General features: G+C 31.9%; 10 protein-coding genes across 19 annotated transcripts; 5 read left to right on the forward strand and 5 right to left on the reverse strand.

Moving 5' to 3' along the window:
- Positions 1–4,159: 4,159 nt before the first annotated feature.
- On the forward strand, positions 4,160–18,634 carry LOC134706908 (arylsulfatase B-like). Its single transcript, XM_063566266.1, has 15 exons — positions 4,160–4,264; positions 4,505–4,622; positions 5,156–5,267; positions 7,752–7,803; positions 8,517–8,620; positions 9,004–9,110; positions 9,328–9,386; positions 9,890–9,991; positions 11,880–11,943; positions 14,713–14,810; positions 15,170–15,306; positions 15,577–15,635; positions 15,933–16,059; positions 16,308–16,438; positions 18,415–18,634. Exons 2-15 carry the CDS (start codon positions 4,526–4,528, stop codon positions 18,585–18,587), a joined length of 1,422 nt encoding a protein of 473 aa, XP_063422336.1. The 5' UTR covers positions 4,160–4,264; positions 4,505–4,525; the 3' UTR covers positions 18,588–18,634.
- Positions 18,635–28,421: 9,787 nt separating this feature from the next.
- LOC134705693 (arylsulfatase B-like) lies at positions 28,422–43,214 on the forward strand. The gene is made up of 14 exons (XM_063564414.1): positions 28,422–28,536; positions 29,390–29,501; positions 30,405–30,456; positions 31,080–31,183; positions 31,519–31,625; positions 32,000–32,058; positions 32,687–32,788; positions 33,530–33,593; positions 35,116–35,213; positions 36,573–36,709; positions 37,213–37,271; positions 38,961–39,087; positions 39,323–39,453; positions 43,042–43,214. Exons 1-14 carry the CDS (start codon positions 28,440–28,442, stop codon positions 43,212–43,214), a joined length of 1,422 nt encoding a protein of 473 aa, XP_063420484.1. The 5' UTR covers positions 28,422–28,439.
- Positions 43,215–47,702: 4,488 nt separating this feature from the next.
- On the reverse strand, positions 47,703–118,461 carry LOC134706909 (integrin alpha-8-like). 3 transcript variants are annotated; one of them, XM_063566267.1, is made up of 31 exons: positions 117,946–118,461; positions 113,620–113,741; positions 110,202–110,308; positions 97,840–97,960; positions 92,370–92,452; positions 85,673–85,721; positions 85,405–85,491; positions 84,345–84,389; positions 83,641–83,684; positions 83,244–83,297; positions 79,312–79,364; positions 77,939–78,038; positions 77,187–77,298; positions 76,757–76,854; positions 72,353–72,440; positions 69,861–69,906; positions 69,100–69,210; positions 67,977–68,184; positions 67,413–67,580; positions 65,933–66,000; positions 63,530–63,674; positions 62,000–62,092; positions 61,398–61,477; positions 60,588–60,677; positions 54,602–54,701; positions 53,684–53,848; positions 53,264–53,347; positions 52,087–52,200; positions 51,446–51,559; positions 50,722–50,847; positions 47,703–50,007 (listed from the first exon to the last, which is right to left on the reverse strand). In XM_063566267.1, exons 1-31 carry the CDS (start codon positions 118,188–118,190, stop codon positions 49,849–49,851), a joined length of 3,279 nt encoding a protein of 1,092 aa, XP_063422337.1. In that variant the 5' UTR covers positions 118,191–118,461; the 3' UTR covers positions 47,703–49,848. The 3 variants fall into 3 exon arrangements, with proteins under 3 accessions (XP_063422337.1, XP_063422338.1, XP_063422339.1); XM_063566268.1 differs by lacking the exon at positions 92,370–92,452 and adding an exon at positions 87,309–87,370 and having other exon boundaries at positions 117,946–118,458; XM_063566269.1 differs by lacking the exons at positions 110,202–110,308; positions 113,620–113,741; positions 117,946–118,461 and adding an exon at positions 87,309–87,370.
- A 2,858-nt stretch (positions 118,462–121,319) lies between these two features.
- Positions 121,320–133,797, reverse strand: LOC134706910 (uncharacterized). Its single transcript, XM_063566270.1, has 7 exons — positions 133,395–133,797; positions 130,942–131,035; positions 129,210–129,337; positions 126,807–126,894; positions 124,570–124,640; positions 122,396–122,522; positions 121,320–121,750 (listed from the first exon to the last, which is right to left on the reverse strand). The coding sequence occupies exons 1-7, from the start codon at positions 133,559–133,561 to the stop codon at positions 121,694–121,696; spliced, it is 732 nt and encodes a 243-aa protein (XP_063422340.1). The 5' UTR covers positions 133,562–133,797; the 3' UTR covers positions 121,320–121,693.
- A 31-nt stretch (positions 133,798–133,828) lies between these two features.
- On the forward strand, positions 133,829–153,665 carry LOC134706911 (SAP domain-containing ribonucleoprotein-like). The gene is made up of 12 exons (XM_063566271.1): positions 133,829–133,884; positions 133,986–134,014; positions 136,296–136,395; positions 137,398–137,429; positions 138,927–139,036; positions 140,679–140,748; positions 143,315–143,385; positions 145,153–145,213; positions 147,503–147,568; positions 147,868–147,939; positions 148,695–148,775; positions 151,540–153,665. The coding sequence occupies exons 2-12, from the start codon at positions 133,991–133,993 to the stop codon at positions 151,579–151,581; spliced, it is 729 nt and encodes a 242-aa protein (XP_063422341.1). The 5' UTR covers positions 133,829–133,884; positions 133,986–133,990; the 3' UTR covers positions 151,582–153,665.
- Positions 153,666–165,410: 11,745 nt separating this feature from the next.
- Positions 165,411–205,740, forward strand: LOC134706912 (adenylate cyclase type 5-like). Of its 7 annotated transcripts, none has more exons than XM_063566272.1 (22): positions 165,411–165,496; positions 168,987–169,084; positions 172,433–172,550; positions 181,740–182,593; positions 183,558–183,707; positions 186,422–186,543; positions 187,725–187,964; positions 189,958–190,116; positions 190,811–190,958; positions 191,368–191,483; positions 192,362–192,518; positions 193,485–193,582; positions 194,852–194,936; positions 195,574–195,690; positions 195,917–196,075; positions 196,641–196,816; positions 197,702–197,882; positions 198,394–198,513; positions 198,891–199,037; positions 199,709–199,910; positions 200,852–200,976; positions 201,662–205,740. In XM_063566272.1, the coding sequence occupies exons 4-22, from the start codon at positions 181,742–181,744 to the stop codon at positions 201,800–201,802; spliced, it is 3,495 nt and encodes a 1,164-aa protein (XP_063422342.1). In that variant the 5' UTR covers positions 165,411–165,496; positions 168,987–169,084; positions 172,433–172,550; positions 181,740–181,741; the 3' UTR covers positions 201,803–205,740. The 7 variants fall into 7 exon arrangements, with proteins under 7 accessions (XP_063422342.1, XP_063422349.1, XP_063422345.1 ...); XM_063566279.1 differs by having other exon boundaries at positions 197,741–197,882; XM_063566274.1 differs by lacking the exon at positions 165,411–165,496 and adding an exon at positions 165,519–165,567.
- Positions 205,741–210,439: 4,699 nt separating this feature from the next.
- Positions 210,440–220,729, reverse strand: LOC134705012 (uncharacterized oxidoreductase YrbE-like). The gene is made up of 7 exons (XM_063563782.1): positions 220,385–220,729; positions 219,429–219,511; positions 218,635–218,743; positions 217,912–218,042; positions 217,168–217,391; positions 216,292–216,457; positions 210,440–210,694 (listed from the first exon to the last, which is right to left on the reverse strand). The coding sequence occupies exons 1-7, from the start codon at positions 220,594–220,596 to the stop codon at positions 210,588–210,590; spliced, it is 1,032 nt and encodes a 343-aa protein (XP_063419852.1). The 5' UTR covers positions 220,597–220,729; the 3' UTR covers positions 210,440–210,587.
- LOC134705011 (serine-aspartate repeat-containing protein C-like) lies at positions 212,502–214,482 on the reverse strand. The gene is made up of 2 exons (XM_063563781.1): positions 213,506–214,482; positions 212,502–212,892 (listed from the first exon to the last, which is right to left on the reverse strand). Exons 1-2 carry the CDS (start codon positions 213,583–213,585, stop codon positions 212,514–212,516), a joined length of 459 nt encoding a protein of 152 aa, XP_063419851.1. The 5' UTR covers positions 213,586–214,482; the 3' UTR covers positions 212,502–212,513.
- Positions 220,730–226,315: 5,586 nt separating the features above from the next.
- Positions 226,316–235,180, forward strand: LOC134706914 (uncharacterized). Of its 2 annotated transcripts, none has more exons than XM_063566280.1 (6): positions 226,316–226,912; positions 228,508–228,616; positions 228,916–229,041; positions 231,328–231,462; positions 231,871–231,970; positions 232,694–235,180. In XM_063566280.1, exons 1-6 carry the CDS (start codon positions 226,454–226,456, stop codon positions 233,628–233,630), a joined length of 1,866 nt encoding a protein of 621 aa, XP_063422350.1. In that variant the 5' UTR covers positions 226,316–226,453; the 3' UTR covers positions 233,631–235,180. The 2 variants fall into 2 exon arrangements, with proteins under 2 accessions (XP_063422350.1, XP_063422351.1); XM_063566281.1 differs by having other exon boundaries at positions 231,883–231,970.
- A 1,605-nt stretch (positions 235,181–236,785) lies between these two features.
- On the reverse strand, positions 236,786–251,042 carry LOC134706923 (uncharacterized). Its single transcript, XM_063566292.1, has 5 exons — positions 250,602–251,042; positions 244,859–244,976; positions 243,590–243,715; positions 243,181–243,321; positions 236,786–239,643 (listed from the first exon to the last, which is right to left on the reverse strand). Exons 1-5 carry the CDS (start codon positions 251,004–251,006, stop codon positions 238,865–238,867), a joined length of 1,569 nt encoding a protein of 522 aa, XP_063422362.1. The 5' UTR covers positions 251,007–251,042; the 3' UTR covers positions 236,786–238,864.
- Between the last annotated feature and the right edge of the window lie 9,270 nt (positions 251,043–260,312).

A 260,312-nucleotide genomic window follows, 5' to 3' on the forward strand; every position in this document is an offset into this window, starting at 1 on the left:
CGAGAAACTAGAAACACGTATATATTACATAAACAAACGACAACTACTGTACATCAGATTCAGACTTATTGTAATCTTGATATACGTTTTAGTATATTATAAATCTAATATGAGTCAAATCAGTGATCATGAATTTTTAATGCCCTTTTAATGTAATATGAAGTAATTGCAAAACGATATTTGTATTCTAATCAAAGAGTGGCGAAATACCAATGAAACATTCAAACTCATAAACCTAAATTAAAACTGACAACGCCATGACTAAAAATTACAAAGACAAACAGACAAATGATAGTACACAAAAAACTGCATAGAAAACTGTAGATTGAGCAACACAAACTTAACCAAAAACTGGGGGTGATCTCAGGTGCTCCGGAAGGCTAAACAGATCCTGTCCCACATGTGGTATCCATCGTGTAGCTCATTTATACCATGCGAGGCACGTAGTTTTCTGCTCTGCTTCTTACTTCTAAGTACCAAAACCGCCTGGGGTCTTTGCACTTGACAAAGTATAAATGCAAAGACAGACGAATTTGAATCTTACACTTGAATTTTTGTTTTTTAATATCGGAGGTAATTATTCTAAGCAGGAACAGAAATAAAACAAAGTCAATGATAGTTCTCGACTAAAACAAAATCCTAACTTCGTGAGAGCAATAAAAAACTAATTTACTATAAATGATTTAAGACAATCTTATGTTGGATAAAATTAGGTAGATACTAAATATTGGTCACATGATTTGTATGTACTCTGACCATGAATCGATAATAATTATTTGATATTTAATACAATCAAACTCAGAGGCTTATTACATAGTTCATAAATTAATTGATAGATAATGTGCTGTACGTATAGAGCTTTTCATGATACATCAAGAATTAGTGTTTTCGTGATGTACTTTACCTGATATTAGCTTAAAAGGGAAGCTTTAGCATATAACTTGTCCTTTCCCCATAATTATACTGCTGAAAAGGGACATGTAACTAAATGTATGTTATTGACACTCCTAGCAATACACGCTCCATATTGCAGTAAAGCCTTCTGCGAAACCACGTTTAAATACAGTTTAAGATCAAAAATGGTTATGAAGATTTGCTCTCAGTATATATAAGAAGATGTGGCATGAGTGCAAATGAGACAAAGTCACAATTTGTAAAAGTAAACCAGCATAGGTCAAAGAACGGAACAGCAAGCTATAATGGGCTCTGAAATTAACTAGTGTAAAACTATTCAAACAGGCAAATCATCGGACAAATAAAAAAAAAACGAGAAACGAGAAACTTTTATGAAAAGCATCAACAAACGAACGACAACCACTAACTTATGACAGTGCAAACAAATTCAACCGGTTTAAACGTTTTAACCCGCACACAAGCATGCCTTTTTTTGGTGAAAAATGCACACACTTGGGTTCATATTCAGATATTATCATTGGTATCTAGATATAAGCGTCGTATTGTCATTGGCATTTACATCTTTGCAATAGCAAAATACATTTTTCTATAGGAACTTCAAACCTTAAAAATAGATGATAACATTGGTATTTGTTCTATGTTCTTGTCGTTTTTCTTGTGCAGTTTTCTCTAGAATATTAGTAAAATGGTCATAGTGACATCATTACATGAAATCGACCAAATAATAATCATCCAATTAAATTATTGCAATAGACTGATAAAGAATTCAAAAGAGAAAATAATATTAATAAAAAAAACCTTCCGGTCAATGATAATGATATGATAAACTCATGCTAGGCAAGGTCATACGCTACTATGAAACTATGTACAGATGCTAGTCACAACATATGACAATGGTTATATATGATAATAAAGGTATATAACGTGTTCCTGTATCTTTCGATTCTTTTGTATGTCTAAATAAGAACTTAAAAAAAAACATCATGCACACCATATGATATCCTAAACTAAAATACAAAAAATAAGGTTAATTCGTAAACCCATTACAATTCTGAGTACTATCTGGTCGTTTACAATGAATGATCTGGTTGTATTTGTAATACTAGTACATCAAATATTTCCTCTTCTTTTTAGGAATCGTGTGTAGAGTCTAAAAGAGGGACGAAAGATACCAGAGGGACAGTTAAACTCATAAATCGAGAATAAACTGACAACGCCTGGCTAAAAATAAAAAAGACAAACAGACACACAAGAACACATGATACAACATAGAAATCTAAAGAATAGGCAACACGAACTCCACCAAAGATTAGGGGTAATCGCATGTGCTCTGGAAGGGTACGCAGATCCTGCTCCACATGTGGCATCCGTCGTCTTGCTTATGTTTAAAACGTGAAGTCCTGGTTATAAATTCATAATTTTCAAATATAGATGAAAACTGATAGTAATGCAAAATGTGCAGTTCTTAAAATCAATCCTGTATATTTACAAACATTTTGTTTGCATTATGACTTCTGCAGAAATAAAGGTATGACGAGAGACACAATTTTGATCCTAACATTGAAAAAATGGTAAAAAATTGTCAACATGAAAGTTTCTTAAACTTTTTAATGCATGAGGTATCGGTTCATCTATGAAAAGGTTGTGCTATTAAATGCAAAGCGAGATGCCTGTCCGAGTATTAAATTTACTAAAAAGTATATGGTAGATAAAATATGGTCATGTTTTATAAATATTTAAAACACGAAGCGTAGCCATTTTAGCACATATTTACACCTTCAAGTTACAAAACTAGCCTCTCCCATTATAGGAATGTTAAAGAAGAGATCAAGGTATGAAGCCATTCTTCCTGTATCAGTAGTATCCTTAATTTCAAGTTCACTATGATATATGAGATGTAAGTACTGGTTCAAAAATGGGTTATTTAGTGATAGGACATCATCAATATCTAAAATAAAATTATAGAATTTCTCAAGTAGCTTTTTCTTTTTGTCATTAGAAGGGTTTGAATGAATTATGTTTCATACGAGTACAAAAATAAATCGGCCAGTAGGGGTACACATTTAATACCCATTGAAATACAGACTGTCTGTTGACTTATCAATCCTCCAAACTCAACAAATAAAGTCCAGCATTTTGATAATATCATCTTCAGTATATTTGTTGGTGGAATCAGCGTAGGTTTTCATAAAATAAAATTACAATAACCCAAAACAGAAAATTTGTATCTACGATTTTTATTCTTATAGAAAAAGCTCTGTTAATTGAGATGACGAAGACGATCCTTAAGTTGAGCATAGGAATAGTAGTGTAAAGCGTAGAAAAATTACAAGTATAAACGTTGCTGCAAAATTGCAGATATTTTCATCTAAGATTTAGCAGTAGATCTTTTGAACTTATGAGAATCCACATCTGATTAACACCACTGTAAAAATATATATGCACCTGTGATATATATTGTTCGCATCAACTACGATAGACAATTTAAAAAGTATATGATATTGTCATTATGTGCCTTTTTAACATTTTAAGCTCACATGGCCAAAAGGGCCAAGTGATCTTTTCTCATCACTTGGCGTCCGTCGTCCGTCGTCGTTGTCGTCGTCGACGTCGTCCGTCGTCGTCGTCGTCCGTTGTAGCCGTCTGTTAACTTTTACAAAAATATTCTCCTCTAAAACCACTAGGCCAAATTTATCCAAACTTGGCCACAAACATCATTGGGGTTCTTGTTTTGAAAATGTGTTCGATGACGCGACCAACCAACCAAGATGGCCGCCATGGCTAAAAATAGAACATAGGTGTAAAATGTAGATTTATCTCTGAAACCGAAGCATTTAGAGCAAATCTGAAATGAGGTTAAATTGTTCATGATGTCAAGATCTATTTGTCCTGAAATTGTCAGACGAATCGGACAACTCGTTGTTGGGTTGCTGCACCTGAATGGGTTATTCAAACAAAATATTGCAGTTTTTGGTTATTATCTTGAATATTATAATAGATAAAGATCAACTGTACACAGCAATAATGTTCAGCAAAGTAAGATCTACAAATAATTCAACATGTGACCCCTTAAGGATTATTGTCCTTTAAAGTAATACTATCTCTTCTCTTATAGGCTAGTAAAAAGTAAAATCACAAAACTAGTAACCGATCTACGTATTAACCTTAATATCAGATTAGAATATCTGATGATATGAATGATGAAAAAAATACAAATGAAAATGTTCTTATCTAAACACGAAAATGAAGAAATAATACAGTAACACGTGATTAACATAACTCTATATAACCACTGTCATATGTTTGGACCAGTATCTCTACATTGTTTTCATAGAAGCGTATAACATTGGTAAGCATTTGTTTATTACATTATTTTAAGTTGAGTTTAAGTGACCTGGATGTAACCTGGATGTACTTATTTTATGTATCATTTCTTCCTTTCAGTCTTTTGTTAGTGTATTGCAATAATATAATAGGATGATTATTAAAGAAAGACTTAAGACAAATCTTCATTTACCATATAAAAATGCAAAAACCACTTATCATACTTAATATTTGTATAACAGATATTTACTATATACCTTTATAGATATAACCTGTTAGACTAAAGATGGATGTGATTTTGTATGTACTGCTTCTTTTATCACTGTTTGAATGCGTGGTATCAAAATCACCACATATTGTGTTTATTGTGGCTGATGATTTGGGTAAGTTTATTTTCTCACAGAATTGTTAACCTCAATGAAGTACAACAAAACAAAACATGTAAGTTACTCCTTGATTAAAAATAAACACTTTATAAGTCGTCTGGGGATATTTAAGAACGAGCTTTACATTAGGATCGAATCAGAGAATAAAGGGTCTGCTGTATTTAAAACAAGCACAAACTAGATAAAATGTGTGCCAATTTAAAACGCGAAATTATTCATCAACCTAACAATTTTCTTTATACTTGATTAGTCTGTTTGTATGTCATTATGTCCTTTTTATGTTTAACTAGTTGCTACCAAGCCATGTTTAATTCTTGTACATCAATTGAAAGTCGCGTTTTTTAATTGTCAATACATGGTTTGAATTGTCACTGTAGAATTTAGATTCCTTTTTAAACCACACAAGGACGAGTGTCGAAACACCGGATCGGGTCAGTTATATATATTTTTAAGATACTTATAGTTCGATGTTGATAATTATATTGAACAATATGTTTATCATCAGTCAAATTACATATTTAATATTTCAGGATGGAACGATGTAGGATTTCACAATCCGGATATTATTTCTCCAAACATAGACTATCTAGCAAAGAATGGAATGATATTAAACAATTCTTACGTACAGCCAGTCTGTTCTCCGTAAGTATTCATAACTACAAATAATGCATAAAGACCTTGTTTCCGGCTCGGGTCTGGAGCTATCTATTGAAGTCCAATCGGAATGTTAAGTTACATTAATGCAACATATTATGATTGTCTGCCCCTAGAGTTAACAATTATTTTGTCATTTGTAAGGCAATTTTTTTGAATTTTTTTTTTCTCTGATTTATATGTTTGGTTTTCTTTTCTTAGTAGATATCATTAAGCTTATGTATTTTTTCGTTTTTTTCAAGTGTTGTTAGTATAGATTCTGAAACAGCCAAAAGTTACAGTCGAACAGCAGACGAAAACGACATGACACCTTGAACAAATTTAGCTGTTCAAAAATGTAAAAAAAAAATTATAACACCTGTAAAACCCTTCTTCCATTTATTTTCAAACATAAATCATGACAAAAAGATGCATATATAAATCATATAATAGTATTAGAAAGAAAAGTAAAGTCTAATAGATTAAATAACCTTTGTATTTGCACACAAGACAAGAACGCATGAAATCTTGAATTACACAATAAGTTAAATCTTTTGCATTTTGCATTTGCCTGTCTAACATCTATATGTATATAGTATTTTATAATTTATAAATGTCTAATCGAGATAGGCATAAAAAAAAAGACTAAACAAACAGGCATTGTGTTGAATGACTGAAACTTTGAAGCACAATTCAGCAAACTACATGCTCATTTCATGGTAATTTAAAAAAAATATAAGTAGAGCTTCTACGGAGCCATGTGTTTTGCATGCGATTGTTGTTGTTAGTCATAATGTGTAATTTCATCATAAAAGTTAGTCCATTAATCACTATAATACAGAACTGAAAACAATCAAACGTTTCACTTTGATGTTAATTTGTTTTTAAAGACAATATCTGTTAAAGTTTCATAACAATCTATGGACGTATACAAAATGATAAAAACATACATGTCAAATAATGGTATCACAGATTGTCTGTAAATATTTACTGTATAAAAAAAAAATCATCTATCAGAAGAATACTGAAAATGAGAAATAAATATTTTTGAAGGTTTGCTTCAGACATTGTCTCTTTTATTGAAAAAGATTCCGTCAAAACTTCATAATATTTATATGGAGGATAAACAAAATAATTGAAGTTTTGCTCCGGATACTGTCGGTTGGTCTTTAACAAGCTTCTGTTCAAAGTTCATAAAAAACCTTAAAATTTGACATAGTTATTTATTTAAGATTTTGACTGAATCTGAAATCTAGCTGTTAGGACTAAATTTTTTATATACGCCAGACGCGCTTTTCGTCTACAAAAGACTCATCAGTGACGCTCGAATCCAAAAAAGTTAGAAAGGCCAAATAAAGTACGAAGTTGAAGAGCATTGAGGACAAAAAATTCTAAAAGTTTTGCCAAATACAGCTTAGGTAATCTATGCCTGAGGTAGATAAGCCTTAGCATTTCAAAAATTCTAAATTTTATAAACAGTTAATTTATAAATATAACCATATCAATGATAATTCATGTCAGAACAAAAAGTGTAAAGTGCTGACTACAGGGCTGGTGAAAATCTCGGGGAAATAAATCTCCACCAGCAGTGGCATTGACACAGTGGTAGCAAACAAACTCATCATAGATACCAGGACTAAGTTTTGTATATATGCCAGACGCGCGTTTCGTCTACAAAAGACTCAGCAGTGACGCTCGAATCCAAAAAAGTTAAAAAAAAAAAAAAAAAAAAAAAAGGCCAAATAAAGTACGAAGTTGATAAATGCAAATAAGAAACTTAAAATGAAAATAAAATTTTCAAACGTTTGTAACTGATATTATCTCCTAATGTAATGCAATTCATAAAATTCTAGGTTTGACAATTTAATCGATGTCTATTTATCAGAAAAAGATAAAAGAGAGTAAATATAAAATATTTTGCCGAAGATGTTGTCTTCTGGTCATAAAAAAACGTCTGTCCAAATGTCATCGACCAGTCAATAACATCTTAACTTGTAAACAGTCCAGTTGTAAAATATTATTGAGTTTATGCGAATTTAAACAATTTAGTAAAACATTTATTTTTCTATAATTAAAACTCTTTGAATGCAACCGCTACAATTGATTAATCATCAAATATAAAACTGTCCTATTGTTAAATACTTCCAACGGGTCAGTTTCTGAGTACAGGCTATTTATAAAATGATTTTATACTTTCCAGTCATTTTGGTAAAAAATCAAGCGATATATAAAATGCCCATATGTCCAGGCATTTTACAACATGCTGAAAGTTTTTCTGTCATTTTACAAAATGCCAAAAGTTAGGAAATTCTGGCAACATATATATCATATTTCATATCAAAAAAAGAAAAACTGAATTTTATGAAATTGATTCATTTTTGTATTTTGATCATATATGGACAGATATGATATTTATAGAAATATGTGTATGATGTTCATGTTTACAGATTGGAGCAAGCGAATTTGTGAAAGAATTATACTTTCTTCTTTTAGGTCAAGAAGCGCCTTTTTGTCAGGATTTTATCCATTCAAATCAGGATTGCAGGTAAACTAATATCTTTGGTTGAACGCATAGTCTAATAAACGAAATATATTATAATTAATACAAGGACTACTATTTATGGACAACACATATGAAAACTACAACACCTTTTAATTGAACGAGACTTGAGTTTTTTCATAATATTCCAGTAGAAATTATATTAATACTAGTAATACTTTTTCCTTTTTTTCTAAAATTTGAAAATATAAAAAATTAATTGGAAGATGACAACAATATTTTTGCTAAAGGGGAACGTAACCGGAGTTTTTATGATAAAATGAATATAATTATTCGCAACAAAAAGTTTAAAATAGCAACGAAATTCAATGTGTCGAAAGGGAAATATTTTGGAACTAAATTGGGACAATTAATACGCGATCACAGTTAACGTGACAAAGATGTTTAATCATATTCCTACAGAAAATAACAATTTCATAATTTGTTTATTCAATCTCAAAATAGAAATAGCTTAGACAGAGTTGGTTTCAAGGTATCAAAGAGTTCGCCATACACTCACCGACAGAAGAACATTTCTTTCGCTCCTCTTTTCAATATTTATCCTACTTTGATTTTTCAAATGTAAAAAATACAAAGGTGAATCCTTATCCGTCAACTACCTTTACATGTCTGTGGGAAACTGGTGAGACGTTATATTTTAAAACAATTTAACTCTACTGATGACAAAATACCACCATTGAGCATATTTTCTGTTCTAGAATTTTGTCATTGGACCAGCGGAGGCATCGTGTCCACCCCTTAACCAAACCCTTCTGCCACAGAAACTAAAAGAGCTTGGATATGCAACACATATGATTGGAAAGTATGCAAATTAGTTTTGTTTACTTAGATTAGTTTTTTCAAGAAGTTGATAAAACAATGATATTGACTTTCTCTTTATTTTGAACTTGTTTGGCTTTATGGCTTTTCTGATCTGAGTGTCACTGATGAGTCTTATGTACAAAAAAGGCGCGCAACGTCATTTGTAGTCTGCACTCTTTCCTGATTTGTAATCTATCAACTCTTTTATATTTGGAGTTTTTATTTAAAAAGTGGTAACTTAAATAATTTTGAAATAGTTTTGAATTGTTGGGTGACAATAAGAATACCAATAAAGTTAAAGGTTATTAGATTAAATGTTTATAATCTATGTGTCCTTAGAAAAGAAACGAAAAACCGCAAATAACAAATATTTATGTCTTGCAGATGGCATTTAGGAATGTGCAAATGGGAATGTACGCCAACATACCGTGGGTTCGATACATTCTATGGATTTTATAACGGAAAAGAGGATTACTATAACTATACAATTGGTAAGTCTGTATGTATAGGTCAAATATACAAAGTTAAATGATAATAGAACACTTTTAATGTACGATATTGATGTATGTTTGTCATATTTAGGTAGTTAATAACTACATTTTTTAAAACAAATGTGCAAATGAATATTCATGACATATATATTAGAAGTCAGAATAAGACTGATACATGTGTCTCTGATATTCTGAATTTCATTTTCCTTTATTTCAGCTAATGGGTCAGATTTCCGCGATAATAAAGCACCAATACGACCAAACGAATATTCTACGGTAAGTTGGCAAGGCGTTTTGTAAAGATTAGGAAGTGAATGAGTGTGTTTATGTATATATGTGCGTAGGTTTAATGAATTTGCCTATTAGTTGAAATATGGTGTGTAACGCACAAATACAAGATATTTTCAAAAGAAAACCTGCTCATAGAACTGAAAAAACCCTAAGTAATGCCAATTCAAGTGAACAGGGACATTTTGTTTCAAATTCTTGTTTTTGCATATGTTTTAAAATTCAGATTTTAAGATGAACATTTGTAATAAGTTTCTATGAGCACAAATTACCTTATTGCAAACATAAAATTACCTTTAACAAACACTTAACAGGAAACAATATTGAAAGATGGACATAAAAGAAACGTCGTGCATGTCTATTTTGTATGTGGTAGACACAGTGATAGATAGAACGTAACATATTGTGTTTGTCTCTGTTTGTCTATTTATTTTAAAAAATATAAAAAAAAAACGTAAAACTTTGTTTTGGTTTTTTTTTTCATTTTACAGTATGCTTATGCCCGACGTGTAGACAAAATTATCACTCAACAAAACAAAAGTCAACCAATGTTCTTGTACCTTCCTTTCCAGTCAGTTCATAACCCAATACAGGTAAGTTGTCAATGGTATATTGTTCTATCAGTGCTTTACATGTTTACAAATATAGAAAAAAAAAAGTGACGCTGAAAACCCCAAAACAAGAACATTGCGAAAGCACAAACCATTGTCATTTACATTGATTCTGCAAGGCCATTAATATTTACTTTGCTCTAGGTGTAACGCCATGTGTTTTGAATAGTTAACATTGTGTGGTCACATGTCAGTTCCAATAATTGTAAAAAGTCACGAGACGATAAAATTATAAACATACAGGTTTGTAGAATGGGTACGCCAAGGTTTTGTTTACTGAGGTAATATTACTGATTGAAAGTGATTTGAAACAGCAATTATCTACTTGCTTTTAACTGATGTGATTTTAAATATACGAGTATATTTCTTATATGTTGTCTTATCTTTATTTTGTTATGACTTTGAATAAACTAATTGCCACTGGAAATGCACACATTTGAAGTTATTAATCTATATACAAGGTTAAACTTTGCTTCATATATGCCTGATATAATTATGTTGGCTATATTTATAAGGTGGTTTTATGTAGAGACTAGCGTTTAAACTTGAATTGGATAACCTCTAGAAATGTAGTCTGCTGACTTCATTCATTTGAAAACCGAATATATATATATGTGGATAAGTATACATTGAAACAACAAGGCCTACTTAAGACAATAATTACATAATATGTTAACATGAAGATTTGATGTCAAAAGATGCAGCATTTTATTAATTTTGATACTTAAAGTTAGAATTATGTGTATTCTAATAAATGACAATTCGATGACCGAGGCTATGTTTTGTTTGTTTATTTAAGGATTTGTTTTGCATTTTCTCGGTTTTTGGAGTATCTTATTTAATTTTGGTTTCACTGATACTCCGTTTTAAGTCTGAAAACTTGCTGTACAATTAAACAACCAAAAACACTGACACAAACATTGAAATCATGTATATCATTTGTGTCACACACTCATTTGAAATATATATCCGGTTAAAATAAATGGCCCTTCGCTACTTTCTATTGATTTGAGATTTCCGATGAAGTTATGACGTCTACAATTTATTTTTTTCCTAAACTTCCTTCAGGTCGATATCGCTACATGTGGACTATTTTCCCAGAAATTATTTGACCAGTAGTTGATGCTTCGAAACTGACCTATTAATAGCATATTCTCTGTCATGTTTTAAATAGAAATATGTTGACATTGGGTGTCTTTGGCTAATTTTCATAATAGCCTTTTCATAAAGCTTTTCATGTTATTCAGGTTCGAAACATTATAATCTTAAAAAATATTTGACTTTTAGCGTTTGATAATGATAAACTTACAAAAGCGCCTCGAACACATACAATTTATAAAGATGTATGGACAAAAAAATGGAAAATTATGTTCACAACTAAGTATTATCTTGCTGTTGATCATTATTTATTTTCGTTGGATACCATTTTCGAGGATTCCAGGGGTACAGATGAAGCATGACATTAAATGTTCATCGAATGGCAAATTTTCTTAAGGCTTTTGTGCAGTTTACACACAGCGAAATAACATTTCTACAAACATTCAATAGATATAAGGATATGTGGTATGAGTGCCAAAGAGACAACTATCCATTCAATTCTCAATTTATAAAAGAAAAACCAATGCAGGTCAAAGTACGGTCTTCAACACACAGCCTTGGCTCACACCGAACAGTAAGCTATAAATGGCCCAAAAAAATTACTAGTGGAAAACCATTCAAACAGGAAAACCAACGGTCTAATATATTTCAATACATTAAATTGTACAAACAGGTCATATTAAATCGTCATTAATCAACGAAAATTGGTATCCACTGATATTGATACCAATCAAAATAAATGAAACGACTGTCAATATTTTTTACATTATAGGTTCCTGAAGTTTACGAAAATATGTACAAAAACATAACGAATGAAGGAAGACGGCAATTTTCGGGTAATTTGCTCTTTATTTTTAAATATAAGTAATAACATGTGGTACGAATGCCAATGGCACAACTCTCAATTTAAGTGACAATGTATGAAAATTTGAAAATTAAAGGTCAAAGTACGGCCTGGAACATAAAGCCTTAGCACACACCGAACAGCAAGCTATAAGGAGTCCTAAATGTACTAATGTAAAAAAAATTCCAACAGGAAAAAACACGCTATAATCTATATAAAAAAACGAGAAACGAGTAAACAATTATGAACTACATATGCATTAAATGCTGCGGGTTGAAACGTTTCAGGCGGTAACCTTAACTCTGACCTGAGACAATTGTGTAACATAACAACATAAAATGACACAGTCAAACGTATCAATCGATCAAAAAGACTTGCTTTACATATTTTCCCAAAAAGTCAGCTCATGGCTATGTTTATAATTTCTAAACTGATTTATATTACAATGAATTAGACACTGAGAGCATTGCCTTTTATATTTTAAACGCATAACTGGACACTTTCTTGTGAAAAAGAACACAGTACTAAATGATAAAATGATGATGAATGACTTGTCATCCTACCTCATCAAATCAATCATCTAAGTCGGTATCCTCTTATCCTTTGTTCTTTTGAATGGACGTTTGGTCATAACTAACGACATTGCAGTTACCACTAAAACTGAAATTTGATTAATTAATTTTGTGCCGGTTTTTGAATAAGTGACATCATACCCGTTCAATTATAGGGGAAATACGTATGATGCGGAATCGGGTTCATAATTATCGAATATATGTAAAATGAATTTAGCTCATGCTAAAATGATTTAAGCTTATGCTCAAATGACTCTAGCTTATGCTTAAATGATTTTAGCTTATGATTAAATAGTTTTATTTTATCCCAAAGCTGATGCTAAAATAAGGTTTATCTCATGCTAAAATGAGTTTTAAGCTTATACTAAAATGAGTTTTAGCTTATGCTGAATTATAGTTTACTATATGATTAATAATAAAAAGTTCGTTTTCTTAATAAGTTTGTTAGAAAGTTTCTTTATGCGGTCCTTACTAATAGAACATATCACAACTAAATTGATGATCAGAGAATTTGCGATGCTATAATCAATAAAGATTAGAATTTAGTATACTGTGGATTCATTAATATTCGTTGGATACCAATTTTCGTGGATTTCATGGGAACAGGGGAACCACGAATTTGAATGTTCAACGAAATACAAAATTTCAATAAGAATGTATGTAAACTTTTCTCAAACAACGAATTTAAATATCCACGAATATGCAAGTTTCCGCAATCCACGAAAATTGGTACCCACGAAAATAAATGAATCCACAGTATGCTAAAAAGATTTAAGCATATCCTTAATACAATAACCCTGATTCCGCGTCATGTTATTAGTTACATAGTGTGCTAGTGACCTAATACGGTATATATGGGGTCAGAAAAATTTATCTAACCGACTAACTAATAGTGTAAAATATAAACTTGTGATCTATCAAAATGAGCAAGCCAGTTTTCAATACTGTTAGCTTTAAGAAACAACTTCCATTGATCCTACAAGAACAATAGCCAACGATAACAACTTCGCAGTAGGTTTAAATATGTTCAATGAATTTATTTTAATCTTAATCATCAATTTCTTCGTCTGTTGAACACTTTAAGATTTTTTCTCAGTTCAGTTTTGTTTTTATAAAGGGACGTAACACCACTACTAACCATGTATGAAATAAGACCCGCTTCCCAAATACTAAATATGGAATCTAAGGGGACGTAACTCCACTACTAACCGTGTTTGAAATAAGCTCCGCCTCCCTAATAACCTAATATAAAATATGCACGGTATTCATGCGGACGCTTTTAATCAAAGTCCTAGAAATGTATAGGAGGTAAGATAAATATGCAATATCATGCCAGCATTAGTTTTCAGTTCAACTCAATTCAATTAAAAATTATTTGATAGACAATCACGATCTAGACGAAAGCCTGAAGACCATCACCTGATGTATAATGAACTTCTACACAAATCTTATCCTATAGCATAGATGTTGTAACTGTTCTTGCTAAAATGGAAATCAGGTCTTATATTACGGATTACAAATGTGTCGAGGTTTGTGATTGGATAACAACACAGAGATGTCAGTATATATTCAGGAAACTGCCGGGGTATATACGACGTTTTTGTCCCCAATTGGAACCTCAAAAACGTCATCATTACACCGGTTACTATGTGACGTAGTCAAAAGCTATCAGACTGTCAGAGGCTCACAGAGGGAAAATAATGACGTGCTTCGGTCAATAATACATTTTGGATACAAAATCACGCAATTAACGCTTTTATTACTTAAATTTATTGTTAATAGTGTTTTTATAAATTATTACATACACGATAAACTTATGATCACAGCAAATTAAAAAAAATCCTTCACGTATGCCGAACATATCAGGTTGGGTTTTTCAACTTGACTTGTTGTCAACAAATACCTGCACTGGAAAATAACATTAAGTCAGGGGTAATCCGTAATATATGTGTAATTCAGGTCTCAGAAAGGGTATATACTGTGACATTCCCGGCTAAGGGCTTATATCCCCTTCGCCTTCGGCTCAGGGGATATAAACTCTAAGCCGGGAATGTCACAGTATATACCCTGTCTGAGACCTGAATAACATATAATATTACCCTAAAACTTTCCTTAGAATTGAGTTTCTTATTTCATTGCCATTGTGAAATTAATTGACTTACAAGAACAATGATGTTTTGATTTTGCAGGCATGGTTACAGCAATGGATGACGCCATTGGAAACTTAACAGATTCACTGAAGCGTAACGGAATGTTTGAAGATACACTGATCATATTTACTTCCGATGTAAGATTATGAAAGTTTTAAGAGTATCCTTTTTTTCATGACTGTATTTACGTCTCTTTTTTAATCTTGAATGCGAACATTGTGTTCATATATCTATATGTTAAATACACTAGAAAGTCATTTGATTACTGTCATCAGTTGTCTAGCGGAAAAAAATCACGATGATCCTTGATGAAGGTAAAAAAGTTACATATTATTTCACTAATCCATGTTATTGTTACTCTGTTGGACAGTTTGGCGTAAACAAATTATGCTGGAATTGTATATTCCATACTTTGAAAAATTCTTAGTGTTTTCTTATTAATCTATATAAACATGTTTAAAGTATTTTTTCAAGAAAAAAATGAACTATGTTTTAGAATGGTGGTTGGCCAATCTTTTCTGGGAATAATTACCCACTGAGAGGGAGTAAGGCAACAGTATATGAAGGAGGAACTCGGGCTTCAGCTTTCGTATATGGTTTGGGACTTCAGAAAAATAATACTGTTTTTGACGGGTAATAAAGCTAAAATTAGTTGTACCTTTTTTTTTTACTGTGTTGAGAATTGATGAAAATTACTAAAAGAAACATACTTCCAGTTTATATTGTAGTTACTTCAGTGGTGTACTTGCTTTGCTGTTACTAAAAAATAATGTATTAATATAACTACAATTTATATTTTGTTCTTCAAAGTTGACATGATAATATATTAAAAAATCTGAATAAAAATGAACCACACCACTTCCAATATTGAGTTGATTGATTGCCTTAATATTATTGTTTTAGAATGATTCATGCTGTGGACTGGATGCCAACAATTCTCTCTGCTGCTGGAGGAGGACAAGGTATGTATATATATTGCAGTCAGTTTTATGAATAAATGGGATAATATTTAGTAATTTTCTTTGAAAGATCAATGTATCATAGTCCGATAAATAGCGGATTACATAAACATTATTTATTTGACGAAAAACAATCTGAAAAAAAGAGTGAACTTTTAAACAAACTGTCTGTGTGTAAACACCTTGAAAAATCGTGGTTTAAAGCGTTACATTTTATCAAGGAAATTGATATTTGTTCTGAATTAGTAAAAATGGATTATTCGTGTTTCATTTTAATAATGGATTAATTTTTTTTTCAAGTAAGTGGCATTGATGGTTTGAATATGTGGCCAAGCATAAGTGAAGGAGTTCCATCGTCCTTGAGGTCAGAGTTCATCTATAACCTTGACGATTCTCCAGTACCTTATATGGGGCGTGCTGCTATTAGGTAAGTGTGTTGTACAATATAAAGACATTTTAAAGCTTATAGTGTCATGATTTTTTTTTAAATATACGAGTAAACAATGCAGAAAGATTACACTATTTAATTGTGTCTGTTTATTGTATTAAAGATTCATGTTCACATTTGTAACATACTCTAAATAGTCAAAAATGTATGTAATATTTCAAAAAGAGTTGTTATCTGGTTTCTAACGTTGAACTCTATAAAACAATTGCATGTACTTGTTGCTATAGAATGGGTGATTACAAGTTAATCGAAGGATTTGCTGGTAAATGGAACGGCTGGTACCCAGTTCCGGATACCGCGGAAGACGTTACAATAAATGAACCAAAGGTAGATTACTACCAGTTGTATAACTTGAGAGGTAAATATAGGCTGTAATAGTTTTTGAGTATTCAAATCACATTGTCATATATATAATCAAATAGCGGTTTACTTCAGCATTACATAGGTCGGAGGTATACGGATCATAAAAAGACAAAAAAGAGAGGTACATTTTAGAAATGTTTATAACAAAGTTTTTATATGATTCTCTTTTGTCAGGAATACAGTCATTAGTAATACGTCAATGCTAAAATCCCATATATGTAATACTACAGTAAATGGGTCTAATTTATCAGCCGTCATCACGTAAAAACGATGAATCAAATAATTCAAGTTTATATATAACTAATATAGAACAATGGTGTTGATTGAAAATTACACCTCTCGAGGCCCATTTATTTTCCACGTTATTAATATTGCCAATAATCAAAAAGTTCCGAGTCGAGTCCGATACCGATACCAATAGTATATTCACCTTTTACCTTAATTGTACGTTCCCCGTCTGACAGGCGCACCACCAAACAGGCGGTGTATTAAGGATTTTGCTATATACACGGGTAATAATCACAGGGTTAACACCACTAAATTCAGTCATTGTTACATTGTTATCTATTGTAGTATTTTAATCATTATGACTTTCGTAGATGACAATACGAATACTAAGAATCTGGACTTAAAATAAGGCGTATAGGTACAGTTTTCAATGTGTTGGCCGGAATGACGTAAAACAGCAATTATTTATAACTAATATGGGACAATGCTGTTGATAAAAAAAATACTTCATTCCAGGCCCTTTTGTTTTCCAAATAATTAATATTACCTAAAAGTTCCAGGTCGACGGGTTCAAACAAAAAGAGTTTGAAAGCAGAGAAAACTGTGCATCTTATAATCGGCAATACTTTATCAGATGACAATACCAATACTAAAATAAGGCTTACGGATAGTTATATACTTTAATTCAGTCAGGGACCCGCGATATCAGGGGTGTGGTCTAGTATTGATTTTTAAGACAATCAAAGTAACAAAACATTAATGAGAGACATTCATGAACACAAATCTGATAGAGACAGGAAGTGCCGATAGGGTGTGCGTCTTCTGCTTTGGCTGCAACATCCATCGTGCGAATCCAAACTCATTATAAGGTAGCAATACCAAGTTAGTTGTTTAGTTCCGCGTTTTGGGCTCCTGAGTATTTTAAATATGACAGTCAGTGTGCAACACAATTCAATGACAACTGATGACTCATTATTCCTTCAAAATGGGTATATTACGAACATCAAAACTTCTTTTTATAATGTTTAATGAGCTATTTTCAGTTTGACTGTCCGTAATTTCGTAGCCAAACCGGCCATAATCCAGAAATGTTTAGCATGAATTGTTTTATGCAATTTTGCAATTTTGTAATAAAACAAACAAAGACAAGATTTTAACTTGATTTCCTGATAGATTGATGGAGACCGTTCCAAAAAAGGGTATTACTTCAAGCGATGGAAATTCTACTTTTGGACTTTGTTTTGGAAAACTATGTGACATCTCTTCTACTTCCTTCTTTCACAGTAATTTATAGAGAATACATGCAGATTGTTGCCATGAATACAAAACAAGTTGTACACTACTGCCACATTCATGATTAGCCCAAGTTCAATGATATAGAAACAGATGCAGATTCTAGATTTTTGAAAGGGGCCATTACCAAAGCAACGTTAGGAGTGAGACTTAATACATAAATATTGCCCTATAATCCTGGTACCTTTGATAACTACTATAGTTTTTTTCCGAACTCAATCCGTCTGAGTAAGCAGTTGCTTGTTAGTAGAGTTTAAAAATATCTCCTCATGTAAAGCATTATTTTCTATTTAATTCTCTTTGGTCATGTCCCTAGAGTCTTGTCTTGGTAGTTAAATTTTTATTATGTGATATATATTTTATTCATTCACAAATTTGAATTTTCTGAAAGTCAGTCAAACTACATGTTATATGTAATAATTTGGGTTTTTTTTTGTATTAAATTTGTAGATGATCCTAATGAACACAATAATTTGCACACCAAAGAGCACGGCATGTTAGAAAAGATGAGAGAAAGGCTTCAGGAGTATAGGAAATATATAGTGCCACCTCTAAATAGGAAACCAGACCCTGCATCGAACCCAAATAAATATAATGGTTACTGGACACCTGGATGGTGTTAGAGTTTATTGATGAAAATCTCCAAGTTATAGAAATAAATAAAAATGATCTACACACTAGATTAAGCAATGTGTTTGTAGTTCTAGTCATTCAGAACCCTCATATCGTTTATTCTGTCGTTATTCAATGTCAAAGAGGTTCTTATGTAGATAAAGGAAGATGTGGTGTGAGTGCCAATGAGACAACTCTCCATCCAAATAACAATTTAAAAAAGTAAACCATAATAGGTCATGTACGACCTTCAACACGGAGCCTTGGATCACACCGAGAAACGGGAAAACCAATGGTTTTTAGTAAGAGAAACTGTCAGACATCCCTTTTAAAGTGTAAGTTAGAATGGAACAATAACGCATTTCCATAAAAACTATGTCATTGAAATAGACAAGGATGATACCTTAGGTTAGTTCTAACAAAACTTTTGAATGTTCAACCCTGTATACCTCCATTCCCTAAATGAAATTATGATTTTAAAAATACTTTAAACGACAAAATTATTTCACATTGCTTCCTGCGTGACGTTTACAATTTGGCGTCAAACACGCGACTCTACACTAGAGCTGATATTAATCTTGTTATTCAGTCACAGGACTTCAAATATTTCGATCCTTCTTGGGTTGATTTAAAATACATATAGAAGTAAGCAATGAATGTTGTTGTTAAATTTGATAGATGCTTTTTGTGCTTCTGTGTTAAACATTTGCTTGTTTTTGTTCTAATTGAGATTTTGACACAGTGATGACTGATGCACTTCTATTTTTCTAACTTTATCCATTATGTGTGTTTTGTTCACGCCTAGTTGTAGAATACATATAGAAGTAAGCAATGGATGTTGTTGTTAAATTTGATAGATGCTTTTTGTGCTTCTGTGTTAAACATTTGCTTGTGTTTGTTCTAATTGAGATTTTGACACAGTGATGACTGATGCACTTCTATTTTTCTAACTTTATCCATTATGTGTGTTTTGTTCACGCCTAGTTGTAGAAAATGAAATAAAAACCAGGTTCAATCCACCAATTTTTACATTTGAAAATGACTTCACCAAGTCATGAATATGACAGTTGTTGCAATAGATTCTTGGATTGTCAAATGACACTTTTAAAGGGTATTTTACAAAGAAATAAGAATACGCCTTGTTTAATTTTGCACAAAAAAGTGCCCTCCTAATTTCTCACTATTTCTGCAGAAATAGCCGATTTTACTTTTACACTTTTTTAGTATTCAAATTATCTGAGCAGCAGACAATTGAATACATTTACCTTTAACTATTATCTTGTGCCCGTCATCTTTAACTTTGTAAAAAAAAGGGTCGAAAGATACCAAAGGGACACTCAAACTCATAAATCAAAAACAAACTGACAACGCCATGGCTAAAAATGTAAAAAGACAAACAGACAAACAATAGTACACATGACACAACACAGAAAACTAAAAAATAAACAACACTAACCCCTCCAAAAACTAGGGGTGATCTCAGGTGCTCCGGAAGGGTAAGCAGATCCTAATATACATCTGTATTTGTCACTTTATTTTGTCATCCTACCGGAAAAAGAGGTACATGATGTAAGACACTGCTTTATATCAAAATAAAAACATAAACTGGCAATTACTATTTTTCATTCTTGAAGCCAGAGCCTTTAGAATTACATATCGTATGTAAGTTTGAAAAATAAACACTTCTTTTTTGAATTCGTGTTTGACTCATTTATAAAAATTCATGATCTGATAAACTACTATTACATAAATAATTTTCAAAATATGAAACTTAAGCCCGGTAGCCTTACAGCATGAATACAAATAAGATTTATAATATTATACGGGATGACACATCGCTCAAGATAAAAAGGTGTCAATCGGATTTTGTCAAGGACACACCAAGGCAACATCAATTATATCAGGTGTCTGCCGGATAATATGAAAACTACACATGTGCAGTCTTCTAATTCCTCGTTTTACTATACAAATTCAGACAACTTTGTAATTGAACATGTACTGTTCAACTGTCAGATATTATAGATTTCAATAACAACTTGAGATATCGCTCTATTTATAATGTAGCGTTAAATCGTAAACCCGATAGTGTACTAGTACCTGCTACCCACTTTAAATGTAGCTTGTTCACCAAAAATTACAAAACGCACAGTCATGAGGATTGAAAGTTTACTGTTCCCAATATTGTTTGCAGATTTCAATGTGCTCTTTGTGGACTGATATACGTCGTGGAAACTTGAAGTGATCTATGCTTGTAAAGATATTAATAAAAAATTATTAAGTTATAATCTTGTGAGTTGGTTCTTTTGAGGGAAAATTCCTTTTAAAATTGTTATACGATGATGACTGATGTACCAATATTTTCACTTTTATTTATTGTGTCTCTTTATTTAACGCAGCAATGTGAATATAACGAACTTTGATGAGACTGTCATTCAAGTGAGAGGGTTAGCGCTATAGAACCAGGTTTAATCCACCATTTTCTACATTTGAAAATGCTAGCCTGTACCAAGTCAGGAATCTGACAGTTCTTGTCTATTCGTTTTTGATGCGTTTTGTTATTTAATTTTGCCATGTGATTATGGACTGTCCGAAAATCAGTATTTTTGTGATTTTACTTTTGAGAAAGACTCAATTTAAGAATGAATGGCCATCGGTGTAAGGCTAACGATCGTGTAACAATTTTCTTTTTATCTTAACATTTTATTCAGCTCGGCAATTCTTTTGTGTTAATGGACGGATAATATAATATACAATTTATATTATAAAACAAACGACCCCATATTGAGCACATTATGTTGTCTGAAATAAGAAGACTATTAGATTGCAGACTTGGGAACAACCATTCCCTTTGTATGCAATGACAAAACTGATGGTGAAGGTAATTTGTCTAATCATAGATGTAGTACTGCCAATAAGGTACAATTAATCAACATTTCTGAGGTAAGCAGATCCTGCTCTACATGTGGCTCCCGTCGTGTTACTTATTTTAGTACAAAACAGGGAAATAGTCTTATTCAGTAGGTCGTATTCTTGCAAAGGAGAATAGTATCGTAGTTACGACAAGACGAACATATCCTACATAAAAAATACACTGACAACCCCTAGGTTAATCATGAAAAAAGACAAACAGAAAATAAAAATACATTAGACACAACCTAGAAAACTAAAGACTAAGAAACAAACCTCACCAAAACACTAAGGTGGTTCCATGTGCTCGGGAAGGGTACGTAGATCCGGCTCCACATCTTGCTCCCGTCGTGTTACCTATGTTTTTACAAATTCAGTAAAAAGTCCTATTCCGTAGTCCATATTCGTGAAAAGGGAAGGTTATTGTAGTAACTACAAGAGGAACATATTCGACATAGAAAATAAACTGACAACGCCTAGGCCACAATTGAGAAAAAATCAGACAAATAATAGTACACAGGACACAACATAGAAAAACTAAAGACTAAGCAACATGAAATAAATCTGCAAAGTTCACAATTTGGAAGATGGAAACATCTCTTTTGTCGTAAAGTTTTGTTTTCAACCTACCCTAATTGCTTATTTCCAGATGTAAGTAAAGATATGAGGCAGATTTAGCTGTATCTGTTGTATCTTTTATCTCTGGTTCGATGGGATATATGCGTTCGATAAAGTCACCAAATTTTGAATTAGTTATTGAGAGAACATCATTTATTCATTGGAAAGTCATTCATTCAGTCGGCAGGAAAATGGGCACAAGTAGTTTCGATTGGAATGCAGTGAGTCTGTTGAGAAACACGCCCTTTAAACTTAAGACATATCTTGTAAATCAAGAAAACAAAGTTAATATACGGACTACTGCCGCTGAAAAACAAACAAAACAAATTGTAAAAGGAATATAGAATATTTATTACTAATAATACAACAAGTATATGTATGTGTGGATATTTGATAGGCCGCAGGTAAAATGTTTAACCAGTTCTAGGGAGACAAACAAACCGATAGGCAAAAGGATTGAAAAGAGCATATCGGTGACCTTATGATAACATAAGTGTCAAAACGTCCCTCCTAAGTGCAAGAGTGGACTGGACGGAGAACCCCCTTTTTTACACAGACCTCTGAAATCAACAGTCTCTCCGATGTTTGAAATGCAAACAACCTGAAGTAGTGTACTGCGGAGATGACACCTCCCTTCTGATACCAGAAGTGGAGGGGATTCCTCTTGATGACAATAGTGAACCCTAGGAAATTATTTTATACCCTCTTGTAAAGAGCCGGTAGGGTAGAGAAATGTGCCAGAGGGGGATAGTTCCAATTCCGTTTATTGTCTCCCTGAACCGCCCCCTAAAGGATCTGCGACATTCTATATTTTGTAAAACCAAAATATTTAATCTTTAAATTTAAAGTTAGATCCCTAAACAAAAATTAAGTATAATTTGAACTACGCTAACGTAATAAGTCAATTATAAACTGATAATGTCTCATCAACGCAGACAAATCAAAAGTCAATCATACACTGCTAATGTCTTATCAGCATTCAAAGGAATTAAAGTATCTTTTTATCAATTGGTCTACACTTTTCTCCTTATCTTCTCAGTAAACAAAGTCCATCGAGACATCAACATCTGTCACACAGCGTGAAGCTGGAAAATACAACAAACTAGCACAGCAGTATCGTTCAAATAAATGCATTCACTATAATAAGATATAACAGATAAGAAGTAATTAAAATATTAAAAAATAGATATTATTATTATTATTATACAGTATTTATAACAGCGCATTATATAATATTACAAATTACCCTAAGCGCTTAACAACATATTCATATAGATATACAAGTATTCACAATAAAATATGAAAGCCCATGTTATGAGATCTTAAAAAAAAACATATCTAAAATAAATGGCATATACTATTAAGTTAACTGATCAACAATCAAATTTAAAATAAATGGGCATGGTAAAATAAAGGAGACATTGAACCCGTATAAATAAAAATAAGTTATAAATATTTGCTTAAAAATTTCAAAAAATATTTGCTTAAAAATTCAGAAAAAATATTTGCTTAAAAATTCAAAAAAAAATTGCTAAAAAAAAATTCAAAAAAGTATTTGCTTAAAACTTCAAAAAATTTCAGTGATATAAAATATTTTAAGAACTATGAAAAAGCATGTCTGAATAAATGAGTTTTCAGGTGTTTCTTAAAAGCGTTCACAGCATGGATGTTCCGGATATCACTTGGTAAATCGTTCCATAAAACGGCTGCTGCTTTGTCGAATCTCCTCTCCCTATATATTTTTTTTCTGACACGCGGTGTTGTTAATATCATGGCATTTTCAGATCTGAGCAATCGGATATATTGGGAGGCGTTGGTGGTATTTTTGTTATAACGAAATGTGTGTATGAAGCTAAACAGATGCTATGTGAGAAAGTTATAACTTGCTTTACACTCGTAAGAACAAACGGCACGTGATAATTCTTAAAACGGAAAGAGGCGTTCCAAAATGTAAGACAGTGTAAGTAGACACTTTTGATTTATAGTTTAAACACATAATCCAAAAACAACATACGCCAGTAGCCTCATAAAATCCAATTATCAGATAAACAAGAATTGCTATTATCAGAGTTATCCTTTACAAGGTAGAATTTATTCCTCCCTAATACAAGATACTTGTATCTACGTTGGCCATTCTTTTTTATGAAACAAAGCAATACCAACTCTTTCAATTTGTCTTTTAGTTTTGATTGGGGAATACTTGTATACAGTGTAGATAATTCAAATGTTTTAAAACTATTTAATCAGTATCCACATCTGATTTACGTCACCTCTAGAATAGGCAGTTTCACAATAAGTTGAAGCCCTGCTTTAATTGCTGCTTAAATTGATGTTAATAATTTCGAAATAAGTTTCTTTGAGCACTTGGAAGCCCCACCAGCATACTGTTGTTTGTAAGGACACTTGTGTAGTTTAGGCATCGAAAGATGATCCAGTTCTTTATCATTGGTTATAATTCCGAAGAAACACAGAACAGACCTATGATTATCCAGGATTTCCCCTTTGGTAAGTGTCGTGAGGGTATATGTTTAGTTTACAAGTGAATTTTATATTTCATTTAGCAATCAGTTTATGTAATGAGTTTTACACCCCAAAACGATGTTGTTTGGGGCTTTATTTGCGGAAACAACAGATTACAGATTGCGGTTTGAATTCTGTATTTTTGGTAAATTTCACAAATGGTTTACTAGTAAGTATAATCGAGTTCATTTCGATTTTCCTAAGATAAATTATTGTGTTACTTCAAAAAGTTATGGCGCACAACATTGATTTAAAATTGCCTTTCAGATCGTCACAATCATGATTATTTTTTGTACTAGTTTTGTGAAAATAATTGTAAAATTTTTGAAAATTGTTTCATATAATTGTATTAATTTTAATATTACAAATACAGCAATCTTTGTAGTAAGGTGTGATATTATTAAAAGGAGATGTATTATAGTTGATGTGCTACTCCATAGTTTGTTAACATGAATTGCAATTGTTTTCTCTCAATCAGTTTATGACTTTTGAACCGTGGTATACTTCTAATGCATTTATTTACTGAGCATGCTAACATTTGAAGTGATGTCATATTAAGGTTGAAATTGAACTCACTCATGTTTAAGGTTTAATTAGCGCTCATATGAAGGTTAACTTTTAGCTCATATAAAGGTTAACTTTTAGTTCATATAAAAGTTTGATTATAATAATTGGAGAGGCTTATTTTGTTACTCAAAGGTGTAAATATGTGCTAAACTGTTTATTCAGCATTTAGAACATTCAGATAGGCCTCGATCATTAAATATTTATAAAACCTGACAAACTTGTATCTAACCAAACGCTGATATGAAAAAATAAGTGCTCGGGGCAAGCTCCTCGTTTTAATATGTTGGTACATATCTTTTCGGAGCCAATCCGATACACTTAATTCATATGACTGTTGGAAAATAATGTTTATCCAATTTTTAAACCAATGCATGTATATATAATAAAACTGGTTTTATGGGCACGATTTTGTCGTTTCTTACGCAAACATGTTGAAGGCCGTCGGTGACCTATAGTTGTTAATGTTTGTGTTAATTCGGTCTTTTGTGGATAGTTGTCTCATTGGCAATTATACCACATCTTCTTTTTTATATACTATGATCGTCAAACTGTTTTAGTTTTTGTCTGTGAAGGTGTGAAATTATGGCAGCTAATTAATTGCCGTGTTTTGAAGCCACCTTATAGTAAGTACTCAACAAAGACGCATTGATATTGAGCACCCTCATAACATTCACAATCAGATAATAGTTAATTTCAACGACAAATCCATTGCGATTTTTACCAGGAGTGCCACCCTTAGCTCACTTGCACTTGGCAAAACATTTTAGAATGTTTGGTCCTCAATGCTCTTAAATTTTGTACTTGTTTTGGCTTTCGATCTATATTTATCTAAGCGTCACTGATGAGTCTGATGTAGACGAAACGCGTGTCTGTTGTATTGAATTATAAGTCTGGTACCTTTTAATAGCTATTATTTGTGTGTTTCTCTGTCCTGTATATTCTCCCAGTTATTTGTATTAAGTCCTGTCATGTCATGTTGTTATTTCAATGTTATATTTAACATTGTTGTCATTAAAGCGGGAGGTTTTGCTAGCCACAACACCAGGTTCAACACGCATTGTTTCTTAAAATGTCCTGTATCAGTCTGGAAAATGGCCATTGTTGTATGATAGTTCGTTCCTGTGTGCATTGCTTTTTATGGTTGCCGTGTTTCTGTTATGTCGTTTTTGTTATTTTATATATTTAATGTGGTTCACTCAGTGTTATTTTTTAACCGCGATTTTTTTAATTTGTTTTCTCAATCGATTTATGAATCTCGAACAGCGGTATACTACTGTTGCCTTTATTTATAATGAAAACTATCCATGTAGTTATAAAAACATATGCATCAGTTGTTATAATTTACGGTTTCATATGACTTGAACTTCATTTATTGGTACGTCAAGGATATTGAATAATAAGCATTTTAACTTGTTATGTTAGGGTCAAGATTATGTGTCACATAATCTTGACCCTAACATTACAAGTTAAAATCATACTTTTTTTTCTAAAGAATTCACCATATCAAAAAAGTTTTTAAAAATATACATAATTGACATAACAACTGTGCATTCTACATTACTAAAAGTGTTCGTCATTATATAATAATTCATTATTTGAAAGCAGCATAGACTCTAATTACGATACCAAAAGGATATAATATGTGGTATAAACTATTCCAAATACAAACAGATTATTCTCTTTACATGATCTGTTACAATTTGTTAAACTGTAAACTATTGGCCGATCTACGTATTAACCTTAACGTTAGATTAGAATATCATATGATGTGTATGGTGTAAAAAGAAATGTTCTTATTTTAAAAACACGAACAAGAATTGACTGATACAAGAACACGTGATATAACTTAACTTTTCTATATAACCATTGTCATAAGTTGTGACCGACATCTCAGCGATTTTCCTATTGCAGCGTTGGACCCTGGTTAGCATACATTTTTATTATTGACCTGGAGGTAATTCTTTTATTTATTATTTCTTCTTTTCACTCTTTTTTAAGTGTATTGCGATAATATAAAATGATTGTATTTAATGATTAATTTCGAGCCGTGATGTTACTCTGGTGAGTATAAACATAGTTTAGACATAATTAAACATGGATACGGCAATAACTTATTAAGACATATTAAGGCAATTTTTTTTTAGTTTTGCATTAAACGTTTGAGACTATATTGTAATAACCAGTTCAGATATCAATACTTATTTCAAAACATGGTTTCGAAATAGGTTGTTCTGGCATAATGGAGCATTTACTGCTAGTGATTACCATTAATAATACACAATTTGTTACATATCTGGTTCTTTTTAGAAGCATTTGTATGGGGAAAGCACAAATTATATGCTAAAGCGTACCTTTTAAAGTACATACCAGGTCAAGTTAATCCTGAAGACACTGATTTAAAGTTATAAAAGACTCATCAAAAGCTCCGTACGAAGAGTAGAGTATCTATTTATTCATTCATGTATTTCTTTTTTTTAACAACAAATAAATATTCTTTATTCATCAAATTGCTTGTAACAACTTTACTTCATTGTCCAAGCTTCAACGAAGTATCACTGTTTCTACATAATCTATTATATTCAATTGAATTATATTGCATGATTTGATAAGAACATTCGAAAGATGTTCAGAATACCTAAATATCATGCCACACATATTCCCTATTTATCTAATATAATCCGACGTAAGATTGCTCTTAAACAAAAGTAAGTTAGTTAGATACATATTTCGAAATTTGTTTATTCGGGAAAATATATTGAAGAGACTGAGAAACTTAAATCTATTCTATGGAGAATGTATCCTCTTGAAAAAGCTTTACCGTTAAAAATATTTTGCTCCCACATTTATTCTTTTATAAGGGTTTTTGCCATTTGCTTAATATTCATCTTTTACTTGGTTTTATTATAGCTGAAATATCCGTCTTACGTTTTCTTTTCTTTTTTGTGTTATCCACTACTGTAAACCGATTGATCGACGTCCGTTGGCAAATTTTCATGCATATCAAAAACGAGTGCACATTAACAAATTCATCAGCCCTACAATTGCATAGATCCAATAATTAGCTATTCTTTTATTATTTATTCTTGTCACTTGTTTATTTCGAAACAGTTGCATGCTTTTTTTACCAAACGAATACTACAACAAATCTTCTTTTACCACACGTAAAGAAAAAAAAAACACTGATAATACTGAATATTTGTAAAACTGATATTTACTATATTGATTGATAGATATTACATATTAGACTGAGGATGGATGTGTTTGTGTATGGATTGCTTCTTTTAACACTGTCTAAATGCGTGGTATCAAAATCACCACATATTGTGTTTATTGTGGCTGATGATTTGGGTAAGTATTTTTCAAATGATTTTCAACAAGAGGAAAGTACGACAAAACAAAACATTGAAGTTATTTCCTGAAAGAGAAAACGATTACACTTTTTATATAGTTCTCTGATACTTTTGAAAAAGACTCATAACATAATAGAATTAGAGTGTATAGTGTATGAAGTCTTCAGAACGAGCTAAAAATAGATGAAAATTAAAAACCAATCAAATGTTCAAAGAACAATTAAAACGCTGTCCAGTAGTCAGCACTTCGGTGTTGACATGAATATTCAATTATAAGCCTGGTACCTTTGATACCTATTTACATCACTGGGTCCATGCCACTGCTGGTGTTCGTTTGGTCCCCGAGGGTATCACCAGCCCTGTAGTCCACACTTCTGTGTTGACATGAATATCAATTGTATGGTCATTTTTATAAATTTCCTGTTACAAAACTATGATCTTTTCGAAGAACTAAGGATTTTCTTATTCAAGGAATAGATTACCTTAGCCGTATTTGGAACAATTATTTGGAATGGTGGGTCCTCAATGCTCTTCAACTTAGTACTTGTTTGGCTTTATAAATATTTTGATCCGAGCCTTACTGATGATTCTGATGTAGATGAAAAGCTTGTCTGTCGTATTAAGTTATAATCCTGGTACCGTTAATAATTATTTCCACATCAATTTTCTAAATAATTGATATGAAGTCACTTCTGGTTTACTCAAAGTTGTTATTTTAGTATAGGTTTTATTCAAAGTGATTCAGTAAATGTATGGTTTTCATGTACTTTTGTCACTAGTTTATAATGTTTATAATTATATTGAAGATCTGTATATCACCAGTCAATATTACGTATTTAATGTTTTTTTAGGGTGGAACGATGTAGGATTCCGTAATCCAGATATTATTTCTCCTAACATAGACTATCTAGCAAAGAATGGAATGATATTGAACAATTCTTATGTACAACCAGTCTGTACTCCGTAAGTATTCATAACTACAAATAATACATAAAGACCTTGTTTCAGGCTCGAGTCCGGTGCTATTAACATAAGTCTCATAATGTAAAATTAGATCAATACGGTTGATTGGTGGATTGATTGGTGTTAAACGCAACTTTCAAAACCATAATGTAATTTCGTTTTATGGGCGTCAGTTTTGTTAAGGAAGATGCCACTGCTGATGGACGTTTCGTCCCCGAGGGTATCACCAGCCCAGTAGTCAACACCTCGGTTTTAACATGAATATCAATAATGTGGTCATTTGTATAAATTTCCTGTTTACAAAACTTTGAATTTTTCGAAAAACTAAGGATTTTCTTATCCCAATCATAGATTACCTTAGCCGAATTTGGCACATATTTTTAGAATTTTGGATCCTCAATTTTAATGCTCTTCAACTTTGTACTAGTTTGGCTTTATAAATATTTTGATATAAGCGTCACTGATGAAGACCAAACGCGCGTCTGGCGTACTAAATTACAATTATGGTACCTTTGATAACTAATTCCCAAGAGATAATCAACGACCTTTAGTCGGAAAACTGATTATCATAGTGCATTAAAATTTGAGTCGAGTGCACCTTTCTATGCAGGAGTTCATTTTCAAAAAAATCTCAGGTGCTTGAAATTTTTATCCGTCCTTTTTTTTTTTTAAATCAGTCAATATATAAAATGCCTAAAACTCTCGCGAAATGCCTAAAGTTTTCCTTCGTTTTACAAAATGTCATAATTAGGAAAATGCTTGTTACTTACATGTTTATGATATATTTTTTTATTTTTGAGATCAAATATGAATAGGTTACTATTTATGATCTAAGTGTATGCATTTTATGTTTACAGATTCGTGCATGCAAATTTGTGAGCGAATGATACTTTCTTCTTTTAGGTCAAGAAACGCCTTTTTATCAGGATTTTATCCGTTCAAATCAGGATTGCAGGTAAGACAAAATCTATACTACTTAAAACAGATACGATTATTTTCGAACCTCAAATCCGGAAACTACAACATGGTTTAAGTGAATGAGACTTGTGTCTATATACTGTTCCGGTCGAAAATTTTATTTAAAATCCTTTTCCCCTTTTTTCATAGATGTGTAAATATACGAAATTAATTGGATAGTAACAACAATATGTTTGCTAATGTACTATTAAACCGGGCTTCCTATACAAAAACTATTAACATCAATGAACCACGATGTGCGCAAATGCAAATATTATTGGAATCTGCGATAAATAAGACGAAGAAAACAGTTGACGTAACGATTATGTTGACTCTTATTCCTTTAGAAAAGAATGTTCGTTCTTTATTATTTAAAATTTAGAAATAGAAATAAGCAGTTCAGACACATAATTGGTCTCAAGGTATCAAACAGTTCCTAATACATTTACCGCCAGATGTATGTTTGAATATATTGCATTCATTTTTTGATACAAGGTTTAAGCATTATTCGTCAACTTTCTTCAAATTACTGGGGGAAATCGCGAGACGTTATTTATTATATTCAAACAAATTAACTTTATTTTTGACAAATGTAACCATTGATTTTGCTTTTTCTTTCAGAACTTTGTCATTGTACCATGGGCACCATCATGTGCACCCCTTAATCGAACATTTTTGCCACAGACACTGAAAGAACTTGGATATGCAACGCATATGATTGGAAAGTATACAATATGTTTTTTTGCTGAAATCAGTATTTTTTTTCAAGAAGTCAATTATTAAAAGTTTTTGACTTACTTCCTAACGCAAGCATACATTTTTTGTATTCTGCACACTTTCCTGATTTGTCATTTCTATCATATCACATATTGATCTTATGGGTTTTGATTTCGCAGCTTTTTAAAAATGTTTACTAATTAATTCTGAAATATTTCAGAACTGTTGGATGAAAATCAGTATTTACATAAAGTTAACAATTATTAAACATTTTGTTTATAAGCAATGGTTCCTCAAAAATGAAAATCAGAAATCGTGAATATATCATGTATATTTGTTTCAGGTGGCATTTGGGTATGTGCAAATGGGAATGTACTCCGACATACCGTGGGTTCGATACATTTTATGGATATTATAACGGAAAAGAAGATTACTTTAACTATACCATTTGTAAGTCTATGACATAAGATATGAAAAGCAACACGTATTGAATAGTTTTCTTCTGTCGTTTCACTACATGTAAGGGTCAAATCTACAAAATTAAAATTAAATGATAAAAGTACACTTTTTTCAGCAGTAGATTGATGTATATTTGTCTAATGCAAATAATTAACAATTTTCATATTTAAGAATTGAAAACAACTTTTATGAACTTGAATGGAGAGTAGTCTCATTGGTATTCATACAACATATTTTATATCTATGTACTTAAAGGAATATACATTATATATAAGATTAATACTGCTACATGTGTAAGACAATAACAATCAAGTGAACAAAGACTCATGTAATTGATATTTAAAATTTATTCCTCCTTATTCTAGTTAATCATACAGATTTCCGTGATAATAAAGAACCTACACGACCATACGAATACTCTACGGTAAGATTGCCAGGTTTATTAGATCATGAGGTGTGTGCGTGGACTTGTGTATATATGTTTGAGGGTGTAATGCTCTGGTCTATTGGTTAAACAATGGCATATTAACGAGTCAAAACACGATATGTTTTAGTTATGAAACCTGTTCTTAGACTAAACAAAAAGCACCACCAAATTTACCAGTTCAAGTGAATAGAGTCAGTTTGTTTTAAAATCCTTATTTTGCACATGCTCCCAATGTGTGTTTGCTGTATTTCTGGCACGTAGTTAAGTTCTTTTATCTATATTATTTAACATTGTCATTTAAAGCGGGGGATTTGGCTAGCAATAAAACATGTTTAACCCACATTGTTTTCTCAATCGATTTATGACTTTTGAACACCGGTACACTACTGTTCCTTTTATTTAAGATTCATATTATAAGATGAGCATTGGGATTCATTTTCGTATTGATATGACAGATAGACGCAGAAAAAAAATGTCATGTACTTCATTATGTAGGTTGACAACAAAGTGAATAGAAAGTTATAAATTGGATTTTGTCTCTGTATGGTCATCAAAATGTAGTCTATTTTTTTAATTTATAAAGAAAACTGTTTACTCTGTGTGTTTTTTTCCCTTCATTTTACAGTATGCCTATGCTCGACGAGCGGACAAAGTCATCACTCAACACAACAAAAGCCAGCCAATGTTCTTGTACCTTCCTTTCCAGTCAGTACATGAACCGATAGAGGTAAGACGTCACTGATATTATTGTGGTATCATTTTTTAACAGGTTTACCGATAAAGAAAGTGGTGCTGAACAAAAATCAACAAGAACATTGCAAAAGCGCAATCCATTGCCAATGCCATTGATACTGCAAAGACAGTGACATTTAGCTTGCTCTACTTGTAACCCTAGGTGTCTTTGAATAGTTAACATTGTGTGGTCACATGTTACTTACAATAATTGGAGCAACTAATAATAATGATAAAGCTTTGTATGCAGACTACGACAAATACCACAGAACAAAATATCCACGAGCATACAAGTCTTCACATATCCACAAAAATTGTAACAATTTTGTAATTGACAATTACGCGTGAACAAAATGTCACAAAAAGTGGACCAAAAACAACACGACCCCCTCCAAAACTAGGGGTAATTTCGGATGTACCGGATTTATAATTTATTTTCTTCAACTTTATCAGCAGATGTAAACTACTAAAAGGAAATGGTTAAAAAAAATTTGGAACAGCGAACATCTCTAAAGTGAACGACAAAATATTAACAAATTATTTCATGGATTTTGTGAGTACAAATGAACCACGACATCAAATGTTCAGCGTATGAGATAATTGCCAAAGCTTTGTATGCAGACTACGACAAAACCACAGAATAAAATATCCACAAACAAACAAGTCTTCACTCATCCACAAAAATTGTAACAATAAAAAATAAATGAATCTTCAGTTAATGATATTTGTATTATAGGTTCCTGAAATTTACGAAAATATGTACAAAAACTTAAAGAATGAAGGGAGACGAAAATTTTCTGGTAATATTCTCTTTACTCTCTTTATAAATAAAAATAAAAAGATATGGTATGAGTGCCAATGACACAACTGTCCATCCAAGTGACAATATATACTAAAATGCAGCGGATTGAAACTTTATAACAGAGACCTGAGACAGAAGCTTACATTACAACACAATATGATACACTTAAAATATCAATCGAACAAAAAGAATTGGTTTACATAATTATTTTAGATAATCAGCTCATGGCTTGGTTTATAATTTCTAAACTAGTACATATTATTAAGAATTAGCCATTGAGAATGTAGACCTTCACATTTAAAACTTACAAATATACACTTTCTTGTGAAATAAAATACAGGACTAAATGCTTAAATGATGGCGAATGACTTGTAATCCTAATTTTACCCTAACCCGAGACATTATTGTAGAACTGCTAAATATCGACCGAAATGATTTATCTCGATCAACTTATATATGTGTTTACTAATACTAGTAGTCAGCTCATTGCAGTGTCTACTATAATTTCTAAAATGAAACATATTACTATGAATTAACCAATGGGAGTGTTGATTCTCATAACTGGAAATTTTCTATTCTGGAAAAAGATACAGGACTAAATGCTAAAATGTTGATGAATGACTTGTCTTTCTAACGCATCATTGCAATCATCCTTGTATCCATTTCTCTTTGGAATTAATTGTTTTGTTCATTATTAAAGGCAGTACAGTAACCACCACCATAGACTATAACAATTAAAAGCAAGGAGTAAAAAAGACTCATAAAACCAAAACACATTTACATCAACAGTTATAAATAATAAATAAGAAACAACACGACTAACAACTGGGAGTGAAATCAGGTGTCCCGGAAGGGTAAGCATTTCCTGCACCGTATACGACACCCGTCGTGTTATTTCTTTGGTCAGTTGATTAGTGGTGGCAATCAATTAGTCCAGTTTTGTCAGTTTGTGAACCAGTGACAGCATTCAAAAGTTCTTAATGAAATCAAGGGAAAAGATATATGCAGTATAATGCCATACAATAGAAAATGGAAATGAGGAATGTGTAAAGTCGACCATAGAGGAGACAACTGTCGAAGGCCACCAAATGGCAACTACCATTGGTTTCCGGTTTTGTTCAATTCGTATTAGACAACCCAATTTGAATTTATAGGATAGACAATTTAGATATAGATGAAAGTTTGGCCATCACTGATTAATGTGAGCCAAGGCTCCGTGTTGAAGGCCGTACTTTAACCTATAATGGTTTAATTTTTAAATTGTTATTTGGATGGAGAGTTGTCTCATTGGCACTCACACCACATCTTCCTATATCTATTGACTTCTATTTGTTGTTTGTATTAATTTTCGGCTGAAATTGATGAACACAATATTTCTTCTATTGCAGAGATGCTAAAGTGGAATGCAGGTCTTATATTACTTAATACATTTTAAATGGAAACTTTCCATAGACTTGAGTTACTTATTTATTTCATGGCCATTGAAAATTAACTGACTTGGTGATGTTTTGTTTTTACAGGAATGGTAACAGCATTAGATGATGCCATTGGAAACGTAACAGATTCACTGAAGCGTAACGGAATGTTTGAAGATACCCTTATCATATTTACTACAGATGTAAGGTTATAGTATTATTTCAGGACTATATTGACATTTCTTTATCCGAGCATTATGAAGTTTGGAAGGTTTCTGTTTATTTTTTATACTGAAAGTTACATAAAGTTATCCTTGTTCGTCAGAAAATGTAAATAATTCCTTTGATTTGCTTTGATCTATATATGATTGGTATGTAACTATTCTCATTATTCATCACACTGTGCGCAATATCAATTGAATTATTAAACTTGAGTTAATGTGTTCGTCTGTCATCTAATTTGTAAATATCTATAATTTATATTTGACCTAATGTTTCTAACGTTTATTGATAATCAATTGGTCTATGCCACTGCTCTCGGTGGTATCACCAGCCCAGTAGTCAAAACTTATCATGAATTATCACTGATATGATAATAATGATAATTAGTTAGTTTTAAAATGGTAAGGATGTTTTATCCCCAGGAAGATTGTACCTTTGCTGTATGTAACTGTGGTTTGATTCCATCAGTGCACTTTATCGGGTGGATGAACATACCAAGTTTGTTTTTTATTATCCACCATAAAAAAAATCACTAGGGTCTTTAATCCGGGTCCAGTGTTAAATATCCATCACTCTTAGTAAGATTTTTAAGAGAGTTTTTGAAGAGGTAAAATATTAAAAATATGGGGCTTGGTATTTTTGGGGGGTATTTGAATAAACTTAAGCTTGCATAGCTGGTTTATGTAAAAAAAAAATGTACAAAGCAGACTAGTGTTTTTCATCAACGAAATGTTCACACAAATGTTTTGAACCAGGAATGATTACAATAGTGATTTTTTGAACCAGGAATTATTATACTAGTGATTTTGTACCTGGTATGGTTGCACTAGTTACTTTGAACCGGGATTTATTTCATTAGTGTTTAAGATTCATAAAGTGATGTCGTGTTTTAGTAATCTCTTTGAACACATAATACCACAATATAATGCTTTATTTACGAACTAAATTTTGATATTTTTCTAATCAAATCCATCAAACCATATGCCTTAAGGTTGTCACAAATTGTAATATTTATATATACTGGATTGCCGAAGTTTTCTGAACATTTGCGTTTTGATAGACTTTGATATAAAATTATATCTTCGATGTCAATATCAATTAATCAAACTAGTTCCTTGAAAACTATTGTAATTTTAACCGTAAACAATAAACCGAGTTAATATAAACAAAACAATGATATGAAGATTAAAGCTTTCATATTTTTCACATCCAATATTTTTTAGTAAAACAGTTACCCAGAATAAACACAGGGTAGAATGATATAACGATTACATATGTAAATTAATCTTATACAAAATATTTTAAGTTATTTTTCAAGGAGGAAATTAACTATGTTTTAGAATGGTGGTTCGCCAAAATATTTTGGAAATAATTACCCACTGAGAGGGGGTAAGACAACAGTATACGAAGGAGGAACTCGAGCTTCATCTTTCGTGTACGGTTCGGGACTTCAGAAACCTAATACTGTTTTTGACGGGTAATACATTTAATAGTAGCAGCAATTGTTTTTGCGTTTATTGTTGTTTTGATGATTTATTTCCATTATTATAAGAAACATAATCCAGTATTAATTGTAGTTATATCAGTGGTGAAGTTGCTTAGTTGTTTTTTTAACAATGACAAAGAAAGTATTTGATTTTTTTTTTTCGATGTCATGCATTGAATATACTACAAATTATATTTTTTCTTCCAAATTGACATTATATTATTCTATACAAAAATGTAATTTACAATTTGATTTGTTAACCTCCAATAATCAGTTGTTTGCTTTTTAAATATTGTTGTTGTAGGTTTTGCATGTAAAAAAAACAGGTTCAACACACCATTTTTACATTTAAATGGTGTGTTTCATCTGTGTCGTAGTTTTACTCTTATATTTTATGCGTTTACCTCAGTTTTAGTTTGTAACCTTTTTTTAAACTTTTTTTTCCCAATCAAGTTCTAACTGCGGTATATTACTGTTGCCTTTATTTTTTTTAGTATGATTCATGCTGTGGACTGGATGCCAACAATTATATCAGCTGCTGGAGGAGCTCAAGGTAAATGTATATATTAGTATATGAAGTACTATGTATGAATTAAATAATAGTTGGTCATTTGAAAGATCAAAGTCCGAGACAAAGCCGACATTTTCTAATTGACAAATATGAAACTTAACACCTAAGTATTGAAACAGATATAATTCATAACAAATGACACTCGGGCGTTACTTTTAAAAAGTAAGATGATAGAAATACTGCAAGGAAAACTCAAAACGGGTAGTGCCTAGGAAAAGAAAATTTGAAATCATATTTTCAAGGTACTTGTCTCGGGTTTTTTTATACTGCTTGTCTGATTACTCGAGAAATATTTAGATAAGCTTTGGTTAGAGTGATAACAAATTGTTGAGTGATGCTCCCCTTTATTTTTTGTTAAGCTATTTGCCAATTCCCGTAATTGACCCTCTAATTAGAGATCACTATTTGCTCCCTTATAAGGGACATTCATTTCATTTACAATGGAGAGCTAGCAGAAAGAGCAAATTTATCTGTGCGCAATGTGCGTAATCAATAAGGTTTTAAAAACCTTTAATTACATTAATTTGTTGTTTAGCTAACACTTTTGACATCAGAAATTATTTTTCATGAAATATAAGTTAAACCGCCGATATATTTCTTTCAATTCATTATGTTTTGAATTGGCAAAGCTCATTTTGTCCAGTATGGAACCAGTCTACGATTGCCAAAAGGAAGTTATTTGTTTAAAAAGTGTGAAATAACAGAATCAAATCGGTAATAGGCAAATGGACTATTCACCCAAATTATGTCTAAAAATAACAGAACAAGGAAAGAAAACTAAGGTTATACTCGTGAACAATCATACGTTCTAAATTAATGTAAAAATGAGCGGGTCTTTCGTTTGTTATGTATTCGCACTTAACTGATTCTTAGCAAATTGGCACTTCATTACAGATTTATGTTTCTTCCTGATAAAATATTGTCTTTACAAGCAATTAATTAATGTAATAGACTTATCAAATGTTTGAACCTAACCAAAGTCAGAATGTTGATGTACATTAGTTGTCGTCTGTTATGTAGTTTATACTTGTTTCTCGTTTCTCGTTTTTATATAGATTTGACCTTTGGTTTTCCAGTTTGAATTGTTTTACACTTGTAATTTTTTGAGCCCTTTATAGCTTGCTGTTCGTTGTGAGCCAAGGCTACATGTTGAAGGCCGTACCTTGACCTCTAATGGTTTACTTTTATAAATTGTTACTTGTATGGAGTGTTGTCTCATTGGCACTCGTACCACATCTTCCTATATCTATTTATAACTGACCAGTTTGAAATGTTTGTTTGTATTTTCTTAAACGGAATTACAAATGAATATATCTTTTTTCTAAATTGTTCGAAGGTTTAATCAGTCGAGACATAAGATAAGATAAATGTGGCTACTCTTTTTTATATTAACTTTGGTTCAGTCCGAGTGCATTCAAAATTGTTATACTATGATATTTGACATTTAGACATTTAATAGGTTTAAAACATTACATTTTTTTCAGGAAATTTTATATTGAAAAAAAAAATTAAGCAATAATGAATATTTGAGACCCTTTTGCTGATAAATGAACCCACAAACTGCAACTACTCTCGTTTTCCTCAAATTGAGTTGATGATATTTTGATGTGAATTTTTGCAATTGGAAGGTTTATGTAACATTTCAATTTTTTTATTTATCTTTTTCTCTAGTTAGAGGAACTGATGGTTTGAATATGTGGCCAAGCATTAGTGAAGGAGTTCCATCATCCTTGAGGTCAGAATTCATCTATAACCTCGACGATTCTGAATTTCCTATTATGGGGCATGCTGCTATAAGGTTTGTGTATAGAAAACTAGTAAGACATTTTAAAACTTTTAATTTCATGAAGATTTTAAAATCTAAGGGTAATTAATGCAAAATCTGACACTAGTTTATTTTATTTTGGTATCAAGTTTACATTCGTTATCTACTCTAAACAGTCAATAATATGTAAAGTAATATTTTCCAAAGGGTTTTGCTTTCCAGTAATTATCGTTAAACTACATAAAACAATTGTACTTTTTTGCTATAGAATTGGCGATTACAAGTTGATAGAAGGATTTGCTGGTGTATATAATGGCTGGTACCCAGTTCCTGAGAACGAAACAGTAACAGAAAGAGATGATCCAAAAGTAGCCTACTATCAGTTGTATAACGTGAAAGGTAAATTTAGGCTCTAATAGTTTGTAGAGGTTCAAGTTTCATTGTCATGCAAAAATCAGCATGTCACTTTAGCTTTCATAGGTTGGTGGTAGCAAGGTCGTTACAACAGTTAAGTTAACTTTTTCTTGAGAAATGTATATTTCGTTGTTTGTTACATAGATGTATGAAACATAATTAACATGAGAAACTTATAGTAAACTTTAAGAAAATTCAATAGTGACTTTGTTCTTGAATACAAGTTCCCATATACTAATAAATTGAAGATTGGAACATTACAGTGTTTGTACTTGTTGGATTAAAGGGGAGAGAATATTTATCAAAACAGAGATATTATAGTATCTTTTATAACAAAGTTACTATAAGAACCTCTTTTGTCAGAAATACAGTCAATTATAATTTATCGATGTTAAATAAAGGCAACAGTAGTATACCGCTGTTAGAAATTCATAAATCGATTGAGAAAAATACAAATCCGGGTTAAGTTGAATAATAAGACAATCAAAATAACAAACAAAAACTGAGAGACATTTCTGAACATAAAAATTATCAAGATCTGAAGTAACGATAGGGTGTGCGTTTCCTACTTTGCCTGCATCAACCGTCACGTGAATCAAGACTCAGATTAAGGTAGCAATACACAGATAGAAGAATAGTTTCGTATCTTTGGTGTATTTTCATTTTGGAATCAGTGCAAAATAAGATTTCCCATGTCCTTCAGCGAGATATTTGCATCTGCGATTCTCATTTTGAAAGCTTTGTAAAAGATCTTCGAATTTTTAAGAAACACCATCTGAATGACAGCACTGGTTTCCATTTCACCATTTCACACCTTAAGTCCATGTTTTAGTTTCGAAAGAATGGGGATAAGAATGTAACAAGATGTTAGTAAAACTTCTTGACGACCTGACCTTTTATCGTTCTAAATGAGGAATTCATTTTGTGAAGATGTATTAAGTATAAAGACGGAAGCTTTTCATCTTTTTTTTTTATGTAAACCACAACAGAGAGAAGGACATAATAATAATAATTAATACTAATTTTTGCGTATTAAAATATTTTATAAGACTCTTTGTTTGCTAGAACAACAACACATATTTGTCCAAAAGAGAGGATCAAGCGTCAACAACCACATGTTCATGAACATGGTTAGAAAGCCATGTTCTCGTTAAACGTCATAGATTTCGATGGAGCGTCTGAATGCATGACTATAATGGTCTGATCCAATCTAATTAAAGTTTACCGTTTTGATAAATATGACTCTCGCTTTACCCATTTTCTAGCTTAATCATCAACGGCATTGATCAGTAACCTGAAGCTGTACTTCGGATAAATAGGTAGAATGCATTATTTGGAATTTCACATATACGTTGATAAAATGTATATCAAAAATACCGAACTCAAAAGCGTTTTGATAAAGGGGGAGACCAAAACAACTGACATCAAACGCCATTAACTAAAGGATTAAGTGTAAAACAACTGTCATGTTCCTAAAGAACTCAAGTTCAGTGATAAAGTAACAGATGAGGATTTGGAATTTTGAGAAAAAAGAGTCAACAACAAAAAAGCAACGTTAGGAGTGGGAAATAATCTATGCATTTATCATAATACTGCTCAATAAGTGTTTCCCGAACTCAATCCGTCTCTCAGAAAGCATAAAATTGAGAATGGAAATGGGGAATGTGTCACAGAGACAACAACAGCAGAAAGTCACCAACAGGTCTTTTGCTTGTTCGTTGAGTATTAAAACATATCTAAGTAGGTCTCATATTAATAGTTCATTATTTCCTTAAAAAAGATCCTTGACCTTTTTCTGGTTTTTTTCGTTTTTGTGAAAATTATTTGATATTAATAATCACCTGTTACATCAACCCTAAGTTGCTCAGGGAAGCAACTAAGGGCCCCCCCCCCCCCCCCCCGATTTTTACAGTCTCATTTGTCTGGGGTAATAGCAAATGAGCCTTAAATATTCCCATTATAAATTATTAACATCTATCTTCGTAAATAGCATCTATCCTTGTACAAATGAACATATACATGTAACCATTATCCATCTATATATTAATACATCACATCATATATAATCATTTGAATAAAGTTTTCATTCTAACTGTATATTCTTCACACAAGAGCTACCTGTATTTATAAAGCAGTTTCTATATTATAGCACATCAACGCGTTCTTTTGTTATGTTAATTTCTATCACATTAAAATTTCTGGTCGAGTGATCTTTTGCCACGTGCTACTCGTGACATTTTAATTTTTATTATATGATATATATGTAGGACTCAAATCTATGGCGGGTTCAAAATCTATGGCAGATTCCTAATCTATTGCAAATGTGACGTTACAAGGCCAAACAACTCAAATCTATTGCAGATTTTTGTTTACTCCAAATCTATGGCAGATCTTAAGGAGAGGGTACCGTATAACGTCACAATTGAATATAACGCCATATTACATCTTCGCCGCCGCTAACGATGGCGGAACCCATAGATTTTAACACCATTTAAGATGAAGATATTTCCCTGACAAAATTTTTCGGGTGGTTTAAAGAAAGATGTGACCTATTATCCCGAAGATGGACCAAGTGTGCTGTACTGGCTGAATCCCGCGATGAATTATGGCGCTGATATTTTCAGTACTACATATTTTAGAAAAAGGATTTTTGGGGTCTTTATAGCTTGCTCTTCGTTGTGTTATAGGTCGTCCCTTTACCTATACTGGTTTACGTTTATAAATTGTAACTTCACTCTTGGAAGGAGAATTCTCCCATCAGCACTCATACCACATTTGCCTATGTTTAGTTAGTAGAAAGTAAAATCACAAAAATACTGAACTCAGAGGAAAATCAATTTGGAAAGTCCATAATCACATGGCAAAATCAAAAAACAAAACGCATCAAAAACGAATGGAGTAGTTTACTGTCATTGGCTGGCAAAGTTTATACTTAGTTTATATATAAAATGATATATAAAATTACCGAATACAAATTTGATTTAAATCGTCATCAAATTAAAAAAGATATATTAACGATATCGCTGAAATAAATATTATTTGAAAATTCAAACTGTTCCTTTTCATTTGTTACTTTTAAAAAAAACCTATAAAGCGGCCTTCTTGTTTGTTGAAGGTCTTATTAGTTGGTTAAATGAATTGGTTAAACAGCTACCATGCACAGATTAAAAATGTTTATTTTTAACAAAGCACATCAAGTCTGTATTAAGGCATATGAATTTTATTATTTATGGGTTTTATTAGTTGACCATTATTGAATGTTTATTTCAGAAATGTTTATAGACATGCTCCCGTTGCCGTATTTTTCCACTTGCTTGTATTATTAAGACAAGTGATTGGTCGAAAATGTACTGCATTGTTTTCCATTTGCACAAAACTTGCCATAGATTTGGAAACAATATAAATCCGCCATAGATTAGAAAATTACAAATCTTGCCATAGATTTGGAAACAATATAAATCCGCCATAGATTAGAAAATTACAAATCTTGCCATAGATTTGGGATGGCTTGACGTCACATTTACCACAGATTAGGAATCTGCCATAGATTTGGAACCACCCAAAATTTTGTAGAAGATCCTACTGAACACAATAATTTGTACACCAAAGAGCACAGTATGTTGAAAAAGATGAAAGAAAGGCTTGAAGAATACAAGAAATATATAGTGCCACCAGTATCAATGAAACCAGACCCGGCATCTAACCCAAATAATTATAATGGTTACTGGACACCTGGTTGGTGTTAGTGTTGATTGATAAAAAAAACTTATATTAAAGAAATTATTAAATATATCTACAAATTGGATTATGCAATATGTTTGTTGTTCTCTTAATTTATTATCTGTATATCGTTTATTCTGTCTTTTTTCAATGTCAAAGACGTACTAACGTTTTTAGTAAGATAAACTTTCAGATGTGCAATCCATATAAGAATACCTGATTTCATATATAGGACAATTAATGTAAGACATCCCAAATACAGCATAAGATAAAATTGAACAAAAAAACTTTTCACATGCAAACAATATGGAGGGGTTCATAATTTTCTAGATGTTCACTAGATTAGCTTCAGTGTAAGTTAAAAAGTGTCTGGCTAGCAGTTTCAGAGAAGTCTAATGATAAATAACTAATCAGCACCAAATAATAAGTGACAGATTATACTTCAAAGAATATACAATTCCTTGGATACTTGAATCATGACGTCCATAGCATAGTAGATAAATTCATCATAGATATCAGGCTTAGTTTGTTATTATAATTACTAATGAAACAGATAAGAAATATGGTGTTAAAGGCTTTGTAAATTCTTTATCAAGTAATGTCAATGAAAACATTTACCCTCACGACACTTACCAAAGAGGAAATCCTGGATAATCATAAGTATGTTCTATGTTCCTTTGGAATTTCAACCAAAAATGAAGAACTGGATCGTCAATCACTGTATTGGATACCTTTAACTACACAAGTGTCCTTACAAACAACGGTATATATTGCTGGGTCTTTCAAGTGCTCCACGAAACCTCTTTTTAAATTATTAACATATATATATCAGCAATCAATGCCGGGCTGCAAAGTTATTGTCAAACTGCCTATTCTAGAGGTGGCGTGAATCAGATGTTGATACTTAAAAATTCCTAAGATATTGAGTACATACAATCTAACTCTCTTTCATCTTTCAATAGTACTAAAACATTTGACTTTTCTACACTTTACACAAGTATTCCACATTCCAAAGACAAATTAAAAGAGTTGGTATTTCTTTGTTCCATAAAAAGGAAAGGCCAACGTAGATACACATCTCTTGTCTTAGGGAGGGATAAATCCTACTTTGTAAAGGATCACTCTTATTTAAACAAAAAATTGTCTGAATCTGACATTATCAAGATGCTTGATATTTCTTGATTGGCAATATCTGTGTTACGTTCGGAGGACGTATTTTCCAACAGACTGACGGCATTTCAATGCGAACCAATTGAGCCCCTCTTCTTGTCGACTTGTTTCTTTATCATTTTGAGGCGGACTTCATACTGGAACTTCTTAGGAAGATAAGAAATTATCAATATCCTTTAACTTTACTTTCCGATATATAGATGATGTTCTCTCACTAAATAATTCAAAATTTGGTGGCTATGTTGAACACATCTATCCAATCGAACTAGAGATAAAGGATACAACAGATGCAGTTTAGTCAGCATCATATCTCGACTTACATCTAAGAGATGTTTTTAGCTTTCCAATTGTGAACTTTCCATTTCTAAGAAGCGACATTCCAGCAGCACCTGCATACGGGGTATATATCTCCAAATTGATACAGTATTCCCCATCATGGTTTTCTTGATAGAGGGTTGCTGCTCACAAGGAACAAAGAGTTCCAAATGGTGAGGTTGAAATCATTCCATCACGAGTTGATTGACGTTTATGGAATAACCGTTTTACAGATGATATCTGATATGTTCATTACGTCTTAACTACAATCCCCTTCCCTTTCATGAATGTGACCTACAGAATTATACTATTTGCCGGATTTGTTATAAAAAGAGCAACACGGCGGGTGCCACATGTGGGGCAGGATCTGCTTACCCTTTCGGAACACATGAGATCACCCCCAGTTTTTCGTGCTGGTTATTCATAAGTTTTATATGTTGTATCATGTGTACTATTGTTTGTCTTTTCATTTTTAGCCATGGCGTTGTAAGTTTATTTTCGATTTATGAGTTTGACTGTCCCTCTGATATCTTTCGTCCCTTTTGGTGTTATTGATCTTTGATAAGTTTAGTATTATTGTCTTTCATTTTTGCTAGTGGGATTTGTCTATAAGCCTTTTTTATAATTCCTTGAAACATGATGTGGCTATGTACTTATACATCCAGTCATTGTGTTATTGTTCTATAATTTTTGTATTCTTGTCTTTCATTTTTGCAAATGTGCTTTTTCAATATGCCTGTTTGTGCTTCTTTGTTACATATTAGTTTGTGATTAAGTTGATGACTGATGTACTCAAATTTTTTACAGGTTTACCTATCATGTCTGTTTGTTTTGCTCATACATTGTTGTTAATATACTGGAATCTAATGTTACTGTAATACAAGTGAGAGGTTTAGCTAACTATAAAGTCAGGTTTAATCCACCATTTTCTTTATAAGAAAATACCTGTACCAAGTCAGGAATATGACAGTTGTTATCCATTCGTTTGATGTGTTTGAGCTTTTGATTTTGCCATTTGATTAGGGACTATCCGTTCTGAATTTTCCATATGGTTTAGTATTTTTGTGATTTTATTTTTTACACATCATGAACCAAATTCTATTCAATATCTTACAGGAACATAAGATACCGATAAAACACTTACATTATTCTTACAACTGCTTAAATTTTATAAATCACAGTTTCCATATTTTTAATAAATGGCAATTTACTTCAATTTTTAACTAACAAAGGAACTAAAATAAAGAAGTTGTTTAAAAAAAAAAATCTTCATTTATGGTCAAATCTCATATTAAAATTTGGCAGTTGATGGTGTAGAAAGTTTCTACTAGTCATAGAAACAAATTATCCTTTTCATGATATGTCTTCAACTCAGAATTTTGCACCATCTCCAAATCCAGAGTTATCACATAGATCCAAAATTGCTTAATCAAAAATACCAGTTAGGGAGCCCAGGAAACAATGGCATTAATTAATTCTGAATAGACAAATGACTTTTATTTCACAGACACAATATTGCATAATTTTACTGCATAGAATGTACTGTTGACACATACACACTTTCCTTCACATACTGCACATATACACATGTCATATTATAACACTTTCATATTCAGACTTTCTACAAGTAAACAGTAATACAAAAAAGTGCAAAAGTACATTAAAAATAAATATAATATTTTACATATATGTACACTAATACCAATACATTTTGCCTTTTTAAAAGCAGGAGCTATTATCATTGTGTATGCAGACTGGTACCTATTATTTTACATGACCTATAAAAATGTCTTAGTCATTTTTAGCAATGTTTTCATATGATTTTGACCTGAAGTGTAGTTATTTGAATGAAATAAATGATTGATATTAAACATAATACACTTGAAAAAATTCAAAAATAAAATATGATCATAATTTTGTTTTTTCATTTATAATTCCAATTCACTTAAATATGCTTTCTTAACATTTGTGAAATATTTTATAGCATTTTATATCATCCATAGAAAAAATACATCTGCTATTGAAATGCATCATTTGTATTTTTTTCATATATCATTCCAATTCACTTAAATTACAGTTTCTAAACATTTGTGAAATATTTTACAGCAGTCTTAATACTGCAACAAGCTCGAAATGTTGAAATGGTAGATTAAAAGTACTACATTATATCATCCATAGAAAAAGTACATCTGCTATTGACATGCATCATATGTAGATTCATCTTCACTTTGGTTTATTGTACTTTCAAAAAATATCCATGTTTACCAATGAACATCGTTGTCATATAAATATAATATATACATCACAGTGTGTACACAACCACACATCAAATCATACGTATCTGGACTGATGCTTGTTTACAATTTAAGTTCATGATTTAGCTTTGGAAACATATTAATATCACAATTTATAAGTTTGAGAAACATGAATATTTTCTTTAATCCACAGTCTGAAGTCAAAAGAGCAATGCATTTTATAGACACTTAAATAGTGAAATAGTAAAAAAAGATGACCAGTAAAGTTTCCAAATTTCATTCATGCTTGGACATTGGAATTGTATTGCCTTTTCATACATCCAATGAGATAAACATTAACCTAATATTATATTATTTTAATACTGCAGTTAAAAATAGCGTTTACTGCATGACATATTCCTTCATTAATATAGTTTGCAAATAAAGAAAACAGGAAGTGTTCTAGCTTCAGCGTAAAAACAGAATAATCAGGTTGTCAATTATCTGTATATAATCAATTCATATAAGTTTTAGAAATAATGAAGAAAAAGAAATATCTCTCTCACTCAGCTGTAAGATAAATGTTCATGTCTACCTTTTTCCTAGGAAATATACAGTAATGGATTCACGAATAATGAAAAAAATACAATGCAATATAATACTTTAGAAATGGCACAAAGATATAGTTCTTTCTCTCTTTCTCTGTTATTAGAGAAAAGTTTTCTTTTCATACTTCAATATCTGAAGACATACCATGAAAATTGTCAATGTCTAGCTCAATCCTTAAAATTAGACTTTGTGTAATATAACATACAATAAAGTTAACAGCTGTCAAAAAGCTATTTAATACAATTAAAACAAATGAAAACACAACAATAATACAATTGTCAACCTTATTAAATATCACAAATAAACTTGAACAACATGTACACACAATAATATATCACAAATAGGCACTATCAAATATAACTTGTAATTACATTACAGTTTCTTCTATTTCCCCTAAATATCTCTATAATATTAACATGTAGATCTGTAAGCCATTGCTCACCAACATAACCCCACTATAAGTTTCGGTAAAGAGGAGGTTGATCAGTGATGAATGTGAAAGGGTATCACACAGTCAAGCCTGCTTACATCAAGCTTGATACCAAGTTTCAAGAAGCTTTGGTTTGCAATTCCTGAAAAATGTAACAAAAATTTCCTACATAGTCATTATGTTACAGATTATCTTGGTATTAAGTAAACAGGAATCTTTAAATGCATCACAAAGTAAATCATGCTCAAAAGAAGTTTGATGTAAAAAATCAGGAAGATGCTTTGAAAAATGTGACTGAAATTTCAATGTACATGTACATTATGTATAATGATAATTATTCAGTAAGCAGAAGTTGATGATTAATACATCTTAAAAATGCATACTACAGTAAAGCAAGATCACAAGAAGCTTGATAAAAAAAAATCTTATTTGCAGTTTCCTAGAGCTTTTGGGGATGGATGGACAGACAGAAAAACAGTCCCTGACAGATGGATATAAACAACATCCTCAATTCAGAGAGGGGAATTAACAACAGTAAAAGTTTATTCTGCATCTTAAGTAGATAAGGGACTAAAACTTATGGAAACTTCCTGTAATTTAACACTTTCAAAGGTCAATAAATTGAGAATCCCAACAAAAATCAAATATAAAATTTTCTTTGACATGTAAAATCACATAGAACTCATATTATTTTTTTGGTTCTTTGCATGAATAACCCTTAATCAATTCCATCCTTTAAAAGCATTTTTTAAACCGTTTCTACATAAAATTAACCAGTATTCTTTTCATTTAAGTTCCATAAATCTATTCAATGGACATTTTCTTGTTTACATGAAATACTAAGTGTAAAATTCAATGTGAATTTCAATTACACTGAAATATTTTGATAAGAGGAAAATTCAAAATGTGACGCATATGTTTGCATTACTCATTATTCATGTTAATGCAATTTGCATACCAACATAATAATTTTCAGGAAAATAAAATCTTTACAAAAACAGATTGGTTGATTAGTCTTTACAAAAACAGATAAGATTACAGATTAGTTGCATAAAAAATTGATGAGGAAAGAATATAACAATCATGACACTTTTATGTACCAGTTAAATTCCCATTAATCTACAAAAAAGACTTTTGATTATCTATAATGCATATATCTATATAAACCATTGTTGATAAGAAATTACAAAAAATGTTATTTAAACTACCATAATATCTTTTTATGTAATAAACAGTAAAACACATAAATATTTGCATTACAAGAAATAAAACAAAGATTTATGGTCTTTTTAAAATAATCTAATAAGATGTTTTCTGATAAAATACATAATGATAAAAGTGTACAACATCTGATGTGAAAGACTATGGAGATGATGAACCAATGTAATCTTATTTTAAATATGTATAAAACTGTGTATAATGCATAGACTGTGTAACAAATGTATTGCTAAATACTTCCATAATCGATTGTATAGCTTTAAATCTCAGCAGAAGGCATTACATCTTCCTTAACAGATTGAAATTGAAACAAAATCTTGATACGAAATTGATAACACTCACTGGTATTCAAAATAAAAAAAAAAAACATTTCTTAATATCATTAATTTTACAATACCACTTGAATAAATTAACTTCTGTTCAGAATTAGAATTATGATTGATTGTTGGTTGCTTAACATCCAGTGGCAATCATTTGTTTTAAATGTGTAATAATCATCAATCTGTATTATTTAAACTATAAATTTAATTCTTAATACTAAAGTGGAATAATCTAATTAATGAGCTCAATAAAAGCTTGTTCTTGTTAAAATACTAAAATAAACAAATAAATTCTACAATCATGTAATTATTTGGTGATAATGTTGAGGAATGGCACAATGGAAGTATGGTGACCTTGACATGGTTATTCATAGGGACGCGACATGAGGTCATTGCCATATCCTGAAGGATTTCCATATGTTTGTTGATTGCCATAATTTGCTTGACTTCCATTTTTATATACCAAAGGTTTTTGAGAAGCTGATATAGCATCTTCTGGTCTCTTTCTTCGAAAAAATCCACACTGAAAATAAAGAAGATATACTTGATTGGATTTCTGACATAATGTTGCTCATATAACAACCTATTACTGGCAAGTGGCTAAACAAAAATATAATTATTCTATTCAATAATATAGGAGATTAGTGTAGTCTAAATAACAATTGACCTAATGGACATATTGATCAATCGACACAGATGGATAAGGTGAATACAATATAGCTCCAACTTTGGAGTAAGATATACATAACCAATAAGATAAGGTTAATACAATATAGCCCCCACATTTAGAGTAAGATATACATAACCAATGAAAGTAATTACTTTACTTAGAGAAAAACAGACAAGATTGTTATCAAAGCATTTCATAATATGACTTAAGCTCTAGTGCCAATTACTTTATATTCAATAAACCCTACTTTTCATTGCAATTTCCCTACACAAAAATCTAATGACTGTCAGATAAATTTGTTGAAGGGCAATACTATATGGTGGAGTTACTATTTGAAATTGATAATAAGCATCTGAGAGTTTAATGAGCAGTTTAGTTAGAAAGTGAAAACTATAACCATATCAAAATCAATACTATTAAATTCTAATGTCATTGAATTCCTATCGAAATGAAATTATCAAATGTTGAATTATGATTGGATGTTGTTGGCAAATATGTCCATGCATATTCGGAACAAAAACTTGATACAATATGAAAGATAATAATAAATTGTCGTCTGCTACTTACCCACCACAGAAGCAGTATTAAAAGCAATAATAATAGTAAACCACCAGCTATGGCAACTCCTATAATCCATGGTTCTACACTCTTAGGAGGTGGTGCCAATCTGCCTGCATTTACATATGTCACAACCTGTAATAGAAAATAAAACATGTTTGTATTTAAAATATGCTTTTTTATAATTTAAGACAATTAAACCCACAATTCTCAAGGTGGTTGATTTTAAACAAAACTAAATTCAACCCCAACATATCTGTACATTTCTAAGTCAACAACCTTTATTCTTCGGTTCTCTATATGCTTGTTTTCTGTATTGCCACTGTATTACGAGTGAAAGGTTTAGCTAGCTTCAAAACCAGGTTAAATCCACCATATTCTACATAGGAAAATGTCTGTACCAAGTCAGGAATATGATAGTTGTTATCCATTTGTTTGATGTGTTTGAGCTTTTGGTTTTGCAATTTGATTAGGGACTTTCCGTCTTGAATTGTCCTCATGTTTCAGTATTTTTGTGATTTTACTTTTTTCTGATGTTTAGTTACCATTTTTGATTTAATCATAACTTGCCATGTCTTGAGATGTTCAGAGCTTTCTAAAAAATATGAGTGCCTACTCAACTCTGATCATTATACTTTAGAAACTAATGTTTGATCGTTGTTAGGCTGCTGTCTATTTATCCTGCTTCACTCTATTCTTTGATACAGGTCAATGTTTCTAATCTTTAACTCACCTCTTGTTTAACAACTCTAAATGTTTCTGATGTAGTAGGTAAATCGTATGGCATCTCTTTCACCTGGGCTACTGCTTGTGACACTAAGTGAAATGGTTCTTTACTCAATCCCCTCTGTAACAAGAATAGATATAAGTGGCCAATAGATAATAAAAAAGGTGAATTTAAATGGCATTAAAACAATTTTGCCAGCATGACAATGGGAGATGGTACAGTATACAAATTTATGATGTTACCTTATACATGTACCTGTATGCTCATATTATCATATAACTCTTGCTGTGGTTGTAGCGGAGTGCATTGTAGATAAAAAAAAAACCATACATTTCTAGCATTTACAGACAAAAGTGATTACATTTTTACCCACTGGTCAGTTCAATTTGAATTTTATCTTCAGCCGTAAAAAATATTTGAATGACAGAGTCAGTTCAAAAAGTCTTTACTATAAGACAAGAGTATGCCCACGTTGAAAGTTTGGTTAAAACTCTGGATGTATTCTTTTCAATAATTGATAGAATTAAGATTGAATATACCTGTGAAAAGGTTTTATACAAGAATGGTTTGGGTAATAAATCTTAATACACAGAAGTTTAGTATGACCCTATTTTATTTTCATCAAATAATTTGTATGAGCTATGTACCTTTACTAGTGTATCTGTCCATATTCTAGCAGTGACTTTAATGAGTGCAGTCTGTTGATCTTCCATGTACCTCAGGTTACAAACAATTCTTGTACACCACTGTCTTGTACAGGTCTACAACATTTTTATATCATTTGATATTGCAACTTTTTTGTAATTTTTAGTTTTTATCACTGATATATATGTATGCATACAATGAAATTGCCAACTCTTTATTCACACTGGACCTGTATTCCAATTCAGAAAGAAAGAAAAGCAAGAACAAATATACCACAATATGTAAGTGCTGTATATATTTTTTGTATTCTTTTAGATTGTAAATGTTCACGAACTATCCAGCTGGAAAATACAAATGTTGTCCAAAAGAAATTCTCTTTTTTGCCAAAATTAATTACCCTGAGTCACCATGGTTGTCATGTATTCCTTACCAGTATTGGTATCTATAGTAAAAATAAATTATTAATCAGATCAGCACTCACAGTCATAAAACTTATGAACTTGGAGTACACAATTGTGCTTGAAACACCAAATCCATTATTTTGATTGGTTGAATTCTGTGTCTGGATACGATAATAGTACTTAAAATTGTCTGACCCCAGCCCTGAGATGAGTTGTTGTTGAGAAACAATTTTGAGTTTGAAAGATCATTGATAATCTGTTCATCTTTGTTTTCCTAGACAACCTTAATGACGTAAGCTTATGACATCATCCTATTCTCTCATTCTCATACAAACGACTTGATATAAAAAAATTGTCACAAAAGTAAATTAAAGAAATTTAAAGAAAATATTGATAAACAAGAATGTGTCAATAGTACACTAATGCCCCACTCACACGATCATTTTCTATGTTCAGTGAACCTTGAAATTGGGGTCAAAACTCTGATTTTAGATTAAAATTAGAACTATCATATCATTCAGAATATCATACTAACTTTCAAGTTGATTGGACTTCAACTTCACCAAAAACTAACTTTGACCAAAAAGCTTAAACAATCTTAAACCTGAAGCAGACCAAAAAACATAATGCTCGTAGGTAGGGCATAAAAATATTTGTCTTACTAAGTTAATTGTAATATTTATATACTAGTTCTATAAGCCTATACCACATATCAAATAGCAGAGCATGTGAGCATATGAGTAATTTTGTGATTATTCTCTGATACAAAAGTCCTTACTATTCTTCTTGTGTTATCACTCCTCGTTGCTCTTTTTGTCCTATAAGCTCCCGAATTTTCATCCTCTCTTCCCTTTATTAAAAGCTGAAATATAATCAATAACATTTGTGAAGCATATTGTACAGTACCTCAGATATCTTTCCTTTTCAAAAAGATTTGACTTCAGTTTTTATTCTATAGAATAATCAATTAGATGTTGACAATATTATAAAACTTTTCTCATTTTTCATGTACTCCAAATATTAATTTTCTGGCAGTCTGTAAAACCATACTGAAATTTTTTAAGGTGTGAATTAATCTGACAAAACAAAAGTCTCCTGAAAGGTCTTTTGAATAAAAAGTAGATTGTAGCTTTTTAATATCATTATAAGCAAATCTTTAACTTAGAATCTATATTTTAATCTGACTGTATGTACTTACTGTACTGTTGGCAGGTGTATAAATTTCTTCAGTACATACTCCCTCTGTTCCACTGACTGTTGGAACCGTGGTAAGATACAGAAGATTGTTTCCTAAATCATCAAAACTAGGCCAGTAAATATGTACCAAGGATGCCTTTATGTCAGTGTAACCTAAATTTGTCAACTAAAAATGGAATAAAAAAACATGAATAAAAAGTATTAAGTATTTATAGCATAAGCTGTAATAAGTTTTTGCACAAGCTTTCAGTACAGATGAGTACTCCAAGATCTGTAACTATGTTTTTTAAGTTATGAGAATATCTGTTTTTGTGCTTAGTAATGATTAGGTAATTCAAGCCTTTTTCATCTGATTTTAACCATTCTTTCTCCTGTTGTGTTGTTACTAGGTAAAAGGGTGGTTTGAGCACTTACAAACATGTTTTACCACACCACATTCTGTATATGCCTATCCCAAGCTTGGCTATTGTAATCCAGTGTTTGATGTTGGTTGTTGTATTAGTTTTCTGGTTCATTTCTCTTTTGAATTGTTTCCCATTTTGCCATACTGAGGCATATTATAGATTACTTTATGCATATGATAGGGTATGGCTATTTGTTGGAGGTCATTGACATACCGGTATGTAGTTGTTCATATTATGTCCTTTTGTCATTAAAAACAGTCTTCTGAGGGTTGATCTCAAGATTACATTAAGGCATCTACATAATTCTTACTGAAAAATATACCAAGTGTGCAAAGTGGAGCACAATACACCTAGATTAGATTGCGTTTTCTTTTTTAATTAAGGTACTCTTATAATATTTCTGAACTTTTAATTTGCTAATATCATATACTTTTGTATGTAATTATAATGTCATAAGATATCTTAAATATTGAGCCTTACTAAATAGAAAGACTAATATACAGCATATTACTTACTTTATATTCATGGACCACAGTAGGACCAAACCCAGTGTCTTTAAACTTCTCCACACTATCATCACTATAGACCACTTGTTCTTTATTTCCAGCTGTCTCTCTAAATTGACAATTTAAGAATTATTTATAAAACTAAATTCTATATGGATGTGAAATATATAGAGGCACAACATTCATTTTACAAACTGAGAAGAGCCATCGTATTCAGGTTAACACAGTTTTGTTGTGAATGGTGTACAGAAATGTAAATTTAAAAAGCATATACAAAGGAAGGGAAGAATGTGTTCTATTTATAGCCACTTGTTGATTACTTCTAACTATTTTCAAAATTATGCTTACTCTTTGTGCTATTTAAACTAGCTGGTTGATTCTGTGAGTTTGGAGTTTTCTATATTAAACACTTGTAAAAACTCTCTATACAAATTTCACAATTTAGCTCATACATATTCAACCTTATAACCCTGCTGATTTTGATATTTATTCACTATATTTGTAAAAAATTGAAAATGATATTTTAGCCAACAGGGTTAAGTGGTATAAGTGATATTCTAACATGACGTCCTTCAAACGCTTTGAGTACACACCCGTGGTAAAATTTGAATATATTGCATGGGCTGTTCCGATCGTACTCCCACGTCATATGCTTTTTTATGAATGAGTTTCGCGACGTCATAATACGATGACGTTAGAATATGAGCATTTTACGGGAAAGTACACGCTTGAAAAACCGAAAAATCATCACAACATGGCAACGTAAACAAACGATGCTAAAATGTGTTATAAGCCATAGTTGTTTAAACATTTAAGACATATAAGTAAATTATCATTTAAAATAATTCAAAACTATCTATATGCGTTATTTTAAATAGTTTAAGCATGTCACTAATTCAGTTTGCTCCGTTCTTTTACGCCAATTTGATAGTGCGTTTATTTATGGGAATGGCAAATATTTGCCTCCACCTAGAGCGCTTCGATCCAAAAGAATTGCCGTATTTGACCTATTAGAATCGAAATAATTCATGGGGGCTTGAATATATCTAGATTTTACCACGGGTTGTCCCTTTATGCCGATATTTTACCCCTCGCTATCGCTCAGGGTAAAATATTTGTCATAAAGGGCCAACCCGTGGTAAAATCATGATATATTCAAGCCCCCATGAATTATTTCTTAAATATCTGTTTCTATAATATCTTAACGTAAAATAGTCACTGTGTATCATTGGTACAGAGGATATAGGTACTAACCAAGCTGTCCTGACACAGTATGAATATCTCTGTTGTTTACATAATATCAATGTGTACTTCAATCTTAACAAAATTGTTGTTTTAAGAAATGATTTGGTCGAAGCTTGATGATTAGAGAAGTCTTATTATATTCCCAAAACAAGAATGCTTACTAAAACAATGTGCAAATACTTGTCAGAGAAGTTGACACTTGTCTCATCCGATATGCATAATTTATTTATCAAACTGCAAATTATCTTTAGCAGTTAACCTACAAATCAGCTGCAGTAGATAACTTATAAGCTGTGTGAAGTAGTGAACTGTATGATCGCCTGTGGTAGATAAGAAGTTAAATGCATGTACGGTATATAGCTTTTCATGATTTGAAATACTTGTGCAGCTTTATTCCCTGTACCAATGATACACGATGATGGTGAGTGCCATACAATGAATGGATATGACAGAAAAGGTCAAAAAAGAAATTTAATCATCAAGTTTTTTACACAATATATCAGACTGATTCATAAAATGATGAGTTGTTCAGTCCCTCATTGAATATGTTTTTACATTTGAATTATTGGATTAGCTATTCTATATACCGGTATACAAAAGCTGATAGAAAAATACTATACACAACTTAGCTCTCTATTGTAGGAGTTTGACTTACCCACTCATAGTTAAGTTAGAAGACTGTTTTAGGAGTTTGACTTACCCACTCATAGTTAAGTTAGAAGACTGTTGTAGGAGTTTGACTTACCCACTCATAGTTAGGTTAGAAGACTGTTGTAGAAGTTTGACTTACCCACTCATAGTTAGGTTAGAAGACTGTTGTAGAAGTTTGACTTACCCACTCATAGTTAGGTTAGAAGACTGTTGTAGAAGTTTGACTTACCCACTCATAGTAAGGTTAGAAGACTGTTGTAGGAGTTTGACTTACCCACTCATAGTTAGGTTAGAAGACTGTTGTAGAAGTTTGACTTACTCACTCATAGTTAGGTTAGAAGACTGTTGTAGGAGTTTGACTTACCCACTCATAGTTAGGTTAGAAGACTGTTGTAGGAGTTTGACTTACCCACTCATAATTAGGTTAGAAGACTGTTGTAGGAGTTTGACTTACCCACTCATAGTTAGGTTAGAAGACTGTTGTAGGAGTTTGACTTACCCACTCATAGTTAGGTTAGAAGACTGTTGTAGGAGTTTGACTTACCCACTCATAGTTAGGTTAGAAGACTGTTGTAGGAGTTTGACTTACCCACTCATAGTTAAGTTAGAAGACTGTTGTAGAAGTTTGACTTACCCACTCATAGTTAGGTTAGAAGACTGTTGTAGAATTTTGACTTACCCACTCATAATTAGGTTAGAAGACTGTTGTAGGAGTTTGACTTACCCACTCATAGTTAGGTTAGAACCCTGTTGTAGAAGTTTGACTTACCCACTCATAATTAAGTTAGAAGACTGTTGTAGGAGTTTGACTTACCCACTCATAGTTAGGTTAGAAGACTGTTGTAGGAGTTTGACTTACCCACTCATAGTTAAGTTAGAAGACTGTTGTAGGAGTTTGACTTACCCACTCATAGTTAGGTTAGAAGACTGTTGTAGAAGTTTGACTTACCCACTCATAGTTAGGTTAGAAGACTGTTGTAGGAGTTTGACTTACCCACTCATAGTTAAGTTAGAAGACTGTTGTAGGAGTTTGACTTACTCACTCAAAGTTAGGTTAGAAGACTGTTGTAGGAGTTTGACTTACCCACTCATAGTTAAGTTAGAAGACTGTTGTAGGAGTTTGACTTACCCACTCATAGTTAGGTTAGAAGACTGTTGTAGAAGTTTGACTTACCCACTCATAGTTAGGTTAGAAGACTGTTGTAGAATTTTGACTTACCCACTCATAGTTAGGTTAGAAGACTGTTGTAGGAGTTTGACTTACCCACTCATAATTAGGTTAGAAGACTGTTGTAGAAGTTTGACTTACTCACTCATAGTTAGGTTAGAAGACTGTTGTAGAAGTTTGACTTACCCACTCATAGTTAGGTTAGAAGACTGTTGTAGGAGTTTGACTTACCCACTCATAATTAGGTTAGAAGACTGTTGTAGAAGTTTGACTTACCCACTCATAGTTAGGTTAGAAGACTGTTGTAGGAGTTTGACTTACCCACTCATAGTTAGGTTAGAAGACTGTTGTAGGAGTTTGACTTACCCACTCATAGTTAGGTTAGAAGACTGTTGTAGGAGTTTGACTTACCCACTCATAGTTAGGTTAGAAGACTGTTGTAGAAGTTCGACTTACCCACTCATAGTTAGGTTAGAAGACTGTTGTAGGAGTTTGACTTACCCACTCATAATTAGGTTAGAAGACTGTTGTAGAAGTTTGACTTACCCACTCATAATTAGGTTAGAAGACTGTTGTAGGAGTTTGACTTACCCACTCATAGTTAGGTTAGAAGACTGTTGTAGGAGTTTGACTTACCCACTCATAGTTAGGTTAGAAGACTGTTGTAGGAGTTTGACTTACCCACTCATAGTTAGGTTAGAAGACTGTTGTAGGAGTTTGACTTACCCACTCATAGTTAGGTTAGAAGACTGTTGTAGAAGTTCGACTTACCCACTCATAGTTAGGTTAGAAGACTGTTGTAGGAGTTTGACTTACCCACTCATAATTAGGTTAGAAGACTGTTGTAGAAGTTTGACTTACCCACTCATAATTAGGTTAGAAGACTGTTGTAGGAGTTTGACTTACCCACTCATAGTTAGGTTAGAAGACTGTTGTAGGAGTTTGACTTACCCACTCATAGTTAGGTTAGAAGACTGTTGTAGGAGTTTGACTTACCCACTCATAGTTAGGTTAGAAGACTGTTGTAGGAGTTTGACTTACCCACTCATAATTAGGTTAGAAGACTGTTGTAGGAGTTTGACTTACCCACTCATAGTTAGGTTAGAAGACTGTTGTAGGAGTTTGACTTACCCACTCATAGTTAGGTTAGAAGACTGTTGTAGGAGTTTGACTTACCCACTCAAAGTTAGGTTAGAAGCCTGTTGTAGGAGTTTGACTTACTCACTCATAGTTAGGTTAGAACCCTGTTGTAGAAGTTTGACTTACCCACTCATAATTAGGTTAGAAGACTGTTGTAGGAGTTTGACTTACTCACTCATAGTTAGGTTAGAACCCTGTTGTAGAAGTTTGACTTACTCACTCATAGTTAGGTTAGAACCCTGTTGTAGAAGTTTGACTTACCCACTCATAGTTAGGTTAGAAGACTGTTGTAGAAGTTTGACTTACCCACTCATAATTAGGTTAGAAGACTGTTGTAGGAGTTTGACTTACCCACTCATAGTTAGGTTAGAAGACTGTTGTAGGAGTTTGACTTACCCACTCATAGTTAGGTTAGAAGACTGTTGTAGGAGTTTGACTTACCCACTCATAGTTAGGTTAGAAGACTGTTGTAGAAGTTCGACTTACCCACTCATAGTTAGGTTAGAAGACTGTTGTAGGAGTTTGACTTACCCACTCATAATTAGGTTAGAAGACTGTTGTAGAAGTTTGACTTACCCACTCATAATTAGGTTAGAAGACTGTTGTAGGAGTTTGACTTACCCACTCATAGTTAGGTTAGAAGACTGTTGTAGGAGTTTGACTTACCCACTCATAGTTAGGTTAGAAGACTGTTGTAGGAGTTTGACTTACCCACTCATAGTTAGGTTAGAAGACTGTTGTAGGAGTTTGACTTACCCACTCATAGTTAGGTTAGAAGACTGTTGTAGGAGTTTGACTTACCCACTCAAAGTTAGGTTAGAAGCCTGTTGTAGGAGTTTGACTTACTCACTCATAGTTAGGTTAGAACCCTGTTGTAGAAGTTTGACTTACCCACTCATAATTAGGTTAGAAGACTGTTGTAGGAGTTTGACTTACTCACTCATAGTTAGGTTAGAACCCTGTTGTAGAAGTTTGACTTACTCACTCATAGTTAGGTTAGAACCCTGTTGTAGAAGTTTGACTTACCCACTCATAGTTAGGTTAGAAGACTGTTGTAGAAGTTTGACTTACCCACTCATAATTAGGTTAGAAGACTGTTGTAGGAGTTTGACTTACCCACTCATAGTTAAGTTAGAACCCTGTTGTAGAAGTTTGACTTACTCACTCATAGTTAGGTTAGAACCCTGTTGTAGAAGTTTGACTTACCCACTCATAGTTAGGTTAGAAGACTGTTGTAGAAGTTTGACTTACCCACTCATAATTAGGTTAGAAGACTGTTGTAGGGGTTTGACTTACCCACTCATAGTTAAGTTAGAAGACTGTTGTAGGAGTTTGACTTACTCACTCATAGTTAGGTTAGAAGACTGTTGTAGAAGTTTGACTTACCCACTCATAGTAAGGTTAGAAGACTGTTGTAGGAGTTTGACTTACCCACTCATAGTTAGGTTAGAAGACTGTTGTAGAAGTTTGACTTACCCACTCATAATTAGGTTAGAAGACTGTTGTAGGAGTTTGACTTACCCACTCATAGTTAGGTTAGAAGACTGTTGTAGGAGTTTGACTTACTCACTCATAGTTAGGTTAGAAGACTGTTGTAGAAGTTTGACTTACCCACTCATAGTAAGGTTAGAAGACTGTTGTAGGAGTTTGACTTACCCACTCATAGTTAGGTTAGAAGACTGTTGTAGAAGTTTGACTTACCCACTCATAGTAAGGTTAGAAGACTGTTGTAGGAGTTTGACTTACCCACTCATAATTAGGTTAGAAGACTGTTGTAGGAGTTTGACTTACCCACTCATAATTAGGTTAGAAGACTGTTGCAGCAGTATATTAATGTCATATTGATTGTCTGTCAGATTCAATTTATTCTCTGGATTAGTGCTAAAAAAAATGTATATTTCTGAAGGTGAAATTTTCAATGAAGTCACATGAAAAAAAAAAACTGATTTTAATCTAATACTTGAACTTAAGTAAATACAACATAGAAAAAAAAAATATTCTACAAACTTATATTTCTATAGAGTGCATTTAAATCTAAACAAGTATTACTCTCACAGATCATGTTTTCAAAATACAAACTTTGATGCCAGATTATATAGATTTTTTCTACAAGTTATCATCTCTGTACTTGTTAATCATCACAGGTTTTCTGGTGCAATAATTGTTTAATAGTTCATTAAGATGAAGAAAAGAAATAGGAAGCGCATACATACAACATTTGAGCAAGATTCTGTGAATGTTTTACAAAATTCTGTTACTGGTCAGGAGAAGTTGGACAGGAGACCCAACAAATGGCCAGACAAAAGAATGGACAGACTCCTAGATCACTATATACAGCCCACTTAAGTAAGCAGGGGGTATTATAATAAAACCTGTAAGTCCTTGAATAAATAAACTAAAAGTTCAGATTGTCTGCCAGATATTAGGATACAAATTATTCAGATTTATGTCTTTTCTGATATGGATATTGCTTTCAATACAGTATCCTAAGTAGCAACTTTTTTCTCTTGTACTAAACACACATGACACATTGAATTATATTTAATGACCATACAGTGTATTAATTCCTTACAACTTAAAAGTTATAAAATATATAGTTACCTGTTTATTCTGAACGAAAATACTAAGTCTTTAGATAAACCATCTACTTTGGTTGGGTACACCCTCACTGTAAAATTAGTCTGAAATATAGAAAATTCTCATCAGAGTTAAAATAAACATAAACAATCGCAATTTTCTATCATTTGTCTATATGTCATAAAAAAAGTTGAGCAATCAATCACCAACTTAAAGAGATCTGTCATTTAAGATATGAATGTTTCTTTTTGTAATTTTATTGGGTGTAAAAGTGGTGACCAAAGCACATTTTGTATGACTAGCAGAAGCGCTACATTCTAAAAATGTGTGCATCAAACACTTTTAAAACCCTATCAAACTGCAGAAAGAGTAAAATAATGATATCTTAAAATTTCATTTTTATGCTGAGACAACAAAAAAAGTTTTCTCATGTTTTTTCTTTCATTTACCTGTGCATCTTTTTTTTTCGGTGAAGTACATGTCATTACAAATGTAATATTTCATTTTGATATCATGATTAATTTTTGAATGACGTGTGATTGTTGTCTACCAATCAAACTAAAGAATTCTAGTGATGTAGTGTTATTATTAAAATGCATAAGTTCCTAATTTCTTAGAATAATTACCTTTCTGTTTGCTTGGAATGGATTACCAATAGAACAGTTGACCAAATTGTATGATGCATTATTTAATCCTAACCATTCACAGATTGGAGCATTCTGAAATAAAATACATTCAACTATTTATGTTCATTAAAAGTGGATTAATGTCACAAACTTTATTTGTTTAAAGAATAAAGAGTTATGAAACAGAACAAAATGGTGTCTTCCCGATTGTCCCACTTTATGAAATTACAGGTAAAAAGGTAATGAAATTTTGTGGGACAATCGGGAATATGTTTGTGGGACAATTGGGAAGTTTAAATGTGGGACAATTGGGAACTGTTTCTTTAGTGATTAATTTGTTTTCATAGCATGTTGCAGTAAGTTAATCAAAATGATCAATGTAACTTATAAAATATGAACAAAATAAGAACAAATAATAATATTTACATATTTTATTTTGCTCATAGAAGGTACAATTGAAGTATCATATAATATAATATGAAGTCTTTTCAAAAATTAAAAACATTTTAGTCTAAGATGAATATTTTTTTTAAATTATTTTTGATTGACTTTGAACTAGCGGTCAGTACTGCGAGTTCTCTCATATCTGTACTTAGTGTCTTTGTTGTGGTGATGTCCCAAGCCAGGAGCCTGTAAGTCAGTGGTTGTCGTTTGTTGCAGTGTAACAAATTTTTTTCATTCATTATTTTGTACATAAATTATGCCATAAATTTTTTCGTTTGAAATGTTTTACATTAATTTTGGGGCCTTTTGTAGCTATGTGGTATGGGATTTGCTCGTTGTTGAAGGCCGTATGGTGACCTATAGTTGTTAATTTCTGTGTCATTTGGTTCATTTTGGAGAGTTGTCTCATTGGCAATCATACCACATCTTTTTATTTCTTATGGAAGTCTGGCTCTTCTTTATTATTGGCGAAGAGTCCTGTTGACTGCAAAAACAATGGGAAAATTCGAAAAACACCCTTTAACAGTGATTTTTGGAAAGGCTGATCTGGAAAAATTCTAGACAGCAGCAAATTTTGAGAAAATAGTAGGGGTAGACGAAATGATTTTACCAGAAGCATGTGCGTCCCATATATTTATTTTTCTTTCAAATTTCTCAAATATTTTTTTTTTCAATCATTTATAAAAAAAAAAGTAGCTGAAATAATAAGATTTGTGTTTTTAAAAAAAGAGAAAATTTAAAAATTAACAAAATGGTCAATTTGACACAAGAAAGCAATAAAATTTTATAAAACTTTCTTATATTAACACCTACTTCTTACTAAAATAATGTGGGACAATCAGAACTTTTCATGTGGGACAATCAGAACTCTAAAATTTAAAAAATTGGGACAATCGGGAATAAACCAACAAAATACATTCCCTCAGACATTTCTAACAACTTGGCGCGCCTCATCATTTAAATTTGAAAATTTAACTGTCTCCAGTGGATAAATATCGTATCACACTCGTTGCAGTAGTATAATCTTTACTTAAATGTCAGGTTGGACGAAAACTTTTTTTTATAATAACTTTAAAATGTACTTACTTTCTGGTTCCTTATTCCATTATACTCTACACCTTTAGGTAGATCTATATAAAGATAAGTCTCATAGGCATCCTCTCCTCTATTGGCAATGTTAACAATGATATCTATGCTGTTTGTATTGCCCATTATTACACGGTTTGTTAATCTAAAACAAATAAATAAATTAGTATGAGTGCAAATGAGACCACTCTCCATCCAAGTAATAATGTATAATAACAAGAGGCTCTCAAGAGCCTGAATCGCTCACCTTAATTTTTTTGGTTAAATCTCTCATCAATGATTATTTTGGCTTTTCAATTTATTTAAATGTTCTTTGAATCGTCCTATTTTCTTCAAAAGCAAAACAAAAATCATTTTCTCCTATGTTCTATTTTAGCCATAGGAGCTATGTTTCTTGACATACAAGGAAATAAAATATAAAATTTATACTACATACTCTGAAACTCATTTAGCCTAAGTTTGGCTGAAATTGATACAGCAGTTTCATAGGAGAAGATTTTTTAAAGTAAGTCAACATGATGAACAAATTGTGAAAAAAGTCTTTAAAGGGCAATAACTCCTTCAGGGATCAATTGAAAATTTTGGTCAAATTGACTTAATTGTAGATCTTACTTTGCTTAACATTTTTGCTATTAACAGTTTATCTGTATCTATAATATTATTTAAGATAATAACCAAAAACTGCAAAATTTCTTTAAAATCATCAATTCAGGGGCATTATACCTGAAAAACCAGTTACCCAATTCGGCTGAAAATTTCAGGACAGGTAGACCTTGACCTAATAAATACTTTAACTTCTTGTCTTATTTGCTCTAAATGCTGGAGTTTTTGAGATATAAGCCAAAAATATGTTGAACCAATTGTGAAAAATTGTCATTAAAGGACAATAACCCCTTAAGGGGTCAATTGACAATTTTGGTCATAAAAAACTTATTAGTAGATCTTACTTTGCTGATCATTTTTGCTGTTTACAGTTTATCTTTATCTATAATAATATTCAAGATAATGACCAAAAACTGCAAAATTTCCTTAAAATTACCAATTAAGTGGCAGCAACCCAACAATGGGTTGTTTGATTCATCTGAAAATTTCAGAGCTGATAGCTCTTGACCTAATGAACATTTTTACCCCTGTCAGATTTGCTCTAAATGCTTTCGTTTTTGAGATATAAGCCAAAAACTGCATTTGACCCCTATGTTCTATTTTTAGCAATGGTGACCATGTTTGTTGATAGATCAAAACTTTGGATACAATTTATAAACTAGATACCCTAAGGAACATTCATTTAAAGTTTGGAAGTATTTGGCCTGGTAGTTTCAGAGGAGAAGATTCTTGAAATAGTTTACGACGACAGACGACGGACGATGACGGACGCAAAGTGATGGCATAAGCTCACTTGGCCCTTCGGGCCAGGTGAGCTAAAAAGGTATGAAAGCAAATGAGGCAACCTTCGGTCCAATTCACAATGTATAAAAAGTAAATAATTATAGGTCAAAGTAAGGCCTTCAACAAGAAAAATCAAAGAGAAAAAAACAATGGTCTTTTCTATATAAAAAAAGACAAAAGGAGAAACATGCATTTGCACATATATAGATATATCAATGTAGACAATTACAATTTTCTAAAAATTTCCTCAGCCCAAGAACTATAATGACATAACAAATAAGGAACAGGTTCTCTGATGTTATTATAAGGAACAGCACAAAAAATTGATATGAAATTTTGCATAATATAAAATATTTTCAAACTTTGTCTAAACTATGTCAACGAGATATTAGAATTACTTGGAATCATTATTTTTTGTAAGATACCAATTTTCATGGATTTCGTGGGTACACGTAAACAACAAAAATTAAATGTTAAAAAAAATGACAAATTTTCAATGTGTGCAGCTTTCTACAAAACCACAAAATCAAATACCCACAAACATGCACGTTTTCCTGAATTCATGAAAATTGGTACCTTTGAAAATAAATGAATCCACAGTGTTTAAAAAAGAATTGTATGTTTCATCGATGAAATTGTACTTTAGGCTAAGGTAGCACCTACTTAAAGCAGGTTGACCTTAATTGGTATGGTTTTCTGTTTTTTAACTTTCAATTTATTGGGTTTCAAAATATTATATAAATTTTAGCATTGCAAACTGTTGGTCTTAACCATATGACATGTATTGAAGGTAATTCTTGAAACATGCATAATGCACAATATGTTAATTTTCTGTTATTCATAACGGTACAAGGACTTTAACCAAAAATTGGTGTCAGGTCAAAATTGGCAGCCTTGGAAACAGAGATACATGTACTAATGACTACAGTTAGCCTACAGTGTACAATCATTGATGTTTATCCCTATAACTTTTCCCTCTAATATATGAGATATTGTATAACAATCACAAAGACTTACGAGTAGGGTAATACTGAGAGATCAGGAATACACACTTCATCTGGACCACAATTTTTCAAAATATTAGCCTAAAATATATGAAAGATACAAATATAAATTCATTTTCAAAATACAGCACTTTATATATAACCTGTATTCAAATAGTAGTCTTGCTTCTGTTAGCAAAATAACTAGGAAATAACATGTTACTGCTTACAAAATCACACTTTTACATAATCTTATCAGTCAAATCATAAATTTCCAAGATTTCTGGTTGTTACTAATCTACACTAATCTGGCAATTTTACTTGTTGTTACCAACCTACACTAATCTGGCAAGTTTACTGGTTGTTACAACCAACCTACACTAATCTGGCAATTTTACTTGTTGTTACCAACCTACACTAATCTGGCAAGTTTACTTGTTACCAACCTATACTAATCTGGCAAGTTTACTGGTTGTTACAACCTACACTAATCTGACAATTTTAACCTCCTTGTGCTTCTGATTTTAAAATGGATGCATTTAGGATCAAAGTTAATATCTATTATATACACTTTTAATGTACTAGCAAGCCAGTACTCCCATCCCACCTGAATTTGCCTATTTTTCCAAGTTTTTTTTTTTTTTCTCAGTTTTTACCACTTAAGGCTGTTCCAAAGAGCAGTAAATTTGCCAAAGTTTACTGCCAAAGTTTACTTTTGAATACTTATATAGAAGTAAATACTTCTATCACTGGTAGAAAAATATAAGGACCAAGAATTAATTGTAACATCAAACTTCCTGCTGTCAACCTTTCAGCTGGGCAGTTTTGAAAAACTATAAAGGGCAGTATGGATAAACAAAAATGGAGGGCCGTCGCAATCATGAATCGAGTCCAAAATAGGCATAAACTAGTTCATCCTTTAGACATAATCACTATTCCCTCATGAATTGACTATGGTAAGTTTCAGTCATAATATACCGTATTGCGGGTAATTTTTCATGGAGTGTAAATTTTCGCATATTTCGCCAACATAAATTCAGCCAATTGCAAAGTGCACATGCAGAGGTATTGATAAAAGTTTAGAATCTTCCAAAATATTTCGTATACCTTATTAAATGATAATCGTGAAATTTTACACCCGTGAAACATAACCTGCTATATGGTATAAGCTAATCTTCAAAACTATAGCCTGATTTATATTGTCAAACATAATTAAGGAGTCATTCTTGGGAAGTATCAAAGGCAACTGCTCAATAGAGTTGACCCTTTAAGTGAGGTTTGAATAAAAATTCTGATTGCAACATAGCTTGTGGTCGGGATTAGGGCAAATTGTTTTAGTGTTTTTAATCAGTGGTTATGGTTCTTACGTCAATGAAGTAAAAGATAACTGATTCTGGGTGTCAATATATTATAAAATACCTCAGCCTACAGTTTTGAGTGGGAATAAAACCTTTATTTAAAATACCTCAGCTTTCTACAGTCTCTAGACTAGGAGTTAATATAGTTATAAATACCTCAGCTTTAACTAGGGTAGGAGTGTACTGGTCTAATACAGGTTCTAGTTGGAAATCTAAAGCCTGCCTCTTCTTCCTTCCACCTAAAACATCATTTATATCATCTTTGGCTAATTTAAAATTAAAATTCACTTGGATTGGTGTCAGCTTGTCCCTGATCGAGTTCGCCTGAAATAAAATATGGTTGATTAATATCTTCCTATGTTTAAATGTTGGTAACAAGAAGCATGTTTCTTTTACAGGTAATGAAGATTTTCATTTATGTGAAGAAAAAGTTTGTCAATTATTTGAGCTGAGTGATTTATTTAGCTTGTTTTTCCAAACAATATAAAATTCCAGCAAATTTGCATGCATAAAATACTTGCATAATCCCTTTTTCCCTCCGTAAAACAATTTAACAGATTAAAATTCAGTTGAAAATAACACAATTGTCAGTTATGCAGAGGTTAAAAATTCTAATATGTACAAACAAAACAAAATTAAATTAAACCATGAAAGGTTTTATAATAAAAGTTCCTCTTCATGCATCCCCTGAACCAATTAAAAGACAAATCAGCTACTTACATTTTTTATATAGACAAAAGAATTGTGACAAAACGTTTTATTTCTTTCTAATTCTTTATCTAAAAGCATTTCCTCTGACAACTGGGATGCCAAAAGAAAAACTCTTTTGTTGGTTTTCTTCAGTGAATCAAACTCCCATGAAAGGTCAAACATAAGTCGTTCAGAAACACCAAGGCCATTATACTTCACACAAGTTCCCACATTGAAACTAAAATAAAATTAAATAGTTAAATATTAAAACCAATTACAGTAGTTTTAAACTATGCAAATTGAATTCATAAATATAAGACATGTTTTATTGTTTTTATTTCCCCATCCCCTGGTAAGAAAAAGAGGGGGTATTGATTTTTTCCTGCATGTATCTTTCCATCTGTTTCCTTTATTGAAGTGTACATGGTTTGCCCACTGAATTCTCTTAATATTTTGAAGATTGAAACTTTGAGTTTTGCAGAATACATGTACACAATGTATTTGTAAATATCTTATCAACTTCAACTTTTTTGTAATAATACTTTTTGAAATTAGTTGTTTTTTGTGCATTAAAATTTGAACATATCTACTACTCTTAGATTGTTTTATTCCAAGCAGGTTAATTGCTTGTACACATATCTGAGATGTATTTTGTTGAGATAAAGATATTCACAGAATCACAAGTTGTATCTATCTTTCTCTGGGATACTTTAAAAATGGTTTATTATGACAAATATTTTCAACAATTTACTACCAACTGCTCTTTGTGTAATAAACATTTTTATCGCTATTTTGTGCATTTTTCCTTTGATCTTTTTTTGTGATAATTTTCATATCATGCTACTCGCTTGAGATGGAAAAATTATCGCTAGAAACTAAGGAGGCCATGTGGCCTTGCTAACGAAATTGACATGAAATTGACAACGTCGTCATAGGTAAAATAGCGATAAACAGATTATCATTGGTCATCTCAACTCGATTGCTTTTCTCACTTTCGCTGTACCAGCTCAAGCGAGAAAATCAATCTCGTTGAGATGATCAACGATAATCTATAAAAACACATCTATTTATGGACACAATCTTTCCCAGTTAGTGTTAACACCATTTTGTGTGTAAAAACCTCCCTAGATATCAATAAAGGGATATGACTTACCACAGAACTTTAGCATCACTCCATGTAACTGGGCAAGTCTTTTGTTGTTCCAAATCAATAGTTTGGGGTTGAAGTTGTACACTGGCAGCAACTCTTACTATTGGTCTTGCCCTTAAAAAATCATATTCAGATTATATATTATATGAAATTCATATGAAAGTTTTTTATTACATGTTTTTAAATGACAGCATTGAAAATAATTGTGTAACTAGGCCACAACTTTCACTTGTACTAGTCATTTCTCACATTGTCTCTGATAAGCTCATAAAAGTATTTACTTTTCTCAGTTTGTAAACACTCAAATTAAATTCAACCAACATCTTGAAGCTATTTTAACTACTTACTCTCAAGCAAAACATTTCTATAGGGGTAAAAAAAGTTGTATAAGTTTTCCCTTTCCCAGAGATTGGTGAAATAATTTAAAACAGTTTCTCTTACTGACATAAAAGTAATTCTCACTTTACCTAATTAACTATAAAATTGAAATTAACTTCTTGATCATACATTAGAATTATGATAAAATTGAGAACGGAAATGGTGAATGTGTCAAAGAGATGACAACTTGACTATAGAGCATACAACAACTGTAGTGAACATGTGTTTCTCTCTGACAAAGATGACTATGGTCCGCAAATAATCAAAAAATAACATAAGGACCTATGAGCTACAGTTCCAAAGCTAGTTATTTTATTACTAAAAGATTCTTTTTCTTTTCATAAAACATACCCCTATTATATAACTAAATAACTCTATAAACTTACCACAATTGAAGTGCTGCCTGTGATTCATACGCCCCAACTAATAAATCTGAAAGTAAATCATATTTACAGTTACAATGACCCAACTTATCAATTTCTTAAGATTTGAATTATTTTACAGTGAGTTGCCCATAGGTGTTACTGTAAAATTTTACCTATAGCTCAACCTGTTTTAAAAATTGTCAACACAATAGGGACATTTAAATTGACCAGTTGGTATTGTTAGATTTAAATATACCTTGATTCTACCTGTACAGATTTTTATTCACCTAACCCAAAGTTTCAGCATGCTTTTTTCCTGAAGATTTTCTTACCTAGGATTATTCTATTAAAAATTGATAGGGAAGAAAATAGTTTTGGTTTTCATTGTTTTAAATCCCTGATATATATGATTTGTCTATTTTTTACCTAAAATTCTAACTCAGTAAAAGATTAAAATAAATATGTATTACATTTTTTTACTTTGTTTGAAAATTTAAACTGTTTTTACACCAAAATGCTTCTTTAAAATTCTAACCCTTATACATAGTATTGTCCAGCTGCCAGTGAAACAAGAAATAGCTGCTCATGTGTTTACAGTTTAAATTTTCAGAGGGATATGTTGTTCTTTTCTTCACATGACCCTTCAAGATTCTCATTTTGGATTATTATTAGCAATGTTTTAAATCTTTTGGTGTCATTGTGCATACAATGTTGGATTTATTTTATTTGAATTCACTACTCAGACTTTTTATAGCAATTTTGTTTCTTTCAAGATTTTATTGTCATGAAGGACTTCAAGGAGGAAATAATTCATTCAAACCGTTTTGTGGGGCTTACATATGATGTTGTACACATAAAATTCGAAATAATTTTGGAGTATACCTTTCTGTGTTTTTTCTTTGAAATCTATTATAATATTAGTGGGAGTTTTGTGCATAAAATGCTGTGTTCACTAAAGGAAATTCAATTTTTCATACGATGGGATTTATTTATGTTAAAGATTTAAAATTTTCAAAACTGGAATTAAAGTAGGAGATATAGTGCTAGTTCATCCAACATGTTTCTGTGGCTTTAAATGTGATTTTTGAAATATTCATTATTAATTTTGGGATCTATTACAAATTTAAGATGATTCCCTATTTAAATGGGATCTTGGAAATGAAATAAAATGTTGAAGTAATGCAGTGGATATAGTCTAATCTAGTGATAAAGTGAAAAATGAAAGTAAAATATTCTAAAATATTCCTAACATGAGGAAATGTTTTAAGTGAATGTGAAATTGGAAATAGTCATTATAAAATTCTGAATCAAATATTGTTTGATTTGGAAATTTATTATAGGAAATGAAATAAAATGTTAACTGTGGATATATCAGGTGATATATAGTAAAAATATAACAAAATATAAGTGAGGATAACTATTTGGAATATAGTAATGGAAATGATTCTGAATTATGTATAGATTCTGCACCTGTTAAATTAGGATGTATATCATTGGAAGTTAATCAGAATTTATACTATGGATTTAGAAAAAAATCTAGTGAAGTAGTGAAAAATGAATAAAATTGGGAATTATTTAAAATCTTTGGAATTCTGGATGAGATGTCAAATATTAGTGTAAAGAAATAAATGAAATTGTTTATTCAAATATGATTTTGAGGTTTCATTAAAGTGAGTGAAATATTACGACTGGATTATTTAGGGTATTAAACATCTGCTAGTAGTTGCTATGCAAACATTTAGATGAAATGTAGTGCATTTCAGGTCATGCAATTTTAAATAAACTGCAAGAAAATAACATGTATGATATAGTCATTCTTCTTTGGCTTGATCACTCATAAGATTTTGAATGACAGTAAAATAAAAATCTCTCGATAGAATAATCCTAGGTAAAAAAAAGTTCAGGAAAAAAGCATGCTGAAACTTTTGGTTAGGTGAATAATTTTTTTACAGGTAGCATGAAGGTAGATTTAAATCTACCAAACCAACTGGTCAATTTAAATGTCCCTATTGTGTTGACAATTTTAAAAACAGGTTGAGCTATAGGTAAAATTTTACAGTAACACCTATAGGCAACTCACTGTAACTCATAGGAATATTTTCAAACAAGCAAATTTGTGACAAACAAGTCATTTTAGACACACTCAGTTTTCTAATTACATTTTGTACAAAGTTACTTTAAACGTCTAAGTTTATGTTTTTTTAATATACCTGTAGTGTAAATGTGTTTATATAGTCTAAGTTGATGTCTTTTTAATATGCATGTAGTGAACATGTGTTTAAGTTGTCGAAGTTGATGTATTTTTAATCTACCTGAAGTGTACATGTGTTTAAGCTGTTAAAGTTGATGTCTTTTTTATATAGCTGTTGTGTACATGTGTTTAAGTTGTCTAAGTGGATGACTTTTTAATATACCTGTTGTGTTCATGTGTTTAAGTTGTCTAAGTTGATACCTAAAGTGTACATGTGTAAGTTTTTCTGAATAAGAACTTGTTAAAAAAAAAACCTTTCTACCTGGATACTGGTTTTTGTCCAAGTCAAGTCCTCCAGACAAAGAAAATCCAAAACTTTTAACAGATGGAAAATCTGCTCCATGTATGACCTTCAATGATAAAAAATATATATCCGTCAATTGTAAAATAATGTTTGAACTTCAAAGCCCAACTAATTGTGGAATACTGGATACACTACAAAGTCCAAATAATTACATTACATGTATGTTTTTCTTGTATGCTACATCAAAATGAAATGATGTTGATGTAAGTTTTTAAAGACCTTGACTGGCTATACAGCTGTTGGTAACATTCGTTGTGACATATGCTATCACATAAAAAGTGCACATCATGAAGCACAAGGAAATACAAAATGTGCTTTGGTCAACAGTTTTACATCCCAATAATTACGTTAGATGTATGTTTCATTATTTCATTATAATATGTTATTCAGAGTTTAGAACTGTTCAGAGAACTACCACACAAAATGCGTAAAGCTCAAAACACTTTTACTTTTAAGCAAAGTATCGAGAAGTACCTAACACAATCCTGATAAGAAATGTTTGCTACAATGTATTTGTATATTTTTTTATTTTCATTTGATATTTTGACTACATGTATACATCTTTTAACAGCATTATATCTTATGTTAATAATAATACATTGAACTACATGACTGTAAATTAACTATGTGTAAATATCTGTTTTGATTGTATTGTAATTTGTATGTGAGGGCCTCAGGGAAGATTAGTTTATTGTAACTAACTGAGTTTACCCTCTTTGAATAAAGAATTTATTATTATCATTATTATTATTCTGAATGGCTAACTGCACATCACATGTTATCCCTTAAGCAATTGCAAAATACAATAAAACTCATCATTCATGATAAAACGAGGTCCCACAATAAAGTGCACAGGCAAATTAAATAAAACAAGAATGTGTCCATAGTACATGAATGCCCCACTCGCACGATCATTTTACATGTTCACTGGACCGTGAAATTGGGGTCAATACTTTAATTTGGCACTAAAATTAGAAAGATCGTATCATAGTTAACATGTGTACTAAGTTTCAAGTTGATTGGACTTCAACTTCATCAAAAACTACCTTGACCAAAAACTTTAACCTGAGCTTCACACTATCTTTTTCTTTGTTCAGTGGACCATGAAATTGGGGTCAATACTTTAATTTGACATTAAAATTAGAAAGATTATATCATAGGGAACATGTGTACTAAGTTTCAAATTGATTAGACTTCAACTTCATCAAAAACTACCTCGACCAAAAACTTTAACCTGAAGCGGGACGAACGAACGGAGGAACAGAGGCACAGACCAGAAAACATAATGCCCCTCTACTATCGTAGGTGGGGCATAAAAATAATAAAATTCATGTTTTCATGATCCTAGCTAAAAAATATAATTATAAGTATTGAATGCTTCTTTTTGTAACTTTATAGGGGTTGTAAAGGTGGATTGTGCCTGATGTTCATATGATGAAATCATAATCTTTCAGTCAGTTTTATTGAAGTCTGGAGCTGGCATGTCAGTTAACTGCTAGAAGCCTGTTGTTATTTATGTATATTTGTCATTTTGTTTATGTTCTTTGGTTACATCTTCTGACATCAGACTCAGACTTCTCTTGAACTGAATTTTAATGTGCATATTGTTATGTGTTTACTTTTCTACATTGGCTAGAGGTATAGGGGGAGGGTTGAGATCTCACAAACATGTTTAACCCTGCCACATTTTTGCCCCTGTCCCAAGTCAGGAGCCTCTGGCCACAGACCACAATTAATTCCTCTATCAGTTCTTTATAACCTTTTGCATCATTAAAAAAATTGCACCATGCACTTTTGTCAATTTTTTTTATGTGTGTATTGTATAGTCCTAGTCCAAATATATATCCGAAATTCAGAAAGATTGAAGCAATGACTTTTACAAATTTAGCCAATACACATCCATACCCCTATTGACAAGTCAAGAGATGTTCCGAAAACTGCAAATATCACCTTTTTGCACTTGGCCTAATCACTCATTCCATATCAAAATCAGTTAAAATACAACATCCAAAAATTTATTTGACCTCTCTTCTTTCATTTCCACCTAAAAAGATTTAAGGAATGAGTGAGGAAAGGAAAGAAAAAAAATTAAGGAAAAATACACTCTAATTAAAAGGAACTATATTCGTGGACAACGAAAAGCGGGGTCATTAATTGTGGTCTTGGGCCTATTAGGGGCCTAAAACTTGACCAATTCTAATAAAACTTGGCATGATTCAAGCTTAGTATATTATAAAACAGGTTACAAAGATTCAAAGCCATATGATACCAAATAAAAAAAATGTGGCATTTTTTATATCTGAACTTTGGGTGCTGAATTGTGGCGTTGAAATAGAACAATTAAAACTATCAAATTTGAGCTTCTAAAAACCAAAAGATACCAAAAATAACACTTTTCAATGTCTCTATGTATAAGTTAACATCTATTCAAAGCAACAGAAAGCATACTTCATGTATCAGACTTATGAAAAATGGCCAGAAGTTAATTTTATATGAGCCTGTGCCAAAAAATAAAGGTTTCCAATTAGGGTGAGGCCTTATATCAAATGTAAAATTTTTCACTTACCACAATTTTCTGAAGTTGTTAAGTTATCAAAAAAACTTAAACAGGTTATAAATGTACTTTTAATGGAAATATAAGTTTCAAATAGCATAACACATGTGGATAAAATGGTCTTTAGCAATGTTATGCTTAAAAAACAGGTTGCCAGTTTAGGCCGTTCCCCACATTTGCATATTTAAAAGCATATAAATGATATGGGAGATGGAGATATACTTCTTTTTGCTAAAATCTGTGCTCAGATATGATAAAACATGGAGCCTGGATGTAACAAGGCTGTCACTTTCAACTATATATGTAGACAGGATGGTCTGATGCAAAGTTTATTAACTTTACTGTTGAAAAACTGAATGAAATTTCAGCCTCAAAAGGCCAATATTTTAACCTCTAGCTATCCAACAGAAGAAAGTAAAGGTAGTCTGTGACACAGAAATGGTTAAGCAACCAGTAATAAGTGTTTTTGATGTAGGTTCAGTGCAATCTGCTTTGGAATACAACTTTTAAGTGCATAGAACTTCACATTTCACCTGCTGCGTATACTGACCGTTAGACTTAGACTATTAAAACAGCACATTTTGCACTCTTTTTATGTTTTTATCCACTTTTTTTTTGTGTTCAGAGTTTACAAATAAGTTAAATAACTGAAATAAATACCACAAACACAAATAGATATCAGAAAAAAACTGTCAAGAGAGAAATAAAGCATGCAGTTTTTGAAAAAATAGTGAAAAAAGTTAAAAAGCTACATTTTGGGCATTTAACCTGAAAAGTGACTTTTTCACAAAATTTCTATCAAATGAAAGTGAAAATCATTTCTTCTCATATAGTTTGACAAATCAATACCAATAGATCATTCAGAAAAGATGCCAAAGTAAAAATTCAAAATTTGCTGAAATGCACCTCTTAGGCCACAGACCACAATTAATTCCTCTATCAGTTGTTTATAACCTTTTGCATCATTAAAAAAATTGCACCATGCACTTTTGTCAATTTTTTTTATGTGTGTATTGTATAGTCCTAGTCCAAATATATATCCGAAATTCAGAAAGATTGAAGCAATGACTTTTACAAATTTAGCCAATACACATCCATACCCCTATTGACAAGTCAAGAGATGTTCCGAAAACTGCAAATATCACCTTTTTGCACTTGGCCTAATCACTCATTCCATATCAAAATCAGTTAAAATACAACATCCAAAAATTTATTTGACCTCTCTTCTTTCATTTCCACCTAAAAAGATTTAAGGAATGAGTGAGGAAAGGAAAGAAAAAAAATTAAGGAAAAATACACTCTAATTAAAAGGAACTATATTCGTGGACAACGAAAAGCGGGGTCATTAATTGTGGTCTTGGGCCCTCTGGCCTTTGTTAGTCTTATATTATTTTAATTTTGGTTTCTTGTGTTCAATTTGGAAATTAGTATGGCGTTCATTATCACTGAACTAGTATATATTTGTGTAGGGGCCAGCTGAAGGACGCCTCTGGGTGTGGGAATTTCTCGCTACATTAAAGACCTGTTGGTGACCTTCTGCTGTTGTTTTTTTTCTTTGGTCTGGTTGTTGTCTCTTTGACACATTCCCCATTTCCATTCTCAATTTTATTGTAAAGGTGTTGACTAGCACACATTTTTAAAATGAAATAAAATTTTAAACTCATTACTAGATATCTTAAGGATTATTCAAGTTTGGTGGAAATTGAAAAGAAGAGTTTAGAAACCATTCAGAGGACATTAAGTGATGTGTTCACTCAGCTGTTACTAAGGTTTCTTTTTAACCATTAACCATCTGGAAATAAACTTACTTGTGAAACTTGTGTTAAAATTCCTTTCATAGAACCATGATAAATGTATATTGCTCCTTTCCCTTCTTTTCCCCCGTATGGTGCTCCTACAGCTAAATCTGAAATAGTAAGTGCCTTTAAATAAATAAAGCCATTTATGTGTCTTTGGTGTAAGTTTTCTTTCTTGTAAAACTTTATTTAATTAAAAAAAAAATCACACTTAATAATTATGTTAAGCAAAATGAATCTCAGAAGTTGTAATGCTTCTAGATGAAAATATAAATATAATTACATAAAAATTGTGCCAAAAGAAAACTACTCTTCAAAAAAATCCTTATAAAACATAAATGTTAACAGAAATCTTCAAGAACTAAACTCTTAGTTTATTGAGTATTCTTTTCAAAGATAATGTTTTTTTGTATGTTTTTCTTTTTAAATTTAAACATCTAACCTTTATAACCATCATAGTTTATATCACCAAGTCCTGTCAAAGCAGCTCCAAATCGGGATTTAGCATCTTGTCCTTCTAAAATATCATATCGTTTCTTTGGATTAAATTCTCTCTGAAAATAAACCACAAGTTTCTAGTTATCATTACACAAAGATCCAGAGCAATATTTCACCTTAAAACATAAAGTCAGATTGCAAGGTAAATATCAATAGTTTTCACAGGTTTTTATTTTCCCCATTGATGTTTAAACTTTCTTTGCGTTTGTTAAATTCATGAATTGAACAACAAATTTCCATCAATAGTTTCATTGTAAAAAATTATGCTTTTACAAAATGTTAGATATTAAACGGCTGATATATTATATATAACTGTGAATAATCCAAAAATATACCTCACCTGCATGAAATTTTCAACAGTAATATGCTCAAGAACTTTTTATTAGAAATAATTATTATACATTTGTACAGTGAAATCTTGCATAAACTTAAAACCTGTCTAAACCAAATTCTGAATTCTAGTCATATCAAATGTTATGTGTTGTTAAACTGGTTAAACCAAACATCTGTCAAAACCAAACAAAATCTTGAATGCTAAAGAGGTTCAATTTAGATAAGTTTCACTGTATAACAATACAATACAATATATATAGGGCATTTATTCATTTGCCTTACAAAACCAATACCTAGTGACAATCTGCAAGGTACTATAGAAACCAAAAGGATATCCTTAATGATATCAGAAAATAGACCAACCTGTCTATTTTGGTAGTACACATAAACTCTGCCAGTATCATAGCTATGTACAGAAGTGTAATTTGAATACAGTGGTGCTCCAACAATAATGTCATCAAGGCTGCAAAAAATATGAAAAATATGAATGTACACATTTTGAAAATATACTTAAAACATACACTTTCAGCTGATTATTCATGATAGTTATCCATATATTGACTGTGGAAAAGGTTTTCAACAGCAACCGTGTCATATATGTGAGCATAATTTCTTGACCCTATCCTATACATGTATAAGTCAAATTCAAATAGACAATCTAATATCTACCTATTATAGTAGTTCATCTCTACAAATCATTGCATAGTAAGTGACCCAACCCCAGTCAATAATACCACAACGATTTAACATACAGTTCATATTTACAGCAAGTTGCAATGACTTGGTAAAAATGTGTTCCTCTTAACTGAAAATTGTTTGTATTCTTAACAGGTTGAATAGTTAATATGCTTAATTTGCTTAGTCATCATCAAACAAATCGAAGTAAAAATCCATTTATATTGTCTTTCATATATATAAACAAAATGGAACACTTCTCACAAAAAAATATTTTAATTTAGATCAAATTTCTACCAGAAATTATATTTTGTAGTACACATCAGCTGATTACACCATATGTTTATCATGTTTATGTATATTACATAATATTAGGAAGATTCCCACATCTAACACAATCTGGCAGGACCATCAACATTCCAGGCAATTTATTGCTTTATAACAGTGATAAAACATTAACTTGAAATTCTTACAGTCATAACATAATATGAAGGTAATATGCAATGCATTAACAGAACAAAGACTCATATTTCAATAGAACCATAATTCTTTGAACATCTCATTTCTGTATATATCGTTGTAATGTGATTAATTACTCACTTGTGACCACTAAATCAGTTAACACTTAATAAGCTTTTCTTCAATCTAATTCTTCTTAAAGTGCTCTAACATTTTCAAAAGTCTTTAGTCTGGGAGAACATGATACCTTTATTACTTGTTATTGGCTCTCAGTAACTATGTGTACTGTCATATCAGTACTTTGTGTATTTTGTCTTTATGTTAGTTATTTGTTTGAGCTTCTTGTCAATTTAGTTAGTCAAGTCAATCCTATTTTTTAAAGTTTGTTCTTATGTTGTTCTGATACAACCCTGTGCTAGGATAGGGGAGAGGAGAGTTGAATGATTACAAACATGTTGAGCTCTTTGATATTCATGGGCAAGACTTCAATTGCTTGCTCTGTGTGAAACTGGTGCTTGTGTGGTTTTAGATAAATGTGTCTGCTATCTAAGCTTTCACTTTCAAGCCCTTCAAGTTCAGTCTGTTGTTTAAATTATACTTACTTGTTACCATCCAAGTCCTGTACAGCTAAGGCATAACCAAAGTAGGCTCCAACCTAAACAAGACAAAAACATTAAGCATATATAAAAAATAAGTTAGCATGATACAATGTATATTAGTTTGCAACTGGTTTCTGTGAGCCTGTTTTAATGTTGAATAAACATGTTGGTGTATATCATTTCTGTTTTTAGTTCATAACTTTGTATATAAATCAGGACATTAGTTTTTTTCATCTAAATTGTTTCATATTTGTCATGATATCATGCTATGCAGTATGACATTTGCTCATTGTTGAAGGTCATAAGGTAACCTGCAGTTGTTCTATATCATTTTGTCTCAGGTGAAGAGTTGTCTCATTGGCACTCAAGAAAGCCCCATCATTTTTTAATAATGTTATAGTTAATTGTATTGTTTTTCAACAATACTATCAAATAGTAAGCAGTGATAGTATTCTTGACTTATGCCAGTTGATACATTTAAAAATTCAATTAATCATCTGTATTGGGTGGCTGGGGTTTTGGTGAAACTTTCTGCATATCATTTCAATCATTCATTTTAACTAAGGACATTAGGTAGGAAAAAAATGGTTGTATATATGGAATCACTGAAGCAGGACTGGAGTTGGTCCCTTTTAGGGCAGTCAGTGGGTCCCTCTATTTGAAATTTCTTGATTCTCCACTGAGGGAACTTGAGTATTTGAGATAAACAATACTGACACTGAAAATTAAACTTTGCAGCTGATAACAAAGAGCTTTGATGTTATTTTTTAATTTTCTTTCAAATGTGGCAATCAATCCAATAATGTGAAGGAAACATGTTTATTATAAAAGATAACAGACCATACCCGTAGCCATGAGGGTCGGGGGTTCGGACAACCCCCCCCCGCCCCCCTTGAAAACAAAAAAGCACTGTTAAAGTCAATGTTCCGTTCGAATTGTGACTGTTAAAGTTGAGTTTGTGAGTACAACGAACCCCCCCCCCCCCCCCTTTGGAAGGCCTGCAGACAAATGGTAGTCTAGATTCAAGACTTTTCAGTAACTAAGGACTATAACAATCTGTGTTCAACACATTTTGAGAAATGAAAAATTCAAAGATGCATGATCCTCTCCAAAAATCAGATCATTCTCTTTGAAAAACACTGAATACACATTAACTAATGAAAGATTGATGTTAAAAGCATTTAAATTTTATATTGAGAAAAACTACTCATGCTAAATTGCATCACTTAAGATAAGTATTTATTACAGAGAGCTGTTATATAGATTAATTTCAATGTTGAATTCCTGATTCTGACTTAATAATCTGCTATTTTAAGTTGACCTACAAAGATACTGGTATTTACTTATCTTTTATACAGAAAATTATGAATTCCACACATTTCATCAAAGATGAAATTATAGTTAGCTTTGTAAAACCAAAATATTTTGTTGTAGCAGAGCCTAAATTATTATACAATTACAAACAGAATATGTCCATGTGATACAGATACCCCATATATATATATTGTTAGGTTGAAAGACTGAAGTAAAGTTGGGTCAATTTCAATCTGTCTTTGTATTAAGTGGCACCTAATAACATTTTCAAATATTTTTGTGAACCCTTATTTTAAGTTAATATGACTAGAATTGTTTTCAGATAAATATACAATTTGTAAAATAAAATATCTTTTTCGAATCATTACAAAACAATAATAATCAAAAACAGGAGATGTGGTCCAAAAGGCCAATGACACAACAATGATGTTGAGATGATGGACAGCCTTTTCAATGTTCATTATTTATTTCTAAGAAGATTGTTGTTTCACCATGAAATATATATATATAATAGTACAATAGATAGTTGTAGTATTATATCATGAAGAATGACAAGACTTCTTCTATAAATAACCTAAGCATCTACAATGATCTATAAATAAAGATTGTTGGTGCCAAGGCGTTAAAGATGTCTGTCAATAGATATGTCTTGTTCAGTAAACATGGTAAACAGGTATCTAAATAAATAACAATAAAAAAATCACTTATGCAGATAACTATATTTATATATGTAGACAACTATTGGGATATATTTAAATTTAATAATGATTTAAATAATATCCCCTCTGAATACTACTGCAAACATGATGTTTTCAAAAAGTATAGAATACTTCTAAAGTTTTTGTGTGAGGTGGCAACCCTTTCTCCTACAGCATCTATCTATAATCTTACTATCAACTGTCCATTATACATTTAAACATAACATTACCAAAAATAAGGGAAATCTAAGAATGAACTCAAACGGAACACAATAGAAAATGAACCAGAAAATTCTCAATCTGATATCTGGGATTTCTACTACAAGTTCCTGATGGCACACACTTTTCAAAGTCTTTGACACAATAATCTTATCTCAAATGATTCCACTTCACTAAGCATTCCTTATTAGAAGTGACTGTTGTAAAGTGGTTCAGAAATTTGACTGGAGACAAGGAGGTGATTGAGGAGATGGGTTACAATTGTCTACTAAACACTTAATGATAATTAATCAACATATTTTCTTTGCAAAAATGAAGAAAAAAAAAGGTAGTGCCATTGTGAATATATTGAAAACATGTACTTATCAAATTGGTTTAAGTGTTACTTTAATCTTTCAACAACTTATATTCTCTTAATTTCTCAAGTTTGATTTAGAGAACTTATTTTAAGCACCTAGAAAATGATTAATCAAAACTTTTTCTTAATATTTCCAAAGAAAATACCCATTAAATAAATCTAGGTAAAGAATCTAGCTGATAATTTCTTTGTATTCGAAGAGGGCTATTAAAATTCCTATAGAAAACTTCTTCGTCATAAAATTGGCTGTATAATGAAACACAGATCCTTTCTTTTAGAAATCCAGTGACTTTGTTTGATTATGTTTGCATCATCAGCCTGTAACTGATTACCTAACACAAGTCTATCATAAACAGAAAATTAAGTAACAAGTTCTGGACAATTTCCAAACTTACACATTGAATATGTAAATCTGTTGTACACTTTAAGATTGTGTGTAATTCATCTTATTTAAATTCAAAACTAGTATTAAATTACATAAATTTTCTAATGAGAACACTCCTAACATAAAAGAGGATACATTTGAACTTCAACTTTATCCAGTTTTAAGATGACAAGGCCACAGCTCATAGAGATCAATTTAACACTGTGAAAAAGGCAAGCTAAGTGCTTCCTTTAGAAATATGAATGTTATATATCTCTTATTATTTAAAGTAACAGAAAACTCCATTACTGAATTAATTGGTTTTATACAGAAACACCAAATGAAAAATCATCAATTCACTAAAGGTTCATCTACAACATAACTCGTAACCGCAATCAAACTTGCCAAGAAAAAAATCCAATTTAAGGATCAATTCTAGGAGAGGAAGATAATTATTCTTTGTCTATCCTTGTGATTTTCAAATTATATATTATGATTGATGGAATACTGATAGTACAATCAAAATATACTAGCTTTAATTTTTCTATTCAGATGAACTTGTTAAATGATTTATTGTAGCAGACCTTGAACTAGTGGAACTAAATTAATACTCCATCAACCTTTTCTAATTTATTGAATACCCCAAGATGTTGTTGCTCTGAAATTATTCAATTGTTTAAAAAAGTTACCTCTATCAATCTGACATCAATTAAATTCAAGGTCATGGGTAATAATTATTATATTTACTACCCATGTAACTTTGACCTTCATAATGGTTTTTTTATGAATGTCATTGGCAAATATTTGGGAGGTGTCACTGAGATTCAGGCAAACTGTAGAAAAATTATCCAGGGACTACCACACGTGATACAAACTAGTTACTGGTATGAAGAGATGTAGCCAAACACCCTTTTTTTTAGCTGTGTAACTGACCTTCAAGTTAGCAGTCAGTAACTTTTACATCACGCCACTGGTTACTCACCTGTTCTCCTGTTATATTTCTAATGATGCCTAGATCTTGTTTGTAGATTGTTATCTGAAAAACATTAACATAGAAGCTTTGTGTAAGATAGTCAACACAATTACTGTCTTTTGATGAGGTACATCTGTGGTTTTATTTACTTTAATGAAGCTCAATAAAGCTTAAGTAAATACATAAATTACTTAATTTACAAAATCAAAATATAGTATTTGTTTGTTCTAAACTGACCCCCACCAAAGCATATTCTAGCACATTTAGTCATTAATCTAATATATAATGTTATGCCATTTTCTGCAACCTTCTGTTAATACAAACTGATTTCAGTTTATCAAACTTTTTTGTGATTGTGGTCCATGATCTAAAATAAAGCTGTAGATGACATTCATTACATAATTACCTGTCCTCTTAGAAGTTCTGCTCTAGGCACTCCAACAATATATTCTGAAACAAAAAGCAAACTTGTTGTTGATACTAGAACAGTTATATTATACTCTCAGACCTGTTCTTAGTGTCGTATAATATCTGTCCAAGTCCACTCTGTGTTTTGTCAGATCTATTATATGGGTTTCCATCTGATGAGTTAAGTCTTTCTAAACTGATTTTTATACTTTTGTAGGTTTTTTTTATGTTGTACTGTTATAAAACTATTCTTGGTAAGAGAAGGGTTGGTGCCTTCACATTCTGTATGTGCTTGTCCAAAATTCAGCTAGCATGTAATTCAGTAGCTGTCCTTTGTTGCTGTGTAACATATTTGTTTTTAATTCATTATTTTGTACAGAAGTTATGCCTTCAGTCTTCTCGTTTGAATTGTTTTACATTTGTCATTTTGGGGCCTTTTATAGCTTACTATGCAGTATGGGCTTTGTTGTAGGCCATAAGTTCTGTATCCATTTAGTGTCTTGTAGAGAGTTGTCTTATTGGTAAATAATCCACATCTTCTTATTTGTATACATAAATTGCTAAATGCTCTGATTTTCAAGAAAAGTCCTTTATTGTCTTGAATATGAGAAACAGTCATTTCCTTTTTTTTCATGTTTTTTCCAAGATTGCTGGAACTAATAAGAACTATGAAAAGTAAAGATATTAAATAGATTCACATACCCTGGTCAGCATCCTCATTAAAGTTCCCCACAGCAGAAGAATATCCTAAAAGTATACAAAATTTAATCATCTGTTTTATTATTCAAATTTCTAGGTGTACATCTAACTTAGAAATTCATTAAACCACTATCTTACATAAGTTGAAAGAGATTTGGACAAAGCTAAGGAAAACAGATACATTTACTGTTTAATATCAAACTTATATGGGCTTACAACAGCTTGCATTGCATGTGTTAGTAAAGCTAATACCTTTACTTAGCTTGCTTGCTAGCTGAACCATGAAGTCATTATTAGGTTGATTAATAAACTACCCTACTTTAAGAGAAGACTAGTCAGACAGCAAACCAATCTATCTGACTGTAGGACTGAACTACCTACAAATGAGGGTTGTATACCTAAACTAATAATGACTTCACGGTCCATCTAACAAGCAAGCTAACCAAATATTCTACCTTTACCTACACACTCAATGCATTCTGCTGTAATTGAATTTATAGTGTTATCAGAAGTGCAGAAATCAGTCATTATATCACATACCTTCAATAAAATGCTTGTCATTATTTAAGAAAAGATATCAATCAATTAAAATATGATCATACCACCAGACTTATGTGTAATACAAATATCTCTACACTTTGTAAACCCTCCATCATGTACAGCAACAGTGACACATCATAAATGTTAATCAGAATAAATTCCTATCAGGTAATAACACCTACATGTGCAGGTGGGTTTTTTAATTTCATAAACATATTATTCTGCAGATTCCCTCACATATTACATATAATTGATTCTTTTCATAAAAAAATCTTAAAATTACAATTGATCATAAGATATACTGAAATGTTCACGACTTACAAGTATTTTTATTTGTAATTTTTTCTGAAAAAAGAGATGCTGGTTTTTTTTTTTATAACAAGCTTATTCAGACCTCTGGTCACTGCCTGCACAAATACAATTCTAACTGGGAGAAGTAGTTGATGTTGAAAACTTATAAACTGCATCAATCATTGCATAAAGCTAAGTTATCTCCCTTGCGCTGAAACTTTATTATTCTTACCCCTATAGGAATCATCATATAACATGCCACCTTCTTTGGTAGATACAGCTTGGTTTCCTTTATCTAAGTACACATTGTACACTTGCCCTGTAATACACAGCAAATATTGTTATACAAGCACTACAACTATAATGAAAGATTTAAAATTAATTGATTTTCAACAAAGGAAATTTCCAATTTCTGTATAATTTTGGTTTACACATATTAATGTTGTTGAAAAAAGGACTGGATTTTTATTTTAAAATAAATTAGGATGATCTATACTGACCTTGCCAGTAGAAGGCCCCTGGAGCACCAATCAACAACCTGTTGCCATTCTACAAGTAGCCAATCATATTTCATTATTTTATCCAAGTTATATAATGAAGAAAATAGGAAATATTATGTATGTGGAGAATATATTACTATGCAAGTCTATAAAAATATCTTCATTAAATCATAAAAATAGCACATAAAACACAAAATAAAATGACCAAATAGTAATTAAATATAATAATATCAATCATATAATGAAAACTAACTTATTTTTGCTAATATTTTATTTCACGTTTAGTCCTAACAAGCCCAATTCGCAGACATTTTCAAATTAGCTTGATGTTGTTAAATAAAATCCAAGATCCTCCCACCAACTTATTTTCTTACTCTGAAAGTTGCATAAATTAGTTGGTTTACATTATTACAGTATTAGTTTGGAATATGTTTATATCAAACCAAAATTCATGAAAAAAACCCAAATCTTTCAGCAACTAAATATAATTAATATCCACATAAAGAAAGGAGAGCTAATTTTTATTGATCAACTTTTAATTTTGTCAATACAATGAAAAAGTAGTGTTCAAAATATCACTTTTTGCAATTTTAAGATATGACAGAAATTTGCATTCAGTTCTCATGTCCTTAAAGTACTGTAGCATTTCAACCATGTGTTTTCTGTTCAAATGTAAGTCGTGAGTAGATAAGAATAACTTTTGAACCTCACTATCTAAGATCTTACAAAAAACAAGTTATTTGCCTAATTTTCTTTCATTGAACTAAAAGCAAGTCAAAATATTTACTCCTGTTTAAGATAACATGGTGAAAATTTGAATAAAATTGGGTTTTTTTTGGTCTAATTTGTACATGTGCAATTCATGAATGCATCAGTTTACAAAATTCAAGTACACCTATGTTTTCTTTTTTTCTTTTTGCATATTGTGATTCAGATAAACCATATACAGTTCACTCACATGATTGAAATGGGAAAATGGTCTGTAGTCTTTAACTTTTTATTAGCTCTATCATATATGTACATAGAATCTAAGCATCTCGCCAAACAATATAAGTAATTTACTTTTGCAGCTTTATCTCAGAACTAAATACAAAGGACTCCAAAATGTCCCCAATTTATAGCTCAAACTCAAAATTAGGGTTTATTGACCAATATCACAATGAATCAAAGTTATAACAATGACCAGAAGAAAATGTCTTTTTGTTGAAAATGAACGTAGTAGCATTCTATACATGTCATCAAAAATAGAACTTATTTTGATTTTCCATGAAAATTCAATGAAAAAACGTAAGTTTCTTTGATTTCTCAGGGCTAGATATGTCGAGAGTTTATATCTTGAAACATTGAACTTAATAATCGGGCCAAATACCACTCTTATCAAACTTACACCTTTCTGTCATATCTTAAAACTGTTGTTCATGTTTTCATTTTTCTGTAATTTAATTTTTTCCCTCATGTAGTAAAACAATTTAATGATTGAATTCAATAAATGTCTAAGCAGAGGTATGAACAAGAATACACTACCATACTGTTCCTAAAATTAACCCTTTACCACATAAAACATACTCTACCCTACTGTTCCTAAGATTTACCCTTTACCACATGAAACATATATTGGTGAAAGTCTTTAACTCACATTTGCTAAGGTAGCACTGAATCCTGCTTGACAAAATCCTTGTCTATGAAAACCCCAATTAGCTGAAACAAGAAGGAGCATTCGGTCTATACTAACGTTCTATCTATGGATATAATGTATAGACAACACAAACCAGAAAGTGCATTCTCAGGTCATAAGGGCAAACTCAAAAATGAAAAAAAACTCGGGATGTGTAAAAACTCAGAAAAAAATCAAGACAAAGCGGTGTGAATATTTTTGGGTGAAAATTTTGGAAAAATTGTGAAGGACACATATCTTCAAGAAAAATAAGGAAGACAATAATACTTTGAGGTAAAAAAAAATATTATTCAACACCACAGAGGGTTGAAAAGATTTTCTAAGAAACTCGAAATATGGCAATCAACATATACTAGTAAGGGCTTTATCCTAGCTGAATAATACAGTAAAATAGACATTCATGTGCTACATGTGTCATGTAGACAGAAAGAGGGAAATACATGTGGACAGACAGGAAGAAAGATGAGTTAAGTGGCCATACATTATCTCTAACTTTTAGAGCTTCCTTCTGTTGAGATTAAGATTGTGAATTCATGTCAGACTATACGATTCTGTTATGTACCTAATGTACTTTCTGGTTTACACATGAACAACACAAGTATTACTGTTCAGTGACTTTACAAGTATAGAGTAAAGAAATAAATAAATACAGAAAAATTTGTAAGAAGACTTAGAAAGAATATGTATTTATGTATATATACTGCTATAAGATATCAAAGTTGATCGAATGTAAAGTCACTGTAAAAGATATAATAGCACATTTTGTCATTTAATTTAAAATTTGTTTTTTGTAAACCAACATCACAACAGTGTCCAGATCATGTAAATATTTTCTATTTATAATTTAGGGCAAAATCAAAAGGAGTTACTTATGGTAGAGACATTTCGCTTTGTGATGAATTTATTAAATGGCTGCTATAATATTTAAACTGAATCAACTCTGTATAAAAATTTGTAAGGTTTATTTTGGTGATATATATTTTTTCATTATAATTGATATACTTGTTGTGATGCTAGTTATAATGACCTGAAAATATAAAAGAAACTGCTTTAGAATTGAAAATCTCATCTAAACAGTCCCTCAATGACCAGTTGTGAAATAGACAAAATGTGCATCTCTCAGAGCTCTGTATAAAGTGCATAGAATGGCAGCCTGTAGCAATCAGAGAGCCTGATTATATACTGATAAAAGCTTCTAATCTTAGTCTTTTATACTTTCAAGTTTTTGACACACTAAATATAATTTGCCTATATATGCAATAAACTTAATCAGTAGCTGCATGTAGCTGTTCATTTGATAGGTTCTGAATCTACTTTTAGTGCCATGCACAATATCGAATAGACTCTCATCATATATCATAACTATTCATCAACTATTTTCATGCTATATGTCACTGATCTATTATAATCATTATTTGTATGTGGAAATATATTTGAGTTACCTCCCTTTACAAAGCTGAAGAAGCAAAATTGATATGCCAAAGGGAGACAACAAATCATTTAAATTCATTACCTTTGTCACATTTATTTCCCTTTACTTAAACTATGTAAAGGGAGGTTACTCACTTTTTCCAATCTATTAACATAGTTTATTTTTTCAAAAAAACATGTCCAAAACACTGGTACAAATACAACATAACACAACTTTTATATATAAATATCATATTCACATTATTGTTTTATAAGACAAGAAAATATGGATATATACAAAGGACACAACATATAAACAATACACAGACAACAATTCTAAAATTTGATTAATTTATAATTATTCTTATGAAAACTATTGTCATTCAACACAGCAATATCAAAGTTCATAAATATGACATTCATCATCTATAAATGTCAATTCTAATATAAATTATTTTCTAAAATTACTCACTTCTTTGTGATTATAACACAATAAGTCTTCTCAATATTACGAATCTGGCTGTTCCCCAAATACACTATATTGTTTTGTATTCATAAATATGTAATGTATACAATCTTATTATCTTTAATGAAGGAATCAAACATAATTTCCTAATTTCTTTCAAAGAGACCAAACTAAGTCACAAAGTACAATTTGAAATAAAAGACAGACAACACAATTGACCAACCTGCAGCATTTAAAATCATAAGTTACAACTCAAAATATGCAACAATATAATATAACTATTATCATTTTTACATTAGACATTGTCCAAGGTCAGGTTATTTCCAAATATGCAGCATAATGGCAAATCTAGGAGGAGGCTTTTTTTAACATTCAATGCCCCTGCAGCGCCAATGGATATAATTGCATCCTATTGTGTAACTCAGCATAAGGCAAATACATTGAAAATATCTGGAAATCACATGAATAAACCAACAACAAAGAGTCAATGCATTCAAATTTTATTTCCTAAGTCTAATGGACAGACAGATGTAACCCAGTATAAACCCTCCCATAGAGCAGCAGTTTAAATATATGAACAAAAAAGAATTTTTAATTTTCATATTGCAATATGGTACAGTATGAAACATTTTACAAAAAACATATAGTCTCTTGTATCTTTATACCTAACTGCCTTGACCATACTGAAAAATTTTATTGTACATTTCCAATAAATTAACAGATAATTAATGTAAAAAAAAAATGCCCAATACTTTAAAGAATCATTTTTCCAACTTTTATGTCCAGCAATGGAAAAGATCAATGTTCGGAAGAGGGTAAATCTATATCATGGAATACTGGCTAATCAATCCTGTAACTTAATCCAATAAAAATCTCTATAAAGTAATCTGTAAACTTTGGTAAATGAGTTATGACCTTAACTTCATATAACATGCAAACTGGTAAATACCAATCACTGAAGCATAGAGAACTATGACAACTTGATAGATAAGGTTACTGACTAACTGACAAATGCATACATAGATTTGGTTTATGATTCTTTACACCATAAACTTATAACATGAAAGAAACACTTCTTTTATGGAAAATGCTTTTTGTTTTCAAATTGCATGACCATTTTATCACTGAAGAACTACATGTATTTCATTGTTGCAATGTTGTGTCTTTGATATATATAAACACATAACCTTTCATTCATATGATTGTTATCGCCTTCAGTAATGAGATAATTGGGCAAGACAAACAGCCTCTACCTCCAACAACAGGTGGACTTAATTAATAATCCTTTAACTCAATGAGTTTATCATACTTCCATTTTATGGGAGTCAATTTCAGATTGAAGTAAACCAAGAACTGTACATGTTTAGATGATGTGCACAAATCTGACTCATTGTTCATCTAACCTCATCATAAATATATTTTCTTGCGCATAAATATAAAGAAGTAAGAATAAACCTGACAATTATTCCTCTTTCCTAGTCTTTTAATCATAAATTTTTAAAGATAACTAGATCAAGGATAAACTTATATTGGAAGATGGATAAAACCATCAGGAACCTGTAAAAGAGGGAAGAAAGATACCAAAGGGAAAGTCAAACTCATAAATAGAAAATAAACTGACAACGCCATAGCTAAAAATGAAAAAGACAAACAATAGTACACATCACACAGCATAGAAAACCCACCATTTCATTTAGGATAACTTTATGTTTTTTTCTGGTAATACCTTTCCAATTTAACTGACTCTAATTAGAAGAACTGTGAAAATACATATATAAATTGTTGATACATGTATCAACAAAACTATATCCTTCAGCTTGAAAGCAAGATGTAATGTCTTAATCCGAGAAACTTTTACGGAATATATGCATCTATAACAAAAACAGAATGTTTTTCAGACCCTAATCAAAGAACATTTATTAAAATCTGTGTACATTTATCCCTTCAACAATACAAGCTTAAAAAAGTAACAGATATTCTTCATGATCAAATCAATATTAATGTCTTTTCTTTAAACTCAGTATTTTTAAGCAAGTGCTTTTCCTGTCAAGTCAACAAATCTTTGATAAAGAATATCATGCTGAATTTTATAATCAAACTCAAGATGCACAATCAAGCAACATGCACATGCACTAAATGGAGTTTTCATTAGACTTGGATATTTTTAATAATATACTTCTTGATAATATGTAGTTATTTGTTATGACTTTTATTTATTACTCATTTTATATTGTGTTAAAGTAGTTAATAGTTATAAATGTGTGATATTAATGGGGGAGTTTTAAAAAAGACATATTAGATAATATATCACCTTATTTCTGTATCAATTTAAGATATTTTCACTAAATGTTTCAAACATTTCTGGAAAAGTGCAGATACACCTAAATTTCAAAGTTTGCTTGTTTTTTTACGTAAGAAAAAACTCAGTCCAAGATCCATGCACAAGAAAGTGAAAATTTCATATTATCTCTCAATTATAAAATGGTTAAGTAGTGCTATAAATCTGTCATTTCATACTGATAAGGCGACCGATAATATTCATTAACTAACAGATGTTTTAAACACAAAATTGTAAAACTTTGAAAGTTTAAGAAAATGCACAGGCACATTTGGGGTTGACCCTCCCCATTTTTTTCTAAATTAAAAAAAAAATTGGAAATATTCTTTGATGTATCCTGCCTTTCAAGATTTATTTGAAAACTAATCATTTTTATATATGGTTTTTAAATTATTTTAATCTAGCAATTTATTGAAAAAAAAAAATTAAAAAAAAATCAAAATCACATATATATAATGAAAAAAGATACTTTTCTTGATTGGTATTGTGTATTTCATTTTTATCCCTTTTTGCAACAATTGTCACCTATAGATTGAAAGAGAAACCATGTGGTGTCTGTGAACTAACATAATATAATTGATGTGACAGTTTAATTTGAAAATATGGTGTTTTCTAAGTGGTGCAGGAGATAAGTTCACTTTTTATTCAACATCATTTTGATGCAAATTCTTGGGCTTAGTTCGTAGACTGAACTTATGTTCTATAAGAAAATTCTTTCCTTTCCACAAATATTTCTATGATGATTCAAATTATAAATGTTCATAGAAGTTTGTATGAATACTGGCCATTATAACAACAATAAACTTACTGACGTAATGGAAGCAGAGAAACCCGCTGTACATTTACCATGTTTATGATGTTGGTCAATATCACTTTTTCGAGTATCCACCGCTACAAACAAAATAAAGCATGTACAACGCTGGTTCCCTGTTTAACAAAGAGCATTCCAACAGGCACTAATCTCACAAGGTGTTTTTGGTAAGCAATTAATCTGCCAAGGGTGTAAGCATTTTATGTAAGTTAAAGTTTCAGTTCAAAAATGAAATATTACTATATAGTTTTGTTAATTTTGTTAAATATTTTGTGTTTAGGCAACATAGGTTATGTTAAATTATTAATGGAAGATTTTCCTGTGATGCAAAGTTGTGATAATTAATAAAAAAAAGTCTGCAAAATTGGAAAAAGATAAAAAAAATCAGCACAGTAATATCTCCTGGCCAGTTAGAAGTTTGCAATGCCGCTAAGATCCAAAGTTACCTGTTAAGGTATGCATACTTCAGTGTTTTTCAGCTAACTGTTATATTTCAAATTCAGTTAATGTTTCTTTGTTAAGGTGCAAAAAAGTGCTTCGTCATTTAATTAAGTTTGAAGTTTGTTACAAAGTTAGTAAAATGCATCTCACAAACAAAAATTAAGAAAGTTAACATTCTAATTATTTTGTAAAGATTAGAATTTACTCAGCTGTTTAAAAGTTTATCTTTTTTAACAATAAAGATGATTTTAAAAATAGAACGAACATAAATATTCTTATTGCACACACATAAAATATGACTATTGAAATAAATTAATAAAATAAACATTTTTTAATGTCAGTAATGTTATGTATGTCATTAACATTCATTTCAAGGTCTCATGTACTCATTAATAATAACTTCCTCCACCATAAATTGTAATACTTTAAGCAATTATATATAAAAGCTATGTAATAAAAATATTATATCCTTGACCCTATAACCAATCATTATAGCAGGTAGTCAGTAGCCACTTCTCATGTTTACTTAACCATTTGAGCATTGTCTATATATCTTTTTGTATAATTATCAAACTTCCTTGATTTACATGAAATTTTCTCTTGTAAAAATAGAATTATAAAAATTCTACAAATGATCCACATCAATATATGCTCTCTAAAATAATACCTTGTTTTATGTGGTGGTTTACAAAAGAGTGGCTTCTCACTATATATGTATAAAGGGAATATAAATAATTGCTATACCAATTAATTTTTCTTATTTTCTATATTTGCAAACTTCTGAGACTTTATGATTTCTTATCACCCAAATTTTCTTTGTAAATGTAAGATACTGAACAATCTTAAATCAAAGGCAAATTAAAAAGGTACCATATTCAACTCTTTTTTTTTTTCATTGTCAAAAACTAAGCCATTGCATCACACAATTGTGCGATCCTATATTAAGCTATAAGCAAAACAACTGAAACAGCGAAGCTAAAATCACAAACAGGATAAACAGCATCACACAATCAACATACTAAGAATGCTACTTTCCTAGTTCACACTATAACTATTTGCAGGTCACTGTGAGAAATGCAAATAATTAACTTTAACACAGTGCTATTTTTACATTTTTCTCTATCTTGTGTATTCCAGACCAAGCACAATACTGTATGTAAAAGCTGTACATTTTTTATCATATGGCACAATGTAACATCTTACAAAACTATACAACTAGTTTTTTTTGCTCGCTTTATAATAGAGGTTTTCGCTCCATATTATTTCGTTGTCAATTTTAGAAAAATGGCTTGTTATTGTATTTGAATGCAATCTTTGCAGCTGAACTAATATTTGTTGAAACCATAAATCTATGTCACATTTTAAATAAGAATATTACCATCTACCCGTAGAAATTGGAATGTCCAGATTTGTTCTAGAAAGTTACTAAATTGATTCTAAATTGTACTAGATTCTTAGAAGGATCAAGCATATTCATAAAACAGAAATCAGTTAAAATTTTGAATTCTACTTGATTTAAAAAAAAATTTTTTTTTACTGATTTACTTTAAAAGAAGAATATCAAATCTGGAAAACACTTATCATATCAGCTGAACATATCTGGGCGATTAACTTATGAATCCCTTTTTACCAATCAAGATCATTTGTCTCAACCCCAATAAAAAAAACTGCACTGTCTAGCTACCAACTGGATGACTACTAACTTGTTGCAGAAGATAGAAGATGACACATTTGAAATCTAGGGTCAAAATGTGCTGTTACTGCAGGAAGCTTCAGCTAATAACTACAAGTTAGTCACAGCTGCAGGTTGAAAACAAAAAAATGAAAAACAACACTTCTCACAAGCTTCATAATTTGATGATATATAGTTTCTTTCTGTAAAGAACCAAAACATATTCAAGTGTGACAAGCCTTATTCATGTCAGCTTATGTTCAGCAAGAATTTGCAACACAGATGAATTCAAATACATATTTTTGGGAATCCAATTCAAGTAATTAAACCAGATTAAGATCACATTACTAAGAAGAGTAAAACATTCAGACGAAACATTAACAGAGTTAACTTCGTTTTATACCCAAAAAATAATTTACGCCCTTGTTTGATCGACTTTATTGCAAAATTGAGATTTGTAATTGTGCACTTGTTAGAAGTAGTAGTATACTTTCTAGAAGCTGACATAAGGTGGGATTTATAAGGCGTTTTGTAATTGTTCATTTTTACTAAGACCATATCAAGATTTAGATTAGACAATCAACAGCAAAATGTTATTAAAAAGGCCCAAGCACTGTATGTGTAATTTGTGTCTATCATGGTCTCTCCTTCTAATTTAACTTCCTGGGTCTATCAACAGGATAAAAAATTATACAGATCCAGAAAGATTACAATGAATGCAATCTTACTCTTTATACAGTATACTACTCGTAGTTATCATAAGTACATCTGAACATCTTGGGAACATGTATGGATAATTTGGATTGAAATCAGAATTATATAATATTATAAGTACTTTACATCAAATCTAATCATAACACATGTTCCTGATTACTTCTGCTTGAAGCTCATACATGTCTGTACTTATAGCTTCAAAAATCTTACATAATGGAATACTTTAAGACTTCTTTTTTTCATATTACATTTTATTTGATTGCGTCTCTTGTCTCTGCACTTCAGTCCAGACACGGCTATTCACAATATCCAATTACTGTTTTGTTTGTCTCTTTATGATATAGCCAGTGTTACAATTTTCATTTTTTTGAATGACAAAACAAAGCTTTCCTGCACCGGCTGCAGGTAAAGTCTTTTAAAGATCAAATCAACAAAATATTAACTCTGAGCATGTGACTTGAAGTTATTTCAAAATATCTTGAACATAGGCAGAGAGCACTGTGCACCATTCATATATGTTAAACAGTGAAACAGATACACACATAGGTGTACTGATTACAGAGTTAATCATTACCCTTGCTTTATAGAGACTGTCAGAAAATCCTAGTGTTAATAACTCAGTCATACTAATCAAACTAAAATCAGCTTTAGTCACACTAAAATGCACTGTAATACAATTCAAATATATTTGTTAAATTTGTAAAGTACATGAAAATATATTATAACAAATACTTATATTTTTACAATGCTATTCATTTTTATGTTCTTGTCATTTGTTGAAAGAGCTGCATATAATATGAATGGCAAGCAATGTTTAACCAACCTCCCTTATTTTTCTTGTAAACATAATTTCTACATGACAGCTGAATCTGTTATGAGCAAATAACTATCCTAAAAATAGCAGGAACAATCCTCTATGGCCTACCTGCTATTATTTTCAACACTCATTCCTTTACAAATAAGCTATTCCTAGGTCATTAAATGTTAAGAACAGATATAAGACTTGCCTTTTTGAAATTTTGACAGTAAAATGCAAATGTTGACTAATTGTTGTAGAAAAAACCAACACTTTATAAATTTCATACATTCAACATGTTTAAAGGGCTTTTTTGTATAAACATTCAACTGAGAAAAGCTCAAAACTGAATATTTGAAACCCAAAAATGATAAGAACTAAAACAGTAATACACATTCAAATTCAATGTACCATCAGGCACGGATCCAGAGGGGGGGATGGGGTCCGGGGGTTGGAACCCCCCCCCCCCCTTTTTTTGGGACAATCAATGCATTTGAATGGGAACATGTAATTGGAACCCCCCCTTTTTAAAATAGCTGGATCCGCCCCTGACCATGATGAGGGGCCTGGCCATATTATCTCCATGGAAATGCTAAAACAACTACATACCAAATGTCATTGACCTACCAAAAATAGTTCCTAATTAACTAACCTAACCAAACAGTTACACATGCTAACATTGCAACCACCAGAAACATAACACTTTTTTCAATTGGCCAAGTTGAGTCAAAATTAATACACAAGACAGCTATCTGGAAATTGTTGCTAGTTTTATGGAAAATATCCAGTATGTGGAAAAATGATAAAATAACTTGATAGATTCAAATTGTCCACAATTGTCCATTATAAATTATAACAGGTTTTGTCTACGAATTACTACATTGTACTAGGACACTTGCTATTGAGTTTGACTTTGGACTGACCACATGACTTCTATCATGCCTCATTTTACTTATTTGAGATTTCATGAAATTCTGTTTTTAACCAAAATGAATCTGTTTTCACCTGAACACCATCAGCACAATGTCTTTGTAGGTATGTGTAAGTTGAAATTCATATTAAAACATTGTCATTCCAAGAAGAAAACCATATTTGTTCATAGGAATCAATACTTTAGTTTTTTTTAAGTAAAATACATTTGACATTGCTGAAAAATTTCTACAGATTGATGTTCAAATATGAAAAGTCTATCTAAAACATTCAAATTTGTTGAAATGGTTTCTTGTAAAAGGCATTAATGCTATACCAATCCAAATCAACTATGTTTTTAACTATATTAGTCTTATATTTGTTCACTCATGAACTAAATAACAAGATAATTCTGAATAACACAAATTCAACTGACATTTAAAATGAATACTTGAGACAGAAGTAAACATGAACATGTGACTAACAAACCAAATTAGCTCAAATCTACAGGCCTACTGGAACAAAATCTGAACAATTATTCCATTGTCTTCAGGACCAACTAATAATTACTGGTAGTACTATATGTCATGACCAATTAGGGACATTTATCTATTTTATAAAATTGAAGAACTTTTCCTCTTTAGCACATATTTTAGAGTAGCAGCTTACAAGTACTTTTACGACTATGAATAAGATGTCATACATGTACATTCAAACATATAACATTGTAGATTTCACATAGAAGAGGAGTAAGTTTCAAATCTGTGTGAGAAATTATTTTTCTAACGAGGCACAATAGAACATTTTATAAACCATACTGAAACATACATGATCATGATGATCAGTGTATCTCGAAAACAGAGATGTGTCTGTCAAATTGTATATCTTATATAATATGGTTATTCTCACAATATTTGACAGATGGGTGTACTTACAGTTTCTACAGGGTGCATATTCTGTAAATGATGTTGACCCTGGCCGACCTAAGTAACATGTTCCTACTGGTTCTACTTTGTCTAATGCTGTTGAATGATATTTATATCTGGGTGCACAGGCCTGCAAAATAAAACACTCATAATTAAGTAACTAGAAAAATTCTACTACTTTTGTTGAAAAAATATCAGAGTGGAAGAAAATTTTACCCAACTACTGTGGATTCATTATTATTCGTTGGATATAAACTTCAGTGGATTTCGTTGTTAGCCAGGAACCATGAATTTAAATGTCCAACAAATTACATATGTTCTATAAAAAATGTATGCAGACTTTGACAAAACCATGAAATCAAATATCCACAAACATTAAAGATTTCCTCAATCCACAAAAATTGGTACCCATGAAAATAAATGAATCCACAGTACTGTTGATGAAACAAATTGCAAGTGGGTCAAAATTTATCAGTTACCACCAATTCTTCTTCAAAAGACCTACACAAAAAATCTCATTGTCCAGAAAGCAACTTTAACCAACACAGATTCTTCTTTTCATTTTTTTTATGTATCCTTTGGTATTTGACTGATTGAAACAAGACAGAAGAGAGTTGGGATCTCAAATAACTAGTTTTATTATGCATTATTTCACCATTTTCATGTGCCTTAAGCTGGGGTCACACATTCACGATTTTTACTACCATTCTTGACAGGACCATTCCCGATTAAAATTTATTAAAAGTCTGATCAAGATCCTGTGAATCGTGGATGGAAATTCAAACTTAAATTAAAATTTGTAAAAAAAATAATTTGATCACGACAACAATCAGATAGTGTTCAGGAAGCTCCGATATTCAACTGTTTCTAAGCGAATAAGTCCCGATAATCCCGTTCTGAATCCGCTTCTTATCCGATTTGTATTTTTCGCCAGGTAAAATTCGACCGAGTCTGTCACGACTGCTTCCCGACTCTACCGAATGTAATCCGACTGAGATCAGACAGTGACCAGACAGTGAACCGACGCTGACAGAGGTTATTTGTTCCAAAACTGTCGTCATGTTCGGGATGATCAGGTACTGTCGGAACGTAATCCTATCACGGTCCACTCTATCGCATTGCAAACGGCTTTGTCTGGTCTCAGTCGTATTGTATTCTGTAGTTGTCGGGACTCTGACGTGGGTATCATTGACGAATTTCGTATTTATAACGGGACGGTTTCGGAACGGTTTCGGCAAAAAACAGTTCGCAATCGACAAGATCTGGATGCAATCTGGACTCAATCGGCAGAAAAACAGCTATGAAAAATTACTCCGGATCATTCCCGTTCGACAGGACACCGTCCAGAATACACAAGACATTGTTCGGAATTCGATCCGATACAGCAGAATCTGTCACGACATAGCCACGATTGTAATCCGATTAGACAAAATCGGCTGAGTTGCCCCGAATGTTACGGGACGCACCTAACTGTCGGGATGCTTTGCCGAACTATTCGGACCCTTTCCGATCCGTAGGAATCTGTTACGAACTAAAACGAATGCGTTCAGACAATGATAGGACATTCCAGATAATTGAGGATACCAATCCGACTTTTTCACTTTTCATATCGTATTGCTGTCTGATCTCAAACGGGAGCAATAATCGGCAATGTGTGAACCCCGCATAACCAACATGACTAAATACAAATATAAGAAGATGTGGTTATCAGAAACTTGCCATTACTAATATTATTTAAACAAAGTCTTTACTATATATATATATACAGCGATACATCAAACTTTGCTCCTCCTAAAAAAAACTAAGTTAATGAACTTTTAAAAGTTCTGAATAATCCCATGGTTAAAACATTAAGAGACTCAATTACCACTTGTTTAAGTTAACCTAACCCTATATGTTGAAGATGGTGACACTTTACCCATCATTATCAATAGAAAAGCTTAACTATTTATACAACTTCTTTGAATTTTAAACATGTTATAGTTTAATGGACTTTTTTACATTGTTAATTAAGATTAGCTAGAGGTAATACTTCTATGTTTTTTTTTATTATCATCTTTCACATTTTCATTTTTTAAATGCATTTTTTGGGAAAATTAAGGGGAAAATGGGCCATGTAAGTAAATATCCAGCAACAAACCTCAGGTTATCAGACATCTTATAGTAGACCAGTAAAGTAAAACAGATGCTTATTTTAATGGACTTCCTGCACAGCCAGAGATAATTAGCCTGTGCTATAAATATCCAGGAACTCTTATGTAAATAGATAACTATCTTTGTAAACATCTGTTAAGAAGATCTAAATTATCACAAAAATCCCTGTTCCAGTCATATCACTGTTGTGTATCTGTCTAAATGGAACAGTATCATTTGTTGTTTAAAATATATATGAACACACACCATTTGTCTATAGTTTCAAACATCCATTGAACAGGCTAAAAATCCAAAAGAATTATGGAAATATGTCAAGGGGCTCAACCAAACAAAAAGTTCTCCTTTTCCATCCCAACTTAAGACACACAATGGTGTTATCACAGAAACTCAGCATATAGTTGATGCTTTTAACAAACATTTTATAAATATTGCCCCAAAAGATAGCCTATCAACATCTCAATCATACAAATTTGATAGTAATAAGATTTATGAGGAGGTAGCAGCAAAAGTACTCAAGATACTTGGTTTTACATCCCCTTGATAACAGTTGCAGAAGTTAAGGACTGCCTTAGCAATTTATATGTTGCAAAAGCTACAGGCATTGATCAGATAAGTCCTCGCATTCTTAAATTATCATCAGAAGTTATTTCACCGTCAATAGCTTATATTATAAATAGGAGTATCACTGCTGGTATATTTCCTTCAGAGCTTAAAAATGCCCGTGTCATGCCAAGCCATAAAAATGGTCCTAAAGATACTGTCGACAACTATAGACCAATATCTATTTTGCCTACTATGTCAAAGATTTTTGAAAAGCATGTCTGCAAACACCTATACCGATACCTATTAAAATATAAGCTCCTTCATGCAAGTCAGTCTGGATTTAGAAGCCACCACTCTTGTCATACTGCTTTACTAAAACTTATTGATCAGTGGTTGAAAGCAATTGATGATGGAGAAATTATAGGTATTATCTTCCTAGATTTTAAAAAAGCATTTGATCTGGTAGATCACGTTATCCTTCTTCAAAAACTGCAGTGCTACAAAATTTCAAATTTATCATGTAACTGGTTTAAATCATATCTATCTCATAGATTCCAACAAGTGGAAAATGGGACAATTAAGTCAAGGGCACTAGAAATAAAAACTGGAGTACCTCAGGGCTCCATATTAGGCCCCCTTTTATTTTTATTGTTCATTAATGATTTGCCCCTTCATATAACCTCATCTCAAGCAGACCTCTATGCAGATGATACTACCATTCACTGCACAGGTCGTAGTCTCAATACCATCCAGGACAGCATTACAAATGATTTAGAAAGAATTGAAGAATGGTGCAAGGGAAATAAGATGTATATAAATCCAACAAAAACTACATCTATGGTTATTGGGTCTAGACAGAAACTAGCAAAAACAGACCATGTTCTAAATTTGAGTGTTGGTAACTCACACATTAGAGATGTTAATTGTGAAAAGCTCCTTGGGGTTTTTATTGATGAAAATCTTGAGTGGTCAGCCCAAATTGCCACTTTGTGCACAAAAATCAGTACAAGGCTAAATCTTTTGTCTAGGATAAAGAAATCCCTACCCCTTGAAACACGAAAGTTATACTTTAATGGTTATATTCTCCCTATTTTGGATTACTGTTGTACAATTTGGGGAAACACCAGTGACCAAAATACAAATAGATTAGATAAACTTCAAAAACGAGCAGCTAGAATTATTCTTGAACTTCCTTATGATACCCCATCTAATACAATGTTTAAAAAGTTATCATGGCTTCGATTTACTGATCGTGTGATTTACCACAAGGCCTTATATGTTCATAGATGTTTATATGGATCTGTTCCAGAATATTTGTCTAACAAAATCGCCTATGTTTCAAATAAAAATGGAATGCAACTTAGATCAAATACTACCCAATTACTTAATATACCAAAGGCAAGAACAAACACATTTAGAAGATCTTTTTCATATTCTGGCCCAACTTTATGGAATAAACTACCAGAAGCACTAAGACACATGTCAAACATAAATACTTTTAAAACAAACTGCTTTAAGTTTTTACTTGAAAATCCAGGAAATATTTAAATGACTATGTATCAACTTTGATTTATGTTTTCTAATGTTTTTCTTTGTTATGAAGAAATTGTGTGAATTGCATTGTGAGTGGAGTGTGAGGGCCTCAAGGGAGAATAGTGTTTGTACTAATTGAGCATACCCTCTTGAAATAAAGATTATTATTATTATTATTATTATTAAAAATTGCCCAAAACCATCAGATTTTAAGCCTAAAAGCTGTATATAGGAAACACAAAATCAATCAAAGACATACAGTTGTGGTCCAGTATTGCAACCTTAAAGGTCATTGTTTAGGAATATTGTCATCCAGATTACACTGTGCATGAAAATAGAACTTAAAACCAGTATCTACTTTTCTAAAGCAAATAAAAAAATTCTTGATTTAGGTATTGAAATTGATACCCATATTAAAAATAAATAAAGATTGAAAAAAGTTGTGACAAAATGGTAAATTATTTGAACTGTATCACCCCCATATAACATAGATCAACATACTCCTTTCAGCCCTACATTTTTCTCAACTACAATTTAACAACCCATAAGGTTCCACTTGACAAAGTATTATTTTAACTCTTGTTTCACATCTCTTGAACACTGATGCCCACTAGATCATTTAACATGCCACATTTTAACCTCCTATTATTACATGTAATAACTTGGTACAAATACCTTGACCTCAAGGTCAAAGAAAGGAAATCCTTTATACACCACATAAACATCAACTGACAATATAAAAGGTATTAATTTGAGGGTCCTCTCATTTTTCCTCAACATTCCTGGATATAAAATATAAAATAGTACAAATGAGATCAACCAAAGACAGAGTAATACCGATGGGTACATCCACCTTGATTAAAAGAATCATAAAGACGTATTATTGCTTCCAAACAGCTTTAAATCATATTTAGATTCATGCCTACTCATTCAAGTGAACCCTCAGAATCTCTGAATAGAAGAATACTAAATAACAATTGAAATTTCAGGGTTTATTTCCCAATGCATAATTTCTCAAAATTACCATGATTACAGTTAGCCAAGTTATAACATTATTCTCATTGTCTATGTTGTACATGTATATAATATAAATCTTTTTAACTGCAGCAATAGTTATCATCATTAAAATTAGTTTGGATGTTCAGCATGATAAGCATCTTACATGTCTTATAATTGGTGGAATAAAATTGTCTTGTGTTTTATAATTTTCAAAAGATTGCCATTGGTGATGGGTACATTTGGGGATTGATGGTCAAACAGTTCTTCACTACCCTATTATAACTAAAACAATATTTCTGCAAAAGCTCATTTTACAAGTGAAAACAACTAAAAACCATGAAGTATGAACAAAGAGAATATGAAGATGTCTCATCTACTCATCAATCCTAGAATTATTCACCATCAAAAGACATGTTGTGTATAGAACAACAGACCTGAGATTAGTAAGATAATGAGTAATAATCAGATAAAACAACAGGTACCCTCTCTTGTTCAGGTCATTATACTTAACATCCCACATCAATTAATGATGCCACCAGAGTACACAATCATGCAGGTCTCATCAATGCATTTACCTATTCATTCAGGAATGAAAATTACAAAATATCAGTCTATCATGTCTATACAGTACAATGTATATCAACCTCATGTACTAGTATAATAGTGTACTTTTCCTGTACTTTTCTTCACCTATCAGATCTTTATAAAGTATACTTAGCAAAGTTTTCAAAAGGGAATTTTAATTTTTTACAGAAAAGTCATAAAGTTTGTGTTACAGTCATACAATCTTTAGTAGATTTGTGGAATGTACAGATATTTTCGTCAAAAATGTAAGAGTTTATGAAGTTTTCTGTAGGTGTTTTTGACAGAGAGTGTAACAATGATTATTTTTCTAGTTATTTGGTTTTTTGTTCAATGAATGACCAGGGTTCTTTGATTTGGGAAATGTCCTCTTAACAAATATTTGTGTGGTTACAATCTTTCTATTGTATTACATTTTGAGTAGTTTTTGGATCAGAAACCCCATTTTAACTCCACTCTATCAATAGCCACCTTCTCACTTATTGAAGTATATGACACAAAGAAATACAGTACTATTTGCTTTCCTTCCTCAAATTCTTTCATTAAATTAGAAAAAGAGAAATACTTTTTGTACAAAGTACTTTGGTTAAAGTGGTTAGTCTCAATTTAACACTTCCTCATCTACTTGTATAACCAATTATATAAGTAATGATTTACTGTCTCAACGTACATGTATGTCTTCAAATAATTACATGTAGAGGACACTTGTGACTATACTTGTATATATGCTGTGGGCAATAGATCATCAAAAATAAAAAGAAAATTTGATTGTTTTAGTACATATATATATTTCAATGGCAGCAACTTTCGTGGATTGAGGAAAAATTGTAGTTTCTTTTTTTATATTTGATATTTGATTTGATGGTTTTGCCAAAATTTGCATTTAACCTTAAGAAAATGTAAACTTAGTTGAACTTTAAATTCATTGGGACCTATATCTATACCAACAATATCAAATTGGTATCCCATGAATACTTATGAATGCACGCTATTTCATTTACTTCAGCTAAAGAAAGCTGTAGTTCAAAGCCAACAAGTACTACCACTAAAGCTCATTTCCGTGACTAAACCAAGGATTTTTTGTGTTGAAATAACAAAGGTTTAAACAGTGGCAGATCCAGAGTAAGGATTCCTGGGTTGGAACCCCACCCTCTTTTTTTTTGGGACAGTCAATGCATTTGAATGGGGACATATAAATTGAATCCCCTCTTTATCCTGGGTTGGGAACCCTCCTTTTGAAAATGGCTGGATCCAACCCTGTTATACCAAGACAGAAGCTAATAAACATGGTGAATGATACATTTATTAGTCAGTACCTTTGGTTTTCTGTGTAAACTTTTAAAATATAAGAATTGCATGCACTCATTACATGACTTACAGATATGGAACATGTCTGCTGGCCAAATTCTAATTCTAAATCAACTTGAAACAATCAACTTGAAACTTTTACTTACAGAAACCTGTACAAAACAACAACAAAGACAGAGACCCCTCTTATATATAAATACTATAACTACACATTCACCAATGTCATTTATGTGAAGAGAAATTTGGCAATTAAGCTGTAATTGAAGCTGCCATAAAATACCTGATTCATGTAATATTGAGTTATTTATAAGCACAAGGAAATGATTCATTCAGAAGAAACAATGTTCATAAGTGTACATGCACCTTAATAAAACACCTGCAGAAATATAAATATTTCATTTTTTTATTAGATCACATAGCAAGAATGTAACTGTATAGCAAGTTTTTCAACCTTGATCAGCCAATTTTACAATCATCGTCATCTGACATCAGATTTGACTATACTTATGAATGACAGATGATCACTTACTTGTGACATTTATTTAAAACATGTACTAAAACTGCAATATTTATAAGGTTTACTCTGATATTGGTTTATATATGTACTTGTCATATATCATACAGCAACATCATAAACAGCACACTAAATCTTAATCTTACCCAATGCCAAAGATTTTGCTCTGAATTTCAGTGCAGAAAGAATAAAAGAAACACTTAAGATCTGCCTCAGCCTTATAATTTAGCAAACTATTCAAGCAAGACTAATACATTTTGTTTATTCAATTTGTTCTAGGCATTACAAAAAAAATGTGTCTTCCTGTACTATTTATGGCATTGCTGCAGGAAATCTCCAATGAGGTGCAGCCTTCATGGCTGTCCATCAAATCAGCAGGCTCCATGTTTCAACGTTAAATATATTACTTTATTGCCGACATCTTGAGAAATAATAAGAAATTGCTCATCCTTGATCTTTAACCTTGAAGAAATTTAACTGCTAGGCTATTCAAACTAGAGGCTCTAAAGAGCCTGTGTCGCTCACCTTGGTCTATGTGCATATTAAACAAAGGACACAAATGGATTCATGACAAAATTGTATTTTGGTGATGGTGATGTGTTTGAAGTTCTTACTTTACTGAACGATTTTGCTTCTTACAATTATATCTATCATGAACTTTGCCCATTAGTAACAGAGAACTATATTTGGTAAAAATTTACATAAATTTACCAAATTAATAAAAATTGTTAAAAATTGACTATAAAGGGCAATAACTCCTTAAGGGGTCAATTGACCATTTAGGTCATGTTGACTTATTTGTAGATCTTACTTTGCTGAACATTATTGCTGTTTACAGTTTATCGCTATCTATAATAGTATTCAAGATAACCAAAAACGGCAAAATTTCTTTAATCAAAGAGCTGAATAGCTCTGAGGGGAAAGACGGCCCTTGTTTCTATTTAATTATGTTTTTGGAAAAAGGGGGGGGGGGGGGGGGGGGGGGGTAATCTTTTGATAGTTTTCATATGAAGAATGAAAAAGAGAACAGCTAGAACATGTAGAAAGGTTGACAATATTGAAATCAATTGTTGTTTATGTAATATAGGATTCAATTTGGACCAATGGAAGAGATCTGCATCTTCTAAATCTAAACATTTGATTAAAGTTGATAGCTAATTATCTAAAACTCAACTGAATTCTGTCATTTCACAACAACTACAATATTTTTTGAAATCACGATTGTGTACCACTGAACTGCAGGCTAGGGCCATTTTCCATTTTTTGTGACAGTACTCTTGGATTTTTAAGTTTTTTCTTTAGAAAGTGTGGACTGAAAAATCTATTCGGTTTTAAATTTCCATTGTTAAAGTTCCGAGTTACAATTCTCATCACAGGGAAGCAGGTACTAATAAAAAAACAATATGAGTGATGTAAACTGTGTGAAGCTTGTTTCCAAATCTTAATTTTGAAATATTTGTAAATAATAAATATGTTTAAACAACAAAATGCTATTTTTTTTTTTACCATTACAATGATTATGTAGGTACACAAAAATTTAGTTTTAATAGAAGAGTACTAATCCAATGAAATGTCACATTTGAAGTGTTTAAATACATTAACTTTTATTTTAGTGGATAATTACTCATCAATTGAGGTGCTCCTGAATTGGAGGAAGATTCTCAGAATTTTTACAGAAAAAAGTGGTCTCACTAATTAGCGACAAGAAGCGACAAGAAGAATAATTTTGTCTTGTCGCTAAATAGTCTTCTTGACGCTTCTTGTCTCTGATTAGTGAGACCCGAAAAAAGTAATAAAATCGTTTCTTTCCCCTGTCTCATGTAACCCCACGATCTTTGTTTATTTTGAAAGTTGTTGACCTACAAATTAAAGTATTGTATGTTGATGTTTAAATCATCTACAGTAAACAATATTATGTTTAGATTTAACAAATACAAATTTGTAATTAGTGCAGGATCTCTAAGAATGATTTAAATAACCAGTGAACTGGTGAAGGATATCCCTGCTTCTTCCAAGAATGACGTCACTATAAAATACAATGTAGGTTGGATATATTTAGAATATCTCATCATACTAATTTTTCCGGATTGTAAAATAAACGTAAATAGTGTAAAGGAGAGTTCAAGATACGATAATTTCGTGAGAAACAGAAGGGAAATGTGTAAAAAATTGTTTAAAGTCAAACTATTCATTTCTGGGTCTCCTTCTCTTCAATCGAAGTAAGATTTGTTGGGGGGTTTTCCACACTATAACATGTATAAAAACAAAATGAATGATGTGAGGGATTGTCACTCTGGTCAACCCCATAGGGGATTGACGGCTTGAAGCCGTCTTTCCCCAAAAATTACCAATTGGAGGGCAGCAACCCAACAAACAGTTGTCCAATTCATCTGAAAAATTCAGGGCAGATAGATATTGACTTGATTAACAATTTAACTTCTTGTCAGATTTGCTCTAGATGCTTTGGTTTCATAGTTATAAGCAAAAAACTGCATTTTACCCCTATGTTCTATTTTTAGCCGTGGCGGCCATCTTGGTTAAATGGCCAGGTCATCGGACACATTTTTCAAACTAGATACCCCAAAGATGATTGTGGCCTAGTAGTTTCAGTGGAGATTTTGTAAAAGATTACTTAGATTTATGAAAAATGGTTAAAGATTGACTATAAAGGGCAATAACTCCTAAAGCGGTCAACTGACCATTTTGGTCTTGTTGACTTATTTGTAGATCTTACTTTGCTGAACATTATTGCTGTTTACAATTTATCTCTATCTATAATTATCTCTATCTATAATAATATTCAAGATAATAACCAAAAACAGCAAAATTTCCTCAAAATTACCAATTCAGGGGCAGCAACCCAACAACCGATTGACCGATTCATCTGAAAATTTCAGGGCAGATAGATCTTGACCTGATTAACATTTTTATCCCATGTCAGATTTCCTCAAAATGCTTTGGTTTTTGAGTTATAAGCCAAAAACTGCATTTTACCCCTATGTTCTATTTTTAGCGGTGGCGGCCATCTTGGTAGGTTGACCAGGTCACGCCACACATTTTTTAAACTAGATACCCCAAAGATGATTGTGGCCAAGTTTGGATTAATTTGGCCCAGTAGTTTCAGAGGAGAAGATTTTTGTAAAAGATTACTTTAATTTACGAAAAATGGTTAAAGATTGACTATAAAGGGCAATAACTCCTAAACGGATCAACTGACCATTTTGGTCATGTTGACTTATTTGTAGATCTTACTTTGCTGAACATTATTGCTGTTTACAGTTTATCTCTATCTATAATAATATTCAAGATAATAACCAAAAACAGCAAAATTTCCTCAAAATTACCAATTCAGGGGCAGCAACCCAACAACCGATTGACCGATTCATCTGAAAATTTCAGGGTAGATAGATCTTGACCTGATAAACATTTTTATCCAATGTCAGATTTCCTCAAAATGCTTTGGTTTTTGAGTTATAAGCCAAAAACTGCATTTTACCCCTTTGTTCTATTTTTAGCCGTGGCGGCCATCTTGGTTGGTTGACCAGGTCACGCCACACATTTTTTAAACTAGATACCCCAAAGATGATTGTGGCCAAGTTTGGATTAATTTGGCCAAGTAGTTTCAGAGGAGAAGATTTTTGTAAAAGATTACTTTAATTAACGAAAAATGGTTAAAAATTTACTATAAAGGGCAATAACTCCTAAACGGGTCAACTGACCATTTTGGTCATGTTGACTTATTTGTAGATCTTACTTTGCTGAACATTATTGCTGTTTACAGTTTATCTCTAACTATAATAATATTCAAGATAATAACCAAAAACAGCAAAATTTCTTCAAAATTACCAATTCAGGGGCAGCAACCCAACAACCGATTGACCGATTCATCTGAAAATTTCAGGGCAGATAGATCTTGACCTGATCAACATTTTTACCCCTTGTCTGATTTGCTCTAAATGCTTTGGTTTTTGAGTTATAAGCCAAAAACTGCATTTTACCCCTATGTTCTATTTTTAGCGGTGGCGGCCATCTTGGTTGGTTGACCGGGTCAGGCCACACATTTTTTAAACTAGATACCCCAAGGATGATTGTGGCCAAGTTTCGTTAAATTTGGCCCAGTAGTTTCAGAGGAGAAGATTTTTGTAAAAGTTAACGACGACGGACGACGGACGCCAAGTGATGAGAAAAGCTCACTTGGCCCTTCGGGCCAGGTGAGCTAAAAAGTATATTAGAAATGATACACTTTTTCTAATGTATATGATTTAGCTGTATGTAAGTTGGATGCATGGAAATTAAGTTGTATCGGTATTGTATCAGTCTACAACTTTCAATGTCGGGCCATTTTCACAAGATTATGCTGTGACTGTCATGACTGTCATGACTGTAAACCATATATATAAAAAAATATTTAACCATTAACAGCAAACATGTCAGAACTAACTATAGTGAAACCAAAGCAAATAAATTAGTCTGAACATTGACACTAAAATTCAAAACTACTTAAACTATTGTGGTGACGTCAGCCTATTCATCTACCGTGGATTCTTTTTCTAGAATCAATGCTTCCTAAATCTGGGCTCATGGTTTCTTTTTTTTAAGAATAAACGCTTATCCATTGGATCTATATCACTGCACCACACCTTAACTTTATGTAATACTCACCAATGTCAAAGACTCATACCATTTACACCAGAACTCACTACTTTCGCACACAACTATTGATTTATAAAATACTCACCAATGCAAGACCATTTACACCAGAACTAACTACTGTTGCACCAAACCATTGGTATGATTTGTCTTCTTTGTCTAAATAATTTGTTCCATTATACTGTTGATCATTTCCTAGTAAAAGAGACATTCAACAATTAGATGCTAAAATAATCTTGTAGAACTGACACAGTATCGTAATGCATATACATGTAATGACTCGAAATTTTAAAATAAACAGTAGTTAACCATCATTTGAATTGTAAATAATTTCATTTGTGGGAAAAAAATATATTGCAATTCAAATGTCAAAAGATATGGACAGTTACTTTTTGTGGATCATGTTTTCTGTCAGTTTAGTAAGGAGACATGAATCTAATTATTATTCAACACTAACTCTATTTTGGTTGTAAGTACTAAAACAACATCTTTTCTCTCAATAACCATGTGTGTTAATGTACAAAATGTACTAACAAATTAAAACAGGATTTATAATAAATCTTGAAATCATCAGAAACTAGAATATTCTGTCTATAACTTGTATAACGTGCCCTTCCATATACTTTTGTCTCTTTTGTAAAAAAATAGTTTTATAACACTTTAGAAATGACATAGATCTAAGATATGATTTTAATCTAAGTCTATCTTTAATTCTGACATGCAGTGATATCTAAGCTGATGATGATAATTGATTGGTGTTAAATGTCCAGTGGCTAATATTACATGCATTTCAGAACAAGAACATGTTAACTAGATACGAATATAAATCCTGCTTTGTATTCAAGCAACAAAATGAACTTTATAGCTTGCTGTTCAGTGTGAGCCAAGGCTCTGTGTTGAAGACCATACCTTGACCTATAATGGTTTACTTTTATAAATTGTTACTTGGGTGGAGAGTTGTCTCATACCACATCTTCCTATATCTATGCATTTGTGACATGATATTTCACTTGATAACAGTTTTTTAGAGGACATGTCACCCTTCCTTAACGCATTATCATGACATCCAGTCTTTGCAGCAACTCCTAAATATTGCTTACTTAATGGAGAAGCAACAAATGCCATTTTTTTTTTTTCAAGTCTTTGGTTTTACCCAGCTAGAGATTAAACACTTACACCCCAGTTCTATTGTTATACTATATAGTTTCTATTTTTGAAACACGTGTAAATTTAATAGATCTATTGTAACAAATAACAATGGATTTTGAACACAGGGTGTGACAAGCGGGGTTTCAGGAAACCCCTGCTTCTACATCCCGCAAACAAAGTCCATTGTCATTCGTAACAATAGAAATTGAGTATTCTTTAAATAGCACGAACATAAGAAATTACTTATTGTGTTCACTGCAATTTGTTTCAAGTCTTTAAAAAAAACATTTGAGAAAATTCCAATGGCGAAAAAAAAATTAAGCAGATCCTTTTTTAATACAAAAGTAATCCTTTAATTACTCATTTGCTGAAAGTAATATTTTCTATCCCTACACTTAAACACAAGTAATTGTCTGTAAACTAGAAAAATGCTGCTTTTTGGCCCTTATTTGGCCCCATTTTTCCTACAAATTTCCAAAAATGTATCCCAAACTGAATCCCAGCCTTCCCTGTGTTATATGGAAACTTGTTGTACAATGTCAGAGAGATCCATACAGTTACAAACAAGTTATTGTCTTAACTAGAAAAATGCTTATTTTGGGCCCCTTTTTGGCCCTAAATTCCTAGACTGTTTACCCAATAACCCCTTAAAATTAATCCCAACCTTCTTTTTGTGGTTATAAACATTGTGTTAAAATTTTATTAATTTCTTTTTTCTTATTCAAAGTTATTATCCAGAAACAATCCGTCTGACAATGAAGACGTGATACCAATATACTACCAATTTCTTTTTAATTTTTGCGGTCATATTAAAAGAAGTCCCTGTAAACTGGGTTTCTTTAACCACAGAAAACTGAAGTGTTCTCTGAAAACAATTGTATTGGACTCCTTGATGATGAACATCCCATCATCTCAAATTCTAGCTGGTGTCCGTCATGAGAATTGGTATAAATAATAACTTATCATCATGGTTATTAATGATATTTTTGTTTTCATTCCAACCCTAAATACTCCATTAAAATCGAGAACTACATTATTGTAAACCTGTTGCTAGATGATAAGTTATATCTTAAATGACCCTCAATGTTCTATTTTCAACATACACATAATAATACATGTCAGGCCCGTAGCCAGGAATTTCCAAGGGGGGTTTGTTGGACTCAAAAACTCAACTTTAACAGTCACTATTCGAACAGAACATTGACTTTAACAGTGCTTATTTGTTTTCAAGGGTATGCATGTTAAAATAAATTAACAACATGAATTAATGAGTTTTTTTAGATTTTATATAAACATCTAATGAGGAACCTCGATTGATGATAACTCTATCATCACTGACATAAATAAATCTTAAAACATATTTTTATCTTTTAACAAGTGGACTCTTACATGTCTTATAAACTTATTAATTTTAGGTTTTATCCATTTTTTGAATTTTAAATCTAATCAGTGTTTTATCTTATGACCATATGATCTGTACAGTGTAAATACAAGTTTTTACCTTTTATCCTTATTATTTTTGTTACTAAAACTAGAAGAAGAAGAAGAAAAAGAAGATTCATCGGGACTGCGGGATTGGGTGTTTTTAAGCTTGGGATTTCAGGATTGACCTTCATGATAATTTCGGGATAGACCTTCATGATCGGGGAATCCTTTTTTTAGAATTTCATGATGTGTGGATTTGAATTTATTTAATTTCAGGACCTTAAAATTTCGTGTATTTAAGCCCGAGATTTTTGGATCAGGACCCCTCCTTCCCCACCCAACCAGGTGTTATTCACACAGGCTCTTGTTTCTATCCATATGAAGGTCGACTCTCCATATAAATAGAAGAAGGTGGCTAAATAAAAAAATTTTAGGTCACGACAGTCTCCGCTTGGCACGCTTTTTCTACCCTTCAACTTAATGCTATAAATCCCTACCTTATATATTTATAGCATTAAGTTGAAGGGTAGAAAAAGCGTCCCAAGCGGAGACTGTTGTGACCAAAAAAAAATCTGTTACCTACCTTCTTCTATTTTTATGGATAGTCGACCTTCGTATGGATAGAAACAAGTGCCTGTACATAGGCGGATCAAGGGGGCCCTGGGGGGCCCGCCCCCCCCCCCCCCCCCCCCCCCCCTTTGAAACCTTTAAAACATTTTCCCTGTCATAAATCTTTTTTTTTAATTGCACTGTTAGTGTTAATGTACAATTGTATATATCCCATAACTGTGTTGGGGTTTTTCATATTTTGATGCCCTTAAGGCTTTTACCATGATTTCACAGATTTTTCAAGGCAGTTTGCATTACCGGAAGTCTCTATAGTAAGACAGAAAAGAACACGGTTGCGGCAATAGGGATGCGACAAAGCTTACCTTGCCTATCAAATGGAATGACTCGACATATTTGAGTGTCTACGCTACATCTATATACAGCTCCTCCTCTTACAATTCCAGGTTGTAGATTTGTTTGAGCCTCTGGAGCTCCGACTAACATCCTGAAACAATAAATGTCATTTACATGTGAATAAAAAGTTTGACCAGGTGCCCGTTACTAATCAGTATGCACTAGTTGTGTTTTCTGTGTGGTATTCAGAATTCTGCCCTTGTAAATTGTACTGAACCTCACGCAAGTTGTAATTTGACCAAGAGTTATATTCACGTTAACATTTTATCTTTTTAAACAGGGACAGATTTTCGGGCAGAAAAAAGCACGACTCCAACAAACGGGTGGCAGTCAAGCTGACCGGTTATTGTACAGAACTTCGATATTTTAGCAGTGTAGTTTTTGTTTATTAAAATTCATAACTTACACATGTAGTTTAAAAAGATAAGTAAAGGGAAACGAGGCAACGAAAGAGAACCAACACGCCGTTCTAAAAGGGGTAACACAGAGTCATTTCCCAAATCCCTTTGTCAATGGTGATTATTCTGTATTTATCTCTTGCTGTATGTTTATTCTACATTCTGTCAATACTTTTATTCTGGAATTGCATAGGGTCAAGTTTTCTCCGACGGTAGTGACGCCTTTACATTTAATCCATTGGATGTTGGATGTGTACTGATTTTAAATGTTAAAGATAAGATACTTTTCTTTTTTATGCGTTATTATTGACTTTGAACTGGCTTACTTCGTGTCTACAGTAGTTTTGTTGGGTGTTTTTTCTCTCCTTCTCTTTAATTGTAACCGAAATCTGATGAGTGAAGCCCTTTTCAACTTATTTTTATAGTTTGCTATAATGACCCATCTTCGCTAGCCAAGGGTTACGATCCACTTTCGCTCTCTCCAGAAAGCGAGAGTGGATCGTAACCCTTTGCTAGCGAAGATGATAATGACCATGATGACATAATTTTCTGTTGTTAGACCACTTCCCATGTTTAAATGTTTAACCCCGCCACACTCTGTGTGTGATTGTCACAAGTCGGAAGCATGTAAGCTTGTCAGTTGTTGTCTTTTGTTTCTGTACATCAAATTGACTTTTCGTTTATTGTTCTTTACATAAATCATGTCGTTGGTTTTCTCGTTTAAATTGTTGTACAGTTATCAATTTGGAGCCTTTAACAGCTTACTACGTTTTGTTGGTTCATATGTTTGTCATTGTTGAATGCCGTCCATCAAGTTGACCTCAAGTTGCCATCTTATTTGTGATTTCAATGATTTGATCTCTTTCGGAGATTTATTCCATTGGAAATCATACCACATCTTCTAATTTTTATATAGAGGTGCATTTTCCCACGGAATGCTACTGTGCAATATTGCACATTGAAAATCCAGCTCTGCGTGTTGTTACCCTTATACACATTTTCAGATTGTCTTAAGAAGATATTGGGTTTAATGTGTTTCCTTTATTTGACGTATGTTATCATGACTCTGGTGTATATACGGTATGGGGCTTGTGTAAAGTTACAAGAGTAAATTCTTTGTGTTTGTTTTAATTAACTGGTGCCGAAGGTTTACGGTTTCTGTTATCCTTACTACATATTTATTTTGCTACTTTTAGTTTGCAAATCGACACATTATGTTCACAGTGGTTTTTTTTCTTTTCTAGTTAACATGGTTAAAATATTTTAATAACATGCCGATAAATGTAACCCTGTATTATTACAGTAGCTACATTATAGAAGTCACCTAAGGTCATCCATGTAGATCATATTTTCCCTTTGATATGTATACTACCTTCATATGTATATAGGTAACATTTGTCCAGGTGTTCCACATCTATAAATGTCACATAATTACAAGGGTCACTTATCAAACAAAACATAATCTCGGTTATAACTATAATTAATACAGAAGCAGAATTATGTAATGATACCACTTCCTTTTCGACTTTGATTAATGGTCAAGAAAACTTAATCCAAGATGTTGCAAAAACCTAACACAAAGTTTGAAGTAACATTTCATGGATGGAGGCTTTTAATGAATTTTTCAATAAAACTTTAAAATTTGACAACTATGGTGACTCACGGTACACTATACATGATACAATGCGAGACCAATGTAGACCAATGTACTTTCATTTTATTTACGTTTGAATCAAGACTATACATTATAGTGTATTGTGGTTTGGATAGAGATTTGTCTCATTGTTGAGAGGGGAGTGGATTGTAATCCTTGACAGTCCATGTCCTTGGTCATGTTGGTTAGCGAAGATGGCACCCATAATATCACTTCTTCTTATTGCTGTCGTCTCACAGTGTGGTTGAGACCTTATTGGCAACTTACAGCACTTCTCGACCATATATCATCTTTTGGTGACCAAAAACCACAAAACCATACAACAAGGGTTGTTAAAGTATTGTACTGTGATTACTGATATTATCGAATTATAATATCTGGTAATTAAGATTGGCATCTACCATATTCCAGTATGACATGTAAACACGACCCGGAGATCCATCCATCAAATTTGACGTAATTACGTTTACCAGTTCATCAATACACGTAATGTTTATCTTATTACTGTGTTCTCAGGCTGAACTTTATTTTAAATTTCAACTTTTTCCAGGAAAAGATATTAACATGGTTTCAAATTACCTGCTTTCTGACGGTACAAGCCATGTAAAACATCTTTAACGCATAGTGTCATAACCTTGTGTACTTTAAACACGACATATATGTATATGAAATAATGGTTCAAAGGATTTTTTTAGTTTCGTTCTGATGTTGTTGACTTCATTTTAAATGTGGTAACCATGTGTACATGGTGTAAGATTATGCGTAATGTGTATCTGAAGCGATGTCAGAATGGAAGAAATGTTTAAAATATGATACATTTAGTGCATGTTTATTCCCTTGGTGTCTGTCAAATCCCCAAGATAAAGCTTGGGCGTTTACTAATAGATTTCTGTTTCCGGACAAATTATCCCTTGGAGGTCACAATGTCCTGTCGAGCGCCTGCAGTCACCGTCGTCATAAATTAATTAGGATTAGATCATAAACAATCATGGGAGGGATCACATAATCACTTAAACTTCCTCGAGCCTGTCAAGTTCATTTCACAAACGTGATCAACTTTACTTATCAGTTTCAAACATATACAATGCAAAATAATGGCCACCACACTATCATGCATGTAAATAGAAGAAATACACCCTCTTTTACCCATAAGCGTGTTATTTTTAAGAGAGTCATAAAATAACAACACTGACATTTATGCCTATGGTCAATGATGGTAGTGTAGACTTTATCTTATTTTTCAACTGGCATATATATCAGCACAATGTAGAGTATTTTATGGAATGCAAAGGCCTATGATCCATATTTTACATCATGTTGATGTATGTATCCAGACGGTCATTCGGTTAAAAGCTTAGATTGAAGTATTACTTTAATTATTCATCCATCAATAAATGATAGGTTACAATCATTACTTATCTATGCATGGACAATATCTGGAGGCTATCGTGTATCACGTCGTAGAAAAGAAACTGTTAAACATAACAAAATCAAAACAGACATACATCGACCTTTATAAAGAGTTTGATGTTTATTTTGTTTAAATAAGCGTGCCTAAATAATGTAAATATCTAGCTAACACAATTTTGACGATTTTATTTCATTGATATAAAATCGTGTACATTTGTTTGTATATGTAAGATTTACAAAACACGATTAGATGATACATAACAACGAAGTGAATAGAGATGCTGTGTCATACGAAGTTGAATTTTCAATAAAGTGAATAGTTAAAGAACTTGAAGAATGGGTTCCTAAGTACACCAAAAGCATGAAGATGTCACCCGCGAATATATATTATCCAGAGACAATTAATGAACTATTAATCCGATCACCTGCTGATCGCGCTTAGGGATTCACCATTGGAGTTTCTAAGCCAAGTTTACATCACATAGATAACACATGTTTGATGAGATAAAAAGATAATTGTAAAATAATAAACACAAAACATGTGTAGCGTTTAACCTCTACGGTCTTCCCGTCAGAGTATAGTTGTGTACTGATTGAATAAAAATGTTCATACTACATGTATAGTACATAAAACTAGATAAGAACAAGATTGCAGCAACCTCTTACGATCCATATTAGTTTACCTTTCAAATTTTATATGTAATTACAATATTTTCAATGTATATTTCATTAGAAATACCATCTCTTAAATATCATCTCTTCAGTTAGTAATTGATTATCGTAACTGTGGCAACTGTTTTCTTCGTGAACTTATAGAATTTGTGAAAACTTACCATCCTGTGTTTTGGTCGAGATGTTGAGCTACTGAGAATCCGAACATACTCCCAGTTTCACCTCTTTGAATAATAGCGTTCTTTATATCCAAATTAAAGGCACTAGTTATGGGAATTGCATATCCAAAAATACACACAAACAAAACTATCACAGAAACATCGAAAAAACTATTTTTTCCGCAACTACACTTTGAGAAAAATACCTTATCCATTCTAAAGCGAAATAAATAACTAGTTAATCTCATATTTATAAAACCAAGTGATCACTTTATCCAAAGTTGTTTTGTAAGAAGAAGTATTTAATTTCACACATATAATAATTTCATCGTTTTCTACACACTAAACAACAACTTCCTACGGTATCGTATGTGTATGTAAGATATTGGCATTTGTAAGAGTGATCCATTACTGCCTTCAGGGGGCGATCAGGTTAAAGTGATGCACGTCGGACGAGTTTATTGCCCCGTGTGTGTAAAGATCCTAATATAGAAATTGGCCTGACTCATTCATAAAATCATTAAAAAAAAGCTCCCGCTGTTGTTTGAATTAGTTTGTGAGAGGAAGTTTATAGTGAGATTCCGTCCTTGTAAATGACCAGCAGGAAATTGCACGTTTGACCTATATTTAAGATTTATGAAGATGGTTGACCAATATAATTAATTGAATGTTACCCAACATAATAACAGACATAAGACATATATTATGGACATTATGGAAAGACACAACAAGGATTGACACAACATATTTAACTGATTGATTTAATGGTTTTTTGTTTAGTTTTGTTATTCTCTGGTCAAATTTATAGAGCTGTCGTTTTTCTTTTTCAAGTGCACTGTTTGACAAGGACAAGTATCTATATTACGAGACGATGCCTGGTTGTAGTAAAACAAAATGCATTTGAAATAATTAATTTTAGATTTGTTTGTGATATTTGGTTCTTCTTAAAAGTACACTAAACAGAAATTAAAACAGAAAGAGTTAAAAGGAAGTTTGTAAAAAAAGTAATTCTTGTAAATTTTACGCCATCGGGAAGATACATATAAAGGATTGTTGAAAACTTCGTAAGATGATTACGTATTTTATAACAATTAACTTTTTTATTTTGACAGATCCGCTAATATCAATCACTTTGGAGATGCAGTCGATTGAAAAAATAATATGAACACCAAATATATACCTTTACATTAATAACAAGTGTCAACTATAGATAGATATCAATATATTAAGATTATTTTTTTAACACGGAGATTTTTTTTTTCTTTCAAAATCCATGTTTAAAAAAAAATGTTACGTATTATTGAACATTATATCACGCATGTTCTTATCAAAATAGTTAGCAGTGGAGAGTAAATTTACGGTGACCTATAATTGTTAATGTTTGTGTCATTTTGGTCTTTTGTAGATAGTGGATAGTTGTCTCATTGGCAATCATACCACATCTTCTTTTTTTATATTTGTAATTACGGAATTAAGAAAAGGAGTAGGTTCAGTAAGCCCCCTTTTTGGTCCCAAAATATAGCAGTTTTACAAAGTTGTGAAAAAATGTAATCTTTAAGCTATTGATTGGAAAGTAGAATGCTTCTTCTACATAAATATGGTCTGTTTTTGACAATACAATGCACATATATCGTGTATTATCATCATAAAGTCATGCTAAATTAATGAAATCTTCTCAATTTTAGCATTTTAGTTAAATTTTAGACGGTCGCCGTCTTAAATGAAAGTGGCCGTATTCGTGCTCATTTATAATATTGATGATGATACATGATAAATATAAAGGTTGAGGATGAACACGGATGCGGCCACTTTCATTTTTGACAAAAACCATCTGAAAAAGTGACGTTTTTTTTGGCATATTTGATAGATTTTTCATATTTTAGCTTCTAAAATGACGTCCTTATCACGCTTTGTAAATAAAGCCGTGTTCAAATGAGCACAAAATATGTTTGACACATGCGCACGAATTTTATTAACGTTGTTTCCATCGTTATCCTTTAAAATATATACATTTAAGCAGCTAACATAAACTGTTATTCATATATTTTTCGCATACAACATATATTTACCCTGCTCGTAGTTTTTAAACTTATCAAATATGAACAGACTCATTGGTGAGGAAACGCGAACAGCTAAACATTTTTTTCGTACGCTTCGACCTATAAAAATACCGTATTTTCCCTATTAGAATCGAAATAATTCCTTCATGTCATGCTTTATGCTCATTTTAACATGGGTAGGCATTATATTTGACAACATTTTACACCTCGCTAACGCTCAGTGTAAAATATCGACAAATAAAATGCCTACCCATGTTAAAATGAGCATAGAGCATGACATGAAGGAATTATTTCTTAATTGAATCGGAGCGTTTTTTAATGACTAAATCCATTTAAATCTTTTCACATAAACTAATCGAATTGGAATAGACACTAAGTGTTTTAAAAGTGTTTACAATCTTGAAATTTGAGGCCAAAATCGGCCCTTACCGGACCTACTCCTTTGCGATCTTGAATTTAATAAGTAATTCGAGGGCTTCCAAAAAAGCTTTTATACCAAAATAGATGCAGATACCATAAATAAGACTTTTGTTTTTTGCTTCTTGTTTTGTCGGGGACTTTTATAACATACTTTACAGCATTGTTTTTTTTTCTCATTGTTGAAGCTCGTATTGGTCGACCTATTATTATTTATATGTCCTTGTCCTTTTGTCTCTATTTGATAGTTTTCACATTTGCAATCCTACCCACATCTCCTTGTTTTTATGATTATACAACAAAAATGAACAAACTGATTAGACTTAGCACTCCTATAGAATCTTTTTACAGTTGTCTTTGAAAAGGGTAGTCAGTGAAACATACAAGCTAGATTCAGTTTCGACGCCTTTTTGTAACTGAGGCTTGTATTTAGTTTTTACTGTTTTGAATGACCATATTTATGAAGTTCTGTTTAATTTAAATAATAAGTATATAAAGACTGTGTAGGATCATGGTAGTATTTTATGAACTCTATAATACATCAATTATATGGTTTTATTGTGTAGACCGTCACTCTCTGAATGATTTAAGTTTGTATGTTGTGTCTATACATGTCGTTTGTTTATTTCATTCGTTTGAAATGAATTGGCCCATGAAGATCTACCTTAATGTTAATTTTTCTATCAATTTTATAAGATACATGTATATACATACTCGATCTTAATCTATGCTAAAATGAATTAATTCAGTTAAACACAAAGTCTTTAAAACCCACAATTATACATTCTTTAAATCGATGATTCTACACGGAGGCACATTTTACATGAATCATTTCTCCATAAATTCATCCTTTTGTATACTTTCTTTTCTCAGTGACAGTCATAACGGAAATAACATGCATAATAGAAATATCGCCTTTATTTTCACAACGCCTAAAAGTTATCTCCATAAACAAATAAATTACTATACAAACGTACTATAAGTGGGCATTAAAGATCATTAAACTATTCATGTGTATACTGAACATCAACCACTGAAATAATTCGTAGATACATGCGAATGCTTATATAAAAACTTCTCTTTTTTTTTTCAGTCAACGAAGGACAACTCTGAATAAAGCAGAGGACCTTCATATTTTTTTCAATTACAGTAACACAAATGTATATGTATATGAATATCATATTAACCAACATGTCAACTGTTATACAAAAACCAAAATTGAGTATTCTATATATATATATGATGAATGTTTAAAATTAAACTATGATATACAATCAAATTGCATCATATGATCGTACTTTTCCTCTACCAATAACGAAACGAGTACCATCCTGCAAAAATATATAAATTCTGTAAATTCATGAACTATAAATACAATAGGGTATTTAATTGTCAAAATGACCTCTTACCAACATACAGTGAAAATATTTAAACTTTGCCATGAGTTTGTTAAGTTTAAATTAGCGAAACAGTTTGATTTGACTTTTTTTTATATACAGAAGCTTTAAATTGTTTATTTAGCAAGTAAACCGTCTCGGAAGTTGATTTTCCGTGAACCATAACGGGCCCCAATGAGCCTAAAAAGTTCCTCTAGAGAGATACCTAACATCAAGCCTTATAGCAATAGTAGGAGCAATACTGCTTTTATACACTACATTGGATTGCAACCAGTTTGATCCAGCTCAATAATTTTTTTTTTATATGGTCAATTCTTTTTAGGACAGCAATTTCAACGGAAAGTGTATTGACGACTTGTATTGAAGATATTCAAGTTGTTTTACAACTGAATTTGACTTTTCTCTTTCAAATCAACCGTCATTTAGGCGTACATGAAGTAATTCTCATACTTTATTTTCGCCCATATTCTATACTGGTAGCTTTACAAAAAAAAACCTGAAAAATGCTCTATCGAATGCGTAGAATAACCAATGTCTGTTTACAAAGACACAAAAATATACACAACATATTATATTTACCTTTATATATACTGGTACAGCAACCCAAAAGTCATGATTTGGTATAACTCGTTTACCAGATTCTTTACGTATAAATATTTGAACGAGTATTCCGATAAGAATGTACAGAAACAATAAAGATACAAACCTACAAACAAACAAACAAACACATAAAAATAGATCACACGTGTGTTACAGTGTCAACATATGACATTGGCACAATAGCAGTACAGTATTTATGTAGAACTTTAAATTAAAAAAAAATCATAATTACTTTATATATAGTATGAATATGCAGGTCTGTCTGTTACCTTCTATCTCTAGCTATATACTTTGGACATGCATGTCCGTAATGTGACACGACATCAAAGTTTATATTATTGTGCCTTAAATTGATTTAACATCTCTCCACCCCGGGACCGAAGAATTATAATATAAGAACTAGACATTCCTTTCCTCGATCTTGATATCTATATCACTAACGGAAAGCTGAATACTAAAATTTATGATAAAAGAAATGATTTTTCATTTCCTATCGTTAAATATCCATTTTTAGAAGGTGACGTTCCCTTGTCACCATCTTACGGTGTTTATATTTCTCAACTTGTACGATTCGCTCGTGTATGTAACAATGTTTTAGATTTTAACGAGAGAAATTTATGTATTACTGAAAAATTATTACACCAGGATTTTCGATATCACAAACTAGTCAAAACATTTACTAAATTTAATCATCGGTATAAGGACATCATTCGTAAATATAGCTCAACATGCAGACTTCTTATACGTATGAAGGTATTTCACATCCATTTTTTTATGGAAATATTCGTTCTTATGTTGTACTGTTATACCACTGTCCCAGATTAGGGGGAGGGTTGGGATCCCGCTAACATGTTTAACCCCGCCACATTATTTATGCATGTGCCTGTCACAAGTCAGGAGCCTGTAATTCAGTGGTTGTCGTTTGTTTATGTGTTACATATTTGTTTTTCGTTCATTTTTTACATAAATGAGGCCGTTAATTTTCTCGTTTGAATTGTTTTACATTGTCTTATCGGGGCCTTTTATAGCTGACTATGCGGTATGGGCTTTGCTCATTGTTGGAGGCCGTACGGTGACCTATAGTTGTTAATGTTTGTGTCATTTTGGTCTTTTGTGGATAGTTGTATCATTGGCAATCACACCATATCTTCTTTATTATGTATAAATCACAAAGGTGTCAGTATTCACCTCATAAACTTACTAAACCTTTGAATAGACTTATTAAGAAGGGATATAGTTACGATACTGTTGTCAGGCCATTAAAGATTGCATATTTTGGCGTTAATATTGATTCACTTATAGAGTCTCTGAATTGGAACTAAACACATTTATTCAAAAACCAATTGTTGGCATGGCACGGGTTGTGTTCTTCTCATATATGTTATGATGGTATGATACTAAACCTTTAACGGGAAGGATTGTGTCTGATGTTCATATGATGAAATCATAATCTTTCAGTCAGTTTAATTGAAGTCTGGAGCTGGCATGTCAGTTAACTGCTAGTAGTCTGTTGTTATTTATGTATTATTGTCATTTTGTTTATTTTCTTTGGTTACATCTTCTGACAACAGACTCGGACTTCTCTCTTGGACTGAATGTTAATGTACGTATTGTTATACGTTTACTTTTCCTCATTGGCTAGAGGTAAAGGGGAGGGTTGAGATCTCATAAACATGTTTAACCCCGCCGCATTTTGGGCCTGTTTAAAGTCAGGAGCCTCTGGCTTTTGTTAGTCTTGTATCATTTTAATTTTAGTTTCTTGTGTACAATTTGGAAATTAGTATGGCGTTCATTATCACTGAACTATTATATATTTGTTTAGGGGCCAACTGAAGGATGCCTCCGGGTGCGGGAATTTCTCGCTACATTGAAGACCTGTTGGTGACCTTCTGCTGTTGTGTTTTTTTTCATGGTCGGGTTGTTGTCTCTTTGACACATTCCCCATTTCCATTCTCAATTTTATTCGTTTTTTTCCAATTATCTCAGACATTGGACCGAAGACGACGTTGATAAAGTCAAAATAAAAAGGTGCGTTGCAAAAATATCTATTATCACCCTCTAATTTTCTTCACCTGACAATAACGTAGAATATATATTCTAAAACCCATGTTTTCCTATCCGTACCCACAAATAAAGAATTACTAAGAACTTACCCTATACATAGTATAGAGCCTACAGATAAACCGGATGAATCACAGACGTATTTGGACTTCAACTGGAACAACTGAAAATGGAAATTTTGCATTATTCTGCCATAGACTCTATATCATGGTCCCGTTAGGGTTGTAGAATTACAGAAGTTGTCGCAAATATCTGAAAATACAATACTCAATAAATGTTAAGTCTCCACAATCTTTTTTCTGAAATTTATACTAAAACTAATAGAAAATAAGTGTAGATATATCGTGAAGCTTATAACGATTTAAACCAATTGGACTTAAAATACCTTAAGGATACCAGATATACAGTTTAGCATGCCTCATATCGTGACTTACAGCTAGAAATTAACAACACTGGTCGGTAGAGAACAAAACTGTACGACTAAATTGGGGAATTCATCTTTCCAATTGTATTTTTTTATTTCTACGTAGCAACAATTAAGCAATGTGCATATATGGAGTATACTAGCATGTTTTTCCAGTTAAAACGCATTCCAGAGCCTTCCAAATCATGGTTTCCATAAAAGAGGGTTGCTGGTTACAATGAAGCTATCATTGAACCAAGGGTTCCAAAAAAGTATAGTGAAAGTACCCGTTCGAAAGTGTTAACTTATGGACGCTAATATAAGTTATATGGTTCGCTACTGACCCCCTACGGATCAATAGAGGGTTAGTAAAATCCATAGGGGGTGAGGCCGGAGGCCGAGTCCCCTATGGATTTTATTCACCCTCTATGTATCCGTAGGGGGTCATTAGTTAACCGTACAACGAATTTATCGCACGCTAGACTTTTTCTGCTGCGTTTTGTTGTAAAATAAACAACGAAACACAACAGCATTAATAGATGACGTCACCATTACTGCGTCACGAACCCCCTACGGTCTCATAGGGGGTCACCACATGACGGCATTAAACCAATCACAGCGTGATAATTTACCAGCGGTGCGATAAGGTCTCATAGGGGGGTCACCACGTGACGGCGTTTAACCAATCACAACGTGATAATTCATCTGTGGTCCGATAATTCGAATTGTTAGACGTCACCGTTCTGGATTACCTGTGGATTACCTGTGTCCCAGATTACATGTACTACAGATATATTCCAAATCAATATGTCTAAACAACAATGCCGTTCGATTTACTAGTACTATCACCGAATGAGACTCTTCGGCTAATTTATACTTACCATTTGTACTTACAACAAGTAACATAACGATGGTCACCTGTAGATCAGGCTCTGCTGATCCTTTCAGGGCACCTCAGATAATTCCTGTGCAATCTTTTAAGGGGTTTATGGCATCCGTTTTTATGCAGTGTTATGTGAAATTGCTTGTATTTCCCTCGTCTTTCGTTTTCCGAAGGTGTTAGTTTCTAATGAATTCCGAGTTTTTATTGGCCCATTGGTATCTTCCAACTCACCAAAACATGAAATCGACAAAGGCACACAAATCCTCATAAACTGTAGGCATACCAAGCCTCATAAACTGTAAGGCACACCAGGCCTCATACACTGTAGGACACACAAATCCTCATAAACTGTAAGGTACACAAATCCTCTTAAACTGTGAGGAACACAAATCCTCATAAACTGTAAGGCATACCAAGCCTCGTAAACTGTAAGACATTAAGGATTTTAAAATCTGTAGAGCACACCAGGTCTCATGAATGAAAGACCTACCAGACTTCATAAACTAAGGCCAAGGAGGCATTGTAAACTGAAAGGTACATAAGAGCTTTAACACTATAAGGCAGCCGTACATCATAACTTAAAATAAATATTAACTGTGATACACCAAGCCTCATAAACTGTAAGGCTCGTTACTTGCCTAACGAACTGAAAGGAACACCAGTCATTCTGAGCTGTAAGGCACACAAGGTCAAATTATCTGTCAAGCACACCAATTTTCATAAACTGTTAGACATTTGAGGACACATAAACTCTTAGACACTTGAGGCCCTTGTAAACTATTAGACAATAGGGCTTCAGAAACTGTAAGACTCAAAAGGCCTCACAAACTGTCAGACACTATAAGTAGCCTTTTTATGTTGCGCAGTTAAACTTGACCTAACGGTCGGTTGGTTGATAGATTAGCAAATGTAATCTCGGGTGTTTTACAACCGCAAATATGTTGTCGTATGAAATTGAGGGCACCATGATATACATACAAAATTCTCTGGTTGGCATATCTTGTTTTGATGGAAAAATCACTGTGAAAAGATAAATTACTTACAAAAGTTCCTGTTGGTGGTATGTCCTGTCCAAGGGAAGTAAAGTCTCCGTGTACTGATTTGTCACATACCAGGTTAATTACAGCCTTTCTGAAATAATGAATCCGACAAATTGATACATGCATATATTTTTGTTAAATCTCGTTCTTTCATCTTTTGGGTTGTTTCGTTGGGTTTCTCTCTCGATCACCGACATATAATCCACACCTTCCTTTTATTCATATGTACCGGACACACTATAGATTTGTTTTCAATATCAGATGCTTATAATGCAAACAGTATGAAAAAGAACGAGGTTTTTTTTTTATTATGAGTTGGCTAAAACTGATATGTTAAAACCAAGTCTAAATTAAAGGAAAACATTTTCTTAAAGAAATTTTCAAAGGAAAACAACTCCTATGAAAGATTATAGAAACACAGACAGTGTTCTTGTTTTTATAAAAACGTAGTGAAAGAGCGTTATGCTATTTGTGATTTATGTTTTTAGTGACGAGTACCACTATCAATTAAATATTTCGAGGGAAGCACATGACATTACATACAAGTACATATGATTAGACATAAATTAGAGACATGATAATATAAGAAAACAACATTGTTTAGTACTATTAAAAATACAATAAAAGGCCAGGACAGAACCAGACAATACAATTTAGATCTTTAAAATATACCATTTAAAATCATATACCACTCAAAATATGTATATTTGTGGCTAATTTGTATTCATTATTTTTGAACTTCTCCTTATCTCTAGATTTTTAGATAAATACTTTCCTAAACATTTATACACGTTTAAATTTTCTTGTGTAAATAGCCATAAAAACTTTGAAAAATTGTCTAACGATTGAAAATTATTTCAATTTAGAGATATTTCAGTAAAAAAATCATTTCTGTTATCAATATATAGTGGACATTCAGTTACAAAGTGTATCTCATTTTCAACTTTACTTAAAGTACAGTATAATCATTTTCTGAGTGTACTATTCACATAAAGTTTGGCATATCTATCAGTCTCGGTCCTTAATGGATGAGCGCTTATTTTAATTTTACAGATTGATTGTCTTAATCTAAAATCTTTTAGATCCAAATATTTTTCAAACCAAAATAGAGTTTTAAAGGAAAAAAAGGTAGTAATTTTACCTTGATCTGATTGTAAAACTTTATTTTTATTTTCCTTCCAGAAATGGAGATAGTTTTTATATAGCTTATCTTTGATTATAGATATAATCTATGATATGTTTATGGTAGCTTTGCAGTTTCTCTGTTGCGTAATATATGACAGCCATTGCATTTTATCGCACTGTTCTAGTTTTCTGTATAATTCTGTTTTAATATGTAGGACTCTAAAGTACGATGGTACTCTAATGTGCGATGGTCACGCTAAAGTGCGATGGTCTACGCTAAAGTACGATGGTGTCTCACGCTAAAGTACGATGGTTGTCTGTTTGCTAAAGTACGATGGTATAGCACGCTAAGGTGCGATGGAACAAAAGAGAAAGGTTTAAGGGCACTAATGTTAAAAACAAGTCTTTTTGCTAAATTTAATTTGCTATGATATAACATATAATGCGACAGGCTTTTACTTTACCGGTAGTCTTATGTGACTGTTTCTTAATTGAGAAGACTGACCTAGTAATAATTGCTGAAAAGATAATTTAGGTGTCACAAAATACTATTTTTCCGTTAATTGATTTTTTAACAATTCGGGCGTATTGGATTGATTGTTGGTTGCTTAACGTCCAGTGGCAAATATTACATGCATGTTCAGGACGAGGGGCGTATTGAATAATTGTGGTAGCTTGCCGCTTACACGGCCTATTAATGTAAACACATCCCCATAAAGTTGTCAGTTGCAAGTACAAAATTCGGTCATTGTCGAAATAAATAAAAAAAAATGTACAAGCTTTTTATTTTAAATGCGAGAGAAAGGTTTTTTGTTACAGCTTTCTCCTTTATCGTTGCGAGTGTTAATACATGTTATATTTTACTACAATGTACACACTGATGTTTTAATGGACATTTTATGATTTACGCTTGACTGAAAACGTGTACCCTTATTTAATCGACGTTTATGCTCTTCAATAAAATCAACAATATTTTAACGTAAACATTAGTATGCATCTGTCCGCTTTGATTTTTTATTTCATCTACCGGCATGTTCATTTTTGGTTTGTATAAACGACGTCATAATCCATCTTCGTTTCGTACGTCTATACTTTCGCGGACCATCGCACTTTAGCGTATGGATGCATGCATCGGACTTTAGCGTAGACCATCGCACTTTAGCGTGGCCATCGTACTTTAGCGTCCCCATCGCACTTTAGAGTCCTACATATATACACCAGTTGAGGTCTTAACTCTGACCAGTCACCTTGAAACTTCATTTATTTATTTATATAACTTACTGTTCGGCGTTTTGCGTATCACTGTAAGCTATTTGCAGTTGATCTCCATTGTATGAGAATTCTGCGCTGTCCTGTGTGCCTATAGGTATGTATTGGAATATTGGCCCAGATATTATTTCGTGACATACCTGAAAAGTACGTATAATATACAGCATGTTAGGGGATAACCAGTTTACTGTAGGTAAAGGGGTTTAATTTACGGCTGTTCATGCAAGCTTTAACATGTTCTTTTTTGTCAATTCTTCCTCTTTAGCATGTTCGTTTCTTTCTGTAAATGATAAGACACTATTTTTTCATTCAATATTTGTCACTGGAAGTTATGCAGCCATGCGTAAACCAATACACATGACATATGAATTGCGCTATCTACACAATAAAGAAATATTTTAAATATATTTGATATGAATATTAAATATAAGGTCATCTATACCTGTTACCTATCAAAATTAGCCAGTAAACAAGATATATAAATGTATAACATATACAAAAATTCGTCTAACGTTTTGCACCGAATATTAGAGGGGAATAACATCCTTAACCAACCTCGCCAACACGGCTTCACGAGGTAAAAGATGATGAGAACAGGTTTGCACCGAATATTAGAGGGGTAAAACATCCTGAACCACCCTCGCCAACACGGCTTCACGAGGTAAAAGATGATGAGAGCAGTTTTGCACCGAATATTAGAGGGGTATAACATCCTGAACCACCCTCGCCAACACGGCATTACGAGGTAAAAGATGATGAGAACAGTTTTGCACCGAATATTAGAGGGGTATAACATCCTGAACCACCCTCGCCAACACGGCTTCACGAGGTAAAAGATGATATTAACCGTTTTGCACCGAATATTAGAGGGGTATAACATCCTGAACCACCCTCGCCAACACGGCATTACGAGGTAAAAGATGATGAGAACAGTTTTGCACCGAATATTAGAGGGGAATAGCAAGATGATAAGAACACCAGCTCATCAAAAGCGATATAATAAAAATCATGAAAACTGAAGCTAAAGATATCTGCTATACTATACTCCAATGTTTGGAAAGATGTATCACGGTCTACTCTTAAATGGAATTCGCTTGTATTATCGCTACACTCTAACTTTTGTTTCCTTTACCTAAACTTCCAAATCATCTACAAACTCATCCAAGAGCATGCATGCTTATCTGTGTAATCAGCCAGCTGACATAGAAATAGATTCAGTGTCCGCAACATGAATATGAACTAGGGCAGAAAAGCCTAAAAGCGAGACCCAAAGAATCGAGTTTCGTCTTTCAAAATAGCAAGTGACCCTGTGGCAATAGGAAGAGACATATTTTACAATTGTATTAAATGACTCTGCCATACACAATAAAAATAATACAAAAAAAAAAAACACAAAAAATTGTAGTCGTACAACTAATCTTTCAAACCTATTACTTACAACCAGCTACAAACAACTGTAAGAAATGCTCACGAACTGAAACAAATTGCCTCTTGATATCGCCACAGCCATGTCACTTGAGATATTTAAATGACGAACACCACTTAATAACCATATCATTGAGCAATATCGTTTTTTCTTAATCGATTTGTGAGTTTCGAACAGCGGTTAACAATACTACTTTTGCCTTTATTTAATTATTTTAGCATGCATAATATGGTTCAATATTCGTATATTGAAGAAAAAATCCATTTGTATTGATTTTTGTTCTTTTAGAACTAGTAAAATATGATAAAGGATACTCACTGCCACATTATTACAGTCGTTGAGAGTAAAAGCATTGCACGGATTCCAAGCATAAGCATCTGCTGCTCCATTAGGGTCAATTATATCTGCATATCTGTTCGAGTGCGAAAAAAAATTCTGGTTAAATCTATGTTATTAAACATGAGTCTCTCAAGAGCATGTGCAACTCACCTATATAATTTTATGTGCAACTTCAACAATAAACACTCTCCAACTTTGTGGTCCAGAATAGAATTCATGACAAACATATGTTTTTGTTGATGTTGTATTGCTGATAATTTTTCTCTGTTCACAGTGTCTTTACACCTTATTTAGTGTTTGCCGGAGTCTTTTATGGGCAATCACTCCTATCAAGAGTCTACTAAAGATTTCAGCAAAATTTGATTCATTTGTCGATCTTGTCTCGTTGATCATTTTTGCTATTAAAAGTGTCTATCTATCTTTTATAGATTGAAAGATACAGAAACAAAAACACAAACATCGGTAAATATATTTATTAAAGAATAAAGGCAACAGTAGTATACGAACTAAAATATAACAACGGCAATATTCCTGGCTTGGTACATGACATTTTAAAAGACAAAATGGTGGGTTGAACCTGTTTTTTTGGCATGCCAAACCTCCCGCTTTAATGACAATGTTAAATATAACATTAAAATGACAACAATTACATTACAGGACTACAATACAAATCAATAGGAGAACATATTAGACAAAGAAACATATAAATAATAGCTAAAAAAAAAAGGCACCAGGTTTAAAATTTAATACACCAGAAGCGCGCCTCCTCTTAAGAGCAATGCCTCTTTGAACAAGGAGTAGACGAGAACTTCAGCCATTTTGATTTATTTTTAGATCTTGTCTTGTAAATACATTTTTCTATTTTAAGTGGCTTTCTATATAATAGTTTTCAAGACAAAGGGGAAAGCCACTACAAATGGGTAATACATCGACATTAAAAAGCAGTAACTCAAATCAGGGGTATAGCATTCGGCTATTAAACTTATTTGCAGATCTTATCTGATTGTTTTTTTTATTGCTATTTTAAGTTTTGATATAAATATATTATAGTTATTAGAAATTAGGTAAAATGGGAAAAGAGGTGGTAAAAATTGCCACTAAATGTCAGTCACTCTATTAAGGGATCATTGGGAGATTTCAACTTCTAAATGTATCTGTAGATTTTGTGTTGCTGTTAGTTTTCGCTGATTTAAGTTTCAATCTACCTTAGGTCAATTTTTCAGACATTAGACAAAAACGAAAAAATATATAAAAATTGTCATTATAGGGCTATAAATCCAATCAGGAGTCGTACGACAATTTTGATATTGGCCATTTTTTCATGTAGATCTCAACTTGCAGAGCATTAATGCTTCTTAACGTTTCTCTCTATCTATTAATACTTTCAAGACAATATGCAAAAATGTTTCATGTAGATCTCAACTTGCAGAGCATTAATGCTTCTTAACGTTTCTCTCTATCTATTATTACTTTCAAGACAATATGCAAAAATGAAGAGAGAAAAATTGTAGAATTCGTCGCTTTTAAAAGGTCAATAACACCAATGAGATATCGTCTGATAGTTTTGATGCAAAAAGAAATGCATTAGGTAAATCTTTTAATCTAATCGTTTATTGCCCTGTAAGAATTAGAAATTCTCTATTTGTAACGATTTTCAGGATAATAAACAAAAGTCGCATTTTGCCCCATATATTCTATTTTTGGCAAGGTTGGTCATTTTGCTTGGCAGGCGAGGTCATCAGACACATTTTTTTTTTAACTTTTGACTAGATACCCTAATGATGAATGGGCTCAAGGTTGGTTAAATTTTGGTCTTGTTCTATCAGGGGAGAATACTTTTGTAAAAGTACACGACGACGGACAACGGACGCAAAGCGATGGATAAGTGGACCATTCGTTTGCTGTATGCTATTTGCTATAAAGTTTGTCATTTTTAAAGCAAGCTCTTGCCAAGGACCTATAAGACCAGATACATATATACGTGCATATGTACATGTCTCTAATAAGACTAAAACACAGTACATTTTGAAACAGACAACTAAAAATGCATGATACAACTTGAAACGTTTACAAAAAAAAACAACTTGCAAGACATTTAGATTTTATCATGTTATTTTTCATGAAAAAGAATTGTAGAAACTCTAACATACATTCTATTCAGGAGAAGAGAGTTGTAAAAAGGGATAACATGGAAAGCTAACTGATTAAAAATGAAAAATCAACAAATTGTTGAAGAGAATCTGAGTCATGTGTGTAAGAATTAAGTGCCGGATTGATTGACGAAAAAGAAGAAATTACTTTGAATGTAGAAGAAAGGATTTGTGGTTTTTTAAAGCAGTGCCTTGCCTTACTAGAAATCAAATCTTACTGAGACAGCAAAATAATTGTTAGACTCTGAACCATGTTGCTATAAATTTTAAAAAAAAACTTACGCAGGGGTTCCATCCTTTTTCGCCAATTGGTTCAAATCAATTAAATGTCCAGATTCTGTAAGACAAGAACATGCTGACTTTTTTGTGCAGCTCTTAGCTAAAACGTTCGAACTACTTAGAATCAAAATAATACAAACACCTAAACATCCTAAGGTAAATTGTAACATTTTGAATTAAGTCAACTTACACCTAAATCGTCATGTGATTATATTGATAATAGATACGAGAGTTTCATAGGGCTTTGTTACGTGATAACAAATTTAATTGTAGATAAAGATCTGAAATGAGAGCATAGGACGTTGAAATAATCAATTACCCATCACGTTTCGTTCACTTGGGTCTATATCAATTGAATAATTCGTTATTTTGTTACTAAATTTTCATTTATGTATTTGTATGCAAAGTAAACAAGTCCGGATCTTTTTCTAGTTTTCCCCGATTATGGGCGGAAGTTTAAAATTGTGATTTCCGGTTTAAAAATAAGAAAAAAACACGATGGCAATCTCCCATACAGACAGAGTTATCGTCCTTTCCTTCTCAATCCTCAGATTGAGGAGGAAAGGACGATAACTCTGTCTGTATGGGAGATTGACACGATGGAAGACTTGAGCACTTTGAAGGTTTTTGAAATAAGTTTCTCCACAATCATAAACATAATGCGTTAAAAAGAATAATGTCAAAATTAATCACGATAAAAACTATTCTCATATGGCGAGAATTGATGGGGGTTCACTTGGTTCAGTATGTCATGTTTGTCACTATACAAATCCTTGGTTGAATTGTTCATGGAATCTGTATCGTAACGTCGAAGGTACCAATACTGGCCTTTACTCGATGATTAAAAAAATAATTTGTATGACAATCAATGAGGGTAGGAATGCCCTATACTGTCAGGTGTCAAACGGTCATTTTCGGCTACTGTACACATAACAATCATCAAATTGGTTGAAATTTTATTGTGATTCATCAAATTAACCTCATTGTGATTCGTCGAAGACGGAGGTTTCAAATAATTTTCTTTTTTTGGATAACATATAACATGATTTGTTAAAATCAGTCAATTGTTTTATGGTCTCATAGAAAGTGTCAGTTTTATCATAATCATGCACCTAAGATTACCCTTAACATCATTTGGCAAGAATTTTTACCTTTATTAGTCATGAAAGTACCCCCATACACCTTATGGCTATTTAGTCCAATTCAGGAAAACAGTCATTTACTCAACTTCCTGTTTGGTCATGCCGCCGAAAAAAGAGGTCATTAGTACTAAGTAGTGAGCTGAGATTAGGTGTATTACGACCATCAACAATGCCATGTGACAATTGTTGAAAATGTAAATATTTTTTCAAAGCTAGCCCGTTATACTGGCACTCGGAGAGCATTTAAAGATTCTGCATCTACCACAATTGAGGAAAATCTTTAAAAAGCAAGGAAATCTCTATATACATGTAGCTACATGGCGAAAATTAATATGATCTGGTTTGGCAATCAGTTTAGTTAAAACTCAGGTCAACTACCAGCAGACTGTTGAAAATCATATAAGGGCATTCACTTTGTTTGGCAATATATGTAGATCAGGGAAGAATTCAATGGAATCGAGAATTGCAGAGAAACAGCTCAGTAATAAAAATGTGAAAAGCAATAGTTGGTTCATTGAGATATAAAAGCTATGTCTGAAAATGACATTGATGATTGGTACAGTTTTCTTATTACTCCATTATCCAATTCCTGTGGAAAAAATTAATATCAACAAAGGTTAATAGCTATTGGAAAAAACGTATTAATGATGAATCTAAATTGTATCTATCAAACACTATCATATCTGGAAATGAGTTATAAGATAGGACAATGTCATCCTATAGCAAGAACTGTAGATGTAAACAACAAAGATATTGGGAAGATACCAGTTCGATTAAAAATTACAATTGGTACATACATTCTTCAAACAAATTGAGCCGCCTTTAATCAAAACAAAATAGATGTTGTCTGTATGCTAAGCAACTGCAGTGAAGAGACACTTGCTCATTTTCTGCTAGGCTGTACCCAGCTAGAATATATATGTAGAGATATTCTTGAAATGATCACCAACACCTGTAGCTTGATATTTGCTAAATATAGTCTGTCTGTAGAAGTAGATCTTCTCACTTTCATAGTGAATCCTTATGACTACTGTTTCACCTCGGCACATATGGAGCTTTTTAATGACATTAGCATTCATTTAGAACCACTGTGTAGACATCTTATATATAGATTGCACCATAAGCTATACGAACTACTGAACATTATGCCTAAGAAAAAGAAAAGAAAATGCGGCATTAAACATAAGTTATTTCAATAGTTTTGTCAGATCACCTCTATGCAATGTATACATATCTAGAATGCAATTTTACAATATAAATTTTATATTTTAAGATCGGACACAATTATTTTATGTGTGGATAAAGAACTTTTATCAGTGTAAATAATTTTTATGGATTTACAGTAAATAGGTGGAGGATATTCAGTGTTTTTATCTAACGTAATCTGGGTTCCAGGAGGTGTGCCTTAATTGGCAGAAGATATATACAGATAGATAGATATTAGGCCCAAAGTTGAGGATGATTGAGATCCTAATATCAAGGAAGCAGCACCGGTGAAAGATGGTTAATTCTGTAAAAAGCTTTTTAATAAAGTAGTATTATTTTGCAAGATTTAAACTTCACTGAAATGAGATTTATTAGTTAGATGTAAGGGGTTATGTCCCTCTTTTAGACTGATTGATGATTGGTAAAAATTTATTGTTTAGCTTACTTGACCCATCCTTCTTCAATTTGTACATTGCATTGAAATAGGATACATTGCTCTAATAAATGTAGGCTAGTGTATCTTAATAGTTGTTAGTTAAATATTTTTCTGTTACAGGTAGCTGATTTGAAAGAAAAATTAAAAGAGAAAGGTTTGACTGTATCTGGAACTAAACCAGAGTTATTAAAGAGATTAAAAGATGCCATGGAATTAGAAGGTATGTGTATGAAAGATGAAGAACATTGAATATTTTCAGGTAAAATGATAAAAACTGCAGTTTTTAGATAAATTTCAATATAAGTAAAGTAACTCTTACCAAACAATTTACATTTTAAAAAATTAGAATATAAAGCATGTTATCATCCTTTTCTAGGGCACTATCTTATTTTGATGATTTTTTTCCAAACTGGCTGCTTAAAGTGAACTTGTCATTTGACCATTTCACTTATATTAATGTTTTAACAAGAAAAACATCAGAGTTTACAAAAACAATTTTTGACCCATTGGTCATGCAACCAAGTAAGCCAGATTATTTGTCAGTCCTGCAAAATTTTAGCCAGTCCTAAAAATTCTGTCAATTTGATACTGAAATGAAAATAATGACAAATTTTATCGAACAATAACTTTATCAATATAACGGTTTTATTTTTCACAGCCACAGAAAAATTTTGTTCTTAATTAAAGTCATATTCGCTATCCTTTTGATCATCTGAATCACTTTCTCAGAATTTGATATCTTCATTGAAGGGTTCAATCGCCGATTGTTTGCCTGGGATGGCTACATGGACACATTCAGCAAGCCACTTGTAGATAGCCACTTTGGTTTCAGTTTGTTTATACTAGGAAACCAGTGCCAGAAATTAGGAGCAGGTTCATCTCATGACTGATGTAAACACATACTAAATTAGTTGGGTTCAACTAATTACTAATAAAAAAAGCACTGCACCGGCCAATTAACATCGGTCATTAGAACTGGCAATAGCTTTCAAAATACTGGTCTGAGCCTTATTTTGACCGACAGGACTGCCCATTTTGGCGAACTCTGAAAACATATGTTAATTTGTTTATAGTTCTCGTTGCTAGTCTCCATTTAAACAATGAGTTTATGTATATATACAATAACTTAAACAGATGTTTTACTAGATATTATATGAATTGAACTGTTTACTTTTCAGATCTTTAATAATTTAATAAGAAATTGTTTTTATATGATTTACAGAAACAGAAGAGCTAGAAGAAACTGAAGAAGTGGTAAGAATTAAGACTACAAAGATTAATACATTTATAGGATAGAATTAAGGCTACAACTTAATATATGCATAGGATAGAAATAAGGCTCACAATATAATACATGGGCATATGACATTTGCGCCGATTTTGAAAATTTTCATTTTTTCAATTGCGGCGATTTCATTTTTTCATTTGCACAGATTTTATATTTGCTCTCATTAAATTTACAGGTTAGTTAATACTTGTACATGTACTGTACTATACCATTGATAAAATCTGGTTTTTACTGTTGTTCATTTATGTTTATGTTAATTTTCATTCATATTGTTATGGAACTTCGTTGTAACATGATGGACATATTACACAATGAAACGAGCCGAGGAGTCAATTCTTTAATCATCGAGGGCCATACCTATCGTGCAAAGCCAGAGTCACCACAGATTCTATTGTCAAACCACTGATCGAGCATAAACATGTGGCAGATGTCCGAAAGACAGAGGTTCAAGAACTACGGGTACTGTCAAGGAAAAAGTCTGGAGGTGTATCTTGTAGGCCTTCTTTCGTCTCTCCGTAGTGAGCAGGGGACAACAGTTATATATACATGTTATGATTGACAATTCATTACATCTGCACAAATGGCTAATTGGAAGAGGTCTAAAATGATAAATGAAAAATAACACGACTCTGATGGAGAGTTCTCTCATTTGCACTCATACCATATCTTCTTATATCTATTCACCTGTAATTTACCTGCAAAAAAAATCGTGGCAAATGCAAAACGCCGTAATACATGTATAGGATAGAATTTAGGCTACAACTTAATGCATGCAAGGATAGAAATAAGGCTTACAATATAATACATGTATAAGATAAAATTAAGGCTTACAATATAATAGATATATAGGACAGAATCAAAGCTGCAATATATTTCATATATAGGATAGAATTAAGGCAATATTATAACACATGTATAGGATAAAATTAAGGCTTACAATATAACACACCTTTTCATAGAATCAAGGCTACAATATAATACAAGTATAAGATAGAATTATAACTAAGTAAAAATTAAGTCTACAACATAACACCTGTACATATATTTGACCAATTTAGAACATTTTATCAGATCATGAGTGGGATTAACTTGTTTTGTTGTTACTTTTCATTAATATAGGAAGATGTGGTATGAGTGCCAATGAGACAACTCTCCATCCAAATAACAATTTATAAAAGTAAACCATTATAGGTCAAGGTACATTGATATGTAGGAATAAGGAATAATGGTCATACATATACTAGTACTCTGGTGACCTTTGAATTTGTTTGATCTGAGTAATGACAAGGAAAAGGCTTTGGTGACTTGTAGGTCAAAGCATCAAAGTCCTTTTCTAAATCTAAAAAACCTAAGCTTCTTGTATCAATCATTAACAAAAATACTAATGAAATAAAGATTTCTCTGCATTACTGTTTACCTAGAAAATCAATTAAACTTTTCGCATGAATGATAATTAATTTCAGGTAGAACAGGTAGTTCTCCAAGAAGAGGAGGAGGAAGAGGAGGTAGATGATGATATGACCTTGACCGAGGACAAATTAGAGATAACTGAATCTAAAACAGTTCCTGAGAGGTAAATAACATGGTTCCTGACATCTTTTCACAAACGATGTTGCTTTCAGTTGATGGAAAGACATTATTTAAATGTGTAAAAATGTGTCTTTTTGGGGCCTTTTATACATGTATTTTATTTCGTTTGAAATTGGGTTTTTCTGGTTTGCTATTTGTAGTAATTATTTATAGATGGGAACTATTAGGGATACTGGATTTGTAACAGTATGTACTATTTATAAAGTTTGATGTCAGGTGCAGAAGGCACGAGGAAAGTTTTGTCGGTTTTTACGGGTGGGGTTTAATGGTACTATATAAAGTTTGGCATTTAAATGTATTAGTATCAAAGGTGCTCGCAGTTACGTCGAATTGAAGTTGGTCACATAGGTATATATGCAGTTGCTGCTATGTTTATTGTATGTACAGGCGTTGGAGGTATTGCTGAGGAAAAAGAAACGATGCAATGTTATATGTCATGTATTTATATATTGTTTCAATCGAAGAAATATGTACAATAAAGTAAAATAAAATGTTGTATTGCAAGAGAAAATAAGATGTTACTGCGAGCAACTAATCCTATATCTGTGTTTGTCTTGTTTACACCTTGATTTTAAATGTAGCTTTCTCTGGGGCATTTGTTTTGCTCATTGCTGAAGGTTATACACTACTGTGACTGATAGTTGCTTACTTCTACATCATGTGGTCTCTGGTGGAGGATCTCATTTGTAATCATACTGCATCTTTTTATGTGGATATGAATATACACCAGATTGTGAAGCTTAATGTCACAATAGGGGTGCAATCAACAGTTTTTTTCTATGACGTCATGTTTTGAGGGACCATGCATATGTGACCCTTACTGGTGGACTGATTAATAAAGATACTTGTATAAAACTAGATATCACTGGAATCAGAATGTTCTCTAGTTTATAATGAAATAAAAATAATGTGTACTTTTAATATATTATATAAAAATTTCATCCAATGAACATGGGGGAAAAAAAGCAAAATTTTAACATAAAAAACTTGAAATCAGGTCATGTGCACACCCATGAAGACATGATAGATGCACATTTTTCATAATCAAAACTGTATGAATTTTGTAGGTTTTTACCTGGCCTTTCAAAAAAATCTTGTTTCAGGGTACGGTTTCCTGCTCCGAAAAGAGCTACAGTGGCTGCAAATAAGTTTTCAATTTTCACTGCTAAAAAAACAGACTGTTTACAGTGTTGTCTCCCCTCGAAACATGTATATTTAATATAATTTTTAAAATTATTTCAACCATTCAACCTGTTTTAATTGAAAGCTAATTAACTAATCTTTACAATCATATACAAAAAACATGATCCTTTTTCACCAAGTAAGTAAATAAACAGGGGTTTCCCTCCATGGTTACTTTAAGACGGGGAATAACACCTAGTTTTTAGTACGAAACTGTTTATAGCACCCTAGAACAACACACTACAATATATCCAATTTTATGAAATTTATATTATAGGTTTATATCAGTAATGTCTCTGATATTTTAAAAAATTGTGCCAACCAATTATTTTTAAAGAGTAATGCCCCTTTGAAATTTTCTTTTTCTTTTTGAAAATTGCATTGTAGTGTAACATAGTTGTTCTTTATTTGTCAATGAAATATTTATGCTTTATAATTCATAGCTCAAGTAAAGATTCCATAGAAAATGGTAAACCAAAGAAGATCTCTTTATCAGGATTTTCAGATGCAGAGGTGACTATTATATATATATATATATAGAACTAAAGTATGATAGTTAATTTCTTATTGGTAATGAAATTGAAAATGACTGACCTTTTTATGTAAATTGCTTGGTGAAAACAAATATATTTAAATATATGAATGAGGATTTATAAGAACTTATCAAAGAAAATAATCATATAGAAATGATGTTAATATGTTTGCTAGTGACTATTAGTGATTATCTGGGTATTCTAGGCAAAAAAAGTAATAATGAAAAACTACTTGCCCTCAGAACAATTAAAAGTCTATACAACCATCCTAATTTCAGTATTGAATTGCAAACAAGGTGACAAAATTAAAAGGTCGTTCCCCAGGAAAATTTAAAGACCATATAAGATATATCTCAAGCATGTTCTTTAAACTTTTCATAATTGGTAAATTTATATGATCAAATGATTGTTATCATGCAAACATAGCGAAGTTAAGTATGTTATTATTCTTCTATGTTCATATATCACCTTCATCAGCTTTTCTTAAACTTATTGTATCACACCTTTGTATATGAACTTTACCTAAACATCTGTGGTCTAGACTTATTTACCTATGTCTTTATATTAGACCTACTGTTAATAAGTTGACCCACACTTCACACTTGGTTAAACTGAGATGTTTTGTAGAAAATAAGCACTACCAGGGGCTGCTCTGGCTCCCAAAAAGTTGGAGCCAGAAAAAACGCCAGCTCATCCATTTTGTTGCCAGTTTAAAAGTCCACACAGATTGACATTAGTAGATTTTTCCCTGACTGAGCTCAAAAGTTTCTTAGTATTTAACCAAAAGCAAATAAAAAAAAAATAGTATGTTATTATTGATTCTTGTCTAAATGATGTCTCGTGTTTATAAGGCCAATAATAGATATTTCTTAAAATAATTTGACGAAAGCTTTTATTGGTCTAGGAATTAGCCTTTTTAGAATTTGTAATCCTATTGTTCGTACACCAAAATGAAAATTACGTTACATCATTGGTTGAACTTCTATTCTTCATCACTTTTTAAACCAATCACAACATTTCGATGTATGCTTTTGGAAATATTACCCAGAATGCTTTAGATTCTAAATCGGCGTATTATCACCCCTTCTTTCTATGAATCTCCAATACATGTATGTAAAGCAGGCACTGTATATTGATGAGGAACCTGTCCAATAGTTCCTTTATCTTTTTAGACTACTTATGTTTTACCAAACTACTTGACAACTTTCACAGAATCTTATTCACATGATAATATTTTACACCTCATATTTCATGTCTTCATCTGAAGGATCTTAGGGTTTTAATTGGCATGACATAGACATGGACATAGCTATACCTGCTCACTATGGCACACATTTGTTCTGCTGCTCCTCCTTAACCCCTGATCATGCTTCAATGAAACTTCTCAGAATCTTTTTAATGGGATGACATTGTGCAACTTCTTGTTTTCATTTATCGGTATAATAATTTTTAGGTTTCATGTTGTCCTTAGCAAGTCATGGACTTTAGTTTTTTTTGTGAACTTATGTTCACCATATGAATAAAAGACTTAAGGGCATACGATACAGTTTTGATCCTGTATTTACAAGTTCGTGAAAATTTGCATATAGGCTATTTTTTACATGATAAAATCAAATATGTAATAAAAAATATACCTTCATGTGCTACTTTTTGAGTAAAATGAGGTCGAAATTTTGTATATTTGCTCAAAATTCAGATTCGTGGCCGTAATTTCTTTTTCGAAAGAGAGACATAACTTTTTTGTTATAAAAGATAAACACAAATTGTTTTTGTTAAATAATCGGCAATTTCTGTATTTTATAAGTATCCTAAAAAAAATATGCATTTTTTTATTCAGAAATAACTCATATTTATCAAATGTTCATGAATTGTGGAAAATATGTCATTTTTTTGCTGCATGTTTATCAAAATTAAAAAAAATCCTCTATTTACAGTTTTATAAAATTTTGGTCACATAATCTCCCTGCAAAATGAAACAAATTGCTGTTTTGAAAAATGAGGGTCCATGAACTCGTTTTCAAATTAAATCAGTTTGAATGATAAAAATCAGTAAAAATATGCATCTTTTCCCGATATGTCACAGTTTGACGTCGCGAAAATAACATTTTACGTTAGCAACGTCATTACCTCCCCTGTAACTGTATCGTATGCCCTTAAGTGAGGAATTTAAGACATCATTTGATAGGGAAGACATCAGTATTTGATAATGAACATTGTTGATTAGTCAGACTGGTCAACTTGGATAAGTTATTACAAAATTATCAAAACATGTATTTAGTAATTCTATATCTGTGGTGATTCCAAAGTTTTACAACAACAAACAAATTACCTAAAGGGCAGGGTATTAAATAAACAAAATCAGAAAAGTATATAAAAAAAAAATGTTCACTAAAAAATATGTACATTTTTGCTTATTTGAAAATAATTGATTTTATTCCTAAGGAAGGGGAATAACTTCTTTAAAAGTTGAAAATTAAATGTGGTAAAATGTAACACTTTCATCCATTTAAGGTGATTGGTACTCATACAAATACTTTATCTTTTAGAGGTTAAAAAGCAGGGCAGAAAAATTTGGTGCTGTTAGTGCTGAAGCCAAGAAACAACTTAGAGCAGAAAGGTAATGTATTCTTGTAGACTTCTTTTAAAGTGTTAATAATTGATTAAATTAAATTTTTTTTCAGACTTCTATACATGTCTAAAATCATGTGTTTCAAATATTTTATATTTTCTTGCACACATGCACACTTCCCCATGCATTACATGTTTTACTCTGTCACATTCTAAATGTTCTTGTCCAAAGACAGAATCCTGTATTTTATCCTTATTATGTTGCTCTTTGTCATATTTTTTCTAGTTTATTTGTTTGAACATTAGGTATAAGTTTTCTTGTTTGAAATGTTTAACAATTTTGACATTTGAGGGATTTGTATAGCTTGCTATGAGGTTTGAATTTTGCATGGTGAAGGCTGTTCCATGTTCTGTAGTTGCTAGCTTCTAAGTTATTAGATTTCTGGAAGAGAGTTGTCTCATTGGCAATAGTACCATTTTTAGCTCACCTGACCTGAAAGGTCAAGTGAGCTTTTCTCATCACTTGGCGTCCGTCGTCCTGCGTCCGTCGTCCGTCGTCCGTAAACTTTTACAAAAATCTTCTCCTCTGAAACTACTGGGCCAAATTTTACCAAACTTGGCCACAATCATCCTTGGGGTATCTAGTTTAAAAAATGTGTCCGGTGACCTGGCCATCCAACCGAGATGGCCGCCATGGATAAAAATAGAACACAGGGGTAAAATGTATATTTTGGCTTATATCTTTGAAACCAAAACATTTAGAGTAAATCTGACATGGGGTAAAATTGTTAATCAGGTCAAGATCTATCTGCCCTAGAATTTTCAGATGAATCGGACAACCCGTTGTTAGGTTGCTGCCCCTGAATTGGTGATTTTAAGGAAATTTTGCAGTTTTTGGTTATTATCTTGAATACTATTATAGATAGAGATAAACTGTAACAGCAATAATGTTCAGCAAAGTAAAACCTACAAATAAGTCAACATGACCAAAATTGTCAGTCAACCCCTTAAGGAGTTATTGCCCTTTATAGTCAATTTTTAACAAATTTTCGTCAGTTTTTGTAACTTGTACAAAAATCTTCTTCTCTGAAACTACATGGCCAAATTAAACCAAACTTGGCGATAATTATCATTGTGGTATATAGTTTGAAAAATGTGTCTGATGACACCGCCTACCAAACAAAATGGCCGACATGGCTAAAATTAGAACATAGTGGTAAAATGCAGTTTTTGATTTATATCTTTAAAACTAAGACATTTAGGGCAAATCTTTTAAGATTTAAATGTCCATCAGAATAAGATCTATCCTCTCGCAAATTTTCAGATGAATCTGACAACTCGTTAATGGGTTGCTGCCCTAAAATTGGTGATTTTAAGGAAATTTTGCAGTTTTTGGTTATTATCTTGAATACAATTATAGATAGAGATAAACTGTAAACAGCAATTTTGTTCAGCAAAGTAGGATCTACAAATAAATCAACATGATAAAAATTGTAAGAGTACCCCTTAAGGAGTTATTGCCCTTTATAGTCAATTTTGAACAAATTTTCGTCATTTTTGTAACTTGTACAAAAATCTTCTTTTCTAAAACTATGGGCCATATTAAACTAAATGTGGCCACAATCATCACTATGGTATCTATTTAAAAAAAGTGTCTAATGACCCCACCTACCAACCAAGATGACCGACATCAGTAAATACAGTAACAGGTGAGCGACACAGGCTCTTGAGAGCCTCTAGTTTATTTCAGATTTACTAATTTACTTCTTAATGGATTTAAACATTTTCATAATAATGTTTTTAATTATTTTTATAGATTTGGTTTGTCAGAAAAAACTTCAAACATATCATCGGCAAAAATCGTTGGAGATGTTTCAGTAAGTACCTTTATCGGTCGTCCCACTGTCTATATCACTCTGTTCAGCTCTTGATATTATTCCGTATCATGTCTTTGTGACGTCAAATACGTTGACCCGGCCTTAATAACTTTGACCCGGACATATCAGCGACGTCATAATGTTTGAACCGACGTTAATAACTTTGACCCGAACTTATCAGGTCATCTTTTGTATGCTGGTGAAACAAAGAAAACACTTCTTAAACACGCAAATATAGCCCATTAAATTGATTATCAGATTATCTGCATATTGATATTGTAAAATATCAGCTGCTTGACATAATATGAAGGCTTTTTGATCTCGTTCGCTACGCTCACTCGACAAAAAACTTCATATTATGTCTCGCAGCTGATATTTTACGATATCAACATGCAGATAACCTGATAATCGGTACGTATATTGTTTAAAGAATATAACCTGGAAGAAATAGGTTTCAGTGGTTGACATTAACTTGTTAGAGGGAAAAGATTAGCAGAGACCAGTGGCCCAGGCTTCTAAATTTTAAGCTGAAAATATCATTAGTGCTTATCTTAATTTTTAGCTCACCTGGCCCGAAGGGCCAAGTGAGCTTTTCTCATCACTTGGCGTCCGGCGTCCGGCATCGTCGTCGTCATCCGGCGTCGTTAACTTTTACAAAAATCTTCTCCTCTGAAACTACTGGGCCAAATTAAACCAAACTTGGCCACAATCATCATTGGGGTATCTAGTTTTAAAAATGTGTGGCGTGACCCGCCAAACCAAACAAGATGGCCACCATGGCTAAAAATAGAACATAGGGGTAAAATACAGTTTTTGGCTTATAACTCAAAAACCAAAGCATTTAGAGCTAATCTGACATGGGGTAAAATTGTTTATCAGGTCAAGATCTATCTGCCCTGAAATTTTCAGATGAATCAACCAACCCATTGTTGGGTTGCTGCCCCTGAATTGGTAATTTTAGGGAAATTTTGCTGTTTTTGATTATTATCTTGAATATTATTATAGATAGAGATAAACTGTAAACAGCAATAATGTTCAGCAAAATAAGATTTACAAATAATCCACATGACCAAAATGGTCAGTTGACCCCTTTAGGAGAAATTGCCCTTTAAAGTCAATGTTTAACCATTTTTCGTAAATTTTATATATCTTTTACAAAAATCTTCTCCTCTGAAACTGCTGGGCCAAATTAACCCAAACTTGGCCACAATCATCTTTGGGGTATCTAGTTTAAAAAATGTGTGGCGTGACCCGCCAAACCAACCAAGATGGCCGCCACGGCTAAAAATAGACTATAGGGGTGAAATACAGCTTTTGGCTTATAACTCAAAAACCAAAGCATTTAGAGCAAATCTGACATGGGGTTAAATTGTTTATCAGGTCAAGATCTATCTGCCCTGAAATTTTCAGATGAATCAGAGAACCCGTTGTTGGGTTGCTGTCTCTGAATTGGTAATTTTAAGGAAATTTTGCTGTTTTTGGTTATTATCTTGAATATTATTATAGATAGAGATAAACTGTAAACCGCAATAATGTTCAGCAAAGTAAGATTTACAAATAAGTCAACATGACCAAAATGGTCAATTGACCCCCTAAGGAGTTATTGTCCTTTATAGTCAATTTTAAACGATTTTCATAAAATTTGTAAATTTTACTACCGGTAACATTTTCCACAGAAACTACTGGGCCAAGTTCATTATAGATAGTGATAATTGTAAGCAGCAAGAATGTTCAGTAAAGTAAGATGTACAAACATATCACCATCACCAAAACACAATTTTGTCATGAATCCATCTGCTTCCTTTGTTTAATATTCACATAGACCAAGGTGAGCGACACAGGCTCTTTAGAGCCTCTAGTTCATATTCTCTTTGGTTAGTTTAAAAATGGTAGTCTTTTTCCCTTTTGCAGCAATGTGTTTCATGTTTAAACATTTCCAGCAGTCACTGAATTCACTTACTTCAATATATGCTACTGTAACAGAGAGTTTAAGCTTTAAAAATTGAAAACAATTAGTGATTTGTTTTTGTCAACCTAAAATACACCTATATTCACAGTACATTGTTCTGATAAAAATTATTCGCATAAATATTAATAATTATTGATAAAAAACATAAAATTTGCTTCAGGAAAGGGAAGTCTATTCAACTTATTTAATTTAACCAAAAATGAAAAGAATATTTTATGAAATAAAAGTTTTTGATTATTTAAATTTATTTCCAATTTGAGATCACTTTATACAGAAATTAGGAAAAACATAATAAATTTCTATTATGTTTTACTTTCCAGGTGGATTCAGATAAATTAAAACAAAGAGCTGAAAGATTTGGTGTAGTTTCTCCTGTTTTATCTAAGGTAAAGAAGATTTTGTTCTATTCTGAACAAGGTCTATAATTTATTATATGTTCATATTGCCCAATGCATGCCTACTAGTAAAATTGTAAAAGGCCTAGTTATATTATTTTTTTTATACAGCATTTTTTTTAAAAGTGTCAATTTTGAAATCATATGACTATATGGTCATTATAGTATTAATTGATATTTTCAAGTTTAATGATAATTGATATAATGGTGAATTATGTTCAGTAGCTGGTCTCAATGTCAATTTTAGAATTAAACAAATGACTTGTTAATGTTTAATATTTTATTTGCAGGTAGCTGATGTAGAGAAATTAAAACAGAGAGCTGAACGATTTGGTGGATCTGTAGCACCAGCCTTAAGTAAAGTAAATAACTAACAATTGTTTTTGACATGCAATTATTGCAAGTTGTGTCCATATGACACATTATTTTAGAAACATTTAATTTATTGGGTTCTCATTCTCTTGGATTTAAGTTTAGATATATCATGAAACTTGACTTTGTGGTTTCCATAAATTCTTTGTACAAGTCTGTATGAGGATCATTTTTATTTGAACTTTAAGAATTGTGCTTCATCAATATGGATATCATTATTAATTGGTTTACCAAGACTCATTAGTCCACATTACAATTATACATTAGCCTCTTATACATAGTGAAATTATCATTTTTATGAAGTAAAGCAAATAAGAAATTTGTTGAAACTGTTACCAATATTAATAATAAAGTCTGTCAAATATGTGTTGATCTTAACTTAAAATCTCAGATATATTAAACTTAACTGGCTAATTACACACATAAATCTAAGACTTAAAAAGATTTGTTAAGAAACACAATACTCATGTTAAAACAATGAAAGGGAAGATTTGAAAACAAGGTTCCTCCCAGTGATTAAATCTAAGTGGGATTGCTCTAAAGTAGTATGACTATGAACATTTGTAAGTTTTAGAAAATATTGCATTTCAAAGGGTTAAAAAGCCTGTTTAATAAGAACTTGTTCTAAAATGATGGCATGTTTCATGTAGCAAGGGAGACAACCAGATCAGCATTAAATACAGGGAAAACATGTTAGAAATGTAGTTTATAAGGTTTTTAATAGCTATAGAATTTTCTTATCCAGAGTGAAGATCAAGAGAAGATTTTAAAAAGAAAAGAAAGATTTGGTGCTATTAGTACTGCAGCCGTCAGTTCTGAAGTTGAGGTATTAAATCTAATGAAAAACATTGTGGTTACCTGTTGCTTTAACTGTTGGGACATAAAACTCACCTTTTTTTCAAATTCTCTCTTCTTTTAAACAATACTTATTATCAATTCTAATTAATATATCAATAGCATTATGTCGTGAATCAAGGCTAAGTACTTTTAGTTTAGAAATATAATTGTGTTTTTTACTTTGATAAAATTGAGAATGGAAATGGGGAATGTGTCAAAGAGACAACAACCCGACCAAATAAAAAAAAAAAACAGCAGAAGGTCACCAACAGGTCTTCAATGTAGCGAGAAATTGATGTCCATTTAAAGGAGTATTGACCCAGTTTATAGTTTTATTAATTTAGACGTATTAAAGAATCAATTTACTGCATAAATGCATTTCATATGGTTTAATTAGAGAACCCCTTATATGTCAGCACATGGTACCGTATAGCGGGTTATTTTCGCGGGGTGTAAATTTTCGCTTATTTTCGCGGATAGAACAAAATCGCCAAAATAAATTCCGCCAATTTAAAAGTGTACATGCAAAGATAATGTTAAAAATGTTGAATCCGCTAAAATAATAACCGCCAAATTTTTTCGTATACCTTATTCAATGAAAATCGCGAAATTTTACACCCGCGAAAATAACCCGCTATACGGTATATTAGAGATTTAACCATGAGGTAATATTTTGGATAATAAAATATGTTCCATGGTAAAAATCCATATAAACTATGAGATGCCATGAACTATTTTTGTTCTGGTAACAAAATTTGCAAAAAAAAAGGTACTAGAACTTATGTTGCATTATATGCTGTTGTTAACAAATGCATTATTTGTGCACACAAAGTGTACTTTGGTGTCATCCTTTTTGTTGAGCCTTCGACTTTAGTCGAAAAAGCGAGACTAAGCGATCCTACATTCTGTCTGTCCACAAATTTTCACTCTATGGTTAAAGTTTTTGAAATTTTAATAACTTTCTTAAACTATACTGGATTTCTACCAAACTTGGACAGAAGCTTGTTTATGATCATAAGATAGTATCCAGAAGTAAATTTTGTAAAAATAAAATTCCATTTTTTTCGTATTTTACTTATAAATGGACTAAGTTTTTTCTGCGGGGAAACCTAACATTCACTCTGTGGTTAAAGTTTTTAGAATTATGACTTAGTTTTTTTCTGCGGGGAAACCTAACATTCACTCTCTGGTTCAAGTTTTTAGAATTATAATAACTTTCTTAAACTATCCTTTGTTTGTACCAAACTTGCACAGAAGCTTGTTTATGATCATAAGATAGTATCCAAAATTAAATTTTGTAAAAAATTAAATCCAGTTTTTCCGTATTTTACTTTTAAATGGACTTAGTTTTTCTGCGGGGAAACATTACATTCACTCTGTGGTTAAAGTTTTTAAAAATTTAATAACTTTCTTAAACTATCCTGGGTTTGTACAAAACTTGGATAGAAGCTTATTTATGGTCATAAGATAGTATCCAGAAGTAAATTTTGTAAAAAGATTACTTCATTTTTTCTGTATTTTACTTTTAAATGAACTTAGATTTTCTTCCAGTTAACATTACATACAGTCTGCAGTTAAAGTTTTCAAAACATTTATTAGATTCATTAACTATCCTAGATTTTTACCAAACTTGGACAGAAGCTTCTTACAATCATAAGATAGTATCAAGAGGAATATTTTTATAGATTTTTTTCCTCATTTTTGTTGAGCCTGGAATTTACAGCAAAAGTAGGCGAGACACTGGGTTCCGCTGAACCCTTACAAATTTTATATCTGTCATGCTTTATTGTGCATTTTAAAATTACATATTACAAAACAGAATGTCATATTATTTAGTGTAAATGTAATAATATAATATTTATAAGTGTAAACATCATATAACATGAATTCTGAAATTTTCCAGGTGTTTATATTGCATAAATTGCAACAAGATAGTTGATTGAAAGATAAAAAGTTTTATTTAAATTTTGATAGCCTTATTTGTATGCAGTTTTTCTTGCAATAATTAAACTCTCATGTAATGGGTCTTGATATTTAATTTTTGTTCTAAAAATAAATTTATAATAAATTTGGAATACTAATTGGTCACTGACTTGTCTAGATTAAAGATGGATAAGCTGCAGAATCAATGTTCTTTTTATGTCCCCGTCTTAGTGAAGGGGGCATGACGTTTTATCCTTGTCTGTCTTTATGTACGAACGTCCCAAAATTAGTTTCCATTCCATTCTCTAACTCTAGTTTGCCTCAACCAAAGTTTATTAAACCTATACACAATTCATATTACAAAACACAGTTCAAGTTTGATTTTGATGGCATCATTTTTGGTTTGTTTAGAGTTATGTCCCTTTACAAATGAAAATATTGCTAATTTTTTTTGTTTCTTTTCTCTAACTTAAGTGTGCCTCAACCAAATGGTATGAAACTTATATACAATGATTATAACCATAAAGGACAAATTTGGGTAGCATCACTTTTACAGTTCTTGAGTTATGTCCCTTTATTATGTTAAATGCAAGCATGGGCATCATTTGTGTCCATGGACACATTCCCAATTTATTTGGGTTATACTTTTTTTATGTTACTGGTACTTTTATAAGTTGATTAACTGATTTTAAGATTATTCTTATTGCCAAAGTGCTCATGAAAGAATAAATGCTAGAAATAGCATATCCAGCCAATATTGTGGAAATGACAATATTTTGTTATAAATTTTTGTAAAGGACTTGGCAGTAAATATTTCTTTTATTTTTCAGGCAAAGAAATCGAAAAGAGCAGAACGATTTGGACTAACATAAAGGCCAAGAAACATTACAACATTGACACTGCCATTTAAATCATTTCATAATACAAACATCCCTCACAAAATATGTCATATTTGTACATAGATTAGTCATGAATTGAAACATTATTCCTCTGTTCTTTAAAGTAATTTGTTTTCAAAATATCTGGGTATTTTTTATTGCCCTTTTCTGCTTTCTACATATGATTTTACCAAATGTATGTTTTGTCTTGTTAAAGTGGAATGTGTTTATTATGTGTTCTACTGCCAACTTATAATGACTAATAATTTATTTGGATAAAGACTGAATATTCTCATCATTTTGGGTTTACATGATATGACGGAATTACAACCAACCTATTTAGAAATACCGTTGAAAATTACGCTAGTCAAAATGGTTTTCTACTTTTATTTTATCTGTCTCCAGATATTGAACTGATTGATCTTATGAGAAGTTCACCAATGTTTAATTTTAGTAAGACAATAAGATAGAGGTTTGTTTTATTGAGGTGAAAATGGTATCTGTTCATATCTTATTTCCTGCAGGTGAGGGCATTGTTATTGTGCAGATACTCATCTAGTATTTATAACCATGAAGTTGAAATTCACATGTTAATGGCATCATGTTATAGTTAAACCACAATATTTATTTTTTATGCCCCTAAAAAAGTCAATTGATTATTCTTTGAATTTAAAAACTATGTATCATTATTATCAAACATAAAATGTAGGTTATGATTGATTTCCTTTTTCTAGATAATAAGAAGTTTGCAATTTCTTGGATTGAAAGTTTATAAGCCAAATTTCTATCACTTGTATTCAATGAAGTTTCGACCTAGTACAAAGCAGGGTTATTATTCATATCACATTAACATGTTGTCAATAATCATATATATTTGCCACTGGACATTATGCAGGCATCTATCATCATCATAATCAATGTATTGTAGATTGTGTCTGCATTAAGGTCTCATTAATTGTTTACTTTTTGTTGGGTTGTGTTTGGCTGTCTTTTGGCAAAGATAGTGCCTTGACCTTGGAAAAGTTAAGAACAAGATAGGGATTTGTTTAATTGAAGGTTAAATGGTATCTGTTCATATTAACTTTTCCAGAATCTTAAAGTATACAGTCATTGTTGAATCAGAAAATTATTTCCACTATATTTATGTCTTATGATTCAGTAAGCAACCAAAGGAAACTAAATAAAAAAACCACGATGAAACTTTAAAGGTAAAGAGAATTAAAATGTTTAGTGGATTCTTTCTGATTAGTGCAGTAGTAAGTGGAGAGGTTATAGGCTTGATCCAGTAACTGTCAAGTGACTTTTATCTTAGGTGTTAATAATCCCTATGGTAAGTTAAAAATTCATAAACTGAACTTTGCTCTCTAAATGAGACAGTAGAAGGGAAAGTTGATATAATCTTAAGGTTTTTTGTTCACATGTTTTAATTTATCTTTGCAACTATGATAAAATAATTTTAGCAAGTTTTCACCTACATATTCCATATTTATCACTTTTTAAGCATTTCCTACATGATATGGTAAGATGAATATACATGTACAGAAATAATTACGGGAACAAATTTCATCCTCAAGTTGAAATAAAATATAATCAGAACTTTTGTTTTGATAAACAGATCACAGTAATATGCTCATTACATTTTCATAAGTCACTTGTCTGTTCATTGAAAGTATTTTTTGTTTTTCAGATTTTATTTATGACTTCAAATATCTTGTATTGAATTTAAAAATACAAAATATGCTATAAATAGCAATTGTCTGGGCAAGAAATATTTTCCTTAATACTATAATATAAAAAATCAATAAAGACAAATACCTGTACAAAATAGCCTTAATTAAATTGAGAACAGGTTATTAAATATTTAGATAAGATATTAGTTGAGCCTTTACCCAAAAAATCTGTTGGCTACTAGATGTCTTATTCAAAGATACAAATGGTGGTACAATATACATTTAGGTAAGGCCATTGACCATATCTAAGCTTCCCCAAAACATTTAGTAGAATTGTCACTTTATTACATCAAGCAACCTTTGTGTACTTAAGCTTGCAGATTCTGTATATCATCTTATTGATAAAAATATTTTTTAAAAGACCTGGAACAATTTTAGAATTGTTGCTATTTTAGAGGCCAGATAATGGCTCTTAACCTCTTTTTTATAACAATAAAGAAGTCATATAAAAACATTAGGAATACATTTGACATAAAAGTCATTGCTTTCTCATTAAAACAAAATGAACAGAAAATTCATTAGAACAATCAAGCAAACAAATCCTAAATAAATTGCAAAATAAATTGCCCTTTTGAAGAAAATCCTTTTTATCAGACTTCAGCACAAGGATTTCTGCATCATTGATTTATTATATCTCCATTGTAAAATTCCTCTATAAAATTACCCATGTCAATTCTGTAATGGGATTGATTTCAAGAAGTTTTGATGCAATTGTTTTCAATGAAATGATGTGTCTTCATGATTGATTAGTCATATTATTCTAGTTAATAATTTCCTGATTGATGCTTAACACTATTATATGTATGGTATTTTTATGATATTTTAGTAATGATTTTGTAGTAAAGTACATCAAAGGGAAAATTGTACACTTTTATTTCATTTGTTTTAGTCGACCATGAATAAAATTATTTGTACTGAAGACTAAGTTGTTTAGAAATGACTTTATGCACATGAGTTTCTTGGAGATTCCTTTAGTAATCATGCTTCATTGATTTTAGTATATTTACTTTATCTAAAATGCATTGTCTGATAAAGTGTATTTGATTTGTAAATACCAACTTTTACTCTTTACTTGGCACTTGTTTTCAGTGCCTGTGATTAACATCCCTGCATGGATAATATAAGACTTGCCAACCTCCAGCTTAAGTGACCATGGAGTGTTTGCAATGGCACAATTTGTATTATTCATATTAGGCATGTTTGTAATGAAGTTTTATACATGCATCCTTTTGTTACAGATGCGACATAAAGAAATCAAGTCTCCTCTCTTAATAGATACGTTTTGTTGTAAAGTTTTTCTAAAAAAAAGTACATTCAATAGACTATTGGCATTTTAAGATACAACATTAACCAGATGCTCCGCAGGGCGTAGCTTTATACGACCGCAGAGGTTGAACCCTGAACGGTTGGGGCAAGTATGGACACAACATTCAAGCTGGATTCAGCTCTAAATTTGGATTGTGATTTAATAGTTGACACTGCATAGGTTTCTGACACAGAATGAATGTGTTCTAATGAACTTAATTTTTTTGTTTTCTCTTAGAGCAATTCACTATGCTGTTGAATATTAATCCTCTCAAAAAAATGTTTGAAGAAATTTTCTTTTTTCTTTATGAAATTTCAAATGAGAAAAATTGAACCCAATTTTTTAATCACATCCCCCTTTCCCTTATTCCAAAACTAATCTCAATTAAAATATTCAAATGGAGTTTGCAACAATAACTACTCATTTAAATACATCATAAAATATTAAGATGTAAAAAAACTGCTTGTTATCACTGAATGGTAAAGATTATTTAAATTTATCAGTTGGTAGTAAAAAGTGAATATACATTGTATATTGTATATAACAAAGATTTAAGTTGATTCTGGACAAAGAAAGATAACTCCAATTAAAAAAAAATCTTGCAATCAGATATTTCTTGCTTACTATTCTGGACAAAGAAAGATAACTCTAATTAATTTTTTTTTTGCTATTTCACAATATTGTGAAATTAGATATTTCTTGCCATTGCACAATACTTAATATTATAATTTTAGATCCTGATTTGGACCAACTTGAAAACTGGGCCCATAATCAAAAATCTAAGTACATGTTTAGATTCAGCATATCAAAGAGGCCCAAGAATTTAATTTTTGTTAAAATCAAACTTAGTTTAATTTTGGACCCTTTGGACCTTAATGTAGGCCAATTTGAAAAAGGGACCAAAAATGAAGAATCTACATACACAGTTAGATTTGGCATATCAAAGAACCCCATTTATTAAATTTTTGATGAAATCAAATAAAGTTTAATTTTGGACCCAGATTTGGACCAACTTGAAAACTGGGCCAATAATCAAGAATCTAAGTACATTTTTAGATTCAACATATCAAAGAACCCAACCGATTCATTTTTTGTCAAAACCAAACTAAGTTTAATTTTGGACCCTTTGGACCTTAATGTAGACCAATTTGAAAACATGACCAAAAGTTAAGAATCTACATACACAGTTAGATTCGGCATATCAAAGAACCCCAATTATTCAATTTTGATGAAATCAAACAAAGTTTAATTTTGGACCCTTTGGGCCCCTTTTTCCTAAACTGTTGGGACCAAAACTCCCAAAATCAATACCAACCTTCCTTTTATGGTCATAAACCTTGTGTTTAAATTTCATAGATTTCTATTTACTTATACTAACGTTATGGTGCGAAAACCAAGAAAAATGCTAATTTGGGTCCCTTTTTGCCCCCTTATTCCTAAACTGTTGGGACCTAAACTCCCAAAATCAATACCAATCTTCCTTTTGTGGTCATAAACATTGTGTTTAAATTTCATTGATTTCTATTTACTTAACCTAAAGTTATTGTGCAAAAACCAAGAATAATGCTTATTTGGGCCCTTTTTTGGCCCCTAATTCCTAAACTGTTGAAACCAAAACTCCCAAAATCAATCCCAACCTTTCTTTTGTGGTCATAAACCTTGTGACAAAATTTCATAGATTTCTATTAACTTAAACTAAAGTTATAGTGCGAAAACCAAGGAAATGCTTATTTGGGCCCTTTTTGGCCCCTAATTCCTAAAATGTTGGGACCAAAACTCCCAAAATCAATACCAACCTTCCTTTTATGGTCATAAACCTTGTGTTAAAATTTCATAGATTTCTATTCACTTTTACTAAAGTTAGAGTGCGAAAACTAAAAGTATTCGGACGACGACGCCAACGTGATAGCAATATACGACGAAAATTTTTTCAAAATTTGCGGTCGTATAAAAATCTATCTAAAAACATGTGATTTATTGTTATATAAAGCCCACTTTTTATACCATATTAAACTTAGATTGAAAACAAACATAGTGGTGGGGGCCCACTGACTGACTTAAGAGGGGCTCCAGTCACGCTTCAGTGATTCCCTATATAAGCAAGCAATTTTTTTCTAAAAAAAGTGGGGGCCCAATTTTGTTGCTTTGTCAGAAGGTTAAGAAGTAGGGTCAAACTTTCATAACATTTTCATTGATAAAATAACAAACCTTTCCCTAACAATGGGCTTGCATATTCACCAGTACATCAGACTCAAACATGAATTCAAAAAGCAATTTGTCCTATTGGTATTGAGAAAGGGTCTTTTTGATAAGCACATTTAAATTAACACCATTATATTGCAAAATCCTTCACAAACCACTAAAACAGAGTTGCTATGAAAATAATTGGTCTGAGCATGTTGTAAATCAGATATGTATATTACAGAGTTGGCATGAACTGTTCATATTTGCATTTGACCTTGACTTTATTGTCATGGTTCATTACTCAGTGTTAAGTTAATGTTTTGGTCTTGGTTTTTTTTAATATACACAGTAGGTCAGCTATATTTTTAGTGTATTTAATGATTGAGAGGTCTATGTCTGTCTGGCAAGTATTATTTGGCCTTAACCTCATTTTCATGGTTCATCGATCAATGTTAAGTTTTTATGGTTAAGTTTGTTTTAAATACATCTGAAATTTAGTTTAAAGATAGGTTGGGAGGGTGATTAACAACAAAAGAGATGATTTAAATGTTTTTATTGTTAACTCAATGTTTAAGCACCAAATATAAAAAAGAAGGTGTGGTATGATTGCCAAGGAGACAACCATCCACAAGAGACCAAAATAACACAGAAATTAACAACTATATGTCACCTTTCAGGCAATTAAGTAGTTTGTTTTTCACAATTGATAAATTAATTGCAGGGTTTGTCTTTCCTACTATTTTCTAGATTAGAGGATATTTGTTTACAAGGGAGCATTTGAAAAGACTCTTTCCGGTAGATAAAATTCGTGTAAACTTTAAGAAAGTTTTACAGATGCCATCATGATTTGGATGACATAGAATGGTCCTCATCAACAACCCTGGCAATCCTCATTCTACTTATATCGATAGTCGACCTTCCTATGGATAGAAACGAGTGCCGGCTGTGCAATAACCGTCACGATCCTCATCAACGACCCTTACGATCCTCATTCTACTTATATCGATAGTCCGACCTTCCTATGGATAGAAACTAGTGCCTGTGCAACAACCGTCACGATCCTCATCAACGACCCTTACGATCCTCATCAACAAACCTCACGATCTTCATCAACGACCCTCGTGTTCTATCAACAACCCTCACGATCCTCATTAACAACACTAACAATCTTTATTAACAACCGTCACGATCCTCATCAACGACCCTTACGATCCTCATCAACAAACCTCACGATCTTCATCAACGACCCTCGCGTTCTATCAACAACCCTCACGATCCTCATTAACAACACTAACAATCTTTATTAACAACCGTCACGACCCTCACGATCCTCCTCAACACCCCTCACGATCTTTATCAACAACCGTCACGATCCTCATCAACGATCCTCATCAACAACCCTCACGATCTTTATCAACAACCCTCACGATCCTCATCAACAACACTAACAATCTGTATCAACAACCGTCCCAATCCTCAGGATCCTCATCAACAACCCTCACGATCTTTATCAACAACCCTAACGACACTCACAATCCTCATCAACAACCCTCACGATCTTTATCAACAACCCTCACGGTCCTCATCAACGACCCTCACAATCCTCATCTACAACCCTGACGATCCTCATCAACGACCCTGATGATCCTCATCAACGACCCTGATGATCCTCGTCAACAACCCTCACAATATTTATCAACAACCGTCACGATCCTCATCAATAACCCTTACGATCTTTATCAACAACCCTCACGATCCTCTTCAACAACCCTCACGATCCTCATCAACAGCCCTCACGATCCCCACCAACAACCCTTATGATCCATTTTAAAAACCTTTATAATCCTCATCAACGACCCTCACGATCCTCATCAACGACATAACAATCCTCATCAACGACACTCGTGATCCTCATCAACGACACTCGCGATCCTCATCAACAACCCTCACGATCTTTATCAATAACCGTCTCAATCGTCATCAACGACCCTCGCGATCCTTATCAACAACCCTCGCGATCCTCATCAACAACCCTCACGATCTTTATCAATAACCGTCTCAATCGTCATCAACGACCCTCGCGATCCTCATCAACAACCCTCATGAGCTTTATCAACAAACCTCACGATCCCCACCAAAAACCCTTATTATCCATATCAAAAACCCTCAGGATTCTCATCAACGACTCTTACGATCCTCATCAACGACATGACGATCCTCATCAACGACAATCGCGATCCTCATCAACAACCCTCACGATCTTTATCAACAACCCTCACGATCCTCATCAACAACCCTCGCGATCCTCATCAACAACCTTACGATCCATATCAATAATCGTCACGATCCTCATTAACGACCCTCGCGATCCTTATCAACCACCGGCACGATCCTCATCAACAACCCTCACGATCTTTATCAACAACCCCCTCACGATCCTCATCAACGACACTCACAATTCTCACCAACAACCCTCATGATCCTCATCAACGACCCGCAAAATTCTCACCAACAACCCTCATGATCATTATCAACAACCCTGAAGATCATAGTCAACATCCCTCTGATGCCTTAATGGCTATTACTTATATTATGATACTTGGTCCCCTCCCCCTTTTTCCTTTTGATTTTATACACTTAACAGTTTCCCTTCGCCATTTTCACTTGTTCAGTTTGGTATTGCATAATTTCCTGTTAATCTCAAACTGTTTATGACGAATTTATGCTGAATCTGTTGGATGTGTACTGGTAGATAGAGTCATGATTTATTAATTAGTTGTAAATGGCTTTAAACTAGCTGCCATTGATCAGTATTTGATGTGTTTTGCCTTTATGTTAGTGTGTTTGTGCTTCGTGCTTATCTGATGAGCTAATCTATTTTCAACTTATTTTTATATTGTGTTCTTTAACACCACTTCATACAAAGTTATGGGGGAGCTCTTACAAACATGTTTAACCCATTCATAGTATTTCTTTGTCCCATGTCAGGAGCTGGTAGCTCAATTGTTGCTGTTGGTTGTTGTTTGTCATATTTGTTTTTCAATTATTGTTGTCATATTTGTTTTTCAATTATTGTTGTCATAAACACAGACACTTGTCTCAAAAAAAAATTCCTATATACCTTAGGGACGACATCAAAAGTTCAATGTAGGATAAACAACTTAATTCAGATAGTTTTTTTACTGACCCCCTACCCCCCTCTTAACTTAATTTGGGAAAAATTGATTGACCCATATAGATATATGTAAAATCGATGAAGGATAAACAAAACTTACAGCAAGTTTAACCACCCCCCCCCCCCCCCCCCCCACCACCCCACCCCCAAACTATTTGAATGAAGTTTTTTTATCCTTCATTGATCTTTTGATGTCGTCCCTTAATATAACACGGTATATAGGAATTTTGTTTTTGAGACAAGTGCCTGTGGTCATAAATCAGGCTGTTGATTTCGATAGTTTGTATTGTATCACACATTGGTATTCAAATCTCCTTATCTTTATAATAAAAGATTAGTATTCTCCACATATTCGTATCCCTTAACATCTCAGTTTAACATGATTTAATTCAAAAACGAACTTATCTCAGCATTTTCATAAATTGCACTCATGGGTTCAAACTAATGTCAAGCTAATTCCTCATGATTTCAGCAGGGAATCAAGAATGAATATAAAACTTGTAAGAAATGAATATCCAATGTCAATTCAGTCAATTTGTTCATTGCCTTATGTCCTTATAACTTTGTCTTATTGAAATATTATTGAGAAATGTCTAGTAACTCCGTCAGCTTACTAACAAAATATCCATCTGACTAATGGTTGTTGCGTGTTATTGGCACTAAAGTAAAAAATACAGATATTAAGACAATCATGGTTTCAACAATAAATGTAAAGAAGTCAAGTACGACATTTAACAAGGTCATACTATCTTTGACTTACTTAATTATCAGTTATAAGTATAGTGAAATCACAGATCATACTTTCGTTCGATTGGGTCATCGACCTCATTCTTTTCTTGGTCGTGTTAACGCTAAATTTCCTCTCGAACGCATGATTGTTAGTTAGCTTTTAGTAGCTATATCCAGCTATATACGACCCAGTTAGTATTGGTAACGAGGGTGGTTTTAAACTACTATGACACATGAGGGTCTTGCGTGGTGGGAATTAGAGTTGGTACTCTCTTTTCGTATGGTTTCAAACATTTGCCTCGGAACAGACCTGATGAAATGTTAGATGTGAATTGTACGTAAAAAAAAACAATAGCTATTTTACCGGCTCTGATTATACTTCTGATTTCAACAAGGATTGTATAGAAAGAAGGTCTTGCTATATACAAAACCTTTGTCAAAGTGAAAATAAGAATTTGTAACAAGAAATAAAAATAAAAGAGGCTCCCAAGAGCTAAAATCGATCATCTGTAATATTTGGCATACATCTTTCTTCTATGATTATTTTTTCTTTTCAATATATATTGATGATTGACTTAATTAAACATGCCATTCAAGCACTCTTTATATCTGTCATATATTCTCCAAAAGCAGAAAAATGCATTCTACCCTACATTTCATTTTAGTCATAGAGGCTGTGTTTCTGGGCATACAAGGAAATAACCAAAAATATTTATACTAGATACACAGAAAGTCATACAGCCTAATTTTGGCTGAAATTGATTCAGCAGTTTCAAAAGGAGAAGATTTTTTAAAGTAAGCAAACTACAAATGTAGATGAACAAATTGTGATAAATTGTCTTTAAAGGGCAATATCCAATAACCGGGCAAATTGACAATTTTTGTCATATAAACTTACTTTGTAGATCTTACTTTTCTGATCATTAACTGTTTGACAGTCAAGTTATCTGTATCTATTACAATATTACCAATATTAACTTAAAACTGCAAAATTTCGTTAAAATTAACAATTGAGTGGCAGCAACCAAACGATGGGTTATTATATTCATCTGAAAATTTGATGTCTGATAATGAAAATTTTATCCGCATGTACGTGAGATTGCTCTAAATGCTAAATAGTTTAAGGGATAAAGCCAAAAACTGAATGTTACTACTATATGTTCTATTTTTAGCCATGACAGCCATGGTTTTTTTTGCGAAACAGAAAATAAAACACAATCTGTATATACCCTAAGGATCATTTAGCTTAAGTTTGATTAGAACTTGTTCAATACGGTTTCAGAGGAGAATATGTTTAAAATAGTTTACACTGGACGGACGACGACTGACGCCAAATGATGACAAAGCTCGCATTTAATTCTGCAAGGTGAGCTAACAATAGTGCGCATCCATTTGTTGTAATGAAATCATATTCAATCTAATTGAAATATAAAACTCGGATTTCTAAATTACATACGTATGTAATATAACGAAATCAACGTTCCACGTTTTAATTAGATTGAAATCATATAAAACATCAAGGACTTACCTATCCCTCTATATGCGTCCCTGAAAACATGTAGTTGCAACTATTTCTAAAATTAGTCACTGTCTAATGCTATATGTGTGCATAAAAAAGAACCAATTTTTAAACGTACAGTGGTAACAGAAGAACCAATTGACCTACAGTGGTCTCAGAAGAACCAATTGACGTTTGGCGGTCACAGAAGAACCAATTGACGTTTGGCGGTCACAGAAGAACCAATTGATGTTGGCGGTCACAGAAGAACCAAATGACGTATACAGTGGTCACAGAAGAACCAATTGACGTGCAGTGGTCACAGAAGAAACAATTGACGTTTGGTGGTCACAGAAGAACGCCAACTGAATGCAATAAAAAATGTTCACACAAATCAAATCACTTTGGTCAGAAGTTCATTGATGACGTACTGCAAAAAAGAAGCTGTTGCATCTGATAATACATCCCTTTTTACAAGTATTCCCCATTCAAAAAAAAGAGACAAATTGTTTTCTCGTTTGAATTGTTTTACACATTTGTAATTTCGAGGTCTTTTATAGCTTACTATGATGTGATATATGTTTTGCTGATTGTTGAATGTAGAACGTTGGATTTTAGATGTCAACCTCTATATAGTTGGGACTATTATACTATGTTAGTATAATAGTCCCAGCTTCTGTGTAATTTTTTCCTGGTGGAGAGTTGTATCTTGAACAATCGTACCACATCTTATTATTATATTTGATTGTTTTGTATAATTTCACTGAGCTGTGCCTAAATAGTTCAAAAACAATAGAAATAGAGATGAGGACGATAACTAAAATGTTTAATAAAAAGATCGTATATCCTAGTGGTAATATATCAGATATCACATATTATATGAAATTATATATTGACCAGGTGCGGACCCAGGATTTCGAAGCAATATAGGGGTAGGGGCGCATAGCCGTGCTCCTTCTAAGTCCGCCTCTAGTTGTTATTTGTCTCTGGTATATCAAGTTATAGGGAAAAAGTGGAATGTTTTCTGTACTATATTCTGTTTTCCAGTTATGTGTGTTTTAAGTTTCTAAGTCGTAAATTATGAAAAAAGGATTTGACATGTGCGCTCACAGGACAGCAAACATGCGACACAAAATTCATGCTAGGGATCAAAGTATAGTCTCCAACAACAGACAGGTGTCAAGCTTTTAGTCGTATTCAAAATCCAGTTTGCTTGACGTGTTGTAAGATTTGTCCGTCACTTATTAATGTTGGTCAATTCTTTCAATAAATTCATGTCTAACGTTTTTCTAACAGCTTGGTCATGCAATACTATAATTATGGTAATGAATGATTTTTATTCTTCTACATAGCTACAGAGAAAATAACAGTTCATAAATAATATTTTTTTTTGTTACGCATGTGTGAAAATGAATATCATTATAATATTATTACAGTTCCTTCTTAATTAACTGAATATAAATGGAAAATGTATTGAAATAATGTCATGTAGTGAAGGTGTGAAAAGAAAAAAACTGACACTGTTCTGTCATACGGAATACCAGTATTAAATATATCTTAATCGTGTTCCATGCTGGTGACATTTTAATTTTGTTTGGTTTAAGAGTGATGAACAAACATCTCGTATACGTCTACGTATGTGTCGCATCCTCAAGTATCGGCATATTTGTAGAGTTTAGGCGTTCCTATGAAGGTAAATGCAAAAAAAATGCTTACAACGAATCAAATTTATAAAGTATAATTTTCGTTCACATAGTATCAATTTTATTCACAAATTTACTGCATTTTAGTACATGTGTTTTACTTTTACCAAATGAAATATAACCAAAACCATAAAAACTTTTAAACACTTTTTATAAATATCATTTCACATGAAAATAAGTATATAAAGGGCAGAGTATATAAGCAACTGATATTGTAGATATTTCAGATACAAGCAAAACACATTTGGTAAGTGAAAACAAATTATTATTAGCTTCTATTGGCGGATCCAGGGGGGTCCGGAGGTTGGAACCCCCCTTTTTTTGGTCGATCAATGCATTTGAATGGGGACATATAGTTGACCCCCCCTTTGTTCTGGGTTGGGAACCCTCCCGTTTTAAAATGGCTGGATCCGCCCCTGGCTTTAAATATTTTAACATCAACTAAAGAGGAAAAACAAAAGGAAGAGTAAACAGTGTAGTTCCTGCATAAAACGCCTGAGATGTTGAATATAATGTTCAAGGGTAAGACCATTAATTTAATTTATTGTTTTGGATATAATTTGATTTTCTTTTTATAAATTTTGTAAATGTATATAAAGCTTTTGGTGATGATAGGGCGTTTTTTCTTTGTTCTTATTCTTCTGATATACAGTTACAGCTTCGTTTAATATCGAAGATTACGAACGGAGTATTGCATGTGCTAAAAATATTTAAATTGTTGAACGAAGATGATGAGGAAGTTAATAATGTAGAATATGCGGTTAAATATATGATCTTAATTCTCAATTTTTTATTTTTTTACTCTACCCTTCTGAATATAAAGAAAATCAAGGAATTGTATACTTACTCAAGTTAGACTTACCATACATATTCTTGAGAAGATTGCAAAGATCCTAGCTATATATACATGTAACTTTGTTTTGCTTAAAGTATCTTTCCGGGACATAGAACAGATCAGGACACTTTAAACAAAGTCTGAATCTCCATGCATTACCCGTGACAATTCAACTTTATAGACAAAAATGATATTCAATGATATTTATATAAATTGTTAGGAAAGCAGCATGTATCATCGTGACATGCAATCTTGGAAGAAGCATTATATTCACCTCTATTGAAGAATCATTGAAAGCCCGGCTTTACTGATCTTTACTGGACTGACTTGAAAAATCTATTAACACGGATTCAGTTTGTATATAGTATTAACTAACTGTACAAATCCTTACTTTAAGACTTAAAATCAAGTTGTGATATTACATTATTTTACTATAAAATTCCATTGGAATGCTATTGCTCTTGGAGATAAATTTATACAAAATTTATAGATATTTTTTGTAAAATGGTCGTTTCAGCAATTGAAAATATTACACGTCCTGCATGCGTGCAATAACATCAAATTTTAATATCAATAATAAAAATATTACAGAATGTTGTCTTTAGTTGACACAATAAAATGGGTTGTCATGACAACAAATCAATAAATGATATATCAACACCACGCACCTGTTGAATAAAACAACTCCGACCAATTGGAGTCAAGATTACATATATCTGTAGACGTGAAGTTTTGCAGGAAGTGCCAAGGTAAATTATCAACAAAAGAGATTTGACAGACCATGCCGTACAGAAGTTTTACATCGTAGTTTATATCTAACGTATATTGACAAGGGAATATTTAGATTTAACACTGCAGTTTCACTCTCTGACACTTGTAGCCTAATTCATGGACGAAAAAGGGGGAGGTAAAGATTTGATCAACATTTCAACGCAAATGCTTGGTATCAAAAAGTCAATGTACAATGTACCTAACTTTTTAAAATTTTGCATACCATTAAAATGTTACATTTATAAACACATGGAAATGAATTAAATTATTCAAGCTGAACGTGAAGAGTTCTGTAAATCCACAGTTTGATATATATATATACCTATATAGCTTTAAAAAATTATCTCCCTTTTATACTTTTAAAATTTCTGCTTGTATTAATATACTTTACAAGAACTTAATATTTCTGTGTACAAAATTAACTAAGGATTTCTAGTAAATTACTTATATCTATAGGTACATTATGATATACTTCTGTAACTCAACAGTAAATGCAAAATATTAGATTGCCTAGGGAAATTTATTTGTATTGTCAAGTATTTGTATCCTTGGTATTATACATGTTATATGTAAAGGATCATGCAATGAGTGACAGGGATGAGTGATTTTTTGTTTTGTTTATTAGAGTAGATTGGTTGCTGTCTTTTTGACTTATCAACATCTCCTTTTATTTAGACTCAGGACTGTAAACCAAACATAAAAAAAGTTAAGTTTATATGTTCTGATATACATGTATAATTGTGGGAATTTCTCGATACATTGAAGACCTGTTGGTGACCTTCTGCTGTTGTTTTTTTATTTGGTCGGGTTGTTGTCTCTTTGACACATTCCCCATTTCCATTCTCAATTTTATAATGCCAAAAAATGTGCTCTGAAAACTTTTTTCATTACTGTTATTTGTGTAAAAGCATAGATTAACCTTCTCAATTTAACTAAAATATGGAGTGAATGGCTTCTTTCCCAGAAAAAGCTTTGTGGTGCCTGATACATTTGAAGCTCATCAAATTGAAAAAGGCATTATTGTGGAATTTTGCATTCTTCAGGTGCCCTTCTTCACAATTTGTTTTTTTAAATCTTGGAGAATATCTAGTCATTGTAATTGTTTGATGCCACATGAGAGAAACTGGCTTTAAATATTCAGTCAACCACAACATTGTTTTAGTCATTTTAGGCTTTGTTTTTTCCATTTATTTTATTGAAATAAACAGATTAATGTCCTCAGTGGCCCAGTGTTCTAAGTCATCAAAATACTGTATCACTAGCCTGTAAATATTGGTTGTGAGTTCAAATCCTGTTTTTGGCAGGTGTACTCAGCTCAGATATTAATAAACAAGCTTTTTCAATTTTCCTACCAAAGGTTGACAACAACCCAACCAAAGAACAAAATCAGTTCAAGACCACAAATGGGTCTTCAACAGAGCCAGAAAATCCCATGTGTATATTCTTAATTTTGTTGTTTATTAATCAATCATGTTGGTAGAAATTGCTGCATTCTTGCCTAAGGTTTGTAATAATAAATGTGGTGAAATATCTCAATGGTTGTTCTGTGTATTGATATTCTGTACAGCAAACAATCTGTGTTCAGAATTTAGTCTATTTACAACAGATTAAGTTAATCTGATAAGCATTTCATACCAGGAAGTTGTTAGCATAATCTCTGTCCAATATACATGGTAATGAGTCAAAACATTATGTGGAGATAATCTTTACAAAGTCTTCTTGGTAATTAGGTTGTTTGTTTGATGTGTAAAGCAAAGTCACTGGTGATCTTTAAATGATATGTAGATTCTTGAATGTATGCAGATGTTTTCACACATGAATTGAAACTCTCTGTATATTATTTTGAGCTTACAAATATTTTTGTTTAGAATATTTAGAACTCTATGTTTAAAGCCCGGGTATTCTCCAGACAGTGAAGTCTAGCCTCTAACCTTGGACGCCCTTGGTAAATAGCTAACACTTTCTCTGTCCATTGCTATTATTTGAATGACATAAAAGAAAAGTTTTATGGTATATCAAGTTTTCTAAAGTGGGTGATCAGATCAGAAACCCATGTTAAATATGTTGGATGGAGAGTTGTCTCATTGGCACTCACGCCACATCTTTTTGTATCTATTAATTGAAAGGAAAATATAAAATTAAGAAAGCAACATAAAAGTACCATCAGTGCTGCAGACACTTCTACGTTTTATAGATGATATGCCAATAAACTTTCTGAAAATCTGTTTACACATACATGTATAACTTTGAATGACTGCAAATGCACGACACCTATGTTTAGCATTGTCGCAAGCTGATAAAAAATATTGTTGATTTCACACATGTGACCTACATTTCACATTTTATTGACTTTGGTTCAGTTTTAAATATAAATCTACAGTATTTGTCGATGATACGCTCTAGTAAAGAAAATTAATCATGTTATGCAACACTCAATAAAGTAAGTGCAAAACGCATGACCAGGAAAAAAATGACTGTACTATAAATCTGGAGTCAATTTCGAAAAAATACTTATTCCTGCTAAGATTTATCTTAAGTATACTGAAAAGTTCATGACAATCAATCTTGCTCAATTTTTTTTTGTGAAAGCTTCTCCTGAACTTTATTTGACTGGATAATACATAAAAGGTTAATTTTGAAGTCATTCCTGCGCTGGAGTAATCTAAATTAATCTTGCCTGGAATAGTAGACAAGACATGTACATATGTTACGTGTATGTAGAATAATTTGTAAAAAAAGAGAAAAACATTCTTGCATGACTGGCAAAGCAATTCCAAATTTCAATTGCTCAATATCTTGTTTTCCCAAGTATGTTACCTTCAGAATATTAAAAAAAAGACTATATTTGTTCATATTTTATGCAACAAACTAGATTTTGTCAGATCTCTGAATTTTTGTTTCTACATCACCAACATATTCCATAGAAAAATTAATAAGCAACAGTGTTTGATTTGACAAGTTTGGTCTTTGTTCATCATATTCCCTAGGAGACTTTGACAAGAAATTCTCATATTTTGTGTTGTAATTAGATTGTGTGATCATTTGTGGTTATAGATATTGATTCTAACAGACAGCAATAGAGCAGGTGTGCAGGTAAAATATTACCTGTGTTCATCATATTTACAAATTGACCAATTGACCTTTTAATTTGGATAGAAATTGATTTTAGAAATATTTATATCAATTTGACAAGACAGGTGGTTTTTTTTACCTGTCTAACAGAGGTGTATGCATAGGATTATTTGATGTTCATTTGATTAGGTATTTATTGCAGTTCTCAGTTTGTTCAATTGATTAACTTCATAAAAGCAGATAAATTGAAAATTGGATAATTAAAATTGTGTGTATATGTTGAATGTCCTTAATGTATATTTGATGATCTGAGTGAACTGTTTCCAAAATATCTATTTTACATATTGGATTTGTGATATTATTATTATTTATAGTACATATCTGTTGATTTAATAGATACAAATATATTTGATGTGAAGACAAATGATAAAAGCCATTGATATTGGGAGTTATTTTGGTAACTAAGCGCTGTATAGGGAATTCACGTTTATAAGGTAAGGACAAATTATGGTATGACAGTGATGGCTGTACTGAAAGCTAAATGAACATTATTCCTTTTGTTCAGACAAAAACAATATCTCATTGCCTATATCAGAACTAGACCAAGTGAAAGTTGAAAAATATGCTCAAAATGAGATACCTTGCTCAGAAAGCACTAGGTTGCTTTCATGAACAACTGATTTCTAGAAAGTAGAATTATATCATTTTTACAAAGAATCAACTGCTAGATTAAAATCAAAAATTTATGTGCTCTGAAAGAAAAGTCATGTGAACTTCCAATATGATGGTTTTTTTCCTGATCATACAGTATATATCTTCCCACTCCTGATCAAAAGTATTAAATCTCCATATGATAATAGAAAAGATCATCTTCAAAGTTCTGGAAATTACTAAAATTATCATTATCAATGTACATATCAGATGACAAATATTGTAAATCAAACAGAAATTGTGTGCATTTATAAAGAAAACTACTTTTGTTTCTGTATGGTTTTATCAGTATTAGGTTTTAGAATTTCAAATGTTGAATTATTTTAAAATTGTTGAAATGTGTATTTGGTACAGTTAAATTTGCTATTGATGGTTTTTCTGAAAGAGCTTAAGTTAGATTGAATGTGATAACCATATTCAGTGGTGGGCCCAGGGGAGGGTTCTGGTTGTTGGAACACCCCTTTTTTGGGGGCGATCAAGGCATTTGAATGTTGGAACCCCCCTTTATCCTGGGTTTGAAACCCCTCCTTTAAAATTGTCTGGATCCACCCCTGATATTCAAGAAGTTGCTTTTCTAGGTTGTATTATGTTTTCTTCAAGTATAGATATATATTATGATGTTTATAATCTCATCATATGAATTTTTATGTGTGTTGATTTTATAATATCTCACTGAAGGCTCTTTCAAGAAAAAAAGATGTTAAACTTGATTTTCAAATTGCAGCTTTTTATAAAGATTGTGCAGCTATTAAAATGGTTTTTGTTTATGATTGTAACTGAAATGTAAACAATTTAAAAAAAAAAAAAATACTTCTTCACAGAATATTAGATAATTTTAGTCTTAACTTTAAACCAAACCAACTAACATGGCCACTGTTACTATAGATACAAATAACAACATAAGAGGTAAAAAACTTTCCATCTTTCTTGAATCAGAAACCATATAAGGGCAGTAATATATAGAGCAAACCACAGATGACCAATTCTTCTTTTTTTTCCTAAAAATTTCAAACTTGTATTTGTTGTTTTGTTAGATTTTTTTTTGTTACTTTTTTGACAAACTTTTGATTTTTTTCTTTTATTTTTCTCTATCCATTTTTTTCTTCTTAAAAATTTTACTATAGAAATAAAACAAAACATAGACAAATTAGTTTGCAGCAGAAAACTCAAACTGTTCTTTAGAATTAGTAATTGTAAGAAATATTAAAATTAACTTAATTATAATTATCTGTAATTGTATTACCTGCATCGTAAAGAATAATTTATATACCTTTGTATATTATCAAGATCATGTATTGTGTTTTGATAAAATAAAATAAATATAAAAAAAAAATATGGGGTAAAAAAGTAAAAATAGGCTGCTGGAAATGGGGAATATGTCAATGAGACAACAACCCGACCAAAGAGAAGATAACAGCCAAAGGCCACCATTGGGTCTTCAATGCAGTGAGAAAATCCTGTACCCGGAGGTGTTCCTCAGCACTTTTTGTATGTATTTACAGATGACCAAGGCATATAAGGTTATTCTTCTAGACCATCTTTTGAAGAACTCTATGAAATGGATAGTTTTCTGCTCTGTTCATCCCTACTAACCACATATTTGATAGATATTTGTCATTAGTTAAAAGTTACAGATCAATTTATATACATGTACAAACTAGGAATTATTTGAATCTGGAGTAATTTATGATAAAAACTAATCTTACCAAAGAAGGTTAGCCATTTAGGCATGGCTCTCGCCTGACTATAAGGTTAGTTTTATTTTCACTGATATTTCAGTTTATGCTGACTAACCATAAATTCATGGTTAACCCTCCAAAAGGTAAATAGTTTTCATCATATACTTCTTTTCAATTTTCGAGATTTTTAAATTATTCCTTATTTAGATAAGTCCTTGTTTTGAGTATAAGTTTTATTTTCATTTTTTTTATACAGTTTTAAAAGGTTTTGTTTTCATTTTTGGGTCTTAAATTAAGTATAAAAATACTTAAATGAGTATTTTAGCAGTAGTTTCATACCAACTGTAATTTGCTGAACTCTTGACCATTTATGGCATTAGTTTGAAATTGAATCTTGTTAATTCTTAAGTTCTCCTGGAGCATTTGGTTTCTGCTCATGGGAAAATTATATTATCCATTCACCTATAATCTCTGGTGGTAACATGTATATTAAATAAGGAGATGTGATATGATTGCCATTGAGACAACTATCCACCAAAGTTAAAATGAATTGGATGTAAGCAATTATAGTCAACCATATGGCCTTCAACAATGAGAAAACCCATACAGTCAACATGTTGTTACCTCTATGGTTCCATTTGGTTGTTTGAGCTCTTCAACACTTGAAAAGGGGCTTTGGTTGCTGAGTGGTCCAAATAGTGGAACTTCTGTATCATTAGCCTGTCAACACTGAGGTTGTGAGTTTTTTAAAAAAAATCCCTGGCATCACAGGTGCGCTTGACTCCAATCTTCATTGACTATTATTGTTAGTTTTAACTACTAAGGGTTAGTGGTTTCGCTGGGCACTCCTCAATCCAATACCAACTGACCACCATGTAATTGAAGAGATAGTAAAAATTTAAAATGTGAAATTGTGGATCAGGTGTGGTATAAATGGTACCATAAAAAAAAGAACTTCTATTTTATGACATACTAAGTATTAGTATCATGTATGATGTATTTTCCTGTGCTAATACACATGTTGTCGATTTTTTCTAAATTATTTGACTTATTTTAGGTAACGACTTCATTAATGGCTTCATTATTATAATTTTAAGCAATGTAACAGTTTGAGCATGTCAATTTATGGATTAGAAATAAGTGAGTGGTTACGATAAATAAGTAATGAGAAATTTCTTTACCCAGATCTCTAATTAGTATTAAAACTTATCATTAAAAAAACCTGCTGTTATGTATGGTAAAAAACCTTATAAATATATGGCAAAATTGTAAATCTTGTTATTAAAGTTCTTTTTCATATCACAAAAAGATGGATGAATTAGAGAAACTAGGTAGTCATTTGTTTTAGTATCCTTGAATTTTTGTTTATCATCAACATTTTTTTCTTTCTTTCCAATTTAAAAATGAATTTGAAACTTAAAAGATTATTGAAGATTTATTGTTTATTTGCAGTAGGTGTGAAGACCAAATGATGATCGATAGAACAGATTATGCTATAGATTTGATGACAAAGTGTTAGAATTCAGTATTGGTGGATTATCTGTAAACATGTGAAGTCAACTTTTTAAAGGTAAGTCATAACTATTACCCACTCATCACTAAACCTTTTTTTTAAGAAACTATTTGTTTTGATTTTGAAATATTTCATATTTGTCATTGATTTTTAAAGGAAACAAAGGAGTTTTTGAAGAAAAAAGAATTTAACTCATCTACTGATAAGTTATTTTGTTTGATTTAATTCTTTTAGTTTTGATGACCCTAGCCTTCATCCAGTGTGGTTGTCAATGGTAAATAGTAAATTTGACCAAAGATTTAATAAAAAAATATTTATAAATCCTGTGAAGAGCAAACTACTAGCCACATTTGGTTATAGATAAATGTAGGATCCCTTTAAGAATCATGTATGATGACAACCAAACTGCCAGGCACGTAGCTAGGTTTATGTCAAAAGGCCAGGGCGTACACTTGAATCTTGATGAAAAAATATTTTAATCTAATTTAAAGTTAAAAAACTGATTAAAAGCACATCGGTCTTGTAATTCTCTCTTCAATGGCTTGACATTGTGAATAAAAGAGACAAAATTTACTTTTCAACCAAATGGTATCACATTATATATTTGTTCTCTGAAAGTCTAATCTACCCTGAATTTTAACTCTCTTTAGTTTTGTTTAAAGCAATTTACTATCTGCCGAGATTAGATATGTACTTTGCATTTTTGTCGATCCTATGACAAAGCGATCCTAAATTTTGTTGGCAGCATCAGTATTAAGTTCAGTATGTGAGTTAGTTTTCTTGAAATTTTACGGAAGTTTGACAGAAACTGTTTATGATCAAATAAGGATCCACAGCATAAAGATGAATTTTTAAACGAATATATAATGCTTACAAGTGGTATTTACCAAACAGACCGGTTCAGAGGTAAACAAATTTCCAGATCCGCTAAACAAGGGATTTTTTTTTACCTTTCAACAGGTATTTTTGACAAATACTCCTTGTAAGCATGATATATTTGTTTAATTCCACCAAATGCCACTAATACTTAAACTGGAATTTTTATATAAAATGAATAAAGCGTTATTCTTAAAACTTGATGGTAATGGTTTATTCTGTGCAACTTAATTACATGTTTGTTTTAGTGGATGAAGATAAGTATTTACTTTTTTGTCCAAATTGGTTACAGAGATATTGTTAATGTCTTTTTCCCCTAGTGAAATGACCATATTGTTTCATATTCTTCTGTGCTTGTAACCCACACAACCCCACCATTTTCCCCCTTTATGACCCTCCAATCTAACCATAATCTATAAAAGTTCATAATCTTTTCCATCGATTATCATTTGGTCTTCAAACCATTATCATGATTATTAACAGCAAATAGGAAATCATCAATAATCTTAAGAATAATTTTAAGTTTCATATATTTTCCTCTAAAGGGCCAGTAGCTACCAGACATCAAGTAAATAAAGCACCAACAGTCCCCTTGAAATGACAGTTGATAACCCTGGGTTTATTATCAAAACTGACTGACTTTGTTTTAAAGATTAAAAGTACCAAAAAAACGAAAAATTGCAATTAATTTTGGTAAGTGGTTTTTGTTGAGCCTTTAATTTCAGTCGAAAAAGCATGACTAAGGATCATGGATTTCTACCAAACTTGGACAGACGCCTGTTTATGATGATAAAATAGTATCCAGAGTTAAATTTATGAAAAGAAATCATTTTTTTCTGTATTTTACTTATAAATGGAGTTTTTCGGCCAGGAAACATTAAATTCACTCTGTGGTTAAAGTTTTTAAAATTTTAATTACTTTCTTAAATTATCCTGTACTTCTACCAAACTTGGACAGAAGCTTGTTTATGATCAAAAGCTAGTATCTAGAAGGAAATTTTGTAAACATTTTGTATCTGTTTATCCGTATTTTACTTATGAATGGACTAAGTTTTTCTTCCAGTTAACATTACATACAGTCTGCAATTCAAGTTTTTAAAACATTTAATAGATTCATACACTATCCTGGATTTTTACGAAACTTGAAAAGAAGCTTTTTACAATCAAATGATAGTATCAAGTAGAATATTTTTATTAATTTTATCTTCATTTTTGTTGAGCCTGCGATTAACAGCAAAAGGAGGTGAGAAACTGGTTTCCGCTGAACACTTACAAAATTTTCTTATAATTTACATTTAAAAATTACTGTAATATTTTTTCTGTCCATGAAGAAATAACATTAAAAAATTGGTGCACACTGAATAACATGCGTAGCGGGTTATTTTACAGCGTGCACCACTTTATTATGTTATTTCGAACTGACAGAAAAAATATTACAGTCATTTCTTATAATTATACCCCACGCAACGAGTTGCGGAGGGTATAATGTTTTTGACCCGTCCGTCCGTCTGTCAGTCCGTCTGTCCGTCAGTCCGTCCGTCAGTCCGTCCGTCCGTCAGTCCTGTTTCTTGTCATCGCAACTCCTCTTAAACCACACAACAGAATTTCACGAAACCTTTTCAGATAATAAGGACATACTATGTAGTTGTGCATATCGACATGAAATTGCGTTTCAAATTTTTTTCTAGGAGTTACGCCCCTTTGAACTTATTTACTTTAATGTACTACCGCAACAGTTTGTCATCGCAACTCCTCTCAAACCACACAACAGAATTTCACGAAACCTTTTCAGATAAATAGGACATACTATGTAGTTGTGCATATCGACGGGAAATTGCGATTCAATTTTTTTTCTAGGAGTTACGCCCCTTTGAACTTATTTACTTTAATGTACTACCGCAACAGTTTGTCATCGCAACTCCTCTCAAACCACACAACAGAATTTCACGAAACCTTTTCAGATAATAAGGACATACTATGTAGTTGTGCATATCGACGGGAAATTGCCATTCAATTTTTTTTCTAGGAGTTACGCCCCTTTGAACTTATTTACTTTAATGTACTACTGCAACAGTTTGTCATCGCAACTCCTCTCAAACCACACAACAGAATTTCACGAAACCTTTTCAGATAATAAGGACATACTATGTAGTTGTGCATATCAATGGGAAATTGTGATTCAATTTTTTTTCTAGGAGTTACGCCCCTTTGAACTGATTTACTTTAATTTACTACCGCAACAGTTTGTCATTGCAACTCCTCTCAAACCACACATCAGAATTTCACGAAACCTTTTCAGATAATAAGGACATACTATGTAGTTGTGCATATCGACAGGAAATTGCGATTCAATTTTTTTTCTAGGAGTTACGCCCTTTTGAACTTATTTGCTTCAATGTACTTCTGCAACAGTTTGTCATCTCAACTCCTCTGAAACCACACAACAGAATTTCATGAAATTTTGTAGATAATAAGGACATACTATTTAGATGTGCATATTGGCAGGAAATTTATTTTTCTTATACAATTTGTTTTTCTTACACTTATTCAATTTCTTCAATGACAATGTGGGGACGTGGGGTATGTGAGCGTGCTCACTAAGGTTATTTAATTTAATTCTAAATTCCATTTTAAACCGTAGGAAACCATGAAAAAACGTTGATGACGACACGTTCATATGACTAAATTATGTCTATGGGCTGATAAAAAAATAACGTCAGCCAATCAGATGACCCGTTACATTCAAAATTAAATTATTATAACATAACATAGAAGTTTGAAAATGGAACTAAAAATTTATAAAATAACTGAAAAATCTTGTAAAGAGACTTTGGCTTACTTATAATGTATGATGTCTTTGATCAATTATTATAATAAGTATTAAATCAAAGAAGCTTATAATTAACATTGTAAGAGCTCATTGTATTTAGTTTATAAAATCATTTATTTTATATTAAATCAAGATATTTGTGCTGTTTTGACGAAAAAGTTGTGGTTAAATTTTGCTGTGTCAAATTTTAACTTCTTTTGGATACCAATTTAATTTTTTCCCGATAAAATTTTTGTTCAGTTAGTTTTATTGTTGACTACCTGTAGCTTACATTTTGTTAAACAGCTGTACTTTGACAAAATATAAAACATCGAAGATAAACATAATTAGGATAATATGTATATTGACTTAATAACTATATATTTCTAATGCAATTATTTTGTATCAATAGTCTGTAACTAAGGAAGCCAACATTTTGAATTGTGGAATGTATTGACATATAATTTCTACAATAATAAGCCAAAAAACTCACATGTTGCACCTAAAAATCTTCTTTGTATCAAATCTTATTACATTCTGAAGCGGCACAGAAGCCAGAAAACGCCTGGTGTTTATGTTTGACGCTGGAAGCATACCTATAACGTCACCTAGTGTCAGGACCATAGAAGATAATATCTTTTTGCGAAATTTTCTTTAATGAAGATTTTACACTGAAATAGTTATTGAAATTTAATTATGAACTTGTTTTGCATTAGAATAGAGATAACTGTATTGTATTTGAAGCTTTGCAGACGTCCATCTGTAGTTTTACTGTCTCAAATACCCGTTAACCTGTCTCCGCTATGTGTTGCCAGGTAAACTAAATTTTCACATGTAGTATTTAATTTAGTAACTGCATCACATTATTTACAAACTGATCCACAATTAGATAGATTGAATGTTGATTGTTGCTATTTTAGACACTATATACTACATGTAGTATATATGTTCCGGACCATATGAGTATTTGGACCATACGCGTATGGTCATGACCATATGCGTATACTTGTATGGTCCGACCATACGCCTATGGTCCGACCGTACGCGTATGGTCGGACCATATGAGTATTATACTCGTTTGGTTATTAACGGGCCGGACCATATGAGTATTTGGACCATAAAGATATTTTTTCAAATATACCATAGAAATAATACAATAAACTTTATCTTTAAAACAAATGTTTACAAAAAACTGTATTAATTTTACATTTCAAAAGCTACATGCACATTAAATATTGATGCTACAGTCAGTTGATCTTAGTTTTCATCGCTAATTTTATTCTTGTATGCTTTTGTATACTTAGAATGACATTTACAGGGTACCATACATGTAGCTTTTCTGCGATTGCTTGTTTTGGCTGCGTGCAGTGATATCGACAATTCCGATGTGTCTACAGTGTTTTTTTTAAAGAAACTCTAGATCTCCAATATCGTAAAATGAATATCACAGATCAAATTAAATAAAGACAGTAGCTATTCCATGGCTCTTAAATGCTATTTTACCGGTCTTATAATTAAGATTAAAATAGAAGTATAGAAATACAGAATAGAACAAAATAAAGAAACATACACTTTTAATATTTTACTTATCAAAAACGTCTTAAAAAATATCATGAACCTTGCCGGTGATGTCACCTACTTTAAACAATAAGATTCCTTTTACAATATGTTCATTTGATTTTGAAATCTTCTTATAATTGTACTTACAAATAGTATTAAAGTAATATTAACTGTGTGAAACTGTTTTTTTATAACTTTTTTTAATATATAATAAAATGAAATTTTAGTGACTTAACAACCAGAAGGGTCACACCTATTGAAGAGTTAAAAAGTATATATATATACGCGTTGATAACCCCGACCATACGCGTACGGTCCGACTATACGCGTATGGTCGGACCATATGAGTATATACCAATATGGTCATGACCATACGCGTATGGTCCAGATACTCATATGGTCTGGAACATATATACATGTACTGTATATGAACGACATATCATATAATAATTGCAATTCTGCAATTATTTCATGTTTAACCAAACTTTTAGCTAACTTAATTTACATAATATTTTTTGCAATCTCTTACTTATTTTTTTTTTTGGGGTAAAGATTGCATAAAATTAAATCAAAACCCTATGTTACTGACTTGATATCTAAATCTTCCAAGGCTGATCACTACCTTTTTGATGCACAACATATAGTGCATTGATTATAAAATTCTATACAACCTATCTATGAATATTTAAAGAAATTTATCAATGTAATATATGCTCAGATATACAAGTCACATAATAATGCTACACCTGTCAAGAAAATTATATAACTTTTGCTAGGTGCAGGAATCTAATATCTGTTCTAAAAATATAAATGATGTCTTTATTTAAATTATATTTAAAAATTGGAGCTATCTCCACTTGTCCAGTTGAATCAACTACAACCAATGCTTTGTTGAAAATGCAATATTAAATTTTACTTCTCACTGATAAATGAACACAATCTTTACTCTTCTGTGCTTACATGCACTTTTTGTGTTTGTGTTATTTTTTATTTGTGAAAAATGCAAAAAATAATGGCTCATGAAAATGAGTTGTATAATACAGTATATTAATAGTGTAATTGCTTTTCCCCATTTAATTATAATATATTTATCAATAAATGAATGGGATGTTATTATCTGGACACTTCTGTTATGATGTCACTGTGATAAACATTTTGAAATTAACATGTTGTTATTGTCAAAAATAAACATGAAACTACTATTCCAAAAATATATTTTTAAAACATCTCCATAAGAAGAATCTTATAGTAAATTGTCTTATTTAGTCAGACCTATGTTCTATTTTGGCAGTTATTGCTGTGTGTATTAAAAGCAAAATGTGTGTTGAAGCTTTAAAAAATACATGAGACAAAATTAAAAATCATAAATACTGATATTTTCCAGAATTAAATTTTGCCAACACCTGAACGAAGTCATTCTTTCAAACTGAACGTTACATCATATTTTGCTATTGTGTTACTACCAAGTAGAGAAGAAAATTTGCCTAAGAAAACAAACCACATTTTTATTCTTTCTTTTTAATCATATTCTGAACTAAACAGTTTCTACCTTTTTATGGTGTCACTATGACATCATATATGTTGCAGACTCAGGATAAGAGGTTGTCATGCCAAACTGGTCAAACAAGATAATTTTTTTACGATGCAAAATAAACTGCTGTATGTTTTCTAGTTAGATAAATCAAGAATTTGTTATAAAATGATTTTTTCCATGCAGTTAGTACTCTTTGATCACAATCCAAGATGAAAAATAATCAATTTTATGTTCAGATGCTGGAAAACCTATATTGTTAATCTGAGTTAGCGAAAAAAAAATTGTCATTGCTAAATGCATTCTTTGGCTGCTTCAAGATAGTCTTTGAAAGTGTATCTTTTTTGTTTTTCAATAGTACCGGTACTTGAAAAAGTTTATTCAATTGAACAAAAATCCTTAACCACATTATTTAATGAAAATAGATTGAAATATTAACTCAATATTTCTGCCAAAGTGTTGAACTAGCTGATATGTCAGATGTTTTGCCATCAAATAAATGCAAACTACTGGTAATCATATAAATTGTTCATAAAGTATTAGTTATTACAGTGAATTAATTGCTCTACAGGAAAAAAAAATAAAAATGTGGTATTATCATACAGCAAGTCATTTGCTTCATTTTAAGGTGCAGTGATTAAGTTTTTATTGGTAGACCTGAATATTTGTTCACTCAAGAGTCTTATGTTTGCAAATTTCTACATCATATTGTCTCTGGTTGATAGTTGTCTCATTGGCATTCAAACCATCATCTTATATTGATATTTTTTTTTAATGAAAAACCAAGCTTAACGAGTGAACTATGACATATCATATGCTTATAGTGTAAACTAAAATTGTTGATGTCATATGCGTGAACTAGGCATGAACATGTCCTATGCTTAAAGTGTGAACTTGGTATTGACACATAGTGAGCTTGCAATGTGAACTAGGTTTAAGGTATGGATTTATCGTAGGCTTAAAGTGTGAACTAGGTATGGACATGTCCTCTGCTTATGGTGTTAATTTGGTTTTGACCTATAATAAACTTGTGTGAACTAGGTATACATTTATTATATGCTTGAAGTGAGAAATAGGTATTGACAAATGCATATTGTTATAGTGTGACTAGGTATAGACATATTATATGTTTCAAGTGTGAAATAGGCATGGGTATGTCCTATGGTTATGTTGTGAACTTCTGGTATTGACGCATCATAAACATATAGTGAGAACTAGGTATGTATTTATCATAGCTTAAAGTGTGAACTAGGTATAGAGATGTCCTATGCTTATGCTGTGAAATTGATATTGACTCATACATAGCTTATAGTGTGAACTAGGTATAGACATATCATGTGCTTAAAGTGTGAACTAGGTATGGACATATCATGTGCTTATAGCGTGAACTAGGTATGGACATATCATGTGCTTATAGTGTGAACTAGGTATGGACATATCATGTGCTTATAGCGTGAACTAGGTATGGACATATCATGTGCTTATAGTGTGAACTTGGTATGGACATATCATGTGCTTATAGTGTGAACTAGGTATGAACATATCATGTGCTTATAGTGTGAACTAGGTATGGACATATCATGTGCTTATAGTGTGAACTTGGTATGGACATATCATGTGCTTATAGCGTGAACTAGGTATGGACATATCATGTGCTTATAGTGTGAACTAGGTATGGACATATCATGTGCTTATAGCGTGAACTAGGTATGGACATATCATGTGCTTATAGTGTGAACTTGGTATGGACATATCATGTGCTTATAGTGTGAACTAGGTATGAACATATCATGTGCTTATAGTGTGAACTTGGTATGGACATATCATGTGCTTATAGTGTGAACTTGGTATGGACATATCATGTGCTTATAGCGTGAGCTAGGTATGAACATATCATGTGCTTATAGTGTGAACTTGGTATGGACATATCATGTGCTTATAGTGTGAACAAGGTATGGACATATCATGTGCTTATAGTGTGAACAAGGTATGGACATATCATATGCTTAAAGCTTGAGCTAGATATAAACATATTGTATAATTTATGACAGCTTAATAGAAGGGATTGCAGATGATTTTCCTATGATGAAGACATAATCTTTTAATCAGTTTAATTTTAGTATGGAGCTGGTATGTTGATAACTGCTAGTAGTTGTTTGTTAAATTTGTGTATATCATTTCCACTTTGCTTAGTTTTTTCTGTTACCTATTCTAACATTGGAATCAGACTAATTTGAGTTTTACTGTGAGTTTTACTGTGTGTTTGTTTATTCCACATTGACTAGAGGTATAGGAGGAGGCTTGAGATTTCACAAAACAATATTTAACACTGCCACATTTTGTGCTAGTCCCTCTGTCTGGAACCTCTAGCCTATGTTCCAATAGCTGTCTTCCTTGTTTACATTGTCTATTCATTATCATATGGTTATCTCAGTGTTAAAGTTAAAACCTATTTACTTTTATTTTATAGATATGGAGTCTGAAAAGGTTCCTCATCCACATCTGGTCCTAGACACAGGACAAGTTCAACAGAATGGTCATATAATACAGAAGTTGGAATCAAGATCTAGACTACTAAATGGAAATACAGACAGAAATGGAAATGACAATCACTCTCATATTGTTAACTTGGAAGGTACTGTGTCACCAAACAGTCTTCGTCCAGATACACCCACGTCTGCAACAAGGAAATCGGCATGGGAAAGAGCAAGGGACAAATATAAAGCTCAAGAATTAGAATGCAGCAAAAAGAAAACAAAAGTAAAACCTTTTGTTGATCCTGATGAGAAAGTAGAACAGAAGAAATTTCTAAACTTAAGTGGTGTTAAAGAAGTATTTTCATCTAGTCATTTCCAAAATAAGGATCTTGAACGATTATACCAAAGGTATTTTTTCAAACTTAATCAGTTGAACCTGTGTATTTCTTTGGGATTCATATGTGTTGTTAGTATAATACTGCTAGTGACTTACTATATTTATGGAGCTATTATGCCGGCAAGAGCCATTAATTTTGGCATTTTGTTTTTTTTGTGTATATTTTTAGAGTTTTTATGTAATCGATCATCTTTTGACCAACAACAAATGTTGATAACCTTGTTCATTATTATTTTGTTTTTCTGTGCATCATGTGTTCTTGTTTCTCTCGACAACTCACCTAAATCAGGATCTGATGGAGTCTGGATGAACATTATATTTATATACATGATCTACACACTGTTACCTATTAGAATGAGATTTGCATGCCTGACTGGAATCACATTGTCCATTATTAGTGTGTCGTGTACTGTCAGTTTTACAGCAGACAAAGGATACAGAGTTAAACAGGTATATAATATATAAACTTTGTGAATTTAGTTATTTGTTTTTGTCTTTTTTAAGTTCCAACTAGAATGAAGCCTTTAGGGAAGACTGGTTATGTAAACTTTTCTGTTAAACCTCTTTAATTAAAGTGGATGCAGCCCAGAGAAAATGACATATTCTTCATGTGGTTTTGGCTGTGACTTCTGTCTTTGGGTTTCAGCACTAGAAACCAATAACATATGTATTGACAAATATGGGTAACATATCTAACTTAAATTTTTAGTTTATTCAACCCTGCAATTTTTTCTTAAATCTTAGTTGGTTAAATTTAAGAGGATTTTTTTCACATCTCACCAAATTTCTCCCTTTTTTCCCCCTTTTTTGGGGATGTTAATGTCAATATTTCATCTAAGAAAAGATTGAAAAACAAACTTTCTCCCGTATTCATTCATCAATGAGTTTTATGCTACAAAATGTATGTACATCAAAATTATGATAGAGAAGGCTTTAAATTCCAGTGAAGTGTGAATATTTTATTGTTGGATAAAAGTATTGGAGTTTAAATTAAATAAAACAACATTTTCCAGATAAAACTATAACTTCATGGCATTTTTCAAGAATTCAGCATGATCATTTCATTTTTATTTTTGTCTTGTTCAAAGAGTACATTTTGTGGCAAAAATATGATAAAATTTAAAAGGGAAATATAAGTAGACCAACTGGAATTTTTTTTCAGTATAAATTTTTCTTTTTTATTGCCCAATTTTACTTTAATTGTTCTGCATGACAGGATTCATTTGATGGGAAAAACACATTGGATTTGATGATTTTCTGTTAATGGAAAAACATGATAGTAAAACATTTTATAACATTTAATAATGGACACACTTCAATGTTTGTATTGCATTCATGATTGTATGAGTTCTTTGTTTCTAACTGCAAAGCATGTTGTTATTTCGTAACTTGATGCAAACATTTTTTGTTGCAGGGGATTGCAAATGCATTGATATTTACAGCTACAAATTTGGTAGGGATATTTACACATTGGCCAACAGAGTACAATCAGAGACAAGCTTTCCTGGAAACAAGAAGATGTATAGAGGCTCGTCTGACAACACAGAGAGAAAATCAAGAACAAGTAAAACACATTTTTTTGGGGTCTGGTTTCCCTTTTGTAGTTTTAAAATTGTTTTTATCAAGCTCAGTAATGTTATCTATTGTGGTACTGGTTTTTAATATAATTAAATATAGGAAGATGTGGTATGAGTGCCTATGAGACAACTCTCCATCCTAGTAACAATTTTTAAAAGTAATCCATTATAGGTCAAGGTACGGCCTTCAATACGGAGCCTTCGCTCACATCGAACAGCAAGCTTTAAAGGGCCCCAAAAATTATTAGTGTAAAATCATTCAAATGGGAAATCCAACGGTGTAATCTATATAAGAATGTCCATTTTCATTGGTTGAAACCAGTCATTTATTATGGATAGAGGAGGAGATTGATGGGGTGACCAAGAGCAATTATGCCCACTTAATATATCAATTGATTTATATTGCATTGAAAATTACATTATTTCATCTCAGTTTCCTGCAATTTTTAATCCCCCTAAGCTTTGCTGACTTTCCGTGATAATTTTATATTTGTTATCAGCCTCATCCTCTTTATTAATTGAATCTTTCATTGTATGTTTGCATGTTTCTCAATCAAACTTGTGTGTTCAAGTTAATTGCTGCTAAGTGGAAATTGTTTTTGTACAGCAGATTTATTCAGGTTTAAGATGAATTCTAAAACTTTAGGTTTAGATAATCTTTATGTTATGACCCAGGTTACTCAGTGACATTTGAAATGTGATTTAATTTCTCGTCCAGTTTTCATGTAAAGAATCAACTAATCAAATTCTCAAAGAAAATCTCACTTTATAAAATGTTATGTCTCAAAAAACCTAGAGGCTTTATGTCTAAATCATTGTATAACTGCAAGCAATTGAATACTAAAGGGGAAAATTTCCAATATCTCTACTTTTGTTCAGGGTATTGGTATATTTAATTTAATTTGGAGAAGTTAAAGTGAATTTCATGGGATACTGATTAGAACTATTGTGCTAAGGACACTGAGGAATTGAAGTAAAGGAAAAGACAAATTACATTTGTCATTGATGGAAAAGACATCTTAGCAAATTAATGCTGATTGCTTACAATGTCTTGTTTTCTGTCGAAATAACAAATGAGCTACAAAAGATATTTCAATCCTTTGATAGGTGGATATCGACAGATTAAATTAAACCAAAGAAATGGAACTCTTTATTATAGATTGTGAAATATTACAAAAATGACAAAATTTAGATTGCGTTGGAGACCCATTGCTAGCCTTTGGCTGTTATCTGCTCTTTGGTCAGGTTGATGTCTCTTTGACATGTTCCTCATTTCCATTCTCAATTTTATATCTGTTTCTATATTCATTAATACTAAATTGTTGATTTGTCAATGTTAAATAACAAATGTTATACTGTGGATCAAGATAATGGATACAGTTGTTATTCACAGAGTTATCTTTCATTGAGGGGAGTTGATACCTTACATGACGTACTTTGACTTACTATGAAGCCCTTGCACTGTTGGTACCTTAATACATGATAAACATGATAAGTATTAGTCCATCCAATGTAAGCCTCAGTTTTAATATCTCAAGATAACCTACCTGTTCTATTGTTACCATGACAACTGTCTCTAATGACTGTTAATACAGTAGTCTGCTAATGAAGCTTTATATGGCAGAAATGTTTTATTTTAGAAGTAATCTTGTAGTTATTGATTTATATCCCTATTCTCACAGAAATGTGTTAATCAAAAAAGATTAAAATATTTCTGTTACTCACAAGAGAGATGGAAGAAATGTAACTAAAGTTCAAATTATATGCTTTGGCTCAGAACTTATGATTATCCATCCTATAAATGAGAATAAAGAAGTAGAGTTAATTTGTTCAGTGACTGATGAAGAAATAACAGAAATTAAGAGAAAGCACTGAAATAATGGTTTTCTCTTCTTTTTCACATTTTGTAATACCAGAAGCTTTTATAGGTAACATACTATATGGTTCAGGTTTTGCTCATTGTCGAAGACGATAAAATGATGATTTGTAATTGTTTACAACATTTTCTTTGATCTTTGTGGATATTTATGTCATTGTCAATTATACCACATATCTTTTATTTTATATTTACAGTACTTTTAAGGTATCTCCTCTGCCCTGATTATATTCTTAATTATTAAAACTTTCTTGTGATAAAAGCAATCACTTTGAACATGGAGTATTATGTAATATGATACTTCCGTGCTTTGAACAATAATGTGTTCTTGTATTTGTTTTTCTGGAAGTTTCTGTAGTTTAGAATTATTACATCATGCATGTACATGTTGAACTGTTTGTTGGTAAAATTTATAAATTTAGAGATTGAAAAACTTGCCTGTTTCATCGATTCTTCTGACAACAATAGACAACAGCAATTACTTCTATAAGAGGACTATAATGATGATTAAAGTCTTATTGTAAATTTTAAAAAGTCAGAAATGCTTACTTAAAAAGAAATGACTTGAGGGCAGTAACTCCTATAAGGAGGTTTTCATTCATATAGATCATATAACGCTGTTTACAATTTAAATGTTCTATTTTAAATTTCAATATGACAAGTGAAATTTGGTTAAATTTTCTTTGATGAATTGGCGACATTATTCCCTTTTGGACATGGCCCCTATGTTAAGAATTTTTAATAAAGGGTCTTTTTTAAAATGGCTATTTTGATTAACCTCTCTTGGTTCATGAAGATGATAACAAAACTATTATTGTATTTTAGGAAAGATTGCTACTTTCTGTATTGCCACGACATGTTGCCATGGAGATGAAAGCAGACATTGCTGGTGCTCCAAAGGATACTATGTTCCATAAAATCTACATTCAGAGACATGACAAAGTCAGGTCAGTAACGTTTAAAACTAATATATAATCTCATGAACTGACAATATTAAGTAAAGCTTAGGTCTGCTGAAAAAAGAGAAACTGGATAAACCTTAGTTTATGAATATAGTATACAGGTATAGTTGACTTAGGATTATTCACAAGTTTCAAGTGGATTATGTTAGTCTTGTATATTTTACAATAATATGATACTAAATCCCCAAAGGGAGGGATTATGGGTGATTTTCATATGATGAAGATTTTCAGTTTTCAGTAAAAGATCATTTTACTGTGCATATGGCTGTGTGTTTATTTATTCTTAATTGGCTAGAGGTACAAGGGAGGGTTGAGATTACACAAAACAATTGTTTAACCTCATCTGATTTTTGCATCAACGTATTCGAATGAATCCAAAGTATTTATTAAGACCGAAATGTTTTGTACAGTACACCTTCAAGTACCATAACTTTTATTCAACATGACATAACATGGTACATATGAAATGTTGGTAGTTTGTTGAAAACAAAATTTCTACCTTTCACACTACCTTTATCCAGTATCTGATTGGAATCTGTCTCGTGTTACCTGTCCACAACAAGACAGCAGGTTTAATGTTACATATGACGTTATACAAGGAAGCTTTTGTTATACCACACATGATGAAGCTTATTATAAGGTGTTAATCATATATTTATATATATAGGAAATAATAGCTTAGTTTGAAATTAAGTCTTTTATCAACATTTGCTTTATGAACTATATGTTCCTAGGTTAATGATTTATTGTAGGTGTTTCTGTACTAACGAAACCTTAACAGATGATTATAGACATTGTTTTCAGTAGCAGGAGTACATTTCCTTTGTGTTGTCCACACAAAAGTACTGTCAGTGATTGATGGAATCATAGATGGTTTATGTTTCCAATGCACTTACAAAAACACATGTCTTTCTTACAATGAATGTTTCAGAATTATGTACAAAGTGTGGTTCTCTCCAGGTAATCTGTCCAAAGTAGCCAAGAGTACCATTAAACACCAACAAACAAATATCTACAAATATAGAAAACTGAATACATCGTAAAACTTTGTAATTATTTACCACTAAGAATAAAAGGCCTTTTACGTTATCCCTAAAACTAAGTATGAAATACATTGTATAGACCTTTTTAAAACAGTTTTTAAATGGCTAAAATTTGTATTACAGTATTGTGTTTGCTGATATTTGTGGCTTCACAGCTTTGTCCTCCCAATGCACTGCTCAGGAACTTGTACAGCTTCTCAATGAATTATTTGCTCGTTTTGACCGACTTGCTGCAGACAACCATTGCCTTAGAATCAAGATTTTAGGAGACTGTTATTATTGTGTGAGTGGACTTCCAGACATCAGAGCAGATCATGCTCAGTGTTGTGTTGAGATGGGGCTTGACATGATAGAAGCTATTTCGTAAGTAATATTTTTGGGAAGATGATGCTCAATACTGTAAATTCAGAAATAAGTGGTGGGTTTTTATTATTGTGAAGAATGTGACAAAGTTGTAAACGCAATAGTTTAAACTCGCATTTTGAAATATTTTAATTGAATTAAACAGGATTTTTCTCAAAATTTCTGAATTTACAGTATAATGAAGCAGACCCTTTTAATGATACATGTATCAATGTTTTATTGAAGGTCTGCTCTGGTTGAAGTTAGGATGTTATTTGATGAAAGTTTTTAGAAAGGTCAGTTTTGTATTGAGTTATAAACTTGTTTGATGATGGTTATTTGGTAGGTCAGTATTTTATGAAATTTTTATTTGATGTAATAAAGGTTGATGTGATATTCATTTTTCTATTGCAGAAAATTTGCAAATCATCTACTTTTAAATGATATGTTTGTATTCAAACTGAAAAATGTAAATTAAAAATTAAAATTAAAAGGTGTATTTACTCTTTCAAGCTTTTTAGTTAAGCATGGCTAAATATGATGTGGGCTAGTTGAAACATAAACTCAGTGTTGGTTATAATTATACAAGAGTGTGATTGTTTAGCTTTCTTCTTACAGGAAATGAATGTGACATTTTAATGGAAGGTGTTTTATCAGAAAAAGTTTTGTTATTTGTATTTCTCAGCCAGTTGAGGTGTGATGAATCTTATTACAATTCTTTTGAAATTTTATATTGCAGTCTTTTCACTGATGGAAATATTTGTAGCTATTTGCGCTAACATAAAAAACAAAATCACTGAAAATTCAAATGTTTTGTTAAAAGAAGCTTAATCTAATGGAAAATAAGAGATATTGTGAAGTAATCCATGTAATAAAATCCTAAATGCACAAAACTTAACCTATAGGAAATTAAAGTAACAGCACTATAATTGGCATTTATTGCAGTTATTCACTTCTTGTTGGTAATTTCAGAATATTTATTCAGTAATCTAGAATGTGACTCATATTATTTGTGATACTAAAATTTAATGTGACTTTGTAAAAATGAAATAGAAAAAAAACTTGTTATTCAGTTCAAGAGACACAATAAAGCTATAGCAATATAACTATAACTTGTACATGTTGTACTGATTTGGTATGACCATGTTATAAACTATACATTCAATAGGAATAGAATATCCATATTAAATTGAGTAGATATGGTTAATGTTATTGCACAATTCGTCATTTCAATTTTTCTGTCTTTATTTACCATAGTTTTCTTCATGGTGGTAGACAGTTAACTGAATATTTTACAATAACTTTTGCAAAAGAGGTTTTAAATTTCAAGAATTATGCAAGCTATTGACTATAATGAAATTAGAATTGATAAGAATTGTAATATAATACATGTAATTTATTACCTCCCTTATTTTAATGGGTTTACTGAACAATGAGTGCCTTTAAATATTTTATTTTTGAATACATGAAAGAGACATCAACAGAAAAAGCGTCTCATTTGTTTCAGAATTTGTAATGAGGGAATGATATTCTTTGAGTCATTAACCTTATGACGTTAAAAACAAAGTATTTTACTGTACTTATTTGAATGGCTTTGCCCTTCAGATTTGCAATTAAACATGATCTCAAATTGAAGGTTAAATTCAAATTTTATTTTCAAACTGATCATTTGATGAAAATGTTCAGCCCATTGATAGTGAAATGGTTTTTATTAGTAGATATTTTGAATTAAATGGAGCACAATAAAATATAAAAAAGAAGATGTGGTATGATTGCCAATGAGACAACTGTCCACAAGAGACCAAAATGACACAGACATTAACAACCATAGGTAACTGTATGGCAAAGCCCATACCGTATAGTCAGCTATAGAAGGCCCTGATAAGACAATGTAAAACAATTCTAACGAGAAAAAGTCTGTTACTGCAATGTATCTGATGTCACACATTGAAATTATATTAGAATATATTAGAATAAAAGTTCAAATGATCAGTTGACAAAATTGTTGTTTCAGACTTGTGAGAAATGTAACGGGAGCAGATGTTAATATGAGAGTTGGAATCCATTCTGGAAGAGTCCATTGTGGAGTTTTGGGTCTAAGGAAATGGCAGTTTGATGTCTGGTCCAATGATGTGACATTAGCCAATATAATGGAAGCAGGAGGACTCCCAGGGTTAGTATGTAGGTCTTGGCAGTTTGCACTATTAGGAAGTAAATCGTTATGGCCTAGACAAAATTTCACAAAAAAAACTAATGACTTAGATTGATCGTAAGTCATGAACAATTCAGTATACCTAAGACCAATATTTATTGTAAGGTATTTGTGTGAAACTGTCTCCTATCTTTGTAATAAAATCTTAGAAATTATTTGATTTTACAATGGACAAAAATGGCATTGTTACAGCGCTGTTTTTTTCTTATATGATTGTTTCATACAGAATGACAATTATTTCAGATATTATTTCAATGTCAATACTTTAAAGTAAATGGCTATTTACTGTCTAACCAGCAGTAATCTGTTGACCTAAGGCTTTTATTGTCACATCCTAGGAGACTGTTTGGGCAGTTACATTTACATACTATCTGGAGTGAATTATCTAGACCTTTTCAACTTTGTCCTACATTCATGGACTGTTAAGAAGTTTCTTTAAAATCAAGAAATAGTATTTGGTGGATAGTTGTCTCATTGGCAATCATACCACATCTTCTTTTTATATTGGTAGAAAAATATTCAAATAAGGACTAAGTCTTTGGCATTCTACATTAGACTTATGTTCTAACAGTAGAAGTAGCAGACGAGACACACCAAATGTTTAAGTATAGCATAAGACAGCAATAAATTATACATATATTTACTTTATTTATAGGCGTGTCCATATCACTGAGGAGACGATGAAACTTCTGAAAAATGACTATGAAGTGGAGGAAGGCAATGGTGGTGATAGACATCCATATCTTAAAGAACATAATATATCTACTTATCTTATTGTACAGGAGGAAAATCGTACCAGTAAGGTGAGGCTCTACTTAAAAAAAGCAAAACTTGTTCAATTCCAAAATATAAGTATTAATAGGATGTAGCTCTCTGAGTAGTATAGGAAAAGCTTGTAACCATGATAGAATTTAGTTTTTAATTTTATTCTTATTAGATATACTATTTTGATTGAAGATTTGAAATATGTATTTATGATATTTGGAATGTAGGTGTATAACCACAGGATACCATCATGACTGACACATAACATTATACCTTTTTTGGTTAGTAGGCTGGTGTTGTCGATACTGTAGTGTTGAAAAAAACCAATTTCATCTTGATAATTATTGTCAGTTGTGGAAGATTCACACTGAATACACACATCGTTTTTGGTGAATCGTTTTGGTTTTACACTGTTATAAAATCTTAATTGTTTTATATTCTTTAAAGGAAAGACCACCTTCACCAAAGTCTGCTTTTCGTAAGAAACATTCCATTGGCATGTTTAATGGTAGTGCTAAAGATAAAAAGTTTCACAGTGATCCAAATGCAGCTATTCATCAAAAGTAAGTTTAAAGATTGTTGTCCATTGTAAGTGGATCTTCTACAAAAGGTACTTATAAGTATACACATAACAGTAAATTGAAGTACAAGTATTCAGATTGTAGTCAACATTCAGTGTTTATATTTTACCGTAATGAGTATTTCACAAAGCTGTCCAAATTTGTCTAAAGCCTATTGAATTTCTTTTTGCTCAGATGAAAGTTTTACAAAGTATTTTTGATATATGCTCTATGAATACATTGTACTTTTGAATTTGAAAAAAATACAGAACAAGTGTGTTTCATTGATTTAAAGAGGGTGAATAATAAGTGAAGGCCTGGAGCACAGAGTGAAAATAGAGTGATCAGTAAATGAATGGGAATAGGAAATTAAATGTTGGAACCTAGAGTCAAGGGCAATTACTATGTCATTAACTGGTAATCAGAGGGGAATAAAAATCTGAAGAAAAAGGGAAACAAGCGAGAAGTGAAAACTTTGTTATTGCACATTCTTTTATTTTTATCATTTAATAATTTAATTTTGGATGTAACACGTCATCTGATTTTGTTATGAGCCCATAGACATAATTTAGTCATGTGACCGTGACGTCATCAATGTTTTTTCATGGTTTTCTACTGTTTAAAATGGAATTTAGAATTAAATTATAAGAAATGGCTGTAATATTTTTTCTGTCTATTCGAAATAACATAAAAAATTTGGTGCACACTGTTTAATAACCCGCTACGCGAGTTATTCAGTGTGCACCAAATTTTTTATGTTATTTCGAATAGACATAAAAAATATTACAGTCATTCCTTAAATACTTGAAGCTCAATTAACACTTTGTAACCAATACATAAAGTTAAATAACAATTATAATACAAACTTTTATTTTGCTTAGACTTGGTATTGGTGATGACCAGAATACTAAAGATCCCAATGATGAAGTAAATGACTATCTACGTCGTGCTATAGATGCCAGGAGTATAGATAAACTCCGCTCAGATCATGTCAAATTCTTCTTTCTAACATTCCTAAAGACAGATTTAGAGGAAAAGGTACACATATATGTGATAAATACATTTGCACTATTTTACATATTACATCACATTTATAATAAAGTCGTATGTTTGTATTTATAATGGCTTACTAAGCCACATAATAGGCCTGTAGTAGACCAGTCATTTTACTCAAAGCTGAAATAGGTCTGAAATAGGTGAATAGTTTGAAGTCCCCTTTGTATGAAGAAATGTATGCATCACAGTATGATATTTATCAAAGGTACCAGGATTTTAATATAAGGTGGTACCTAACACTACAGGGAGATAACTCTGTAAAATCAGCTAAACGTTTTAATTACGTTGTGTTGTTAAGGGAAAATCAAGCTTTTCAAAGATGAAAATAAGTTTTTGTCAAACTGCTATATAACCAGTGTAATTTTTCTACCAAAACGGTTGGTTCAAAATTTTTGAAATTTTGATATTTTTGTTAAAGGGTCAAAGTAAATACAATGTCAAAAATTTAAGAAAATTAAACGAGCCAAATTAATTTTAGTGAAAGTGTTGGGTACCACCTTGATATGCCAGAAGCATGTTTCTTCTACATAAGACTCATCAGTGATACTCAGATCAAAATAGTGTAAAAGCCCAACAAGTATAAAGTTGAAGCTGTTATAGTGTGTACGTCCTTTTAGGACTAAGTTGTTGATAAAAGCAGATCTTTATTAGTCTCAGTTTAATGAATTTATAACTTGCCTAGGCTAATGAAGATTTTAAAAGAGTCTTATTGACCCCATTTTCACCATTATTGGCCTTAAAGTTATTTGAACCTCAGGAACTCACACTTCACCAGCAAAGGTCCTTATACTGGTTGTCTAAAGCTACAATGGCAAATACCAAGGTTTATAGGAATCAAATACAGTAGTAATGTTGAAAGTTATTCAGAATTTTTATGTACATTTGTTAATGAAGCAAGAATAACCAATGATATTAGCCAATATATAGATATTTTATTTGTCTTTTCAGTATTGTAAAGTTCGAGACACAATGTTTACATCACATATTGGTTCCACACTGATCACTTTACTATTTGTTTGCACCATACATTTAGTTATTTTACCACAGTAAGTAACATCACTCTAGTACGTGGGTCTCATTGGGTCTAAGCATGACACGGAATTGACGTTTTTTTGGTAAACGTGACACGTAAAAGTCAAATTATTGTGCTGTGAAAACAGGAGATGAAGTCTAGGGGGACAGAGGAAATTACAAAAAAATGAGAATTTCTTACATAAGCAGGATACTGGAATCTGACAAAACAGTAAGCGGGATCCAGGATCAGAACCACCTCCAATGAGACCCCCTAGTATGTTTATCAAATTGTCACATGTATTAATGTTTTAAGTTATATTTATGTTTTATTGTGTAACTCAATTTATTTCTACTGAATGTAGAGAATGTTAGAAGTGTAAATATTTTAACATCTGAATTCAAGTTATTTTAATTCATTTATATATAAGTTGTGCCTAAATTTGAAATTATTTCACATTTTTCATATGACCACCAACATTTTTTGGGTTAGTTTAATGCAATGATGTTGTTGTCATTATTTGCATAGTCATCGCCAAAAGACACATTTGGTTTCTGGATAATAACTTTAGTTAAAGTGCATGGATCTTTATGAAATTTTACTAGAAGGTTTAATATCACAAAAGGAAGATAGGGATTGGTTTAGGGGGTTAAAGTTTCAACAGTTTAAGATTTAGGGGTAAAAATGGGGCCAAAAACAAACATTTTTGTAGTTTCTGGACAATAACTTGTGTGTAAGTGAATGGATCTCTCTGAAATTGGACTACAAGGTTCCATTTTACAAGGGATATGCTGGGATTGAGTATGCCGGCAATTGCTCCAAACATGCAGGAATTGGGGGCAACAAAAAGTGCCAAAAAATAAGCACCACTAGTTTCTAGACAATCACTTGTGTTTAAGTGTATGGAGCTCTATAAAATTGTACTACAAGGTTCCATACCACAAAGGGAAGGCCGGAATTTAGTTTGAGGGTAATTACTCCAAAGACTGTTTTTGTTCTTTACCCAATTATTTTTTGGAGGTTCATGTTCTTTTTCTTCAAAATTTTGGGTATTTCATTTTTTTTTAAGTTTCAAGGAGAAATCTGCAATTGCACAGTATTGCTCAATAAATCATTAAGATCTTTGTCCACATTAACATTTTAGTTCGTGAGTTATGTCCCTTAATAAGGCAATATGCTAGCCTGGACATCATCTGTGTCCTGATGGGACACATTCCCCATTTATTTATTTTTTAAAGTTCTATAAAAAAAAACAGTATTGCTTTGTATGATGTTTGACCAAATACTATTAATCTATTTGCAGGTCTGTTGTAATGTTTGTAATATTTCCAATCGCCTGTCTAGCCATACTTGGTTTATTTTTTCTAATGTTATCAGAACCATTTTTGGTAAGTTAGTTCAATACATTATATTTTGGAGTACTATTATTGTTAAAATGATAAAATATATACTCTGCAGAACAAAGATGTAGAACATTTAAAGTTTCTGACCCATCTGTCTGTCACCTGAATAGAGTTTATCAAAACGTTTTAAAATGTTCAAAAATTAGAAAAAAGAATTCTAGATATAGGAAGATGTGGTGTGAGTGCCAATGAGACAACTCTCCATCCAAACAACAATTCAAAAATTAAACCATTACTATACAATAATATTTAACAGAAAAAAAAATGAGAACACTTAATTTTTTTCTTGAGAAAACCAAAATTTACAAATTCAAGTAACCAGAAACATGTAACTTTAGCTCAAACCATGAAAATTGATACCCACAATGAAATCACTTTAAAAAAAAAAAGAAGAAAAATGTTGAAAGTACAACAAATTTTCATACCTAAGATTTAAAACTTCAACAGTGAAACCCAATTTTTTTTTTTATATAAAATGGATGAAGACTTATTTTGAAGGCTTGAAATCTCACCATAAATTGAATATTTAAAATTTGATCAAGATGTATAACTAATAGCCTAGATTTGTCTTTGAAAGATTAACATGGCCGTAGACTGTATTGCTATCATCTATTTTTTTTAGTGGACACCAAGAAGAATCAAGGCTATAGCCAGAACAATAGCTGTGAATCATTGGTATAATCAAATTGTAGCTGTGATAGTCATCATATTTCTGTATTCTAGTGCCTTATTTCCTATGGTAAGTTAATCTTGACCTTTGATTGTTACCTAGTTTTCTTTTCTTTGGACCAAAGACCTCAAATCTTTCCAATTTTAATGGCAAATTAGAGATTTTACCCCATTTTCACAGTTCACTGAACATAGAAAATGATAGTGCAGGGGCATCTGTGTACTTGGGACACATTCTTGTTTTATTACTAAATGAATGCTTTCTATATTTATTGTCAATTTTATTGTATTTTCAGGTGTCTGTACATCAGTATGATTTAAAAGAATGTCTTTCCACACATTTTGGTATTCCTGTATCATCAGTCAACCTAACACATCTAGACCAGGCCAATATCAGTCTTGGCATCGAGTATTCAATATGTAATCCTCTAGATAAAACTTCACATTTTCCAGAGGTAAATATGATGTATTTATAACTAATTATGCCCAAAAGATCATGAGACCTATCACTGCTCATCTGTTATAATAGATAATGTGTAACTTTAGAACATTCTGTCTATATATATTTTAACTGGTATTCTCATTATAACTGTACTGGAATGATACACAGAATTAGTTGACATTTTCTATAGCAATACTAAGTATTGTGAGTAATTTATGTCTATGTGATTGAAATTTAGATCCAGAGTACAATGTACACACTTTTCTTACGTACTGCTCTGTTCTACTATCTGTTTTTAACAGTGGTTTTATTGTTATCTCACTGTCTTACACTAACTGTTTCTGAGTTATGAACCTTGATTGATTGTCATAATGTGATAAAAACAATTTTCTTTAAGATATTGTGTGGTCTATTTATTATTCAGTATGCACCATTTTTACATGTTGTTGGTGATGAGATGTTTCGAAATGTTTGTACAAGCCAATAGTGTTATGTTTTATTTCCCAGTACATATCATTTTGATTTCTGTTGATGATGATAACATAAGGTCTAAGAGCATGTTTTTTTTAATTTTTCAGTATCTATCATTTTGTATGTTGTTAGTGATGATAGCATTAGGAGTGTTCATACAAGCCAGCAGTGTCCTGAAGTTATTGGTGTGGACTGTGATGGCATTCTTCCACTTGTTACTGGTGGAAGTATTTTTTGTTGATCTCCTAAACAACAGAGATTTTCTTATTAGTGCTAACAGAGGGTAAGTTAATAAATAATCTGGACATTCAAATTTTGCAAACTTATAGAAACAGATTGTAAAACACAAAGCTGGGTAGTAATAATAGAGCCTATTATTCATAAACCCAAAGAAAATAAATGTATCTCATGGTCATTACTATTGTATTACTCTGGTATTGCTCTAAAGTGAAAATACTACTATAAATTTGGTTCACCCAAAGCACTTTTCTGGATATACATACATTAGAAACGGACAAATCCAAAAAAGTTGAAAGCCAGTGATGTGTTTTAAATACTTGTGGTGCCATGTGACCAATAATGACCCAATAAGAATAGGCGAAAAATGTACCTAATGTCATCTTCACCTAAGAGACTTGGAATATTAGTATTTTAATAATGTCTAAATTTACCAACAAAGAATGTTAAAAATCCTGTTAGTACAAATTGACTCATTACTGCTTTGATAATACCCTCGAAAATAAGCAGTCCACCAACAGTTGTATTGACTTAGTGGTTTAACTTTGCTATCTATTTTCCAGACAGAAAATACATATAGCAAAGGTGCAGTATGATAGAATAGGTAATCACTAGGATTTTGTAGAAGAATAAGTAATCATTAGGGTATTCTAGTACTAGAAGAATAGGTTATTGTAGAATGGGTAAGCACTTGGGTATAGTGGTAAACAAGGTAATCAATTACTGGGATATCGTAGAATGGGTATTCACACTGAAATTGTGATAGAAAAGATAATAACTGGTATATTGTGATAGAAAAGGTAATCACTGGGAAATTGTGGTAGAATTTGCACAATCTATTTGTTTTACATTCAACTATGCTACAAGTTCTCCACTATAGACACTAAATTGACTTTTAAAATTAGTAGCTGTAATTTTTTTTCATTTGTAGAATTATTAGCTGTGATACGTGTATGTTGTCTATTTCTAGTATAAACACGTGGGATACGTTGACAGTGATACCTCTGAAATGGGAAATCATTTTGTTTTTGATTTTCTTTGTGGTTTTGCTATTTGTACACAGTCAACAGGTTGAAGCAACTGCAAGATTAGATTTCTTATGGAAAATTCAGGTATTTATAAGTAATGTATGAATATATGATAAATATTGGTTTTGTTGTAGTACCTTTTCTGTCTGTTTCAGATTCTACACTAACGTACATTTAAAAAATGGTTTGGCAATCAGTTATCAAAATTTACAGGCAGCATTAATATGGTTATTAGAGCTCTCGGTATTATCAATGTATACCAGAGTGGCAAATGTATTCCAGGAAAGGGATTACAAAACAAAACATGTGCAAAAACCAACTCATAGTAATGACCGAAACTATTCTGTAAAATAATAGTTATCAAAGGTACCAGGATTATAATTTAGTACACATAGATAAATGTTATATTAAAACAAATTGTCCTAAATCCCAATCTACTGTTTAGGACAAACAGCTTTCATTTTAGGTCATGACTGGCAAAGAGGTCTGTTTCCGACCTGTGGTTACTAAACATTCACAAATTTTAAAAAAACATGCAACAAAACACATTAAAACCTGTCTCTCTCCAATCAATCAATCATTGTTTTTATTAAAGGCTACAGAAGAGAAAGAACAAATGGAAAGTTTACGAGCATACAATCTCAAACTGATAGCAAATATATTACCTCTACATGTGGCTGAGAATTTCCTTAAAAATCAACACAAGAAAGATGAGGTAAATATGCCCTCGTGATTGTTTTATTTTTATATAAATGTTTACAGACTTGGACTTCTTTTAAACTGAATTTTACTATGCATATTGCTGTGTGTTTTTCTTTTTCTACATTTGCTAGAGGTATAGAGGGGAGGGTTGAGATCTCACCAAACATCCTTTACACTACCACATGTTTGAACTTGTCACAAGTCAGGAAAAATCACCTAATATAATTATATCTTAAAAGAAAAAAAAATTGAGATGTTAATGTAAGCTTTTACTTCTCATTAGTTTCCTGTGTTTGAAACCATTTTTAAATAGATAAGTAAATTTAACAAAAGACATATATGTTATAACCATTATAGAAGGGATATAACAATGATTGTATTTACTTACAGGATCTGTATCATTTAGATATAGATAACACAGGTATTATGTTTGCATCTATTGCCAACTTTAATGATTTCTACATTGAGTTAGAAGGCAACAATGAAGGAGTGGAATGTCTGAGGCTGTTAAATGAAATAATAGCTGATTTTGATGAGGTAAGAGTTATACTTTAGATCACACATATGTTTATATACCAAGTTCTATAAGATTGGTTTAGGTTTCTTCAATATACTCTTAGTGAGTATGCAAAACAAAACAGTTCTTTGATTAAGCCCTTCAATTATGTTGCTTTAGGGTTTAATAGTTACTATTCGTTTCCAATTTCTATACATAACTGGTTTAGAATTATTCTTATATTTGTTTCTATAACACTGATTTTCATGAGTAAATTATGTCCCTTTGATTCAGGACTGCAGTTAAGATAATAGATTAATATGTAAAATTTCATCAGATTTACACAAGTTTTTACCTTTTGTCAGTATAGCTTAAACTTTTGATAGCATTTTTCAGAAAATATACATTCATACCATTTCATTGATGCTTTATTTTGTGTTAAAAGGTTCCAGCAACACACTGGACTTTTGAGTTGAAAATGAAATAAGCGACCTTCAGTAGCTGCTCAGGTCACATGACTACTTTCACTTTTGATATAAACAAACTGTGAAAAATTAAAATGATATTTTAATGATTAACACTACTACCGCTGCTTAGAAATCTGTTTCTGGCAATATTGATTTAAAATTGTTTAAAAATAATATGCTTTTTTAACATATTTTTCTCGTAAAGTGCCTTAATATTACTGCGTAGTTATTGTTTATATTTTCAGATCATCAGTGAGGAGAGATTTAAATGTTTAGAAAAGATCAAAACAATAGGATCAAGTTACATGACAGCTTCAGGTTTAACTAAGGAAACAAACTATGCTGACATGAGACATATTGTAGCCCTGGCAGAGTTTGCCTTCTCACTCAGAGAACAACTCCAGTATGTCAATGAACATTCATTCAATAACTTCAAGTTAAGGATAGGTAAGTCTTAGATCATGTTTGTTAGACAAATAGGGTTATTAGCTTAAAAAATCCATTAAAAAGCTGAGCTTATAGTGTGAAGAAGTGTTATAATTTAGAATACATAAAGGGCAGTTACATGTTATAAAAGTTGAAAGTACAAATGATAAATTTCTCTTAATTTTTTTTTCTTTTCATCTTTTCATTAATTACTATGTTTAAACACACAAAGTTAATGCATTTATGACATAATGGTTTCAAATGATTGATAAAAAGTGATAGGTACTCAAGTTATGTTTACATGATTTACTCTTGAAAACTAATCCACAAAATTATTTTCATAAACACTGAATAATTCTACTGTTTGTTAAAGTGAAAGTTCTATGAAAATCTCGGTGAAAATAATATAACTATACTTTTTGGGAAAAAAATATGTTTTTCATATAAAATATACAGCAAGTGTACAAATAACTTACAAAAATTAATTTTTAGGTAAAGATTGCATGAAATGCAATCAAAACCTTATGGGACTGACTTGATATAAATGTGCCAAGCCTTATCACTACCTTTTTTGATACACAAAATATAGTGCATTGATCAAAACATTCTATTCATTCTATCCATGAACATTTTAAGAAATTTATGGATGTACTATATGCTCAGATATTCAAGTCAGAACATATTACACTTGTCAAGAAGATTACATAACTTTTGCAAAGTGCAGGAATCTCATATCTGTTCTAAAAATAGAATGATTTCATTGTTAACATCATCTTTAAAAATTTGGAGTTATCTTCCTTTGTCTAGAATTGCTGTTAAATTAACTACAAACAATGCAATAATTAATTTAACTTCCTACTGATAAATTGGTGCAGTCTTTACGGTACAGTTTCTTCAAGCACTTTGATAAAACTTAACTACTTAGAACTTATCTTCAATTGTAATATGACTTGTTTGTTTAGGCATGAACATAGGACCTATAGTGGCAGGTGTAATTGGTGCTAGGAAACCTCACTATGATATTTGGGGAAACAGTGTTAATGTGGCAAGTCGTATGGATAGTACTGGTGTTCAGGATCGTATACAGGTAATACATCTGAAATTATTTTATGGATAAAAGTTTAGAAAAGGAAAAATTTAGTAAAACCAATTAGTTGTCAACCAACAGCACTAGTTTACCAAAAAAAATCTCCATGATTATGACCTTCAACAATGATCAAGCATTCAAACAAGAAAACAGCCTTTTTAATGTACAAAAAATGAGTGAAAAACAAATATGTAACACAGCAACAATGCTTACTTCTGAATTATAGATCATATTTGTATAATCTCTTCCAGGTGGAGGAGGAGTGCAAAGTAGGTTTTTGACAACACACTGTATATTTGTTATAAATGTCATATCTTGCAATCAATATCAATTTTCAAAATAGAAACCAATGTGACCTGTAAGTGCATAATCATTTGATAATACAGGAAACTTTTTAGAACTTCTTTATTATCCTATTTGGAAATGTGGTGCAGGAAACTTGGAAATACTGGATGTAGCAAACTTACTAGAATTTTATTAAATTTATACAAAAGAGTCATTTCAGCAATACCTTAGAAAAGTTTGAAAATCAGTGCCAAATATTTAAGAGTTATGACCATTGGAAATATGATATATTAGAAATATTTCATTGTAAGTGCCCTCAAGCCTACATTTGTTGAAGGATTATTATTAATAACTGTTACTTGCATATATTTATAGAAAGTTAATTTTTCTTTTGAAATAGGTCACCCAGGAAATACACAATATTTTACATAAGAAAGGGTATGTTCTTGAGTGTCGAGGAATTGTTAGGGTCAAAGGAAAGGGTGACATGACGACCTATTTTCTTACAGACAGGCCACCAGTAGCTTACAGTAAAGCATGAAACATTCCACATAATTACAATCAGTGATGTGCAAAACAGTATGAAGATATATGTTGTCATGGAAACAGTTTCTTTGTATGATTGCATAATCTTCTATATTAAAGTTTGGAGAGAAAACTTGTGAATGGTAGATCTTGGCTCTATACTGCCACTAATTGTACTATAATGCCACTAATTGTACTATACTGCCACTAATTGTACTATACTGCCACTAATTGTACTATACTGTCACTAATTGTACAACAGGTTTTGAAAATTTCATCTATAAGGAATTGTGATCTTCAATTTTGTTTCAAATAAGGATTTAAAAAAAAGAATTACAAACAATATGCAAGACAACTACTAAAACACCCTTTTAAATGTTTTTAATAAAACTGTTTTTTTTTATCAGAAGAAAATTATAAAAGTAAAACTGGTTTTTTTTATCAGAAGAAAATTATAAAAGTAAAATGATTTTTTGTGAAGAATATTTGATTTTATTGATGTTAATTTTTTACCAAAACAAATTTTAACCAGGTCAGGGACACCACAGTTGTATCTGTGCCTTATTTTAACTTGTCACCACGAAATAGGACACAGACTGTCAGTGGTAAATGTCTTGTGTCAAATCTTCAATGACTGGTAATATGCCAGGTTAATCTAAAGGGTCTTTATTTTTATGCAGACTTTAGTTATTCATAATGTTCAGTTCTATGAAGACAAGCTATCATTTGATTTTAAAATTTTAGATTTGTCATTTCATAGTTATGGGACCTAAATTAAAGGAAATTTGATAAAGAAAAAACATGTCTTATGATAAATAACACGGTTGGTGTTTTTTTTTTAAATTTACGAAAACTTTTCCTTTTTTTGGTCAATCTTTAAGTCAAGCTACTTTTTAAAATTCACAAGGGAGTTATGGAATGTGAAGAACAACATTTGGAGCACATCTTTAGAAATACATTTTTCATAGGTGATTTAAGGGATAATGCAAATTGTCATTCCAAGGTAATAGGGATAAATTTGTTAAAAATGAATTATTTGTAATGTCTTAAACAAAGTCCATTATTTATTTCATAAAATCTGAAGGCAAATCAGCAGCAGAATGAATGAGCATGAAAATCAATAATCTGAAGTAACTGCATATAAACTATATAACATAAGTAACCAACAACAGTGGCTATGGCTTGCTAGGAATAGCTGTAATTTGGCACAAATACATTTATACATCGGTCCCAGCTATAACTTAATATGTTTGGTAATACATATCACATTTTTTAGTCCTCTGATATTATGTATGGTTCTATTTAAGTATTATGTAAGTGCAATTATATAATTTATTTTCCTGCCAAAATGTTTATATTTTATTTTCATGTTAAATTTCTATTTTGGCTCATCATATTTGCTAATTTATGTTGAAGATCTAGTCACTTTTGTCATGTTATTGTTATAAGTTTAGCATAGTATTAAGATAATTTGTTATTATGGTATTTCCTCTAATATAACTGCAAAACTTTTGTGATATTACTTATATATGTATCTTATGGGTAGTAGTAATCTTTCATTTATAATAGTAGAGGACAATTTTGGGAAAACACTGACATTTAGCAAAAATAAAACTAGCAATGCCCATTTCAAGAGAAAAATTATTGCATTATTTTTTGACACAAAAGGTAATTAATTTAGTCTAATATCAAGAATTCACAATGTAAAAATGTTTTTTATTTGCTATTGAGCATTCCTGGCCTTGAAGGCATAAAACTTTGCTCAGTGCTCGGAGCACAAAAATCATTGCTCGAAACATGAAATTCAGCAATTTGATTGGTTGATTCTCGAGTCTGATTACAAAAATCGTGCTCGAAAGTTTTATGACCCTGATGCCAGATGAAGGTAAATTTGATAACATATGGTACATTTGGTCAATGATCATTTTTGTTTTTTGTATTATACATTGGTGCAGTATAAAACTTTTGTTGTGGTGCTCTCATTTCAGTTCAATTCATAAGTCAGTGTATCAATTATAACAACAATGCATCGATATCATTCCCTTTCTGTGGTGATCTCATTTTATTTTTCCCATATACGTAATGAACACTACAATATAGTATTGTTTTGTTTCATAAATCCTGTAAATGTAAGATACATTTATATATACACTATCACATTGTTTTTTCTTGATGAATGTCATGGTTGTGTTTTGTATTGTATCAGTGTCATTGTCAATAACATGAAATCCTTAAATTGTTATCAATGTGATTGCTCAGATAATTTATTAATTGTTTAATTTATGACAAGATTTTTGTTGGACACATTTTTGTGTTTAATAAATTTGAAATCCAGTAAGAATATATATAATAACTATTGCGAATCTGTTAAGAACAAGATTGACAGTCTTACAGTATAAAATGAAGTTGTATATCTTGTTTGTAAATTGATTGCCAGATCGTTCCTTAATGTCCAACAATGTGGCAACTGTTTTGTTAATGTTCAGGACTAGAACTTAAGATACATTAATCAGTAAGGCAGATGCAAACAAGTGGCTGTAACAGGGGAAAGACATATTTTTGACAACAACTAGAAATTGATGACATGCATGGAAGGGTTTGAAAGTTTGCATTGCAACTTGTGACCTACATAATCCTATTTACTGCAAGGGTTCTTGCTGATGGCAATGAACAATATCCAGGTAAAATCATAGTTAATAGCCTCATTTTGACTTGATGTTTTTAAAAGTTTGAATATTATCAATTATTTCAGACTTTACCATTTTGAAGACATTGAAATGTATTGATATGAAATCCATTTACATCAGAAATCACACAATTTACACAAGAGTCCCTATGTCTGACCCTCAATTTCAAGAAAATTACATTTATGATGTTAAATATTTTTCCTTTGACATTTACATAACTTTGAAATGTATACAATTTGAAATCAGCTCTCCTACATTGGTCCTAGTGGTATGGTTATTTTGAGCTGTTCTTATCTTTTATAGGCTGTTGGATATTTTATGGTATATAATCAGCAAAACCTTTTTCTGAAATTGCTGACGAAATAAATTATAAATCAAATGGAATGATGATTACTGCAGATAATTAGAATAACCCTATTTTCTTTAATTTAATATTTGTCAGTAGACAATAACTGTTCATTATTACTTTTGGAAATTAAAGATATGTCTGTTTTCTTGCTTGTGATTTCCAAAGTGAAACGATTAGATTTTTTTTAAATGTCTTTAAATTTTGTATTTAGGCTTTTAATCATCATCAACATAACCTCTATAGCTCAATGAAATTAAAAGCTCAATGAATCAATGGCATAAATCATAAAATCATAAAGAAGGAACTCTATTATAATTCCAATATGTTATACAGTCATAGACCAAGTTTCATACTAATTCTAGTCAAGTGTTTTATGCCTGAAGATATTTTTTATGTTTTACTAAATCATGACATAAGACAATTAAAATCATTTATGATATTATTATTTAAGGTCTATAACAAAATCTAGTCAATTATACAAACTATTTGTTGATTTGTAATATTCTACTGTTTTGTAATATTTAATTTTAACTGACTTTGCCTTCATTGACATGTATTTATTTGACTAGGTAGAAAGCTTTAAAGAAACAGTATATCTCTTTTGTAGAATGGAACTGGTTTGTAAAGAATACATGTATTTAAACTTTAACTTCTTGCTTTAATGCTAAAGATTTATCATCTTGCTTTAATGTTAGTGTAATAACAAAAGGTAAATTAAACATTCCATTTGAAGCGGTTAAGTACATGGTATTTTAAACTTATAAAATGTTTATATTTTAAGTGGGAATACAAACTAGAAAACATTTCAAGTTTGGATTAAAACAGTGAATGTTTTAATCAGTGAATGAACCCTTTTATTTTTTATTGATGTTGATATTTCATTGTTATCTGAATAAATGTTATATTTCTTATAATACATTATTGTGTTATCATTTACAACCTTTTCTAAAGACCTCACTTCCACTATCTTCAGTTTCATAGTTTGTGTTAGAGGCACAAACTCATTCACAGTAAAAGAAAAAAGTATAAATAGCAACCAAAAAAAAAGAAGAGCAAATAATGGTGTACTGGGTTTAACGGAGATGTGGAATCTACGGAAATAAGCATCAACACAACAACACATAAATTGCCAAAAGGTCAAAATACTGTCTTTAAAAACAGAAAGGTGTTTATTTAAAATGCCAAGCTCTAAAATGTCCCTAGTGTACTAAAGATATGAGACAGAGGCAATAGATACCAAAAGGGATAATCAAACCCATAAGTAGAAAACAAACAAACAATGCCATGGCAAAAAAATTGAAAGACAAACAATAGTATACCAAAGACAACATAGTAAACTAGACAGGGCAAAAACTTTCGGTGATCTCAGATTTTCTGGAAGGATAAAAGAATCCTGCTCCGCATTTGGCACCCTTTGTGTTGCTCATACATGTACACATTTGAGGAAATTAGGATGTGGTCGCAACATTTGGAACATATCTGTCGTCATCTGGGAAAAAGATATTTGGCAAAACGGTCAACCTTCTGGTGCATAATTGTATCTGTAAAACATTTGAAGGTATGAGCTACTTCACACTTGGATTTGTTTGTTTCACTAGTTTCCTTGTAAGGATAAGCCCTCTTTGAATTTGAATAAGATATTTCAAGAAAGAAGTGCTTACAAGGTTTCCAACTGGGGAAATGCACTGGAATACATGCCGTAGCTAACTAGTTTTCTTGATATCTCAATATCCTACCTTTCAATGCCAACCTGAGGACAAAATAAATGTAGATGAAAAAGAAAACAATGAAAAATGGGACAGGAAAATAACCTCTTTACCCTAAAAAAAAAAGTATGCTTTGGTTATTTTGGATAACAAAAGCAAGCAAAAAAAGCAAAAACAAAAAATGTATTTTGCTCTTAAATAAAGGTACAATTTACAAGAGAATCAAGTACAAACAAGTCAATAACAATAATGTAGCGTATTAAAGAACAAGCAGCAAGAAACTCTTCAATTTCCAGTCAAAATTGTTTGAGCTATAAGCAATAATTTTACCAAACTTAGTTCAATGATTTCTGATGATTATTGTTTGTTATGTGTTGCTGTATATCATATTTTTTTCGTTTTTATACGACCGCAAATTTTGAAAAAATTTTCGTCGTATATTGCTATCACGTTGGCGTCGTCGTCGTCGTCGTCGTCGTCGTCCGAATACTTTTAGTTTTCGCACTCTAACTTTAGTAAAAGTGAATAGAAATCTATGAAATTTTAACACAAGGTTTATGACCATAAAAGGAAGGCTGGTATTGATTTTGGGAGTTTTGGTCCCAATATTTTAGGAATTAGGGGCCCAAATAAGCATTTTCTTGGTTTTCGCACTATAACTTTAGTTTAAGTTAATAGAAATCTATGAAATTTTGACACAAGGTTTATGACCACAAAAGAAAGGTTGGGATTGATTTTGGGAGTTTTGGTTTCAACAGTTTAGGAATTAGGGGCCAAAAAGGGGCCCAAATAAGCATTATTCTTGGTTTTCGCACAATAACTTTAGTTAAAGTAAATAGAAATCAATGAAATTTGAACACAATGTTTATGACCACAAAAGGAAGGTTGGTATTGATTTTGGGAGTTTCGGTCCCAACAGTTTAGGAATTAGGGGCCAAAAAGGGACCCAAATAAGCATTTTTCTTGGTTTTCGCACCATAGCGTTAGTATAAGTAAATAGAAATCTATGAAATTTAAACACAAGGTTTATGACTATAAAAGGAAGGTTGGTATTGATTTTGGGAGTTTTGGTCCCAACAGTTAAGGAAAAAGGGGCCCAAAGGGTCCAAAATTAAACTTTGTTTGATTTCATCAAAATTGAATAATTGGGGTTCTTTAATATGCCGAATCTAACTGTGTATGTAGATTCTTAATTTTTGGTCCCGTTTTCAAATTGGTCTACATTAAGGTCCAAAGGGTCCAAAATTAAACTTAGTTTGATTTTAACAAAAAATGAAACCTTGCGGTTCTTTGATATGCTGAATCTAAAAATGTACTTAGATTTTTGATTATTGGCCCAGTTTTCAAGTTGGCCCAAATCGAGGTCCAAAATTAAACATTGTTTGATTTCATCAAAAATTGAATAATTGGGGTTCTTTGATATGCCAAATCTAACTGTGTATGTAGATTCTTAATTTTTGGTCCAGTTTTTAAGTTGGTCTAAATTAAAGTGCAAAGGGTCCAAAATTAAATTCCGTTTGATTTTAACAAAAATCAAATTCTTGGGCCTCTTTGATATGCTGAATTTAAACATGTACTTAGATTTTTGATTATGGGCCCAGTTTTCAAGTTGGTCCAAATCAGGATCTAAAATTATTATATTAAGTATTGTGCAATAGCAAGTCTTTTCAATTACACAGTATTGTGCAATGGCAAGAAATATCTAATTTCACAATATTGTGAAATAGCAAATTTTTTTTTAATTAAGAGTTATCTTTCTTTGTCCAGTAAAGTAAGCAAGAAATATCTGCAAGATTTTTTTTTAATTGGAGTTATCTTTCTTTGTCCAGAATCAACTTAAATCTTTGTTATATACAATATACAATGTATATTCACTTTTTACTACCAACTGATAAATTTAAATAATCTTTACCATTCAGTGATAACAAGCAGTTTTTTTTACATCTTAATATTTTATGATGTATTTAAATGAGTAGTAATTGTTGCAAACTCCATTAGAATATTTTAATTGAAATTAGTTTTGGAATAAGGGAAAGGGGAATGTGATTAAAAAATTGGGTTCAATTTTTCTCATTTGAAATTTCATAAATAAAAAGAAAATTTCTTCAAACATTTTTTTGAGAGGATTAATTTTCAACAGCATAGTGAATTGCTCTAAGAGAAAACAAAAATTTTAAGTTCATTTGAATACATTCATTCTGTGTCAGAAACCTATGCTGTGTCAACTATTTAATCACAATCCAAATTTAGAGCTGAATCCAGCTTGAATGTTGTGTCCAAACTTGCCCCAACCGTTCAGGGTTCAACCTCTGCGGTCGTATAAAGCTACGCCCTGCGAAGCATCTGGTTTGTTTTTGTTTTGTACATTAATAAGGTCGTTTATTGGATCTTTTAAATTGATTTGCATGTTTCATTTCAAGCTTGAAATATTTGACTATGTTGTGTGGGCAATGCTCATTGTTTTAGACCGCACAGTGAGCCATAGTCGTTAACGTTTTGTCATATTGATCTCTGATGGAGAGTTGTCTCATTGGCAATCATACCAATCAATCTAAATTATCAATAATTCAGCTGGGGTAATTTCTTTGAAAAAAGAAGTTTTGTAGGAAAACAACTTCGGTTAACTTGATCACCAAAACAACTGCAAATTAATATGAAAATGAGGTTTTTAAATCTTTCCAATGTGTCATTTGAACACAATTATAATATCAGGTACTTAATTAAACATAAATTAAATGAATTTGCTTCTAGAGATACTAAATTATCCCATACGGAGATATTTAAAATAAGAATTTATACTGGGGATCATCATCATACAACCCTTTATATGGCACCAATGCGTTTGAAAAAGCAAACAACATTGAATCGTCACTTTCACCTTTTGGTTTTCAGCGGAAATCGATGATTACAAAAGATGATTCCTAAAGATTTTATGTTGACTCTAGAAAGTTAAAGCAAATAACCAACCAAAACTTATATCCATTACCGTATATATATGACATATAAACAGAGTAAGGAAAAGCTAGTTATTTTTATTTTTTAAGACATGAAGACGTATTTGTAAAATTTCAGTGTACAAGAAAGACCAACAGAAGAGGTTATTTGCGATCCACGACGGTTAATTTACATTTACGCATGAGATTGAGATACTCAACTTTAAATGGAAATACAAAAAACGATATGCAATATTATTAGACATGATGCTATTTTTATTTAGATATTGACCGATCTTAAACACTTTTTCTTTTTTTTAAACGTAGAAGACTGTACAATTAAGATGTAAAAAATTTGGAGTTTCGAATGTTGCAAAGAGTTGAATTTCAAGGAAATTAAAATGTGCATAAATAGAGTTTAATACTTACTGAAGTGGCATTTTGTGAGGTCTTTCGGAGTTGACCATTTTGATAATTGTTTTTATAGTACTTCGAAGCTCTAAAATAAAACCACATCTGTAAATAAATGTCTCAGTTTTAAAATTAGCCATCGTTTATATCCATTTTTACGAAATGGGCAAAGGAATCTGCCTACCTGAAATGAATTGCGCATCTAAACCAATCAGTTAGTTTCGGACACACAGAAGGAGGGACGGACGTACGGACGGACAACGCGATGGCTATATCTGCTCCATCAAATTTTTCGGGGAGCATAATAAGGTATTATTTCGGAAGTGGTAGTGAAAACAACAATACAAATAGACATGAAAGTGCCCCTATCACTGCATTACATTAAGTATAGAAAGTATTGACCAACATTTCATTATTTCCGTATGCAAACTGTTGAGCGTCTTTTTTTCAATGAACACTACAGAACACTCAAACTTTACACAAAACTACACGGATATACAATTAAAAGAATAAGTTATCAACAGAACATATAAATTACTCTACAGAATGCAAAACTCAACTAATTCGAATTTTATCATATTTTTAATGAGAGAAATTTACATGACTGGTTGATTCTTACGGTAAAAGGATGGTTACCCTCGAGGAAGACAGAAGAAAGTACCGATTTCCCCAGTTTTATGTTCTCATAAGGGAAAACAATCAGATATTTAATTATTTAAGGAATGTTCACGATCGTTCCTGTCCTCAGTGATTTGGTGCAGTATTGAGTAAGCTTAGAGTTGAAAATGACTTCGTCAGGTAAAACTTCACATGATGCTTGACCTGAAATGTACAAAACACCATTTTAATGTTACTTCTAAAGTATAACCTACATAATGATTATTTTCGTTTTCAATGATTGTTGGATTTGATAAACATCTGAGGCAAAATGTGTATTTGTATCGTCGAACTTAACATAATTTCCAACAGAAAGTTAAAACATCATAATCATGGCAATATATGATTGAAGAATCATCTTTTCAAAATTACCATTCATCAAATATCCGCATTGCATTTCGGCCAAGTTTTCAACACAATATAAGAAGAAATAAGTTAGTTTTGCATAAACCATGTGTCCTAACAAGCGGTGATCATGTCAGTGCTGAAACCGATCGTTTGATTGGTGAAAACCTGTGTTCAAACAGTGCTGCAGTCGACTGATATATATATATATATATGCGTTTTGTTTAAATATACTTTTTCACTCTTTTGGTCTTTTGGAAAATGTTGTTTGTGCTGTTTTTAGACCCTTCTACAACGAAATTTGTTTGACATGCACACGTATAAAAATTGCGGTTTTTATCCAACGCAGTCATAGGTTTGAACGTAGTTTTCAATTTAGACTCGTTTATATTTTTTGTTTGGGCATGTATCATATTTTCCCTCCGGTTTATATGATCCGTTCATCCTATATATTGACTCTTAAAATTCAAGAGTTAATCTAAAAATGAGGGTACTTTCTCTAAAAATGAGGGTGCTTTTTATATGGCCTTCCAAATACCGTTTCGATCCCTAACATCACTGAAGAGACATTTATTGTCGAAATCCGGATATGGTGTACTAAAGAAATATTGACACCGAATGTTTGTGGCACAACATCCTGTCCACAAGTTAACAATTTTTTTTCTTTCTGTGACGTATTAAATTTATAATAAGATCCATTTTGTTACAACCTGTGATCAATTTTATTTGGCAATCGCCAATGGCAGTCAGCAGGGTTAAAGAACATCAGTTGTTCGACCTGTTAGTCAAATGCGTTTTGTTTAAATATACTTTTTCACTCTTTTGGTCTTTTGGAAAATGTTGTTTGTGCTGTTTTTAGACCCTTCTACAACGAAATTTGTTTGACATGCACACGTATAAAAATTGCGGTTTGTATCCAACGCAGTCATAGGTTTGAACGTAGTTTTCAATTTAGACTCGTTTATATATATATATATATATATATATATATATAAGTACGTCTGAGTCAGTGACAACCCTACAACAGATGTATCCATCGGATCGCCATCAATGATGGTGATACATGGCTGTGTACATAATGTATATACAACTCGTCTAAACATCAACCCAACAATGTTAGATCTGTAAATTTGCTTTCGCAAATTTTTGGTTCTTCCCTCGCCGGGATTCGAACCCATGCTTCTGTGATATCGTGACACCAAATCGCCTGCACTGCAGCCGTCCCGCTAGACCACACGACCACCTGGGCTCTCAAAAGCCTAATGGATTAAAAAACCTAATTGTTTGCACAAGACAAGGAAGCATCTTGAATTACACAATAAGTTAATTTTTTTGCATTTACATTTGCCTGTTTTACAGCCGTCCCGACAGCTGCAGTGAACATGACCTTGGCCTCAACTTAAAGGAAGCAATTGTACTGCTTTTCTGATGTTAACCTCTGTATTCTCTGGTATGTCCAACATTGTTAATTCCTTTCTTTGAATCTTTTTAATTTGATTACAACTCATTAAACCGAAAATGATTCCAACTTTTGTACCTACTTTATATCCATTTTCTGCAATATCAAGCACAACACCTTTGATGTTTTTACAGTCCATCGGCCCACGGTCTACTCTTTGTACTGGTTTTTTCGCACGTATTATTTTGAAATTTGTGTGTTTGAGTCCAGATTGGTGTCAGTTTCAGTGTTTGTGTCCATATCGGTTTCCATTTCAGTGTTTATCTCCAGATCTGTTTCCGTTTCAGTGTTTGTGTCAAGATCTGTTTCCGTTTCAGCGTTTGTGTCAAGATCAGTTTCTGTTTCAGTGTTTGTGTCAAGATCAGTTTCTGTCTCCATGTTTGTTCTGACATTGTCGTCACTAGTACGTGTAGTAGCTGTTGTCAATGCAATTAAATCTTCTTCAGTTTCAAGAGTGTCAAGTAATTCTTTTGGAAGGGCTGACGTTGACAAGCCAACTTTAGGGTCACATCCGAATAAAGCTTTATACGGCGACTGATCAATTGTTCTATGGTGTGACCTGGGGAAAAAAAAAATTAGGAATTATTTAAAAAAAATAATTAGGGAATGCAAATAGTTCAATATCAAACATAAACAACAACCACTACAACAACAACTTGAATCATTAATGTTAGTTTTCTGCTAAAGTCAGTTTGGTATGAACTACTTGTGACTGGTCAATGATATTTTGTATGAAGTTGCCTTAACATCATTACATATCTATTTGACGTCTATTTTGAGACCCTGTATGAGCCAGTGAATTTGAATTTATTAGAAAATTTCAATGTTGATTTGACTGCTTACGTTACTTTGATATGTGCTACATATAATTACCGATCAGTGATATTGTGTATGGAGTTGCAATACAATCAGTTCATCTCAGATAATTTCAAGCCACTGTCAACGAAATTATTGTCTATTAACATTGTCGATGTATTAATAAGCAATGATACTGTCCATCAGATTCCTTTTCTTAATTTTAGGTGAACAGGTGAGACATACCTCTGTGTCAACCATTTATTTAGAAATAATCTATATTATTTTTAAACTGTTTGTTTTTGGGGTGGTTTTTTTTTTGGCTCTTTTTATTTTACATGATTAAACAACAATTTTAACTTTAAAAAAATATATACCTGTTTTTATGGAATTGCACAAATCTCAATCCCTCTGACCAGTGTGTGTTGTTGTTTTCGTGTGTCCAAGAAATCGTCATACTCTTTATGTCAGCGTTTGCTCTTTCGACAGAGCCCTGACTTTGAGGGTGACGTGGTCTACCATGCACTAATTTCAGCTCTGGTCAAAGGAGTTTAAGTTCTGTAATAACATTAGCCGTAAATTCCCTTCCATTATCACTTTGCAGTATATGTGGAGCTCCAAAAAGTAGAAAAATGTCAGTGAGTTGGTAAGCCACTTCAGCTGCTCTTTTTGTCTTTAAAGGGCGCAGTACACTGAATTTGGTTAAGTGGTCTTGGTAGTGCATGATCCACTTGTATTCTCCATCTGGACATGACTGATAGTCAACAAGGTCGACTTGACAACGGGAATTGAAATCTGTAGAAGTGATAGGACGAACAACTAATTTTGTGGTTTCAGTACGACTTTTCTTCAAAATGCACCGTTCACACATCTGAATGAAAATTCTGATAATTTCTCTGCTGATATTGGCAAATTGTTTTTTTTAACTCCTTATATGTCTTGTGGATGCCTCCATGGCCAACTCCAGAATGTGCAGTTATAATCAACGGATAAAGTCCATCTACTGTACAATAGTAAAAAATTTCGTCACCTTTGCGAATGAGTTTTTCAATGCCTGCTACACTCAAAACATCATATTGCCTCAAGAAATACCTTTGAAGAGCAGTCTTTTTGGAACTTAATTTTGCTTCCTTTACATTCCCAATAGTCTCCCTGTATCTTTCACGTGTAAATATTGAATTATTAGAAGATTTATTGTCATCATACAATTTAATTATTTCATCATGAAATTTCTTTTTTATACTGTTTTCCATCTTAACACTTTAGTTTTTACTGCTTAAAAATGAACAGTTTTGTTCATATATTTGATATATTAAATGTACTCACATATTGAGAGTGTATACCTTTAGGCAAAGTAATGAATTATATGTTAAAAGGGAAACGAGTTGTTGTGAACTTCAAATAGGCCAAGGTAAAATAATGATTTGTACAAGTTATTATCTTTTTCTCCACAAAATTTGTACAGGTTATTACTTGTACAATTATATTCATACAAGTAATAACCTGTATGATGGCATCATACAAGTAATTACTTGTATGAAAAATTTGTACAATAATAACCTGTACAAAATAATAACATGTACACGACATATATATATATATTATAACCACCAATGAATAAATACCCTGTGTGTTCCTTCATATGAATTTTGAGCATATTTGTTATGCTCCCGTGGTCAGTATGTTATATTTCAGTGGCGGATCCAGAAATTTTCATAAGTGGGGACCCACTGACTGACCTAAGAGGGGCTCCGCTTCAGTCACGCTTCAGTGATTCTCTATATAAGCAAACAAAATTTTTCCCAGAAAGGGGGGGGGGGGGCGGGCCCTCTGCCCCCTAAATCCGCATCTGTATTTGATATGTTTTCGGCAGTTGTTTATTGTTGTTGCTTTGTATCTATATGATGCCCTCCTTTATCTAGGAAAAATTTGGTTGATTATATAGGAAATCACTGAAGCATGACCGGAATGGGCCCCCTCTTAGGTAGTCACTGGGCCCCCACTTATGAAAATTTCTAGATCCGCCACTGTGGTAAAGCCCTTTTCGACTGCTTTTTATAGTTTATTTCTTATTTTTGTCACATTATGTTGAAATGAGTATTATTTCATATCGGTTGAGAATAAGATTCTCTTATTGAATAAAAAGGGGTCACATGACATTCATTAATCTTCAGTATAAAATTCCATCGGTCATTAACAGAACAATTCGGACCAGAAAACCGGTCGTTAACGAACTTTTACTTGATAATGACCGATGGGGCGTGGTTTCTGTCTGATATTGACCGTTGGGGCGTGGTTTCGTCTGATAATGACCGGTGGGTCGTGGTTTCTCTGTTAATGACCGGTGGGGCGTGGTTTATCTGTTTAGAGAGATGTACCTTTTATAAAACATGTTCCTGTTTTTGATATTATATTTAAGTTGTTGAATTGTTTATGATATTTTTTTGTTAATTATAAAATTAAAGAAAACTAGATAAAGTGTTTATATACTGAAGGTTGCACTAAAATTAATGGCAGTATTACTACGACTGGTCTTCACTTTTTGCCATAGAAATCGTACAACTACGCGAGTTCGCTTTAGGCGTTTTGAATAGATGATAATTTTTCAAAACATGGTTTCTCAATGAAATAAACATTATAGTTCTTGAAAAACTGGTCATTATCGTGAAACATGGACTGCCCGTAGGACAGTGGTATTGACTGCGACAGCTATAATGACCTCGCCTTCGGCTCAGTCATTATCACTATCTTAGTCAATACCACTGTCCTGTGGGCAGTCCATATATCACGATAGCGACCAGTTTTTCAGAAACTATTATATAAATCGTGTCGCCTTTTTATGCAGAAAGTACAGTGTTCTTATTACAATTTGTTACAAGCGTGCATACTTATCGGTCTTATACGCAGAAAGCGAGATATTTTAATCAGTTTGTTAAACAATCGTTCATATCTAACCTTACATTTGCCACTTCCTAGTTGCCTGGATGAAGACTTTGGTTGCCATTTTATTAATATGCAGTATAACAATACATTTTATACAGAAAACGCAAAATTATAATGTCGAGTTAGTATATAATATTTCATTAATTTCATTTGTGAAGCAAACACCTTAGTAAAGTTAAGGTCAGATAGTACAACATATCAGTATTTTATTGCGTTTTACCATTAATAACATCTATGAAATGTTGTTTTTCCATTCTGTAAGCCTCATAATATCGAGGTAAACCATTTTGCTCTATCGTATCCAATAGACGTCCATCTTCATTCCACAACTGAAGATGTGTGGTAGATGGATTCTCTATACAAAGCATCCCCTTATCTCCTAGTACCTGAAAACATTTTACATCTTGAATCTTGAAATTAAAGTTTTCTTAAGATTTCAGTATTTGTACTCTAAAGAATCAGCAAAAAGATATTTAAAATATCAGAATTATACTCCAAGGTCTGTAGTTGCATCACCGATCTGATCACATACAAATATATCGATTTCCGTGTGCGCTGCATTCGTTTCTCGAAAAACCTACATCAGCTATTTTGGTTTTTTTTTTTTGGAAGGCGAATAATTCAATCTAGAGCATAAACATTAAATATTAGGCACAAACAGAGCAACCAAAACACCGTATTGTCAACTTAAATTATGGAAGTTGCAGCCATTATAAGTAAAAAGATGTGGTATGAGTGCCAATGAGACAACTCTCAAATCATTTCAAAAGGTACAAATAGTAAACAATTATAAATCAAAGTACGGCCTTCAACATGGAGCCTTTGCTCTCACCGAACAGAAAGCTATAAAGGTCCCTGAATTGACTAGTATAATACTATTCCCAAATCACAACCAGTTATCGAAAGGTATTTCAGTTGTAATCATATGACATTTCCTTATTAGACAAATTATAAGTTAATGTATTTCGCGCCTTATGCAAGAGTATTCATTTCTATAATGATCTAGTATTGTTGACAGTTATTAATGCGTTGTAAAATTTGCTAATTTATAAAATAGCATTGCCTAAGTAAGCTTTTGCTATCTCAACGTTCTTACTTCAAATCTCTGATCGTAGCCATAAGGAACTCCTCGTACATTTTCAATATATCCAACAAGACCGCTAGGGAATTTAAGCATGATCATGGCACACTCGACATCGTAACATTCTTTAAACATCGGATTTGTTGAATGTCCAAAGCAAACTGCACTTTCTGGTCTTTCTCCAGACAACCAGCATATCAAATCAAGTTCGTGTATAGCGCTGTCTACCACTATACCTCCTATAATAGTCAGAAACTTAGTTATAAAAATAGTAACAGTCTGGTAACAGAAATTTAAAAACATCGAACTACAACCTTTGGCATGCAACTTTCTCGGTTGTTTTATGTCTTTTTGCTTAAAACTTACACTGTATCTGCCTAAGACGGAAATTACGTAAAATTAGACGAACACATTTCTGGCATAGTATTACTTTTAACAATACTGTTTACAATTGTAACACGGTTTAAAATAACCCATGAAACTTCAATTTAGTATATTAATAGACTGTATGTATCATTAAACGGTATCCTAGTGACAGAACCAACCGAGAACTTCGCCTAACTGCTACTTATTCAACATCTGCAGTAAGGCAATATTTCTCATAAAAGGGGGTGCTGAATAGGAACGTATGAACTTCGAGTTGCATTACCGATAAAGATGACTGCAATAATAGTCATAAAAGATGAAGAGGAAATTTTGTGTTATAAATTGAACCCTTCACACACAGTCACACACACATACAATATTTATAAAACTTACCGCTTGACTTCAAATATTCTGCATTAATCCATGCTGGAAGCTCACGTGCAACTAGTTTTATCATGCGAAGTTTGCCCAAATCCCCTGCTTTAATCTTGTCATACATTTTACGTATGCTGATATCGAAACGCCTGTACAAATAAATGGTTGGAATGGTATTCTAATTCAAGTCAGCTTTTGTCGATACGATATGCACATGTTTGTTATAACGTTCACGGTAAAACTATATATGCATTCAATATTTCAAAAGAGAGGGGTTTTTTTTGACAAAAGAGGGTTTCATACTATAATTCGTTGAATATAACGTGTTAAAAAAGACAGATTAATTTGAACTCCCCCTTCTGTATCAATCGACGAACTTTCATGCTTTTCATTTGATCTGCAAATGATAATAATTTAAGTATTCCATTACACCAGCAGTCAGTGAAGGGCAATGCTATTTCAGGTAGTAAAGTCAACTTCACTACATCCCCAATAAAAATGCATGATCTCTGGTAAAATAATTCATATGAATAGAGATTAGTTGAATCATTTTTATAGAAATGACTGTGTTTAAGTTTATCTTGACAAAACGTCGCTGACACTTACAAGTGAAACCTTGTTCTTCGATGCCAAGTATTAGATAACCTGTATTATAACGAAATTTGGATAGTAAACAATTTTTGAATTCTTTACAGAAACCAGTTTAGTGAAACAGATCATGATAGTTTGTAATTTGATTACTTATCAAATCCACATTGAAGGGTTTTTCCATGATCTTCTGCTAACTTGTAACATTCTTCCACTACGCTTGGATCAAGGTCAACTGGTTTCTCACAGAATACATGTTTTCCTGTTCATTTTCAATAAAGAAATTCAAAATTAGAAACATTCATTAAATATTTGAATATGGCCCTTGCATTTTCATTATAACAAATACTAGTACCAAAAACTCTGAATTTTGAGCAGATACTCGCACTTTAGAAATAACATGATAGTTTTTTGCATACGTGTAACGATAGGAAACAAATTAGCCATTAACTCAAACCCAGGCCGATAACCCATATCAGCCCTATGTGAAATCACGTGGTCGGTCTGATATGTGGTTTTCAGTTTTTTGTCCATGGATTTATGAGTTTTGAACAGCGGTATACTACTGTTGCCTTTATTTTGTATATGTTAAAAATTGATGTCAACATAATGAATTTTAAATCACTGTCATACAAAAGTGATAGCTAGCTATAAAACCAGGTTCAATCAACCATTTCTATATCAGTAAGTGCATGCAACATGTTATGAATACGTCAGTTGTTATCTATTCGTTTGATGAGTTTGAGCGTTTGATTGTGCCATTTGGTTCACGACTCTAAGTTTTGAATTGAGTTGTTTATATATAGCTATATGTCTTAAATCGTAATTTAGTAAAAAAATAGTTTGCTTGATATAATTATTCAACAATGATTGTTTTTAAATTGTTATCATGACTGGCAGGTAGGTTTTGAAAATTTACAAATAAACATGTCTTTAAGTTTACAAACCTGCCTGTAAAGCGAATTTTACTAATTCGCTTTTCTTGTGTGGTTTTCCGAACACAGGAGAGCAGATTAAAACAGCATCTAATCTTGTAAAAGTACAAAAAAGAGTTATAATGAACATTACACATATTTTAACTATTGAAAATATGTCGCTAAACGGGCTGGTTTACTTTTTATAAATTGTTATTTGGATGGAGAGTTATCTCATTGGCACTCACACCACCTCTTCCTTTATCTATGTTCGACTATAAACGTTTGAATCCTGTTTGAAGTTTCACATATTTCGTGTAAATTCTTAAGGGTATTGTTAAATACACACCCAATAAATGTGTTTAGAATAAACTACAGAAAAGCTATGATGAAAATAACAATCCTATTTGTTACCTACCTGTATTTACTATTCTAATAGCAGCTTGTTATACTTTTTAAGCCTTAATACAAATAACTATGTGTAATGCAAAACTCTCAAAAGAAATGCCGATATCTGCATGATAGACTCATTTTTGTTTTGTTCGTGTTGCACTTTTGCCCCTATTTGTGACTTTTTTTTTACCTATTGTGTCTGTTTGTTTTGTTCACCAATCGTTGTCAATGTAATGGAATTTGATGCAAGTGAGAGGTTTAGCGCTTTAAAACCAAGTTTAAGCCACCAATTTCTACATAAGAAAATGCCTGTACCAAGTCAGGAATGCGACAGTTGTTTTCCAGTCGCTTGATGTGTTTGAGCTTTTGATTTTGCCATTTGATTAGGGACTTTCTGTTTTGAATTTTCCTCGGAGTTCAGTATTTTTGAGATTCTACTTTTTTTCTAATGGTTTAAAATACTTTTTCGAATTTCAAAGACAATAAGAAAAAAGGTCCCACCATTCCATCTTCTTTTGGAACTCGTTGTTGCTCACATCTGCTGACACAACCCAACTTTATTGTATCGTATCGATATAATAATAAATCCAACTTACAATTTATCGCTAAGCATGTCAGTGACTTCTTCCGTATTGATCACTTTTACATTTTGTAAACCATACTGCTTCACCAAATTTCTGATTTTGCCATGCACCGGTTCAATATCCACTAAATACGTCACGTTTACTTGTCCACTCTGGACAAGGTGACATAGATGTACCTCTCCAATGCGACCAATGCCTATTACTCCTATATTTTTACGTTCCATTGCTTCCAGATTACAATTGTAACCAGATCACCATAAAACAACAATAAATGAATAGCAATTTGAATATTTGAACATTTTTTCAATACTTATAAATACTTTTACATGTATTAATATAAAAGAGTGTGCCCAAGTTAAGTGGTGGTTTTGTTATGCGTGTACTATGAAGGTAGATAAGATAATGACATGGCTAATAACATTATACACATTGCACACTGAGAGTGCGTCGTCCTGGTCGGCAAGTCAGGACAGTTACCAATCTTAGAGTAAAATCTAAAGTCTTATAAACTTAAGACAGACAATCCCATGATCAAAATCAAAAGTATGATAACCAAATACAACAGTTCCGAAATCATTCCAAAAGAAAAGAAGTGATATAGCTATACAAATCAACCATGGATGGACTATAGGTTGATATATTTCAATTTAACCCCACTGGAGTGGTGGCTTCTATAATATTTAATATTATGGCAAAAACACATTTAGTTACCAAAATGACGCGAGTCACCGACACGTGTTATTTTCAGATGGAAATGGCATTAAAGCTGATTAAACATTAATCCACAATGACTCTTAAGCTAATGGATACAACCGAGATTTACTTTTGTTCCAAAAAAACATGAATATATTTTCGGAACCAGCCATCCGCCTTTTTTCTTAATATTAAGGGAAAAGCACATTCAGTTACCAACATGACGCGAGTCACCGACACGTGTTATTTTCAGATGGAAATGGCATTAGAGCTGATTAAACATTAATCCACAATGTCTCTTAAGCTAATGGAAACAACAGAGATTTACTTTTGTTCCCAAAAAAAAAACCATGAACATACTTTCGGAACCGGCCATCCGCCTTTTTTTCTTTGGATAAGATTTGTCCGACTATAATTAAAAACAATCTTGTTTTGTGAATAACAGGAACACAATTAACTTTATTTGAAATCGATGTTTACTAAATTTCCCTTACTTGTAGGATCAGTAGAAAAAAACATATTCGTCCACTTCCCTTCCGGATTTTTATTTCTTTCACAAAAAAATAGAATCTTACAATTTTTCAACAACGCTCCGTCCACAAATGGTTTTTTTTCTAGGATTTTTTTTGGTGTTTTTGTCTTTATGAGCGGATTCGTGATATTCGCTTTTGCTTTACATATATTCTCAAATTTTAAACCTTTAAATTGCTATCATGTGAAATAAAGTAAAATGAATTATCTAAGATTTATTGTCCCTCTTTTAGCCGCCTAGGTTTTGGTGCGGTGCGGTACATCATTTTAGACCTTTACCCTGAATGAAAATGAGTATGTATCGTTGTCGCTGATGCATCATGCCAATTGCGACTACCGTTTTCAACTACACGATGTGCTGTCATGCAGACAAAACGCTAAACGCCAAAAAAGAAGGCGTAGATAGTCTTTACAAATGGGTTTAAGAAGTGTGGTTGACAGTGAGGTTGTTAGTACAAATTATGATAAGAATCTAAATAGGTCTATGAATACACATGCTTCATCTAACTTTAAAAAACCAAAATGTTGTTAACATGGTTAAGTGCCTGTCCTGCCTCCATGAGTTTGACAAAGTGTTTTGTGTACTAAGTATATTACATCATATCAACAGCTTGATAAATGAATATGGTATAGAATATGTACTTACTAGAAAGAAAATCTGATCATAGATCTGTTCTATATGTGTCTGAATTATAATCACAGATGAAAACTTGTTCTTACTTTATTTTATTGATATCTAAATTACATAAAAATCCTTACAAATATTGTCATACAGCTAGCTGGGTCTTCCAAGTCACGCCCCACGAAAGCTCAGTCTTAACTATAACACCAATTGTATCAGCAATCTAAACCAGTCTTCAGAGTTATTGGGAAAATATCTACACTATTGGCGATGTGAATCAGATGTGGATACTTAAAATTTTCAAATATATGGAATACGTACAATCTAAGTCTCTTGCAACAGTATTGAAGCATTTAGCATTTTACTCGTTACACAAGTGTTCCCCATTCCTAACTTGAAGACACATTGAAAGAATTTGTTATATATTGTTTTCTTTATAAAAAAGAGAATGACCAACATATATAAAAATGGGATACATTTCTCTTTGTTGAAAAAAATGCCAACTCTGATTCAAACCAAACTTCGTCTGAAATTGACGTGATTAAAATGTTTGATTTCGTGATTGACAACATACGTCAGGTGGTCATGTCTTCAACAAATAATCTGGTTGGTGTAATTTTAGTAATTTTTTTTAAGCATATCTCTGATTGTTAACAGTCAATTTCTTGTTTCATCAGACTTTAATGGACTTCTATTTTTTAAACTGGGCGGGGGATGGTCAAAATTTTCTTGACCCTCATAGTATTTCCCTAATTGTATCCTCCCTTTTAAAACAGATTAGTTAACTTTGAGGAGGATTAGTTAGTTAGGAACATTGCCAGTGAAGAGAATTGATTAAAAAAAACAACAACATTTGAATGAATAGTACATTGGGCAGAATGAAAAATTAACAGCAAAAACTTCACGAATTCATCAAACTTGGAGAAAGCTTACTAAATATTAGAACTGATATGCCTGAGTGATATACTACCCGAAAAATCAAAAGGGAAAGAACTTGGATGGTACATATTGGCAGAAGAAAAATCGAAATCAAGTGAAAGGTTAAGAAACAGGATGAGATAAGGGTTTTCACAGCTTGAGAGAAATTGTTAAAAAGATTATCGTCACAGGTAACATTTAACTTTGTCCTCATATTTTTTCTTACAATTCTGAATTTAGAATCACGAAGTAAGAATTGTTATCAAATGGGCTTGAATCATTTCGACCAAGACAGGAATTGGCAGCTAAAAAAACCCACTCTGCTTCAGATAATTCTCGAAACGGAGTCAGTTGATATCGTGAAGAATGATTATGTTTAAATTACATATCAGGGGCGGATCCAGGATTTGAGGTTAGGGGGGGGGCGCAGAATTTTTTAATCGACGAACGGAGCGATGCGAAATTTTTTTTAGGTAATTTTTTTGAAATATTCTTATAAAGGGGTTGTTATGAAGATATCTCGAACTATTGTGTGGTAAAATAGTGCGAAATTAAAGTTTCTAGCTGAAATCGCCTAACACCACCCCTGACAACAATCTGTGAGCTTTTATTCATTGAGACTATGTACCCCATTTATTTCCCAGAAAACGGGCCTGAAGACAATTAGAATAGAGACTGACCTCAGTCCGGCATGTCCGGAGTACACAAGCTAACCCTTCATATAAAAAGATCTAGCGAATGATATGTCAATGGTTACAGGGAAACTGGGGTTGCATATATTCATATAAGTCAATCGAATATATTTAGGGAAAAAAATGCAATAATCACGTTATAGATTTGTTTGCGTCATAACTTGGATCCACCGAACCATATATATATCAAGTGACTGACTGACAGATGGACGGACAGTGGTAATATGATATGTCCCTGTTCCGCAAAGAACCTTCGAGTTAGGATGGCAAGGTCTCATACAAATTGGAAAAAATCTACAACAATCTCCTAACACCTCTAAATTACGCACTAAGGGATTCATATTGCATATATTTGTTTATAAAGCTACAGTTATAAAGTTGCAGCCCAAAAAAAGAAGCTGAAGATCATGCGAACATTTTATTTTAAGTCTGTCATAGTGTGTTAAGTACTATGCAAACCGATCTTCAATCAAGAAACCAGCACTTTTTGTAAAATTATCTAAAAAAATAGGAATACGACATAAATAATCCTTGTTTTGCACATCGTCAATGGATCTAAGCCAAGTTGTACATGCATGGTTTCAAATATGTGAAATGAACCGGTTAACTTGAACTACTTTAACACCCCATAACACCAATCCTTCATGAAAAACTTGGTTAAGACGATGTGAAGAGTTGACAGATGAACGGGCGGACCGACGGACAGACACAAAGTGAGACGAGACAGATCACAATAGCTCACCATACCAATATTTGTATTAGATTTTGCAAACGAAAATTTGTAAGTAAATTACTTTTACCAACGATTTTTAATTGTCCTATACTATTTGTTTTTACTTTTTTGATTTTCGAAGGTTGTGTTAGACTTTATATTATATAGATATCTTGGAATCACATTTACATCTAGTGGTTTATTTAAGCAGTGCAAAGATGAATTATACAACAAATATTTAAAAGCTTGTTTTAAGCTACAGAGATGCTTGTCATCATCTAACCCTAGTATTGCCACTTTTTTACATCTTTATGATCATACAATTAAACCCATACTATTATATGGCAGTGAAATATGGGGAATGTTTAGAACGAATTCAGCTGCTTGTAAAAAAGATAATGATTATATATTCGAAAAAGTCTTTGGTCAGGATTCTTCTGAAAAAGCTCACACCAAATTTATGAAATACATTCTTGGTGTAAACAGAAAGTCAAGTAATATAGCTGTAATGTCAGAGCTTGGTAGATTTCCTATGTATTTTACTATAATTTTATCAATGTTAAAATATTGTCATAGACTGGAACATTTGACAGAAGGACTATTATGTAATGCGTTTATATGTTGTAAACAGTTACATAGCTCTAATGTAAATACATGGTATTCTAGTATAGATTATATTCAGAGAGAAATTGAATTACCAAATTTTGACCAATCAATTGGTTCTTTATGTCAGTATGTTAAAAATAAACTATGTAAAAGTTATGTCACATTTTGGAATAAACTGAAGTATCAAACAATTAACTCTGAAAAAGGGAAGCTTGGTACTTATTTTTCCATAAAAAAATGTTTTTAAAAAGAGAAATATTTAGAATTGTAGGACTTCAAAAAAAGGCAGTCAATTAGTAAATTAAGAATAAGTGCTCACTCTTTAAAAATTGAGACAGACAGATATTAAAAAAAGCATATAGAAAGATCTGAGCGTCTTTGTACTAATTGCTCACTTGGTAAACTTGAAGATGAGCTTCATTTTTTATTAGAATGCCCTCTTTATGATATTCAAAGGGACGATTTTTTTCAAGACATTTCTAACAATTGTTATAATTTTATAAATTTAAATAAATCTTCAAAATTTTGATGGCTCTTGACCCAAGAAAATGTTACTCTTATTAAGTTATGGAAAAACTGGGTTGTTATATTTGTGACTGTTTTGAATTAAGGAGATCAGGCATGAACACTGACATTTCAAGTAAATAATTTGAAAATAAATACATATACATGTATAATGTAATTTTATTATTCTTTTATTCACAATATATATGTGGTTTTTAGCTTGATTCTGACCAATGCTTATATTCCAATAGAATTATATATGTATATGCCTCTGTTATTGCTGTTGTTATACTAATTATGTAAATCAATTGTATCTGATTTTATGCTCTTTATGGGCCCTGTAATTTGGGAAATAAAAATGTTCTATTCCATTCTATTGTGTTCACCACAAGAATAACTGACTGTTTTCAGGCTATACTTTGAATGTTGAAAAAAGATGGAATGGGCTCTTTTGTACTTTAAAAAGTTAAAAACAACCCATGTTTTGCAAATTTTAGGGGGGGGGCGCACGCCCGCCACGACCCGCCTAAATCCGACCTTGCATATTAATATACATATTTAAAGTGGTTGTGAAATGTCCTTTACGGTTCTTAATCGGTCTGACTCGCTATTTTGGTAAACAGATAAACCATTCTAATTATAAAAATTATGACTGCTATCTAGTGGTTTGTTGGTTTCGCATAATATTCCTCGCTTGTAAAGTACCGTTCTGGTACCAGATTGGATGATTAACTATGCTTTCCTGTTGAAAGTGAAAGTAAAGAAAGGATTTTATCCTGCCATAAATAAACATAGCGAGTAAAATGAGTTCCGATGATATCAAAATGATTTTGAGAAAGTTTTACGTTGTATTACGAACGAATGTTCAGCCCAGTGCAGTCACGCCAATAATTGAAGGCCTCACAGTTTTTGATCAGCAACAAATACAGGCAACAACTAAAATGGATGGTGCGATGCTTGGGAACGACAAACTGCTAGACACACTTGGACGTCGCACGACAAGAACATTTTTGTCATTTGTGACAGTTTTAAAAGAGTATAATCAAGACATAGCATGTGAAATAATACAATACGCAAAAGATCATTTCCCAAATATACACACTAGCATTCTGAATTTTGAGCGACATCATAATCAAATACCATCAGCAACTGTTAAGCCTTCGGTTGCTTCAGGTTCAGATGCTCAGAATTATCCACTCAGTGAGAGCCATAGTGTTCACCAAAGAACAACATTTAGCCAGCGTCCTGATGCAGGGTCACAGGTAGTTATATTTTGTTTTAGGTTTGTGTCATTTATGTTGATTAGTTTTCTTAAATTAATATAAAAGATTCCTTTCCCATTACCAAAGGCTTGATTGAGTTTGATAATTATAAAACCTTTAATGAGTTACTCTTTTTATGTTGTAATTCAAAATATAACATGTATAATGTATGCAGGCTAGGCCAGGTATTTAAGATTCGGTCATGGTATTAACTCTAAGGTTAAATATACATGTGTTAATGATTGGTCAGTGTTGTAATTCTAAGGTTAATATGAAAGTGTTAATGATTGGTCAGTGTTGTAATTCTAAGGTTAATATGAAAGTGTTAATGATTGGTCAGTGGTGTAATTCTAAGGTTAATATGCAGGTGTTAATTATTGGTCAGAGTTGTAATTCTAAGTTTAATACACAGGTGTTAATGATTGGTCAGTGGTGTAATTCTAAGGTTAATATGCAGGAGTTAATGATTGGTCAGTGTTGTAATTCTAAGGTTAATACACAGGAGTTAATTATTGGTCAGTGTTGTAATTCTAAGGTTAATATGCAGGTGTTAATTATTGGTCAGTGTTGTAATTCTAAGGTTAATACACAGGTGTTCATGATTTGTCAGTGGTGTAATTCTAAGGTTAATATGCAGGAGTTAATGATTGGTCAGTGTTGTAATTCTAAGGTTAATATGCAGGTGTTAATTATTGGTCAGTGTTGTAATTCTAAGGTTAATATGCAGGAGTTAATGATTGGTCAGTGTTGTAATTTTAAGGTTAATATGCAGGTGTTAATTATTGGTCAGTGTTGTAATTTTAAGGTTAATATGCAGGAGTTAATGATTGGTCAGTGTTGTAATTCTAAGGTTAATACACAGGTGTTAATGATTGGTCAGTGTTGTAATTCTAAGGTTAATACACAGGTGTTAATGATTGGTCTGTGTTGTAATTCTAAGGTTAATATGCAGGTGTTTATGATTGGTCAGTGTTGTAATTCTAAGGTTTATATGCAGGTGTAATTTTAAGATAAATATGCAGGTGTAATTTTAAGATAAATATGCAGGTGTTACTAATTGGTCAGTGTTGTAATTCTAAGGTAAATATGCAGGTGTTAATGATTGGTCAGTGTTGTAATTCTCCAAATTATCTCCCTTTGGTTCAAAAATGGGTTTTTTTCGCATTAAAATTGAATATTTTTTTTAACAAATTGGTGGCCTATGTTTTTTATTATTTTTTCTAATAAGCCGTACTCATGGTACTTGAACTAAACAATTGTAACATTGAAGCAATTTCTGTAATTTAGTTATTTTTTTAATAAGATGTTACCTCTACTTCTCCTAATAGTTCAACAGAAAAAAAGTATATCTTAACAAAAATGCATGCTTCTTTCAAAGGCAGATTGTGAGCTTAAATGAATGGTGACCCTATTTTTTTATATATTTATTTTTTATATCAAGTATATGATGAGGTACGTTATATGCGTTTATAGAAAAAAATAGCCAAATCCTATATTTAAAAAAAACGTCATTTATACCCTTAAGCCCCCCTTAATGCTGATTAAAAAGATGTTCTTATTTGTTTATTGATTTATCAATTTCTGATTTTTTGCAGGCCATCATTACAAGAGAACAAGAATCTAGAGATACATACAGTAGTGGTGGTGTTACATTTCAGTCTTTCCACAGAACTACAGAAGTTAGACAGGTGAAATTCACTGAAGGTAATGATAATTTGTTATTTACCTTTGGAAAAGTAGATTGAAGGTGGATAAGTTTTTAGATTTGATATGAAAAAAGACAATGTTGTTCTAGTACATGTATATCCACTACTTTCTAAAGCAGGTTGTATCTATAGAAAATACTGACCTAAGCCACTTTTCAATTTATGAATAAGTCAAAATAAGTAATTTAAGTTTTGAAATAATTGTTCAGATATTAACCAAATACATTCATCTAATGATATTTTTTTAAATTTTATACATGTTATAAGATTGTACTCATATAAACTTCAATTTTCCAGAAACTTTGTTGGAAGATGTACCTAATATTGTCTTTAAGAAATGGGCTGCTGAGTTGAACAACAATGATTACTGGAACAAACTTGGAGATATTATGCAGCTTTCAAGAAAACAAATGAAAGATCTGAGTAAGTGTGATATAGGCTGAATCACCGATTCTGCAGTAAAGCCTATAACAATATTGTAAGCTTATAAACTAATCACAGTCCTATAATAGAAACATATAATGTGTTACCCACATCTTCCTCTATTTCTGTAAATAAGAATATGTTTATACCTTCCTATGACAGAAAGGGGTTACATTTTTTCTTGTGCTTACAAGTATTCTGTAGTTTATTCATCTCATATAGGTTAAAGTTTTGGTTCAAGGTTGTTTATAATATTTTAGATTCAGATATAATATTAATTGCAAGGTTTTTATAAATGCAAATAATGGGACTTGGTGAATATCGCAATAATAAAAACTAACATTATAGTATTAATGTATCAGATATATATTATAATGTGAGTTTTTATTATTGGGATATTCACCAAGTCCCATTATTTGCATTTATTAAAAACCTTGCAATTATTTCTGAATCTAAAATATTTTACTTTTTCCTATTGGCCCTGTAACATGCCAGAGGTATTAATAATGGCCAAGGATGGTTGTAGTGGCCCTGAGGCAAAGCTGATATAAATGCAAAGCAGTGATATTGTTGGCTTTTTTCAAAACTACCTCTACCCTTTTTTATTGGGAAAATATGCGTCATTTTCATCAAATTGAGAAATTTAAAATAAACCACAAATTTGACTGAAACTTCAATTTACAGACCCCCTTTCAAGAGTCAACTCATTCTTTGAAATAAGACCCCTTTTTGTCAGTGATTAATATTCATAAATAGACCCCCAAATCTGCATATATAGTCATTTTAGGCATGAAATGTTTAAATGAGGGTTTTTCCTTTTGAATTTATGCACAAATACTACTAAGACTGCACTGTTAGGGAAAAAAGTTGTCTTTTTGGGAATAATTTTAAGCCATTTTTTTTTTAAATTGGGATTTTTCTCCAGGGGAAAAAGCCTTTATTCTCCACTAATTTAAGGCAAACAATATCACTGCAAAGGGATTCTCATGTGTCAGAGAATTCCATTTTAAAAGACTTTACAAGCTGTTTGAGTTTAATTTACCCTTGTTTTGTTATTCACTCATCTTTTTGTCAGAGGTTACAAAGCTGGATTGGAATCAAAATTATTTTAAATCAGGTTATCTGCAACTCCCAACTCCTACAATGAAGTATATTATACTCTTTGATGTTGATACAGATAACAACAGTCATGACAGTGTCCTAAAACTATGACAATGTCATTTTAGAAATTACAATGTTTCAAGCAACACTTTGCCAGAGAATAGTTGATTGGATACTAGGAGTAGTCCATTACAAAGACTTCTGATACTGGTGAAAGTTTGACATATGCCTAATGTAAAAATAAATGGCATGTAGACATAATTTAAATATGCTTATTTTAATATATAGTAAAAGAGGTCTCTTCTTAAAACAATTTCAAACATAAAAATATACAATGTTTGGTACCGGTATAAGAATGTTAAATTGTTCATCTTTAAAACAACATTTCAGAAGATAATGGGAACTATCAAAGAATCATGATATGAATTTAAAAAGGATCAAAAACCAAAACATCTCTGATTAAAATTGAAAATCTGATTCACTAAAAGTAATATTGACCTCTAAAATATTGTCTGAAATAATGATAATGAAAACTTTCGACTGGACCCCTTTCATGAGCGAAACAAAGTGTCACTTATGTCCAAGTTTTTTAGTCGTCATTAACTTTGTCAAACCTTTTGAATTTTGAACCTCTTCATAGCACTTGCAACTTTTACATTATTTTTATACTTACATAATTTTTTTTTGTATCTTCTAAAGGATTTTCTTATCCCAGACATAGATTACCTTAGCTATATTTGGCACAACTTTTTGGAATTTTGAATCCTCAATGCTCTTCAACTTAGTATTTGTTTTGCTTTATAACTATTTTGATATGAGCGTCACTGATGAGTCTTATGTGGACAAAATGCATGTCTGGCATACTAAATTATAATCCTGGTACCTTTGATAACTATTACATTTGTGCTTCTGAAGGATGTGTATGGCTCTGTTACCATATATGTTTAAATAGAACAATGTGAAATTTATAAATATGTTATTAGGGAAAAAGTAGGAATTTCAATGTGAGCTACATTTCAGAATTCATTGACATCAATAAAGTTTTACCTACAATTTACTTCAATTAATAGGATCATCTATAGGTTATCATCCTACTAAAATTAGATTGATATGATAATTTTGATGTAGAATGATAGTTGTAAAATGAAACAGCTAGTAGTAATTTAAATTTTATTTTATTTTCAGAGAGTAAAGAAAAGCCAGGAGAAGAAATCTTAGACATTTTATGCAGTAAAGAATCGGTTACTGTGAAGCAGCTGATACAATTTTTAGATGTTGCTGATCTTCCATCTGTCCATGAAGTAGTTAAACAAAGCCTAGGTAATAATGCAAGTTAATGTTTATATACAAATGTAAGCTGCCAACTATTCATTCAGATCACGTTTCATTTATATATCATTTCATAAAAAAATGTTTAAAAATATAGCCATCATCATAACTGTATTTACCGGTATTCACCTTTCTCTCAATAAAATTTTTCATTGAAAAAAAGGCTCCACTTTTTCAGTTAAAAAAATTAATATGTTTATTTTATTGTGTCTGTTACCTGTCATATAATTATTTGGCAGTCTCACATATATTTTGCTTTATATGTATGTTCTGTTTTAATGCAGTAATATAAGAAACAGGTGTGTATACATTGTGCAAATGTGCACTTGATATGACATAAAATTGACATGTACATTTGTAGCCCTCAGCTTTTAAGTGAAAATTTTATCATAATTGCAGTTCCATCAACAGTTATACAGGGAAGTACTAACCAGACTACTGCAGTAACAGATACAAGACTTCATGGCAGAACTTCTACTGATCAGGATCCTGTTAACAGGTATAGTTATGTTTTCATTGAAAAGAGAAATGTTTTACCTCTGATAAAAACAACAGGTAGTATATCTTGATGAGAAATCTGTCAGTCTGTTGGTTTTATTATTAGTTTGTTTTTCTTTCCCACTTGTGAATTCTGAACTGCTACTGAACCACTTGACATAATTATGTGAAGCTTTTACGTAATCTTACTCGAATGTTATATATTTGCACCTCCTATATTTTCTTTCTTCATCTGAATGATTTTAAGGGTTAACTTTTGTATGACATGGACTTTGTTATAATTTATCTGCAAACTAAATTATTTTATTCATGTCAGGTTCTCCTCCTAAACCCTTTAGGCTGAAATTCAAAACTGAATTAAGGCAAGTTTGAATCCGAATGGTACTTCATCTACTAACTGATAATAAATAAAACATAACCTTTATCCTAAAAAATGAAATTTGCAACCCAAAAATGTAATTTAAGATATTCAGTCTTTGCATCTACTACATTATTTTTTTCTTATGAACTTATTTAGTGCATAGAGGAAAAGTTATCCGTGGATAATCGATTTCATGGTTTGGTCTTCATACAAGCCTAATTAAAATTTAAACTTTTAAATTTGTGGTTCATCTTTACCAACTATCAATGAAAGATTAATATCTCACAAATAATAATAAAACTAGAGTATATATTATATATTTCAATTGAACTTTATAAAATTTCAAATATCGTATCATTTTAGAGATAATGAGACCAATAATTCGTCTGAGGAGAGCAAAACTCCACTGAACAATAGTATGAAAAAGCTGAATATTTCAGATGACTCAATTAAAAGCAATACTGACAATGAAGAAGTCCTAGCAACAGAGTGTGTACCTGGGATAACAGATGGAGCCAATAAAACATTAATTAATAACCTCAGTTCAACTCACATGAAATTTGATGCTGTTAAAACTGTTCATATACATTTACATAATAATCAAGAAAACCCAGCATGTAATTTAGAGGAGAATACTGAGGAAAATGGTGAAATTAGAAATGTTGAGAGAGAAATCTCTGCTGAAGATAATCCATCACCAACTGGCGTAGATTTACAGCAGTATCCAAATCTGAATCTCTCTGCTGGGAGTACAGGAAACAATAACATAGTTGATGATACAATAGCGGCATTACATAGACCAGGCATCATTCCCCCCTCGTCTGCAGCAGGCAGTTCTATACCAGAACATGACATAGGACAACCATCTCGCCTTGAACCTTGTATCACAGAACAGCAGTTATTGGCCAATCCTGAGAATACTACCACAGGAATCAATGGAAAAAATCTAGAGCAAGAACGTGCTGCATTGAGTGAGGATTTTCAGAACCCACTCAATCTAGACAGTTTCAGAGACATTCAGAATAGCATACCAGGAACAAGATCATCAGATAATAATAGGGGATTAGTGCAACAAATCAGTGATGCCGATAATAGACAATACAGAATACAACATCCAGTAGACAGTATTAGTACAAATGATAATGTGGAGAAAAATGCTGAACAAGACCATATGGCATTACAAAGAGATGTTGAACAACAACTAAGATTAGAAAGCGACAGGAATCTTAGTGAAGTATCAGATTCACCAGACACAAGCTTACAGAATTCCATTCAAACAGATACCAAACACCAATGTTAAATACAACTCTGTGTAAAAATCATGTAGAAAACACTGGGTAATACACAAGAGTTAATTTATATTTTCTTGTACCTTTGTTGTACTGTCTGATGAGATATATTCGCAAGATCTTCTTTAATGAAGTTTTACTTCATATGCATTGTAAATGATTTGTATAACAACATTTTTTTTAATGAAATTCAACTTGATTTTTATATAGAGTTGTACTTAACATGCATGTTTAGGTAGATAGAAAAAAAAAATATGGTTGGTTTATGAATATGCATTAGTTTTATTTTAATGATGTGATAAATCCTTTATAGCTTTAAAATTTTAAAACATTTTTTCTAATCTCTACTTGAATACAAAAACACTTTTAATGCTTATATATTTCTCCTGGTCTTAACATTGTTTAATAACCAATAACTCCCCAAAGGGAATAAAGAGTGATGAGACTGTAAATCAAAATGAAAAGTACATATTTTGTTGCATTCAATGAACATTTGTCGATTTATTTTCAACTGAAATGCTTGATGTCAAAGTTAGGAATATTATGGTAAATTTTTGATAGTTGAGGTCATGTAGGTGAATTTCATTGTACTGCTACAAAGCTTACAATAGTGTCATAATTGTAATATTCCAAAATCTTGAAATATAGCTACTGTCTTTTTTGAATGGTGTACGCAAATGTGATATAAAAATATGCGATCATTCTAATGTTGATGTATAAACATTTTCATTTTCGCTATGTGAAATGGTTGTATTCAATTTTTGTGATATTAGGTGTAATAGATTGGAGTTTTTGGACTATAGTTAAAAGAATGATATAATAAAAGTCTTATATTAAAATGCAATACAGCTTAGAAGAATTTAAGTTACTACTTAACATGTACACGTATAATAGCATCAGTTATTATATACTTATTTCTCAAGGCTTTCTTTACCAATAAAAACTTGCCCCCATGAAATAGCCCAAAAGGGGTGCTCGAAAGTGATATTAAAACACCCATTTGGCAACAATCATTATATCATCATTTAATAAAAAAACATTCAAATCTTTGAATCATCAGTGGAGAATGACAACAAATAATATACTGTAAATTCAGAAGTTATTGCATGCATTTATAATTGTGATTTTGTCATTTTAGACTAAAATGCAATTTAATTTTTTGTGATATTGAGAAAAGTCTTGTTTAATTCATATAAAAGAGTTCAAAATACGAGCTTAAATTAATAGATTATAACCCTGTCACATTGTTCGCAATAATAAAAACATCACAATAATTTCTGAATTTACAGTTGATGAAGCACTTTTAATATTTTTTTATTATATTATTGTAAGGATTATAAAGACAGCAATGAAGTTATTTTAAACTGAATACTTACTGTTTTCTTTGTCTTTAAATAAGATCATAAGTTTTTGCATTGCACATTTTGTTAATGGATAAAAAAAAGTTTGTAAAAATGCTTATTATTGTTTTCTTTATAATATGGATGTGCATTGTGTTTGTCAAAAAAAGTTGGAAGTTAACAAATTATTATAATATTAAAAAAAATCATTTATTCTTGAATTTGTTTATCTTAAACCAAATCTCAAAGGAGTTGTTACATTTGTATACTGGTTTGCTTATTATACCTTTTGCCTCTGTCCATCTGTGTGTAGGTCCTTCCTATAAAATATTTGTCACCATTCCTATGGAACCACAAATTAGAGCTTCCTGCATCACAATGTAATTCATAGCTCATCAAGCTCCTGATATGCATATAATTAGTGGTATTTAAAAGTAACGGGCATGAATGAATATGTATATTCCTCAGAAGCTACACGTCAGAGTTTGCTAAAATTATGGGAAAAGTATGCTAAACAGTGTGATAGTTCTCCCATTCATTGTTGATCAAGGTCCTGTTTTAATAAAGCATAATTTCTGCATTGATTACCAACCCCATTTTTTTTATAAAATATAATCCTGAATGTACACTGTTTGGTTCTGGATCAATATAAAATTTTCTTATACAGTATCTTCCTTTCTAATAAAGAGGTTCTTTGTGTACTTTTTTTTTGGTAGGTAAATACGTTTAATGAAAATTAAGTGATTGGGTTTGATTGCAAATTAGATAATGATCTATCAGAGATCAAAGGACTAGAAAGTAAAGAACTATTAAATGTCACGGCATGGCCATCTAAAAATATGCAAAACCAATAATATATTGTGACACAAAACTGTTTTTATAATTCAAAAGAGGGAACCAATGTCCTTATGTATGCCAAAAGTTTGAGAAAACACATATACAACAAACAAAAATAACTGAATTACAGAATTCTGGCTGGGGACAGACACATAAATAATGTGACATAGTTAACCGTGTTATTGGGCGTTCAACATTCCAAAACTTTGACCAAAAAAAATTGATGCAATTAGTTGGAAACGAATCTACTCATCAGATCATCACGAAACACAACAGACAGAAAATATCAAAGTAGAAGTACTTACAGCAACAATTGTCTGTTTTACTAATGTAAAAGTGGGTATTATGAACAATAAAATTATTTATTTTGTAAAAAATATTTGTGTTTTCCATTACTGTATTCCTCACAACAAAATTATTTTCATTTATCTGTGTACATCATTTTATTGGGTGGCATGTTGTCTAAGTTAATAATGGTTGTCTTTTTTTATATTGTTTCACATATCGTCTCTTATTATATTGATTTGGTATTTACATTGTGTTAAAGATCAAATGTATTCATGCAGTGTATGTTCACTTGTTTGTGTTAATAATTTTTTGATTGAGTTAAGTCATTTCAATTGAGTCTTTCCATGTTATGATGTTATTGTTTTAGGTAAGGGTAAAGGTTAGTACCCAATAGAACGTTTAAACTCGCTGTATTTTGTTTGCACCTGTCCTATGTCAGGAATCCGATGTTCAATGGTTGCCGACTGTTGATATTATTCATAAGTGTTTTCTATATCCTGATAGACAAACAAAAACGATCAATATTCTGTATTTCTTGACCATTCCGAATATATTTTACAGAGGAATATAAAGTATCGAAATATTCAGTGATAACAAAGTCAAAGGTAAATTCCAGTGTTTACAAAGTTACTCCTTATTGTAGAGTAAGTAGTTATATTTGAATTATATCTGAACGGATCTGAGAGTGGCAAATAAAGATGCACAACAATAATATACTGTGAAAGTACTTTTATTCGTGGGGTACCAATTTTCGTGGATGACTGTATCCACGAATTTAAGTGTCCAACGAAATAAAAAAGCCATAGTCCAAATCAAGACATGGAAAGATCCCCATGAAGGTTTGACTACTGATATAATCTAGAGAATATATTGAATAACCTCTAATCTGAGAATACTTTAATAGCAGTCACAGAACTACAACATCATGCAGCCGGATTATACCCATTTAATCTTTAATAACCTATAATGTACAATTATTATTTTTTAACAATTTTCATTTATTTTTTTTCAATGAAAATCAGATTTCCGGTATTGATATGCTAGTATGAAAAAGTGTTCATTTCATATCCTCATAGTTCTCGTACATATGGGAAATGATAATTTCATGCTGGGATTGATTTTAAGAAGATTTTTTTTTACTATTCAAGATACGTTTATAGAATTTGTTTATGATACTGATTTCTTTAAGTGACATGTTTATGGCCTAATTAACACCTTTGATGGTCCCTCATCTGTTGATCACTTTATCTTGGGTTAATTAGTGTTGACACAACGATTTACACGGGTCAATGTTTACTTTGCAATTTCCTTCAATCCCAAAACCTTCGTTTCTAAAGGCTTTAATTTTTCATATCTTTTTTTTTTTAAACTAAAATCCACGAATTTAAAAACCTACGAACATGTGAATATTGCTCAAACCACGAAAATTGATACCCACGAATTAAAATACTTTCACAGTAGATTACTTATGTACATGCAACCGTTAGTTCTCAACCAAATCTAGGTATAAGTATAAAAGCTGTCACAAGTCCCTTTTTTCTTACTAATCATAGTAGAAGACAACCTTCTATATTAAAAAAAAACGTTAGATGGGAATAATAAAGGCAACAGTAGTATACCGGTGTCGATTGAGAGAAATTAAATCAGTGTTACAAACTAAAACCGAGGAAAACACAGGAATATTAAACTGTAACCCTGAAGTGCAACAAAAATAAACGACAACATACATAGAAACTAACTATTTGATAACAACTTTCATATTCCTGACTTGGTACAGGACATTTTAAAAGACAATGGTGGGTTGAACCTAGTTAAATGGCTAGCCAAACCTTCTGGTTTATGACAACACTACTTGATAGAAACACAGCACAAACAAATAATATTTTAGTCTGCACAATATTAAAACCACAGAACAACAACGAACATATTCCGTCAACGACAAACACCACAAGAGGTCAAAAAACCAGTGACGCGCTTACCGTATCTAACATGCAATCTCGAACATTATTCAATTATATCACAATAATCGTCCAAACAATTTTCATGACGAATATGTTATGGAAAGAGAATTTTATAATTATTTTGAATACAAACGATAGGACAAAACCGATTATCTTACCGAAACCATAACAGAAATATATTAAAATAGAAACATTAATGTTGGATGTATAAAATACCGTAACACGTCGTATATTAATGCAAAGTCATACTCGGTTTAACAGTCATATTCTGGAATATGACAATGGTGGTATTGAAGGCAATTTTACAATTATTTGGACAACAAACAATAAGTCAAAACACATTATTCAAACGAAATTATAACAGAAACGATTGAAAAATAAATGCATGAATGTGGTATGTACAAAATACATCGAAACGTCATATGCATGTGTAGGAATGCAAATTTACACTCGGTATCACAGTCGTTTATTCGGATATATATGGAACGCCACGACTGCCTTATGTTAATAATCAGCATTATACGCAGTGTTCACAGCATTATATGAAGTGATCACAGCATTATATGTAGAGGATAACTGCTTACAAGTCAGCTATTATTTGCCATTTGATTATGGACTTTCCTTTTTAAAATTTCCTCTACGTTCAGTATTTTTGTGATCTTGCTTTTTAAACCAACATATACCACTTGTGAAGCAGGATCTACTTACCCTTCCGAAGCACCTGAGAACACCACGTTTTATGGGATCGATTTGTATTCTCAGTATTTAGTTTCTTTGTGTTTTATAGACTTTTGTTAAATTACAACGTCATTCATCTCTCTATTCCACTACACTATCGGCGTCTGGTATAGAGTCGTGTATATTTCTGCATGTATTCTCGCTTCTTCTCGGAATGCCAGCATCCATAAGCATTTCATTGCAGTCCTTCTCGGCGGGATGTTTCTTTGCTTTTTCGCCAATACTCTCAGGTTGGGTATGCAATAACTGTTGTGCATCTGATTTGCTTGGTAAAGGTGAACTAAGACTATCTTCCGATGTCTCATTCATTCTCCCTTTATCCAGCAAATTTTCACACCATTGATCATGATATTTTTCTTTTATATTCTCAGGTTCCGCTAGGATGGTGTCTTCTTTGATGTTTAACTCTTGCAATGGTGGGGATTGGTCCCTAGACCGCATAGTTTCAGTATCTGGAAACTCATTCCCAAATCGTTGTTTCGTCTTCCAGCGATTATCTTCTTCTTTGTCGGCAACCAATATGTTCTTTTCGAGCTCCGCGGGCTTCGTAGGTCCATCTTTATCTGACAAAGAACTTTCAGGATGTCCTTGTATTGTGTAAATCGTTAAGTAATCAACATTTGCGATGTTGACAGATGATTCATTATTTGACACACTTCCAATATTCGTACTCTTTGAGATAGGGGGACTGGGAGGCTTGTTGTCATTACATGGGATCTGTGTGTTGTCTGTTATACTATCGTCTGGATTTAGACAGTTCATCTGTGGTACAATTCCATGCGTGTCGTTAGAAAGTTCTGCTAGAACAGGTGCGTTATTTCCTTCCTCTTGCAAAGGTGTTTGCTGGACGCCAAAATTGTCTAAAATAAATAGTTAAATAATTAATAAAACATAGTAAGCTTTATAATATCTTAACAATGCGTAAATGCACATTAATAAATCATTCAATCAATCAATCACCTGTGCAATACTCTTATCTTATTCGGTATAGGATAACATTATTTTCATTTTACTTCTTTTTTCTATAATGAGGCAAAAGCTCAGATTTATGATTTAATTTGTGAAACAATGAAAAAATTATTGAAATAATAATGATAAGATGATGGAAAATACTTCATGTAAAGAATAGATGCGACAAACGAATCAAACTCTTATATTCAATTACATTGTGATTGAGAAGAAATCAGAAGTGAAAATTTCTTAATATAATCATAATTATACAAGAGATTTGACGAGGTAAAGATAACGGCCACCTTTCCCGCAGAAAATATCTTTACAATAAAAGTCATCCAAGAATTATGATTGTGTATGCCAGGCGCACGTATCGGCTACACCAGTCTCTTCAGTGACACTCGAATAAGTGAAGGATCCAGAAATTTTTATGAAGGGGCCCAGTACCACTGACTTAGAGGGGTTCCGCTCCAGTCATGCCTCAGCGATTACCTAAATAATCAACCGAAATGTTTCCCTAAATAGGGACGGGCTTCCTGTCTCCTAAATCCACGTCTGCGAATCAAAACTGTTTGAAGGCAAATTCAAATACAAAGTTCAAGAGCATTAAGAACGAAAAATTGCAAACACTTATGCCAATTACAGCTAAAATAATCTATTCCTGAGGTAGAAAATCCTTAGAGTTGATCATCTATACTATTAAACGAGAAGACCTCATTTTTGGTGTCGCTTCTCCTCCTTCCACAATAAATTGATCATTGTGACTGTATGTCCTATAGGTACCATGCATAGTCGCATTTGTCATCCATTCTTATGATTATTCAGTTTCGGTTATTTTGGGAGAAAAACGGAAAAAAGAAGTCCGGATATGTGTCCGTCATCACCCCGGCTTTTATTCATAGACAATTTCCTCTTCCGTTTATTTTTCCAGAAGTATCTATAGGGAAAACGGTAGTATTTAATTTTCCCAGCATTAGGTTGGCCTTTTGTGTACCCAAGACAGGTGAAGGAAGTCAAATTAGGAGCGCTGTGATTGGATGTAGGGTACAATACATTTTTTTATTTATCTATGAATAACTGCAGTGTGTAAATTTATAAAATAAATTTTAAAACCTATTGAAATATTTTCTAGAGAATTATTCGAAAAGGCTTACAAAATTTCAAAAATTTGGTGCAAAATGACGGTGGGCATGGATAACATAAACTAGCTCCGTTGGAAATTGGTCATGATACTATTTGGCTTTAATTTTTAGAATACAATAATAAAGTTGTAACACCACACATAACTGTTTTGTCCAGGTTTTTATTATAAAAACTGATATATTTAGAAAATGTTAGTATTGTCGCCTATGGCAGAATAAATAGTACCGTTTTCCCTATACTATTAATTAAACGAGATGACCTCATTTTGTGTGTCGCTTCTCTTCCTTCCACAATAAATCGCCTCTGTGTCCTATAGGTAACATGCATAGTCGCATTTGTCATCTATTCTTATGATTATTCAGATTGCCCATAATTGGGGCATACACATTTATTGTTAAAAGGGAAAATAGTGATTTGGCAAAAATGAAAGTAAGGTAGAGATAAGAGGGTTGCAGGACCTTTTTCGGGGCGTCGGGATCGGGTGTTTTTAAGCTCGGGATTCGGGGATTGATCCTTACGGGATCCGGGAATATAGAACCACATCTATATATTATACCTCTTTAGACAGGACAATTATTTTTCGCGTTTACCTACATGTAAACTACGATTATACTACTTTAATATATAGAGACTCTCTGTATTCTGTCTACTGTTTTTTTTAAATGTTCTCTATTTAAGGGGTCATACCAGTTGCATTTATATTAAAAAAAAAGTAAAACATGTGACACAAGTGCAACCAATCGTAGAGCGTTCTCCATATCATGGTGTTTAGATCGCAAAATCACAACTCTTATACTTCCTTAGAGAGGACAAACATTTTTCGCGTTAATCTACATGTAAACTACGATTATACTACTTTAATATATAGAGACTCTCTGTATTCTGTCAGGGAATTTCTATGTTAGTATAGAAAGTCCCTGATTCTGTTTACTGTTTTCCTTGAAATGTTTACTATTTAAGGGGTCATACCACTTGCATATATATTAAAATAAATAAAACATGCTCAACTTCATCTAAACCTACCTCGACCAAAAACTTTTACCTGAAGTGGGAGAGACGGACGGACGGACGACCGAACAAACGAAAACGAACGCACGGATGCACAGACTAGAAAACATAATGCCCATAATTGGGGCATAAAAAATTATTGTTAAAAGAGAAAATAGTGATTTGGCAAAAATGAAAGTAAGGTAGAGATTAGAGGGTGGCAGGACCTTTTTCGAGGCGTCGGGATCGGGTGTTTTTAAGCTCGGGATTTGGGGATTGATCCTTACGAGATCCGGGAATATATTTTTCGATTTCGGGATATTAATTTCTTTAAATTCTGAATCTCGGGATTTCGTGGTTTTAAGCCCGGGATTTCGGGATCAGGACCCCTCCGATCGACAACCCCTCAAATTAGCCTTAGTCGGTATTAGTCATTTATACATGATTCAAATCCTACCATTGGCATGTTAATAAGGCTCTCAAAAAAAAAAAGTACTGATGGATTGTCATAGAAGCATTTTTTAGACTAATAAGGGTATATATATATATATATAAAAAGTTACATTTAATTCATGTTTGAAACGGTGTAAATTTTTAATTTGATTTGACTTTTACCAAAAGAAGCATTTTTGCAAAGGAGAAGCATTGTGGTCGTAGGCCAGAAACACGAATATAATTGAATTTAACAGAAAGGAAATTTATCGGACTTTGAAAAAAGGGAGATACCTTTTATGTAATTCTCGGTACATAATATATCTTTTACAAAAAATCATCCTACAACAGTTCACAAGCTGTATATGCCCGCGATTTCGCGGGTTTGTTCTAGTATCAATTGATGTTTCAAGTCATATCAATATTGCTGATTACTAGGGTGGTGGAATGTCCACCGGCAACGGAATCTGCTCAATATTTGCAGAAATTCCAGGCTGATAATGTGCACGCCATACCTGCGTTTCGACTACATATTAAGAGACTCATCAGTAACGCTAGAATCGGTTGTATAAAATCTAATCAAATATGAGGTTGATGACCCCCAAGTTCCAAAAAACTTGTGACAAATCTACACTTTGGTTAGAAAAACTTAAGTACTTCGAATTATTCAAATTTTTGTAAACAGTAAATTTACTAAAACATCAATATAAACAGGAGTCTATTTTTTAATTGCCGAAACGTGGTTTCCCAGTATCGCCAGTTAGTGTTTTTTCTTTAACGATAAGTGTATTGCATATAAGCAGTAAATTTGTTTTTAATTCAATGAGCAATCAAATTTTGAAAATAGTGTAATTCTGTACTATAATATATCATAGAATATCTACCTTCACTTTCATCCACATGCTTTCGTACCATAGCTAGAACACTGGTCAGACTAGCCTTTGTCAAGTAGTTTAAAAATCTTTTAATGGTAAGCTTTGAACAATGACGCTCAAAAAAATTGTCAACTGGATCTTCTTCTTTCTCTGCAATTTGATATATAGAATATTCAAGCAAGTTGCTTTGAAAATGACTGCAATTTAGTTATCACTTATCCTACATAATTTTGATACCACTAAAACATATTGTAAATATACATTTGTTTTACTGTCTTCTCATCTTTATTAGTTACTTATCTATTGTTCGCTAGTCAAATCAATGTAAATCACTGTAAATGCATGGAATGTAGACAAATAATATTGTATCTGTATGATATTAAGTTATAACAAGTTTAACATAAAACTGAATACTGACCTAATTCTTTTACAGTCCGGTAGCTGAGATTCATCTTCGTGGCCAACTTTTTCCACTGTTTGTTTTCGCGCAATTCTTCCTCCCATGCCTCAACATATGTATACGGTATCTGGCTCAGTTTAGTATCTGTAATTTCAAATTCTCAGTTCAGCAATACATATCCTAAAGCGCACTTCGTTGAAAAGTTTATCAAAGTACATTGTATAAATTGTGATTATACACAACGATTGTGGATGAAGTAGTGTACATGGCTGTTATATCTACATTGACATGTTAAAAACCCATAGTTTTAAGATTAAAGCCGACTAGATATTTATATCATCTTCTAACTGAGAACCGCTAAACCAGCTTAAATCGAATATTACAGAGAGGTTCCTCGTATAGTTTCTTACTACATGCTGATTCTTAAATAACAATTGGAAACCAGACTAATAAGAAAGTATATCCACTAAATCTATGGAAACCATGTTAGGTACTTATCAATTGTTGGAAATGTTGTGCCTATCAACGATTTTTTCCAATGGAAACATGGGAATCTGTTTAACCACTCAGCCAATTGAAAACCAGAAAAGAAAATTTTCATATTTGATACACGCCAAATTTTGCTACTTCGTTTTCCATCAATCAATTACTTTTGCCGACAGTTGGATTTCGTTATTTTTAACTGCCCTTATAATAAAAGCTTTGTCTGTAGGAAATGAGTAGAAACAACCTTGAAGTTCTTGGAAACTGCTTAACCAGCTGAAACAATTTACGACATATCTCCTATTTTTCATATACCAAAAAAAAAAGAAATCCTTATCAACTTAATTGATGACTTCTCGATTGATTAAAAAGGATTTTCTCGTTTGAATTGTTTTATATTGTCATATCGGGGCCTTTTAGTTTATAGCGGACTATGCGGTATGGGCTTTGCTTATTGTTGAAGGCCGTACGGTGACCTATAGTTGTTAATGTATGTGTCATTTTTGTCTCTTGTGGACATTTGTCTCATTGGCTATCAAACCACATCTTCTTTTTTATATTTGAATGTAGTAAATGTGCATACTTCACATGTAGTGTGTAGGAAACTGCTTATCTTGAAAATTGCTTACCCAAATAAATATGACTTCCTTGTATGTGATTGAGAATTTAAATAAGATGATTTCTCATCAAATAAGGTTGCCAAGATATTTATACAGAATGTGAGCCTAAACTTATTTCCTAATATGATTATAATTCAAATGGACTTTCGTCACTTTTATTCTACTGTTAGATAGATAATCGTACCAAGTGTAAAAGTACAAGATTCGTTCTCAGAGTCACTATCTTCTGTGTCTTGGGTAGCTGCGGCCTCATGTTGTGCATGTCGTATATTGTTCTGATCGTTTCTTACATTTGGGGTAGTCTGAAAGATAAATAAAAAGTGTATCATTAGTGCTTCTTTATATTTATTTAGATATACTTTTTATTTTGCCATTATACATTGCTCTTTTATCAAAGTAAAACTTTTATTCCAACATTTTTTGGTTTATGATGAATTGAATCCATTGTTTCATTTTATATTCAAATCTGATACCAGATAACGAAAATATAAACTATACAATAAACGTTCACTGAAGGAAATATAACTAGAGGCTTTAAAGAGCCTGTGTAGCTCACCTTGGTCTATGTGAATATTAAACAAAGGACGCAGATGGATTCATGACAACTTTGTGTTTTGGTGATGGTAATATGTTTGTACATCTTACTTTACTGAACATTCTTGCTGCTAACAATATCTCTATCTATAATGAACTTGGCCCAGTAGTTTTAGTGGAAAATTATAGTAAAAATTTACAAATTTTATGAAAATTGTTTAAAGTTGCCTATAAAGGACAATAACTCCTTAGGGGGTCAGTTGACCATTTTGGTCATGTTGACTAATTTTAAGGTATCACTTTGCTGTACATTATTGCTGTTTACAGTTTATCTCTAGCTATTCCAGATTTGCTCTAAATGCTTTGTTTTTTGAGTTATAAGCCAAAAACTGCATTTTACACCTTTGTTCTATTTTTAGCCGTGGCGGCCATCTTGATTTGATTGCCGGGTCACCGGACACATTTTTTTTATCTAGATACCCCAATGATGATTGTGGCCAAGTTTGGTTTAATTTGGCCCAGTAGTTTCAGAGGAGAAGATTTTTGTAAAAGATTACAAAGATTTACGAAAAATGGTTAAAAATTGACTATAAAGAGCAATAACTCCTAAAGGGGTCAACTGACCATTTTGGTCATGATGACTTATTTGTAAATCTTACTTTGCTGAACATTATTGCTGTTTACAGTTTATCTCTATCTATTATAATATTCAAGATAATAACCATAAACAACAAAATTTCCTCAAAATTACGAAATCAGGGGCAGCAACCCAACAACGTGTTGTCCAAAACATCTCAAAATTTCAGGGCAGATAGATCTTGACCTGATAAACAATTTTACACCATGTCAGATTTGCTCTAAATGCTTTTGTTTTTGAGTTATAAGCCAAAAACTGCATTTTACCCCATATGTTCTATTTTTAGCCATGGCGGCCATCTTGGATGGTTGGCCGGGTCACCGGACACATTTTTTAAACTAGATAACCCAATGATGATTGTGGCCAAGTTTGGTGTAATTTGACCCAGTAGTTTCAGAGGAGAAGATTTTTGTAAAAGCTAACGACGGACGACGACGACGGACGATGGACGCCAAGTGAGGAGAAAAAGCAGTCTGCTTCCAAACAAGTAAGACGACCATTTGATATTCTTGGGAGGAGGTTCTTAAAAATAAATAACTCAGCCTTGATAATCACAAAAATAAATGGTTTGTTTTGTGGTAGTCTGAAAATAAATTACCTGACTTGCAATGTATTGAAAATAAATAACTCAGCAGGTACCTCATATCGAAAGTGTGAGATGGCACCAGGTTTTTCATAAATTCATCTTTTTTCCCCAAAAAAATCGGGAAACACTTCCCAAATCTTATAATAATAAAAGTATGAATATTATTTAAATATGCTTGAAATGTCTGAAAATTGGTTTCATTTAAATTGAGTCAATGTGAAATTTAAAGAAATGGATATGGAGTTTTTATGTAATACTGATTTTTCTATTGATAAAAATACAATTAAACAAATTGAAAAGGAAAATTTTTGTAGATATAAAGAGAAGTGGTACTCTGACTTAATGTACAATGAAAGAAGTAAATTGCGAACGTATAGAATGTTTAAGCAATGTTTTAATAGAGAAAAATATTTATGTATTAATATGCCTGGAAAATATAAGAGTGCATATGCTAAATTTAGATGTGGTGTTGCACCTCTGAGAATAGAAACTGGCCGATATGAAGGCATTATGGTTGACAATAGATTATGTTTTAATGAGCAATGTAAGAAAAATAACATTATTGAAGATGAGAAACATGTCTTAATTAACTGCCCAGTATATGCAGATTTACGAGCTATTTTATTTAGACATGCTAGCTCTTTTAATTGTGATTTTGTTAATTTGTCTGATGATGATAAATTCAAATTTTTATTCACTGATGAAAATGTGTGTTACTTTTTAGCCAAAATCTGCTATGATGTATTATTAAAAAGAAAAGGTATTTTATATAATTGTAGATAATAATGTGTTTTGTAGAAATTTTATAGTCTCTCATAACTCTTTTTAGAGTGGCTCATGTTGTTTTAAATATTACTGTTATTTTATAAATGTATAAATGTATGTCAATTTTGAGGTGAGACTCTAATAAAGTATTTGTCTTGTCTTGTCTTGTCTTGCATATTTTCTCAGGAACACTTACCTAACTATTATTACAGGGCCATATAACTACATTGAGGAAATTTCAAAACCAAATGTTTGTCTCCATATCAAATTGTGTTCACGGCAAGTGCCTTGCAAGAAGCAAGTTCTGTTCTCCCTGAGATGTAGCCCCTGATTTTTCGGGATCAATGTTTCTTATTTATTTGTCTTTTGTTAATTGATTGCCCTTCTGTATTCTGTTAGCTTGATCATGAGTTTAAAAAAAACCAGAAGCCACATTTTTGCTTTATCATGCATATTGGTCTTTTGATGTTGTCCCTATAAGAAACTAAGTCTTACACTGAATCTATACCTTTTGCTTTGAGACCAAAATATTGTCAAAAAATTATCAAAACAGAACTTGCATTTTCGGAATAAGAAACGGTCTGTTGAACACCCAGAAAGCATGATTTTGCATTATTTGTTCTATAGCTTCATGGGCCTTCATGGGCTCCAAAACCCTTGGGTATATAGAAGATTCATTTCTGCAGAGTCTGATTAAATAGTACATAATTACTTGATTATACATTATAATAAACAAATAATTTAAAAATTGTATGTTTTCGAATATTATAAATATAGTAGAAAAAATAAATAATCATTCCCTTGTTTTAATGAAAATGAAAAATGTTATTTCAATAGTGCAGACAATAGATAACCTGTCCTCTTGGTTTACAAAAATAAATAACCGATACAAAACAAATCCCCCACCCCCATAATATCAAATGGTCGTCCCCTTATAACCAGGTACATGCCTACTTGAATTCATACTATCATACTATTCATATTGCTGTTGCATGGATTTTAAAAAAAGTCTCCACTATCAAGTTCTGACGTTATTTAAGAGAAAAAAAACCAAGAAAAGTGTATCGACCAATGATTACCTTAAGTCTTCATATTATTTTCGTGGTTGATAACATAATACTTTGAAAAGGGATTTGTTTTTTCTGAGCTTACTAGGTCTTATTTCAACTTTTCCGGTATTAAATCACGTTTTCAAGATCTATATAAAGTTTTCAACATATTTGTCCGAGAAAACATTCTTGCAAGTACGAAGAAGGCTGTAAGAAAAATATTAGACATGTTTATAGAAATCAAGGCAAAGGATAAAAAGTTAACAGGAAACATTCTTGGAAGTTCGATTAAAGCTGTAAGAAAAATATTTTAAACATGTTTATAGAACTAAAGGCACATGATAAAAAGTTACCAGGAAACATACTTGCAAGTTCGAACAAAGCTGAAATGAAATAATTTAGACCTGTTTTGTATCAAATATTCAACCAATAAGATGTTGCCCACTAAGGAGAGCCATTTAAAACAAAAAGTGACCGACCAAATAATATGCCATATATATAGAAGTAACAATCAGTGTAACTTGTGAGGGTGGAACTAAGGTTTTCCCCTTACCGGATACTTTATTCTTATATCAGAACTTGAACATGGCAGAGCATTCCAGGCGGCACATGCAGATTTTAGGTTGATTTTTTTTTTTTATCATGTATCAATTTTGATTTGATTGATTATGCATCTTTGTCATGTTTATCAGACTAAACAATTCCAATTGAACTTTACTGCAAATGATTACTGCTCAATGCTGAAGAGAGGCGAAAAAGATACGACCAAAGAAGCATAAAAACTCAGATGTCAAAAACAGACACTGCCATTGCAAACCAGATGATCCGCAGGGCGCAGCTTTATACGACCGCAGAGGTCGAACCCTGAACGGTTGGGGCAAGTATGGACACAACATTCAAGCTGGATACAGCTCTAAATTTGGATTGTGATTAAATAGTTGACATAGCATAGGTTTCTGACACAGAATGAATGTGGTCTAATGACCTAATGGGGGGGGGGGGTCAGCAATTTACTATGCTGCTGAATATTAATTCTCTCAAATAAAAAATATTTGAAGAAATTTTCTTTTTGAATTCTGCAATCTGAAATGAGAAAAAAAATTGACCCCACCCCATTTTTTTCTCTCACTTCCCCCTTTCCTTTATTCCAAAAATGATCTCAACTCAAATTCCAATGGAGTTTGCAAAAGAGGGACGAAAGATACCAAAGGGACAGTCAAACTCAAAAATCTAAAACAAACTGACGACGCCATAGCTAAAAATGAAAAAGACAAACAATAGTACACATGACACAACATAGAAAACTAAAGAAAAAAAACACGAACCCCACCTAAAACTAGGGGTGATCTCAGGTGCTCCGGTTATTCCATAACGGTCAAACAACTCGTGATGACGTTATAAAGGGACATAACTCAAGAACTGTAAAAGTGAAGCTGCAAAAAATTGAACATAAACTGAGTTTAGAGGTAATAAGCATTATATATACATTTCATTAAATTTAGTTAAGACAAACAGAAACTAAAAAAATCTTCAATGTTTCCACTTGTAAAGGGGCATAGCCCTAGAATGATAATCAAAGTGCTTGTAATCACTGAATGTTAAAGATTGCTTTAATTTATCAGTTGATAGTAAATTGAATATTGCATTGTATATTGTATATAGCATTGATTTAAGTTGATTCAACTTCTATTCTGGACAAAGAAAGATAACTCCAATTTTTAAAGAAGATTATATAAAGCATTGGTTTTTAGGTGATTCAACAACCATTTTGGACAAAAAGAAAACTCCAATTTATTGACTTAAAACTACAAAAATGCTTGTTTTTTACCCCTTTTTTGCCCTTCATTCCTCGACTGATTGCCCCATAACCCTTTAAATATATCTCAACCTTCTACTTATGGTATTAAACATTGTGGTACAATTTCAGAATCATTGAAATACTTATACACAACTTATTGTTCTGACACTAGATAAATGCTATTGTTTTGCCCTTTGTGCCCCTTATTCCTAAACCTTACGGATCATAACTCCCAAAATCAATTCCAGGCTTCCTTGTGTGGTTATAAACATTGTGTTAAAATTTTATTGATTTCTGCTTACTCAAACTAAATTTCCGGAAACCGTCCGTCTTCGGACGACGACGCCTACGTGATACCAATAAAAAACGAATAAACAACAGTACTTACACAAAACAAAACACAAAAAAATAAAAACTGAGCAACACGAACCCCACAAAAAACGGGGATAATTTCAGGTGCTCTAGAAGGGTAGTCAAATTGTAAGAAGGCAGACATTTGTTTGTCTGTTGCAGACTGAAACAAACAAATCTTATTAACATTTTTAGAAAGCTACTGACCTGTGCGTTGCTATAGGCTTGATTTTCTACACATTTCTTTGTTTGGTTATATTGCGTATTACTAGAAGGTGGCACTGTCGCTGTTGGCAATACGAGAACTGAATGGAGAGCACGATGAATATGTGGATAATTCTGTTTCGCTTCCAATAAGATATTGTCGGCAATCTCAGTATGGCCATTCTTCTTAAGTGCATCAACAAAACTGACAAAACTACGAGTGCTTCTGCTTCCAACGATATCCACCAATTTATCAACAGCTTCGGTGTTTGTCTTTTGTGTGATAGTAATTGACTCTCTGTCAAATTGTGTCAGACCCCAAACCTCGCGATAAATTGCTGTAGCATTTACATTGTTACGAAGGGTAACAAAAAATTTCTGTAATATTTTCTTGGTATCTTCCGACATGATGACTTTCGTTTTCACTCATAAAATTATTTATGACGTAAGATGTATGACTGGTTTAAAACTAAATATATACTCATGGGTTTCCAGGCTATTTTTAGGTTATAAATTCCAAAAATTCTATAAATAGCGAGTATTTGTTATAAATAAATATATATATATATGAAGAGTGCCAATGCAGGCGCGGATCCAGAGGGGGGTTCCGGGGGTTGGACCCCCTTTTTTTTGACGATCCATAGGCGGATTTAGGGGGGGGGGCCGGCCCCCCTTTTTGGGAAAAAAATTGGTTGCTTATATAGAATCACTGAAGCGTGACTGGAGCGGGCCCCCTCTTAGGTCAGTCAGTGGATCCCCACAAAATTTCTGGCGGATCAAATCAAATCAAATCAAATATTTTATTGTCATATAAACTTTACAGTTTCAGTGTATGTAAAGTGCGGATCCTAAAATATCATTTTTACTGTATATGCCATAAATGTCTACTGTAGAATGATAAATAAACAGACGAACTTTTTTAAATTTTTGAAGAAAATGAAGAAAATAAGTTAAAATGTATATGTTCAGAAATACATAATACTAATAAAACAAAGTAAGAGATGCGAGCGGGGTTTTGTCGCGCCTAAAGCCATCCAGCTGTGAAATATATACCAAAATAGGTGAATATTTAGAACATTTCACGAACAGATCGTGCAGGTGCTTTATAACTAACAGGTGAGATGTTGTTGCAGTAAAACATTCATTTTAATACAATTATCAAAGTTGTATAACGTAGAATATGTTTTGTCATTCAGTTTCTTCATATTTGACTAAATTCCACTATGATGATTTCGTAATGCTAGTCATGTTTACTGTCGAATAATGATACTATTCTTTCATTTTCACTGTGGAGCGAATCATTATTATTGTATATGCGGATCATTTTCATTGTATAATTTTTTCTTTTTTGTCTATTACAGCTCATTTCTTTAAGCATGAAGAGCAAGACTTTAGTTGATTTGCTTGCTTTTTTTTATTGGATAATCATTATGATACATGTAACACCCAATTTAATTCAAATATTAAAAAAAATACAGGTTAAACTATGCCTATTCATATTGTTTAAAATGTCAATCTTATTTACAAAGTTTGTATAAACAATTATACAAACAAAGCAAGCAAGCCAAACAAAATTTTGCTTTACATGCATTAGGAAATTAGCTGTAAAGCCTTAATTTAGCCGACTTGCTCAAATAATAGATAAAGTAAGAGAAAGATTTGATAAAATTTAACTTACGGAGGAAAGTTTGGTTTTAAAACACTAATAATTTACTTCTTATTTCAAATGTATTCCATTTAGTTTCTTGTAAAGCGTATAGGGATCTTTATCCTTATTTTTTTTTATCCATTTCCATGACACTTCACCACTAATTACGTACATCTTGATAAAGATAGCACCTTTGTTTTCCTGTTTAAAAGTGTTTACACTGGAGCCCTTTATAACTTGCTTTCGGTGTGAGCCAAGACTCTGTTGAAGACCGTATTTTGACGTCTACCTTTATAAATTGTGACATGGATGGAGAGTTGTCTCATTGTTACATACGACATCTATATATGGCTCAAAAACGAAACGAGACGGGATAAAAAGGGATAAAAAAATCTACGCTACTTTTTAATATATTTATAATGGGCTTAACATAAGTCAAAATAGAGTAAAATAGTGGGTCGCATTCTGGTATAAGCGTCACGCCGGATTGCCGTTTTTTTTGCAAGCGTGACAGGTGAAAGTCAAATGATTGTGTAGTGAAAAACGGGAAATGGAGTCTAGCGGGACACGGATAATTACAAAAAATTAGAACTGCATAGTATAAGCGGGATACGGGAATCTGACAAAACAATAAGCGGAATACGGGAATCTGCCAAAACAGTAAGCGGGATCCGGGATCAGAACACCTCAATGAGACCCCAGAATAAGATATTTTTGTATATTCATCCTATTGTTACAGTCATGCCTTCAATAACAAATGTATCCGATGCATGCATTTTTTTTTATATTTTTGGTCCCTTTTTCAATTTTGTGGGGTCCAAATTCATAGACAAAAGTCCTTTAATATAGATATTTGGAATTCGTTGACATGCTGAATCTAACCTTGTATCTAGTTTGGGGATTTTTGTCTAGTTGCTGAAATAGCCCACATAGAGTTCCAAAGGGTCTAAAATCAACAAAAATGAATTGTAGCATGCATTTCGTGTACAATAACCCAAATGTGCATGGTTTTACCTCTGCGGTAGTATCCATTCGCGGATCTGGAATTTTTCATAAGTAGGGGCCCACTGACTGCCTTAGAGGGCCCGTTGCTGTCACGCTCCAGTGACTCCCTATATAAGTTAAAATCAAGGAGAAACGTAATCTGAAGAATACAATATGACATTTTGAGAATCGCTTTTGTTAAAAGTTTGAAAAGCTATATATTTGATGAAGAATGAATGAGGAGTTTGTATTTCAATTTGAAAATACATGTATCATTAATCCTTAAGTTTATTTTCATTTGTTGCAAGTGCATTTATCACATAATTCTACAATAAAATTCCTCGCATCTTCGAAAATTCTACATTAATAATGACTGCACTAACAGTGATAATTCATCGCATCTATAGTTAAAATGGTTCGCTTTCAATAATCGATATGCTATATTATGATGCCTTTATAACACTTATTTGAACTTTAATGCTATGTTTGTATATTATAAAGGCATATAACAATGAAAATATGTTAAAACTTAACTTAAAATCCTTTAACTTGATATTTTCAAAACGTAAACAAATACAGTTTTCCCATGATCCTTTATTCTACAATAGACATACCCGCATATAACAGTAAAAATGAACTAGCTGGATTCGCACTTTATATACACTGAGTTTGTGACCAACATATATTAATACAATAAACACAATAAACATATATACATACATATTAAACACACAAAATATGAACAGCATTAAAATTTATAACAACAAACAAGTTGTTAAGAGTCCCCTGCCCTCAGTTCTAATGACTTTTTCAAGAAGGATCCTAACTTATTTGTTTGTAAAGGCGATGATGGATTTAGTAAGTAATGAATTTTTTCTTCTTCATTTAAATTATTAAAGTTATTATTTTCTGCACATATGTGATGAAAAAAGTCATTTCTTAGAGGATCAATGCATTTGAATGGGGACATGTAATTGGAACCCCCCCCTTTGTCCTGGGTTAGGAACCCCCTTTTTAAAATGGCTGGATGCGCCCCTGCAATGAGACATCTCTTTATATCCAAGACACAATTTGGAAAAGGAAAAAACATTAAAGGTCAAAGAACGGTCTTCAACATGGACCCTTGGCGCACACCGAACAGCAAGCGATAAAGGGTAAAAAAAATCTGACTAGTGTAAATTCATCATTAAAACAGGAAGTCAAAATTCTATAATGAGAAACGAGATACTTATGAACCACATAAACAAACGACAACTACTGAACATCAGATTCCTGACTTATATATACGAGAGGTGAAGTCCTATATAAATCAAATCAAATAGCATATGACCTCAGGGGCATTATTTACTATTTCTATTTACTTTTCCTGATGTTTTTTTACTATGATCTACTATCAATGTGCCACCCAATGAAGCGGGTTTAAACGTTTTAATAGCGACCAACCTTCACCCTTACCCGAACTAATAGTGTAACATCAAAACAGAGAAAGAAGTCCCGAATATATATATTTTTTTAAGGTTTATAGGTTTAATACTACATGTATTACAATCGAGGGAGGGTCCAATAAAAGAGGAGTCTCATTGTCCATAATTGTATAATTTCGTGCGACCGTAGAGAGTAAATTTGTTTATTTTGAGATTTCATACACGAAATTGTAGTAATAATTCTGAAAAAGAGGGTGAACGTTTTCTGTGTATCCCAATACTACAACTGAAAAACTTTCCGGGTTTTTCTAATTCGCAATTACTTTTTCAATTAATTGATGCATGTCGTTATCAAAATGTTTTTTTTTAATTTGTTTTAAATTATATATACATGTATACAGTGTTTTTTTGTGATTTTTTTGGTACGGATTAAAATCTTGTATGCCATTTATATTTTTTGGGGGGAATTTCTATAAAAATACTGAAATATATGATTGCCAATGAAGGAGACAACTATCTAGCAGACTTAATTCAAATACAGAGGGTATAATTAAGCAATTAAAGGTCACCGTAACAATGCAGTCTTCCATTCATCAGCGGTAGCGATGAAGTGAAAACATATATATATATAGGGTAAATGAAAGTAAAGTCAGCTTATAGCACAAACACTATGGAACAGCTGGAAAATATAACATTGTGTGGCTCTTGATATTAAAAGTTTAAGTTAAGTGCAGAGGAGCATGTGCTATGTGTACGGTATATCCCAAATTTCATGTTTTAAAATATCGATGAAATTGAAGCTAACATCGCTTTTTATGAATAAAAGCGATGTCGTGGGTAATTAAGGTATATACGTAAATAAGGCAGCAAATAATAAACGACAGAAATAAACAAAATCAGCTATTTTTGGGTTAGTTTGGAACGGTTCAAATCTGAATTCGAACCACAAGGGCTGAATGGGATATAGAAATATGATCATCCGTGTAGTTTGGCTTTGCAGGGAAATACGCAGCCAAGTCCGTTAGGAATGGGGACCATCAAATTCTTATGTATGATGTTTATATACCACGCTTATGCACCGTATGGGCATACGATACGGTTTTGATCCCGTATTTACAGTTTGATGACAATTTCCATATACACGACCGACACTCGGCTAACCGAGAGATTGGTCGGTTAATCTATATTGAGTATGCGGCTATATCGGCGGTTAGTCTGTTAATCGGATTGGCTAAAGTCTGTTAATCATGTGTTATCGAGAAAATCATTGAAAGTTCAGCATGTTTCATTGTACAACTTTTTTTAGATATATGTTTATCGTAAAAATCATTTATGTCTAACAAAACAATATAATGTACTGAATCCAGTGGTGTAATTATTATTTTTGTAGCTTCGATGTACGATCTATAAAATGAAAAGGCGTGTTACTCCTCAATAAATTTAAACACATTTAACACACACAAAATGTACACAAAATGACACGTTGGTTGAATTTACTTGCATGTAATATTTTAAACATCGAATAAAGACAGGCATTATGTGTGTTAACTATATTGATATCATTGTGTGAAAAATCTACACGAAAATCTGTATTTTGGTGACATAAATCAATCTTTATTTAAAACCTTGTCTGTTTATGGGTCGGATGTATAAAACCCGGTCTGTTAATTGGTCTGTTAAGAGTTATGAATGGCAATAAAAGAATATTGTTATTGCTATATTGGGTGTTATCAGATCAAATGGGTATAGGCTCAAGACGAGCGGCTGAAATATACGGAAACAGCACATGAGCAATGAAACATAAAATATACGGAAACAACACATGAACAATTAATAATTTAGATAATGGAAATTAAAAATGGATAAAAATGGTTTTAAAAAGTGAAATATTAAAGTAAAATTAATTTCATCCAAGAATGGTCGCATATATCATGTGGATTCTGTTAAATTGTCATGAATGACACTCATGTATCATGGGACGAAAGATACCAGAGGGACAGTCAAACGTCGTAATGTAACTAAACATCAGTCAGTAAAGTATATTGGGATGCTAAAATATAAAGAATAGAGAAAGAATAATGAGTAAGATAAATAAAATGTAGAGAAAAGTAACATAACAATTTAAGGATACAGAAATGCCCCCCCCCCCCCAATTTTTTGTTTAAATCCGCCAATCCGCGCCCTTATGGTATACACGAGAATCTGGGTGGAGATTATAGAATAATAGATAAGAATAGTAGAGAGTGCACGGGGTGCATTGCTAAACAAGAGAGAGAAAAAATAATAGTTTAAGAATACAGACATGAAACACCCCTTGGTGTTAAAAAAAAGTAACGGATTGCGATGTTCTCATATTGGTCACAATGCTAATGGTTATATGTGGACATCTACAGTTCTCCTCTGTACCTATATACAGAAAGGAACTAAATGGAATAAAATGGATTAAAACTTAAGATAACCAAATGGAGCTCTATTCTCTCCTTTTCCCATTCCACTTACTTCTTTAGAATGATTTGTAAACAACATATTATTAAGTAATAGAGGAGAAGAATCGATTGGATGATGCTTGCGAATTAGGGCTTAACGCACAGTGACAACTATCATCACATGTGCATATGAGAACGACAACACGTTTAATATATTATCTACCCTGTGTTTTATTAGAATTTCAAAGACACTTTCAGTCGGATTTGAGAACGTGTTACTTTGAACTGACACAAAAATTAAGGCTGATTGAAAACGTTAATAATAATTTAATGCATATTCCAGCCGCCAATCCATATCACGCTATATTGGAAAGAGGAACGAAAGATACAAGAGGGACAGTCAAACTCATTGATCGAAAATAAACTGACAAAGCCATGACTAAAAACAAAGGACAAATAGACAAACAATAGAACACATGACACAACATAGAAAGAATAAACAACACGAAACCCACCAAAAACTAGGGGTGATATCAGGTGCTCCAAAAGGGTAAAAAGATTCTGCTCCACATGTGGCACCTGTCGTGTTGCTTATGAGACAACAAATTCGGTAAATAGTCTAATTCGGTAGGTCACATTTATGAAAAGGAATGGGATTGTACTTACGACGTAAGGAACATATCCGATATCATTTGTGAAACGGTTGTTCCATAACGGTCAACCAACTCGTGATGGCGTCCGTAAAATTTACGAAGAGATGATTTCAATTTTACCATTTGGAACTCTTGATTTAATAGCTTCCTTGTGAGCAACAACACTATATCAAGAAAATCATGATCGAAAATGCAAGCACATGAATATCGTATTAATTGGGAGATATATACACCGTATGTAGGTGCTGCTGGAATGTTGCTACTTAGAAATGGAAAGTTCACAATTGGAAAGCTGGAATCATCTCTTTTGTCGTAAAGTTTGTTTTCAATCGACCCTCATTGTCAATCTCTAGATGCAAGTCAAGATATGAGCCCGTCTTAACTGTACCTGTTGTATCTTTTCTCTCTAGTTCAATGGGAAAGATGCGTTCCACATATAGTCACCAAATTTAGGATTATTTAGTGAAAGAACATGATCTATTTAGCGAAAAGTCGAGTTAAAGGATATTGCTAACCTCTTATATCTCTTCCTAAAAAGTTCCTGTATGAAATCAGCCTCATAAAAGTAAACAAACAAGTCGACAAGAAGAGGGACAAAATTCGTTCCCATTGGAATGCCGATAACCTGTTGAAAAACACGTCATCCGAACGTAACAAATATGTTTTCAATGAAGAAATCAAGCATCTCGATAATGTCAGTTTCTGAGAATGTTTTGTTTGAATCAGAGGGATCCTTCACAAAGATTGGAAACGTAATTTTTTGCTGTATATTTATCATGTTGAATGTGGTGAGACTTTAATAAACTATTGAATCTGAATCTGAATCTTGACATGAATGAACTCGCCTGAAACCACACTGAACTATATGTACCAATTTTTATTAGTATTCAAAAATTCATATAACATGCATGTTTCTCAAATTTTTTAGATAGGGTTTTAAAATATAGATTGGACGATAATTTGAGAGATCATCTGTTGGTCCTCCTTTATGTATAGCATATTCTCTAGCAGTTTAGAGTTTTATGTAATAATCTTTTGTTTTTTTAGAAAAGTTATTGATGGTAATATTATCACTGCACTTGGGACCAATTCCATCTAAACCTTAGTAATATTAATGTGTTGTAGTAGTGTACAAACTTCTCCCACAGAAATGAGGTTAAATTAACATTTTCGTTTTTTCCCCCAATTATTTCTCAGAAAAATGTTGCAGTATATAACTCCATATCTGAAGATGGAAAAATATCATCTATTTTTGGATTTGATTCCAAAGTTCTGTACTATTTTTTGAACTAGTCTATCGCGTATTGATTATATTCCTTTTTTTTGCATTAAATATAAATGACGTTGTTTTATTTCGCCACTTTTTAAAGTTTATCCAATCTTTTTTTGAATGACATATATATTTCTGTATCGGATGAAAAGCGGTATACTAAATTGCCTTTATTTAGCTGTACAAAATAATCATTTCTGTGACTTACACTCCTTTACGATAGATATTTAGCTAACCTGCAATCAATTCAATGTTCATGCTTAATATATCATGTACTGTGACAGTGTTACAACTCTAGATTCTACTGACTAGGAAAGGTAACACTTAGCCATCAAAAGCTGAATTGTTAGATAAGTCAATGTGGCTGCGGGGTCTAGAGTGTTGGACACAGTGCAGGCGGTGTTGTCTTGATATTCTAATAGCATAAGTTCTATTCCCGGCGTAGGAAGAACACAAATATGCTTGAGCAAATTGAGATATCCAACAGTGTTGTGCTGATATTTATAGTAGTTGTCTATAAGTAAAATACAGTAAATTGCACGTGAATATTTTTGAGTCAAATTGTTCTATTTGTTAAGCCAATAATGTTTTTATGATCATTTTATGAGTCCTGCATTCAGATTTTATATGACAAGGTTTCACAGAATGAAATAACGTGTTGGATTTGATGTAAATAAATGTCGATTATGAATTAGGGGTAATGTGTGTTCTTTTAATTAGAAACCATGCGCTAAATCAAGACTGCAGACGCATTTGGCGCCATTTGATGCGTCGAGCGCTTCTAAAATCCGTGGTAATGGGTATGCGTCTTTTCTGGTCTTTAAATTTAGGACTCCGAAATCTACACAGTCACACATATATGCTTACTATGTAATTTTTCTTTGAGATGATGACTACATGTGCAAGCATATGTACTGGAAGACTCTTGTAAAAAAACCCATCTTGAGTGCATTTTGAAGTTATTCTAACTCGCACTTCCGACCACTGGTTTGGCGGAATACGTGTGTGTGTGTGGAATAATAACTAGTATGTTATCAATATCAGCAACGAAAGATGGTGACATATCATACCTTTGCTATATTGAATGCTACCTGAGGGCCTTAGGATAATATGGGATTCCTTGTAGTAAAAGATCAAAGCGAATATACACTAAAACAGAGAAAAAGAAAAGTACTTGCAATTGGTGTAACAGGCTAGCTCCAATATCGTAGTTTCAAAAGTGTGAAAGTTATATGCGACGATATAGAATTTTTACCGAAAAACTGGGGAAAATTTAGGCCCTTTTTGAAGAAATGTATGAAAACGATAA

This window comes from Mytilus trossulus, chromosome 2, assembly GCF_036588685.1.
Source record: "Mytilus trossulus isolate FHL-02 chromosome 2, PNRI_Mtr1.1.1.hap1, whole genome shotgun sequence".
Lineage (NCBI taxonomy): Eukaryota > Metazoa > Mollusca > Bivalvia > Mytilida > Mytilidae > Mytilus > Mytilus trossulus.

Excerpts from the sequence above, each read along its gene's own strand:
- LOC134706908 (XM_063566266.1), top strand. The coding sequence starts at position 4,526 with ATGGATGTGATTTTGTATGTACTGCTTCTTTTATCACTGTTTGAATGC. Across the intron at positions 7,804-8,516 it reads CATTCAAATCAGGATTGCAG|AATTTTGTCATTGGACCAGC; the intron begins GTAAACTAATAT and ends TTTCTGTTCTAG. Across the intron at positions 16,060-16,307 it reads ATGGGGCGTGCTGCTATTAG|AATGGGTGATTACAAGTTAA; the intron begins GTAAGTGTGTTG and ends TTGTTGCTATAG.
- LOC134706923 (XM_063566292.1), bottom strand. The coding sequence starts at position 251,006 with ATGTCGGAAGATACCAAGAAAATATTACAGAAATTTTTTGTTACCCTT. Across the intron at positions 244,977-250,601 it reads AAGCCTATAGCAACGCACAG|ACTACCCCAAATGTAAGAAA; the intron begins GTCAGTAGCTTT and ends TTTATCTTTCAG. Across the intron at positions 239,644-243,180 it reads GCATGTGGATGAAAGTGAAG|ACAATTTTGGCGTCCAGCAA; the intron begins GTAGATATTCTA and ends TATTTATTTTAG.
- LOC134706911 (XM_063566271.1), top strand. The coding sequence starts at position 133,991 with ATGGAAGACTTGAGCACTTTGAAG. Across the intron at positions 145,214-147,502 it reads AAATCGTTGGAGATGTTTCA|GTGGATTCAGATAAATTAAA; the intron begins GTAAGTACCTTT and ends TTTACTTTCCAG. Across the intron at positions 148,776-151,539 it reads CCGTCAGTTCTGAAGTTGAG|GCAAAGAAATCGAAAAGAGC; the intron begins GTATTAAATCTA and ends TTTATTTTTCAG.
- LOC134706910 (XM_063566270.1), bottom strand. The coding sequence starts at position 133,561 with ATGTTACAATTTACCTTAGGATGTTTAGGTGTTTGTATTATTTTGATT. Across the intron at positions 131,036-133,394 it reads AAAAAGGATGGAACCCCTGC|ATATGCAGATATAATTGACC; the intron begins GTAAGTTTTTTT and ends GCACTCGAACAG. Across the intron at positions 129,338-130,941 it reads ACGACTGTAATAATGTGGCA|GTATGTCACGAAATAATATC; the intron begins GTGAGTATCCTT and ends CGTACTTTTCAG.
- LOC134705012 (XM_063563782.1), bottom strand. The coding sequence starts at position 220,596 with ATGGAACGTAAAAATATAGGAGTAATAGGCATTGGTCGCATTGGAGAG. Across the intron at positions 216,458-217,167 it reads GCTACGATCAGAGATTTGAA|GTACTAGGAGATAAGGGGAT; the intron begins GTAAGAACGTTG and ends AAATGTTTTCAG. Across the intron at positions 210,695-216,291 it reads TTTCATAGATGTTATTAATG|GTCAAGCATCATGTGAAGTT; the intron begins GTAAAACGCAAT and ends TGTACATTTCAG.
- LOC134705011 (XM_063563781.1), bottom strand. The coding sequence starts at position 213,585 with ATGACGATTTCTTGGACACACGAAAACAACAACACACACTGGTCAGAG. Across the intron at positions 212,893-213,505 it reads GTGCAATTCCATAAAAACAG|GTCACACCATAGAACAATTG; the intron begins GTATATATTTTT and ends TTTTTTCCCCAG.
- LOC134705693 (XM_063564414.1), top strand. The coding sequence starts at position 28,440 with ATGGATGTGTTTGTGTATGGATTGCTTCTTTTAACACTGTCTAAATGC. Across the intron at positions 28,537-29,389 it reads TATTGTGGCTGATGATTTGG|GGTGGAACGATGTAGGATTC; the intron begins GTAAGTATTTTT and ends ATGTTTTTTTAG. Across the intron at positions 33,594-35,115 it reads AGGGAGACGAAAATTTTCTG|GAATGGTAACAGCATTAGAT; the intron begins GTAATATTCTCT and ends TTGTTTTTACAG.
- LOC134706914 (XM_063566280.1), top strand. The coding sequence starts at position 226,454 with ATGAGTTCCGATGATATCAAAATGATTTTGAGAAAGTTTTACGTTGTA. Across the intron at positions 229,042-231,327 it reads AAAACAAATGAAAGATCTGA|AGAGTAAAGAAAAGCCAGGA; the intron begins GTAAGTGTGATA and ends TTTTATTTTCAG. Across the intron at positions 231,463-231,870 it reads AGTAGTTAAACAAAGCCTAG|TTCCATCAACAGTTATACAG; the intron begins GTAATAATGCAA and ends TCATAATTGCAG.
- LOC134706909 (XM_063566267.1), bottom strand. The coding sequence starts at position 118,190 with ATGAGATTAACTAGTTATTTATTTCGCTTTAGAATGGATAAGGTATTT. Across the intron at positions 84,390-85,404 it reads ATATGATGATTCCTATAGGG|GATATTCTTCTGCTGTGGGG; the intron begins GTAAGAATAATA and ends GTATACTTTTAG. Across the intron at positions 77,299-77,938 it reads TGTACTACCAAAATAGACAG|AGAGAATTTAATCCAAAGAA; the intron begins GTTGGTCTATTT and ends GTTTATTTTCAG.
- LOC134706912 (XM_063566272.1), top strand. The coding sequence starts at position 181,742 with ATGGAGTCTGAAAAGGTTCCTCATCCACATCTGGTCCTAGACACAGGA. Across the intron at positions 196,076-196,640 it reads AAACTTCACATTTTCCAGAG|TATCTATCATTTTGTATGTT; the intron begins GTAAATATGATG and ends TTAATTTTTCAG. Across the intron at positions 198,514-198,890 it reads ATCAACACAAGAAAGATGAG|GATCTGTATCATTTAGATAT; the intron begins GTAAATATGCCC and ends ATTTACTTACAG.